We start from the raw sequence: 288,358 nt of genomic DNA on the forward strand, positions 1-288,358 counted from the left end.
ATGAAATGAACCCTGTAATTCTTGAAATTTCGTAGGCCCCTAGACATATTGTCAGAAAGATACATAAGGTAAAGTACCCCATTTCAAAGCACATTTTGAAAGCCATAGAGTACTTGAAAATTGTCAGTACCCAATTTTACTCTTAAATTCTCAATGCATTATTATTATTATTATTATTTAAACTTTATTACAGACCCATGGTCCAGAGAAGAACAAAAATATACCACCAGACTGCAAAATTATTACACAACTGTATGGCTATGTTGCCTACACTTCATTGTAAACTTATAAAGAGGTACACCGTCTATACAGTGCAACGCACCAGTCTGCTCTCGTTCATCCAAACACATGTACAGGTTCTTACTAGTCTATCCCACCCAAGCACGATAGCCAACAATTAATTTTCTGAATAGCGCCCCCATACGTTCGGTTGAATTTTAAAGGTCAAAGGTTAAGCTTGTATGTTTTCTTACAAATGATTCACAAGTATCGGACTCGTGTTTTTGACTCAATGGAAGTATCTAAGGTAAATACATTTATAATTCCTTATTTTCATATATCTTATGTAGTCAATCAGCAAATGATATTATTATGAACGTGAGTTACCATATAAAGTTTAACTCATGAATTTATGACCAGTTTTGAATGACAGCAAAACTGTCCCGTCTTTATTCAGTGATTCAGGATATGGCTTACGTCCTGTCTTTCGCGAACCGTCGTGTCAAGTTCGTGGAATGACTAACGGGGGAATGGAAGCTGACGTGACTTTGTAAATGAAATTATTCATGTCAATCTTATGTCAATCTTTTCCATTCCCCTGTATACTGTATAGAAAGTGTAAATTTTGCTATCAAGTGTTAAAACTGTCAACAACAAGCTACAAAAGCCAAACATGACGCGTCATAAACAATTTCCATATCACCATTCTCATTATAATATGCCTTTGTCTTTTCCATTTTCTCCCTATAACCGTCAAACCAGGAAAAAAAATTGTACAGCCATTCAGGGAAAGTACTCGCGAAGGTAGCTAGAAGTTACAGTAATTTGCGCTATTGTCAAAATCATGTAAATATTGCAGTTATTGGGGCATTGCTGTGTTGTTTACAACACCTGGTCATAGCCTGACACAATGACAGTGCGTGACCACCGCATGATAATTACCACTTCGGTAATGAGGGGGTAGATTTAAGGTGATGAACCAGGTCATGGGTAAACACCGCCACACAAACAAATGGTTTTCTGTTTGTTTGGAAAAGAAAATATTTACTGTTTTTTGTCTTTCTTGGTAGTAAAATGAATGCAAATATGAAAAGACAATACATTTTTTTTTAAATATGTATTTTCACAATATATTAATCATGTTAATTTACAATCATAACATAAATTATTGTATATGTTGCACCATAGATTAGAGTTAATACTAGTAATTATCTTAGTACTATCCATCTACCCTGTCAGCATAGAAAGACCCAAAGTGTCTTCAAATGGCTTCCTGCCTAGTATTATAAAAAAAGTGTTGGGCAACCTAACTTCTGCATATATACACGTATACATAATTAGCCTAGCCTTGAATAAAGGCAACTAGGTATTTTGAATTTTGATTTAGTGTTGGGGAAATAATGAAATCAAAACTCCCACGCATGGATTCCATGCTAATTATAATATATACACACCATAAAGCACTCTCTGCAATAAAAGTCGTGATCATAGCACTACTGTACAATTATTACCTCTTACACAGACATATATCGGCACAACAGCCCTCCTTTCATTACAAGTGTATAGGATTAAAGAATTCACAAAGCAACCTCTATCCTACCAGGTCCCCAATTATAAATCTTGGTTTATTGGATCACAATGGTTGTTTGTATTTGTCCAAGGACTGTAACCATTCAGAATCAAATGGCAGTATGAGGCTTGGGCCATCAACTTACCGATTTCAACCCTGCCACTCTAAGTGTATCAGCTACCATTTTACTCGATCTGATTGAAATATAGGCAATGAGAAGGTTAATTTGCTTACACCATTTTATTTACCATTTTATCTGTCTACTGTGCACACAGTTCTTTGGGTGTTCTATTGTGTTTACGTCTGATGAACATAATGTCCTTCATCAGATTTTAATCAGATTTCATTTTACATATTGTCATCATTTTTTGATTTTTTGTTGTTAACAGTCAAATGGACTGTTTACCATCAGTATGGTAGAGTAAGTGTGTAATAAACCGATGGAAACCATATATGACAGTGGACAGGGGGAGGTGACTATTCAGTACAGTTTAAAGGAGAAAATTAATTTCCATGAAAATTCAAGGTTGTCAATGATTTCCAAACTTTGATAAACGAAAGCTTGTATCTGGTCCGTTTGAGGTAATAAAAGAAATTTGGGGTTTCACTGTCTTGTTTTCAAGGAAACTAACAATCTTTATTTTCCATAGCGTTGACAGAGTATTTGAAAACCATAATGATTTTAAATGACTTAACTTTTATGTTAACCGTTATTTTAAAAAAATTGTACAGTGATCCCAGATTTTTAAAATTGATTTTAACTGAGAATACGTTTTTTGAACAAAGTAAAAATAAAAGTTTGAAGAGTTTGTTTGTGACTAAATAAAGTGTCAATTACAGCTTACATAGATGAATAATTATTTTTCTCTGTACGTATATTTATTTGACAAAAAGTGATCATTGCACAAACGTATGATAAAATTTCTTGAACCCATTTGTGGTAATTTAAATGATACTCTTTAGAAGATTACGCAGAATTGATTTATTATTCTTATTATAAAAGTGATGACGAGTTATAAAATACTGAGTGTTACCAAACATTGACATTGATTCACTACCATACAGTCATGTACAAATCAATGTACATCATGTTGTCAAGGTTTTCCTAGTGCAATGATCAAGGAAAACATGACAGTGTTTCAATTCAAGGCTTTCTGACTCACATCAATCTGATTTTGGTGATAGTCTGTGTTACTCAGAATATCTGCCACCTCCAGCAGAGAGTCTGGGACACTACAATGTCAGTAATTGGAACAAAATGGCTGTGTGGAGAAACTGACTCCCAACATGACCTTAGTAGGAAAATCACAAGGTGACTAGAATATTTTGGTTTAATCTTCTAACAAACACACTGTATTTTGATCCCTCTGAGTGTGACAATTAACCTGTCATGACTGAAGTGGGGATGAGGTCGGGGGGGGGGGGGGAGGGGTAGAGATACTGCTGGCCTTGAAGTGATGCCATCTATGTTCACTATTGAAAGATTACATCAGTAGTTGAATTGCAATACTTCGGTGTATTGGTGGATTCCTGTGACGCAGGAAATACTTTAACAGGAAAGCACAGACACCAAATTAAAAAAATAATATGAATGTCATGGAATGATCATGATTTCAGGGTAGGAATAACAGCTTAGTACTGTCATTGTCTTTCATTGTTGGATGACCTTCACAGAAGTACATCACCACATACAGAAACAACAATCAACATTATCTAAAAGGAAAAGATTCTAGAGTAGGAATACATTAGTCTAGAGGGTATCCATGGCATTGAGTGAGAAGATATTGAAACCACAGGTAATCTCTAGACTCAGTAGGAATGAACACAAGTGTTCATACCCTTTCTTGGCCACAGAGAGATAATATAGAGCAGAGTGTATTAAAAGTACACACATTTTTTTAGCAGGCAAACACAAGATTGGATAAATTTAGCTGTGTAGATCTCTTTGTTTGTTCAGTAAGGTTATATCCTGCTTGGTGGTCACATTCTCCTGTAAATGGAAGACCTTGACATATGGAGTGTGGTTCTAAGCTAGGGCGCTGTCGTAGACAGCTTGTGTCTGGCCTTAAAACTGACTAGCTTAGTATCTTTATATGGGTTGATTGATCTTGACTTTGTCTTCAGAGAACACAGGCAAGATAAATCAGAGAACAAGATATGAAGGTATAGAGACTTACTAAATATTGTACTGTTTTCAGAATATTTTATATCGCAAAGGAAACAAACTTCTTTTTTTTTTTTTACTAACATGTATTGTAAACAGATTTTTGCCCTCAAAAGGGTGTAAAACTGACAAAAATTGTGTATAAATTTAGAGAGTTGCTTAGTCAGTGTGACTCAGTGGGTAGCATGGTAAAATGAGAAATAGTGTATTCACATGGTTTATTTGGTTATGTATTCAGTGTTTTCTCAGAACAAGATACTTGTCTAGCTTAGGAGCATGTCTATTTTAAGACACCCCTGTATAGAACTTCCTATCTCATTATCAGGAAAGCTTGGCCACCAAACTGAGTCCTCTGGTGAATATATTCAACGGAGAACGCTATATTTGTTATAAATGTGATAGAAATCATCCTCAAAAGTCCTAGTAACTATGGGAAAATCAGTGTAAATATGTTAACTTTGAGTTTATAAGTGGGTGTTATGATTTTACTGTCCATACATGAGGACCTCAATGAGGACCTCAACGGCAAGAAGCCCAGACTCTTCAATGCCATGCTAAATGCTATAAATTCAGTTTTAGTACCCTGCAAAAAAAGATATTCTCTGATAATAGTAGTAACAACTTCCAGTTAATTAGACCAATAAATGAGATCTCAGTGAATCAAAGATGAAAATAAGAAAACATAAACTTGAATCTTATGAACCCTTGTTGTATAGATATCAGATCTGTGTATGTGTTTCCCTTGTCGACCCCGCCCAACAACTATTGATAGACATGTTATGTCGTTTACAGATAACATTTATTTTGGAAGTCAAATATTAAGGATGTAAAAACTAACTGAACAAGGTTGATTTTACTGGAGATATCTCAATGGGGCTTTTCTAGAAGTGTTTTTCTTCTGTAACTTTTCATACTTCAGGTATCAGTTCTCTGTTTTGGTTGTACATGGTCACATATTATATGTTGTAGCTGTGGTCTGAAGATGGTATTTGGAGAAGTATAATGTATAATTGTATGCGTAGATTAGGTTCTAGGCCACATGAGATAACAAATACAGGCCAAAGGTATTGCACACAGCATTTCGGGTCAGGTGACAGGCCACTAGGGTTATTGAGGTCATTGACATAAGGTCAATAAACTTTTTAGAAGGGGTGACAGGGGTGAACAAACTTTTGAGAGTTTGATTGAATAGTCTAGTTGCTATACATTATCATTACCATGCATTTGTGGTTTAGTTAGAAACCATGTTGACATCCAGACTGGGATTGAGAGACTTTTAGTTAAATTGTTTTATATGTTTTTGAAAAAAATATTTTCATGTGAAAAATAACATAAAAATGAAGAACTATTTTTGAAATGTGCTTTTTACTTTCTTAGAAAAAAAGCAATGGTGTTTGAGGCTTTTATTCTCTCTGTAGTCTAGTTCCTGGTACAGTGACTTAGAAATGTGAGAAGAAATATTAGTGTGAACTGCTGTAGTACATCAAAAAGACTGATATTGGCTGAGAATTACTTGAGATTCAAGTTTGAAAAAGACAATGTTTTAGTAAAATTGGGGAACCTTGGTAACAGAGATGTTAAAGATGGTGAAACAGATTTCAAAGCTTTGCACCAGTTAACATCAATCTCCCAAATACAGAGTTCTGGTTGCGAACTACTTTAATTTTGGACTTCTGATTGGCTTTCCAGAAAAGCAAAGAAATATGATTGGTCAGGTATATGCAAATACTTGTTACCATATATGGATAGTAGAAATTCGAAATGTTTTATTTGGCAGTGATCCAAATATAAAAACACCAACAAACAACAACAGAAGTGATGAGATTGATGTGTGTTGATTTCTAACATTTTGAAGTTTCGAGAACTATGTCAAAATGTAGTAGGTCTGGTCATGTGATTGACAGCAACGACCAATGAAAATAGCTTGTGCTGTCAGCAGACCATGAGTAATTTTGGCATGTGACGTATTTTGAGATCAGTTATTAAGTATTACAGATCAGATTATATTAGTTGAAATTTTACCGTAATTTAGAACTTGGAAGGGATTGGAAATACTGTATGTACGGTAACTTCAACAATACTTCCATCACTTGGTTTAGAGTTTTGGATTCCCCAGCCAAGTGTGTGCTGTGTTATTTCTACTAGTAGCTTCAGCTTCCTTGGTACTAGCTGAGTTTTCATGTTATTTAGACGGGGTAAGGTAGTTATGCTGTCGCTTCATTATTTTTTGACTGTATTTACACAGTTTTGGTAACATTATAAGAAAACTTCAAACTTAAAAGTGTAGGAGAGTTTACCTCAAAACTTCTGAGACTTGTAAGTCAGTAAAGAACTATTTTGCCACTAGTGGACAGGTATTACATGATTAGAGATTATTTGTGCACTTGTTACATTATGTAACGTAAACACCTGTATGTGCAAGCTTCACAACAGAAATTGAAACATTGGTAACTCCAAAAATTAGGAGAAAAAATGTAAAATCTCAAGCCTTTGAAGATATGTTGATCAATATGGAAATAATGTAACGTTGTGCACAATTGTACATCTATGTAGAAGTATTAAATAAAACCAACAGTATCTATCTTGAAGGTGTTGTAATCTTCGATTTCCTGTTTATTTCAAAGTCTTGCGATTTTCAATCAATGAGTATTTTGTATTAGTTCCAAACTCAAAACGTAAGTAATTTAGTTAGAATATTTCAGCTGAATTACTATGTAAGGAAATATTGTAATCTGTGTATTAATTCTTTTTGATAACAGTTGTTCAGTTACTGCTTAAAAATATACTTTCAGAAGTGTTACACTTTGCTTGATGTTAAAATTTGTCAACTATAATAATATGTATGTACATTTGATCAGAGTTTATTAAAATCTTTTATGTGTATGTTTTCATACACATACAGAAAATGTAAATTGTGCAATAAGCGTCACTTTGCGTAATGTTCAAAATTGTCAAGTATAGTAATATGTAGATTTGATAAGATTTTATCAAAATATTTTGTGTGTCATGTGTTTTCATACACATAATACAGAAAGCATAAATTGTATAATAAGCGTCAACAAGGAAAGCAATTACGTGTAGATTAATTCATGGTGTAAGTTGAAAGTTTGAACAGTTGTCTAGATTTAGCTATATCGACCAGGTAGAAACTACCTCCATGGTCTGACATATTTTCTCAATGAATAGTGATATAGTCTTATAAAATAACACTAAAAGAATACATTGCTGGGAATTCTTGTTTTAATTTTAACTATTAAGGAATTTTTATAACAAATTAACGCTTCCAATATTTGCTTTGAAGTAATTGTTACAGTTTTCACCATGTGGGAGAACAAATGTTTCGTAACAGAACATGGATACTCTCGTCCACACCCACTGTACTTTGTCACATGCATCACACTATATTTGGTCAAACCATTCCTTTTGATCAGAGTTTATTTAAAAAATGATCAATTTTTACTAAGGATTGAAATAAAAGTAATAAATAAAATTGATAAAGTTATGATGACAACAAAATATTTATAAAAGTAAAGTTGTAGTTTGCTACAAGGTCGAATTTACACATCGTGGTATCATTTATTTTTTCACACGTAAGTAGATTATTTGGCTTTACATGGTACCGGTACTACAAAGAAAACAAACACAGAGTTTGGCATATCCTGTTGATCAGCATAAAGTTACCTTTAGTAATATATTTTGTAAAATTGCTGATAATATTCTTCATTTTAATCGTGTTTTAATTACATGATGAACACAATCTCAGCAAAAACAAAATGTACTATATATTGCTAAGTGTAAACTGCATCAGGTGTGCTTGTCTTTTGTCAACATTATTTAAGTTGTAAACAAAATCTTACGATTTTACTGAATGACTTGCGTTGTCTTTTAATCTTTTCCAGGTTTAAGAGAAAAACCAAATACATAATGTAGTAAGAGAAAACTGCAGTTGTTGTTTTAACATCAAGGAGTGATTGCAATATGAACACACTGCGGAGTGTTGGAAGTACTTTGTCTAGCTATTCAACTCTGCTATCAGCAATGTTTGATGTCAGTACTATGGAGCCGTGTCCGTCAAATTGCTCAGGTCGGGGCGTCTGTATAGATGGATTGTGTACGTGTGAAGTAAGTTACTCTAACATTTTTCAATTCATTTGTATGTCTGTATGTATGTATGTATGTATGTATGTATGTCTGTATGTATGTATGTATGTATGTATGTATGTATGTATGTATGTATGTATGTATGTATGTATGTATGTATGTTGGTTATAATTTTTCACTCTGCTGGAAATATTTTTGAAACATTTGAAGGTCAGCGAAAGAATGAGAAAATAATGTAAATCCAAATGCCTTCCTAAATGGATACGGAGTCGTACTATCAGAAAGGGAAGCAACACAGAATTCATGAGTTGTTCAGATCAGTGTAATCTGTTTCTGACTAACAAAAATGCTGAACAGATTTCAAAGTATTATATTAATAATGATTTTGATATGTGTATATTTCTGTAAACTTACATCACGCAAAACTATACATATGTGAATAAACAACTTTAATGAACTTATACATTAAATAATATTACAATGCCTATATCCTTAGTTGACACGTCTTCCCCAGTACATGATATATTACTCCAAATACTGTATATTAAATGTGTATAGTCAGTTTAGCACCAAACAAACATATGAAGTAACGTTCAAAGATCTTAGGGCAAAATATAGAGGTGAAAAGAATTTGAAAATTGACTTAAAGATAGTAAAAATAGTCTTGAATAATTGCAATATTGGCCGGAAACTAATACTACATGATATTGCAGGAGACATGAATTGATGATAATTTAAATAAAATGATCGTTATAAACTCTGAAATCTGTCCTTTCCATGGGTATTTCCTATCTATCACTTACAGTTTACTGTAAACCTGGAAATCTTCGTGAAGGACTTGTTTGTGTAAAAAACTTAAAGTACATGTAGTTAATACTGAAATGCCTTCTTTTACATGAATTCAATATACCAGTCTGGTAATTAGTCAAATATTAGTCTTTGAGAACTAGTTGAAGACTGTAAAATCGCAAAATGTTCTCATGGTGAAAATATCAGGGTTTACAATATTTTGATATGTTCTGTTTTGTGTTTGTTTGTGCCCATCTTACATGAGCCACTCCTCCAAAATATATATTTAAAACATGAGAAACTTGTGGATTTTCAGTAGTCTTCATCTACAACATCAAAACTTTTTTATTTTTTTTTGTGTAAGATATTTCTTCAAACATCAAAATTCATATGTGTGTGTGATTGCCGGATGAAATTCATGTGTGTATGATTGCCGTAAGAATTTCTCAAGGGTCGCACGTCAGCATGTATGACGTGGCCCTGAGTGGCTTTCACAAACTTACCTCAAACAAAATGAAATTTTTCTTGCTGTTTGTACTTATATTTTAAGTTGTAATATCTTATTTACAAGTTTTTGATTTTTTGAAACAATGATATTTTAGTTCAATCATTGTTTCGTTATAAATATAGTGCTTTACTTAGTAGATTCACATCCGTCATTCAGTGGAATTTTCCGTGTTGAGTCCTTGTCAAGTCAAACTACCATACTAGTACTAGTGTATGTTCATATGGACTGACATTTTAGTCGAGACACCACAATTCCTGACTTCCAAGTGAACTTTACTTTACTTATTATCTTTTCACCAATTTTGTAGTGTACAATACAGAAGTGAAAGTGTGGGAGTGTTGGACAAATATTGACTTTTTTTGAGTAGTCTTTGAGTTGTCATTAGTTGCTTCGTTTAAACTATGCACCAGCTGGTAAAATCAAGCTGACATCCCTCGGCGTTTTAACATGAGTTTGATAACATTATTTTAGCCGATTCTCTCTTCTGTTACCTGGTTTCTAAAACTTTAGCTGAAACATGAAAACAATGGGAATAAATTAAAGTCAATGCTTTCCCTTACATTTTTCAAGGGTTGCTCTTCAAGTTTTAGTAACATTCAAAGAAAATTTTGAAACTTTGTCTGATTTACCACTGACTACTGTGTTAAATAGTATTTCCCAAATCTTAGCGAAACCTATCATTTGTCATCTTCTCATACAGTCTGATTTCGTAAATTTGATTTCTGTTAGAAATAGAACATTTCAAAATGTATGTTACTGTGACAGATTTTAAACATTTGTTGTTAATTTATATGTTTTTAACCTCAAAAATGGTAATGTAGCTATGATAACTATTTCAGCAATATTTATGTAAATTGTTTAATTTATTGCAGTAAGTATGGAAATTTCAGTGAATTGTTTTGTTGTTTTTCACAGGTGCAATATGCAGGCTGGGACTGTACAGAGAGTAATTTATCATATCATGTTGCCTTTGGGTGTATATTTTTCCTTTTATGTGTTGTCAGCGTGGTACAATTGGTAAGTACACTTGAAAAAATAATCACAAAATATTGTTAAAGGACAACATATAGTCCTGTTCTGTAATGTACTACATATGTCATATCTTATATTGTATTGAAGTTGTTTTAGCCAAAAAAAAGAAGAAACTCAAAAGCAAAATATTTTCTTTCCAAGGAAGAGAGAGAGAGAGAGAGAGAGAGAGAGAGAGAGAGAGAGAGAGAAAGAGAGAAAGAGAGAGAGAAAGAGATATTAATACAACAGCATTTCACAGATTCTATCTTATTGTGACTATATCCCTTGCTCAGTACTTTTAATTTTCTTAAATTTAAACTGAATCTGTTTTGATATTTACCTTTTATTAACCCTTTTAATATATATTGAATTTTAGGTATTATGTATCAAAGCAGAATTTGCCAAATTAGAGAAGCCGTCACTAGCCAGAGCTCTGAAAGTAACAACTCAAAAATTATTATATGGTGTCATTATTATAGCAACATTTTCAAGAGGACTTTACTTTGCTGTCCAGGTAAGGATTTTAAATGTTAGCCATTTAGTTAAAATGAAAGAAAATATAAAATGACAGAAAAATGACAGTCAGTGAGTTAAAAGGACAGAAAAATGATAGTGAGTGAGTTAAAATGAAAGGAAAATGATAGTCAATGACTCAAAAGTAATGAATTTAGGCGCGATGTGTGTAATTCCAATAAAAATATCAAAAGTGTATAAACTTGGAAAATGTTATACCAAAAAAATTGAATAAAAAAATCTCAGTTTGGAAGACATATTATTGTAAGTATAGATATAAAACTTTAATTTTGAAGGGGGTTCATGAAAACGATGTGTTGATGAGTACAGTTATATCCTTTGAGTATTTGAGACTTAAATGGGGGAGGGGTTGGGGGAAGGGAGTAGATTCTCTGTGACAAGGGTGAGGATGGGTTGTTGAATTTGATGTTATCGTTGTCTATTTTGTGAAGATAGACAGCTGCAGTGTACAGATTCTAGGCCATCACGTACCATACTGGGACAAGAGTCTGAGTAAATAGTCGCGTTTTACACAATTAAGAACAAACAGGATAGAGGCGAAATTAGTGTTAAACTAAGCAATCAATCACAGTTATCACCACTGACTGGAAGGTTTCATTCTAGTTACAGGTGAGATGTAAGATGTTCAAATTATTGTTAACCAACCAATTAAATCAAAGTGTTTGATCACATGACTCTCAAGCCACCAATCAGATTTATACAAGCTGAGGTCAACAAACTTTACACCATGTTTTTCTAGTAGCATAAAGCTATTTTGACCAACACATGAACTGAAGCATATAAAGAGTTTAAACCTGTTTGGTCACACCAAGTTGCTCTAGTTATGTAGTCATGTGACAGCAAAGTTTGTTGACCCCAGGATTCATTTACTTCTCTATTTCTTCAACTCATCAAATTTGTACAATTGTCAATTCTATTTATGTTGAATCTGACGGAAAGACGTGCAAATTCTTCAAAGTTTGTGTTTTCCTGAATCAGCAAGAAAAAAAAGATAAAAAATATCAGAAATAAGATAACCACCTGTTGATTTCCAACGAAAGGATATGATAATTTGTCCCTCTAGGAGATGACTTTTTTTCAGTTTTTTTCAAATCTAAATTTTCAGATCATGTTTCCTTGCGTCAATTCACTGATTTTTATGAACATTTTTGGGGTTGTTGAGCTTATATCACAGTTAATTTTAGTATGTACAACATTTACTGGGGACGGGGGGGGGGGGGGGGGGGGAGTAGGTTCAACAAACTTTTGGCTGTTTGTCCAGTTGTCTCACTTGTGTTTGCACATTTATTTCTACATATTTGGTAACCAAAACGCAATCACCCAACAGCTGTCAAAATTTCACAATATTTGACAAATGATATGACCAAATTTGGAAGACAATAGATTTGTGTAAGTGTATCAAAGCTTCCAGTTTCTTATATATGACATTTGTTGATGGTTATCTGAAGAAAAAATTATGATACCTGCCAATTTAGAAGACAAATGAGAACAGTTTGTTTTGTCTCAATAAAATATCCATGTAAATCTATCAAATCTCTCCTATTGTCATACATTTTGTAGTCTAATGCTATCCTTCATCAAATCTCAAGAACTAGAGATGATTTGATATCATGTTGGCATCCAGACAATACATTTCAGGGTTACTGCTAAGTTGAAGTTTATGCAAACTACCAAGCATGACTTAAATGACTCATTATATATAACAGGACAGCCTGGAATCCTTGTACATTACATGCTATTTCATTTCTTATACTGTAGAGCAGGACAGAAATATTTGGGCAAAAGAGCAACTGTATCATGTAGCTGTCTCCTCAAATATAAACACAAGTATAAGTATACTCAGTGACATACACTTACTTATACACACATACACACATACACACACACACACACGCACACACACACACACACACACACACACACACACACCCACCCACATACCCCCCCACACACACACACAGATGCAGACACACACACATACACACACACACCCACATACCCCCCACACACACAGATGCAGACACACACACACACACATACACACACACTTATACACACACACTTACATACACACACTTACACTCTTACACACACACACTTACACACACTTACACACACACTTACACACACATACACACACTTACACACACACACATACACACACTTACACACACACACTTACACACACATACATGCATACATACATACATACACACACACATACACACACACACACACACACACACACACACACACACACACACACACTCAGTAGATTCAAGATTGACCGATTGATTGCTTTTATTTGCCAAATAAACAGATAAAATATCTTTGCCAAGGATAACACAAAAAAGTTAAAAACATATTTCCATTCTGGTCCTCTTTGTAATACTTAAAAACATGAAGGATAATTGGAACATTTGATTGGAATACACTAAATAGATGATATTGAAAATACAAAGTACAAAAGGATAGTACCATAGAACCAGTATTAGAAATAAATAAACTCACTGTCTTCTGGATCAGTGAGTGTTTCAAATCATGGAAAACTTTTTGAATAGCTGCTATTTTCATTTTTCTTTTGACAGGAACATATTGATGATCACTGGGCTAACAGTCTACAGGCTGCCTACTACCCTGTACTTATCACTGGGATGTCTCTCATTGTATGCTTCTGGGCAGAGGTAAGGTTCTATCATAATGTTTTCTACTGTCTCTGTTAAAAGCCATGTAGCTGTGTGTTCTAAAGTTTCAGTATTTGACAAAAAATGTGCCAAGGTTTGTGATAATACAGTCCTCAAAAAGTACGAAAATGACAAGTTTGAAGTTACTGTTACAGTGAGTAGCATTTGCAGGATTTTTAGTCTAGTTCCTGATAACCGTATTCCGATTTTACACTACGTTATCTTCACACATTACTATAATGCATAATGTGTGAAGATAACGTAATGTAACATTGGAACACGGTCGTCAAGAACTAGACTACATGATTTTGCAAATACTATGTTTTTTGTGCTGGCACATTGCCAAGGCCCATACTTCCATAGCCTAGGATCCAAGCAATGGGGATTTTGAATTTTGATTTCCCCATCTGAAGAAATAACAAATTAAAAACCAGCAGAATTCACACGGATTCTAGGCGAATACTTTCATTTCAAGACACTTTGGCCTTCCATAGTTTCATTTGTGGGAAAGTTTGTCCACAGAGAACACTGCAAGCACACGTGCAAATACCCAGAGTGCGCCACACTTGCACATCATGGGCTTCTGTCATAGCAGTTTATTTATTACTGTGACTTTCAACTCTATGATTTCTTAGCAGTACCATTATATGAATTTACATAACAATAATGTGCTATTGATATGTAAATTATCACAATATCATCATTTTGGTTGAGAAAAAATATCAAACTAGTCTAGTTTTAGAAAGACAATAGGTGGTATGAAATCTGTTTGTTATTGCCAGCTACCCACCCTTTATCTACATGCTCAGACATAAACAGATTGTACTTGTATAGTAAACATCCACGATTTATTTATTCAGTATTTGAAGGCCAACATACAATTAGATGTTATTTCCCAATATTTTTCTTTGTTGAGCCAAGGAAAATATGAGTGACCTGAGGGGCCTTTGTTACAGCAAGTTGCTAGATGAGTAGTGACAATCCTTTAGGTTATGAGTATTTTACAGCTGACTGAAGACAAATATCGGAGAAATACATAATTATACAAGCACCAGTAATATCAAAGAAAAAATGTGGAAAGTAATTACAGTTGAATGTTTTGACTCATATTTCAAAAACAGCAGAACCAGTGATGTAGGAATTGATAAAGTTATATAACATTATTTGCATTTTTATATAGTTTCATGGCATGAAATAGAAAAACTACAAGACTTGTAAAGTTTCAACATTATAAGAAGAAATCAAATCAAGACAGTTTTGTAGAGAGGGGATTGGCGGGGAATCTGAACATAGAAGATATGGTAGATTAGAACCATGTCGACATAACATAATCTTTTATCAAATAAATGAATAATCAATCAATCTATAAATCAAATAAAAATGTTTCTTATATGTTTTAGTAAAGTTAATCAATTGGGTACAAACACAAAATTTTGGTCCCCACAGTTGAGACCCATGGAAACAAATGAACAAAATTCATATTTTATCACCATTATGAATATATAGGACACAATATTTATTGAAAATTTTCTTGTCTTTTTGCAGGCATTTCATCTTGAGAAGGATTCGGACAAACCAGGCTTCCTGAGCAAGTCATTTGTAGCCTTCATTGTTTTCAACGTCTTTATTTATTTACTTCTAACTGTACAGTTTATAGCTGTACATTTCAGTGATAGAAAGGATTATCTCATGAGTATATTTATTGGTTGCTACGCAGTTCTAATGTTGTTATTGGTGGTTTTCTTTCTGGTTTATGGAGTTGAAGTCTATTTCAAGGTTAGTTCTAGTTATATTTTAACTCTTATTGCCTGACTCTGAGACTACTAGAAGACGTTTATCACCACGAGGGATGTTATGCAGCAACAGAGGCTGAAAGCTTCATAACAGCATGAGGGGTAATATGATGTCGACTAGTGCCCGAATAAGGCAAGGCAATAAGTGTTTTATAACTGACACCGTCAACTCTCATTTTCAGGCACATTTTCTTTCCATAGTCAATGCAAATCATTGCCTAGGAAAAAGAGAACACGGTGTATGTAACTTTAGGTCACTATGGGTCACTAGTACATAGCATGTGACATGATCTAAGCCAATCACTGAAGACTGCATGAAAACTATATCACATGCAAATCAAGTTGTACACATTTGAACAGAAAATATGAAATTTAAATCTGCATTCTACATGACAACACATGTCAACGTCATTGATTCCGTGGTGCTCATAATATGAGTCAAAACATTAAAAATATTTTTTTTCACTCAGCCGGAAAATACTTGTGACCGAAGAGTTTCTTCATATTTGACTCATAGCTACAAGAACTCTTTATGTCAATTGTACTTCTATTGGCTGAATGACCAAAAATATTTAGGAATAATAGACCTACATGGTACTGGCCCAATATCAGAGAAATAAAGATTTCAATACATAAATTACTCTTTATCCATACCTTGTATGAGATATGCAGTGTTTCTGCTAAGGTTGGGGAACCCCAAGAAAGTGGGAAAGTGGTAAAAGTTGCATAGTTTTCTGTACATATCTACAATAATTTTGTTTGGAACCCTGGTAAAATGACTGGAAATCCTTGGTTGATTTTACCTGCTTTAATACCGCTAATTGAATTGTCGACACTATGGTGTTGACATACAGTATACACATATATTCTATGATATTGAAATTAAAAGTTGAGAAAGGTATTATATAGTAAATGAAATTTTTCATTTCAGGTACGAGGTGCATTTGCCACAGCATCACCAACGTTTAATCTTACACAGCTTCACCAGTCTAGAATAGGTCTGATATCACAGGCAATCCTACAGATTATTGCTGCATTCTTTCTTATTTTAAATGTCACCAGCGCTCTGTGGAAAGACAGGTATGTTGTAGTATGGCTAAGCTGTATTGTAAGTTTGTTTATGTGGTTAGCTTATAAGATATGGATTGGAACTCAACATGGCTATTTTTCCGACATTTTTAGTACCTAATCCATCAAACAATTAAAATTTAGATTAATACAGCAAGCCCATCATATAATAAATTTGACTGTAATATATGTTGTGTCACTCCACCTTCACCGGGGTTGACCAATGTATGAGGGTGCCCCGTCGTGGTGTACCTTACAGACACACAGGACACATATATTGACATATATAGATTGATAATACATGCACAGACAGACAAACACACAGGTACACTCATACAAACAGTAGTCTTTGACCAACTGTAGGGTCTATGGACCAACCTACTTCTATATATAGAGCATACCTGTATGTAGACTTATAGTTCACAGAGTTGTAAAGTTTATTCACCTCTACATGTGCATTCATTTACAGAGTACCTATTACAAGTTGGAACCTCTACAATGTGGTATTCCGTACTGTTGAAATAGGACTGGTTTTATGGTTTCCTTGTGTACTGTGGAACTGGGAAAGGTATTAAAATAATAATGATTTAGTCAAGTACTTTGATGTTTGCAGTGTTCTCCTTCAAAGTAATAAATGTGCCAATCAATCTTGTAATATCTGAGTACCCCCTTGATGAAAAGGAACCAAAGTTTTCTTTATTATTTATTATTATTTTCAAAACAGCAACCCAATCCCAAATTCTCTATAATGGTCTATAACCAGCAGTACCTACTCTTTGAACCATCTTGTGGAATAATTCCACGGAGAACATCATTGTTGTGTATCATACATAATACCATGTTGCCCCTGACAACCACCATCAGCTTGCAATCATAACGTACAGGATGGTTTAGGATATGCCTTGATGAAAACACTTGTCAGTCACTAAAATACTTGATGTAGAAAAGGCTGCCAGCTACTAGTAAAGACACTTCTTTATCCTCAGCAGTGATGTCATTATTGCCCAGTAGGAATTATTTTCTATGAGTACATCCTTTATTGAATTCAGGATTTGTTTCACATTTCTCATAAAAATGCTAATATTACAATGTGTTGTTGGGAAGAGAAATAGAGGTACCCATGATCTGAATGCAAGTTTATTTTTAAAATATAAATGATGAAAGTTTCATCTCAGCTGCCTAATTTTATCGTACAACTAACTTTTCTTTCTATTTACTTTTCAACAGACCAGATAAATTATGGATTTTGAATCCAACTAGGCTTCTAAGGAGAGACTCACAAGAGGAAAGTGTAAGTACCAAGTACTTTACCAATAAATCCGAACATTTTTAATAATTTTTTATATGTTAACTCTTATTTTGGGCTAGAATCACAGAATTAATCCTATGAAACCCAAACTGTTCATGAATATTTTCATGTCTTCTCCCAAGAACTAGCCACCTTCAACAAATAGAAGGTTTGTCTGTAAAAGATTTCTAATAAATACTTTATTCATACGTTTTTGAAAAATTTATTATATGTACTGCTGAATTTTAAATCACTTTGCTAGTCTCTGTAAACTTGTGGGAGGAACCCTTGCAATCTTTGAAATTTTGGTTGGAAAGTATCACATATTTCTAAATGTAAAAAGTCAAAGATATTATCTTGAGTATTATGTCACCTGTTTCAGTCAACTTTGACAAACTGTCAGTTTTATGAAATGTAATGGATGGTTTGAAAACATTTATTGAATAATAATGTTTTATTGCATTATGAGGCCTCCAGCCTATGTACAAAAGGTTACAAAACTATAAACAAAATAAAAAAGACCAAAAAAAAAGGTGACAGCAATCAGGAAATTATGTGGAGTAACATTTCAGCAAATTCAGGTGTTGTCAGACAGTCCATTGTTTGCTTTACTGCATATTGTGGAGGTGACACTAGCCCAGAAACTAATGACTCACTGGTTATTTGTCCGAACATATTATTCACTTTATTTTTATTCAAAATAATTTAAGCAAAAAAAGGTCAATCTATCAACCATTAAAAAGTAAACATAAGCCAGTATGTTGAGTCAAACAGCCAAGTCTCTGGGCTAAGATGACTTATAAATGGACAGTTTGACTAAGTTTGATGACTGGAGTAGGTAAAACGTCACTTGCTGTACTGAATATAAATCGTTGTCGTATCAAGTTGTGTACTTCACACAAGTATAATTATAATGAGACTCTCTGGTAAAGGTTAATGTTGCCTACTTTACAGTAAACAAGTTAATGAAAAACTAATCACTGTAAATTTCATGAAATAAATAGTATTATTGTTCTGTGCTATAACCAAAAGAGAGCTATTTTTATGATGAGGTGTGGATTATATTTGAACATTCATGAACAAAAAATGGCATTTTAGTATGACTAAATGTATAAACAGATTATGTATGGGTGTAATAAGGTTTGGAAAGATAACAGATCCATATCAGATAACAGAATATTGGGATGTAAATAACAAGGTGTTTTTTTTCATTCTCTGAGTAATACTATAGAGGGCGATGTTCATTTTTGAACTAGTAGAATAGAGGGCGCTATTTATTCTGTCCATGTGTTGAGGTTGACAGCTATCCAGTTGGTATTCTTTTGACAGCATGCCACAAAATAATTCTTGAAAAATGAAATTTCATGCAATCTTAAAATAAATTTTGAAAGAGATGTTGAAAAATACATTGTTACATTTTTTTTTAAGGGTGTTTCGTCATCAACAGAAGATTCAGGACTCACACTAAAACATCATCCATCATATGATGCCACTGCAGCAGCAGAGCCAATAGCAGGTAAGTAAGATATGTTGTCATGGAAATATTGTCATGGCGACTTTATCATTGATTTGTCATTTCAGAGTTAAATTATCTTACTGTAGAGTTTATTGGTTGATTGTTGTTAGTGATCTGCATGTCATAGCAGGTTTGATCCTTATCACTTTCAGTTGTTGGTGATTGCAACTAATCTAGTCCAACCCCTATAAATACATTTGGCAATTGACAGTAAATATTATCTGGGCATGTCCAATATGATATAATAAATCTGGAATCCTGAAAACTTACAAATATATACAATACACACAACAACAACAATAAATAAATAAGTTAATACATCCAATCTAAAGTACAAAATTATGTTTTATCTACCTCAGCTTTATAAAATGAGTACATTTTTATCATGTGACCAATTTATCTAGTGTGTGTCAGGTATTGCATGCTCATCAGAGGGTTGAAAAAGTTCATGTACAGGTTTAATAGAAGGCCAATGTTGGATTAGCATTGCACTGTGAGTGTGAACAAATGTTGTCTTACAGAGCTATAGACCAAGTGATACTAAGTAGGTCTTATTGTTTAACTTAAATGAATTGAAACTGTTGTCATACGCTTGATGAGAACATTATAAACAAGTGGAATCATTTTACTTGGGAAGTGATAAGTTGTAGTTCATTTACAATGATTTCATGTACACAAATTTAAAAAGTCATTATCTTCCTAAATTCTGTTTTCAATTCACTAATTATTGAATTGATGATTTCTTGTAGGTAAATATGATTGTTGGATTTGCTATGATCCTGACAGAACTGATGCTGGGGCCCTTATCCAGCCATGTCGATGTAAAGGAGATGTTGCCACAGTACATCATGATTGTCTACAAAAATGGCTTATGGAGGTATGTAAAATGACATTATATTCTGTTTGGTGAAACACGTACAACTTGGCTTGTGCGTGGTACAACTACCGATATCACACCGTTGATAAACGGAACCTGTTACCATCAGGGAAAGTAAATAAATGATTTCAATTAGTAACACTTGCGCAGTAGGTTGGAACAGCAGAGACTTGTATTACACACCATTGTTCGATAAGAACAGTTTTATGGCCTCTATACATGTACATGAAAAGACAGGGGAACTAGAAATTTGTTTGTGAACATGAACTATTTATGTGAAGTGGCCATAAAACTGTTCTTATCAAATGATGGAATGAAATACATGTCTCTGTACTTCCAACAAGCTGTGCCAAGTGTTATTAATCCAATTCACTTTCCCTGTTTGTTACAGGTTCCATTGTTCAAAGGTCTGATGTCGGCAGTTGTCACTTGTGTATATGATGTATCACCAGGAAACTCTGTAGTTTTCATGTCACATAGAAATTTATCAGATTGTTGCTATTGTATACCATAAACACTCTACTATTAGAAGAATGACATTTTTTTGGTAATAGATTGTTGTGAAAAAAATAAAAGTTTTAGTTTCTGATATCATATATTTTCAGATGACCACCATGTTTGACATATTTTTATCTTTTCTGTTTTCCTTTTAGTCAATTGACAATCCTGATAACTTACGTTGTAAAGTGTGCAAAGTCAAGGTCAGTAATTCTCATTTTTTGTAAAGAAAACATATACTTTCAATCATGCATGTTTGTAGAAATGTAGAGTAATAGGAACTATACATGTGGTTGTATTCTACAATCTCTCTCCCCACCGTCTAGTCAAATGGCTTTCTTTAGTATGACATTCTGTTCTTACCACTGACAGCAGTAGTTTAATGCTATTGGAATGTTGGTATAAACATGATGATGGTATCACATTCTCACGTGACTTACTTTAAAACGGAGGTTGAGTTTGTAGTAAACTGAACGAAGTAACCAATGACGACCTTGTGTCAGTGTGCGATGGATTACTATTGACATGTGCTGTTCACCCTTGATTTCCCCAGCAGGAGATTTAGCTAGATTTTCAGTAGAATTTGTCCATTTCACTATACGTGTAGAGAGAGATTGTAGAAAATGACCACATGTATAGTTATTAGACTAAAGCGGGGTGAAAACAACCCTACTGTGGTGAAAAGTCAGCAAAACATAATATCTACAATCTTTTCACGACGTTGTTCTTACATTTCGCAAGACCGATTGTAAAGTCAATTTTCAATACATATCCAAGAGGTGTTTTTACTGGATGAACATCTTTTTTTTGGCAACGTTATGTACATGAATGGTTGAGAATTCCTTAAATTTAGAATAGTAAGCTATTACCTATGTGCCTACATGCCATCAATACGCCACTAATTATTGAATTTGTCGCCCTCTACAGTATGAAGTGAGAGAAGGCAGATTTATGTTAATGAAAGGCTTTGACTCTAAGAAATTGATACAGACTGGTATCATAGTAACGGTGATGATTGGTATTCCTATTGGTGTCTACTGTATTTGTGTCAAGTTTCCAAACTCAGTCATTCAAATTGTCAGTGTTGGAGCATGTCTTATGGCAGAATACATTTGTTTAAGGTAAGGATAATATTTAATGACCAATTATCTTGAACTTCAACTTACATTTAGACTTCCAACTTATGTTGTTGAAGCATGATTATATGATTTCTTATTAATCCAATCCAATCAATATTCCACTAAGTTACAATTTTGTTTAGAAATGATGTTTTTTTAGCAAATTAGAAAACTACCTGTAAATAAAATGTTTCTTTCTCTTGACACTAGGGGGCGCTATTCTGTCCAGTCTTCTCAGCATGGTGGTGGTGCTGGGAGGGAGGGGGAGGTTACTAGTACTCACATAGAAAGGGGATATACACAGCACTGCAGTTTAGAACCCTCCCACATTTTTGACTGGTATACATTTATCAATTGATTTTTAAGCCTTAGACTAAGTTAGAGGTTGGACCCCTTCTTTGAATACATGTACAACTTTGGGCCCCATAGTTGGACAACATTGTTTCCAAGTTGCTGATTTCCAAATTTTTCAAGACTTTTGACTTCTATTTTCTGACAGAATGTAGACATTTGACCCCTCATTTATGCTTGTAATTTGAATCTACCACCAGTGTACACCATTGCCCAGTCAACTACCTCCCTTGGAGCACAGTATCCAGTGACTATTGTAGAATAGAATGTATATACATTTAAAATGTCTCTAGCCCTGTTTGTGAATTTTGATAAACTTTATTTTCTGTCTAGGTGTTTGGGTTTTGGATTTGTGGATGCTTACAAGCGTGCCAAAGTGTCAGCACTGAAGATTGTAGGCCACCGCGTAGAGCAAGAAACTGACAATCAAAATGAAAATCAGCTGGCAACTAATGTTACCATGACAACCATAGATATACATTCAGTCAATACATAGCTGTTTGTTACACAAATGGGGAAAGATGATATCTGATGGATGTAACTATAGCAACTGTAGATATCCATCCTGTCAGTAGTTGTTTCGACCATAGAAACAGATTGCATGTTACCTTGACAACAATAGATGTGTTCAGTATATTACTAGTTGTTACAAACATACAAACAGGTGGTATGTACTGTAACCATGGTGACAGCTGTAACCATTTCTTTTTTTTCACTATACAACCAGGAGTTAAAAAGCTATAAAACAGAATCGCTTAACTTATACATTTACCAGTTTTTTGTAAGTAGAAGAAAAGGCATCATGTAGGCCAAGAAAACTATGTTTATTTTGTGCAAATTTGTGCCAAGAATAATATTATAGCATGGCGCTATTCTTGCACATGCAGTGTATATTTTACATGTGTATTATTTTGCAATATGTGTGATGGTGCTATAACTTAGAGCACATTGTCTATGGTTTGGATAAAACAAGCATTCCACATGAGTTATCGTTGTACATGCAGCAATAGTAGGACTGAGGTATGAAAAAGTGAAAAGTGTGATATGATAAGGTGATGTGTTGAGTTAGTACATTTTCTGCTATATTTAGTTTTGTAGCAGAGCTGTTGTATCACATAATGGCAAACTCAACAAATAGTGTGGTGATGTCACTGTGGTGATGTCATAATATTTGGGCATACCCAGGTATTATCATTGACATTAGAGTCACAGACAGACAGCACTCCTATAATCCTGTTAACTCATAAATAATATCGGATTAAACTTTTGATCCAAACACAAACTTGAAATAAGCCTCATAAGCTGCCTGGAAGTTTGTATCACTCTCCCTCTCTGTTCAATAATGGTTTAAGTGCCCGGATGTAGATTGCTTCCTTCACTCCCCGTTCAAAGTGTCCAGTTTCAGTATCCATGATTTTTATTTTGTCAAGGTCAACAGAATGCACTGGAGCTTATTTTGTACTCAATTTTGTGTTTGTATCAAAAGTTGAATCTGATACTTTGGTTTACCATTGAACACACATGAATTTTCATTTGAGCACAAAGGTATAAACGTGAACAGGATACAAGATGAATTTTATCTCAGTATTTATCTAGATGACAAATATGGTGTCTCAGGTTGGACCAGGTAACTTTAAACTCAGTTCTGTCATTGATATATTTTGTAAGTACAAATTTATCAACACTGTAAGTATTTATACATGTGTACCTGTGTACGAATAACCAAAAAATTATTCAAGAGATAAAATAAAACATAACTCATAAGTATGAATGTTTTTCAAACTATAAATTTTATTTTATTTTGAAAATTATGTGACTTTTTTGCAACATTATTTAAATAAGTAGGAGGTGTACTTTGCAAAATCAAAACTAAACTGAACATTTTTATAGAGAATTTTTATCAGTATGAGCAATTTACAAATTGAGTATTCATTATGCCGAGGAAAGAGTTTTTGTCAGCAATATTTATACTTCATAATCAGTATTATTTGGTTGGTTTATGATAATTTGTTAATAATATTCAGAGAATTTTTTTTGTGGGAAGGAATTCATTTATGATTGACAATCAGTTTATTTGGTATGTTTACAACAACTTATTACTCAGAATGTATTTACTGATGAGATATGTCTTACTGCCAATTTGGTATTATTTAAAAATAGAGTAGACTAGGGTAGTATAGATGTAATATTTGTTATAGACTAATGTATAGATTAACCATAGACTGACTAACAGAGTCACTAGTAGTTATGTTATACCAGGCTAGACTGAAGGACTCTGTCCCCAGGTCCAGTGTATAGATTAACCATAGACTGACTAACAGAGTCACAAGGAGTTATGTTATACTAGGCTAGACTGAAGGACTCTGTTGCTAGGTCCAATGTATAGATTAACCATAGACTGACTAACAGAATCACCAGGAGTTATGTTATACTAGGCTAGACTGAAGGACTCTGTTGCTAGGTCCAATGTATAGATTAACCATAGACTGACTAACAGAATCACTAGGAGTTATGTTATACTAGGCTAGACTGAAGGACTCTGTCCCCAGGTCCAGTGTATAGATTAACCATAGACTGACTAACAGAGTCACTAGGAGTTATGTTATATCAGGCTAGACTGAAGGACTCTGTCCCTAGGTCCAATGTATAGATTAACCATAGACTGACTAACAGAGTCACCAGGAGTTATGTTATACCAGGCTAGACTGATGGACTCTGTCCCTAGGTCCAATGTATAGATTAACCATAGACTGACTAACAGAGTCACCAGGAGTTATGTTATATCAGGCTAGACTGAAGGACTCTGTTGCTAGGTCCAATGTATAGATTAACCATAGACTGACTAACAGAATCACCAGGAGTTATGTTATACTAGGCTAGACTGAAGGACTCTGTCCCTAGGTCCAATGTATAGATTAACCATAGACTGACTAACAGAGTCACCAGGAGTTATGTTATACTAGGCTAGACTGAAGGACTCTGTCCCCAGGTCCAGTGTATAGATTAACCATAGACTGACTAACAGAGTCACCAGGAGTTATGTTATACTAGGCTAGACTGAAGGACTCTGTCCCTAGGTCCAATGTATAGATTTACCATAGACTGACTAACAGAGTCACCAGGAGTTATGTTATACCAGGCTAGACTGAAGGACTCTGTCCCTAGGTCCAATGTATAGATTAACCATAGACTGACTAACAGAGTCACCAGGAGTTATGTTATACTAGGCTAGACTGAAGGACTCTGTCCCCAGGTCCAGTGTATAGATTAACCATAGACTGACTAACAGAGTCACCAGGAGTTATGTTATACCAGGCTAGACTGAAGGACTCTGTTGCTAGGTCCAATGTATAGATTAACCATAGACTGACTAACAGAGTCACCAGGAGTTATGTTATACCAGGCTAAACTGAAGGACTCTGTCCCGAGGTCTTGTGTATATAGAGTTTAACCTTGCCTGTTTTGGAATTCAAGCAAAATGAAGGAGACAGACATTCATGATGATCAAATAGTTGGAGTGGCTAGCTTGGAATCTGCAAGATGTCAGATCGAGCCTTGCCATTGCTATGATGTCTGCTTCTGAATTTCTTTGAGCAAAATTAGAACCATAATTGTGCACCTTTTGGGTAATGCTATGATGTAGGGTGGGACTGAAGAACACTGGACCAAATATATGTTTGTTTAATGAGGTCTGCTTCTTAACTAATGTATTAAAAATCAAATGGATTGGCAATAAGGTAGAATAGATTACAGGGGCAAGAAACCTGGAACCAGACTCTATATCAAGTTAGGTCTTTCTAGTTTACAGCAGAGTGTTGCCACCAAGCTTTATCTTGCATCAAATTTTTGAAAGCTTGGTTGAGTGACTTACATATGCATTACATATTCTTAATATTTTGGGTCGTGGTTCTAAAGAATGATCTTCCAGTCTCTTATAGGAATAGCATGATTGTTATAAATGTTAAAAATAAATGTTTGTTTATTCATGTGATGTTTTGTTTAAAGTTTTTTTTTTCCCCTTTTTTGAATTTTGACTTACTTTATTCTGAATTCTGTGAACAATGCCTGGTAATGATGATATGATTTACAACTCATATAAATGCAATTGTAGTTTGAGAAGTAGATTTCCGTAACATGATAAATAGTAGACTGTAAGTGTCCTGTCATGGCATACCTTACAGACTAGATAAACAGATTATCTATAAATATCTACAATGTGAGATATACTGGTAATATTGTATGTACTTTATTTATAGTACTAGGCAACAAAAGACACATTTGTATCTTGCTTCTTGTGTATAGACGGTGTGGTAAATATTCAGAGATTCTTATATATATTCATTTGCATTTTCATCTTCCTGAATGTATATTTTGAATTTTTCAGTGAATTTTACAATCAACCTTGTTTGCAGGATCACTTGTAGAGAGATTGACAAACTTGTTTGAATCCCAGAGTACATGACATGAACTGACTATTTCTATGACATACACACAATATATTGTTCAATATACATGTATATCTACTTCATTACTATATGTATAAAATTTAAATATGTTCCATTTTGTCTAATTCCATACATAAGTGAATATGTTGTTTATCGTTGTAATTTTTGTAATCTTGAAATAAAACGCCAACCATTCCATACAAACTATACAAACTTGGGCTGAAAGAAAAAGAAGTGTTTCTGGTCAGGACATTCTGCCTAAAGTGTGACCGATGTGAGGGTATTTAAGTGATGTGTGCACTGACCAGAAATAATTCTTTTTTTTTTTTAGCCTTAGAGATTATTTTTATCATATATAACGACAGAGTGTAAAGTGTGGAAAGAATTTATTCTCGCATTTGTCGTTCAAACTCAGAACACATTTATACTCAGACATGTCCTTTTTTACAGTCTTTTCACATAATTATGTTTACTTCTCTACCAATTCTCAAACTTATCTAGCTGAGACACTATCAAAAGATGTGTAATCATGTGTAGAACTCCAATAATAATTATTAGTAGATTACTCTTTCATTTATTTATCAGAACTGTACACAATTTTGATGTCTAATAAATTAAACCATTGAAATGTGATTCTTTAATAGTGAAATTTTGGTTGCTACTCTGACAGTTCTTAGAGAGAGAGAGAGAGAGAGAGAGAGAGAGAGAGAGAGAGAGAGAGAGAGAGAGAGAGAGAGAGAGAGAGAGAGAGAGAGAGAGAGAGAGAGAGAGAGAGAGAGAGAGAGAGAGAGAGAGAGAGAGAGAGAGAGAGAGAGCGAGAGAGAGAGGGGGAGGAGGAGGAAGAGGGAGGGACACAGACCAATTGAGTGAATAAAATGGAATATTTATATGAATTACTTGATATATCTTTTATATTTATCAAAATATATTTGTTTGGTTTAGCGATTACTTTTTTTAGATATCTTTCTTGCAAACAAGCAGGCAATTAGGGAGAAAATATAACATTTGTTCAACTCCCAATGGTGGAGGTATTACGAGACTGGCACTATTATTCCCTTGGGAGATTTGGGGTTGTTTGTCTCCTAATCTTCAAATGTTTTGAATTTGTTCCTCATTTCAAGGAAAATGTGGTCAACATTTTTTTATTTTTCTCAGTTTCTTATATAAGCAATCACAATTGAACACATTGATTTCGTACTTCAAAAATGTATTCAATAAAGATTGACTTGAGCAAGTCTGAGGTACTACAAAAATGTTTGAAAAGGTCAGTCAATGCATAGACCCTACACCAGGGTGTAGGGTCTATGGTCAATGTAAGGTGTTCAGCCAGAGAGGGCGCTACACACCACCTTGAATATTTCACTCGTTCTCAACCACAGACGAGTATTACTTGTCTGTGTCTCAACAGAGATCTTGGAGGCAACTCTCTTAGAGCTATGTCTCAATCACCGCACATACACAAGTATTTTGCACTAACCATATTACTTCTTATACAATATTGTATGTATGTGTGTATGTATGTATCTGTGTATGTATGTATGTATGTATGTATGTATGTATGTGTGTGTGTGTGTGTGTGTGTGTGTGTGTGTATGTATGTATGTATGTATGTATGTATGTATGTATGTATGTAAACTTTATAAGTTATGAGTATTTATTTTTTTTAGCACAACTGAACAAAGGTTCAGAGGTTCAAAGGCTGTAGGCATGGTGCTGAAGCTGTGTGTTTGTATTTTGTAATTGTATATATATATATACATGCATGCATGCACGCGCGCGCACACACACACACACACACACACACACACACATACATACATACATACATACATACATACATACATACATACATACATACATACATACATACATACATACATACATACATACATACACATGTACATTGTGTATGTATAGTGTGTGTGTATGTGTGTAAGTCTATGGGATGGGGGGGGGGGGCATGCGGAAAAATCAAGAACTTGCAGGGGGCATCAATTTTCCCCAAGCTTCTGGGGGGGGGGCGATGAAAAAAATACACAAGGAACTTGAAAAGGGAAATCCTCCGGTGTCCCCCTGGAAGTAAAATCTGGACACTCCCTATATTTACGAAAGAAAAATATTGGTATATTTGGTTTAGTCCGTTTAATAATGGATTGATGTATACAAATAAATGAATATACATAACTGTTTTATTACAAGGTAGGCAGTTGCCAAGTAACGTTTATCACTATCAGAAAGTTTTAGTTAAAAAGTTACCATATCTCGTTTGCGGTTCAGTAACTTCGAGAGTTCAGCGAGACTTTAATCTCCGCCTCGTTTTCATCTAGAGGTAATTTGAGGAAATCCCTTCGTACAATATGGCGTCCCGCATTGGTAAACTTTTCTGAGCTGCGAAGCTACTAAAAATATACACGACGTGAGTTACATTGAAAGCGCATACGTACGTCAGCGATGACGACTGCTGTATTGTATTAAACAGTAGAAATACTGTTCCTCGTCCAAGATGTCGAGCAAGGGCGGAGGTAAGCAATATTTTCTTCTATCGCCGTGCCCTTCCCGAGTCAAACTCGTATCTCGAATACTTTGTGACAGATTTGACAGTTCTCCATGTACGCCAGGGGTGTAAGTTGTTTTTGGACTTCAGTGTAAGCATGTCTCGCTGTCTAACAGATCGCTTGGTCGTGCCTTGCCGTGGTTCGATGGATCGTATCGAAGCAGAGCTGGGCATGTTTTTATTTACTTCGCAAACATATCACAAGCGGTTTTGCTTCCGCGTCGAAAAGTGGAGCCGTGTTGTCTGTGTTGTAATCCAAGGATGTGAACTTTTTGTCCGAAGTTTCAAAGAAATTGGGCAAATTTAATTAGAGAGAACCTGTGAACAAGTATTTGCATACGGAGAACGCAATGATAACATGTTTGTGTGTATTGGCATTGTCTAATTTGTCTGTATACGTTGTTTCTGGTACGAGTTCCTGCCTTCCCTTGTCCAACAATTCATGATTGTTTCGAACGTGCATAAACGCCAAGCATATTTCCGATCCGTGAAAGGAAGTGGTTTCCACCTCCAAAGTTTATTGTCTGGAACAAGCTCTAGCCATTTTCAAGGGAGATTAGATTCTGCAAAAGGAGGTTTTGTTGTTTAATTGTAGAACAATATAACCATCATGTACTGTTCTTAAAACAGTTTGTGGACACACCTGATATAGAGTAGTAATGTAAGCTTGTATGCCAGTGTATCAGGTGACAGCCAAGTAAACAACAACCTATGTCCCGCAGAGGGTAAGATAAGGTTAAGGCTATTTGATTCACATTCTTTCATTGACCGCAACTCACTAACTAGTCAAGTTTTTTCTAAATCTGGTCAACTTTTGAAGTCTATCTGCAAAAGCAATAGAAGAGAGTTAATGGAAAGTTGAACTGAGTAGTGTAGAACATGGATATTTATTTTTAAAATTGATGTCCTTCGCTGTGAGTAAAAAAGTTGAAATCATGAAGCAATTCAGATTTATTTCACGTACAGTTCTTGGTATGTCGCTGTATACTACTAGTATATTATAATTGCTTGTTAAGATATTTATATGTTCAAAACTGTCATCTTTAAAATTTACTGAGGAAAATAATCATTATATATGAATATCCTTTGAAAATATGGAGAAAAAAATGTGAAAAAAAGTGTTTCACAGATAAAACCCAAAAGCTAAATAATTCATGACTACTGTTATGTAATATTATCCAACAAGATAACATAATGGATGCATGGTAAACCATTCAGAATTTACTATCAAGCCATTAATTGTATTCTATTATATGGATCATCGTAATGTATCTAGTAACATTAACAATTCAACTCATTTAATTGTATCCTCAAAAGTATAGTTGATAACTGTTTGTGAATAACAAAAATTGTAGAAATTTTATAACATAAGATGCCCATAAAATCAAAATGATATCAGTTGGTACTATACTAAGATTGATTTACAGATAAATATTGAAACTGAAACCATTTACAACATTCAATATCTTCGGTAGACAGAATTTTAAAAACTCTGATGGAATAAATATTATGTTTACTGTATGGAAGACTATTCAAAATTATTAGAATTGATCAATATCACATTTACAGTAAATTAATCCATGGAAGTATAACGTGGGTTATACTTCCATGATTAATCTATGTAGAATATTCAAAATTGTTGGAATGGAATAAACATTATATTCACTGTATGGAAAACTATTCAAAATTGTTGCAATTGATCAATGTCACATTTACCCTATCGAAGAATATTCAAAATTGTTAGAATAGACGCATATCATATTTAATCAGGAAGAATATTTAAAATAGGAAATTGATATATTTTAATGTTATGATTATTTAGACGTAGGTATTTTTCATAGTGAAGTTTATTTAGAAAATGAAAGGTCAAAGGTTATTGAATGATATTAACTCTATATGATAGAAATATTTAATTCTTGGTGACACATTCAGATTTTTGTAAATTCAATATTGAAGCCACAGTAGCTAACTGATTTTTTTCTTCATAATTTTGGTTCTTTTTTTTTCAAGTCATTGCACTTGATAAAGTGTACAATATCACCCACATGTTCATGTTGTGATGAAATCTTATCAGTATCCCCTACATTTATAATTTGTTGATGTTCAAACAATTCAATATTTGGACTGTTTATTCACACTTTATACATTAAAGCTATATGTAAGACAAAGGATTTAACCATTTCTCGTAAAAGTAAAGGTTTGACGTGTTCATCAAAACATTATGGCATTGCTATTTACTTTTTCATACATTTGATGATACTATTAAATCATGCAGTGAGATTAAATGACCATTTTATCTTAGAGCAACGGAGAAGTGATGTTCTCACAATGACTTTGGAAAAATAATGACACAGCTGTAAGAAATTTAACTAGCAAGGATTGTATTGTGTTTACTGAGTTCTATTATTATCATGAAATCATAGGACAGAACCTATTAATTACTCTAAAAAGAGTAGACCTAAGGGGAATTTTGGAAGTAGACAGAAATGTATTACTGCAGGTTGTACTATCATTCAGCTGAACAGCCAAGATGTAAATGTGGGTGTAATTTGGACAGCTGTGGGTCATAAAATATTCATAGTCTTGTTTAAGATTAGATTTAGAATGATGCCCTACTTCAACATCTGCATAGGAAATATTATTTTCAGGATGTTTCAGTCATTTTCTGCCAATACTCCAAACATCGCATTGATCTTAAATTCTTTCTGTGTATAATTTTATTTCAAAGAGTTTGGCAATTTAGATCAAATATCTTACAATCAGGGAGATGTTTCTCTTCTATCTTGTACAAAGTACAAAAACAAACATTTTCAACCACTTTTTGTTATTGTGCATAGTTTTGCAATGTATAAATACAGCTAATAGTATTTATTTCCCTGTCTGTCAGGAATGGTGTCAATATTATTTTTGATGAATACTGGTAGTAATACTAACGAATACATACAACTGCTTTAAATTTTATCCCAGCAGCTAAATCCTGGCAGGATATTTGAAGTAAAACAGTCAGGGGAATCTACCTTTATACAAGTGTGTCTACCTTACAAGTGTGTTACAGATACATGTACTTTCTTGAAACTGAATATATGTAATGTATCAGTGATTACTTTACATTGCTGTGCATGCATACTCAGGGTATTTACTCTGCAATGCAATACTGAAAACAGTAAATATTGTAAAATTGTATCCACAAAATTATGTGAACACAGAGTAATATTGAACAAAATTCGCTATGGATAAACCATGGAGGTATTAGTCCTCAGTACCTCCATGGATAAACCTTTGCAATTAATAACAGAACTCTATGATGTGTGGGTGTGGGTACTTGTGTTTGCACATCTCACTCACACTTGTAGTGTTTTCTACTGCATTTTCACTTGTTCACTCAATAAGTGTACCTGAAGAGAACATCGCAAGCATGCATGTGGATGTCTTGAGTACACCACAACGACATTCATGTCACAGGTTCAGTTATACTGTAAATTAGCAAATCAAGGCAATTAATATGTAAATCATAGTAGAACTTTGAACGATTTACTACAATGATTAGACACAAAGGTATACTGTACATGCATGAACTTAATCAGATTGTTCACTGTGTTACTTTATTCATTTGATATGTATTATTCAAAGTTGAAGGATACTAGTACATTTATAGATGGATTTACTAGTGCCTGACATGGTTTATTTTACACAAGCTCCAGATCACATTACAAATTAGTCTGTTAAGATACATACATTCCTACCACGCTATCAGTCAGCACCACTCAGGATTTAGGAAGCCTGATAGGGCTGAACAACACAACGACATATCTTACAATCTAATTTCAAAGTTCCAATCACAGAGAATCAGAAGTGAATATATAGTCAAATATTTTTTTTTTCTGCAAATACGTGTAATAAATTTTCGAAACAGATGTAAAGATTACTAAGATGTCTGTTGTATTTTTAAATGATTGAATACTCAACGACAAATCTTTTAATCAACCTAGATTTTAGAATGCAGTAATCCCACATCAGAGTTAAATCCAATTGAGATTCTCCTTGACATTGATAGTATTGGAGATAATCTCGTGTGTGATTCATGGACCTTTGATGTGGGTTTTTATATTAATATTTACTTTATATGTATGAATTGAAATGGTATATAGGTATGTGAATATTACAGAATATCCAACATAATTGTGTACTACATATTACATGTACATCATGTATGTAGGCTCTATATAAGTATTGGCTTATATTTAGCATTGATGCATTCCGTACACGTACACAATTGTACGTAGATACACTTATCACCTTCTGTGTAATATTTCCATTCATTTTCTGATGGTAGGATTATATGCTCTGATAGTATGATGTACGATGTACAGCCCGTGCCACTTTTGTAGACAGGGTAGCTGCATGTACATGTATGTATTTACACATTTTATAAAACTGCTGTGATAGAGTTCCCAACCATAAAGGCATATTAGTTCAAACTTTACCTTGTGCTGTATTTGGGGGAACCTAGAGTTAGTACCATGTGATAATGTTTTACTGCAGAACACATTTATGGTTATTCTATCAAATTTCTTGCAATTTCTATCATTTATAAAGAGAAATCATCCTAATTATTAGTGTGAACACATTGCCAGGAACAAACACTGCTTGAAAAGTTCGCTATGTATGGTTCACTTCCTGGACAAGGTCATAGAAAGGTCAAGAGGAGACAGAGAGATATGTAAACATTGAGAAGTTGATAATTATACTATATTTGTATGTAATTGCATAGTTTAGGTTTTGACTGAAATTAGTCCGGTGAATGTGTACCTCTAGAACCTAGTACTCTTTCTGCCAAGGGATATTGTTTGTAAACAAGTAAGTACTACAATAGCTCATTGTAGTCCACCCCTGACGATGCTGATGAAATGTCTTGTCGGCCAAAATTTGTGATTTGCTTTCAAGAAATTTGTTGAATCTATGAGTAGATGTAGTATGGCAAATGAGGATTATACTTTGCCATTTATTAAAGTGATAATGGAGTTTTGTGACACAATGCTTTATAAGTATTAAGATTCTACAAATTAACTTTAATTGCTAACTTGCGAAAAATGTGTGTAAGTGACCAACTGTACAATTACAAACTTTCATTTTCACTGTAAGTATATACTGATGTGAACAAATCATTTAGAATTTATTGTAAATCCAGTAGTGTGTTTTGAAATGTGAAATAGGAGACCTGTTAGGTACATAACTGTAACTAGATGTAAGGGATTTGAAAGGAGATCTTGTAGAGTAAAGACCGATTAAAATAGTGAAACTTTCACTAGGTGCACATGTTTACTAGTAAGTCTAAGTGAGTGACTTCAGTACCAGGTTAAAGGTGCACTAGCTGCAAACTGGAATTTTTTTTAAAACTTTGTCGCAGATATAATGACTTCGTATTATTGTACACCCTGAATCACCTTTGAGTAAATGTATTTGTAAATTTTAAGCTGTACACATAGTATATATCATTAGCATAGTCTAGTCCCAATACAGTATCATTATGATTTACACCTCCGCTCACATTTAGAGACCAGGTTGGCGTCCAGACTACCATTATCAATACATGGACTGATGAACAGAAATGAATATTAAATTAGGATCAATATTATTTACTGAATGATTGATTTCCTTGTGTTGTACACCATGTCTGGATACCTTCCAAGTCTGGCTAGGAAATAGCTGTCGTAAACACAATACAGTGTAAAGTCCGTGTATCACCTGTAAATAGAAATCTTGACCAAAAAGTACACATTCATATTTGCTTGTCAGTACAGTCAATATAAACAATGTGTTGTTACATTATTGAGAAGTTTTATTTTCAAAGTGAGAGATAATATTTTTGTAAAATTTGTACTCACAGATTTAGGAAATTGAGAGTTGAGGCAAAAAAGTATTTATTAGTATTTTATTATAGATTTTTTTAAAAGCAAAGAATACTATGTTCCTACAGTGTATGTCTCCCCCTCTTCCCCTTTCTCACCCCCCTCCCCATCTCATCATTCCTTTTCCAACCCTACTTCATGACAACTTTTGATGTCAACATATCGATGGCATTACAGGTATATTAATAATCTCTGCCAGTTCCTGTTACATCAGATCTGAGACATGTACCTTGGCCAAGGTGTAAATTATAAACTGTACTTCCCAAATTTGGTGACAACAAATCAATTGATGTCAACCTCATTAGTATCACCTGTAAATATACTTGTACTGGACATGATGATGTCATTGCGTTCAGAGTACACACGCAGTTTCACTTTGTGAATGATGTTCATTGGATTGAATTCATGTCCAATGAAGCATACACAACCCACAGATGTGTAGATATGTAATACTGTATGTTAAAGTTATGCCATGTACCTGCTACATACAATATTTTATTTTTCAATTATGTTTTTGAAATTTTCAACTCTGAAATAATGATTCATCGGTGAGTACTTTTTTTATTGCACAGTACCCAAAGTCGGAAATTATTGACTAATTTGTTGGTGGTTCACTGCTGCTCAGAAGAATGAAACAAAACATGGGACACAAACAGTAATAGATTCGATAATTAAAAATAGTATTGTCTATTGTCATACATGTATGTAGAGAGCTATTAACTATCTTTGGAATTTTAAAGAAAATCATTTAAGCAAAACAATGGCATTTGTTTAAATGGCTTTTTTGTTTCAGGAAATGTTATTTTAGTAAACAGTTTATTTTGCATAATAAGGGAAAGAAAATGAATTTGAAAATGTGAAGGAGCCTGCCTGAGTAAAGGTTGTGGTGAGTCCACACTTCGAACTATTCTACACGTATGGTAGTCAACAACATACCAGATGTCAAAGCAATTATTATACAAGAAATGGAAATCAAAGATTATAATATGCAACATTTATCAAAATGCAAAGGATGTTTTTAGTTGGCCTGTCACAGCCTGTGGCCTTGTTGTGTTATATATTAGACAGCTTCAATGAAACTAGAAGTCAGTGTTGTCAACTGATAGGCAAAGAAGAGTTTCATGATATGAAAAAAAACAATGTTGATGATTGAAGAGGCATATTAGACCCCCTAAGTTGCTGATAAAAGTCAAAACAATTTGTACATAAGAAAAAAGTAACCCACTTTCTTTAACAACTCTGCAGGAATAGAAATTATGAATTGTGTGAACAAAGATCAGAGTTGTACAGTTTATAATTTGAATTGTCAAATATCTTTTGAATTGATTTATTGCCATTTCTATTCGTCAAAGGTGATGCTAGAGGGAAGTATTATATTTAAAATTGACAATAATTGTACTAGATGTACAGGTAAAATATGTTATATTATACACAAGCAAAGTTGTTGTCTCTGAACTGAAAATATGCAAATTGTATACCCTGTTGTCAAGACAACCCATGTGTATGTCACTGGTCAAGTTACGAGTCAAAATGTTTCAAATAGTCTTTATTTTTCCAAATTTTTCATAAATTATACATGTTGTTTGATTACATTATTTTCCAACAACTCATAGTCACAAAGCCCCTTAGGTCACTCATATTTCCTTTACTGAACAAAGAAATATTGGGGAACTATATCTAATCATACCTTGCACAAACCAAGTAATGGGTATTCAAACAGAAAATATGAAATTTGTAACTAGGTCATCGTACATCACAGCAGCGTGCCTCTTCATCATTGGTACTGTGGTGTTAGAAGTGTGAATCAAAACTTAACCTGTATAACATTTCCAATTATTTCTGAAATTAGGCTTGTATGGGTGAAATTTTATTATTCTCCAATTTTTGTTCCTCATTCAGCTGAAAGTCCTCATAATAGAAAGATTTTGTCACAACTTATCTGTGACTTGTTGTGACAAGGCCACTTAGTCAGTCGTATTTTCTTCAGCTGAATAAAAAAAAATATAGGGCACCTTTATCTCATTCTTTATTAGCTACAAATGTCTAGTTGATTGTGAAATTTACATACAAATTGGTTTGTAGATTTAATTTCAAATTTTACCAAACATTGATGATAAGAGAAAGTGTTTTATTAATGAGCCAACAATAAAAGAATAACTGAATTGATGGGTCAGTAAAAAATGATTAAATTCACAGAGATTTAATTTCACTTCCTTTATTCCTAGATTCAAATCTTACTTTATATCAGTAATGGAGTGAAACTTTTATAATTTCTAAATTCAGAAGGTGTGATTTGTACATATTTGCAGTGACGAAATCAGTTAGAATGAACAAGTGAATAATGTATATTATTATACAACAGAGTGGACTGTACGTATATGGTAATAGTATCTATGGTTTTGGATTTTTCATCTAGCCGCTATCACAAAAGAAAACTGGCTGTCTCGTATACATCAAATGTATCAGTTCTCTTGTCTTCATTACAATGTGCTTTTGGGCTGATTAACAATGACATTTGTCTGTATAGCACATACTGACATATTCTGATTCATATTGTATACCGCTTTGTACAGTCTGTCGGTGTTACCATGGTAACTATTGGACTTTGTTTTCTAGAAATTTTGCATAAAACTCGTTACTCTATAATCATCTGAGGAGAGGTGGTAAATTAAAGAACTTGATTACAAAAAACTTAAAATCTATGAACATCAGGCAGACTTAGGACACATATTAAAATAAACAAATTATGAAAATTAATATGAGCATGATAATACTTTGCATATACAATGTATGGATTAGCTTTAAAATTTAAGTGCGAGTTATCTGGCAAAGTAACAGTGTATGGAAAAAGTCGGTCCAGAACAAAAGAATAATCCTGTCTATTCTCATCACTCCAGTCTCCATGGATATTAAGATACAACTAATGAGGGAACCTGGGATTGAAATCTAGGCCTTTTAAGATGCACAATGTACCTTCAATAATAATCTGAATAATAAGGTATACATGTGAAGGTATAGATTCGTGTAGACACTATTGATTTCTGTGCCCTCTCTTGCATTTTTAATAGTAATAATAGTATATCATTATATGGATAAAAACTTTTATAATCTGTGGTAATTTTTTTATTTTACAGTTGAAAAACAATATTTCATGATAAAACAGGATTACAGAAGTTTTATTGTTTTCTTAAAAAATGTATAAAACTGACAATTTCAGAGTGATACAGCAAAGTGACAGTCTATAACTATAACCCACATTGTGTGTTCTCAATTTCGAATGAGTAAATTACACACCAGTATGACAGGATAGCTTTACATTGTATTGTTTTCACTGAGCCCAATGTGTAAGATAATCTCTTTTCACAAATATCCACTATAGACGTGAATCATTCTTCCTTTTACTACTCTCTGTCTTTGAGTTGGTATTGTTCGTTTCATTTCATTCATCTCTATAAATGTCAGGACAGCGGTGAGTCATCCACTCAGGTCAAAGGTCAATCAGTTGGGGGAACAACCATGAATGGATAAAATTTGGAGAATTCAGCCTTGAAGGGTAGTCATTCATTTACATGTACATGGGATTGTGGTGTACTCTGATGTCATCTTTCGTGTTCATTGCTCTTTATACATTTTATACCAGTCATGACGACTTGTTTTCGGTCTAATCTGTATTAATCTTTCAAAACAGGTATTCTCAGTCTTTTCAAAACATAGTAATTCTAGGTTATTAGTGGGTGATAGAACCCTGGTATTACAGGCAGAAGTCTGGAGAATGTATATTTCTGCCCACATTTTGGTTATTATACAGTGAAGTATTCTAGCTGTAAATCTGGTAAAATTACATTTTTGCCCATAAATGTCATAAATCTGTGTAACTTAAAAATAGATCACCCTTTTCAAGGCTGTGAAATTCTGGTAAATTTTACCAACTTACAAACAAAACACTGGGTATAAAGAGAACCCAGGTTTTGGTGGCAGAGAGAAATTGTTAAGTTTACCATGTTACCCATAAATTTAACAAAAAAATTATAAAAATGGACCACCTTCCTTCAAATGTCTGTGGAATTCTATACAATTTTACCTACTTGATGGTGATACACACAGAGAGCAAAAAAAATGAAATGTATGCATGGTATACAGTATAGACATTACAGTGTGGTATCAAAAAAAAAAGATCAATGTCGTCAACCATTTCCAAGTTTGTTTATTTGTAGACAGGACTAAAATAGTTAACAAGATAACAAAATATGTAATTAGTAAAGATGATAGGGTTTTGATTGATGTGTCTGCCTGCTTCCCTTCCAAAAAAAAACATGTATGTTGCAGCGTATGAGGTGGGATAGGGGCAGATTCATATACATAGACAACAAACGTAGTAATCGTAGTAATCGTGACTTGTAAGTGATGTGGGAGGAATGGGCTAGGTTGATTTTGTAAAGATACAAAAAGAGACACAATACACCTCTGCTGTGTCTGTCTGCTTCCCCCACCCCCACCCCACCACCAAAAAAAACAACAAAAAATACAACAACAACAAACGTATGTTGTAACATATGAGGTGGGTTAGGGGAAGATTCATATACATAGATACCAAATGTAGTAATCGTGACTTGTAAGTGTTGTGGGAGGAATGGGCTAGGTTGATTTTGTAAAAATACAACAAAAAGATGACACAATACACCTCTGCTGTGTGTAGGAGCACTGCACCTGCGATGAGAATCAGTTTCTGGTCTATTAGGTTTCAAGAGAGTATGTACATTTGTATGACTATACAGCTGATACACCTTGAAGGTATACTTGTGTGTGGGTGTATGCATGGAAGTGGTTCACAGACCACTGATTTCTCTATCCATGCTGTGAAACTTTGGAGTCTTGTCACATATATCATTTATATGTAAAGATTTTAGAGAAGATCTGATGAGAGTCGGTTTTAGCATGGAAGTATCAGTGTGTGTGGGTGATACTGTCATGGTTTTAGCATAGACAGTGGCACTGTCTATGGTTTTAGCAAAGTGGCACTGTCTATGGTTTTAGCAAAGTGGCACTGTCTATGGTTTTAGCAAAATGGCACTGTCTATGGTTTTAGATATTATCTAAACAGTGGCGCCTTGGCAGATACATGTTAATATACCTATTAAGGAGGTAGTTCACACCTCTATGAAGGTGTTAATTAGTAACAGTTTGCTGAAAAAGTAGACACTTGACACCATTCATTCATAAACCTTAGATCCATTGCTTCCAGCCTTTAAAAGACCTGTACTGGATTAGGTAGAAAAAGTTGGTCCAGAACATAGAAATATTCCTATTTAACACACAGATAAGATAACAAATGTGCCAAAACCTGGGATTCAAACCCTGGGGTTTATAGGAATAGCAAGGATGTATTAGGGAGAATACATGCATGGGAATAGTGTGTCTCTTTGTCCAAAGTCAGAGATTTCAATATTTCAGTGATTGAGTACATATGAGGTAAATAAATAAAGATTTCAGCATTATCGTCAACATTTGTGGGAGGTATATTGAACAGAGATATCTTTCAGGGAATTATGTGTACTCATAGACCCATCATGTAGGGTCTGTGATGGAATACTGGTAGTTCATTTGCATGACAATGAGTGTCCTGACCATGAAAGAACAATGAACTAAGTAAAAAGAAAACAAAGGGAATTTTGAAGAGAATTGATCCTTCTTTAAGGTTATTATAAATTTAGAAATGATTTGCTCAGTGAACTTCATCGTTATAAATCTGATATGTAGATAAAACAAAACTTACATATGTTCCACATCGTATTATTTTACACATCTATCATGCTTTTACCTAATAGAAATTTACAAAATTAATGTTATGAAAAATCTCTTTTGTCTGTGTCTGCTGTAAAAATGACACTTAATCACACAGTTTACGTCACCATTCTAGAAATATTGTGTATTTACAAGGACGAGGTTTTATGATTCTGTTTTAATAGTGTCCATAATTTGGACTTTTTTGTTGCAAGTTGGATCATTGGCACATAATACTGAAAAGTACCTGCTGTCGGTACTTACAAAGGGAGTATAGAAAATAAAACTGTATGATTTAGATTGTGTGCTCTACTAGTTTCATCTGATAAAACATACAGTGTATGTCCCCAACCCCAGTACTGCTTAATTATAAATTACATACATAATGTGTGTGACAAAATGTTTTAAATTGTAATTGTTTATTTACATACCTATGTAGTTTATTGTATGTATGATCTAGACCACTCAACATTTCACTTGCACTGTAATTTATATTATGCAAGTTTTAAATAAAATATTTTTACCCAGTGATCAAAGACAGGTGTTTTGTCACAGATCGAAAAGATACCCACACGTAGTCTTGTGCGTCACCACAAATGTAGGAACATAGATAAATATACGGTATAGAGAAATGGTGTGAAAACTTGGATTGAATAGAATAGAAGTCCTACTGCTAGTAAATCACTGGATCTCGTATAAAAAGATCTTAGATGTATTCGTTGGAAAAGTTCAGTAATAAGGCTTATTTCTGCCTTTAGTATACTTGTATTGATTACTGTTATCAACATATATGATTTTGGGTGATCAAATAACACCTTGATTAAATTTGAAATTTTGTTAAGAAACTCCACTGCACTTGACCTATGTTCAACTATTCTGGGGTGATTTCCTACAAGGTTTGATGAGAAAACCTCTGGTAAAGACATCATGAATACCCTGATCTCTTTGTTTTGATATTCCTCATATTATGAAATCCCCCCCAAATGGCCAATCATATGTCATATGCAGTAGGGTTTCATTATCAGATTTCAAAGTTGTGTATAGTTACCTATGTGCTATTTTATCACCCGAGATCAAGTTGCTAGCAATAATCAGTGCAAGTATATGGTCATTACGACAGAAATAAGTCTGATGTGACTTTTCCTATAAGTTATGAGGCTTTGGTTGTAATAAACTTATTGAAATTGAAATTGAAATAATAACATCCGAAAACTCAGTGTGAAATTTGTCATTCCTGCTGACACTTCCATATTATCAGTTAGGTTCGTTTTCCAATGTTTCCTTTTTTGCTGAGCATACATCCTGACTGCATTTAGCAGGAAATCTGTACTGTATTATACAACCATACATGTACAAACATGTAAATATAGTGACAGTTTCACTATTAAGGGCCAAATTAAAAAAATTATGTGTTTCCAATAACCGAAGCGACCCTTAAACATTAGTTTAATATTTACAACAAAAAGATAAGAAATTCTGTCTTCTTGACCTTCATGCACGTCTGTTTTCTTTGTGATGTCTGTACATATTTCATGAAACTATCACAGAAGGGGTATTGTGACCGACATTTTGTTCATTTTTTTGGGTCAAAGCAATATTTTTCAAAAATAAAAACAATTTGAAAGATAAAATAAAATAAAATCCCGACCTACGTACCCTATTTTCTGAGGCTATGTTATCGGAAACACGTAATTTTTCACCTAATGGATAAAGCAGAGAGCCACAGTAAGTTAATAGGTATAGTGGATCCTATAAATAACGCATAGAAAAATAGCTTTGCTGTATCAAGCGGTGCAAGTGTAAAGTTATTTTCAGCTGCAACAGATACAACTTACAACTATTGTGGTGTAGCATGATACTGGAAAATAAACTTTAACTGTCATGACTTATCATCTAACATGAACTAAGACAAATGGAGAGTGTCATCCACTAAGATAGATTTCATAAATACGATAACATTTGATACGGGATGTGGGGCCCAGGGCATACCAAATATAGTCAGCCTAGAAACATATTAAAGTCAACACAAAGTTTGAAGACCTATTAGATACTGTGTCCTTCAGTGGTACAGCTATCTCGCAAATAGAGGATTACTCAGAAATTTGTGCCATAGTACTCGTGGGAGTGATTTAGCATTGTGAGTATTTGTGGTGTGGGGGTGGTGTAAAAGTGTTCAGATCTCACTTGGACATTGTAGAGACAACACAAGGTAGGATTGCGTCTAGTGATTTTATCTCAGTGATAGTGTTAGACCTAATTTTATTGTTTTTAATCATGATTTTGACATCTGTTGATTATTGTGGTTAGTTCTGTATAGGATAGTCAGAAGTGAATATAGATTTGGGGCGAAAAAAGAAGAAGATTGTTTTGAAGTGATACCAATCAAACTTGTATGCAGATTTATGTTAGGAGCTAATTTTTGTTTACCGATACGTAGTCACAATTCAAACCATACTAATCTGATTGTTGACACTCTTAAAATGAGTGGTTTACCGTGTCCCAATACTAGAATTTGTAAAAAGAAAGAAGCTGCCTTCAACAAATGTAAAGAAAATGAGATAGAGCGATAAACGTTGAGTAAAAGTTTCACCAACACAATGTGATAAACAGACTGACCTCAATTTACGTCTGTTGAGTTTTATAAATAGTGACTATTTAAATAAGTATCTTGTTTTTTGATATTTTTGGAATCAGTTTATTTTTATTCACCGTATCATAGTTCACTCTGATACATAGAATCAGTTGACATTACTGATGAGCCAATATGTTTGTTTAATATACTCAACCGAAAAATATTTGATTATGAATGATTTAAAGATATTAATGAAATTTGAAGATGTTGTTATGAAATTTTATTAGCATGTAGTGTTGTTTGATGTGATGTTTTGAAAACAACCTGTGATTGTCAGTTATATATCTGTAGACCATTTCCTGTGTATTAAAAATAGAATTGTAGGAATTTCTAGTAAGTGTTATCGTCCTCCAGCTACAGTTTCAGATTTTTGACATGCTTTTACAGCCAAGTGTACAACACACAAGTAGGGGATATTCACCTCTATACTGATTATCTAGAGTAAACCTGCCAAGTACTCTAGCTGTTTGTTCATGGAGCAATGGCGTTAACACTGGTCCATGGTCATGGTTGTCATGCATCTATGAATCTACTTGGTTGTGCAGGTATGTAGTTAATATAATAAGGGGGTTTACACCACACACTTTAAGTTGTCTTTGCATCAGCTTTGATCTTAACCTTTGGGCTTAACTCCTAAAATAAGGCATGAGTGTTTTAAGTGTTGTAGAGTCAAGCTAGTGCGAGAAAGTGGTTTAAGTCGAGACTCTCTGTGCAAGAAGGTCGTTAAGTCGGGACTAGTTTTAAGCCAGCTTATATTTATGAATGTAAATGCATTTAGACAGATTCTGATCCCAAGTGACATGTCAATTCTGTGAAGATCTTTACAAGCGGCGTTTTCAGCAATCACCCATCCATAAACTGTGTCTATATTTTAAGTCCAGTCTGAGATGAGTAGCACAGTTGAAATTAATTTGAACACAGCCCCCAAAAAACAGCTGTTGGACTAGATTTAGACTATGGTGCCTGCATTGTGAATTTAGTAATATAGACCTCAACCTTGGCCTAAATGTGCGTTGAAATACCATCTGACATGTGATCCTAATACTGTAGTTTAAATGCAGGAAGGGATCAACTTTGCTGTTTGTACTTAAAACTGCTGTATCCACACTTCTTTTTAAGTAACTCAAAGCTTGAACAAAACAGGTGTAAATCACCCAGACGTCTCTTTGTCAACGAACAATGAAGGAAAAGACTTGCTAACATTTTGGGTTTGGTTTGAAATGAAATAGGTCAGTTTATAGTTCCTGAAATTGCAAAGATGCTATAGTTTACATTATACCCATAACAATATTGTACCGTACTGGAATATGCTGGCTATAGCTTTAGTGTATACTGACCTCCCCTATCCAATACTAATACTACAAAGATTTGACGTTGATCTTTTAAAGTGATTACAGTAATCTGGTTAGAAAGATTAGTGGTAATAACATTAATACTGTAGTTATAAAACAACAAATTTGCTAATTACACTAAAATACACTTACATATCTAACTAGTTGTCAAAGAGGTCACTATGTGCCAGCAAATTGACCCAAGTTTTAATAAGTCTTAACAAATGTTATACTGAGTACAGAGCTTATACTTCTTCATACGTAATCTTGTCAAAGGGCAGGTACAGTGAGTGTTTATATATGAACTTGATAAAATCTAGCTGCATTACGATTTTGCTGTATTCATGAAATCATTTGGATTTTTTTCAATTTAAGTCTTGTTGAATGTCCAGGTACTCGGGATCATAAGAGATTGATGTGAACTTGATGAAGTCAAGCTTAAGATTATCATCAATTTTAACATGTTACTGCTATATTCATGAAAACAATTGGATTTAGTGAAAATAAAGTGTTTTTAGTGTTCAGGATAAATTGTGGATTTGTGATTGTTATATGAACTTGAGGGATGTCGAGTTAGATTATGTTACTGCATTGAAAACAGTTGGATTTAGTTCCGATGAAATCTTGTTAATATTTGGAATAAAATGTGGATATGTGATTGTTATATGAACTAGATAAAGTCTACACAGCTGCTGTATTCATGAAAACGATTGGATTTTGTTCAAATAAAGTCTTGTTAGTTTTCTTGATAAATTGTGGATAAAGTCAACTTGATGAAGTCTTGTTAGCTTACGTTTGTGCTGTATTCATGGACACAATTGGATTTAGTTCAAATGAAGTCATGCTAGTTTTCTTGATGACTGTAAATTGTACTAATCTCACCACTTGTGTTCAAGAAGTATTGAAATTACCTGGATAGTACTGGAAACTGATTTGATTATCTTCCACAAAGGGAAACCATTTGTATAAAATGAAATTTAAAATACTTTAATAATCCATGAATATTTACTAAAGAACCATGAATAATATACACATATAAAACAAGAGCTTGACTTGTGGAAAACAATAACCGTGATAAATTTAAAGGACTATCAAGATATACAGGCTAGCCAGCCATAGTCTACTCATTACAATCACTATGATCATCTCCACTGTATAGTCAAACTGGTTACTCTGGCACAAGATTCTGTGCTTACCCCCACCTCCTGGACAGTGATAGTTTACATACAATACACAGTAGCATGAATTGATCCCAGGGTATTGAAGCGTTGATATACATGTCTAAACAGCTGTACTAATCGAATAATGAACAGTTGTCTAAATGCAGTAACCAATTACAACTGGCTGTCAGTTTGTGATGGATTACTACTGACATACGCTGTTTGCCATTGCCTCAGTCAGAGGTTTAGCTAGATTTTCGGTGAAGTTTGTCAATTTGACTATACATGGAGAGGATAGCGATCATACAAAATGTCGACATGTATATGATTAGACTGAACAACAGTTACATACAATACACAGTGACATGAAGTGATCCCAAGACCTTCCCAACTACTACTATACAAATGTATAAACCAACAATTTGATGAAATAATACATTTGGCAATTGATAACCATTGGATTTGATAAACAATGTGTCATACATAGGGGGCATATGTGATCAGAATTATTATGTATAGATGCATATGTATTCTGTTATGTCATGGGACTCCAGCCAAGTATTGTATATACACAAAACACAGGATGTTTTCAAAAGCGTACATGGTAGGCGTTCAGTAGTGTACACTTGTACATATTTCCCTTGAACTGTCTACATGTATTTTTGTGAGACGGCAACATCTTGAAAGGCTCTATGAATGTTACATGTGGAGCAAAGTGGCCAGACTTGTGCTGCGTCACCATCTATTTGCATTCTCATCAATCAAATACAAGAAAGGTATGATTCATGGTAAAAGTAAGATCTCACATTACTTGGTTATAATTCTTAAGAATTGTGTAACTTCCTGTAAAGAGAAAAGCCATGAGTAAGTTTATAGTGCCCTTCTGTTCTTGAAATTAAAAAAAAATCATGTGATAATTTTGATAGCCGATATACTTTTGTTCAGCCCAGGTCAATGTGAGTTGATAAGAGGGTTCCTTTTAAAGTCACCTTTTCATGTCCATTTCTGTAATGAATATTCATCAATGAATATTCATCAGTAGTCATGAATATTCATGACTAACAATACCCTTTTCTGGTTTAATCATAGACTAGAGGGTTTCCCCTTCACTGTCTATGGTTTAATAGGGGTAAACTTATAGTCCAACATTTCTATATTGTGTTGTCAGTTTGTAAAATTAGTCAATATACATGAATAGTCAGGACTGACTAGTATTCGTGTGAGGTTGTGTGAAAAGTCTGATATGAATATTAAATAGATTGAAAACTATATATATGCAAATTGGTAATGTACTATACATACTAAATGACATAATTATCATGCAGATATCATAATAATGTATACATGTATTTTTATTTGTTTATTTATTCAATACAGCACAAAACCAGCTATGGAAACTGCTTCAAGGTTGCCATACAAAATAAAACAAATAAAGTGACGATTTCTTTAATGAAATTTAAATTATCGTAATGATTCTTGTCTAGTTTTGAGGGAAAACGCGAAAGTTTAAATGAAAAATAAATGACAAGCTTGCTGAACAGTAACTCTGCTACCATTACAGCAAAGATGCTATTTGTACAAAAAGATAAGCAGAGATGCCATAGCTTGAATTGGATGCAGTCACTTAAACAGAAACGCTTTTTATATCTTGTCCTTATCTGATAGTAAATCTCAAGTAACAGCAAGCGTGAGTTATTTCAGGTGGAAGGGATACAATATATGACACAAGTACGCAGTCTTAAGTGATTTGAACAAGTTGATTTGTGTCAGTTTTGCGCTCATTATCAGGTGTTTTAAAGTCAGTACAGGAGTCAGAGCTGTCAAGGGAAATGTTACAAAATGTCAAACCTGTTAAAAAGATAAATTTAGTGAATGTAAAGTAGGACGTGATGATGTATGTAGAGTTTAATGTGAAATTGATAGGACAAGATGACAAATTAGGTTATAATATGCCTTTGAACTCAGATTAAATTGTGAAAAAGGTGATGACTTCTTTTGAAAATGCTGACTTCGTTACATATGACTCAATTTTATTAATTTAATATGAAAGTAATTGCAGCAGGTCAAACCTCTATGTAACTTCTACTATAGGTGTTTATGATATTTCTAATTAAAAATCAGAAAATTACAATTTTGCTATAATAACTTAAATAATAAATATTATTTTTGCCCCATTGAAAATACACCAATCACGGACTGAAAACAATTCTGGCCTTCTAATTAACTGAATTACGTGTTTATTGGTTAGTGATAGGACTGTGTACACTGGCTTGATGTTTGTTTGTAAACAATACAAATAAACAGTCTATTTTTAAATTAATGAAATTGTTGTAGTTACAGCTAAAGGGACCTGTGCCTTGAAGTTCTAATAGTATAGTTAGATATTGTATTCTTTAGGGTTATATCTTCCTTAGTTCAGCCAAGGCAATTATGAGTGACATAAGGGGCCTTGTTACTACAAGTCAAAGACGAGGTGTGACAATTAAACCACCTTATGTCATGAGTATATTTTGATATGAGATGCTGAAGTGATTAGCGGTGGTGACCTCATTTGAAAATGACAACAGACTAAGAACTCCTTCATATATATTGAACTCCTACATCATCACGTCTTAAAGTAAAGTACATGTATGTCAATGACAGTATATTGGAATGATGCATGATGCATATTATCAACCTGTAATGTGCATATAAGGACCTTTGCTATCCTTTGAAAGATCTTTTATATTCCTTGCTGTAACATAACTATTGTGGAGGCCGCAAAAAGAGAAATCTTAACTCAGGGACAAAGTCTTCGGGGAATTTAAGATGTGTGAAGGTTTTTAACATTTCTTACATTTTTTGCAGCCCTGTAGTTATATTACAAGGATGATGTAAGTTACACATCAAGGGCACCTGGATATCTGACCAGCTGTGTTTAATACCCTGTCATACCGACAAACACGTTAAAGAGAAAACCTAGCTTAGTTTCTATTTTTACTGCCAGTGTTATTAGTTTATATTGTCATATATTTTCTGGGTTATTTTATTACCTTACATTTCTTGAATTGAGATTTAAAACACCAGGAAGTCGTGAACATGAATACTGAGGAGGAAAGTAACAGAAACAAATATATTTTACATGGGAATTACACAGTCTTGTTTCTCTGGAATGGAATCTTACATTTGAGCTTTTGTTGAAAATGTTGATAAAATGTCAAAATTTACTTGTGAAATGGTAAATGAGGGATTCAATATGTAAATCTAGTGTAGACTATGTTAAAGTTGGTTTATTTAATGGAAATTTAATTCAAACATCCTGTTAAGTCCTCAGAAATTCAGAAATCCAGATATAATCTTTAGATAAAATCACTTGATACATATATTAAAAAGCTGTTTTCTGCTGTGAAATCCAATGAAAATGTCCCAGAAAACAATTAACGTCATCAAAAATGCTTGCGTTCCTTGATTTACTGAAGTTACCTGAGATTAATAATACAAATCAGAGATAACAATGTACTTTCCTGTATTGGCATTTTTTCAGTGCAAGTCATGTCTATAAATTTTACATTAGATTTCAGGCCCATACGTACCTTGGATTACTTTTTCCAACAAAGTAACTGTGGTGGTATTATTGTTAATATGCATGGCACGAACACTGGGTGATTTATAGCACAGTAAAAGGAAGTTGCAAATTATTTTCAAACTGCAGACAGGTACCAGTTATATTTATAACCCTTACATTTTCAAATTTGAATTTATCCAGTTAATGTTTTAAAGTACTTGAAATATGAAAAGAAATGTTTTTTCAGTATTCAATTAAAAGAATGTTCACTTTAAATTAACACTTCTGCAAACCAGTGATGTTTGTTGATGGGGAAACTGAACAGTATATATATAGTGTACATGTATTTCAAAACAAAAGTGGGATAAGTTATGACTATGCTTCTTCAATGTAGCAAGCCTCTACCATGTTTCTGAGTGACCTTAATTAACATTATACATGCAGTGATACCTCAGTTGTTTGTAGTATTATCAAACATGCATATTTTGGAATTGGGTAAAAAATAGAAAATAACATAACCAAAACAAAAAGAAAAGTTAGATCAATCATAGCATTAGATTCTGTAGATGCAGCAAGTCATTTTGCATTTCTACATATACCCCTCAGTGGACTTCAAATGCAATAATTCCTTGGATTTTTGTATTATTGATTACATACATAATTTAAAGATGAATGGAGTGAAAATTTAACACAATTATGATATTACATAACTAGACTTTGTTATCATATCCCCAAGGGTTATTAGACATGTTTGAAATTAGAATATTGATTGGTTTTCATAATAAATCTTTCTTCATCTGGTTATTTGGGTAAGGTGCATGGCTACCAAAAAAAAGGAAGTTGTCCCTGAAGGAGAACAGATTAAAAATGAAATATTGGTAACTAAATGTTGTATTATGTAATACCAGGTCTCAGAATACATATTGATTATCCAACATGGGGTGTGTTTTGCAGTAAACTTTGATACTATTACCACTATGATATGGAGTTTAGTATGACAGAACCCCATGATGCATGAGTACAAGTTTGGCGTGCTCAGAGTGTTTGCACGAGTGTTTACATTGTTCTCAGTGGCAATACTTTCATGAGCATATAGCTAGTGAAAGTGCAACAGAAAACATTGCAGGAGTGCAAGCACAAGTGCAAATGCCCCTCCCCCCTCCCTCCTGAGTACCCACACTGGAACTCATAAGGAATAGGTTTCTGTAATTATTACATACCAGTATGATTTATCCGAAACAGCAAATTTCTGTAAAAATGATACTCTTCAATCGCGCACTTTTGTGTACAATGAATGATTTGTCCTAATTTGCATATCATTTGCATATTTGTAGGCAATAATGTTTTTGGTATTGCACTGCAGTGAAAATACCACTAGTACAGTGCACTCTAATACAGTGCAAGTAATCTCTCATACATATGTAATAAAGATTGTTATCTTTAGATGTGACAAAGATGTGGAATATGGAATTAAATGTTTGTCAAAAAGTTTGGTGAAATTCTGATCAGCAAAGAACAAAGTAAATTTTGGTACTGCTGTATACAGATTCCCATGAGTCTGGAGTGTAGAATATGTGACTTAAATTTTGATCAATATTTGGTGAAATTCTTATCAGTGATGAGCAAACAAATTTTATAATTTTTATCCCGCTGATTGGAATTTTTGGAGATATAGAATGTATAAACTTAAATTTTTATAAAAATGTTTGGAGAAATTCTGTTCGTGAAGGAACAGACATGTTTTATAATTTAGAGACAGACAATATTGTATGTGACAGCTGCTATACATGTAAATATAGATGACAGGTGGAAGTGCATACACTATCTGCATAATAGTGTACATGTTTTAATTAACTATAAACCCATGGGTAGTTTAGTCTTGTCACACTCCACAGTATAACAATGAATGTGCAGGTCAAAGTTCAAAGGTCAGAGTGAAGTAAATGGGGCATGCCTTTCCCAGGGTATAATATACAAGTAATAAAAAAACTGTCAAGGAAATCATTTTGTGACGTTATGATTAGGTTGAGCACATGTAGATCAGGGAATTCACTGTGATATTACAAATCTTGTACATGTTAGGGGGTCTAACAGTATTTCCAGATATAGATATATATATGTAATTTTGACTCCCTAACTTGAATGCAATTGTCTATTTATTTTACTATAGGTCCACTGTTTTACATTCTTGTAAATAAGATTGCAGGAATAGTATATATTATAAAATTGTGTAAAGAGATTTCTAATTTCAGATCTACATCATTTTGGTTCACTATATTTGGATGAAATATTACGGCATCATTACTGCAAAATTTTAGGAAAGTTCTGATTTAACTATTTTTCTGTAATAATTATAAAAAATATTGAAATGTGTTTCATCAACAAAAAGACTATAGTAATCAAGTGTGTTTTTGATATCATTTTGAAATTGAATTTTTTAGGGGTCGCTGAGCAAGTTTAGAATCAATATGTTTCTTAAATTCCCACTAGTCGTTAAAAACCCACACACAAACCTCTTTGCAGCAATGTTAAATGCTCTCTAAGGTATTGTCTAGTGATAGCTACATTATTAGTTGGCAAAAATGTACTTTGTTGTTTGTTGACAGTGAGTCATGCAAGTTTTTAATTTAGAACGAAAATGACAATACTTATCAGGATTCGCCTACACTAAAAAGTTGTTATCTCTGCCTAGGTCCTAATTACAGGAAAGAAAGATGCATTTATATGAAAGGTCTTGCCTTACGTGCATATGTCCTAATTAGTGGCCATAGTTGGGAACACTTTCATGGCCTCCCGGGATGTGTTATCTCTTATTTGTAAAGTTCATTCACATTTTATGTCGTTAGCTTTGCTATAATTTGAAAAACCTGGTATTCATGAGAACAAAAATATTATACCCTTCAATGTAAAAACAGCTGTCATGAATATTCAGTGTTCAACCATTGAATAATGTATTTCTGTTGACTCCCATGATGCAATAGCCCATAGCAAAGATACCGTATAAATGCACAAGATGATGTTTCTCTGTAATCGCAAGTAATTGTACATGATGTAAAAATCATCAAATGACACTGCAGAACCCATAGTTTTATGAAAATGTCTCTATTTTCCTGGAGTGGTATTCCCCTTTAATTTCATTCCGAATAATGAAAGACGCGGAAGTCTTAGAAATGGTATTACTTTGAAAATATGAAGATTAATATGAATATTTAAGAGATATGGATAAATATTCGTTATAAGTCATGTACCAACCTCCAGGGAGTCATAAAAGGTTTACTGCTTGGGGACCTCATAAATTATATTTTTAGAAGTATATGAAGATCTTTCAAGACTTATAATTGCCTCATTAATTTCCCTTTTGGCTGATTTGTCTCAACGTCTTTCCAGGGAATGAAATAAAGATGACGACAAAAAAGGTGTCACTGAATTTTAAATCTCTTCATGTCCAGCAAAGGGGTGCATCAAGCTGATTTTTTATCAGTTTTGGGTGTAATTATTTCTCCATAACGTGCCATACCAGTTAAATTCTTTGTTTGCCATCCACATGCGGGTAAGTTTTTCGGTAGATTTAGCAAAAACAAGCAAAATTCATTCTGCTCAAAATGTTGATATGGTATTCTATTGTAAATGGAAAACCTTACAGATATCCGCAGAATAACTACACTTATACGTCACCTGTGACCAATCTCGCATTCTGATTGGTCGAGAGCCCTGCAGATACACAGGCGTATTTTTCACCAACAGCCGTATTTTTGCTTGTTGTATCACGTGATCACTGCACGTCCCCTTGTAAACAAATCTAGCAGACAACTCGAGATACAGCTATAACCAGCATTTCCAATGCCAAATTTGTTGTCAACCGAACAAAATATCACCGTTGTATAAATTGTAACAAGTCTTTGAACTGTACTTTTCATGTTACAGGGAAAAAGCCAAAAATTCCACACAGAACGGCGAAAGTCCAGTGACGGCGAACTCGCGGTCGTCACGCGATCGTAAACATGAATTCCTAAATTTATGAAGGATATGAAAATTACCACCACAGAGGGTGCAGTTTTTGCCTAACTAGAACAAGAAAGCATATCACGAACATTTTTGTACATTTAATGGAATACAGTACGCAAAACAAAGACGCACTCATTTTTCAGCTGATGGTTATAAGTTTGAATATATCGCTGAGTGATATGCAAATAGTAAACATTACGTCATACTACTGAGCAAACGCGCACTCTGATTGGATGATAAAGTTAAGGCTGACGTGTAAACAACCGCATTGCAGTTATCGGAGTGGTGCATGATATTACGCTCAACAGTATAACGCGGAAGTGATTTTATTTTTTAATGAAACAGCATTTTTAGACATTCAAAAATAAATTCATCGTCGCAGGTGACGTATAAGTATGTTATTTGCCAAATACTGTTCCACATCTTGCTGCTCGAGTTAATTTTTCCGGTATAACGGCTCGCCTCCGGCTCTCCGTTATTACCGGAAAAATTACCTCTCGCAGCAAGATATGGAACGGTATTTGGCAAATAACATATACATATAATCTAAATAGTTGTTTAAGATAATCAAACTTTGGACCTTGACATTTATATTTCACCAGTCTAGTAAATTTAGGTACAAACAGAAAGTGAATCAACAGAAAAGTGAATTTTACATGACCTCCTAGCATTGTGGGTTTTCTTCTGTGTTTGTTTTCTTTCCTGTCTGCCTTGTAGGTTTTTTGGGAAATTCAAGGATGGCAAACAAAATATTTAATTGATGATGTCTAATATAAATTATAGTATTATAAATGTATTAGTGTAGTATTTCTTATTACTGAGGCATACGTAAAGTAACTTATAACCATTACTTCAATTTGCTATAGACAGAACTCAAATGTGATATTTAGGCATAACCGTATGAGTCCAGGGCTTGAAATTAACAGTAGTCCTGTGTCCACAGACTACCAATTCTTGTCATGGGGCTACCATAATTTGTAACTGGTAGCCTACTCGGGCGACCACTAATTATGTGAGGATGGAAGGTTATGGAGATAAAAGTATTTCAATAACACACATATTTCCAATTGAGGAACGCTGTTTTCAGTTCAGGAATATACGACTATTGGCCATCATCCTTGGGCTACCACTTTCTGAAATTGGTATCCTGCTAGGACTACTAAAGAAAACAGTTAATTTTTAGCCAGCCTTGATGATGCATAACGTGTCTACTATTATATGAAAGAACACCTATTTTAAATTTAATGTGCTTACAGTGCCAGAAAATAATGTTTGAAAGGCACGTATTGACAATAACATTATGCTAGAATAGTTTACTTGAGATTTTATGTAAGTATTTTCACCAAAGTCAAAAAACTGTATAAACTCTGCTTACATATATGTCTCTGTAACATAACATTATTTTGCCCAGGGTTGTAAGTTCATAGACATTCATTTTGTTGTGACAAATTCTTTATAAATTTTTAATACTCTGTTACATACACAAAGCCATACAAAATATTAATCTTCAAATGTTATCAAGTCATAATGACTTGCATGCAAAGTTTTTTTGTTTTGTTTTTTTTGTGCAAAAAATCTCTTTTCCGTAGAAATGTATGGATTATTTTAGATATTAAAGTGTTGGGTACTGTTTGGGTTAATATTGCAGAAGTTGAATTTGAACAAGTAATTCATTAGAAATAGAGTGATGACTTTTCAGGGACAGCAAAGTAGATGTATTTGAAGATGTTTGATATAGAAATTAGGCAGGCACAATGTGAGTAATGAAAACATCACACTGATTCATTTTTTCATAATTGGCCAATTTACCAACCCATTATGTTATGGTATTGTTGACATAAAGTTATTTTCATAATTCCATCATTAATGTTTATTTTCATATACATACTCTTAAAACAAACATAGATCATCTGATGTAGATAATTAGAGTGGTAACAATGTTCAAATCCAAAAAAGTTACTCAGGGCTTTAACGATGAGAATGAACCAGTTTGAAAGGTCATGAGATGACCCCAAGAGGTCAAGTTGGATTAGCTGTACATTGAAACATTCTTTAATGGTTGGCAGTAAATTATGATATACAATTTCATTGACTTGTCAACTTTTAAAATGTTTATGTGTAAATTCAGTGATAATAACAGAAGTTACAGAGTTGTATTGGAATTAAGGTGTGATATGATGATAAATCATGATGTTGTGTATGTGAAGTGGCATTCTTTACATACCAGTAGCCTATCAGTGTCTACAAAGTTCTTGATCTTGTACATGTTGTAGTAGGCGTTGTGTGCCTATACTTATATGGTGGCTTCCTCTTTTCATTACAAGTACAAGTTAGTAATAAATTAGTCCAGCGACACAGTTCTCAGGCTGGACGATGCTGTTTCATTAAAATACAAAAAATGGAAAAACGACAGCATATGAGTCTGACAGTGAATACAGCAAGTTGTGGGTGAGAATTTACATTAGATCTGTTAACTTTAAAACACCATATTGAAATGTCATAATATTATCACACCGTGTTATTATAAGCCTGTCTACTGGCTGAATCGTTGAGTGACTCATCTAGACACAGAATCACTTTCATGAAATAGTGAACTCGGAACAAGTGTAGCAGAGTCACCTATTCAGCCAGTATACACAGGCAGGATACAGTATATTCAGACTATACATGTGTTTTTTATTATTTACTATGTAAGAACATATGTACACAGTCACACTGAAATATTTGAATTATTTATTGAACTTTTCCTCTGAAGTTGGCATACATAAAGAATGACTATTTTATTTACTAGTGGAGTAGTTGATCTGGTTTCATCTGGAAAACACTTGTTACATAAAGGGCACTTTACTTGTGAGATATCTGCAAAATACAGTGTTATATAAAAAAAACTATCCTTCAAGATCTGTGTGGGGTTAGAGATGATTCAATATCATGTTGACATCCAGACTTGGCGTTAAAGTACTGCAGGTTTCAGTAGAGGAAAAATAATGGTCTAGGCAGATCAGAAGCTGTGAGACCTTTGTATGTTATTGGTCAACTACATTCTACTCAAAGGCCATCATATGGTATGCAGTGGAATTACCCGAAGGTTAAGGGTCAACATGTGGTACATGTACCTAACTGGGAATTACCCAAATGGTCCTCCGAGTCTTGTTGATCCTGTACACATTTCCTCTTGACCTACATTCTCATCAAATCTTTCAATATTTGTGATCATAGTCATCAGTTAATTGATAATTATGTAATCGGAAATGAAAATTTTACAATTCAATAATTGTCTTGTTCTCTCTGAACATTAGGTAATCAGGACGACAAACCCGCTCATGTAATTTCCGAGTTCCTTCCCACATGATGAAATGAAAATCATATTAAATCACATACTTCAGTACAAAATTTGTATCAAGATCGAAAGCCACCAAACCTCTTCACAGTAGTATCTATCTGTAGAGGATGTTATTAGTGAATGTTACTGATCCTGGGTCTTGAGCCCTTTAACAAAAATAATTCAAGAAAATACATTACAATATATGTACAATGGGCAGGGGGATTAGTGGGAGTGAGGATTGGATGCGAGTTGAAATTGGTTGGTAAAGGGGTATCGGGAATATTACCTAGTATAATTATTTGTTGTGTGCTCAGTACAAAAAAATGACATTCAATAAAATTGCAGGAAATAGTCACAGCATACTGTAATAATAATCAGAATCTTTATTTCTTAGAAAGCGCATTACATTAAAATAAATCACAGAACGCTGTACATGGAGATTAAAAACAACTGATGGTGTAATGTCCATATCAATGTTATCCGTCAATATGGAAATTAGCTTCTACTAAAATCATGAAGTGTTGTAACAAAGGCCTTGATGCTCAATGGTCATGGCTGAAAACTGCCAATGTTATAACTTGTGAAATATTTAAAGGAAAATGTGCACAATTGACAGCTGACAAAATGAAAATCCATCCCTATCCACACCAGAATGAAATAGAAGATTGATTGAAATTATATATACATTGGTGTAAAATCACTTTCTATTCCTACTGGGTACGGTTTTATAGAAATATGGAATTAGGTATATTTGGGTCAGAATGGATTTTATCGGGTTCAGCTGTCCCCATTAAATATTAAATTGGAAGTCTGTATTCAGTAACCAATTAACTTTGAATCTGATCAAAACCATTTCCCTTGTGATTCTGAACCTGTGCAGAAAACAAGTTGAAGTAATGTACCATCAGAAGAAAGATTTCCGTTCCGATTTGGTTTTTAGTAGGGATTGTTGTAACCATACCGGAACAGGATACAGTCTATAGGTTAACATTTTGTTTGAAAAGAAAGAATTCGTGAAGTCTTGTTGAATAGTGTCTTGTGTGTGTATGCTTTCACTTTCTATGAACTGAAAAGAAAGCGAACATTAAATCTCCCCGGTATCTCCCTAGAATCATTTTACAGGAGTACATTGCTTAGAGACCATCTGTACTGTGTATTTTACAGTCAGGAAGGCTATTTCATTGATTGGGCTATTGTGGCTGCCTTGAAGTTTGATACCTTTTGCACAAAATGAAATGGTCTAGAGAATAAAGATTTTTATTATGGCAGGGGGTCACACAGAAATTACAAGAGTGTCCTCTTTATTTATACATGTATTTTTAATACTTTTTAATTTGTTGAACACCTGCTGTAGCTGTCAGTTAGACAACAGGAAGGGAGGTTCATGGTACGGTTGTCTTGATACCATTTTTGCTTCACAGGAAGTGATGAGTAAGATTTCGATTATGTCAAGAAATTACAAGAGTTAATGTTATAAACTTATACACTAGTCTACTGGTACAGTGGTAGTGCTATCTGTGGTATCAAATCTCTAGAAGATTCGACACCACTGGTAGACCTAGACAACTCTCACAGAAAATGTTCCAGGAGAACAACTTTATAATTGGTGGCCTTGGAATCTGACAGGAGCATGTAGAGACAATCAGATATAATTAAAAGACAACCCATTAAAACAAGTCTTTATCAAACTCTTTAATCTTAATGTAATGAGAAGTGCTTAGTTAAAACAAACAAGGTATCAATTAGGAACTGTTTCTAGTGAAGGCTGCTTGTTTTACTCTGTAATGTATCTGTTCATGTAAATAGTAGGATCCATATCCAACCTGTACTTCCCAGTATGTTGTAAATAGTAGATGTAGATCCATATATTTCCTAGTATGTTGTAAATAGTAGACCCATATACAACCTGTACTTTCCCAGTATGTTGATTGTTGTAAATATTAGGACACATGTACATCCCAGTATGTTGTAAATAGTTTACACATACTGTCTATTTGGAATACAGGCTGCAAAATTTTGTATTAAGGAAGTTATTACTCTTGTTTTGAAAACTGAAAAAATTTGAAAAAACGAACAAAGAATAGGATAACCATGGTAACGTATACAACTGTGCCTTTTAGTCAACATGAGGAGACAAGACAATATTTCTTTCAATTTGGAAAAGGAAAACACTAAAACTATGAAAAACGTTACAGTTTCTGTATAACTGAATATTTAAGATGCGTGTAACCATATCGATATCAATAATCATTCTGGCAGGCCAGAGCACATATTTCTGGTGACGCAATGAAATAAGTACCTCTTGGCAGGTATGTTGATGACGGTGCCATAAAGAGGCCAATGGTTTACAACTTTGCATCAATATATACAATTGAGTTGTTCATGCAGCCAACAAAATGAAATGTAAACAAAACAGTATCTTTCCCATCATCAGTAGTGTAGACTCCAGGCTATGGATTAGCAAAGGTCCTTGTACATTTCAATGAGACTGAAATTGAAACATAGCCTTTTAGGGTGTTTCAGAAATTGTTTGACTGGTACAGTTTCTGTGTTCTGTATACAGACAAATCCATGTCTAAGGTCGTGTAGCATCAGACACAGTATGAAATTGAAACACTGGGTGATGGCATCATAAATAGTTTGAATGGTACGTACGGTTTCTGTGTTCAATGAACAGACATGTCCCTATCCAAGGACTTTGCTTAATAGATTCATCTAATATTTCTTGGCTTTTGACAGTAGTCCAGGAAGACCACACAGATGACAGACACAAATAATCATGAACCCTAAAAGTACACATACAATGTACAATGCAGGTGCTGTAATGCTTAATTATGCGAGAATGAATGTTCGTGGAAACTGGTTTCATACTTAGTAATGAAAATTTCTACTCACAGAGTCAAAAAATAAGTTTAGGGTTACCTTGGCTGTAATGTAGTGCTTAATATTTAATTTTAGTCTCCAAGTGTACAAATGAAATCAAAAGAATCCAAGCACAAACAAAATTATGGAAGATGGTTACGGGGGGGAAAAAGCAGTCATGTATTGGTTTTGTTTTGCTCCAATATAAATATGAAATGTTTCAGTTTCATTTTGAGTTTATGACGGGAAACATGTTACTCTCATTTGTACGATATAATTTATTTTACAACATAAATAATGCCAGCAAAACTGAAATGTGGGCTTTCATATTTGTACACCATAGCTTGTAAAGGACAACGCCACTCTACAAAATAAACATTTACATAAACTATGGGCTCTGGAAAGTCATTTCATGATGTTACATCATCTACAATTTGCGATTTCAGAGAAACGTCAAGTTGATTACTTGCCTTTACATATTTATAGGGTATCTTTGCTATGGGCTGTTGCATCATGGGAGTCAGCAGAAGTGATGTATTCAATGGTTGAACACTGAATATTCATGAGTACTGAATGCCTATATCCTGCAGTGTAAAACATCTCTTGCGAATATTCATTGTGCAACCATGAATTTATTATTTCTGCTGACTTCCATCTTGCGTTGAGAAATCTATCATCTATAATATAATAAACTTGTTATAATTATACAGATCCTGTGAAATGAATATGTATAGAAGTTGATTTAACAAAACTGAATATGACACTGAAATCTAAAATTACAGGAATGTCAGTTACATGTAGAGGAAGAGACAAACATGCCTGTGAATTTGACATATGGTATATATCCATTTTATTTTGTGAACAATTACATGTAACCTGGATATAGTACAATGTTTATATTACATTCTTGTAACTATCATTGTGGGTTAATGGACTATACAGACAGACTTGGATAAAAAAATGTTATTCCTAGACTGTACATGTATATATATCTGTGGTGTGATGTTAATGTGCTTGACATAACTGGAATACCAATCATCAGTCCATAGTTTTGCCTGTCTACTGGCTGGATCTGTGACTCTGCTATATTTGCTGGATCTATGACTATGATACACACATGTACACTCGCAGGATATGTGACTCCGCTACACTCACTCCATCACTACCTGGAGAATGAATTATTGGATAGTGCAGTGAGCAGTGTAGCAGAGTCACAGTACCATTGAATAGAGAAGCTAGTCCATCGTCAAATTGTTGCACTTATTACACATTCAGTAGAGTCGAGGTTGTCTACAATATAATTACATGTACATCGCACTGCTGGTTTCATTTAATACTGAGGGCATGAATTCTTAGCTACTGAATGTGTGTGCGTATATATTTATTGGCCATACTGTAAATTATGTATCTTAGCAATTTTGTGTTAAATAAACTATGCAATTACACTAATATATGCAATACTATGCTGCACTATATTGACTCCTGCTTCATTTGAAAACGATCAAACTAAAAGTGGTATTTTCTGCTAAAAACACGAGTGGAAAACAGAAACAAGAGATATTTGGTAAAACTTGCATATCTTTCCATACCCTGCACTTTAATTTGGCGAGGAATCCCTGTAAAATACCTTGGGAATTCTTTTTAGCAGCTTAATTGTTGCCTTTATCGAAAACACTGATAGGGAACAAGCAATCTGGTAAAATGACTAGGTACTGCAATTAGATTTTACCTAGTACTTTAATACATGTACCTGAACAAAAAGATTGGCAGGAAACCCTGGTAAAATGACTTATAAAATTCAGGCAGACTTGACCTACTTACTACCCTTTCATAAACAGCGGTAGGAAACCAGGTAAATAATGACTGGGGAAGTCAGGTAGATTTTACCTACTTTATCCTTAATAAAAACAACTTTCCATCCTTAATGAAAAAAAAACACTGGGAGAGAACCCTGTGTAACATAACTAGTAAACTCAAGGAGATTATATACATATTGTTATGCGTACTGGTAGGAACACTTGTATAATGACTATGTGGAACTCAGGTAGATTATATACATATTGATATACACTTTTACCAAAACACTGGTAGGGAACCCTGGTGTAATGACTATGTGGAACTCAGGTAGATTATGTACATATTACTATACTTACTGGTAGGGAACTCTGGTGAAATGACTATGTGGAACTCAGGTAGATTATGTACATATTGCTATTCTTACTGGTAGGGAACTCTGGTGAAATGACTATGTGGAACTCAGGTACATATTACCTTTCTATTTTAATATCACTTGTTGTAAGAAAAACACTGGTAGGTAACCGTCGGAAAATGGCAATTTTGATCTTTGGTAGGAAACAAAAACACTGCCTGAGTGTGTACCATAGTAGTGATGCATGTAAACTTAACATCCTTTTAGCTAGATCTGTTTCTGTAATCAGCTGTAGAACAGGATGTACTGATGTAATAGTGTCAGAACTGAACATAAATATACCACAATGTGACATTGCCGGATTTCCTCAAATTCCTGTGTTGCTATTTTTACCACTTAATTGCAGGAATGAAGTACATTGTGTGTCAAGATCGTTTTGTGTGTCTATTTATTTACATCATCCTATTTAGAACTTATTAATATTATCATCTGTCTTTCCTTGAATTTGTGCATACATATAATGACTAAAGTAGCCTATGTGTATAATTAATGATATTGGAAGCTCAACTTTTTTCTTAGCTACTTGTTCAATAGACTGCAAGATATGTTGTGTCGTTCCACTCTCACCAGCCTCCTCTTACCAATGTGTGAGGGCGCCTCGTGACAGCGTACCTTACAGACTACTTGTACAATGCATTCCAAGAAATTTATAATAAATAACCACTTTCACACCTTGATGGTAGTTGTACAGGACTTTTTACTCAAGTATACACGTCGTCACACAGTAGGGTAATGTCGTATCTGCTATAATTGTATAGCAGAATATACGATGCGTATCTGACGCAATTATGTATACAAAAATGTATTTGTACAGGTATGTTGTATATGTTGTATGTATAATTATGAACATATGTAGCATAAAATGGAAAGGACATGCACAAACATGTACGCATACACACACACACACACACACACACACACACACACACACATGTACACACATGTTGCCATTGAAAAAATGATCACATGTTTTGGTAACGGTTAGTTTGTATACATTTAAGTCTAGATGCTATCCATATACTTCAGATCTCAAGATCTTTCTCAGAGATTTGAAGCCACAGATAGCCTTTAGACTAATATACAGACGAAATATCTCATTTCACATGTGTATGTGCACAATGGATTGTATTCAAATTTTGTACATGAAGTAGTCAACCAGAAGTCCAGCCTCCTTGGTTTTATTCTGTGTTACTGTGTTATACTCAAATGTTGGAATGTATGAATGGACTCAAACATATTGCATATTCAGTATTCAAAATTGAAACCACATAGATTTGTAAATTCATACCCTGTAGGGTTTTGTCCTATTAAAAAGCAGTGTGATAGTGTCCTTTTTGATTGCAGCATTCTATTGGTATGATGTGTGGTGCCATATGGCAAAGCCATTACATGAATGTCATGCATCTAGAGAACAGCTGTACCTTGCCCTTGGAAAATCAAATCAAATCAAAATATATGAATAACCAGCCAAGCATGTAAATTGAACCATGTAAAATCACCATGATATATGTATCAAAATCAGTCTTCAATATTATACAGTTTGCAGTATGATATGCAAGTATTTTGGGATAACAGAGGTCCAGAGATTTAATATATGTGATACCTAAATAATGGTAACCATATAGTTTCACTAATTATTCAACAATTATGCAAATCAATATGCAAATTACAATGTTAGTCATATGTAAATTATTATGCAAATTTTGTCAATTACTTATAAAATGACATTGTATCCATTAGTGGTCAATATTATCCATAGGTGGTGTTACAGTAGGGATAAGTTCTTAAATATTGAGCAAAAGCTTCGCCATGTTAAAACTGTACAAGTTTGTAACTTCGGTATCATTTTTTGATCAGACAACCACAGTCTATTCACCGAAAACTTAATATACCAATAATCAGACATTGTACATAGTAATCAGTGGTCCATCATATCCATTAGTATTGTAATAACAGGTTTAAATTGTGATCAACGTTGAGGGCGCTGATTTTTTTGGGTGTGAACCCCCAAAATATATTTGATTTGATATACTGTGTATAGACGTACCAAAAATCTTTTTACCCACAGGCAATGCAATACTAATCTCTGTGTAAGATATTACAAGTACATGTAAGTTATTGTACCTAAAAATAACATTCTAGTTGCAGCTAGTGCAGAACCATCACTCTTTTAAATTGAACCCAGGAAATAAAAATAGAGAAGGAGAAGGCTTTAATCATAACCTTTTGACAGGAAAAACATTAACTGGTGATAGATAAAGGAAATTTTCACTTTCAGTGGGAGTCCCTAGATACACTTTATCATCTTGTATCAGGCTCTAAGATTATTGCAAATGGAAAACTGTCTCCTAAGAAATTTATGATGTCAAAGTTACAGCCTTTGAAATACAAATGTTAGCAGTACAGGTGTTTATGTTGTGTGCCATCTCGTCTTTAAGTTTGTGTGACAATTGAAATGAAATTGGACAAGTCGGTATAGTGTCTCCTAATGTATTAAACCTTTGCCAACCTTTAAGCATCTCCTACTTTCAACAGATCTTTCACTAGATTAAAGCTGCGACACAGATGTTGTAAGCTTTTTTTAAGGCTTCAAGGCTTTTTTTGGTTCTCTACTGTAATTACATTGTATCTTGTTTCTACATTCCACCTTACATGTATTTCAGCTGCATTCACCATCGTTTACATTCATTTCATTATCATATAGACCTTTCCTAATTTTGAGTGGCATTCAGCTAGTCACTCAATCATATAGACCTTTCCTAACTTTGAGCTGCATTCCCCTAGTCACTCATGTAGACCTTTCCTAACTTTTTGATACATTTAGTCACCCATATAGACCTTTCCTAAATATGTGCTGCATTCAATCACTCATATAGACCTTTCCTAGATATGTGCTGCATTCAAATAGTTTCATAATAGACCTTTCCTAGTTTTGTGCTTCATGCAAACCTTTTCTGACTGCAGTTATTCATCACATTGTAAATTTTTCAACAGACCTTCACTATACATGTACACATCTTCCTAAATTCTCCAACAGACCTTTCTCACTCGATATCGAGTTCACTCATCTTTTCCAATATACCTTAGTACTTCATTTCACGCAGTTTATCTAATAGATCCTGTCCAGTCATGCTTCACCACACAAGTACTGATTCAAATAATCTACTAGAAACAAATTTATAGATGACAACATACATATAGCTTGAGGCAAGAGACTGTACATTTTATCATCTCAAAGCAACGTATGAAATAAATTTTAGTTTCAGGCAACAGACTGTACATACATATTTAACATCAATTCTAGGCATAAAACAAATTTGGAGATTAAACTCTGCTGTAGGCAACAGACTGTAAAATTAGCATCTAAAGCTGAATGTAATACTTAGATCAATGGGTATTTTATCTGTATAATTACATTATGACTACCTGTACATGTAGATCCAATTTGTTATGTATCCTTTGCTATGACTAATCAAGACACGTTTACAGACATTCGTTGGGTGTACATGTGTTATATAAATTGTAATCATGTTAATATGCAAGTCAGTGACCGACCAAAGTCTGATTAAGAGAAATATTTTGAACAACTTTTACGTACACGTGTACAGTAAAACGATTTATTGTGAGAAATATTTTCATTCGGATTATTTTCAACTGAAAATAAACCAGAAGAAATATTTTTAGCATGGATTGCTATGCCAAAGTACACTATTAAAGCTTCACTTTGTTCATTCATGACTCATACTTCTATTTTCAAGTTGAATTTTCTTTTTTTCTTTTTAAAGCTCACATTACCTTTGTATATTTAAAGCATTGGAATTTGAATACAAGTCTGAGAGAATGTATCAGATATACACCACTGACTTTTAAATGTTATTCCCCAATATTTATTTTCCATTCAGCCAAGGAAAAAATGAGTGACCTAAGGGGGCTTGTCACTAAGAATCGCCAAACAAGTATCCCTAGGTCAAGTGTATTTTCCAGAAAATACTCATGACCACCTAAAGGGTTGCCACTTCAAGTCGCCAAACAAGGGGTGACAAAGCCCCCTTAGGTCACTCATATTTTCCATGGCTGAATGAAGAAAAATATTGGGGAATAACATCCAAATATAGTTAGGGAGCAGACTTTAAAAAGTGCATGATGTGATTATACATACTAGATATAAATAGCTTAGAAGAAGCTCAGGTGTACAGGGATGAAATGGGAATTTAGTTTGAATTATCAAACTGGCAATAATTAACGATAGGATACTACAGTATGTTATATTTAGTGTACGGACAAATTAGTAAATTGATTTTCATTACTTAATATAGGTCACATATAGGAAGAGAAGAGGGCTTATATTTTTAGGATTTTTGAAGTGTACATGGGAACACCAGTTTGTAAAAATGTACCATCATGTCTTTGATATGACTGGTATACCTTGTATTTTGTATATATTCCACTGAGTATTATAGTACAGTCTAGGGAGAACCTACCACTTCAAAATTCTCACATGAATTGAGTTTTTCATATCATGAAATCAGCTGTAAAAGGAAACACTTTGATGTACCCGATGCAGTGAAAGCACAGCAACAGTCAATTTATATTACAAAATACACCATCCATGTCATGTTTTATTGCATTCTGTTGTCGTAAAATGTTGATGATAGTGAGATTAGTTTACTATATTTTAACTCTATCCAGGGAGATTCAACTGTATTTTGTGCTCATCTGTAGTAGAACTGTGTCTTATCAGAGGCTATATTTTATCTTGTTGTCATGTAATTTTACCTCTATCTAGTCACTTGGACATGAGGGGAATTAGAACTATAGAGTTCAGAAATTGGATTCTTGACTCAATTCTCAGTTCATTTGAATACTGATGAGATCATCCAAATAAGTATGTCAGGTCAAGAACATACAGTGTCACGTACATTACCGTTCCCACTTGTGGTTTTGTAGTTTACAGCCTATGTATGTGGGTATTTCCACAGATTTGACTTTCCACTCAAGTACACTAAAAGCGACAGAAATGAAAGTGAATTCCAAATCCTGTATACCCATTACCTGTATACTACATGTACTTGACATTAGATGGCTCTATTTTCATAATATACAATGTACTTGTGCTGATTCAGGGATTACAACTTTTTGTCAAAACCTACTATACCAGGACTAGTGGAAATTGAAATCCACTCTTGGAAATCTACTAGTCCTCATTTAGTTTCTTATAAAGTCTGTTTATGTACATATATCATATTTCACTCAGGACTGTATATAGTAAAATGTAAGTTTGATCTTAGGCAAGGGCAAAACGTCACGACGTATCTCACAGTCTAAATGTAGGTTTGATCTTTCTATAAATAGCAATGCTTCAAGATATGACTATTACACAGGCTAGAAGTTACATGATTACACTCTTGTGGTACCAGTATATGTTTTTGTAACAATGGTAGACCAGCTAAAGTAATACATTGATATTGTCAGGTGATAGTTACCAGTATTACTATCTCACTCCACAAGTGATTACTAGTTCGCAATTTGTCTATTTGACTACGTGGAGAGAGATAGAGATTGTAGAAAGTGGGCCTCAACCCACACATATAGTTTCTAGACTAAAGTGACACCAAGTGTTGGAATACAGTTTCAAAATCTGAGACTGTGTCTATACATACATAGGTGTAGTACTTTCAAGGTGGTGATCTGACTCTTGTAAATTGTCAAAATGTAGGTATGATCCATTTAATAGCAATACATGTACCAGTTCAGGTTATTAGACTCTATTACTTGTTGATTGGTACATAGGTTTTGAATTAATGTCTGCTCCAGGTGCTATGATTGGTTCCACTTTTACAATCTCACATCTTTACAAGTGATGATAGGTGGGTAAAATAGCCTCATTTTGTTGAATCTGTGCAGGCTTCAGATTACAAGTGGGTGAAATTTGTCAATTTTACAGAATAAAGTACAAATGCATGTAGTCAGTGCTATCGTGTACCACTAGAAACCTATATTACATTGCCAATTAAGCTGTATTTTCTATCTCACATCCAAATGATGGTTGGGTAGGTGGATAAAGAGTAGCTTCATTCTTGTCATATAGAATCTCTCCAAACTATGAGTAGGTTATTTATCAATTTTACAGAATAAAGTATACAAATGCAAGAATTCAGTGCCATGTCACACCTGCATTGTCAATTAAATCAAATTTTATGTCTCCCATCTTTATAGTATAGTTGATGGATAAATACCAGTATGTAGGTAAAAAGCAGCTTACTAGGGGTTTACTAGACTGTAAGAGTAAGATACATCGTACTGCCCCTCACTTCCCCCCTCCTCCCCTCCTCCCCCCCTCTCGGTTGACCGATGTGTAAGGGCGTCCCATCACGGCATACCTTACAGAGTAGGGTTTACTTGTCAGTTTGGCAGAAAGTACAAATGTGTATATTCAGTGCCATCCCACCATAAACCTACATTATTGTCTAGTCTATATTTTATTATAATCTCAGCATTCTACATGTATATGAAGTAATCATGACATGAGCAGCAGTATAATTTGGAATATCTTTTTATGAGACACTAGGAGTCTTGTCGTCTGTCATATCAAATGTGGTGCCAGCAGACCTAGTCTTGTGTAGTTACTCTTGTCAATTTGACAAACTATAGTGTGTTAAAATCAACTTGTGACGTACAGTTATCAATAATTCAGTCGTACTTGAGTCATTTATGCCATTGTGAATGATGGAACTTTAATAGTCATGTAAAAGTACTGCTTCTCATTTTAAGAAATATCACGTTTTTTTACTTCTGAGAAATTAGTAAAAATTGACTTCACCTTTTCTGATTAGAGGTTATTGTCAAACTGCTAATTTAATTTGTGTTGGATATTGTCTAGATTTGGTAATTGAAAAGTAAGGATGTATAATTGGATGACTGTTACCATGGTAACTAACTAGTTAAATGTCTTGTTTCTAAGACTTTTGAATTGTGAGATGTGTGTAAGGTTGACATGTTGGTATTTTATACACATCACTGATTTTGATGTTAGGGCAGCAAGTAGATTAAAATATACCTGTTTTCCCAGGTATCGGTATTTTGCCGGGGTTCTCTACACAAAAACATTGTAGTACAGTATAGGGTATAATATCATTGAAAATGCAAAGAAAAAATGCAATGTTTACCTGATCTCCCTACCACATGCACACACACAAACACATGTTCTTAAAACATATTTAATCATCGAAAGACAACAAATTCCTTACTACAGCTATTAAAAAAAAAAACATTCTTGAGAAATACACAATCATGAAAATGAACATCTTGCATACGCTCTAGGTATGATTGGGTCTCGACTTTTGTATACCTTGTTCGGTTCATTCAAGACCTTTGCTCAAATCACTTTTTGTAGTAGTCTGATGTAAACCATACAATGTCAGGTGAAGACATGGTAATTTGTCCACGGTCTAAAGAAGTATGGTTTGAAAACTGACATTTCAGTAATGACCTGTCTCAATATCTGGTTATGTATGTATATCACATACTCACCAACCAAAACATGTCAGGATAGGTATGCAACTCATAAAATCTAATATTGGGGGTTTTCTGTACTAAGACTCTTTGATTAAAGAGCCCATTTACAAATGTATTGGAAACAGTTGTGTTATCTTGTATCGTTGACAAACCATAGACCCTTCATGAAGGGTGATTGGGTCTTGACTTTTGTATATCTTGTTAGGGTCAAGACCTTTGCTCTAATAACTTTGTGTAGTAGTCTCAAATCACTTTGTGTAGTAGTCTGATGGGTCTATCGACAAACTAACCCATTATTACTCTCAAGACCTGGTTTCAAGTTCTTTTTATTTGTTGGTCATACGATAGTTGGAGTAGTCCTTGTGTCCAACGAACTCTAAGACTCTTGACTAAAAACGTCTTATTTCATTCTTTTTTCCAGATTCTCCGCAAAAATCCAAGTCCAAGAAGACGGGAACATTGAAGAGGACATTCAAGAAACTATTTCCTGGATCTCCTCAGACCCGTCAGAAACATGACCGTAATTTGAGTCAAAGTTATACAGATGTGGATGGAATTGAAAGAGGTGATAACAAACCATTGATTGAAGATGCCAGTACAAAGGTAAGCAACCACCTGTCAACAAATGTAATTTTGGATATTATGTTATGTTACAGTATAGACAGTAGAGATGACATCATTCTTGAATAGCATCAATGGGATTAATTTCAGAATGGGATGCCAAACGACTTGTCTTGATCAGCTGATAGTTTTCCTTTGATGTTTGTCGCAGTCGCGCGTCCTTTTCTTCTCCACTGTCTATGGTTCAAGTTGTAGATTTTTTGTAATAGATGACTAAACTAAGAAGCTGTGAGCATTTACAAGCATTATGTATCTCCAAAAATAGGATAAAAAGTGTTTTTCATGTCTAATGAAAAAGTCAAGAAATGGCTGATAGTGTGAAGGATATTTTACCTCTAGTATGCAACTTAGGTTATATAAGCATGACATTGTAGTGATCATCCTTGGCTAGGGTGAATTGAAATCACTTTCCTTTGTGTGTTGTGTGTGCCTATGTTTGTGTTTGTGCATGTTATATATGTATGTATGTATGTATGTATGTATGTATGTATGTATGTATGTATGTATGTATGTATGTATGTATGTATGTATGTATGTATGTTTGTATATATATGTGTGTGTGTGTGTGCGCGTGTGTGTGTGTGTTTGTGTGGGGGGGGAGATGTATGTCTGTGTCTTGCAAAGTGAAATGTAGGATTAGAATAACAACATTTTCAATGATCTATTCATCGTTTTCAGAATATTGACAAGCTGAAGAAACAACAAGATCATGTGTGTTGTGCTGTAAATTGGTTTAAACGTGAGTAGAGTTCCATAATTTGTGACTTGACATTTACTACTGGTATAATAATATAGAAAACAATATTAACTGCATTGCCAGTTATTTCTATGATTTGTATACTAAATTGATCATGTGATACAACACAACTAAAATATAGGAGTACACCCCCTGATGATGCTGACGAGACATAAGTGAAAATTTTGGATTCACTTCCAAGAAGTGTTTTGACTGTACGAGTCGAAATATTCATTAATTACTTTCAAAAAAGTATTGTTAAAAAAAAAATAACTTTGATTTGGAAATTTTAAATGTTGATTATTTTTGGTTTTACAGACACTGTTGACAAGAATACTCTTGTCATGTTAGAAAAATCGGCCAGTGAAGTACTGAAAGCTATCTCTGATTTGTTCAATCAGTTGAGTCAGCTTAGTATTTGCCCATTTCAGGAACAAAGGTAAGAATGCACCAATTGGAGACCCAAATACTGTCACATGATATGTATTTGGCATATGATTGGCAGATAGTTTTAAAAACATGAATAATTAATCAGTTCAATATTTTTGCCCATATTTGGAATGGAAAAGTTTGGAATATTCCAAATGGAGATATAAATAGTATCATGTGATACAAAATAAGAAGTATGATTGGCTGATAGGTTTAAAATGCATGAATAAACTATTGGGATTCCAAATGATATCTAATTTTTTTTTTCTTTTTTCACCTCGATAGCTCTACCTTGATGTCAAGTCATAACCAAGTGTACCAAAGTCTTGCCAAGTTGATACGTTGGGCAGATAAATTATTGATTCATGGACCATCAGGCAATGAGAATAGTAAGATAGATGACGTTACATCAGCTGTATGTGAGGGCATCAGAGAACTAGTGCGTTTATCGATTGAAAAGTTGAAAGATAAAGAGGCACGGAAAGCTGTCACATCCCCTAATACTTTAAAAGTGGATAGGTAAGACATGATGGTATCATTTTCAGACATAAGAAAGGACTATGTAGATATCTCTCAATATGCTTTCCATTCGTTGATTATGTGGTCCTTTAAATGAAAGTCGTGTTCACCTGTTGCTGGTTCCAAGATGCAATGTGTGCCTTCCCCTACAATACCATGTAAGTGCAAATAGTTGTGCACACACTCCTCGGAGGAATGGTTGTCACCTGACCTTAATACCCTGTGTAAATTATTTGTTTTATTGCTGCAGTATAGTCATCACACTACTGAAAAATAATCTCTATCCTTTCATTATGAAACTTATTGCAAATTAATGTAATAAAGAAGAAAAAAAAAAAAAGACCGCCATGCAGTGCATTTTGGAACTGGAATATTGACTATATGGATATACTGAGTACAAGATCTTGAGGATATGAGATGTGATTTCACTTTCAATATAATGTGTATACCCATGAAAGGCCTCACTGCTGTCAGACGTGTTATGGAAATACATTCCAGTAATTGATTATTGTCATGTTGATTTTAAACTTTAACAATCATAAATAAATGGTATTCGGAGAATGGCTTGAATGAAGAGCAACCTGTTTGTAAAGTTCACTTTTTAGGAAAGTCCTTCAGGTAGCCATTATATGCAGGTTTGCATATTGTATTTCAGAACTAAATATGTGTAATGCTAATCATGAAGCATGGATTTGCATACTAATAAGCTAATTTGCATAATGCAAATCAAAATTAGAGTTGATTGGAATGTCACATATGTTAACAATGAAAAAAAGAACTTATACATGTACTACCCAGATGTAGTTTACTGACAAATTAATCATGTAATCTAGTTATATAGACTATCGTAGTAGAATAATCATATAGATATGCGTGAATAAGCTGGTCAATGAACCTTTCCAGTAAAGTATGCCCTCTAGAGTTAAAGTAGATTGAATAGATGAAAATATTGGCTGAACATGATCAGTATGTTAATTGATATAGTAGGAATCATACCAAGTAACTTTTTGATCTGTAAGAACAATGAACAGTAGTGAAATTCTTATAAACATTGTAATGGCATATTACCTATATGGAATATATTCATAACTCAAGTGATATACCAATTGATAGAAAATTACTGCACACTTCTCCCATGTAAAGTAAGAGCACTCAGGCACACAAAGTGGAAGTCATTCCATATGCATCATACTCCTATCATACCACTAGAGGGCAGACTTTACTTAGCATTGAAGGTCCATTACCACCAGTGGAACCTATTACCCCTGCTATTAAATTTGATTTGCTTACTTGGTGTATTGGCATTGACTCATCAATTCATTCTTCATTTACAGTAGAATTCACTGGGAAGCGATGTCATCAAATCGTATCCTACCCTAATTCCATATTATTTTCACTATGTCATCCTCGCTTTTCAGCAATAACAGGCAACATCGTTCATCACTCCCCGAAATACCACTTACGCCCAAAGAGAAGGATACTCTGAGTACCCCTCTGTCTGCCTCCACCGATTTGTTAGACCGTGTAGGCTTGGAAGACATCCCACCACCCAAACCACCCTTACCAAAGCATAGAATCACTCCATTGATTATAAGCAATGGGTAAGTTAAAGTGTGTGGTATGAAATGTCCCTAAAATAAGCATAGTGTGTATTGTACTCTCTCTACTACTCTGTCCACTTCCTCTTGATTGTAAGTCCATGGAAAACATCCCATCAACCAAACTAAACTACCCCACAAAGCATAGAATCACTCCATCAATTATACGCAACGGGCAATGCAAATGTGTGATATATAGACCGTTCAAATCTCCATCAGATAAGCATAATGTATGGTAGACCAACGTTATGGCAATGGAGGGGGGATGGGGGAGGGGAGGTGTCATAGATGCATAAAAGTTGTAAGCCAATTCAAATTATTACATCCATTGAAGTTGCTATAAATCATTTTGCTGATATTAAGATTACAATAAGCATATATCTTTTTCTTGTGCTGTGCACCAAGTCCCATTATTACATTACTATTCTGCAGTCGATTTGAAACAAGTGTGGTGATTGGTTAAAATTTGAATACCAAATTTACATATTTGCAAGTTCTAGCCAATGAATGATTGCCATGTTGAGTTGTACATAAATTTGCAGCTTGTACCCAATGAACATTGATATTTTGAGGTTGCCATGCATCATACCCTGTAGTTGATAATCTTGACCCTCTCACTTCTCAGTTTAGTGTATGCATGTATTTAGGAAGTAGATATGAAGTAGTCTTAGTAATTTTAACATTTAAAGTTAAATTAATAGTATAGTGTGATGATTAACTAATAGACAAAATGTAGAATACTCACACTTCAGAAGATGGAAGCAAGCACAAACAGACACAGTATGAATGAAGTGTTGGTGAGAACAGTGATCAAGGGTGTTTTAAAAGATTCCATATACGTATTGATTGATTGATTGATTGATTGATTGATTGATTGATTGATTGATCATTCCGACTAGTTCTATTGTTAAAACAATATTTTCAATTCATGCAATGCATTGTTGCAAATTACCAAATAAGCATACCTCATTTACATAAATGCTTACCATTTGCATATTAAAGTGTGAACACCTATACTGTGTGATTTGAACTATTTACAAGTTGTACACAATGGGTAATCAGAGTAGACATTGGGTTAATATATGAATAGGTTATATCTGAATAAAAGTTAACTATACATTTAGAAATTGATTCAGGTAAGTTCTTTTCCTCATTTTACATATTATCATGAATTACATATTTTGTTTTCTCCAGGAATACTTATACAGGTACACCAGGTGCACCTGCTCTACCTGTGAAAAGATTGTCAGGTCCTCCAGCTCTTCGCAGTGACACTGCATCCGAATCTTCAGAAGTGTGGAACAATGGATATGGTTCGCCATCTTCTCCTTATGATAATGTAGATCAAGGATATCCCAGTAGATCTCCTAGCGACAGCACTGCATCACTTCATAGCCGAACTGAGGACTCGCCTTCCCATAGCAGTTCTGGAAGACCAAGTAGTCTGATTTCTGCCGAAAGTACTGGAATGTCACAGGGAGTGCAAGCAGATTTCCCAGAATATGACTCTGATTATGACTACCTAGATGAAAATTATAAACCTGAACACGTGGTGAAAAGTGAAAGCAGTCACCAACAGGCTGTATCAACGACCTCTCACAGTGTTCGGTCTGAGAGCTCTCAAGGTGCACTTCAAAGGTTTTCTGAACAAAGCTCATTTTCAAAGTCGGAAAGTTCATGGTCAAAATCAGAAAGTTCATGGTCGAAATCAGAATCTTCTGTTACAGCTGAAAAGAGAGTTGAAAAAACAGCAACCTTCATGGTGTCGTCATCAGCTGTGTCAGCTACAGACAATTCAGCACAGTCTTTACTTGAAAGACTGCGCCAACAGTCAAACCTGAAATGTTTGCCAAACTATTCATTTGACCCAACAACTCAACAGCAAACATTGAGCACAGACATGAGTGATGTGACTGATATATCAACTCGTAACACCTTGTCTGACATCACATGGCGTCATTCATACCCCCCTAAACCACCAATACCTGATAAGAAAAGACAGAAGTCTCAGTATGATAACCTACAGTGCAATACTACTACAACTATGTCATTGTCACATGATGATGTCTGGCAACCGCAGGCTTCTATGGAAGCACATCTACAGATGCAGAGAGCTGGGATGATTCCAACAGATGGGGAGGAACCACCTCCCCTACCTGTTAAGAAGAAACAGACAAGTATGTACATAACATAATTGATCTCTTGGTTGATTAGATGTCTTGATAGTTCATAGTGTGGCAGGAATGTCATATTTTACAAACTATGGGTTGACTAAACTGATAAAATTCATAATTTGCTGGCACTCCTGTTAACTACAACCCACGAAAAAAACACCGGTGCGTTTGCTTCCTTGCAGTAAGCAGGAATGGGACAAGTTTCATGCAAAGACACACAATGTAATTAGTGGCAGTAACAAAGCATAAACACCATATAGGACATCCATTACTTTTGCTAATATCCTAAAGATGTTGACAAGTACACTTACGTCATATTAACTGATTTATTGTGTGCATTCTGCATCTTACCTTTATAAAACCATGCAACATTTCTTACAGAAAAGGATGTTAAAAGTTAATTGAAACTACTTTGAGTACTCAAAGAGTGTGTACCACGTAATCATATCAAATTCATTTACTGTATAATTGACCAATGCACTGTAATGTCTGTAGAATATTATAATATTGATCAATGTTTTCAGTGTCTACCAATATCTACATCTATGATGTCTATATATGTCTATTAATATATATAATATAATGTCTATAGTCAATGCCTATCTCGGAGTACTAAAGAGTTACACCGGTGAACCTGGAGAGGAAAACTTCAAGAGACGTTCGTTCTATGAGTATGTGTCCAACATGGAGTATGAAAGGTACTATACACAGTCTGAAGGCAGGGAGATAGCTTTAGAAGAAAGCCAAAGATCTGTGTCTCCTGCTTTAGGACCACCACTGCCACCAAAGATCAAAGATTCTTTTCATGAGGTGTGTACAAGACTTGTAGAGGAAGGGGGAGGGGGAGGAGGGAGGGGGTGTTTAATATGGGATGTACAAGACTGCAGGTGGACGAGTCATGGATAGCTGGAGGGATGGGCAGACAGATGTATGTATGAATGGATGGATTGGTGGGCGGGTTGGTTAGTTAGTGGATGGATGGTAGAGTCTGATATGTATTTAGTCAGTAGATCATGGATTGGTGAAAGGATATGAGAGTGACTGGAGTGGGGTTGAATGGAGTGGATGGATGGATGGATGGATGGATGGATGGATGGATGGATGGATGGATGGATGGATGAATGGATGGATGGATGGATGGATGGATGGATGGATGGTCATTGCGCAATGTATAAAGTTGAAACTATGAATTTCTACTGTAACCAGCTTGTCAGTGGGATGTAGTCAAACTAGATGTGTATGTATGTAAACATGATTGATTGTAACATTATCTGATATGTTATCTAACTTTAATAACCTTTAATTGTAGGACATGAGAATGAGGTATAACACAAGTCCTGAGGCTGCTGCTTCTGCCATTGTCAGTGTTAGAAAGAAGGCTGAAAGTATGATAGAAGGCAAAGCAGCTAAGGAGAGTCATAGGCAACAAAAACAAGACAAGTAAGTATTGCATATAATTAAAAGTAGAATTTGAACACCAAATCCATGGATTGAAATGACAAATTGTCTGGCTTGACATGCTCATGGAAAGTCCTTGTAAAGTCCTGGAATTTCAAACCACTCCAGGAATGTCCTTGTAAAGTCCTGGAATTTCAAACCACTCCTGGAAAATCGGCCTGCTCATCAAACTCGACTAGTTTTATGTTAACAAACAAACAAACAAATGGACAGAAATGCTCTGATGTTTAATAAATGAGTCACATGTATTTTAACTTCTTTGTATTTGAAGGGAGGATCTTCCATGTTCACCAACTAGTAAGTGTTCTGATTCTGATGCCCCTGTCCTTGATCCAGCGGAGACAAATCCATTAGATTTGCTGAATGTCAGTCATTTACTTATACCCAAGAAAGAGGTAAGGAGATGATGTGTTTTAAAAGATGTGATGTGATATGACACGACTGTGACGTGATACAGTGCAATGCAACGCAACGTTTCCTATGCTAATATTACCATCCAATGTTCCCGAGATAGATTTATAACATGCTATGAAATGATAATACTTTATACAATGAAACGTACTGGAAAACTCTGACTTAGAATAACAAGTCAAACATCTAAATTCACAATAGTATGACATGAGGATACACACTTGTAAACATTTTGTTTTATCGACACTTCATGCTTGACAACTATCATATCTCTTTTGACTACTGAAAAGTACAGTCAAGTACTTACTAGGTTTTCTCTCTTTATTGTTGTAAATGAGTTTGTCTTTAAAAGGTTACAGTTTTATATTTGGAATAGTAGTTGTAACTATACAATTGTTTTACACAGGATGAAGATGGTCCTAATGTTAGGGGAGGTACTCCGGATGTGTTGATAGTCCATGCTACTGGTGTCAGTAAAAAAGGTAAACGAGGTACAGATCATAATTATTTAGAGGTGGGGTAGAGGTTTTGGGGGGGGGGGGGGCATTCAGTGGGAAGATGTTCAAGGGATGGTCACAGCAAAGATACCCTATAAAGGCACAAGATCAGTTTCTGTGAAATTGCAAGTAGTTGTCGGTGATGTAAAATCATGAAATTTCTCTATATCCTGCAGTGGTGTTCCCCTTCAATTTCAATTTAATAGCCACGGACAATGATGGAAACATTTTGCTGCCATGACTCATACTACATAACTATTCTCTTAGTATATTTGTATTATATTGAGAAAGGACACTTTAATATGACAGTGAAAATCTCTTGAGTCGTTTCCAGGGGATCTATAAGTGACATTGATCCATAATTTATTGTTGTTGTTATTATAATTATATATACTTTGCTGTGGGTAAAATAGCTCTCCATCACCAATCCCTTAAGACGTAATACTTGGTGTGATATTGAGATATAATTAGTATTTTATTACAAGCAATAATTACAATGGCTATTTCTGCTTGGTTAATAATCCTGTTTTTCATATTTTATAGTTTTTTGGGTATAAACAGATTCCCCCCTGGTAGAAAGATGATTAATTTGGTTTCTATGATGAGTCTATAGTGGGCATACCTACACCGCACTCTCTGTATATGGGACTTCAAATATATCAACATGTTTTGAAAAATAGAATATAGATTTTTTTATACAAATAAGCCATGTAGGGGTATACCCATAGGAATGTATATGCGCTACCAATTGTATTGAATTGTCTGTGTACTTCATTCATAATAGTCGTGTATGTTTATTGAAAGGTTGATTTTGTTTCTTATGTTAATATCATCACAAATAGCCTGAGAGATCCAGTCGTGGTTTCCACTTGTATAATAGCTCTCCAACAGGCAGTGCGTGATTACATTTCACTTGAAGTCTATTTCACCTTATATACTTTGAGAAAATTCTTAAGCATAGCATAGGTACATGTAATTATCAACCCCGTGTTTAGGGATATTTTATAGATGGGAAAAGTGGTCTAATATTTCCGGATATTTTGTGAAAAACTTCCTCATTTGGGTGGCACACATCCCAATACACCTTCCTATTGGACTAACTAAGTTAAACCCTTGCTTTAAGAAATCTTCCTGATAAATTTAATAAAAACGTTACAATTGGCTTTCTTTCTGTTGTAGATTTCATGCTTCAAGAAGCGTTCCTGACAACTTACAGAACCTTCATACAGCCTGGTGAATTAATCAACAAGTTACTCTACAGATATCCTTTATATAGCTACTCTCATTATGCCACCATGATTGTGTTTAATGAACCTCCCTAGGGAGCCTCAAAGCACCCCCAAGTTGCTGTCATTCAAAATTGAGATAATGTGTAGTACTCACGGCCAGAAAGTACAGTTACTTTTCAGAAATTGCTAACTACGATGGAATTATCACGATCTTGGATTCTAAACCAGCTAAGAGACCAAGATCAAATTTCATATCTCTGAGTATAGACTTGGCCCAAGTTCCTTTAATTCCAGGGTTTCGGATAAGTTTGATGTATGATCCTAATTTTGATATTTTCTCACCTGTACTGAACACAAGTATGTTTGTCAATTGTACTGCAAGTAGTGTGTTTTTAATACCAATTTGACCTCTGACACACAATTTGGTATGCCCCTATCTAATACTATATGGTGATTCACTCAGTGTTTATCCTTTGAACCCACAACAAAATGTGTTGTCTTTTATTTGAGGGCAAACTGACAGTAAATGTTAGGATTGGAGTGCAAGCATGTATTTATTGTCCTTGACCTGTTGTTACGTATAATAAATTCCGTCCAATGAGTGACAGAGACTGTCAGAGAGCCAGCAAAAATGCCTTCTTTCTCTTACTCAGGGTTGCTGATGAATTGATGTAAGTAACTTCTACGTACTTTTAGGCAATGGTCATTGTGAGGACCATGGTGTGTATAAGTCTCTATCGACTTCTTAAGATGAAGTTTGTGTGGAAAATTGAAATAACATTACAGTAAGATGTACTTAATGATGTTCATTCTGATTGGTTGTTAAATACACAGTATTTACAAGGTTGATCCTGATTGGTTGCTTAGTGTGAAGCACTTACAAGGTTGATCCTGATTGGTTGAATGTGCTGTGTCATTAGGAAAGCTTAGAGGTGTGTAGTGTGTTGACTATGATAAATGAAACTCAAAGAGAACAAATCAACTTTGAAATGATGTGGTACTTATGTTCTAAGTTTATATTCCAGTGTAATGGTTTTATGTATTCCACTCTTTCTATCATTACAGAGGTCAAATTGAAGACCATATCATAGACATCCTAATGGAGTTGGTATTCCAGCTGTTATGTGATGGTAACCTGCGATTGGCTATCGTCCTTAGAGATAAACTATTAGCCAAAGTAGAAAGTAACAAGAAATGTGCAAAGACCATCAAGCCTTTAGCCAGTTTGGCCGTACATTTAGGGTGAGTCAAAATAAATATGCATATAAACGAGTGTCCATAGACTCAAACAAAAATTTCTTCTCAGACTCAGAAATATTTGTTAAAAAATGAATCCCAAATTTGTTCTCACATCTTGTCCCAACATCCACAATGAGTCTGACTAGAGACAGCAGCAACAATTTGAGATTTATTTGTTTGATTGACTCTGAGTAGAATTTTTTGTATCTGTTAACAAATTTGTATTTTTAGCAATGAATGGAATTTATGATTTCCAGCACCTATTATATAAATACTTAATAAATCTCTAAAAATGTTCCAATAATCTTTTATATTTTATGACCAAGTTGTTCATATTAATCATTATTTTTTTGTTTTATCCCAATCACGTACAAAACAATTTCTCATTTACTAAACATGTTATTGTTATTTAACACCATGAAATCGTTTGTCTTTTTAGGAGGGAGACGCTATTTGATTTCCATGCATCAGAACTTGCTGAACAAATGACCTTCCTGGACTCAGAACTCTTCCAGAAAATAGAGGTGAGGTTTTAATACCAAACTCTGAAGATGACATTTTAGAAATGGATTTCATGTCTTTTACTCTATCACATATATAGATAGTAAAGAATGCAATATTCTTCAGCCATGGCCATTAATTTTTGATTTGGTCATGATTTCTTGTACATGAATGAAGTTGTACAGAATGAAGTTATGATAGATATCAAATGTGAATTGATATTGAAGGGCGCCCTCATACTTTATAACACAGATGTAAGAAATTGATTGTAAACATTGAATGTAAATAGTGTCTTTCATAGACAGTTTTCATCCATGTACTAATAACCTGCTGCTATGACCTAAAATAGAAAGTATATGTAAACAGGTTCATTTTGGTTATTTTACTATCATGTAGATACCAGAAGTGTTGCTGTGGGCAAAAGAACAGTCTGACGAACTGAGCCCTAATTTGACTATATTTACAGACCATTTTAACAAAATGTCCTACTGGTAAGGAAATATACTTCCCATTTATTACATCTGGTTAAAACTGGATAAAACTAGTTTAAAACCAGTTAAAACTGGTTAAATCTGGTTAAACTAGTTAAAACCAGTTAAAACCACACATGCACTCACATGCCATGGGGTTCTGTCATAGTTTTGACATGACATATTAGAAAATACTTGATTCTGTCAGTAAATTTTTGGTCATAAATATTGATGTCTATGGAATAGATATCTTATGAGGGAATTTGGTGAAATCATTGAAAAGTATATTGTGTATATTTGTTGTCAGTTATTGAGTTATATAATTTTTTTTCAAATAGGTGTCGGTCACTTATTCTTCTTCAAGACAAAGCTCAAGAGAGAGAAAAATTACTTGCCAAATTTATCAAGATAATGAAGGTAAGAAACTCTTTTAGTTATGTAATATATATAGATTTGATGCACATGTCCTCTTAGCTTAGTTAGAGAAATGAAATTATTCTACATGTAAAACCCTCCTTGTAAATCAAAATCCAAGATGGCTCCCAGTGTTTCCCCAGGTGAATAGTCTAACATTTGAACACTTATAAGGATCATCCTGATTGGTTATTCAGTTGTAGTCTTTAATGTCTATAAAAGCTTATCTCATTGGCTTGTAGACTGACTGAAGGGTTTGTCATTGTTTGCTCTCAACACATTGCTGTCTAGTAAGCAACAGCAGTATGAAGCACCCACAATGATGAAACTCTCCATGGAATTAGTTTGTTATATATTTACAAAGATCATCCTGGTTAGGTTACACAATAATACCCTATATGGGCTTCATACAACTCTTTACGATTGTGAAACATATTTTCCATAGTCACTCTCCATACATGTTGATGTATACATCTTGTACAGTTTTCCAAGACATAAAAATCTAAATTCTCCCAAATTCTCTCAAAGCCTATACATAGATATATATTGACCATTGGTATTATTGTATATTTCAGCACTTGAGGAGAATGAATAACTTCAATTCGTACTTGGCACTACTGTCAGCTTTAGACTCTGCACCGATAAGGAGACTGGAATGGCAGAAACAGACAGCTGCTGTAAGTAGGATTTCTATAACAGATATATTAGAATGTAAATAATACATCGTATATGGTCTTGATTATTGGGTGTATAGATGTGTTAATTTGTATATAGGTACAACCTGTGAAAATACACTGGTGTATTTGCTTGCTTGTGGTAAGCAGGAATGAGACAAGTTTCATACAAAGACATACACTGTAGTTAGTGTCAGTAACTTATCAAAGTATAAACACCACAGGAACCAGGATCCCATAACTCTGTTTACTGATAGAATGCTACATGGTAGAACAATCAAGTCCAACTGTTACTGTATAAGTGATTGTGATTGTATAAGAGATATACCTGCTAAGCTTCTTATACTTTTCGAAAAATTGTTGATGGCTGTTGGTTCCTACAAATCATGGCTCTGTGTGTATCAGGGTTATCCCATTACTTATAGCAAATATAGATCAAGCATTTAAAGATTCTGTAGCTTAGATCCTATCAATTTGGATTATTTCTGTATTTAGACTGTGGCTGTATGGGTCATTTTCAGGCCCTGATAGGATAGGGTTACAGCACCATCTACAGGCCATATCTGGAAGACTTACAGTGCCAACTACTGACTGTGATGTGATGGCGGTTTTAAAAAGGGAAAATACAAAATAACATCAAGATAATATTTTAGACATATTGCCAAACACGGAACAGATTGATTCTACACTAAGTTGAATGAAATTTTATACATTTTTGTTTTCTCCTTTTTATTTTATCTGCAGGATTTACAAGAGTATTGTATATTGATAGACAGTTCATCCTCCTTCAAAGCATACAGGGCAGCCCTGGCTGAAGCTAAACCACCATGTATACCCTATCTGTGAGTACATCTACAGAAAAGTTAAAAAACGTCAACTGAATGGTGTATATGTGACGATATAGAAAATAATATGGCAGTCGTATGACAATATTGTAAACCACAGACCTTTTTACGACCCTGTCCGAAACGTACAAAATATAGAATAGTACAATGAAAGATGCTGGACTCCATATTTCGTTGCTTCAGCAGAAATAGGTGCTCTGACTTGCAAGAATGTCGTACGACTGAATTGTTCAATCGTTTTGATAATCAAGGAATTTTACACCTTTCACAAAATTTCTTGAAAAAATTGAACTTACTTCTTGAAACCTAATGTGTAGAAAGAATAAATACTTCCAGCTGCACTGTGCCAACTGAAGAAAGCTGACTGATTTAGCCAAAATATACTACTAGGTAAATTATTTACACTACGAGTTTGGAAATACTACAAAATATGATTCCAGAACAAGGAGACAATATGTTTGGTTGCAGGGTACAAATATGATGATTGTAACTGATGTATTTCTGTTTGTATTATCAGGGGTCTGATTTTACAGGATATTACATTTATTAATCTTGGTAATCCAAACACACTGGAATCAGAAGGTCACAAAGAATGTGTTAATTTCTCCAAATGTTGGCAACAGTTCACTATCCTAGATACTATGAGAATGTTTAAGAAAATGTAAGTATTATCTTGAGATAGTTTGCCATATTATGAAAGGAGAGAAATTTTTTTATTTATTTGTATATTTTTTGTGACTCCCAATGCGCCATGTGGATGAGGATGAGATAGTTATTCTGGATTTTTAATTTATAAAACAATTTTATCATGGCTTCCTACTTGAAAAATCAATGTGAAACAACATCAACTAAGTCTGTGTTTGTAACTCAGTAAAGTGCAAAAAACTAACAAATGTGTAACAAAAAAAAGTTTGTTATTGTATTTACAATAACAAAAATTTTACATATTACTATGTTACGACGACGCACATCTACATTACTGGTTCTGCTGTTTTCGAAATAAGAGTCAAAACATTCAAAATTGCTATCACTTTCCCCAATTTTTCTTTGATATTACTGGCACTGGTATAATTATGTTATTCTCCAATATTTTTCTTCATTCAAACCGGAAATACTCCTGACCTAAGGGGTTGTCACTACTCATCTAGCGACTCATAGTGACAAAGGTCCCTTAGATCACTCATATTTTCCTTGGCTGAATGAAGACAAATATTGGGGAATATAAACATCTATACAACTACTATGCTTTAAAATGTAGTTTTCAAGAGTTCTCCTTTATTTTTTTTTCAGTAAATATGATCTGTCACCAAATGAACGTGTTATTGCGTTCTTTAATGATTTCAACGATTTCCTACATGAAGAAGCCATGTGGCAGCTATCGGAAAAAATCAAGCCAAGAGGTGGAAAACAGAAAGATCCTACAGACTAGAGATCTCTGAGTAAACACTAGATGTCTTCATTTTCGGAAGAATTTTGTAGAAAAGTCATCGTTGTGTCTTTCGTGTGACACTGTTGAAAATGATATGCACTAACATTACAATGTTTTTTATAAAGTGATGTACATATTTGATAGTCAACCATATTGGGTTCAAAGGTCAGCGAGTGTTTGTGTCAGAGGTCATTGACCTGTGTGTTACCCAATATTTTGCAAATGTTGCAGTTTTAATATGCAAGTTTGACATACAGATCTCGTAGTGTGTGTACATTTTGAATCTGGTACACAACATGTCTTTTCTGGCAGGGAAACTGATTCTTCCCACACCGTATTATCATAGACAATATGGGAATTCATTATTCCAGAATTTCCACTATAAAGCCTATTTTTTTTAACCATAACAAGAGTTCATCTGACACATTTGAAAGAGTGTAAGTAGACTACATCTAACTAACTGATGTAAAAATGTTATGAACAACAACAACAAAATAGTCCATGAAGAGAAAGTTACCATGCAAATTCTATCAAATATATGCACAAAATAATCTTGTACTGAGTTGGTGAGGATATGTATGCTCCTCAGGAAATTCAACAGAATGTCGAACATGATTTTTTTGTGATAATTATGTTGCACATGATATTGTAAAACCAAGACATTTTTGATTCAGCATTTCCAATGTTAATAATGAGATATGTACTACTAGTAACTCCTACGTGGGTTTACTGAACATTCTACGAAGATTCCTTGCATATATTATGCTGAAATGTTTTGGAAACTTCAAAAGTTTTACCCAAAACTTAGTTACATGACAACCTCTAAGACAACCTCAGCATAACAGTTATATAGAGAATGTTAAGTCAGATTTTTCACTGATGTTCAATGACAAAAAAAAAATATGCCAGTTAAACTTTGGTCATAAGATATAGTCCAAGACAAAATATAACTAGAAGTTTATTTTATACCACAAAAACAGTTTTGTTAAACAGTTGATATTTGAGTTGAGAATTTTGAAAATAAACTCTTTCCTACATTTGGGTATTTATTCTCCATGTACACCATTCAGACTACAAGAAAATGTCATCATTATTTCCTACCTACTCAGAAATCTGAAGAAGAGTTTGTTTTTGTGCATTGACAAATCATTTTTGTAGTAGAATGTTTTCATTGTTGTACTGTATCACGCTATTTGTACATTCATTGCAAGTTATTTGGTGTAGCTGCCAGCAAAATTGCACTTCTTTGTCTTGCACGGACTTGCAATCTAAAGACAAAAAATTCACTAAATTTCTTTCTAAAGCTTCCTTTTTTAAAAACTCCTGGCATTACGACTAGTCATTTACATGCAAATTGTGTCTTAGCGAAAGGATTTAAACATGCATAGAAGACCTAAGCTGATTGGGCAAGCAGTTCAAGTATGGTGTGTTTTATTAAAATGTAGACCAATCAGTGGTGAGTTTACATCAATATGCAAAAGATTTCTAGTGCTTTCTTTTGTGTTGTCTCTATTTATTTGTCCGTCACTACTAGGATTGTTGCCATGGTTTCACACTGTTGTCCTGACGACACCCTTTTAGCATATGTAAGGTGAAATTGTCAGCAAGGAATGCAAGTATGGTGTGCCAGTAGTTTGATCAAGAGCACTTATTTATGGCTCATTTTAGTAATGTGCCATTTCATTATTTTGACAACTCTGACCTAGATTGCTGTGTTAAGTTTAATACCATGGTCAACAAAACCCAAAATGTTAACATCATAAACATTTCACCAGAATAACAAGGCTAAAGATTTGTCCTGTTTTGAGAAGAAAAAAAATTGTGTATTGCTATGTTCTGTCTACCTATTAATCACAGTTCACAGTGTTCCACATAATTATTACTGTGGAAAACCAGCTATCAGCTAAGATACACACAATGATCCATTGTTTTGTCACTGTGGAAAGCCAGCTATCAGTTTTTCTTCAGTGTTTATTTCATAGACTTCCATGATTTTGCAGTGTACATTTTGGGGACTTCCAGTTTTTTGCAGTCTTGATTACAGGGTTATTATATCCATGGAAACAAGGCACTACTATCATCAACTTATGTAATCTACCACATTGAATAGTAATAGTTTAAGCTGCCTGAAAGCTGACTGTCCACAGTCCTATGTTATGATCAATGCAACACTTTCCACTTTATTGACACAAAGTATGCCAGGATACATGTATGTGACATGAACATGGTCATCCATTAGTATTTTATCAAAACGTTCTTTGTAACTGTTCAAAACAGACTTATAAATCATATACAGATGTTATATAACATGACAAATTGATCACAGTCCCACAGAAGATTACTATGCTATGCATCCTCAATGATTTGAATTTCATTTGTATTTCTAGATTATGCCACAAGAGGGCGCTACATATGAAAAAAAAATGAAAGTACCTGATCCCATCATGGGCTGCCTTCTTTCCCAGCATAGATTTATAGCACTTTACAAATGTTGTGTTTATTTGATTGATTATTTTATCTCTATTTAACCTGCCTCAAAAACCTATACAACAAAAAATGTACCACGTCAATGAACTTGAAAATATATTGCATGTGAAACATGTATTTGATGTGTTATTGATGCTGTACATATGCTTCAGAGTGTATCACAGTTTTAGAAGAGTGATTTTCATTCAAAGTGTAAGAAATATAGCATTTTAATAAAGAAATTAGTCATAATTTAAAAGTTTTGGTTTTTATCTGACCGATTACTACTTACTATTTATCAAAGATATTTTAATATCTGCTGCTTGCATTTGAAATCTATTTTCAACCTTATTGAAAGTGTGAGATTTAACGAGGTAAATGTGTGATAGAAAGTGGAGGGAGGTTAGCACTGTGTAGAAAGTGTGGGATGTAATGTGGAGAGGGGAAGTAGACTAAAAGATTTGTTTGCTGTGGATACTCCACTGTGCTTATGGCCTACATCTGTCAATAAACTGGATGCAACGATTTGATTGGATGCAACAAGAATTTGCAACGATTTGATTGGATGCAACAAGAATTTGCAACGATTTGATTGGTTGCAACAAGAATTTGTTGCAGAATGGAAAGGCTGCAGTTGTTAGTCATAGTTGGTTACAACAATGTGGAGTGTCTACAATTCTTCCAGTCCATGGTGGGTGGGGGGGGGGGGGTGAACACTATGAAAAGTATGATATGTAATGGGGGGAGGGGGTCATAACAATGCAGAGACAAACAAATGACAGTTTGGTAGATTCATTGGTGTTTTGTATTTGAATTGCATTTACTCACCGGTGCTCATATTGTGACAAGATTTTTGAAAATGTGTCTTTCCTCTATCTCAAAACCAAACATTATAACTGTCAGTAAAAAGATATGAATTTTGAATTTCATTTCTATTTTATGTTCACAACATTAGAGACAGATTCAGAATGTGATTCGTATTTCAGTTATCACAGAATACTGTATCAAAGACAGGTTGAGATTCAGATTTGAATGTGTATTATTCATTCTTTGAAATATTTATATGTGTTGTAGCTCTTACATGTTCCAGTAGATTTTCATGTGTGATCTTGTCTTTCAATACATGTGAAAGTCAATAGAAAGACTGTAGAAGTGTCACCAACTAAGGTCTGACTGCACTAAACCCTGGAATAGATTGGCTCCTGATTTGACACCAGATGTTATCAGCCAATTAAAATGATCATCTGATATTTTGCCTACTTAATTTTTGAAGCTTCATTCTTGCCAAAACTAGTTCCCTTATTGTTTGATAAATGGAAAGTAGTGAAAACAGAAGAATAATATAAATTTATCATAGAGGGCGCACTTTCACTTGTTAACCATAGACTTTGAAAATGTTGTAAAGGGAATGTACACAGAAAAATAATTTTATTTGTATCACAGTGTTCTTTATGAGATTTCAGTAGTCATAGATTTTAAAGCTAAATTCTGGTGCGTAAGCCAGCTAGACTTTTGTGCTCGAAATTTAGACAGCCATGAACAATGATGATCAAAGATTGTTGTTAACGAGTTACTGATGTGCTTCCTTTCTGACATTTCAAAGTTTATCATAAACCAAGTTGGCTTTCCTTATTTTATTTTATTTTACTTCTTATTTTAGTTTTTTAAGTCATTGCAAAGAATAATTGAAAACAGAAATTGACAAAGAAGAAATTATTGATCCTTAGGATCTAGGAGTGTGATTTTAGTGAAAAGTCTAGCACTGCCCTCACAGATGTATGTGGTTTATAATTCTTGTTTTAAACTTTCAACCAAATTTGTGCCAATGTTTTACTGTGTTTCTGTCTAAAAAAGCTGATAATGTGCATTAGATATATTTTCCTTTTTAAAAAAAAGAATAGAAAGCATGACCAATCTTTTATGAGACTTGAGTAAAAACATGACAAAAAGTAATGCTGTAGAAACTTGATAATGAAATTTCTTAGTATACAGGTTTTAAGAAATTATTATCGACCATATAAGGTAAAATTGGTCATGTAAATTATATAGCCTTGTGATGCCTTCATGACCATAATCGGTAATGTAGGTTGATGACATGTTTCCAAATAAGGACATTATTTAAATGAGTTAGGCCTTTGTGACCATAATTGGTACTTCATAAGCTACTTCAGGAGTGCATTTGATTATGCATGCCCATGGAGCCTCAGGTTGGGGCAAATAATGTCACCTAGGGAGCCTCGGGTCATGTAAAAATAAAACATATTTGGGTACCCTAGGGAATTCAAGTGCTACATATGTTTCACCTTTTGATTTTTGCTCTAGGTAATGTTTCTAGAAGCAAAGATGACATATTTTAGCACACTTCACATTTGTGTATTAATTTGCCATGGAATTTGTTTCCAATCTCACACATATACAAATATATACAGTTTTACGCTTTGTTGATATTACATTGTGTATTCATATTTATCCAGAGTGCATAGTTTACCTATAATTTGCAGTGCCATTGGCAAGACACCACAAAATATGAGTTCACATTTTCTTGTTTAACACATATACCAAGCAACTCATAGTAATAGTATTTGTAACAATTTTTTTTTTAAAGAAACGGAATGAAATATTTAAGCTGTCACAAAACACATATATTAAGGAGAGTCACCATAACTACTACCTGGTATCTATGACAACTGTTTACAAAAACATCCCTAGATTTTCACAAACTTTATGGATGTTGTAATTGATGGATAAGCTTATTGGTAATATCTGTGGTGTATTTTTGTACTGTACATACAATGTGATTTCACAACTGCAATGATGTAGATGTCATTTACTAGTAGTCAATTTAAGTCAAACTTGTTATTTTTTTGGTTCATTTAAATGTAAACAATAAACATTTCACTTTTATGATCTCAATTGTTGTGGTGGATGTCTTGAGTTTTAGTCTAGTAAATGTATGGAGTAATATTATATACCTCAACCCACCACTAATTGGAACATATGATCCAACAGTGGTTTTGTATTCCTTGGCCTACCTAGAAGTAGATGAAATTCACTTATAATAGTGTTTATTACAATGGGCTCCATATGTCATTTCTCAGATATATATCCGAGTCTTTCAAACCTGGCACAAAGGTAAGAATGACCCTATCTTTTTTTTCTGTTTCTCATTACTCGACCAACCAAAATTTCAGTCGAAAAAAATGTTCGCTCTTCGGCTCCCCAGATACTAGTATTTTGCGAACAGCGCCCTCTCTGGTAAGAATAAACAAGTATGGACCGACGACATCATCTACAGTTGTGGCGGTTCACGAACGGAACATGTTTTTCATGCCAGACATATTCAAGTAGAGGGAAGGATTTTACATGTGAAGGAATAACTATTTTGTAGAGAAGCTGGGAAAAAGCTTATTACCAGGAATCTAATCAAATGAAGACAGAGAGGAGGAAAAGGAGAGGCAGAGAAACATAAAGATGATTTTTTTTCAAACTTTTTTTTAATCGACCGACTGACCTATAGTTGCTAAGAAAAAGGAATGACAAACAGAAAAAAATTAGGGTCACTGTTTTACAACATATTCAAATTTGACCGAACGGTGGCCACATTTGTAGTAATTTCAATATTTACTGCATAACTGAAAAACTGTAATACATGGAGACTCCATTCAAATGTCTACCCAATATTATCAGGTACAAGCGTTCTTTTGAGACCTTGACCTTTCACCTACCTACCTTCATACTTACGTGCTTATCTATCTATCTATCTATCTATCTATCTATCTATCTATCTATCCATCCATCCATCCATCCATCCATCCATCCATCCATCTAATGTCTTTTCTAAGGTTGGGGAACCCCGGTATCAGAAAGGGGAAAGAGGTAAACTGACTATGTTTCCCATAGAAGCTATCATAATTTTGGTGGGGAACCCCAAGGGGTGGGTGTGTCCATCTCTCTAACTATTTATCTTGCTATTTATATGTATGTATGATTTTTTTTCAATATTCCTACCTATCTACCTACCTACCTACCTACCTACCTTCAGGTTGTATTATAGTACTATTTTCTTGGACAACGAGGTAATTAAAATGTGACCCGTGGAAGTACATACTGCAATCTGTCGTATCATACCTTCGCCAGATCAATGGTCAGTGAAATCACCAGGTGTAAAAAAACGAACAGTTACGGAGCAAAGTACTAGATCTAGCACTTCGTCTTTTTTTTACGCGAGCCTTGCTAGGTGCCGCTGTACGTACTTGTCGTATCAAGATCTATGTATTTTGTGTTGACTCGTCCGTGGAGGTACAAAGCCCCCTAATATACCTAAATATACTAAATATACGAATTTCATGGACTATATAGTCAAACGAGTAGTCAAATTTCGGAATTGTGCGGACTCAAAACGCATCAAAGGCACGCGCGTACACAGAGCCGGCAGTTTCAAGTATTGTGGACAAAAACAACAAATTCAGATGGTGACGTAAACATTTCGAGGACACGAGGATTAAATTTTACTCACCAGTCTGTTCCCGAAATCATGGAGAAGCCGCCCAAACTAGCCACTAGATTACTATCTACAAACGTCCCACAACGTAGAGTGCCCACGGTATGACTGTCCTCTCACATCAATTTCCCCCGGAATGGCAAAAGTGATAGAAGCACGTCTTCCACAAGTGCCAGGTGGTTGAAATAAATTGGCCAATCACTGGCCTGTTGCTCACAATTACTTGCTAATTTGTCTACACATCCTCATTGATTGGCCAATTTGTGACCACACACAGGTGTGTTTGCTGTCCATTCCTAAATCACCTAATCTTCCCAACACTTTTATTCAGCTGCATTTAACGATATTGGGCATAGAAACTTTTATATAAGTTTGTAAAAATGTGAGTGGTGTGAACGTAGTGTGAGCTTCTAAATGAACTGAAGTCGGACTCGTGGTGCAATATCTACACTATTGCCCTTGTCTCCCATTTTTTTTTAATAAATTAAATTTGGGATGTGTGGACATATGAATGTCTTGAGAATGGTTTTGTTGCTACACGAAGTTAAAGTTGGTATACCAGTGTGTATGTGTGTGTGTGTGTGTGTGTGTGTGCATGACGTGTTTTGGCGTCAAATACACGTTCTTATTACCTTTGAAATTGATTGCTCAAACATTATATCAGTTCTCAAAACTGTTAACTTACGTGTGATAGCTCGCGTTTTTTTCCCAACAACCGGGCGTACACACATGTACACCGTCACATTAAAGTTATGGCCGCATGTATGATGTATTATGTAGTACGTAGAACACGATCCAACGGGTAAAGGTAATTAATCTAAAAAAACACACTAAAGTTTGATGCATCAATAACATTCATTATTGTGAAACTGGCCAGAATACTGAAATAAGATGGTACACTATACTGTCAGCATGAGCAAAATAGCTTTAGGAACAAAAACATGGGGAAAAGTGGACACGTATATTTTTCCAATGGGTCAGTGCCACTTCAACTAGTGGTATCGGACCGGTCACGAGTGATGACTGAGGGCGCTAAAATGTCCCAGTATAATATGTATAACATATAGCACTTGAGTATGAAAATTAGCACTTTGAAAAATGTGCCCCTCCCCGATAATGGACATTCCCTAATATATGATGTAAATGTCTGTGTCAATTCTTTGAGGAATATTGGATAGAAAGAAAACAACCCTTCAGTAGTGCAAGGTCCATTTCATTGACCGTATTCATTTTCAAGAGCCCAGCCAAATGATCCAGCCCGACGGTCCATCCCAATGGCCCACCCCACAGGTGCTCATGAAGTTGCTGTATCACAGAGAACTACACCAGTGAGGCCATTAGGCTGAACAGCAAGCTATGTATAGTAGCTCAAAGGTATGACATGCTTGGCCAACTACGATTTGGAGAACATAAACGTAAAACAACAATAAATTCTGTTGCTCACTCTTTGGCCTAATGGCCTCACTGTCATAGTTCTCGATGCTATAGCAACTTGACGAGCATCCGTGGCCCAACCCAACAGCCTAGCACAATGGCTACCACTCTGCCCAACAGCTCATTCTTAACAGCTCAGCCCAGGTTTTAGGATATGTCATATGTCTAAAGACAAAGAAAGTACAAACCTCACAGAATTGACTATCATACTAAATTTTATTTATCTTAATTCAATATTACTTGTCTTTATAAGATACATAAGCACAATATACACAAATAATACATGGATCACCTTATTTGTAAGCTCCAATCACTGATAAGTACAACCAACGTATCTACACATTCTCACTTTAGAATTGCTACTTCTAAATTACATTGGATTGGATGAGATTGACTAGGTGTTACAAATGATTTCAGAGCACACCGATTGGCTAACTATGAGTATATGATTTGAATATGTTGGTCAAAGTTCAACTAACGAATAATTTTGAGATGAAAATTTGATAACGAGGTGGAACAGTTATACATAAGTGTAGTTCTTAGTACTATCTTGTCTGCAGAGTATGAGTTTGATTTCCCATCTGACTATTAATAAGCATACGTTTGAAATCTATAACAGCATATTCAAGTACATTTTTCAGAAAACGGTTTTAAAATATCAACATTAAAGGGATACTATTGTCAACTTTTTGTATCTTTGTTGGGGAAAATTTAGATGCTTTAATTTACACAATTAATATTCTAGCCTCATTTTTTGTGTCATTGATTATAGATATTAGAGAAGTTTCTCCAATGTCTAAGATTTGACACCTGAATTATCATAATCTGGATAAAATACAAAATAAACTGGGATTGGAAACTGTATCATTTAACCTGGCAGGGATGTAGATAAGGGCAGGTAGCCGGCAACATTAACCGCCTACTCTGCGATGTTTTGCCGGCTACTTTTTTTAGGAATTTGTTTTAAAATTCTTTGTTTCAACCAATATATTTCCATTGGTCAGAGTCATAGGTCTCATTCCTAAATATTACAGCCAACTTTCCACAGTTTAACGACGACATTTAAAGTTGGATCCATCCCTGCCTGGGGGCCATTTTGTGTTCCAAGACATGTTATTATTTTGGAAACATCAGTTTCTCTTTAATATATTCTGACACACAAACTGTAAGAACCACAATCAGCTTTACATTACTATGCAAATATTACAAATCATTGAGATAATTCCTGAAATATTACAATAAGTTGAGAAGGCTATCCTCTTAACGTGTCTTTCTACTTGTGCAAGAAAAAGGATGCCATCTCTACTCCCATGTATAACATACTAGTGTAGCAATCTACTAAACCTGTCATCCACTCATCTACTGAAAGACAAATCTTAAATAACAGAAATATTAAATTTTCAAATTCTCATACTTTTTGTAAACATGTTAAAATTTTGATCTTCAAAAAAAAAAAAAAGGGTACCTTACTCTAGAGGTAACTGCAAGTCGATCTATTTCAAAAACATCACTTCTTTATAACATGGTAACCTTGTATTGAATATTGCACAGAACCTGGATTTTGGATATAAATAAAGACTCATCTATGTTTATTCACTTCAACTTGATGTACATGTACTGGCAGTTATTCAGACAAACACTGAGATGTGAAAATGTTGCTTTTTTCTTGCAGGAGACGTATAGTAAACATCATCTTTATCATGCGGACGCATCCGAGATAGAGTCCACAATTTTGCGCCGTGAGTTCTTCTTCATAAACTAGTAAACTAATCTACACAATTACAAGCGTATGTACAAATTCAGAATTATCTTTTTACATTTACATATATCAATATAAGATCAAGCCAAAGCCGTTAGTAAAATCTATTGAAATCAACTATATTTTCAAATTGCATGATGTAGAGAGAAAAAGTAGTAATTACGCTTTACAACCGAAATGAGGTGATAAAAGAACCCTACTGTTATCTATCATTTTATCCACACCTACAACAAACAAATTGTTATATTTTCACAAGACAAAATGGTAAGTGTTATGATTTTTATTGCTCCCACCATGATTAAAGCTAAGAAGAAATCTCTCTGTAGTTTTCACAAATAATCAGTTTGTTTCACCGTACACCTCTTCTCACACACAAAACTATGACTATGAAACACATAAACCTAACTACCACACAAGCCAGACTCTTACAGATGTATATACACCATAGATATCAACCTGATAGTGGATGATTTTCACTCTTTATATTATTTTGGGGAGTCCTGTTTTAAACATTGCTTGTGATTTGAAATTGATAATATTCTGATTTAAGTTTAGTATGTGTAGAAAATGGCATTCATCCATCGATGAAAAACACATCAGACCACCAAATATCTAGACTCTAAGATACATCATGTCACTCTGCCCTCACTGGCCTCCTATGAGAGTTGTTGACCGATGTGTGAGGGCGCCCTGTCATGACGTACCTTACAGACTACCAAATACCATACTAGAAAATTGCTGAAACTATAGTAACCACAATCTTCAGACTGCTGTGGCTTATTTCAGGGTCACCACATCCATCCACACAAGTGCTATTTTCATATCCATATACAACATAATGCTATGTACGATGTAATATAATTCTTCATTTGCATGCACAACATAACACTATGTACGACATGAAATAACACTTCATGTACATGCACAACATACTGCTATGTACAACATGACATAACTCTCAATGGCCTTGTATACTAGAAATGTGTAGATGGTATATACTTTGGGACATATAAGTCATATAATTTACATGAAACCACAGAATTTACATCTTTTTACCAGAACACACAAACTGCATATTTTTCTGTAGAATTTGGTTTGAACTAGTTAGATCCAGTCTGAACAAGTCAGAACTGGAACAAACTGGCAGGAAAAAATTTACATTTTTATTACTGAACCAAGTAATATGGAGTGACAGGAATACATGTGGTAAGTGTTGTAACAATTTGATGTACATGTATGATGTACTGGTATTTTTGCACAAATTCACAAATCACCCAAAAAAAACGAAATTGGTGATTTGCATTTCCTTCAAATCCTACACCCTGTTGTTTTTCACATATCACCTCATGGCATTGTCAAAGTTTCAAAAACATTCTTATGTGACCAGATCATACATCAGTCCGATCATTTGCTACAATGGTATAGTCTATCTGAAAAAAAAATTGGTTTAAATAAGATAACCTTGTCAGAACATACACCCTGGCAACCCCTTTATTACAATGGTATTGTCCCATGAACTTGTGACCTGTCATTGGTCATTCAAGCTGTATGACACAAACCTGTGCAGGATTCTCACAGACTTAGTGCCATAACTCAACTCTTTGTCTCTTGTTTGAATACAACAAATTTTATCAGCAGCTCCTTGGTAGTGCATACAACTTAGTAGTCTCAGAGTAAGAAATAGGACATTGGAGGAAAGAAAGCTAGAACCCATACTACCGTTGGTCTAAATTGAGCTGTGAGGTAAAGGAACCGTATTTGATGCCTGTGAAGAACTTCAACTGTTACTTAGATCTCTCAAATCACTCAGAAAGCCTTCTGGAGTCATTATATGGGTGGAACCTGCAAGATAAAATTCAAACTTCACTGCCAAATATTCTCTAGGTATTCTCTGAAGAATAATCCTGAAGATATTTATACAGGAATGAAAACTTTGATGTATGACAGTTCATTTTAGACATAACCTTACCACTGTCAACTGTTTATGCAACTATTACATGTATTAGATTCAGCATAAAATCATACATAATTACTAAATGAATAACACAAAAATCCTAATAATAAACTAAACTGCAAACAGAAATCCAACTTACCAATAACAACTTCCCATTTCTTGCCTCCCTTCTGTTCATTTGTGGTTTCATAAGCGCACCTCATTTCAGAGAAGCTGACACCCCCTATGATGAATACAATCAACCTAGGTCCACTCTTGTGTTCTTGATGACCACGGTTATGCCATTGTCCATATCTAGCACTGTTTACAACACAATCAAGGTGAAAATACATGTGAAAATTATAGTTACAAAAGACTCAAAGCAAATACTGATCAATATGCTCCACTACAAGGGATTATATGAGCTTCTCAGGCTCTCTTCCCTTTCTTGCCACGGTTAATTTACAACCATTCCAATCATGTTAAATCATATTACAAATATGTTCAAAAGAGAGTTTCTCTAAACATTTAAAAGTATCTGTCATGTTGTAGCTTGTAGTCTGGGTTGGCTTCCCAAAGAGGAGAAAGGGGGATAGAGTGGTACAGGTAATGGATGTCAGCTTTGGTAGTGCATCTGTTTAGAGGTCAGAGGGTTCCAGATTTGAGTCCCGGCTCTGACCGATTTCTCTCCTTCTCTGTTTATTACACAAGGGTTCTCCAACCAAAAACATAGGACTATAATAGGGAAACTATGCAAGGTTTACCAGATTTCCTATCTCTGATACTAGGATTCCATAATCTTAGCAAAACTACAGAGGAAAGTAATATATGTACCTTCTTGCTGCAGAGGAAGTGTATGTTGGTCCAGCAGCTCTACCAGCTAAGTAGGGAAACAATTTAGGATCCAGCTTCTCTGTGATTGCATACTGTTAGACAAAGAAAAACAAATTTAGTCATTATGATAAGGTTTATTTGTTCTTGGCAATCCCACAAATATCAAACTTTTGGACTGTTTTTTTACAACAGATTTCTCTCTCTGTATTTAATGACACAATGATGGCATGTCAAGTTGTGAAAGTTGAACTGGTTGTACAAATTGTAGATTCTGTGCAAAGTATACAATATTGGTTCAGTTCTTTGATTATGTATGTATATATATATCTGCATTACATCTACTTCTATATTGTGTAAACATCCAACAAGGATTATCATCACACTGATGTAACACTGGCGGTGTCCTTTAAATCTCACAAGTATTCAGGTAAGCACTATCTCTGGGATCGGTGATATCGATACTGGTGATGGCACATTTGAGTATTACCATGACTTGACACCATTTTTACCTCCATAATATCCTTGACAACTGGTGTCCACCTAGACATCTGGTATGTGTGCTCAGTGATTCTTTCCTTACGTTCCATGTGTTTGGATTTGCGGCCCCTTCCAGTCTGAAAATAACATTGAAAGTACAGGAATTCAAGAATTTTTTACCATCACCCCTTTACATATGTACAAGATATATGGATGTTGAGTTTTCCAAACAGTCTCTGTGATATTGTACAAAACATATTTCTATTACTGGTATGTGACAATATGCAATACTTATAATTATATTATTAATGGAATGAAATGGGTTGAGATCAGAGAGACAGATACTGAGATAGACAGACAGACAGACAGACAGACAGACAGACAGACAGACAGAGACAATAGACAGACAGACAGACAGACAGACAGAGACAATATTGAGTTACTAGCTCCTTCTGATGACATCCAATAAAATCAAACTGCCACATAGAAATATCACTTTCTATTTAAATATTCAATATTTACTAGCAGTACAGAGGTATGTACAAAGTTTGCTACAAACAAACAAACAAACAAACAAACAACCAGTAAACCAAGACTTCATGTCCCTGGCTACATCTTTCCACCCCTTAAAATGATTGCTCCCCTCCTTCAATTTGTATACCTGTCACCATCATTGTACAACTTACATCTTGTATAACCTGTACTCCAAGCTGAGACATATTAGGAATAATGCATTTCTCTTGATCAGGAATCTGTGCATGTTGGATCAGTTTGGCCAGGTTCTCTTCACTGATGCCTAAATCAATCAAAATAAAAATAATATATCAGTGTCACTTCTTTAGATTAATCTGAAACTTTCTTTGTGCTTATCACTGTTCAAATTAAGCCACTGTTTTGAGAAAGATTTCATAGTAATGACTCCATCTTGCATATCACACACATGAAAAAAAAACAACCTATGTATACATACACCCATAAATACACACACACATGCATATCCATCCATCCACATGCACAGACACAGACAAACACACATACACACACGCACACACACACACACACACACACACACACACACAAATATACAAATGTGCACAGATTAACACATGTGAATGTTAACTGTGTTAATCATATAGGGTCTGAATTAATAATACAGGGTCTACAATAGCCCTGGTTGTTATACTTACCAGACTTGCTAATAATGTAAAGTAAAATGATGCGTATCTTGTCATAGGCAGTAACATTAGAATCCAGTAATATAGGTACAATATTTCTCATCTGATCTCTTATCTTTTCACCATCCACATCAGTACCCATTGCCAAGTCCTGCCAGACAAAAATCATTAACAAATTATAGTAATTAATATTGGTGACACAAATTTATTTCTGGCTATCTCTGAAACCTGCACAAGCTGTGCGTAACTGAGATATTATTTTTTTGATCAGACAACTAACAATATTTACTAAAAATTGTCAAAATACCAATAAATAGACATGTACCCTGGACTACTGCTAATTTGCAAGTCTAGATACAATGTTTAGTAGTCTACATTGTATGTGCCCCACACTACTGCTAATTTCAAGTCCTAAACATGTATTCAACTCATACCCAGTCTATCAAGTTGACATATTTTCTCACCTGTTCAACTTTACATAGCTTATCTATGTATCCCTGGTAGTGTTTCATACAATCTTCTGCCAAGTGTAGGTGAGTTGCATACTGTCAACAAAAGGTAATACCGATATTACACACAGTAGGGTCTGAATGAATGATCTAGCATTTCCTTGAATAACGTGTTTTGTTTTACAACATGTGATCAAACTAACCTAAGGAATTCTTATCAATCATAAAGTTTAATTTCTTTCTCTGATTGTACATCTGGCTATCAAAATGGTTGCTCGACATTGTCTGTTAGTGTGTGTGTGTGTGTGTGTGTGCGTGTGCGTGCATGCGTTTTTTCCATGTGTGAGTGTATAGTTCAGGTTTTCCATTGTTTTCCAAATGGTCTCGCTGTTGTTTTTTTCTTCCTATCAGATGTACAGCCATTACAGATTGGAAGAATAGTTTTATATTGTCTTAAGTTGATGTCAGTTTCCTCATCCACTATTTCTAGCGAGACTTCACGATTTTCGCGATTTTATTATTATTTTTCTTGAATATGTAAAAAAAAGTTTAGGATCGGTGTGAAAAATGAGGTGGGGTTGGGTAACCAGAACCAAACAACTTTTTTTATTTGGCCTTATCACTTTGTCTGTCTATTTAATGAAAACACTAGCTATGTAGTACATACCTTGCTGAGTTCTTTCTGATACTGTGGCATCTTCTTCAACATTTGTGACAAATCACGTACTGTAGTTTTATCTCCAGTTGATACCATTCTCTTGTTTTCAGCAAAACTTTTCAACATTTTGGTCACTTGTCTGTAAATAATGTAAGCAAATAAATAATGTAAAATAAAAATAACAGAAACCACTTCTTGGAAAATACAGCCAATGATACTGATGCTCCAATGAACCAATAATAACACTGCCACTCTATTTTACATATTTGAGTTTATATGACTAACAGACCCTCCAGTACATTCCAACCAAGCACCTTGGCAGTCAACCCATTAGTTAGTTTGAGATTTGATAAACACTTACTGAGAGACTACAGCAATATGTTGATGTCTGAGATTGACCCACAGGTCATCAGATTCATCCAATAGTATCTCTTTCTCTGCCATCTCTCTACCACTGGTTGTTTCATACCTGGAACAAACCATACAGATTGTAATTCAAACATATTAAGAAAATGTCACCATGGTTATCAAAAATCCATCTCCAAAAATCTGGCAACCTTGATATTCTGAAAACGCTCATATGTGTCATTATATAACCACTGCAGTCTGTGTTATAGTGCTGTAATACAACTTTGGGTTTAACATTTAGTCAGAAGCTAGCTATGGGAAAAGGCTGGTCATGGAGTAATCACAGGTTGTTCTATTCTTCTAAGCATGTCACTTGGATGGTTCTACCAACCTAGTATCTATCAAGCACACTGTACACTGTACCATCACTGCACAGCAGACAGTTTGTTTAATACTAAGGTAGCATTTATACTTACTTGTACACATCATTTTCTATTGGAAGTAGATCATAGGCCATAGCTTGGAATGTCAGTTCATGTAGTAATGGTGACACAGGGTCAAAGCCTCTATCCAGAATCAATAGCTGTGAACGGTGTTTCTCTGGTCCCTATAATAGAAATACATCAAACAAACCTTGATGAGACATGACATGGGGGAGGGAGGGGTTTAAATTATGGTTTGGACATGACATACCATTAGTAGATCGATTAAAATCTAGATTTTCAAACATCCCTGTGCTTTGACACCTCCCTATTCCATGCAAGCTGTGGGGTGGAGTTTGAATGAGTCTGAGTCAGGTACACTAAGGTGAAATAGACGAAATAGAGTGGGGCTGGGCTATATGGGGTGGTGGGGTTGGAGGTGGAGGGGTTTGGCTGGGATGGATGCTACTAGGATGGCTGGGACTAGGCTATATGTGGTGGTTTGGGGTTGGAGGTGGAGGGGGTTTGACTGGGATGGATGCTACTAGGATGGCTGGGACTTGGCTATATGGGGTGGTTTGGGGTTGGAGGTGGAGGGGGTTTGACTGGGATGGGTGATACTAGGATGGCTGGGACTAGGCTATATGGGGTGGTTTGGGGTTGGAGGTGGATGGGGTTTGACTGGGATGGGTGCTACTAGGATGGCTGGGACTAGGCTATATGGGGTGGTTTGGGGTTGGAGGTGGAGGGGGTTTGACTGGGATGGATGCTATTAGGATGGCTGGGACTAGGCTATATGGGGTGGTTTGGGATTGGAGGTGGAGGGGGTTTGACTGGGATGGATGCTATTAGGATGGCTGGGACTGGGCTATATGGGGTGGTTTGGGGTTGGAGGTGGAGGGGGTTTGACTGGGATGGATGCTATTAGGATGGCTGGGACTAGGCTATATGGGGTGGTTTGGGATTGGAGGTGGAGGGGGTTTGACTGGGATGGATGCTATTAGGATGGCTGGGACTGGGCTATATGGGGTGGTTTGGGGTTGGAGGTGGAGGGGGTTTGACTGGGATAGGTGCTACTAGTATGGCTGGGACTAGGCTATATGGGGTGGTTTGGGGTTGGAGGTGGAGGGGGTTTGACTGGGATGGATGCTATTAGGATGGCTGGGACTAGGCTATATGGGGTGGTTTGGGGTTGGAGGTGGAGGGGGTTTGGCTGGGATGGGTGCTACTAGGATGGGTGGGGCTGAGCTATATGGGGTGGTTTGGGGTTGGAGGTGGAGGGTGTTTGAATGGGATGGCTGCTATTAGGATGAGTGGAAAGGTAAAGAATTTGTAGGGCAGTTTGAGATGAGGTGAGGTTAGATTGGCGTACTAAGGTTGGATAGGGTTAAGTTGGTTGTGATTGGAAAGAAAGAAATGGGGTTAGGTGGAATCAAGACTCGAATTCCATGGGATTGGTCAGATGATTTCAGAGACAAATACAGACAGAGACAGAGACACAGACTGAGACATAAGTAGTTCCTTACCTCTCCCATAGTTGGTTCATCAGCTTTATATGCATCCAGTTTACTCTGTACCATCTGTGCCAATTCAGCTGTCTTCTCAAACTCTGCACGGTATCTCAATGATGGGTACTCTCCAAGAGATGCACACAGAGTGGCTATTTGTTCAGCAAGCTTTTCCATTTGAATATTACGACCTGCAACTCTGGACTGACAGTAGAATGTCTTGAAGGATTCTGGGGAGTCCAAAGAAAACACCTGAAAAGGAAAACATTTTAGAACGAAACTACTTAGTTCTTTTAATGAAAAAAACATACATACTTTAAAGTAAATATATAAAGCAATCTGCAATTACCTACTTCATGTATTAACAATTCAAACACTGACTTCTGTTTGGGATTTAACATTTCATAAGTAAAGCAAACATGTGATTACCACAATTGTATCATAGATAAAGCTGCATTGCTAGTCTGTTATGTTGGTTGCCTAAGGTTGATGTCTTCTCTCACACACAAAAACAACTGATTTAGTTACCTGTGCTTCATACGGCAGGAATGCTATGTTGATTTCTTTCACTGTCTTCATAACTTTAGCTGCTTGTGATTTACATATCTCATTGAATAGATCATCAGGACATACTGTAATTGTAAAAACAAAAGGTAAGATACTTCCTTATTATGGTATTGAGGGCGCACAACTTGATAAAATAAATACCAAATCCTCAACAGTCACTGTTCTGATCTAACAAACATTATTCTACATCCTTAACATATGGCCAGATTTCAAATGGCAACCGTGCTTCACTAAAATGAATATTTCCACCATTGCACAACATCATAAACAAGTTCTATTTTTTTGTTCACTCAGAAGAAATTTTTTGATTGTGAGTAGAAATTTTCATTACTAAGTTCATTTTTAATATACAGAAGTTACAATATAGGTTTTACTTTTTTGACCTGCACATTCTTTTACCTTTGACTGTACAGATGATAAATTTCTACATTTACCTTCAGTAAAGAATATATGTGCAGCCCTATACATGTAACTATGTGATAAATTACTATATTACCTTCAGTAAAGAATATATGTGCGGCCCTATACATGTAACTGTGGTAGTCTTTGAAGTCATTAATCAGCTGGCGTACAGACTGGAAAAAATAAAACAAAATATTACTTGGATTTTTGTAATTAAATACAATCAATCATTATTTGCTAGATAGAGGGGAACACTCACATATGAAAGTCTTTCAGCAACAATGATATATTAATATTTTGGACTTATTGTATACATCAGATAATGTGCATATTGGGGCCATGTAAAGATTTCAGTGAACAAAACCACAGACTCAAATGTATAATGGGAAACATAAAATCACTATTTAGGTGAAAAAAAATAATTGTGTTTCCGATAACATGGTCCCAGAAAATAGGGTAGGTAGGCCGGGACTTCATTTTATTTTATCTTTTTAATGCTGGGGAAAGAAGCAGATGTGCATGAACGTCAAGAAGAATAAAAAGAATTTCTTTATCTTTTTTTTGAAATGTTTAGAAAATGTTTAGGGTCAGCAGTTTAAACTAGGGTTGGTCGGGTTATCGGCAACACACAACTTTTTTTTTTCATATTGCCTTATTGAAAATATGAAATATGTGAATCAAAATTATTTATTTGCTAATAAATCAAAATAATGTGAATTCAAACTATTTTCTTTTTTTGTACATATAATTAAACTTTAGAGATAAAGTATATAAACTATTTCCCTCCAATGTTTTTGCTAAGGTCTGGGAACCATGGTAACAGAGGAGGGAAATTTAGTAAAATTTGCAAAGTTTTCCATACCATGTACCTTAATTTTGGTGGCGTGAACCCTGGTAAAATATGAGGACAACTCTGAGGTCGACTTTACCTACTTAATACTGCCCTTACAAAAACAGTGCCCTCAATTAGCCCAAAATTAATACTCAGTTCTCTGTGCAAAAAGTTATCAAAGAAATTAACCAACTATTTGAGAGTGAAAGCTGCAAGAAGTGGCTGTACTTACTTTCTCCTGTGGTGTCAGTAGGTAGACGGCTTCCATTGATGGTAGTGGTTCACGACGTTTACTTATGTCTTCCACGACTGTAACACAAAATTAGTCACTTGATATGTCATTTTACTAATCAAAGGTGCCATTACCTCAATATCAAATCATTATATTTTTTTTTTTAAATCAATGATGAAAGAAATTATTACCATTATCGATTATTTCTGCCTAATTTTGAAATTTGTAACAACAAAATCTTATACACACAATCATGAAAACTTGAATAGAGGTACGGTTATGATTTCCTAATTTTGTCTGTTTGTTGTCAGAGAAATGTCTCACACAAAAATATTGCTACAGTGTCTATTCTGATGCAAACTGTGACAGCTCTCTATCATCTCTCACTGAGGGAGACACAGCAAAGCATGATGGTAGAATGTTGAAATACCTGTATGACATAAGTTTGTACCTAAGACAAACTGACTGATAACTTTCTGTAAACTTACTTGTAATTCCTTCAGCCATGATGTCATGCATCTTACAACAGGCTGATACCATACGCATACTGAGTTGGTCCACAACAAGTACCTATCAGGGTACAAAACATATCCCAAATGTTAAACATTCATTGCTGTACAACAGAATTACTCTCAGTATAATAATAACAATAATGTTTTTTTTATACATCACTTTCCCAAAGTGCTTTTACAATTATTATCCCTAGTATGGATCTATAGCAGCCCAACACACCCTTTACTTCAACTCCCTGGGCAGCATACAAAATGTACAATCCACTTCAACCTCTATAAGCACATAGGATTAAAGCATTCACATTGCAGCCTCTATCCGACCAGGTCCCCAATTATACAGCTGGGTTGACTGAGGCACAATTGTAGTTCAAATCTTGACCAAGGACTTTAGTCATTCAGAAACAAACAGCAGCGATGGGGCGCAAACCTGCAAGCTGCAGATTCAAAGCCGTCCACTCTAACCATTCCCCCATCATGACTACACAGTATCACTTGGTCAACTTGTGTCTTGCTATCAATACTTCCTTGTACATAAATATGATGTTACAGTGACAACTCTACAAGTTACCTTTGAAAAATATTTTGACAAATCTTCTATGGACTAACATCTATGAAAAGTTTAAGAAAAATCTAAGTCTGCAAAAATTCTATAAAACTTTTTTCGTAAAGGAAATCTTCTGGTACATTTCTGTTTTACATCTGAACAAAAGTTGAAATTTACAGTAAATACAGCAAAAAAAATGAAATATAAATCTCACCTTCCATTGTCCAGGTTTTCTAACCTGTCGAATGACATCTTGCATAATCCCTGAAACAAAAACAAGGAACACAACATAAATGTAGAGTTTCCTAGTCTAAATGTTATCATATTATAATAGAATATACTGTGATATATCCAACAGTGAATGATAGAGATAGGTGATGTATCATTATATTTTGAACTAAACTGTCGATTCTCACAACTAGCACAGTATCATGTCTAGCAGACTAAGATACGTCGTGTTGCTCCGCCTTCACTGGCCTGCTCTGTGAACGGGGTTGACTGATGTGTGAGGGTGCCCCATCATGGCATACCTTACAGACTAAATGTCTAGAGTTGTACAGTTCTTAGTCTGTATTTCAAAATTACTGCTAAGTCAAGAATGGTGATTCTGTATCAATATCAAAGTTTACTCTTTGAATCTGGTTATTGTCCTACGTGTAGCTCAGATATGGAAATCCATTTTATGGGCTCTTATATTTTGTGACCTCATACACACAGAATCAACTAACATGAAAAGACACACAGTCTCACATCAAATGTATATGTTTAATCTCGATATAAATCTTTTCAAATTATCAGTTTCCCGTGACACCGATCATACTTCTCATTCAAAAGTGAACTCCAATTTTTGAATATGAATGGAGATAAAACATTGCAAAATGACATTTACATCTCAAACAGCAGGATGTTCCTGAATATTTTTCATACGCCTTTGGGAAAATAACATCAGTTATTGTAACAACAATATTCCATATGGTTCAAATACAGTATGTATTGTTGTGAAAGAATTCATTCTTAGCCTGACACCAATGTTTTTGTTTAAGGCAGTATTTGGTAAAATCTGTATGCTTTCCCCGTCTTTCCCTCTGACATTACAGTTTTACACTGACTGTGTATGTGCTACCAGATTACCCCTACTCTATATTTAGTAATTACAAGTAACAGGGTTTTCAAATCTTGATGAAAAAGTCTATTTCTCTCTAAATTTATTCAAATGACAGAAATACGAATCTAATCCACAGTTTCATGGGAAAAGCACGACAATCAAATCTCAGGAAAAGTATTCAGGAAATGGTAGTAGCAAAGTGCACTAATACAACAATACAATTTCCCTGCAGAGTTAGTATTTACCATTTACACTATAAAACAGGTCATGTAACCATGGTTGCAGCTGTCCTCTAACAACATTATACATTCTGAGAATAAGTGAAAAATTAAATTACGAAAAGTAGGTCTAGTTATTGTATTTCATGATAGAAATATTGGCTTTTACTCTACATCTGTGTCAGATCTAGATGATTTGAAATCGACATGTCTTGCATCATAGTGTACAGATATCAGTCAATATGGTGTCATTATAATTTGACGTACAATAAAATACAAAACAATATTCTAATTCAGCGATATCATGGAATTTATGACAACTTTTACCATTTTATGAAACTCGAGAGTCTAATTTTCTTAATACGATACTGTTATTTCACAAACACAACATTGTATTAAAAACTGAAATATCTGCAAAACTTGTGGGACCGGACAAAAATATACACATTGTCATACAATATTTTTATCTGCATGCTACAATCCCACTTATTTTTTCCTCAAAATTAAAACCAAAACATAATTTCTGGAGTAACTGAACTCATTTTTTTAAATTTACATGATGTATTTCAATATGCAGGGTTTTATTTTGATTGCTGTAAACATTTATTTATATATATATATAGATTGATTCAAAATATTATACCAGTACACAAATTCATGGTGAAAACTGGCATGACCTAATCAATACCATCATAAAAGCCATTCATTGTTATTGTTCTAATGTTCACAATGTGTAGTTATGATCTATTTTCAGAACATTAAAATCAATAATACCTAGGTCTCCAATTTCTTGTATAACATTGAATTATATATATGTAAAATAAGAAAATTTTATATATATATATCCACAATTCAAATCAAAATTAGGTTTTTATATAATTTTTTTAGCATAATGAGCCAACTTTCATGAGATTGTAAACTTGCAGGAAATTTTACACACTATTCTTTTTCCTGAAGGTTGATTTTACATCATTTTTACCTTCAAAAAATGTCTTACAAATCTGGAATATCCTTACAAAGTTTGGCTTGGGGTTCCTGTGCATAAAATGATTCTATGTTATCTCTTTGATATTTTAAAGTAACATTTTACTGTCCCTGCCTGCAGCAGTAACTAGTGAAAGCACTGATGAAATATAAGTATTGTACAGATGTGCAGCTAAACTGTCTTCAATCATCAACATGCCTCAAAACATCTTTCTAACATGTTATTACAGCAAAGACTCTGTTATAATAAATACTGTTCCATCTCGTAGAAGTTGTATATATTCACTTGAATGCATACTTTATTGTATTGGGTACCAGTACTTCATTCATAGCAACGTATATATCACCCATAGCAACCTCTCTATTTCCCTAGGACTTCAGTGTACACGGGTCACAATGTATAAATACCTAATTTTCAAAAATAATTCCATTGTGAATGTTCTTTCATAAAGTTTGTACAATTTTGTTATTATGAATGGTAAGTAGGTAAAATCTATCTGGGCTCCAAAGTCACTTTTTACTAACTTCCCAAACAAAATTATTTGGTATACAATGTATGGGAGCCAGCTTTACCAGATAAAAACTTTTCTTTTTTTACAGGATTTTTACATCATACTAAAACACACCTAGTAGTCTAGAGTAGTTTTCAAGCTTTTCAACAATGAAATCATGATGAAACATATGGTGAAATTATATGTATGTGAGTTTGAAAAAATGTCCTTCCCTGTTTAATATCGCTGGGTGGTGGCTTAAATGTTAACAGTAATAGTGAAGTGCTGCTTACAGTAATAGTTTATTTTGAGACATGTTCTGCATGTCTAATCATCATCAGTATACAAAATACACCCTGAACAGGATACAACATAAGCAATATGTACACTATGTATAAACTATTGGTATTTGATTTATGTATCACACACTCTACCCCGAGGAGTCTTTAGTAGTAACTGTAAACACACATAGCTATAGGACCACACCCACTTTTTAGTATCACAGTCACTGTATGCACACTATATACTGATATATGTTATCTCACCTGTTTGTGTTTCACTCTGACCACTGTCGATCTTATTTTTTATACTTGTATATTTTTCCTTCAATCACACTAACAACTATTACATTAAGCTGAATTAATACAAATATAATATTTAGATTTATTTTGAGTTAGATGTGCTGGGATTATGTCTTTTGTATTTATACCCTCTAGCTGTCAAAATGTTGACACAGTGATTCACATGTACAGGATTAGCAGTCCTCTAACAGTGTGGTACACATGTATGTAATAGAAGAAAAGTATTGCTGGTCATGTTAGATTGATAGTGTTACAGTACTATATCATGTGGTAATTTTTCCATATTTAAATGTTTCAAGACTTATTTAATTTAAATATGAAATTTCTATATCAAAATTACTAATAAAACAACCAAAGGAAGCAAACGCTTGTCTACAAGTAGCTAATGGATGGTGTGTTTAATGAATAAATCACTAAAAATTAATTACACTGCGAGATATATCTAAATGTGAAAGATGCATGGGCATGCATCAGTGATTTCCTGGAAAGTGATGCATGTACAAATGAAATGGTAAATTACTATACAGGATTAGGGTCAGAGAGATCAAGTCTGTACGCCGGTTAATTCAATTTATGACGATACTTTGTGAAGGGAATTATACTGCAAAAACAGCTACATGTATTTTCATTTTCGTGCATCTCTTTTCTTCCTTACCAGGTTGTTTTATTTTTTTCAACTAAAAGAGACAAGTGCATTCACTTGGAGCATTTCAAACTGATTTCCCTGTATTTTTGTATGCTGCATAACAGAACTCCAACTGCAACTCACAAAAACATTGTTCAATACAGTGAAAAAGTGACTGCTGTATTTTTTTTCTCACAACAATCTGTATCATTCATAGTAACCCCCCACCTCTGTCCTCATTGTGTTCTAGGCTAGGCTAGGCTAGTAGTAGGTGATATGACAATGACTCTATGAGTCAGATGATACAGTGGACTTTGACAGGGTGTTTTACTCTGTGTATTCTTGTGAAATCAAGCAAATCAATACTGATCAGTATTTACCAAACTTTGTACAATATAATGTACAACAGAATCAACAAATAACCTTACAAAAGATAAGTATTGCTAAAACTTTTTAGGGAGGTAATGTTAGAAAAAGGATTGAAATATGTTACATATCCTACCTTCAACCTGATTTCAGTGATTATGAGTGGACACTAGTATTTTTAGATTGTTTTCAGTACAACAAAAAGTAAGAGGACTTTCATAAAACTAATGGGCCTTACAATAACATTAGTTTAGTATCTTTGCTGGTTGACCTTCATCCTCTTTTGGCTGAAGGGTAGGTAGATGTCTTTCACTCTTAACTTGTATCACAGACAAGGACACAACTTGTCTGTGCATGTACTTGTTTGTAGTCAGGTCCCTGGCAAAAAAATTATCAAAATGGCTTTGGTGGTGAGGGTCTGTCATAACCATATTTGCTTGACCGCCAACATACTGTTCCAGTACAAAGAGAGTGCATGATATTCTCTCAAGGGAACCAACCTACAAATGTGTCTCGGTGCAGTCAGAAGGAACAGTGTGATATTGCATTTATTCTATGTACCAACAATCAGCCAACAGAGAACTATATCATCATGCCCTCCTCTATATCACATGTGTTATATAAGACATAGTCAAGATCAACTGACAAAGACACTAAGCTACTATGACATATAAGAATTTACTGAACAGAACATATGGTACTTCCCTCTTTGACAGAGAATGAACTATAGCATTATCAAACATTATTTATTTTTTTTTACAAATCCCACTATGCCATTCTGGATGGTAATTGAATGATATATAACAAATTCAAGATTTATTGACTTATTAAATGCACCTGTAAAACACAACTTATAACTACTTCCCTATGTATGCATTTGTAAAATTGAGATTAAATTATTTCATACTAATATTTAAACAAACAGAAATCAGAGTTTATAGGCCATCTGTTACACATACTGGTAGTATGACTGAATATAAAATTCATTCAGTTTAAACACCCATATTTACAACGGGTAACACTGAAGTAAATCACTTTCTCTCTGTGGTACACTAGTTTATCGTATTCATATCAAGTGTAAAAATATACTGTTTCAATTGGTTTATTTACAAGCTTAGCATGTAGCCGTTCTAATGTGGTCAATTAGCAAATGAAAGTATATTTTTTACACTTGATATGGATGCTTTAAATGACTGTGGTATGGTACATACAGAAAACGCTTTACTTTGATGTTATGAGTTGTATTTGGAAGTGAATTTTTTTTACTATATTTGTATTACATATGTAAGTGTAATTAAATTATGAAGTGAAGCCCACTTATTGTTTCTATGTTCATGGATTGAAAGTGAAGGAATCTCAAAAATGCCTACACTGATTAAAAAAATCATATAATAATAGCAAAACCTTGCTCAAACATAAACCATACTATCAGCTCTTACAAATCACAAATTATCTGGCTTCTCAAATCAAAATCAAATATTGAGGGGAAAAATGGGGGAAATTTGGTGACATTTTTATTCAAAATTTCATCTACATAATTTATATATTAACATATGTATTAACAGTAGAATAGAAATTGATACTTTGAATTAATGTTTAAAAATTACTAAAAGAATGTGATATAAATTTGATAGTTTTTATAAAACAAAAATCCCTGTGACATTAAAATGAAGGGCAGTGTTTTTTTTAGTTGTTTAAACAAACCAAACCAAAACAAAACAAAGTCATATTAGAAGAATGAATTAATTAATGCACTGCATAGGTGCAGACACTATAATTACATATTCAAGGCACTCTCACTATAGAACAGTTCACATACAATTCACTGCAACAATGTAAACAGATGCAGTTATTGATAGAGTATCTCTAAAAGCTTATTAACAAAGTAATGGAATAAATAATGGTGTTGATGAGGCCAAATTAAGGTAGCATTTCTATACTGTCATAATCAATATAAACACTAATGCCCAGTAATGGCAATATATGGGAACATTTCCGACGCCGTGTTTACATTTTATAACGTCTGGCAACTGATATAGTTATACCTAATGTGTCGTTAAACGTGAAAAAACGCCAGTACTTTCACTCGGTTGATAAGGATATTTTTAATTTACGAGATTTTGCAAATGTAGTAAAATTATAATTGCCGACTATATAAACTTCATCTTTTTAACGAACCGATGAATTGTTACGTTAAACTTATATTACAACACTACCCTTCATGTTTTGTGTATATCATTACCATTCATTGACACTGTTTAAGGTCAAATACACGCCCACTCTTCTAGTTTAATTAATCTTTTTACAAAATGACAGTTATATTCCGTTGCTGGATGGTTACAGAAATCGCACACAGTAATAGTACATGTATATGATTGAATTGAAGAGATTGTAGGGGCAGGCCCCTCCGTCTGCGGTAACATAAATGTTGAGATTTCCTGGCTTCTGATACGAAAAAGATGTCACTCTCTCACGATTTACGGTCATCGTGTAATATTGCACAGAGTGCTACTTGCCACGTTGAAATTTGAGATAAAACTTGAATAAATATACACCATGACAGTGAAAAGGTAACCAGATTACAACATTTTCCGTACTTACTCTTTCCGACCACCTCCTTCAGCGCCATCTTGATTTTAGGTGATATTGGCAAAGCATTGTGGGTATGGACCGCACCACTCTACACAGGTGTGCAAAACTCACGAAACTACAATTACTACATGGGGCTTCGCTCACACACACAAACAGTATCATGAATATTATTTCAAAGTGTATTTCACATTATTTAGGAAGGCACTTATAAATAAGCTAACAATTCTACTATGTACTGGTACACATGGTTTCAATAGAAAAGTAATCTCTTTGACATCAACAAAATTAATATCAGATATCATTTCTGCAGTGGACTCAAAATTTGAATAGAAGTGATTCCCAAAACAGCTGACATCATGTTAATAGCCATGTGCTCATTTTTTACATCAATGACATATTACATAATATTCAGGATCAAAAAGAAATTTTTTGAGACTTTGTGATTACAAATTTTCATTACTAAGTATGAGCCAAGAGTCCATGTACATTCATTCTCATTTGGAAACCCTGCAAGTTGAGTTTAGCAGAGACCATCTAGTTTTCATTTGAACATTAGTTCTACAAGACATCACACTTTTATGTGGTAGTACACCTGCACGTTTGTTCATACAACACAGGACTGTGCTGTGGGGAGCATGTGTCAAAATGTATTTTTACAAAATGTAAGAAGTCAAATTACTTGAATTGTGGATTTGGTAGGTTTTTCGATGTGCATGACCCAGGTTTGCATCCGGCGAAATCCAAAAAAAAAAAAAGATTAAATCCAACACAACAGGAATCTTCTCAACATCTCAGCTCATCTTGGAAGTTAATAAATTGAAAATATTTTTTCTTGGAACACAAACAATTGGACATTACGTTTACACAATTCGATGTTGCATGCAACCTGACAAACTCCTTCAGAGTCACCCAGAGGTCATGGTTGTCAGGTTGCAGCATAGTAAACCACAGCAGACACAAAGAAAAATTCCAGTTTGGTAGGTATGTTTTTTTCAATATGATAAAAACAGGTTTTAATATTCAACAATGGAAATACTTTACAGAACAAAAATAGTCTTTACATGGTAACAAAAAATGCTGGTACATCATCACAGACAAAGAAAATAAAAATATTCCCACATTTCAAAAGGGATGTTTTCATTTAAAACTGAAACGTTGTGTATACACAGGGAACTCAATATATTTCACAATGGAAAATAGTAAGTACAGATTTTATTTGTTAACATTGATGTTTTCAATCTCAGAATATTAAAATTGTGGAAATATGAATAGAAAATTACTTCATGACACTTGATTTATACCAGGTCTGTAACAAGCCATTCATGGCAAATGTGTGATTTACACCTGGTCTGCAGCCATTCATGACACAGTTGCTTTACACCTGGTCTGTAGCCATTCATGGGACATTTAATTTACACCTTGTCTGTAATTACACTCATTTTCCCCAATTTCTCATCAAATTATCCTCTGCTTCTTGCATTTTTTGAATATAAGTTTCCTTGATTTATTTTGCAAAAGGCCGTAGAACAACTCAATATTGGCACATTTAAGAATGAAAAGTCTTCATGCTAAGTCTAGATAAAGGAAGCAACTTTGTATTGAATACATGTATATCAGATATGGAAATTCAGGTTTTATGGCTCTGTCCACGGGCATAAAAAAGGGTTGCAAAGTTGCTCTGCTGGCACTTTCAATGAATGATACTTGAACACCCAAATCAACTGCCAACTGAGGTGGGTAACTCTAAGAAATTTTCACAAATGTGAACTGTACTCTAATCAGCAAGATAGGACTCTGGTAACCGAGCCTTCAGTTTACTAAGATAGGCACAAACTAAATATATTGTTCTTCAATATCATAGATTACACAAGTGTAAACATTGGAAGTCCTAAAACAGTACACTGCAAGTTTATGGAACTCTCTCAATAAAATCTGAGCATCCTCCCTACCGAGACCGTAATTAAACCAATGTCCATTCCATAGCTTATTACTATAACAGTGTTGTATTAACATGTTGCGACAGTATCTTTGGTTTAGTAAATCAAAGGCTCAGTTACCAGAATCAGAGGTCAGGTTGGGGTCACTGGGGTGCCCTCATGCATTGGCCTACCCCTCTAGGCCAATAAGTGCCTTTGTGTATTGCCCTACCCCTCTAGACTGATAAGGGTTCTGTGCACTGGCCTACCCTCTAGTCCAATGAGGGCAAACTACAGATATCAAACAATCTAACTGTAGTCAGAGGACAAAAAATTCATGATATCAGCAACTATGTACCAATGCACAATATCAAAAAAACAGTTTATAAAGAAAGGAATTTTTCATCAAAACTTAGGGTACCTGTAATTTTTTCCGATGGCAGTACAATTTATTTTATCAACCCCATCCAAGTTAGTCGATATTATTCAACACACTGTCAGTCACTCCAAGCACACAAGATTTTGGACTCTGACAATGTTTCAATGATATGTATCAAAATATAGACTGAACTTTCACATTTCAAATATCATCAACATCTGCTATTACTAAAATGGAAATTAAGTTCATGATTTCTAGGAGAAAAAAAATCAAATTTCACTATAAGCAGTTTACCCTCAATAACTATAATCAAATATATGTTTGCTGTAGCTCATTTCACCACTATTTTTAACATTGACACTAACTTTACTTAATACTTGCTGTCAGCAGTGAGATACAAGCATTTTAAAACCGTAATATCGTACACTTGAGCCATGTGTACTTCAAGTGAATTCACCTCGGACTACTTTGATTAAAATCTCAGAAATACCAAGTTAAGTACGAGACTAGGAAATACTGCCCAGACCCAACAGAGTTATCTTGAATGACACCTATCAGGATTTACCTACTGACAATTGTGGTTATATATAATATTTTTCTGTTCTTGTCAACTACATGTTGAAACTTTTATTTATTGTACGACATGTTCAAAGGTTCTTTGCACATAGTAATCACAGCCCTTTTGTAGGAGCTTGAAAAGCCAAGTGTAAAGCCCAGCTCACTTCCATATCATGCAGATACACCCTTATAAACACTTTTGGGAAAGTGTTACACGACTTAGAACAAATTTCACCAACCACAAAGTCAATTACTAAAGTCTACCACTAGAGGGTGCTAGATAGATCTTGCCATGCATGTTTGTTACTGAAACTTGCAACCTACGGAGGGAAGTTCTCTGTAAATTGTACAATGGTTTAACCTGAGAGAACGATCAAGAAGATATTAATACGGGAGAAAATGATATAAACTATGAGTACAACTTTAGATTATTCATTAATTTTTAGAATTTCATTCCATTTCCACATGCACCTTTGAACCATTCATACCAACTTCAGTTCTCAATAGTGTAAATGTTACACATAGATAACAGCATCAATTTATCTCAACCAATTTCATTTCACTCATAGAGAAAACTTCAAACCATTCATATACAGTGTCAGGTGTTTTTTATGGTATAAACACCAAGCACGTACAACTACATTTAGCATAACTCAATCCATCATAAGGTAACCTGACGTTGAGAAAATTAATACCCAAAACATCTTGACTTTTTGGATACGATGACTTGTAACAGACAAGTCTAATCTGTAAAAATGTTAAAAGTATTCACTTTGTAATGGTATATTTCCATGGTCTCTATATAGAAAAATGTTGTTTTTTTCTTCTTTTAATTTGTTATGTGATCAAGGAACTAAGAGACTTTCAAAAGAAACGACAAATTATAAACAAGATCACCTCTCATCTCGAGAACTAGAAACATATCTATCTGGGCTTCCACTGTATCTTTCATTACGAACTCGCTTTCTGTCATGTTTTGACCGTTCACGGCTCTTACTGCGACTCCTTTTTCTGTCATGCCCTTTAGATTTAGAGGGATGTTTCTTGAGGTCATATTTGTCTCTGCCCCTATCTGAGTCCCTATGTCTGTCTCTATGTCTCTCACGACTGTGACTTCTACTTCGTTTATGTTCCCGATGGATTCTTTCGCGACTACGACTTCTGTGACTTCTCTTGTCCCTACTTCTACTCCTCCGTTCTCTACTACGACTCCGTTTTCTTTCTCGACTTCTTCGACTCGGACTGGGACTCCGCCTCCTTTCCTTTTCCCTGTCTCGCTTTTGCCGCTCTCTCTCCCTTTGTAAGGCAGCAGCAAAGTCAGAATCTTCTCTGCGTTTTGATCTGTGATCAGGACTAGAGCGTTGTTCTCTACTCCGAGAATTTTTGCGATCTGGCGATCTACTGCGTTGTCTTTGTCTGACTGGTGACCTGTAATCAACAAATATTATACATTCAATCACAAAATGTTTGCATAGTTTCAGTGACCTTTTCAGCAATGGGGAATCTGGTAGGTTTGTGTGCCATTACAATACATTAAAGGGGAACACCAATCACGGCAAGAGTCGTGGTCATAAACTATGGGTTCTGGCAAGTCATTTCATGATTTTAAATCACCTACAATTACTTGCAATTTCAGAGAAACATCAAGTTGATTTTATGACTTAACAGGATACCTTTGCTATGGGCCCACATTGCCTCGTGGGAGTAAGCAGAAACGATTATTTATGGTGAATATGCTTGAATATACTGCTCTTGTGATAGGATAGCAACTAAAGTTACAGCTACACTCAAGACTTCACTAAGGATTGACATGTGTTTCAAAAACTAGAGATGTTTGGTCACAACAGAAAGGACTGCATGTTTCAAGATCTAAAGATATTTGTTTACAAGAGAAAGGATGTGTTTCGTCGAGACCTAGATGTGTTTGGTTACAAGAGAAAGATTGACGGGTTTCAGGACCTAGAGATATTTGGTCACAAGAGAAAGAGAAAGTTTGTGGACATACATCATCCATACCTGCTCTTCCTCTTTGATCGACTTCTCTCCCTGTCCCTTTCACGATCCCTCTCTCTGTCCCTACTCGGTAATTTATCTCGGTCCCTTGCTGCTACACGTTCAGCCTCACCCCATGATACTTCTTCAGTTGGTATATGTTCATTTGGTTTCTCTTCTACGACAACGGGTTGTTTCCTTGGTGGCATTCGTCTCTCAATATCCTATAAATTGACATTCAAACATAAATATAAATTTCATGTGGATCATTTAAAATTCACTTTTCAAATATCATACATTCAACGTTAATGTATGAACAGCGTGAGTATTGCCAAATACATTTGGTAATTTCTTCATGCTTTGGTATACCGTACATTCGATTTCTCCATCCATCAAATGATCCGAGAACTGAAACACATAACACATGCTGAAACTTATCAAAAATGCCTGAAAGAGCAAAATACAGAATATGAGGCACTCACCTTCACAATTGGCACTGGTATACGGGGAAACAATGTAGAAAACCACTCCAATTTGGTAAGGAAACATCTGAGCATCTCACCAATGTTCATAACACAACCGCCTCCAGCTTTGACATCTAGCTCCTATATGAATACAAAAATAATTTAATTCTCGTTACCTAAATTGGAATTTTAACACCTTAGAGTGTCGTACGGGATGTAATTATCACCACCAAAATGTTCTCCAGTAATTCATAATTTACTTAAAGTCACATATACATTAGTTGAAGGGCACGTATGTTTGTATTTTTGTCAGGGAAGCAGTGACAAATGTAGTGTTGCTAATCTCTCCAATGCAATACATAGAACCTTGTTTTATTTAACTAAAACATTCTCTGCCCTAAACCTTTACACAGATAAGGATGAATACATAGGACCCTGTTTTGCAGCTCCTCTCTCCAATGGAATACAGGGGCCCCAGTTTTGCTGCTCATCCCCAACTGCATTACACAGGACCCAGTTTTGTTGAAAACATTCTCAACCCCAAACATGGTATACACAGATAGGATGAATTTACTTTGTGTATGCATACCTCGTCATCATTCAAATAATCTTCATACCATTCCCATAAATCAGGTGGTGGCTGAGTATATCTGGAAAGGAATAGAAAAAATTAGAACTTAAAACCTTTTTTACACAAATAAATATCTTGTGCTGTCTTTTGTCTGCATACGTACACCAACTTTGCAAAATGTCCATGAAATTTCACCACTATCAAACTATTCACATCAAATTTTTTCTAATTTCAATTTTAATTTGACATCCAACCAGAATATTGGAAGGAAACAGCCCCTTTGAAATTCAAGTTAATAACACCTTGCCTATTTAATACTGATGAATACTGAGGTATTATATTTGTCACTTGCAAAGTACATGTAGGATTAGTGTCAAACTTTCATCAGTTTGTACCAATGAGTTTTGTCCTTGATAAATATTCTTAGTTTCTCAGTTCGACACTTGCATGAACTGTACAGAGAAATAAAATACTACATACCTAATATACATAAATCCAAGAGCTCTGATATATGGAGAGTCTACATGTGTTATGAGCCCAACAAGCTGTTTACGAGTTAACTTCAAGGTGAAAAGTTTATACAATAGACAGAAAGCAGACGATACTATACCCCCAGTACCAACTCCTCTGACCTGAAAGAATAACAACGAAAACATATAAGATTTATGGTGGCATGGAGCTATAATTTGTCGATGTTTAGACATTTTAATAATCCATATTTGTCACAAAATTTGATATTTTTAGCCCAATAGAGGTACCTCACAGCAAAATATTGATTTTTTATACTCCTACTATTTCTATAGGGTCTAGAAAAAGATAACCAGGCCAAACAAACTGCAGTGTACCCCAAATCACCATAGTGTACCCCAAAATCACTATGGAAAATTTCCAAATTAATGAACTGTTTTATAGCAAACAGAACTTTGACATAAATACATGTTTTCTTTTGTATTGCTTTGTTGTTTGGAGGGGGAGTGTTTGATTACAACATTGTAAATCTGTCATTTACAGAAATGGCTAAGAGAAAGTGACAATGAGGAACACATTGTTTCATGGACACGATGATATTCAGAAGCGCAAACACGGTTGTGTTTTCACTACATTGGTTTGTATGGTCTGGCATCTCTCATCTCTTTCACGTAATACATAGCCAAGATGGCCTTGGCATATATTCCTCGGTTTTAGCACAGGGAATTTGCACAGGGCAGAGCAAACGTTGACAGGACTTATCTTTACCATCAATATTCTGCCTTTTCATCTGACAATGGACAAGGTTGAAAAAATGGTTTCCAACTGTCATCCACAGATTCTGCCAGTGACATAGCCATTAACTGCCCCAACATATTACGTACGTACAACCGAAGAATGCTGTTGAAATAGTAGGCAAGTTAGTTAAAACAATGAGTAGTTACAAAATTGTGATGAAAATCTAACTTAGTGGGTTATCATGTTGTCTGTCTAGTGTTCAATTAATGGGTTTTGGTGACCGGACTATACAATTTACTACAAAACAGATACAAACAAGATACTTTGAAGTGCTACTATACCGACATAATCTAGAAATGTTTGTGTTGCAGTCTCAGCTAGACAGCAGCATCTTTTACATTATCCCCTGTCTCAGATATGTTGGGCTTGTCATATATACTAAACAGATATCCACTGCTCCAAATGTGATGGCCAAATATAGCTATACAATACACGGCTAACATTATACCATGTGTAAGCCAAGTTGTATGTGTTTGAAAAAACTATATGGGATTTATACCCAGGTCTCTCTATGTCACAATAATACATATATGTCATTGGTTCTACATTGTTCAAAATACAAGTCAAGAGGTTCAGAATTGAAATTTTCAACTTTTTTAAAGGCTTGCACAGATGTATCTATACTATACTATACTATACTATACTTCAATATTTTTTTTCATTTAGCCAGAATATATTAGAGACATAACAGTTCTCTCACTGCTTGTCTTCAACTCATAGCGACAAGGGGTCGTAAACTATGCCACATGCATTTTCTTGGGGAAGGGGGGTATCTAAATGCACAGCAGACTTAGTTGACATTCCTCTGCTAAACAGAGAACATCACACTGTCTAAAATTTTTCAACAAACAAGACTGAAATGCTCACCTGTATACAGCAAATCCTTCAAATCAGAATCCAAGAGTTATTTCACTCCCAGCATATATTTCTGTGAGCTACCTCTATAGGTTTGATCAATTGTAAACTAAGTATTCTCACAAAGAAAGATAACATTTTCTACTTATGTACACGTATATTCTGGTATATCCATTATTCTGTAATGTCACTGACAAGACTTAGGCACCATGCTCTTCCTTTTATCATATCATATCAATGTACTGCCATTGAATAAATGTGTAAGTAAGAGTATCTGGGAAAATATGTAAACATAAGTACTGGTAAATACCTACCCCACCACACATTCCTGTTTGACCTGCAGTCTGTCGACTTCCTCTTTCCCATGGTTCCAAGTGACCCACCTGTAGGAAAATACAGGAATGATAAACTAAACATGGGCTAACTACAAGATTTGGGTTTTGGTCCACACTGGATCATGTCAGCACTTGGGATAGTTTAGAAAGTTACTTGACACACATACCATCACCAGCCACATAAAAGTAATGCCATTTTTGGTAATTCTGAGAGTAATACAAACACAGCAACATAATTATAACTGTTGAAGCTTAGGAAAGACAAATCTACAATCAATTACATCTGGCAAATGTAAAACAAACTTAATTCTTGATTTGAAAAATGAGTTGGGAGTTCAACTTAAAGTTGAAATTTGGTATTGGTAGAAAATGGGAAATTTGGATACTTCATACAAGGCTCAACAGGCAGCTTGGTTGTCACAAAAAGTTGCTGTGAATTTTCATGGGATTAACATTTTGACAAATTTTATACCATGTGGATAATAACACCTTTAAAACCTCAAAAGAATATAGAAAACTTTTGGCACTGACCTTCCACTCACCTTGTAGTAGATTTCATCAATCACTTCATGATATGTTTTCAGTTTGAATAACTCATTCTTGAAGTATGGCGATGACTGTATATTGGTCAGAATCAATGGGTTTAGATTCATGGTTTTCTCATTTCCCCACAGAGCCAAGTTATTGTTCTTCTTCTCACCCTTCTTTGGTTTTTCTTTGACTTGCACTTCTCCGTCCATCTTTGAAGTGTTATGTAAACTGAAAAAATTAGAGTTTGAAAAAAGATCTGCATGAATCCAAGTACTTTTCTGTAATGTACCATTTTCTGAACTTCAGTAGATGAGATCATGCTGAAAATGTGAGCAAGATGTCAGCGTACTACCCATTTCAAAAGGCTGCATGTGTTGCTACTTTTACCAATTTTGACAGGATTGTGGTTAGTCTGAACATTTTGGGGGGTCTTGAAGGCTCCATACTTAATGTTGGAGTTAGGAAATATCAGATTTTTTGGCTGGTAAGGCATAGTTTAGCAGAAAAATCCACCCAACTCTGCGCTTCCGATCGGAATCTCTTCCGTCTATTTGCATTAACGTTAAAGGAATTTGTAGTATTTGCTTCCAGTTAAACAAAGAAAAAACCCTCAAAATCACAACAAAACACTACAATTATTGCAGCTAGAAGTCTTGTACTGTGAACAATACCCAGGGGAGCGATTCATTTTTTTTAAATTTGTATTTGTGGCCTAAAGATGAAATGACAATTACATTTCAATCCAAACTGATATGATATTTAATCAGCTATACAGCAGCATCTCAATGTGTAGTATCATCCCCATCCCACCCACTACTCCATTTTTTATGTAAAACAGCTTGGCCTTCAGGAGAAGTTATTCCTAGCTTTCCCCCACTGGAGTCAAACAGGATGACTGATTTGTGAAGCCATTTTGTACAAAATATCAGTGAGAACAATGCAGCCATTGTTCATCTGTACTAAGCTATGTCTGGAAAGGTGTCAACTTCAAACAATGACAGATAAACCATCATTCCATTTATCATCATAAGATTATTCTCATAAATTGATCCTTTCAACAGGATACACCTGCACAAGGAAATGAAATCAATTATTCATCACTTGATATCGTTAACAAAAAGATTCCCACTTTAATCTTGTCCAGTTTGAATACATCTATCGGCATTATAACTGTAAGCAGTGATCAAATTTAAGAAAATTTATTACAAAATGATAAAAAATTTACATACAATTACAAAAAAATGTTAAATGATTTACTGTGAAGAAATAATGTATTTTGGGCACAATGAATCTCAAACTGTCAATAATATTATACATAATACAAGGGAAATTACATGATTTAATTCAAGTAGGATTTCCATCTTAGTCATCAAAAATATGTACCACTTCCTGTAATGTTTCTATAGTTCCCTTCTTTGACAAAGACTATCAGTTGATCAATAACTGTTGGGGCTAACTTCATCTTGAATTTACAGAATGGGGTTCAGTTATATTTTTACTGCGTTTGTAAAGTAAATAGATAATTTTTTTTTCAGTTTTCTCCAACTAACTTATATGTGAAGAGCAAACTGACACAAAATACATCATTTCTACTACCATTGTAGTATTTGTACCAACATTTGAATTTTGTATGCAAACGGACTCGTACAATGCGTTTTGACTCATATATTTGATCGTTTGTCCTAACAATTGCGTTTGTTCATGTGCTCTTTTAAAAGTGTAACTGTAAATAAGACCGTTTCAAACAGTCAACATGATTTGAAATCAACATGAGAATCCTTGTGATGCTTGACTCGGGGACGAGACAATAATTATTGACGTTTGCCGCGTCATGTCACAGGTTTTCGGTTCCCCAAATGCTCTTTTCCGATTAGAATCACACACAATAGCCTATAAGAGGAAATGCCAAAAATACAGTGGGTTTATTTTTGATAGGTTGTAAGTTATTGGTTTCCCAGCTTTTCAACAAGCAACACACAAAACGTCGAATGGACGTAACGTATGAATCTTACCCTTACCCATGGCCATGCAACATGTACATTTACGAGTCACGACGTATCACAATTGGCCGAGTCATCTTCCAAAATCGATTCATGAAAACGTGTTCTATCTTCTGAAACCAATATTCATCACAGTTGTACTCACCTTATATGAATAAATGGCTGTAAGGCAGCAGCTGTGCAACAGAAAAACTCTATGAAATTTCAGTGTACGTACCACGCTTCCCTTTCCAAAAATCAAACATGGCGACTCACTGCCCAATTGCATTATGGGCCTAACTATGTCACGTGACTGTCAACCCCGCTGTGAAATCTCGGCACTCACCATACCGCTATAAAATAACTTTCTCATACGTTTTTGTTATCTATTACATGTAATCTATGCATGCATCTATCTATCCCGATATTTCTTTTTTATTCAGTTATTTAATTTCTTAACCAAGTTTTTATACTAGGAACGACAATGTGCTTGTTTGTCAATAAATTGCAAACATTAAAAAATGTTTAAAATATTTATGTAAAATAACAAACTTTAAATTCTCCACACTTTTTAGATATTTTTTGATTTATTGAGTTACAAAGACTTGGTCGATGCAATCTGATTAAAATCCGATGTGGTGAAAGCGTCTAAATGCTTTATTTACCTCTATTTCCATCGTTTTGTGTCATTTGTGCATTCCAAGGTGGCGATCACTTGGTACGAAAACAAACCACACAAAACAATGGAAATAGAGGTAAATAAAGCATTTAGACGCTTTCACCAAATCAGATTTTAATCAGATTGTGGTCGATACTACTTCACAGGGTTTTTTTTCAAGTCGGAAAACACAGTATAGTTGTCTCAAGAAAATCTAAAATAAATACCCATTAAATTTGTCATCCTTATGGAACACTTTAACATGGTTTTGTCTAGTTCTTCAAAACACATCAATATATACTTGAATGTGTTCAATGAGTAATGGGTAAAATTCTTTCTGTCTGAATGGATTGACAGCCCCCTCTGGGCAATGACACCACAGGGGCTAAATGTTCAATCTCATGCTACATACTACCTAATCACTTCATAATCAAGTCATTCATTTCTTCAACAGTTTCTAAAAATGCAATACTTACAACAATCACATATTCACATATACAAATACTAAATAATCAACCAAGAGATATGTCTAGGAATATTTATTCAAGGGAAGCATTTCCTTTTGTACTCAATTGTAAAAAATAAGACAAATAACTTTATTGACTTCCAATATATTTTGTCTGAATACAAAATAATTATGTTTGCAACATGGCATGTTGATCCTGAAACTAACCAGTGAATGAAAATGTTTGCATATCCGTATTAACAAGATTTCCTCCATGGAGTTTACGAGATTTACCGTAATTTACCTTCATTAAATCTTAAGAACTGGGGTTAGAGATGATTCGATACCACATTGGCATCCAGACTACAATAGTAGTTATCATAAACACTACTTATCATGAAATAACTATTCTACAAATGTTAAAATCTTGTTTAAATTTCCTATACAAGAATCTAGATCTTATAGTTAATAAAGACACTGTTAGTGATAATTTATTTTAATTTTCTAAAGAAGTATAGTTTAAAAGAAGTATCAAAATTGTAAAACCTGTTAAAATTCTGTATTAAAATCACATTCTATTATGTCAATAATGTAATACATGTACTTTATTAAAATTTATCATTTGTCTTCAGTCCATGTGTTATTTTTTTCATTCTGCGAGGGACAATCACACAAGCTCAATAAACAAACTTTGTTCATTTAGGGGGAGGGGTCTGGCATCTGATTATTGCTGAACTTCATGTTTGCACTTCTAATCAAATTTTGAAATTTTTCACAATTTCAATGATAACAGGTTCTGTATTTACCATCTCGTATTTACTGAGATGTTGATAAGTTGATTCTAATGTGATATATAGTGCTGGGTTTTTACCATCATATATTTACATTGCATCATCGTAGTGGTGTGAGCACTACAATTTTTATCATGGTTTAGATCATATATAAATGTGTCAATGTGTGAATGTTTGTGCAGGGGAGGGGAGTGGGGTTTATCCTAAATGAACAAAGTTTGTGTATTGTGCAACACTGTGCAATCATCCCTTAAAGTTCAAATACTTCTAGTTCCAAAGTGACAAAAAAATCACTCACTGCTACACACTGCAAATGGAATACAGAGAATAGGAATAGACACTGATAGCATGTGTACATATCAAATAATGCATTTGATCTCATTGTGAACACAAATCAATACAACCTGCAAAAACATCAGTATGTCCATTTGCTTGAATGAAGTCAGATATAGATGTCAAAAACACTATAATCTAAGAGAGTCTCTAAACATACCACATTTCTGTAGTAAAGTACAGTAAGGAAAACGCTCAATAAATACTAGATACACCTAACAGGCATTTTTCTATTTTTATCTAAAACTGTACACATTGTACCAAAGTCCCTCTATATGTGTGATTGTACATGCATGGCTAAGATATTTGTCATGTGAGAAAAAAACATTTCTCTTCAGTAACCTCTACAATTTGTGCACTTTTAGGAAAGGTTTGTACATAGGACTCGGTAAATGAGAAATAAAGATTGTTAAACACTGAAAACAAATTATTCACATTGAATTTTCTTTCATACACTTTCCCAACATAAAATGATAATTTATTCATATACATATAATTTGTTTACCACAGTTACTTTTTCCTCACTTCATGACTGACACTATAAAATCAAAGTATTTCAGTTGAAATAGTGTGGAATAAATTCATTTTCGAAAGTCTTAAAAATTTTCACTCAAATCTCTAGTAACTAATTCTGCTTCTACTTACGTAAAAAAAGTTGTTGTAAATATGTAATTATACTATGTAAAACGCAAGTTGTCAAATTCAAACAAAAATACAGATTTATTTTTTTCTGGATATTCATCACAATGACAAGTGTATTTGTTATTACTTCAAATGTAAGTAAATAAACTCAAAATCACGTTTTCATAAATTAAACTGGCGCAGATACAAATATAATTTTCAGATATAATTCAACCAGAAAATACTTGTGACATATTGGGCCTTGTTACCACTCATCTTCCACTTGTAGTGACAAGGCCCCTTAGATTACCGATATTTTCCTAAACTGAATAACTTGGGGATCATGTATAAATTTGATTTTTCATGAAATTAAGGTGAAAATATCTTCTAAGCAGAATCTAACTACACACCAAAAAGTATAATCATAAATAACCTGCATGTTTTCATGGAAGACTATGGTAGTAGCGTAGTTGGTGCAGTAGTTGAGTTCTAGAGTTGTAGCATAGTTGGTGCAGTTGTTGAGTTCTAGAGTTGTAACGTAGTTGGTGCAGTAGTTGAGTTCTAGAGTTGTAGCATAGTTGGTGCAGTAGTTGAGTTCTAGAGTTGTAACGTAGTTGGTGCAGTAGTTGAGTTCTAGAGTTGTAACGTAGTTGGTGCAGTATTTGAGCTCTGAACTAGGAATTGTAAATGACAATGGCAATAAATACAGAACTGGTTTATATATGAGTCTCTGAGCTGCTTTGATTAAATCTTTTCAATAAAAAAAAAACTCTAACAATATCATCTAACAATTTCAAATGTTGTTTGAACTCCTACATTCTATAAAATATATAATAAAGGTGATCTTTGTGCACACGATTTGCTGTAAAGTATAAATTAACATCAAAACATGAATTCTTACTGTTAACTTACAAAGTCCTACTACTTTATTATATCAAAACAAGCATGTTATTGGTATATTTTTCATCTAAGTTATAGTGACATTCATATAACTGTTGCATTAGCATGTGTCAGTATTTGCTAAGGGTGACAAATATCTGAGTTTTCTGAGTTTCCCTGGGTTCCTCACCAAACTTATGGTACAAGGTATGAAAATCTATGCAAATTTTACCAGATTCCCTCCTCTGTTACCAGGGTTACCCACCCAAATTATGGTACAAGGTATAGAAATCTATGCAATTTTACAAGATTCCCTCCTCTGTTACCAGGGTTACCAACCAAAATTATGGTACAAGGTATGGAAATCTGCAAATTTTACCAGATTCCCTCCTCTGTTACAAGGGTTACCAACCAAAATTATGGTACAAGGTATAGAAATCTATGCAATTTTACAAGATTTCGCCCTCTATTACCTGGGTTCCTCACCAAAATTATGGTACAAGGTATGGATATCCGTGCAATTTTACCAGATTTCCCTCCATGTTTGTACCATACATGCTAATCTACATGTACATGAAATTGTCAAAGTTATTTTATTGTAAACAAGACCACCAGTAATTTGTCTCATTTTCACTCAATAAAACAAACTGGTCATCATTGGCATTCAGCAATGTTGTCTTAAAGTTAAAACAACCAAGCTTCGTTGCTACAATAGTCAATATTCTGGTTCAAAGATGCAATACATGAGACGATGTCTCGTGTTGTTACTTTTTGGCTTGTTTTGTCTTAATATTACATTTGAAGTAACATTTTCATCATTGAGTCATATAGACCTGTTTTACTAAAAGACTGAACGTCATCAAAGATAGACACAGGTTTTATTAGTAAATCCAGATTAGTCAGGTGACAACCATTCCCCTGAGTAGCGCATATGCACAACGTTCAATCTGTACATACAAAATACATGGCGCTGTACAGGCAGCATGTGATCCACCTAAGAACAGATAACAGGTCCATGGTTGTGAGAGTGTCAAGACACTTTTGTCTCACAAGAATTGTTGTTTCACATACGACTCTGGTAATCAAGCCTTCGGTTTACAAAGATATCCTCAAACTAAATCCACCATTCTTCAATGTGGTAGATTACACAAGTGGGTGATAGCAGTGGGTCGTCTGGTGTTGTGTAATCTAACCACCCTGTGATCAACATAGTGTAAACATTGGAAGTCCAAAAACAGTACACTGCAGCAAGTTCATGGAACTGTCAATAAAACTCTGCAATGTCTCCCTACTCAGACTATAGTTAAACCAAGGCCCATTCAATAGCTTATCACTGTTGTATCAACATGTTTCAACATAGTTTTAGTTTGTGTCTATCTTAGTAAAATGAAGGCTCAATTACCAGAGTAATATTTTAAATTCATGCATGGGTGTCCTTATCAAGGTTCATCTGTCTCATTTTGGCCTTGGATCTCCAAACTTTCAAAGTCCCATCATCACTTGCTGTCACTAACATTTCTTGATCTCTGGGGTTAAAGGTCACAGAATTCACTACATCTGTATGTGGTAACTTTGCCAATTGAATACCATAGTAACGATCCCAGAGATATCCATGCTTGTCTTCAGCACCACTGGTAAAAACAATAAACCAAAGTCAATTTTATTAATACATCTATATTACTCAATCAGTCATCTATTGTATGTACATGTATGTGATACCTGAAGACTCTGAAAGACAACTGGGTTGTTCTTAAGATGAAGGTACCATACATTTAGTTAGTCATATTTAAAGGTTAGACAGGGGTATAAAAGGCCCTCTAACTTTGTGGGGGTTATTGTCAACCTTGATGTGTACTGTGAACAACACAGCTATTCCTATATGAAAATCCATGACAACAATGAGGTGCTGGTGATTTTGGCAATAAATTTGGTACGTGTGGACGTGTAATGATTTGGGAATGTGTCTCTTAATTGTTAGGAGCAAGATGATATTTAGGCATGGTATATACAATTTTGGACAAAACATGATCGTATCGGGGCTTGTTCTTTACTTGATTGTACTGAAAAGCCTTTACTATTTGTTACTCTTAACTATTCAAGATTACATGTCTAGGTGCTAATGACAACCACATGGGTGGCAAGCTCTGCCTTGTTAAACCCGCAATATTTGAATCCAATGTCTTGGATTAGTACCTTCTTATTAGTAAATCTGTAATGATGAAATAGAATCATTCCTGTAATCAGGATAATTTTTTAAATAGCTCTGCCTCACAACTACTGTTGACACAGAATGTTAATGAAGGCATTGGTTTAGACCAAGTTTCAGAAAGAAAGAAAATCATCACTATATGATAAAATACAATTCTGAGTCATACATTTTTACACATGATCTCACCAAAGCATGGTACCAGTTTTTCTAAACAGAAATGTTAAGTAAATCTCACCTTGCTACATAGAGTTGGCATACATCTAAAAAGATGAAGATCAATTCTTCATTGGAGGAGTAAGCTTTGTGACCATAATGTCGTTTCACTTCTGTCATGCTTGCTAAATCATAGACGTGCATTTCTATTTCTTGTGAGATGGGTGGAGGTTTCAATGGGTCTGATATGATACAGTTCTTTGGCCATGATCGACTGTTGACATACAGGTACCTAAACAAAAAACAGGCACAGTTGGTTAATAGTTTGCACAAGAACATGAATGTGGTCGAGTCATGAAAACATACTCTTTCGTCAGGACACTGAAAAGAAAGTTTGGATTCAACTTTTTGAAGTCTTGGAATCAGTTATAATTTTACGCATGTCAGTTTAGGGCCACAGAAATTTTGTCTAGCAATGTATATTCCTGTTACATCTTGTCAAACTCTAACATGGAATCCATAATGTCCTGTTCTAAAATTTAGCATGGTTATGGGCTAAAACTACATTCATAGTAACTATTTTAGCAGGTACAACACTTTCCAACTATACCGTAATAAATAGAGATATGATATAATGTACTGTCATAAACATTTCACTATATAACATGAGAACTGGTCAGCTACTACAATGTACTCAGTATTTACAGTGTTAGGCAATATCGAAAGAATGCAGGCTTCACAATTCAAATAATTTTGAACATACCATGATTAAAACAAAGAGCACATTTTTGTTGATGTAGCTCTCACTTTCAACGAGTCATTTGCATAATTAATGATTTTGAAAGCTTGTTAATATGCTTTCCTGTTTTTTGCATTCTGATTATGTGTGTAGGAACTAATCAAAAGGCTTGCATATGGTCCTATATTTGTGGATGGGTTCTAGAGTACTGAAATCTACTGTAATGACACACAATAAATCCCACCAATCCTTACAACTTCTGTTTTTACCTGTTATCTGGTGACAGGGCCATACCAATGATATGTCCATGTATGTCAATCACATGGTCAACTTTATCAAACTCTACATCTCTGTGCAATGCTTGTTGTGGTTGCGCACCTTCAACGACATCCTCAGGAATATCCTCTCCCACATCTTCTTGCTGCCTCAGATACCTAGCTGCCAATGCTTCTTGCACATGTTGAATATTTTTCCTTGTAGATCCAAGAAATCCTCTCATTGTCTGTGTCTTGTCATTTTCTATTCTCTTTATCCCAATCTGGTGAGGTGTATATGCCAAAGTCCCCATGGAAAATATCAAATATCTGGAGCCTAATTTCTTTCTAAGTGGTGAAATTTTCCTCTTTTTTTTCTTACACTCTTTGTCGTCATGGTTACTCCCACTAGAACTGTCATCATATTCTAAGTCACTATAGTAACTCTCAATAGACAGATTCTCAGTGCTATTTCTAACTGATTTACTGTCAGTATATTGGATTGACGGTTCGTCATCAAGACTGTCTGCACTACTGAAATTGAAGTGCTTTCCCCAGCTTCTTAGAACATCTCCTGATTCATGATCTGAGAAACTTCTAGTGAGTTCAATTCTATGTGAGGATGTCTCGGCATCACTTTTATCAGTTTCTTGTTTCATAGGAGCTAGTTTATCAAGTTTAGAATCTGTTTGTTCAGTCCTGGATTCACATTGAGGAGTTTGACTGGCACCAGGTTGCACAGCGCCGACACCACATATCAATGCTTTCATCGTTTCATCCTCAATAAACTCCTGCTTTGTTCTCATTTCAGCCATCTTAACCCTACAGTACACCCTATCAAAGTAAGTATCATCAAATGTAGTGCCTGTGAAAAGTCCTGTTTCATCAACACTTGCCTGACTTTCTGGCTTACATGCATCTTCTATCTTTTCACTTTTTCTTGTTTTCACTGGAGGACTACTACCAGTAACATCTGTAGCATCTCTTTTGCTGCACACTGTTGAACTTTGACCTTCTGGTGACCTGATAGTGACCCCGATACTGTTTTCTTCATCTTTGTTTTGCGATGTTTCGTTTCCACGTTCCTCATCAAGCTCTATTTCCGGAACATCACTAACTGAAACATCAGTCTCAAGTTGATTCTCATCAAGAGTTTTCTTGTCATCACTGCCTGTGTCATCATTCTCACTGTTGCTATGGTTACCAACCTCTCTATTTCTATGGTTACCAAACATCTGCCCTGGTTCAAAATCGGCTTCATCATTCACAGTTATAGAGTCAGCTACCATAATGTTCCTAATAGTACTGGCATTGACATTTAAAAACTTAAACAGCCTCATTACAACTGATTCCTCTTCAGAGTCTATTTCCTGAGTTGCTTTATTCAGCCATAGTGCTGAGCATGAGGAGAATTGGCCAAGATAATGAAGATTACCAGACAGCAGATATTGATCATTCAACCATGCACCAAAAGTATCATATGGTTTATTTAAGACACGGGACTGTAGTGAAAAATCCTCTGAGGAAAAAAAAATGTGCACTCAAGTTAGTAGTGTACAAGTGTCCTTTAAACCTGGAGTATTTTCAATCTTTCTGTTTAAAACAACAACAATAAAAACACAGCAAGTACATACTAGTAGACAATTAAATCCTGTTCTCCCCAACTTTTTTTTCGTGTACAAACAAATACCCCCTGGTAGAAAAAGAATGAATTGTTTGTAATGGATAGTCTATGCATATATACAGATTTGCACAGTTTACTTTTTTAATTTGCAAAATTTGGAAAAGTCATTTTGACACAACAATGGCTTTCCTTTAGTATCTGAAATCATATGTTTTGAAAGTACCCTATATAAATACAGCCTTTCTTGATTATGTTCCTTGGTGAAATTAATATATTTAAGATATTGTAGTAGTCATGCAAGGAGAGTACACCTCAAAACATAATAATGGGTACCTATACCCCACCCCCATAATAACAGAGAGATTATCGTGTTTGTGGAATGGGAAGGTTTCATCAGGAAATACCACCTGTCTCAAGACAGATCTGGATCCAATACCTGGCCAGTACTCTGCCAATCACTGTCGGCTATCAACTACTAGGTTCTAGGTCAGATATTTATGCTTTGTACAGAATTTCTTGGGTTCAGACATGGACAAGCAACTATGTCTCATTTCTCAGATCACTTCAGAAAGAAAATCTAATCACCAGTATGCATGAGAGAAGCTGATCACATGAATGAATCACAAATTTCATCACAATATCATAAACTTACCATAGATATTGAAAACTGCAATTTCCCCTGATGTACTGTTAGGACCAAAGTGTACACCTGATACAAGTAATAAAGTATCAGAGATATTGAATTGAGAGAATTGTGTGTACTGCCATCGAAACATTTCTTTCATGTTTCGATTATACTTGACCTTGCATGGATGCTTTGCTGACCACACCTGAAAGAAATAAACAAACAAGATTAACAAACTTGAAAGTCACTTTTTTTTCTTTACATAAAATGGGCTCCTTTCTCATAAATTACAGAGCTTATTACTCTTACCAAACCTACTTGATCTCTGTGCTTGAGTAAAAAATTAACTCCAATTTTCTTGAATCAACACCAGGCTAATATTCATTCAGTTTGAGGTTGGGTGGAATGGGTTTTTTTTTTTTTTTTTTTGAGATTATGTGAATTGGATGTGTCGATAGTTTCCAAAATATGCACAAATTAATGTGGAGATCAAAGTCAAGTCACATTAGATTTAACCATTATCCCTCCATCATCAATCTAGAAACTAAGTAATGTTAGACTTGACATGTCATTCTACCCCCCCCCCCCTCTTAAAAACAAGGAAGTTGTGAGAAATGCAAATTGTCTATTTAACACCCATTCCATTGTGGTTCAACACAAAACCTGACCTTTGTAAACAATACACAATCACAACCTTATTATTTTTAGTACAAAAAAAATGACTGAACCCATAATAATCCTCAGTAAAAGGACATGTATAATGACACTGACAATAATTATATTTTTTCAGCCCAAAGATTTTGTGTCTTTACAAACTACACATCACATTTAAAATAAAATACTATAATATTTTCCCCACATAATTAAAATTAATAAGTGTGAGGCTCTGAATGAAAGGTTAATCCTGGAATATCATCTATTTTTAACTTTTTGGGTGGCTGAGGCCATTTCATCTTAAAAAGTTTCCAAAATACAAACCTTGACGGTACCATCTTTGGAAGATGTGGCAAACATTGATCCATTGTGAGCAAAACTGACATGCAACACTTGATCAGTATGTTCTTTTAGTATCTGACATTGCTGTGATGGTATGTTGTCTTTCAGTCTTTGGTATTCCTTGTAGTACGATCTACAAGTGCTACGTAATGGCAGACTTCGGTCTATCTTCAACTCTTTGTAAAATAACTGTTTCCATAATGATTCATCTCTGATAACTTTGGACCAGTGTTTACAAACTTGGCAAGAAGATAGCAGTTGTTGAGATGGTAGGTAGCTCAATATATGCAATAACAGGCTATCTGGAAGGCATAGCCATACATTTTCATTCATAACTGTGTAAAAAGAAGAAAGAAAAACAGTGCAAATAATACAACAGTAAATGTTTCCTTACTACTACTGACTCAGTGAAAAGTGACAGCTAATTACCTTATAAGACAAGTGATCTAGTTGAAATTAATCAGGAAAAAAAGAACATGTGAAAGTTGTGTCTTTCAAGCTTTTGAAGTTATTGAATATGTACTTATAAGACCGCTTTTGATAGACACTGTGAAATAATCACGATACAACACACATAATAATGAATAGAAATATTAAGATGAAAACGTCTGTTTCTTTTGGATAATTTTTTGTAAAATCACTGAAATGGTTTTGATATTAGTAACATATACTTTAGCGCAGTCGATAATCGGACAGTGAGTTACGTGAACGATAATCGATATGATGAAAGCGAAGGTAAATAAATAAATAATGACTGATGTAGACTGGAAATCAGCAGTTGTCCTGTACCAAGGCAAGATAACCCGTGATTGCGGAGAACGAAAATGCACGATGGGGAACACCATCGTCACATCGAGCGAGAAGTTTGTACATGAATATTATTGTTATTGTTCTTTTACGTCCGTAAACACCGTGTACGTGCGTGAGGTTGCAAAATAGTCTTCCGAAGTGCCTCGTCAACTATCGTAGAATTTACACCTGGGTATCGACCTAATGAAAGGAAAACTGGCCGATTTGTGCAGATTAAACGATATTGGATAATACCTATCAAGAAATAAATCTACTTATTGCATAAATTAAGAGAACCATAAAATACTTGTTGTTGGGTCTTGTCTTCATTCATTTCACGATTTCCACCATCTTTGTTATGGTGATGCATTGTGGGACACATTGAGGTCAGCTGATGTCAACTTCTGAACTCAGATTGTTGTGTTAGACCTGAAAAGTACGGTTATTCTTATCAGCGATCAAACGGGAAAGAACACGTATTTGCTTATGGGACAGATATCCTTATCATAATATGAATTCAATCTTTCTAGTCTACTTTATTTACAAGTTTTTACAATGGTTTAGTGATTTCTTAGAAATAGGATTAGAATATTTAAGCTTAATGTTTTTGTTTTTTGAGAAAAAAACGATTTTAACATGTTTTTCTACTTGGGACAAGAAATTGAATGAACACAAGTGCCAATGTTGATGAAAATGATTGTAAACAAAGTGGGAAAACATAAACCAAATAAACAACTGATAACCACAAGTAAACAAGAGTAATTTACAGAATGATGACGTTTCAATAAAGGGGGATGGGACAGACCACTGACCAGGGACAGACGTATACGTATGCACAGACTGGATGTGACGTAGTGATTACTTGTTTGTACCCAGTGTTTATTTACAAATCACTTCCTCACGGACTTGGTCTGTATTTTTTATCATCATTAATTGTTTTGTTTTTCAAGTATAAAATAAAAAGTACATACATACATACATACATACATACATACATACATACATAAATACATACATACATACATACATACATACATACATACATACATATACTTTTTATACTTTACTTTTACTTTTGTCCCTCGGACAGGACGTAAAATGGAGGTCCCGTGTATCGGAGTGCAATGCCCAATGCAATCTACACTTTTTTTTTGTAAAGAGTAGGGTGAAAACCCGATGTAGTGTTTTAACCAATTTGTTTGGCCATTTAGGAGATCGCTTTGTCATTTTTAAGTGGCTATTGTTCGCACTACATATATACAAAAAAAAATACACACACACACACACACACATATATGTACATACGCAAATGAAAATAGGAAAGGTGGGAAAAGTAGGGACCAAAGGGTCACGGTCTCCAACGATAAACTCTGGATAAGTACATTTGGATTCTATGAGGTGGACAATGTGAATAGAACGCGAGGCCCATACATTGGGTAAATATCAACGTTGTCGTAGTGAATTCAATTGATATGTACTATAAGAAAGGTGAAAGGTCCATTGTGTTGTTAGTCATAATGTGAAAGTGCATAGTATATTTGTTCAAGACTACATACAGTAAATGCAGGCATACCTTATGTTATAGACAGTCTACAATTCAATTCGTTCAAGTGGAGGAGTTTCCACCTACTCGTGATTTTCACTGAATATGTTCGTTAGAATTCGACCCAACCACCATAGACTGATCACAAATCAAGGTAAGGTTTCTTTAATATTTTTAGTGGCACAACGCTCGATGAACTAACGTACTATTCTTACGACCCAAGTCGTTTCATCGACCGTCTCAAGGCTCCACTGAAGTACTCTTTCAAGTTAGACATAGCAGAGCATTCTTTATTGATATACAGAGTTTGCTATAACAACACAATGAACGAACAAAGGAGCCTCGTGTACCATCAAGGACCGTCTAGAAACGTAATAATCGTAGAATTGGTACTGACAACATAAATATATTCTTACCATTATAAATGATAAATGATACGCGGGAAAGGCGTAATTAAAATCACAGTATTTATACAACAATATCAAACCGTGGTTTTCTAGTTAAAATACCTGTACAGTACACTGTCTGTATAGCGCTATTTACATTTGTATACATGGTCGTCAAAGGTCGAGTAAGGACGAATAGAGCCAAACGGGCTTTTGCAAGCATCAATTTAGTTTACAATCACACGAACACTCAGCACAGTGATTAAGTCCTAACAGACAGACAGACAGACAGACAGACAGACAGACAGACAGACAGACAGACAGACGGACGGACGGACGGGCGGACAGACAGACAGACAGACAGACAGACATACATACATACATACATACATACATACATACATACATACATACATACATCCATACATACATACATACATACATACATACATACATACATACATACATACATACATACATACATACAGGTAGGTAGGTAGGTAGGTCTACAGGTAGAGAGTCAATTAAGATAAATAAAACCGGTACATTTACAAAGTTTGCGTTTGATATAAACCTAAAGTCGAAGTTAGTAACCAAGGCATTATATACAATGTAGTTAAAAACAATTATATAGAAACGTTCCTTGTTCAAACCGTTGTAATTGTTCGTGTATGGTTGATCATGGTTACTAAAGATATATCCCCTAAATAAAGTAATGAGTGAATGACTTAGACGGTAATAAATGAGTGAGCATACTGTGGTCCCAACTTTTTTGTGCTAAATTCCATATGAAGACCAATGTAAAACCCGAGGTTTTCTCATTCTATTCCACTCACAGTGTCTACGGATTGAAGAGCTGTAATTTAAGAATGGTGGCAAGAATGTATTTACAAACAGTACATCGAATTTTTGGGTTCTTCCTCTTACTGTCAGGTAAAGTAATCAATTCAGTATGTAAATAAGGAAACCCTTGCACGATTCAATACACACACACACACACACACACACACACACACACACATATACACACACACACACACACACACATTTGTAAACCCATTTCGGTACAACTTACTAGTTAGTTGATTTTACAGTAATGTTTTTCAAGATAAAAATTCTGTCCTTTTTCTTTCAAAAAGTCAATTGGATCAATTATTACATGTAAAGGTGGCTGTTGACACATGTACAATATATATTTGTTATATCGTGGTCCAAACCTTAACCATGCTCAAACTTAGCCATTCAGAAATAAACAGCAATGGCGAGGTTAATCGAACATGCAACTTGTAGATTCTACTAACCTGGTCACTAATTTCAACCATCGTGTCTGCACAGCTGTGATGTACAGTGAGTTATCTACTTTATATTTGTAACTTCTTTTTACAAACACCTAGTGATAGCACCTATAGTGAGTATTGATTGTTGGCACTGTGGTTATGGAGACATGGGAGGCGGAATAGATGAACATCTGAACGACATCAACTGTGTGGACGATCACAAACCCTTGGGAAGTATAACTTGTTTGTCAATCTACGACAGATGCGCTGTAAGTTTACTTTCAAATTATTTCTTTCTTTCACTCTTCTAGTTTACATTCATTGCAAGTCAGTTTAGCCGATACATATTTTATGGGTATGGTTTGACATGTTATGCCTCTAAATGCCCTTCTACATGTCCGTATTTTTTTAAGTGCCCATCGTCCCCACTATATGGTGATGCTGTTACTCCTCCAAACCAAGATTGGCGGGAAGAGCCTTACTGACTAAGTATCTCGAAGTAATGGTTACAACCCAACGTTATATTTCTCCAACACCGATATCTGCGAAACAATATTTGACCAAAATATTTTCTCCTCATCATCCGCCCCGGCCATGAATTCTGTTCGTTCCCTTAGATAAGGGGTACCGGTTTGGGTAGAACAAGAATTAACAAGATGTCTTTACTAAGTCAATAAAGAGCTCGAGTGGATTTTCAGTCGGCAGAAAAGTCTAGTCAGGGATGGAAATAAATAAATAAAATTGCACATGCTACGTGCTGATGAATAGCTCATGCTTCGGGAACTTTCGTAAAACTGTAAACTAAAACAAAAAAATATTAAGTAGATACATGTATCATAGTATTTTAAGTCGGTCAATTCTGCATAAGAGTGGCTTTTGTTCTATTTGTTCATATTTTTTTTATTTTTTTTTATATCAGGCATCAGTACGTTATGATTATCTTGGTCGGATAGAGGGCGCACGTCGTATGTGTGCTGTGGAACAAACCTGTGCTGCATATTCGTCTTGTTCAGCTAACCCTACAAACGAATTCTGTATTACTTGTTGCGATGGTGATCTATGTAACACTGATATTCCATCACACAGTGGAAATGTTCGTCTGAAGGCAGACAACCTTGTTGCTATGACACCTGTCTTCATGGCTGTGGGAAATCTCCTACTAACAACATTGATGACGTACTTGTAACCATCGATCAGAATGATGCCAAGAGGTGGATGTGACTGTTACCATGGTACCCGTTACTACAGCAATGATGAATCCCATAACATTACTGCATTCACCTCAACTGTGTATACTAATTATATTTCATGATCAATTACATTTTTCTATGAAATGCATGTGTGCTGTGTGTACGTACAGTAAGTCTTTACGCGAACTGGCCAAAACCTGTATATAGTTTTAATACCATGAAATGATTTGAATAGTTCTGTATAAAGTTTTTTTTACAAGATGAAATATGTATATACCATATATTTTGTACAACGATGTACTAGTCCAGAAACAAATATTTCAAGACTACAGTACATCCTATATTCTTTGTGTACCTGTGGATGGGGGAGGGGGTGGGGTGGGGGTATCATATATAATCAATCAATCAATCAATCAATCAATCAATCAATCAATCAATCAATCAATCAATCAATCAATCAATCAATCCATCAAAAGAATTTGTACAGCGCCAAAATCCAATACGAAGTAATTTTATATGGAACGCTCACCATATGACTTCGTATACCTGAAGTGTAGACTTTTGTTGTTTGAGCGAAGTGAACAAGTTGCGGTTAGTGCGATGTATAAACCAGGAGTAGTCTTATTGAGTGTCTATAGATAACTTTTTTTGTGTGCACTGTTTTCATATAATTAGGTGATTATAATTTCTTTTTTGAATTTGTACGAGCAGAGTACATTTCGGTACTTTTCTGGTGAAACTGACAAACAGCGCTCGCAAGACAACTCGTTATCCTCATTATTCATGTACAAAACTGGAAGACCTCAATTAGTATTGCCACTCGATTGACATGCCAATGTATATACAAATGTAGATAGATAGATATATAAAATGTACAATCTTTCAAATAAATACAATTTATTCAAAATTTTAGCGGCATGGAGTATATATGTTACTTACCTCGTAGTATTTTGACGAAGTTTCCAAACAGTCGAAAACAAATTCAAACAGCCTACCTTTATGAGTGATTTGGTCATCATTTGAACCAATTCATTGCAACTAAATCCTCGTAGTTTGCAATGATATCCTGTAAATATCGACGACACGACGACCGCCTCACAGACATCCCCGGTAGACACCATAAGTCCAAAACTAAGGCCAAGAAAAAATAATAATTTGTTTCTCGTCTTAGGGAAAATTCAAAAGTGATGCGGTATATGTACTGATAATGTATATAGATCACACCATGAAAAGCAAATGTCTAGAACTATACATATTCTATGTAACACTGGTGTATTACATACAATACTAAACTAATATTTTGACAACATTATGTACATACATCAACACATGATGATGTACACTTCAACGACTTGTGCTGGCCACGTGCCTGCTTTCAATCTATAACTGCAGTAATATCATTTACATACCAAGCATAATATCTATCTGTCCATTCATTATTTTGGATTTTCATGCAGACAAATATAAATGATACTAACAGTGGTTATTCACTTCAAACATTGTGTTTAGTGTTATACATACACTCCTTTCATTTCAAGCAAAACGTCCCGGTTTCAGTGACAGTAATAAAATAATATATGTAACAATCTTTGGACAATTGTATTATGAGACCAACAATATTACATGATATATGAATCTATTAGTGTATGAAGTGTGCCATTATAAATTAGCATGACCAGACTAGAGTGGACACTAACATAAAACGGGCTGTAACTCATCAGTGTACGTGTACAAGACACCTGCAAAATATTGGACATATAACTTATAAGCGTCTTCAACACATATGGAGATTACATGTAATGGAGGCCGTTGCTGAGATATCATATATTAAACATCGTCATAGGAGTTCATAAACAGCCGACAATTTAAATAGCGTTACATTGTTACTTACATCTGTGACATCGTTCGAGAGAAGGACTCTCTTAGAATCTGATAACAAGACTTCAAGGTAGTGTTGAAGATCTACGCTAAATAATAACTTATGTGCATAAATGCAATGATATCGTTTAATGTTGTGCGTGAGTTGTAAAATTCTACAAAAGAAAATGACGTCGCGATCGCGTTCTATTTGAAAAGGGGAGAGGAGAAGGAGGAAGGGGAGGGATATATATATATATATATATATATATATATATATATATATATATATATATATATATATGGATATATGGATAGTGTGTTCTCATCAGAGAGAGACACACATTTCTGATCATTAAACAAATATTAAGTTCCACATCGAATTTTAAATATATATTTTCATACATTGCACACACACAATTGCAACGCCATGCTAATATATAAACTAATAAAATAATGATATATACCACTTATATAGTTAAATATGGTAAATCATTTGGACACGGAACTTCTCAAAGCCCTTCCAGTACGACGTGAAGCTACGGTACAAAAGCGCATGTAAAGGTGTTTTCTCTGCAGCCTATGGGCGATGTTTACTTAAAAAACAAACACAAACTTTTTACTTGTTTTACTCACTGGTCAAAATAGAGTAATGCTAGACAGCTGTTTGATTTAAATGGTATTTCTTCGTTTACCATACAGTAAAAGGTGGTGGTTTTTTTTCTTCAGAATTACATGATTTTGGTGACTCACTGACCATTGCTTAAAATATATTCTCGAGCTGGTGAACTCCGAGTCCAAGTGTGAACTAGATCTTTCGAAACTGGTTTATTCATTGCCAAAGATGGCTGTTTATTTGTGTATTTTACATATTGGCATTCAAAGTCTTTGATCTCAACCTGCAATGCAGGTACTTGTCGATATATTGAAACAGTACACTTGTTATGCTGTATTTATTTATACAACAGGACAATCATGACAATGAAACAACACTAATCCCCCCATTCACTGAACACGCAACATCCGGGACTTGGACCTTTGTATCTCCCCTGTCAATCTTGTCACGCCCCCTAGCGACATACGGCTTCATAGAGACGGGGAATGGCCGTACGCCTGAATGGATTATTCTGTTTGGTTGTGAGCTTGACTGCTGAGCTAGCTGATGCGATTTTCCGTGTCACCATTGGAAGCAGTCACCTGCACGCCTTCTTGTTGCATCTGACTTGACTTTGTACATTTCAACGGTAAGTTCTCGTCTTTTTCTTGCCTTATTTATAACTGAGAGCTGTTTTTCTAAGTCCCCATAGCACTTGATACGCTGAAAGGGCCACTGTAGTCGTGTTAGTTATGTTTCTATGTCAAAGGGTTGACGCTTATCTTTACAGCAGGGTTACATCTAACCAAAAGGCATACAACCAGAACGGTGTAGTATGCACGCCTCAATGCTACCTTCTGTAAATAGCAGTGACGTTTATCTTCAGAGATTTAGTTCATGTTTTTAACACATGTATCATCATAAATTAAAACTAAAATCGAGCACATATTGAAATATATTATGTAATCTTACTTTCCATTTATTTATTTATTTATTTATGTATAGCATGTACAATAAACCCGGTGTGCGCACTTTGCGTATGTTGTGTCTTGGAGCTTACAATTCCTTGCCTTTTACTAACCCGTTTTAAATCTCCAATCTCATAATTTAACCTTGCGACAATAACCAATTTAGATATGCTATCTGGTATTTGTCAATATTTGGGATGTAATTTGTGTGCATTTTAGTCCCAATGTGTACGCATGATCGATTTACTAGTTTTAGCAACCTATATACTAAAGTTTAAACGTTACGAAAACCCCGCATAAAAATCCAAGATGAAAACTGTTGCTTCTTGCCTACGCAGTTATTTTAATGGCTTCGTTTTTCCAACTTCCGGAGATTTTGTTATTAACGCTTTTTCAAATCTAATCATACAGGAAAATGAACACGTTGGTGGTACGCTGTGTCTGATATATCAAAATGGCGGAAAGTCAAGTGGATAATAGACTAGTTAATGAGGCGATTAACACTAGTGAAATTGACACTGAACAACAAGTCAATGTGGATAATGAAACAGCTGTAAACAATAACATTGCGGAGAAAGAAGGAGAGACAGAAGTGAATAGTGGTGAAGGAAAAGGCGATGAAACAAGTGTTAACGATAACAGTGCGGAGAAAGATGGCGAACAAACTAAAGATGAACTAGGGAAGGAGGAAAAGGAAGTAAATGAAGAAACAACAGATGAGAAGAAAGGAGACGAAGAAAATCAAAATGTTGAGGAAAAGAACGACCCTGCTAAAAGTGAAAGTGGTGGTGACGTAGCCGGTGACCTTAAAGCAACGAATGACCTTGAGGTAAAGGCGCCAGTCGAAGAAAATGACGCAAATCAGCAGTCCGCCGAAGTTCAAAGTACGGAACAGGTTCAAAATGAAAGCGCGGATGCGACTGCAGATAATCAGGTAAAAGACACTGAACATGTTGAAAATCAGACAGAAAATCAAAACGGAGCAGGAAATGGCGAGACTGGTGAATCAAAACCTGAAATCTCACCAGAATCAATGCCTACCAAAGAGGAAACCAAAGAGGACGAGCAGCCAGGCATTGAGACAAACGAACAAGGTGATGCTGCAGAAGATGCAAATGAAAATCAGGAGTCTGAGAAAAAAGTACCCGAACTTACACAAACTCCAAAGGAAGATGAACCAGAAAATGATGCAGCAGGTGATAAAAAAGATGAACTGGAAAAAGACGAGGGTGTTATTGAAGGAGAAACACAGGATGTTGAACAAACAAACGAAAACTTGCCTCTTACAGAAGAGAATTTAAACAGATTGGAAGATGAAGATGCCGAAGATACAACACGAATTGAGCAATATTTAGATAGAGTACAGGATACAACAGTGACAGAAGGTAGGTTTTATTTAAACAGATATCCCTGATTAAAATTTGACAAACATGTTTGCTGCAAATTGAAACATGTTGAATTATTACTGGCTAATAGCAAAATTCTGAGTAACAATTTAATTTTTTTTAACAGAAAAACTGTCAATGAATTATCAATTCTTATCAAACTGATCTATCAAGAAAACCTGTGAAGTTTTTGACCATGTTCATTCCACCTATCCAGTAACAGCAACTTTCCTGCTAAAATTATGCATCATTCTTATTATTTTGTTTGACTTATCTCAATACGACTTACACTCTTTTATAAACTGATTATAAAATCGAATTACTTTTCAGCCAAAAATATTTTGACCAAAATATTTTTTTCCTCTAATTTTTTGGCCTTTCTCAACTTTATTTTAGATTTGAGTGATAGAGATAATACTTATTTTGTAAAAATTTATAAAATTATGTTACTTTCCCTCCAAAAATAATTTCACCAAAATTTTCATTTTTCTCTAATTTTTTGCTCATCTCAAATTAATATTCTGGAATAAAAAAATAGTACTTATTTTTGAATTTATATTAAAATTGTATTACATTTCTACAAAAAAATTACTTGGCAAACAATTCTTGTTTTTTCTGTATTACCTGTTGGTACACATGTTAAATTTTGATGACTAAAATGTATAGAAAACTACATTCAAAATGAGGATTTATACAGCTAAGAAATGTGTATGAGTTGAGGTCATTTGTGTCATGAACCATGGATAAAAGGAGCAGAGTGGCAATGACTATTGTTAAAAGTGTGAATTTGTAGTTTGACAAAGTTGAGATGCCTTATAAAGGACATGTAATGATAGTGGGGGGGGGTGAGTTTTGTTTGTTAAAATTGTGAATTTGTAGTTTGACAAGGTTGAGATGCCTTATAAGGGACATGTAGTGGTTTCCAAATAGGTGGGGGGGGGGGGAATGAGTTCTGGGTGTTCTCTTTTTTTCATGAAAATGGCACCAAAATTGAGTGACTTTTAGTGAGATATTCACAATGTAGCCTGCACAAAGTTTCTTAGCATAACAGGCTACAGGGTTTTACCATGTTATTACATTAGTGTTATTTTATTAGTGATGCAATAAGGATTACATAGGATCATTGGTTTGTTCTGGACCAACTTTTCAAACTGTCAAACAACTGTTTTTCACACCAAAATCTGTAATCCTAACCCAAAACTAGACATTTAATATCATTATGTAAATGAAGATTTGCTGCTTTCAAGAAGTTAATTTCAATTCAAAATTTTCAATTCAAATCATACAATGGCACTCAGTACGTGATAGAAGACAATGGAAAACACTGTAAGGTACTACTGAGGGAGGGAGGGGGAGCAAGATACTACTGAGGGAGGGGGGGGCAAGGTACAACTGAGGGAAGGGGGGGGGCAATGTACTACTGAGGGAAGGGGGCAAGGTACTACTGATGGGAGGGGGTAGACTACAAACACAAAATGTAGCCTACAAAATGAAGCTGTAAGCTGCCTGTGTGCATCAATATTACATTTTATAATATTTTCAAAGAGCTTGTCAAAACCTAAGCTATGTACATCAAACCTATATCGTCCCCACCCCGCACATTTCAGTGTCATATATCAGTGCACTTTAGCCAAATATATCATTTGATTTCCATGGCACAAACAGGGTAGTGAATTTTGATATTATTTACCATCTTCAGGAGACACTGCTACAAAGTTGCCAAAGATAGGAGCCGACAATCAAATGACAGCTAATGGTGACCAGAACAAGAAGAAAGGCAGTAGATATCATTTATCAGATCCAGCCAATGTCAATCCATTGTACTCTACAAATACAACACATATTACACAGCTGCCACAACACAAAAAGAATGGTTTGGATGAGGATGGAACCCCTACACATTTAGGTGGAAGACTACCTCCATCAGTGATGAAGATGTCAACAGTAGTACTCTCAGCAAGGTATAGTCACCTTTTACAATAAATATCGCCCTCCAGAGACATCTACTAATTGACCTTTCCAACCGGTCCTCTCAAGATACATCTTTGAATAGAACTCTCTAATAGAGAGATCCTTCTACAGATATACAGGTATCCTCAAATAGACCTTTCCAAGAAATATTGCCCTCTAGAAATAAACCCTCAAATATACCTTGCCAATAGATATCACCCTCTACAGATATATATCCTCAAATAGACCTTTCCAATAAACACCGCTCTCTTGAGTCATATCCATAAATGGACCTTTCCAATAGAGGTTGCCCCGTACAGATATATCCTCAAACAGACATTTCCAATGGAAAGCACTCTTTTGAGATGCATGAAGTGGTTGATAATTACATAAAATGTGCCCCAAAGAGACATGTTGAAATAAGTATTTGTATTGACCTTTCCTGAAAAACAGTAGAATAATACATTGTTTTAATTAAGTTACAACATTCAGAATGACATAAACTTGATTTTATTGCCTCTTTCTTGTACAGGTAATGGTTTAATTTTAATGAAAAGCTGGAACAAATGTACAATTAAAAGAAATAGTTGAATTTATAATTTTATATTACCCTTATCTAATAATATAGAGTTTGCATATAGATCAGCTCATTTGCATATTTGCAGTTTTAAGTGTTTAATTTTGAAATCATGAAATTTAATTTTAAACCTTATGTCACTCTTGATCATCTCAGTGTGTATTTTATCAGCTGAATATTTCTAACAGGGTATGAAATTTTTGAAGTCTTTGGTATTTTTTGAATATTTTGAGTAGACACAATCTCAAATAAGCACGTAGGCAGACACTTCATTAGCATACTGTTTGTAGCAAGGTAATATGCAAGATTCAAAAAGATACTCCAGGAGAGAATGTACGTCCTTGAAATATCCCTTTGAAAAGGAGAGAATACTGTAGTGGCAAATAAAAGATTTCCTTCAATGCATAGGCAATTAGTTTCATCCCAGTTACAACAATAGGCAGGTGGAATCTAGGTCTTTGCAACTGTCCCACACCGCATATGTTAACCTCTGACATTCGTTACCATAGTGACCATGATACATGTCATCAGTTTCATGGGTAAATTTACAGAGTAAATACTCTGTGTTAAACTGTACTGCCATTATTGTCACACCTGTCACCCCCTTTAGCTCAAAAGGGATTCAGCTCTAACAAATTATACACCAGGGGTATTGTAATGACCTGTTGCAGTCCTTTTAAGCCCTTTTAGTGATCCTGTCACAAACAGTTAAATTTATATGTTGTTGGATTGTATAGAGGGACAGTTACACTTCAGTAGTTTGACATTGGGTTGTGGCTGACATTTACATACAAACAGAAACTAGTAGCCACTGTAGAAGCGTAGGGAAATGAACTAGTTTACAAAGTCTAACTTTACATGGTGATAATGTACAATTTCTGAATTTTGTACTAGGAATTACACATTTGGTACACATATTTCTGAATTTTGTATTAGAAATTACTACATATTTGTGAATTTTGTACTGGATATTACACATTTGGTATACATATTTCTGAATTTTGTACTGGATATTACACATTTGATATACATATTTCTGATTTCTGAATTTTGTACTAGAAATTACACATTTAGTATACATATTTCTGAATTTTGTACTGGATATTACACATTTGGTTTACATATTTCTGAATTTTGTACTGGATATTACACATTCGGTTGAGATATTTCTGAATTTTTAAATGAATATTAAAGTTAGGAATATTATATCACATATGTACATACATTGACTGCCATATACACTACATAGCAACGGTAGATTGTAAATTGTTGACATGTAGCTGAAGGGGATTTATAAGTCATTGTTAGAATTGAAAATTAAATATGTGCATTACAGGTAATGTGTAAATTACCATATTGAATACGTAATGCTGATATTCCTTCTATATATATGAGATTTTTGACATTTTCTTTATTTTGTCTCAACAGAAAACGAGCTGCCATTAGTAAAGGCCCCAGTATTTACTATGAACCCATGAGACACAGAAAAGTTGCAAGTAAATATATATCTTTTATTCTTCCTGAGAATGTCAATCAATTATATCTAATGCTATCAACCCCATATTTCTATAATGGTTTCTACCACATTGTGGAAACTAATGAAATGAACCATAGACCTTCCCTGGAGTGTCTATGAATGAACCAAACCATTAATACAGCTGGGGTTGAGTGAGACTAACACACCAATGTTAAGTTGAACTAGGAATTACTTCTCAGTGTATTTTTTTACTGTACTTTGATCTGTCACTCCGATTGTTTATAGAAGTACTGGGCCAGAAGTTTTTAAATTCATAATTATCAAATTTCATCATTCTATTAGTCTAGTTTCTAACTAAATGGTAACAATACTGTATAGGAACTAGACTACCATCCTATGTCAATATATAACATGTCTTTGCTTAGAGTGTCATTTAAATAAAATGTCAATCAAAATCATCACTTGTGGACACAGAAGTGATGACATGTCTTTCTCCTATAGTGGTTACAGTCAGTCAGTGTAGTAATGTGTATCTATTAGATAATATTGATTTAAAGCAATACTTCTCTTACACAGCATGGGATGAGTGTATGAATAGTAGACCACCACTCAAAATTGATCTTGAAGGCCCCGGACCATGGACTTATTCACCAAGGAATAAACCACTGAATGAAACTAATTCTCCTCATTGGTCATTTGGTATGAGACTTCATGAGAAGGGTAAGAAAATGTCAACTTATGTCTGTCCTAGGACAATCAAATTCTTTTACCTCAACTTAGATAATTTTAAAACTACTTGACAGTGCCAGTCATCAATATGTATGTCTATATAAAGTATATAAAGTGCTTTTTTGTTGTTGACAAAGATGATGCGCTCAATCCTTTGTTTTGGTAGAACTTCTCTTAAATTTGATATATATTAATTAATGTATGTATTTTTAATGATATATTTCTTATTCAAATTTGCATTGTAAATTGTCTCTGAACAGTTACTTTAGGATTTTGGCACTATACAAATTCTTAATTTATCTTATTTTTTTATTCAAAATTTATGTAATTTATGTAATTTCTTCTATTTTGCATGTTATTAATTTACTACACAGCTGGTGGTGGATTCAAAGCATGGCAGAAGGAATGGTTTCATAGTCCTGATAATTATACCCACAGACTCAGATTTGATAACAAGGTAAATATTTCAAATATAATAATACTTTATTGCCATCTGCATAAAAATTAGAAATTGACTTTCCATATGTACATATATTAATTGGTATGTTTTATTTTATAATTTTGTATTTGAATTGACCAGTCAGTATGATTAAAGAGGAAAAGCAAATAAACAGAAAACAAATAAACAAACAACAAAACATGTACACACAGACACAGACACAGACACAGACTCAGACACAGACACAGACAGACACACACAGACACAGACACAGACACAGGCACAGACACAGACATAGATATATGAGTGCATACACATACAAACATACTCTCATAACAAAGATATTTCCGCAGTAACCATGTATAGTGTACTTCAAAAATATGATGTGGTTAGCAACAGTGTAATGTCTGAATGAATAATATATATACTTTTATATGAAAATATAGAACTTGCTTTTTTGTGTTGAATAAAGTATACTTGATGCTGGTAAATGATCAGTAGAGTTGTGCATCATTCAAGTTTAACCAACAGTCAAAGTTAACTAACTTTACTGTAAATATTTGATATACAGAAGCATGTATGTATGTATGTATATTGTTTAGATTTCTAAATTGATTATCACTATGTTGTTTTCTAATTTCAAGTGGCCAACCCCAGCAACGTACAATATCAATACTTTGGTTGGTGTCAGGTCCCAAACCAAGACAGCGTATCCTTCATTTACAATTATTGGCAAACGAGGAAAATTTGCAATTGCCAAACCAGGTAAGTCACATGATAAACCTTTGGAAGTCAGATGACCATGACAAGTTTCTGTGCTACAAATCTTTGTGTATACTAGACTGACGACAGTAGTTTGTGTCTTTTTTGCTACATTTTTATATCTAAAACAAAGTCATCGCCTTGCTCCGTAGCACTGAATACTAATACGTACTGATAGGAACTACGAGTGCCGAAGGCAGGAATTGAGAGTGCCTAAGGCACTTGCTGTTCAATCAGTACACGGTTATAGTATTGCTCCAGATCGGAGCGAGGTGACGACTTTAGTTTTAGATAAAACATAGCAAAAAAGGCATGAACGACTGTCGACAGTCTATGTGTGTACCTGTACATTTATGAAGGTATCACAGTAATGATCCCAGATATTAGATGGTGGTCTTAGATGGAAAGATCCCATCATTGTTTCCACTTATGTAACCATGGCAATGTTTTGAGTTTATGAGTGGTTATATAAACAATGACTGATCTTGCAGTCTATGGTTACCTAAAAGTTTTCAAAAAGTGCTACTAGCTATGAAAAGTCACATGATCATCACATGATCACATTTTACTATAAAAAGTGATATATTTTCCCCGTTTTACACAAATTTAGTTACAATTAGCATAACAAAGTATACATAATTATATATCATGGCGAGTGATGGTAAGTGATCAATAATTTCTTCCTTTTTTTTTAATTCACTGTAACACCAGGTTCGGACAAAGAACCAGCTCCAAATGCGTATGATCGTGATAAAGCTGACAGATTAGTAATGAAAACAGCCCCAGCATATAGTCATAGTTTTAGACACAAAGGAACTACACTATGGGCCAAATCAGGTATGTACCAGATATATATTTAATGCTTTCTACCTTTATGATTTATAGTAGTTTCATAAAGATATTTTACACATTTGTATTTCTATTCTAGCATAGTGACAATGAAATATAGAAAAAAAGGAAATACAGAGACAGAGAGATATGTTGCTGACCAAACTGGCCTTTCTATGTAATTTAATATGGAAATGAAATATTTGTAGTTTCCTCATTAAGTGCTTACTTATAAATTATTAATTCCATATCAGTATTCTGTATTTTTTTCACTCTATGCATAGCCATATAGAATACAAGTTTTATGTGAATCCCAATTTCAAGTAGCCAGTTTTACTGACTGTGATTTCCATAGTTGTCGTCTCAAATGACAGGTATAGGAAGGCTCAGTCAGTGCACTATACTGGCTAACTTTGAAGGGCAAGGTTATGTTAGTTGAATGAACCTTAAGTGGAGGAAGTGTGTTTATTGTTGTTACTATGGTTTCACATGTCTGACTTGATTATATTTTGTCTTCCCTTTTTTTTTTGCATGCACACCTACAGGCAAACCAGGTAACGAATGCCTTAGTTGCACTGTTCCAGTCACAGTGTTTCACTTACATGTAAAGTTTTGAAGTCGCCCGATACACATGTCTTGTTGAAGTGTGTTTTGTTTCATTAACAAAGCACTATCTGTCCCTTAATTTGACCACCATGTTGCATTTTGCTCATTTGCATGAGGTCATGTAGGGAGAAAGTCTTTTCTAAATTATGTATTAAAATTGCTGCTCTGAAACAAATGTATTGTTTTGAGCATCCCTAGTTTACTGACTAGGTTTTCAGAGTGTGGGACCCAAGGTATACATACGTCTGTGAATCGGACGACTACTGCGTTTTAGTATACATATACTGCCATCTATTATTTGACACTGAATTTAATAAATTAACTCTGATTTAATTAAAATCTACTAGAATATTGCAGGCATGAAAATAATAAAAACTGTCTGGTAGAGCTATGGAAAAAGTTGGTCCTGAACAAAACAATGATCATATCTAATCTTTGCCGTGATGGGGCGCCCTCACACGACCCTCCCAGAGAGGTGGCCGGTGAGGGCAGAATGACACAACGTATCTTAGTCTAATGAATAATAAAAGAATTAAACTTGTGTTGTATTCTGGACCGTAAACATTAAATTCAATTTTGAAATTAACATGTACCTATACTTTGTGTCAAAACTTGTACATATTTTCCACATTACAAGGACATTGTAAAATACTATCTAAAGGTGTGTGTCTATGGATTCAATGTTCAATTCTAGTTGGCAGTAGTCAAATTCAGTAAAAAACATTGATGGTCTTTATTGCCAAAGATGTTATTACAAATATTGTTATTAAAATTACCCTTCCCATATTAATACCTACAGACATTACAATGAAAACTGATCAAGCTGGAACAGTGACATGGAGACAAAATTGTTGTTAGATATACTAGTTTGATAATCCCTACAGTATGTTGAGTCCAAATCAACAATCAAAACCATTTGTCGTGTCTCATCATAATTTTGGACCATTTCTACAGTGAAATCACACATTGGTTTATTTGTCTTTATTTATTGCAATCATTGTAAGAATACTTTGATATGATGTTCAACCATGATTACCGATATCTCCAATTCAAATCACTGTTCAGTCTATTCTGTGTTTGTGGCTTGATTAGTTTTCATTGTAAGGGGCACAAGTAGATAACATATATAACAAATGAAAATATATGTGATCAAAACTCATCTATGCAAACGTTCAGTCTATGTTCATAAATTTTAATTCAGCTACTACAATTTCTGGATACAAAATGAAGTTGAATTCATGAACATAGAAAATATACATATATGTGTCCGCCATTATGATATCATCATGTTAATATAAATGTCAATCAATCAATTTTCTTATAACATCATTACATTTGAAAGTGGTACAAGTTGAGTTTATAAACTTTTTTCATCCAGGTGAAAATATGTATCAAACTTTGACTACACTGTTCGTGTATGATTTTGATGTTAATGCATACCTGAATACCAAATTTTAATTCTGTCAATAACAAGTATGTTACAGTAACTACAATACTGAGAGTACCTTTTAAATATGCGACAAAAATTGCCTCAAAATGTATAAACTCAACTTATGCCGCTTCAGTTCTAAACATTTGTTCATTTCAACTTGTTAAAGGTATTATTTTTACCACACTTCAAGATCCTGCTGAAGAAAGGTCTCTTCCATCTTAGGTCCTCCAATAAATCGTTCATCTTATCTTGATATAAATTAACTAAAAAGTAACAACAAATGTTCTGTTTTCTTTTCATCCATCCATCCATCCATCCATCCATCCATCCATCCATTCATCCTGGACATCCATCCTTTCAAACTGAATCATTTCATTACAGTACTATTTACATAAACTCATATCTAATCTGCATATACTAATTCCTTGCATTGTCAATTACCATTTGTCATGTAGTCATGTAGAGTTGATTAATGCTTCATTTGTGTCAACAGTGCATAGTATACAGCGCCCCCTATTGACAAAGTTTGGTGAATCAGTACACAATATTAATCAAACTTTTCTCAAAGTGAGACGGAAGTAGATCTCAGCCATTTCATTTTGGAACAGTCTACCTATATAGACTGTAAAATGCCTCACGTCATTCTACCCTCATCTTTATTTTGAGAGGGCCACAGGTTGGCGATAGATGAGGCACCTAATATCTCAGATTAATCAAGTTCAAATTCAGATATGTGAATGACTTTGACACACATTCAAAATACATCAAAACTTCATCATGTGGGGGCGCTATTCATGCGTAATGATCAGCAGGTGTATACCGAAAACTACCATCATTTGAAAAACTAAAAACTGTTTTCTTTTACTTTTTGTATCCCTATGCAGAGTTAACTCCAGCACCTTGTAACTACAACCCACTGACTGAAAAGATGGCGTATAAACCTCACAACCCTGCGTTCACAATCCGTGGGTTACGTGGAACAAAACGACATGAATTAGGACCTCACTCTACACTCTAAATATCGTACATTATTGGAGTAGAGAAAAAGTCTGAAAACAAATGAAGAAATAACAGACAAATATAAAAAATTTGCTATTACTTACAAAAAAGAAATTTTCATAATCATTTACGGTATACTCACTGTCAGCTGTTTATCAATTCTAAAAAACGCTTGAAGCATTATAGTAATGAAATTATTTTTTGTAAAAAAGTTTGTATTTGTATTTCTGAAATCTAATGCCGTCCAGTGTGAATGTTTTTGTACTAAATATTTTCAGATTTAGGTGTGTTATATTCCCAGGGTGTTTGGAAAGCAATACTAAATGAAAGTATCAATAGAAAATATGGACATTCTACACATGTTGTTAAACACTGTATTTTCAATGGGATAAGATTTTTGCTTTTACTGAAAATTTGGGTTTGGGTGTTTGGCTTTCGTTTGTTTTAGACTAAGTTGTGGAAATTTGTACAGAATGCACTCATAGAAAGTATTTTCATGGAACTGGCTTTAATCTTGGCAATACTGAAAACAGTCAAATTGAAAGACACCTGACAAAGATATAACATTGCAGTGTTTCCGTTTGCGTCAAATCTTGCGTATTTTACGCATTTTCAAATAAATTTACACATAAATATTAGTGTCTGCATATGCCCGTATGCACTCGATTAGCCCAAGAAGACAGAGCCATTTTGTTTACAATGTTCACTTTTCTCATGCAAGTATTTGAGTTTATGTTTAGACTCCTGAGTTCCACAATGGCTTATAGTATTTTGCAAAGACACAGAGACATTTTGAATTTCTACCACTGTACTCTACATCAAATGGAAGTGCTCATCCTACAGAGAAATACACTTCAAAGATTATTTTTATGAAAATGAACACATTCTTCACAACTTTCTCCTTCATGGAAAAAAAGAACCTTTTCCACATCTAGACAAAAATGTTGGTTTTTGGCACCTTTGTGTTCGTGTGTAGAAAAAAATGAACAGTATTTTTATGAAAATGAACCCACACTCTGCATAACTTTTCACATAAATTAAAAAAGGAACAGTTTCCACACTGAAAGGAAATTTTGAGATTTGTCACGTTTGTTTTTGTGTAAAAAAAATTCACTGTATGATTTGTGTTCTGAAGAGTGGACTTATAGTTTGGCAACTATTTTGAATGAAACTGGGTGTACAATTTATTGATTTTTCTGTGTTTTACTTCTGTTGACCTTTGACCCCAAATTTTAATTTTGTAATTAACAAAGCTTGCTTTTATACATCTTTCTGTGAGAAAAAAAAATTACTTTCATTCTGTTTTGTAGTGTACGATAGACTTAAGTACACTTTTTAAAAAAAATATTCAGCCAAACTTTTGTTGAAACTCGTGTCTTGGCCAAGATTGAAAATATTTTACAAAATCCTGTGGTTGTGTATGATGTAGAGAAGTTTGAGGATATATAATGTCTTCTATTCAGAACATAGCAAAATATTTGAGACCTTCTCACCCAAAACCTCCAAAAACAGAGTGAATATAATGACTGAGTCGTTTCTCAAAATTTGTTGTTTCATTCTCATTCTCACCATTACTATTCATTCACTGTTTATGGCTATTTATAAGAATTAAAACTTGATCATGATGGAAATTTGCAAACAACCACAAATCTGTATTTGAAGAGTTTTTTTGTATATGCATAAATTATGTGTAACAATATGCAAATAGTTGGAAGAAGCAAAAATGGCTATCTTACCAACATGTGGATTTGAGACCATGTACCTTTGACAGTGAACTTGTTGAATTTTTTCCTACCTTCATAAATGTATCATACATTGTTTGTAGAACTGAAAGACCCAATAAAAGTTCTAATTTGTGAACATCATTGTAAATTTATTGTGATTCTGTCATAATTGACATTGAGGGCGCCATAACAATATTACATCACAGCCAGGCCCATCACCTGAAATAAATATGCTTAGGCAAAATTTTTAAAAAATTGTGTGTTTCTGATAACCCTAGTTTAAGCTGCTGACCCTAAACATTTTTTGAAACATTCAAACAAAAAGATGACCAATTCTTTGTCATGTACGTCTGTTTTCTTTCACAGGTGATGTCTGTACATATCACATCAAACTATCATCAGGTGTATTCTGACCAACATTTTGGTTGATTTTGGGTAGAAGCAAAAATAAATACATTAAAAAAAGAGAAAATAAAATCCTGACAAACCTACCCTATTTTCTGAGGCCATGTTATTGGAAACACAGGCCAAGTTATCGGCAAAACAATTACCCCCCCCCCCCACCCGTTATACAAAAGAAAAAAATGATCATTATTTTTCTGCCACTTTGGAGAAAATTTCTAGTGGGTAATAATCATACTTTTAATAACACGGCCAGGTAGAGCCAGATATATTGAGAAAACAATTCTTTAATATTGGCCTAATTAAGTTGACCAATTTTCTAAAAAGCAAACAAAATATAAAATAGCATGGTCACAGTTTAATCAATAAATAGTGTAGAACAACATGCACACATTTTTTGTGGTGAGGGTCAAGTTTGAATTTCAGTTTCATTTAATCATAGAAGTCTCTATATTACATGTCTCGCGTATTATATTGTAGTGGTATGTGTTTGTGCTGGCGTGTTCATCTTATAGAGCGCCCTCACAGGTATACTATGAACATGGCGCCTACACACAGTACACGCCTGCGTACGTTCGTACAGACAAAACATGCATAATTCGTCTGCCATTATTGTTGATAATCGCTAAGTAATGTGACGAATCCGCAAACCTATTCGAGGAATTTTATTGTAAGACTTTACATAACAGTTTAAAAGTGACTGTAGATGTGAGAGAGACAAGGATAATGGCTACAGTTACAAGGACGACATTGTCTGAAACAAGGACGGAATCACCATCGCGATCGGTGAGTGTCAAAACTTGACGTGGTCAAGAATCATGCAATCGAGTTGACGTTTTACAAATGTAATAATATGATTTGTCACGACAATCTTCACACATCTCATCACATCACATTTTTCAATACACCGGAGTCTTTAATGTGTATGTCGCCGTTCTGCCTTTTCCAACGTGTCGTTAGTTTAGCCCTGTTCTAGTAATAATATTGAGCATGTCAGTGTGTCACTCGCAGATAACAGTATAGAACTTTAAAAGGGTTTGATGGTACCATTTCGAGATCCCATTCCTAGATCCTATGTTTCATGTCATGTATCATTTGTCGCTGGAAACAGTAATATAATACATGTATTATTTTGTTTCCTACTATTAACTGAAAATGGCAAACCAGGGATGACAAATAGAGGCAATGAAAGAACAGATATCAATAACAATTCAGTTTCATAAAGGGCAGGATATGTCCATCATTTTATCATGTCATGTCATTTGATCTTTTTGACCATAAGCAAATAGATGCACCCCTTTGTTGAAGACATACTTCCCTTGGCAGAACAAAGTTATATTTTAATGTACTATGTTCTTGCTAAGATTTAGAACTCTAGTACCAGGGAGAGGGAATTCTCGTTAAAAATGCATTGTTTTATGGTATTATTATTAGAAATGTGAGGAACTACACATATAAATAATAATACAAAAACGTTAAACAATGTATATATGTACTTGTAATTTTATCACTGACACTAACCATAGGCCAAGCACCAGTGTTGATATACCACTGACACACGGTGACACAGCAATTTATTGTGAACTATCAAAATTTGTTTGTTCCCCCTAAAGTAAAGTAATCCACCCATCGTTACACTGATAAATTGTTGATTATAGTGAAAATAAACGTTTTTTAAATACATGTATCATTAAATAGTTTTGAATCTTTTTTTTTTGTACAGCCTAATGTTACATTAAAATTGAAGAAACCTAAGTCAGACAAAAAGGTGAAGTGGGATGAAGATACTGTAGACAATGAACATATGAATAAGAAGAAATCGAAATGTAAGTATTAGAAGTATGGTCTATAGTTTTGATGCGGTATACTGGTAGTCTGTAAGATATGACATGGTGGGTGTACCCTCATCAACTTACCCCTACAGAGGAAAGGGCTGGTGAGGGCAAACCTGGGAGGGGCATTCCCATAGAAAGGCATACAAGTAAGTGCAGCCAAATGAGTCAATTTTTCATGAAAAAGTCCCTAAACATGGGGTCGACTTTTCGTCTGAAAATTCTCAAATCATGGGTTCGATACATACATGTACCTATTCGCATAAGAATTTTTTTCAAATTCCCACATAAAAGGTAAAAATTGTGTCCACTGAACGTCTAGTATGCGTCCACAATGCGTAGCACCTAGTGTATGTAGAATACTAATATGAGTGCTCCAAGGTCATGACATGGATAGTTTACAGAAATGAAATTCACAAAGTTGAAGAATGTCTGGATAATATTTCACAACTGCACATTCTGTTTGACTATTATACCATGCACTAGCCAAGTTTATGCATTTAAACAGGAAATACAAAATTTATATCTGTGTCATGACAATTGATGTTTATAATGTTGGTTCTGTTGAGCTCAAATATGAGTTGACATTTAAGAAATGTAAAGTTGTTGGCAGCTGAGCAGCTAGCTGAAGAGTCTCTTAAGTTACCAATGCAGTCTGGGCTCAAACCTGCCAAGAGTTGGCTGGGTTTGACCCTAGCGAATAATGCAGGTTTTGCACTCCAGTTTCCTCCTGCTTAAACACTAGGGCCTTCCACAAGTGGTGTCCATATTTGATTTTCCGAATTTAATTTGGATCAGTTAAGTGTATATTATTATTACAATACTGTTACTTCAAATGTTACATTTTTAGGAACAATATAACCATTTTTATTATAATTCTTAATTTCCAGGTTGCTGTATTTATGAGAAACCAAAAGCATTTGGTGAAAGTTCTTCTGAAGACAGTGAAGACGACGACGACTGTGGTCACTGTAGAGGACACAAGAAAAAGACAAACCCCAAATATCAGCAGCCACAAGGGCCACCGTTAGATGATGAACCAGGGCCATCATCATAACATTACTGATTGCTCGTAAAACTCCTGAACCATTTACAAATCAGACAACCATTGATAACTATAAACTGTATATTTGATATGCAAACATGCATTGTTGTGAACACTGTGTATCAGATTTTTTTTGTGTGCGAGTATTTAGAGCATAGATAGACGTCACTGGATTGTTAGAATACGCATGTTATACTTTATATAGAGTACCTTTTAGTTAAATTGGCGCAAGTTGAGGTTTTATGCAAGTATTTTCACTTGGGCGTTTTACCCCCGAGTGAAAATACTTACATAAAACCTTGATTAAACTATTCTAGTATAATATTAATATCAATGCATGTCTTTCTATAACATTACAATTTGTGTTCTGGCATGGTTAGAATAGTTGATTGCATAGTAGAGATGTCCTGTTCATTTTTTTCTACGTATGATTTAAAATCATGTCATTGGATCACTTGGAAGTTATATCGTAATATCAGGTTTGAGTTCAGTCAGTTGGAAATGATGGTTAGTGTGCTTCAGTAAGTAGAATACTGAGCAAACCTTTTTTAAATATGCAGCAAAATTATGCTCAAAGACATATAAACTCAACTTGTGTTCCTAGTAGACACTGCCGATAAATTCCAAGCCTCAAATAGCTGTTACTTTTTGAAATTTACTCACAACTAATCTTCACTGGAAACAAGTCACTCTTGCAAATTAGATGACTTGCCTGTCTACTAGTCATTGATGGTACTGTGTACACTCAGGCTGGTTTGATGTATCTGTGTTAACATTACACAGACAGTCTGAACCTTTTCATTTTTTGACAAGTTGGACGTTAATGGTTTGATCACTGTGCTTCAGTGGAAAATAACAAAACTTATGAACAAAAGCATACAGCTACTGAGGATAGTACAAAATTTCAGAGAGGACATCTGATTGAGATATATGGTAAAGTTAAGAAACTGGGGGAGGTCGATGGGTTACATTGGCATGACGTAGTAATATATTAGTCTGTAAGGTACCGGTACGTCATGACAGGGCGCCCTCATGCACCACCCAATCCTTTTAATGAGTACTCACTGATAGGCATGGCATGACGTGTTGTATCTTACAAACTAGTAGCTATATAGGGTCAGTTGAAATTTGTAGTTTGATAACTGATAAACTGTTATCAGTGAATACCACCTATGAAAACATAATAGCAAATGAATTTAGAAGTTTAAAAAAAAGAGAAAATTTCAATATTCATCGATCCAATATATCATCCAATATTTTCCATTTGAATAGTAAATATTTGAATTGTTGTGAGATGTTTCATTCTTTCTTCATTATTACAAGCCTATTCCATAGCAAAAATATTGATTTTAAGCATAATCAACTTGCAAGGGAAGTTCATGTGGTAGAACGAGAAAACACAGTGAAACATTTCCAGAAATTGCAAGAGGATCGACAAATTTTCAATGACTTTGTACATTACCGATATTCTCAGGTCATATTATATGTAGGACATATTTATAAAGTGAACGCTGACATGATCATTGAGACACACACAGTAGTGATAACAGCTTACTGTAATTATTAAACTTTATGGGGGGGGGGGGGATAATGTGATGCTCAAAACATCCCACTTTCAATATCCTTAAATATTTTCATCAGGTTGGTAAAACATAGTAATAATAATTAGTTCTTGTACCACAACCAAGGGTTCTTGTTACTAACAAGTAACATTTTACCTGTTCAAGACAGAAGGCTTTGTCAAAGTGTTTGTTTGCTGGCTCTACGCAATTAAGTAATTAGAATCCATGGACAATGATACAAGAACCAATTACTACCTAATTTCAATAGTTTAGTGGTAACTATGCATTGTTGCTTTTTTTTTACCCGTTCTTGACACTTCCTTTACTAGTGTAGTCAGGTGGTCTATTTTATTGTCACAAAGTGAAATAAAACACATACACACACAAATATACAGATTGACTTCAGTGTGTGTTTATTTACAGTGAATGTGAATGACTGGTGGATTATGTTTGTGGCTGAACAATAAAGAATTGTACGGCTGGTTTGGTAGATTTCATTTCAGATATGTATGTTTATGATCAAGGAATCAAGGTTACAGTTTCATCAGAGTGACACCCCCCACCCACCCACCCACCCACCCGCTCACACACACACACACACACAAGTGATTGAACGTGAATTTGTCCACTACTACTGGGGATGGATCAGTCCATGATGACAGGATTCAACTACAACAAAACTGATGACATTGATTGTAGTACCACAAAACTTATGACATCATTTGTAGAGTCACAAAATTGATAAGATTCAACTACAGCAAAACTGATGACATGGGTTATAGTGTCACAAAACTTGGATTCTAGTATCACAAAACTGATGACATGGGTTGTAGTGTCACAAAACTTGGACTCTAGTATCACAAAACTGATGACATGGGTTGTAGTGTCACAAAACTTGGATTCTAGTATCACAAAACTGATGACATGGGTTGTAGTGTCACAAAACTTGGATTCTAGTATCACAAAACTGATGACATGGGATGTAGTGTCACAAACTTGATGACAGATTCTACTACCACTATACTGATGACATTGATTCTAGTATCACAAAATAGATGACATCAGCTGTAGTGTCACAAACCCAATGACAGATTCTACCACCACTGTACTAATGACAGGCATAAGTGTCACAAAACTGATGTGGACTCTAAGTTACCTCAAAACTGATGATGTGACATAGACACACACTGTTGTGGCAAATACCAGTATGGGTATAAATTCCTATGTCTACAATTTGAAAGTGACTTCTTGGTACAAGATCAGTTGTGTTACACAGTCAAGTACTTCATCTCAAATACAGCTACAGTACAGTCTACAAAAATCAGTTGTGTTATGAATATTCTGACTCTTGAAACCTGCAAGACAAAAAAGTTTTAAAACTTCTTTATTCATGAAATATTTTACAGTATTATATCTGGCATGGATATATATAAAGGCACAACAAAGCTTGTACTTTCTGAACTCCGTGGAATGAATTGTGAATACAATTGAATCCATTACTACCTTTGTAAGTGCATATAGGATTATACCCCTCACATAGCAACCCAACAGGTCCCCATCTATACAGCTGGTTGACTGGGACACAATCAGTTCAAATCTTACCCAACGACCTTAGTCATTCAGATACAAATAGCAGTAATAAGGCTCAAACCAGCAACCTGCAGATTCCGAGCCAGCCACTCTCAACATTTGCCTTACATGGTAACAACTAGATTATTGGCTGAAAGCCTTTGCCTTTATGGTAGCAACTAGATTATTGGCTGAAAGCCTTTGCCTTATATGGTAGCAACTAGATTATTGGCTAAAAGCCTTTGCCTTATATGGTAGTAACTAGATTATTGGCTGAAAGCTTTTGATATGTGTCTAACACAAAGAGTAGAAGTACAGACACTGACCTGCATTTTGGACAGAGATAGAATACAGTTTGACCTTCATCAGCTGATCTAGTTTGTTTAGTATGGTAAATCATTCCATCATTTCCACACTGACCACATTTCCTGTCAACCTGAAAATAACAAGGTGGTTAAATACAGAATGATAGCTTACTTTACTGGGATGAATCACACAGTGTTTCATACAGGACAAAGTTTTAATTCTATCCGTATAGTGACAACATGTATAGAAGCAAGTAGCAAAAGGAACACAGTGCTTAATTCAGACATGTAGTACAGACTGAATTTCAGCCATGTAGGTACAGTGCTGATTTGAAATATATGTATAACACTCAATATTCTTAGGCATGCACTGTGTTATATTCCACATATGCGTAAAGTATTGAGCACACGGTGCCAAATTACAGATGTGTGTGAACTGCTAAAATTTAGGAATTTATACATCATACATGGTTGCATATTTCACCATAGACAGTGAAGAAGTTCTCCCACTATCTATGATTTCACATATACATGTAGTATGGAGTTTCAGGCATGCAAACTGTCGGCATGCACTAAGGCATACCACTGAATTACACACATGTAAATTCTATTGTATTTGCGACATTACACTGTGCTAGATTTCAGACAGTACAGTACTCTTAAATCCTGCTTCATCCCTGTCACAGCCCTGCAATGTATGTAGCACTATGGGGAGTCATCTTTACTGTTTGTTGGTTGCTGTGTGTTTACTCACCTTTGGTCCATTCATCAAACTATCTACTGGTTCACCACTTTCCATATGTAACTGTTCTTTTCTTGTATTTAATGTAATTTGTGAGTGCATTTCTATCCCATCAAAATCTGTCAACATACAATCATATTGAATAAATTGATAAATTTACCATATACATTTACAATGACAACTTGAAGTCTCTGGGCTATGGGCTAGACAAGACAAGGACTGTGATGTACTACTATTCTAATTCATTGGCAGTATACCAAGGGTGTTACATTAAGTACTACTCTGGCAAGTGAGGTCTCGATTTATTATGAGAAACACACACAAAATCTATTTTTGTTCCATACAGTAAATTACACAAATGGGTGATAGGGGTGCCTCTGTAGTGCAAATGTAATCACCACTTAATCAAGATAGAATATAAATACTGAAAGTCCCCCAAAATGTACAATGCAAGACCAAGGAAGTAATCAGATATGCCAGACTTCTGTTTCTGTGAGTACAATCAAAGTTGCCATATGGATGATAATTAGGTATTGATTTTTGATTTTTGATTTTATAAAATAATTTTATCATGCCTTCCTACATGAAAAATCAATGTGAAACAACATATGCCAAGTAATTGTTTGTTACTCAATAAATTGCAAAAGATTAATAAATTGTACGCACAATAACAATCATTTTTACACATTTTTTAAAATAGCTTTTTGCAGTGTATTGAGTTACAAACACAGACTTGGCATGTGTTGTTATTCATTGATTTTTCAAGTAGGAAGCAAAGATAAAATTGTTAATTAAAATCCAATAAATACCCAATCCTCATCCATATGGCCACTTTAAAGCAACACCCATTAACCCTTTCATGACTAGAGATGAGTTTTATATAATAAGACCCAATTTATATGAACATTTTCATAATTACAATAACATTACTTTATTAGGAAGTAACATTTCTTTAATTCCAGTCTCAGAATGAAGTTGATAATATGCCAAAAACCTACATAAAAACAAAAATTTTGTTCAAACTATTTTGGTGGGAAAGTTTTCAGTACTGAAGGGGTTAATGACTTACATGGATGTGGTTTATGTGTACCTATTAACCAGGGACCTTGAGTGACTGAGATATAGCAGAGTAACACAGTTCACTAAATCTAGTTTAGCTTTTCCTATAAAGTATTAAAAAGTCAGAACTATACAATGTAATGGGAGAAAGCTGAACATATGATCAAAGGCAAAATAAACTTACATGTAGAACATGATAGAGAATTATTTATATAATTAGTCAGTCAGAATATTTCCATAGTTACCTGTTGATAAGATTTTCTAAATGATGTAATATAGTTTCAACAGTGTCTTTTCATTGTAGATTGTCCAATTAATTGCATGTATGTTGAAAGATTATTAATTAAAAAATAATTTTATTCAATGAATGTAGGATAAACAATAATCCGATACTATTTCACACAATTTTTTTTCAGTTTCATTAAGATTATGAAATAACATCTTGAGTAATTTGGCCGATTTTCTTATAAAAGTTGTTTGTAATTTCGGTATTCATTTGTCAAATTGAATATAATTTTTGTAATGAAATTTCTGTATGAATGAAATTAACAAAAAAAATAAATTGTATAGGATTTTTTACTGTACAATTTCAAAATAAAATCATACACATTGATTCAAGTGCCTGTGCAGGCTGTGGACTATACAGTATGTAATCGACTAGTCATGCTTGCAGACCAGTACACGCGTTTCGCACGACTGCGGAGTAATTTACTGCCATCTACAAACACGACTATCGACGTACATGTACTGCACTACTAGTAATAGTAGTCGACTAGCTGTTCATCAACACATTTTTATGAAGTATTCTACTGACCTGTCACGTCCACTCTATAATGGCAAGTTTGGCACAACACAAACTCGTCATAACCTGGAAGTGGCAAAATTGAACCACAAGTTGGGCAAAACTCTAGGTCACTTCTGAACGCGAGTTCCACGCTTTTCTTGCTGGTGGTCGCCATTTCTGCTGAAGTACGCCCTCAACAAATGATACGTATAACGTACATTCTTTTGTTTTTATAATCGTAGGCAAAATCCCCATTCATGAAGGAGCTAGATATCGAGATCCTCATAACACTTGTATCTCATAAAATAGATATAATTCGACAATACATTGTTTTGAGGAATAACATCTTACTTTTTAACACTTGTAAGCATAATTTTGAAAATTATTGAAATATTCTGAGCTAAAATTATTTTAAAAGTAAAATCTACTGCTACCATATGGTCTAGTTTCTCAATTGCATGGCGTGCGAACTATAGAACACAAGTAGATACAATGTTGCATATTTACTGACACACAGTGTATCACACATGCTTTCATTGTCAGATTTCGTATAAATTTATTCATTTCATTTATCAACTGAAAATAATTGAATTTCTTTACAGTAAGTGAAATAAAAATTTGATCTTCCAAAAAAATGAAACATACCAACTTGATTTTTTATAATTGATATTATTATAAAGGTGATATCCATTTGGGCAATCTGGATTTGTTTGGATACAAAACACAAACGTGAATATTCTATTTGCATGAAAACCAAAACTTGCAACATTTTATGTGACTGATTATTCCCGCGCAAATTCTACATGTAAAGGTCATTCTTCCTCAAGAGAGACGCCCTAAACACTATGAATTGGACTGGACGCTCATTAAGATTGTGACAGCCCAAGTATGAGAGCTCTATGGAGGCAAGAATGGAGTAGTTCTTGGTAGGTTGATCACTGTTTTACTACGTGTCTTCTCGATACGTTTCAAACGTATTTGTTTTTATACCCCAGCATGGACGTTACATTTCACTGACAGAAAAATGGGGACATTGGCCAATCAAAAGATCAGAAATTTATCAAGGAAGGTCATACACAATGATTTATCTGAAGGTAGCTGCAATAATTGTAGCGTCTTGTTGCGGTTTTGTGGGGTTTTTCGTCTGTTTTGGTGACTTTTTAAGTTTTTGTGTTTAACCCGTTAGGTGCGGGTTAAACACAAAAACTTAAAAAGTCACCAAAACAGACGAAAAAACCCACAAAACCGCAACAAGACGCTACAATTATTGCAGCTAATCTGAAGGAAACTGCGAAGCATTCAAATTTTATGCATGAACCATGGGTTCTACTCACAGGCACTCGTTTCCCCGAGATATGTATCAGAATGTTTCTATCAGAATACAATGAAACGTGGATAATATTGACGTATTTAGTCAACTGTATGAAAGGGGTAAAATTACACTTGTTTCTATGATCGCAAAAGTCTTTATCTCGAGCTCGCGGTGAGTGGAATTTCGCGATCATAGAAACAAGTGTAATTACCCCTTTTATATACAGTTGGCTAAACACGTCAATACTATCGATATTATCCACATTTTATTGTATTCTGATAGAAACATTCTGATACATATCTCGGGAAACAAGTGCCTGTGGTTCTACTTCTTGAACCTATGCCATCCATGATCCATGCTTAGTAGTCAACCCCCAACGTATCGACCAATAGAAATCTTCATAGCCCAAATGCTAGTTTTCTATTTTTTCTTGAAGAATGTCTCCTGAGAGCAGTGGCCAAGTCTCCGCCCCTCCCCAACACTGACCAATGCATTATATTTGCAACATTGATTATATGTCCCCTCCTGGCAATTTTGACACTGTCAATACTCAAACCTTGAACCAATAATTGACTTCTAGTCAGAGTTCATAGAGAAACGCTAGATGTTCAAGGATAAGTTGAGTTCTCCTTCACTCCTGCCCCCCCTAAAAAACAAAACAAAAACAAACAAACAAAAAACAACAACAAACAAATTAAAAAAAAAAAAACCCACACACACAGAATAAAGCTATCCATTCCCAGTATATGTTATTGTTCTTGTTCATATTGCATGTAAAGATATGACTTTCAAACAGTGTGCAAGTTAGTACATGGTAGCATTGACCTTCTTACAATGACTGTATACAATGGAGGATGCATCCATTAAGAAAACTACATTTCTTCATTGGATATTACGATAAGTGTTTGGTGCTAACACAAACTTTTAACTAGTACATATATAAACTAGAGTAATAACAAAATAAGGTTTATACGAAAGTGTAAACTTTAGGTTAGATAAATGTAATGTATATCTTTTCATTCTGTAGAATCTTTTGATAAGTGCTCATTTTATGAAAGTTGTCAGTGCCATAAATATGTGTATTTGATCAGAGTTAACGAAAAGAGTAATAAATTTAGTTTCATTGTCTAGTTCTTTCAAATTGCCTAGACCACTGATTATACTTAGTCTGGTAAATACATTTGTTGTCTCTCAATGTTATAGTTGTTGCATGTTGTGATGAAGTGTATTTCATCTTCTAATCATATTGCAGGTGTTGCATAATCTGTTTTCTATATGGTCTTTTATATAAAAGTCTTCCAATTTCAATTTGTAGATAATGTGAGCTGAGTCTAAATTATGAAAAAGAGAAGGTGGTTTAATTTCAAGAATTGGTCACAAATCTTGAAATTAAAACCAACTGCTTCTGTTTTCCACAATTTTCAGATAATTGAATATAGATGAGACATGGGTATTTCATTTTGATTTTTTATTAAAATAAAAACAAAACAAAAAACACACAAAACTTTACAATTCTTTATGGAAAAATAATGTCAAACATAACCATGGTCTATGTGTTTGTACATTATAATTGGCAAAAATCTAAACAAAACGTGTACTAAGTTTATTATTATAATATATATACATGTAGTAATCTGTAAACAGCCTGGGTAATCACTTGTAATTGTATGTAAATTTAAAGACAAAGTTAACTATTTATAACAATTATAAATTAACATCAATAACTCTCTGACCCCTTATGGTGTATGAATCTATGAGTGACTGTAAAACAATCTTTTAAAATATACAATTTCAAAATTCAATGAACTATAGAATGATGAAAATTCTTAGCACATATCACATATACAAAATACAAATCAGAAAATGTTTACAATAGCAAGTGAAAATTACACAAGACATAATTATGTTAAACATAAACTATTACGCAACATGACATTTCAATGCAGTGCATGGAAAAGCAACAGATGTATACACAGAATGTTGGTATCATCTGAAGCAGCCTAATCTGCATACATGTAAATCTGATCAGTTTCTCCCAACTTGACACTATTATTTATAAGTAATATGTAAAAGTGTTTTCTTACTTTATTTAATCATTGACATACATACATACATACATACATACATACATACATACATACATACATACATACATGCATGCATGCATACATACATACATACATACATACATACACACATACATACATACACACATACATAAATTCATACATACATGCATGCATGCATGCATACATACATACAGACAGACAGACACTTTACCATGCCTACAATACTGATGAACTTTTATACTCGGTCATTGACATACACACAGACACTTTACCATGCCTACAGCACTCACAACCCATATAGATTGTATTGAGTCATTCACATAGACAGACACTTTACTACGCCTACAGTACTCATGAACCTTACATTTTTTTGTAATAAAAAATAGGAAAACTGGCAATATCACAGTACATAAAACTAAGAGAGAACAGTTGACACTGAGCCTTATTTAGTGTGCTGATTCTTAATTCTAACTTATCAGGTCCTTTATATCAAACCTTTACTGTACAAATTAAAAATGCTGATACAATTAGTGTCTATACAGATTTTTTTTTATCTCTTCCCTATCTGCAGGCTGCCAATAAAGAATTGTAAAAGGGTTTTAATAAGGGGTTGGGTTTCTGCTGGAGGATAATTGGTGACACTAAAGCCAGTTGAAAACATATTAAATAATTGAAGAGGAGGAGGCAGAGCCAATAGTACTGGAGATTAAGTTGACCGCAGTAGGACATGACGTGAGGTTTGTTCTATGATTGTTGATGTAAAATTACTGTACTGATTAAAATGTTAGTACATGTAATTCCTTACATAACAAAACTTGATTTACTTGTCAAATTCAAAATGCTGATAAAATATTTTGTGTAATACATGTTGTTGTTTTTTATCTCTTCTCTATCTGCAGGCTGCCATCCAAGTGAGAGTGACACGTGTGGAGGGGTTTAAAAGGGGTTGGGTTTCTGCTGGAGGGTGATTGTTGACACTGAAGCCAGTTGAAAACATATAAAGTATTGAACAGATGGAGGAGGCAACAATTTGCCAACTACACCCCCAAGGTAAAATACCCACCAAATATGGCATCATTCCAGCGTATTTTGACTTTCAAATTGTTTGCACACACACACACACACACAGACAGACAGACACTGAATTTGTCATGCCTATAGCACTACTTAACTAGGTTCTAGTTCAGTAGTGCTAAAAACCATAGTATCTTTATAACTAAAACGTTTATGGCTTTTTCTGTTTTCAAAATTCATTATGTTTACTTATATCTTACAGGAGGACTTTAAAAAAAAGGAACATGTAAGAGCCATAGCTGCCCAGTCATGTGACTTTAAAAGGTCACTGACTCACCCTTGTGACTGGGCAGCTGACTGCGATGTCAACGTCACAGACAGAATTGATTTTTTAAAATCATTATTTCAGTGACAAAAGTAAGTAATGTCATTACATGTACAATTATTTAATATGGTTTCACAACAAAATATACTCATTGAAAACATGACATAATTAGTACCCTTGATGAGTAGAACAGAAGTTAATATATTTGCATTTTATTACCAACGATCACAGTGTATCAGATATGTCTATTTCAGGAATTTGTAAGGTTTCTGACGATGAGAAACTATTGAGGGTGAAGGAAGAGGAAATCATTTTCCGTCTTGGAATGCTAGAACCCCTTGGAATTAATAGATTATTCTCATCATTCCCGGTCTAATCTTACTTATTTTATATTTCAGGTGTGTTCTATTTGGTGCGTGCAAATATTAGAACTTTTCACACATAAAGCTGTTTATCACGCGCGGTTGTCCTGTTCCACAACATTCAGATATATTCAGGTGTTTACCTAATATGCCTGATAATACGTTGAGAAAGAATTTTTATTCGAAAAATTGGATTTTACATCTATTTATTCTGACTGTCTCACAATTTCCTTATGCATTTTAATATATTTGAATGGTTTTTATAAAGTTCATAAGAAAGTAACACACAGCCAATGATAGTAGATTAATATAATGTGATTATAAATTACCAGTGTATATTATTTATTTTCTTCAGAAGGAGGAAGTTGATCTGAAGAAGGAGAAGAAAGAAACCCAATGAGGACATGGTATTAATGCATATGCAGAAACCTCTGCGTCATGCAAACACTGTAAGTTTCTGACACTATCAGATATCCCCTACCACACACACATTTGAATATACTGTTCACAATGTTACAGCATCAAAGAGGCCAGTGGTTTACAACATTGTGTGAAAACCTATTAGTAGTACTAGTACCTTGTGGTATTACAACATTGTGTTTGTCCCAAAACCCTGTCCAAAGTCACTCATTTTTTATAAACAGGTGAACAGCAAAAAGCTATCAAGAATCGTATGTATATTTTCAGCGATTTAAAGAAAATGAATACGGATCTAGATATGCTACAAAGCAATCCTCTGTGGTTGGTAGATGCTTACGAATCATTCCTACAAGTCAGTGATGGTAATTGGAAATTAGTCAAAAACAAATGTGATATGACAAAGAATACCGATATACTGTCACATATGAATCCTTATGGTATGCCACCACTTCAGACACCACCAGAATGGTCATATACACCTTCACCACCTATACAAAATAGAGTACCTCCATCATCACCACTAGCTCTGCCTTTGTCCCCATCACCCAAAAGACGTCAATTGAGTAAATGTTTTGAAGATAGAAGTAAATTGATTGATTGTCTCAATGAATTGGCTAAAGATAATGATACTAGCGATTCTCCGTTACCATGGCAACCAAGTGATATTCCATCAGTTGCGTTTGGCCTACCTGTAGATAAAATATCTACCATGATTGATGAAAACAGACAGAAATTTGAATTGGAATCTATTGGATCTCCATTATTCTCACAAGGAACGATGGATTTCCTCATGAATGATTCCAAACAAATCAGTCAAATGGGATCACCCGAATTTGGTAAACAAACATGGCCAGAAAAAAGACAAATTGTCAATGTGACCCATGGTGCAGGTGCTCACACTAAGAAAATTAAACTTGATGATGATGAAGGTGTTGTTATAATAGACAGTGATGAAACCAATTTACCATCACCTATTCTCATAAATGATCCTATGGTGTCTGGATTTGTGGAAGACAGTCCTCCTCAGAATATATTGGGTAATCCAGATATTTATCGTGATTATTGTGATTTTTATGGAGATAAGAGTTACGATGCTGATATGGAAGATCATTACAGAGACTGTAATCTTCTACCACCAACACCACCTTCACCTTCTCTACTCATGTGTACTCCTCCACCTTCTCCCATCAAATCTGATGAAGAAGATATGTTTGCTAGAGAGGAGGAATTACTCGAGAAAAGAGAAAGTGAATGGGTTGATGGTTGGGGATGTTTCGTACACACTCAGCACTTCCAGAAATTTGAGAAAGATGGGGAACCAGATAGTGACAAAGATTCATCATCTGATGATGATGACATAGTTGTTGTAGATTAAGAGAAAGTAAGAATGTAAAAATACGACTCTGTAAACACCAGATGAATTTTTCTAATGTTATTAAATTTATTTAAACTTTTAAATATGATATTCTCTCGTGTTTTTATTTGTGTTTTAAGTGAGGCTAGATTGTTGTCTGTCAAGGTCTCCAAATCGTACAATTTTAGCCTTTTCGTACTGAACGTCCAGATTGGTCCAGCCAACCGAACCGTTGATCTGATCGAATGGTTTATTGAAATGATTTGTTGCTCCATTATACGCGTATAGGTGATGATTGATACCTCTACGTTGATTCCGCCCGCAGAATTCAAACGTATTTTCAACAACCAGGTTGATTCTATACGTATATGATATTCTCTCGTGTTTTTATTTGTGTTTTAAGTGAGGCTAGATTGTTGTCTGTCAAGGTCTCCAAATCGTACAATTTTAGCCTTTTCGTACTGAACGTCCAGATTGGTCCAGCCAACCGAACCGTTGATCTGATCGAATGGTTTATTGAAATGATTTGTTGCTCCATTATACGCGTATAGGTGATGATTGATACCTCTACGTTGATTCCGCCCGCAGAATTCAAACGTATTTTCAACAACCAGGTTGATTCTATACGTATATGACCTTGAATGTTTGTGATATGGTTGTACAGCTCTGAATGCTAGTCTTGGAATTATTGGACGTTTAATGACAGTTTCTTGTAATTTCTGACCCCATACACCTCGATAGGCTCTTCTGAAATCATCTAGTTCATTGTCCATATTGTCATCGCTTACAGGTGTTAATGGAACGCTTCTTACACGATCTGGTTGCCATTCTGGTCTAACTCTACCAGTGATAGAACAATTAGGAGTTCCTCTCGCATCCGTTCCTGCAGTCATGTACCAGTGATCTCCAAAGTCATGAGTAAAACTGAAACCACCACCATCTTCAATAGCTGTGACTGCTTCATCTACAGGAATTAAACCTTCTCTGGATATATAATTACCCACTCGTTGTGTTTCTGTCAGTCCAGGTACAATATGCATGAATCGTTGTAAAGTATTTCCGGTCATACTTTCATCGATATTATTTTGACCTAATTCAGCTCTAGACCAATCCTGCATTCTTCTAGGATAATTGATTGTATGCCCTCTGTTTTTATAGTCGTGCCAATGTCCAGTCCAACCCGATTTATCAATTAGCACTTCAAAGAAGGGTTTGTGATCATCACTCGTTAATTGTCCAGATGAAGGAACTAGTCTGTCTTCGAAACAGATGATACTGTCGACGACGAGCGTTTGTTTTTTGAACCGCCATTTGTTGAACTGTATTTTATTGGCCCACATTTCAGTGTAATCCGCAGCCATGTTCGCATTACCAAACGGAATCTTAAAGAAGCCATAGTCAACCTCGTCTTTAACGAGATTCGACCCCGTCCTCCTCGCTTCGTCATCTATAGCATAGAACATGTACTTTCTGGTACTTGTTACAGTGGCAAAATTACTCTTCTTAGTCTGAGGTATTTGTCTAATATTAGGTAATGTACTTCCATGCAACGTTGCGCCCACCGTTTGAGGAGTTTCTGGAGTTGGTGCAGTAGGGTCTTCTCCTTCAGTTTCTCCTCCTTCAGGTGCTGTTCCTGTAGCTCCTGATTCTCCGTTAGGCATATCACTATGTCGTCTTCTTCGCTTTTTAACTGGGAATTCGTCTGTATCAAAAGCGGTTCTCTTTCGTCCATTACTTATATGAACACCAAGCATAAACGAACTATTTACTGTTCGTCGTCGTCTTGTACAAAATCGTTGACGTTACGTATTCCAGATGAAATACTATTGTAACTTGATATAGATTTAACCACTGGTGTAACCGCTGTTTTAAGATTTTCTCCAACACTTGCAAGGTCAGGTAACAAAGTATTAGAAATAGTAGGAGGTCCAAAATTAAGTGAAGATGCAGCAGTTTCAGCTAAGTTTTCATAACCTAATTCAGCAACAGCATTTATTCCAGCTTCTACAGCACCTTCAACAAGCCCAGTAACTTCTACGGCTTCGGAAATTCCTATACCGATTTCGAATAAACCTATAACAGCGGACAATAATGCCATGTACACACATTGAAAGCTCTCTTCATACTGATTAAAATGATATATGACAAGTCTATATATGCGTGAAATTATGCCCTCTACGTTGAGTCTTTAAACTAGCTAGTCAGTTCCTCTTTGTAGTCTATCTGGCATGGCCGCCGCCAGGTGCCTGGAACCCTATACCTGGATATCGTTAAGGTTACCGTTGCCATGACTACCGTTACCATGACAACCAAAAAGTAGTTTCCGGGGGGGTAGTTGCCATGGCAACCAAAGTAGTTCCGGGCATCCCCATGGAGATGACCGATAAAAAAGTAACACAGCCAACAATAGTAGATTACATATGATGCGATTATAAACTACCAGTGTATATTATTTATTTTCTTCAGAAGATGATACAGAGATTAAGAAGGAGAAGAAAGAAACCAAAATGAGCTCGTCGGATACAATACTAGTGAAGGTACTAGGTTGACTTTACGTGGTCTACTGATTGGATACTCATGAGAGTGGACTTTGCGTGGTCCTATGTAGATAGTACCTCGGATAGCAGATATTAGAGAGATAATTTCCCCCCTCCTACTTCAACCAGTTTGGCTATTGATGATAAGTGCAGCAACTCTGATCTGTTCAACTTTTACAATAAAGGAAATAAAGTCAAGAGTTTCATTTGAGATATTCTTCTCCAGCGCATTTTCTGGCAATCTTTGGGTCCTTAACCACATACCGTAGATTCCCCTCCCCGATTCCTGAATCATCGAACCAGCGAGACATCGAAAGAAGACCACATCGACAATGTTCAACTTTTGGTTGGTGCTGGCTAAAGTTCGACAATTAATCAACGGAAGTCAGTTACCACCTGGTGGCAGCTACTACTATATTTACAATAACTACCCTCCCTTATTCTAAGTTTTACAGAATTTGACCTTCACGTCAAATGATCAAAATAAACACAGAACACAAGAATACAAATAAACCACCCCAACAGTAAAATGTTGTTACATAATAAACAATTTCAATTATATTTCGTTTTACAATAAATATACCAATCAAAACATTCCAACCTAGTCACATCATCTGATTCAAAACAAAAATAGAGATATGAGCTTTGCTTCAATAAAGTTATGTTATAAACATGAAATGCAGGCAAAAAAGAACAGATTCCTCCAGAATACTAGAAATAGTCTGACATTGAAGCTTTTTCATTATATTTTATAACTTGTCATGTACATGACTTTTTTTATTTTATAAAATAAACATGAAATACATGTAAAAGAACAGATTCCTCCACAATACCCTAGTTTATGGTGCCGACCCTAAAAATATCTTGGCATTCTAATTATTCATTTTATTTTATATTATGTAAAATTTGCTTTAGATTTTCAATTCTTTGCCTTATCTTGCAGATTGAATATCATAGAAAAAGGACATTTTTGTCCGGAAAATAGCCACCTAGTTACAGCGGACATTAACACATCAGCGTGACTGGGTGGTCGAGTGTTGCGTGCCTGTGCAGCACAGAAAGGTAAGTTATAAACAGGTTTAGGATGGACTTTTCACAGAAATAAAAAAGGAACTGGACACAATTGCAGCTGATTGTAGGGGACCGTAGTCTCGCTGACGAGAGGGACTTGTCCCGACAAGCCGCTCTCTTCTCGTGGCTCGGCATACATAAACAGATTAGGGACGATAGTCACGAGTCTGGCAGCGAGACTAAGGGGACCGGTACTTTGGAGAAAGTCATCATTTCCCTTGCAATCAAGTGTTAAGAGAATGGTCACTATTTTTGTGCCTATTTTTCCATCACAATGATTAGGTGGCCCCTGGGTGGGAGTAACTTTGTGCAGGACAGGAGTGCAGTCAATATTTTCACGCACTGGACTTCAAATTCTGAAAAACATGTGTCCCTCCTCTAGTAATTTCTGCCCAGGCTAGTCCATAGTGTTATTATATACACTATTGATTTATCGGAAATGATGTTTAAAACTGTTTTTAATGAAACACAACTTTTTGAATTTATTTCTATTTATATATAGATATAATGACGTCGAAATCGAAATTCATTGGTATGTCCATTGTTACGTTTATAACTTTCGACCAATCGAATTCCAGTGAATGACAACAAACATGTGCATCATGTACAGAATAATTATTCTATGCGGTCTTAGTAAAGACTTTGTACTGAAATAATAAGTAACGAAAATGATCACAACACAAACTCAAACATTAGAAAGTTTGGTGGACAGTTTGAAGGGTGAAGGGGCCTGTTGTTGGGTAAGTGTGTGTGTATATATATTTTTCTTTTGTATGGAAATGAAACAAGTAATGACTAAGCCTTGTGTCATCAACCTAAACATTTACATACAAACTTTGTAAACCTACGCCAAAGTTATTTGTTTTTGTTCAATTTATTATAATTTGTTTAACATTTTCTGTATAAACCTACAAAAATAGAGAAAACAGCCTTCGGTGTTGCGTTGCACGACGGTGACCACCACCGTCTCTATATAATAAATGCTCGCAAGTGGGTTTGCTCACATTTATTATATAGAGACGGTGGTGGTTGACCACCAGCAGCAAATAACCGTGTATGAAGGTCTTCAAATTAGCAGTTTTATTGACCACCATATTATTATATTTTTTCATACGCGTATATAATTAATTTATTCATAATAATTCTTTTTTTACACGCGTTGTAGCGTGGGATAGGATGGAACTGTCAACGGTTTTCGACATCTAACGGCATTCCTGACATTACATTGAGACTGTAAAGCAGGGATTATACGAAGCTCTTGAAAAAGTCAGCAAAAACATGTAAGGTATGGCATTTTTACGTACTGATACACAACAGATCCTAGACAAATACAACAAACCACATATGCCAACGCAATACGAACGTTTTGCAGTAAATTTGGGAGCGTCAACATCAGGAGAAACCAGAATTGATCCAGGTTATAACTTTGAGGCTACGATATTCATTGTGAAATACAGATCAGTCAACCGCAGACAAACGACTGAAGAAGAAGAACAAAGTTACCTGCGAATCAAGCACGAAACTAGAGACTTTTTTTGATTATTTGAGTTATCATGGTGTTGACAGCTATGGAGCATTGCATGACGGAAAGGTGGATCCTTGCTCTCGTTATGAGGGTCCACATATACATGTCCTCGCTACTCTTGGCACTGACAATGATGTACGCCAGATACAAGCTTATCGTACAGGCAAGGTGAATTTTGAAAGATTAAACAAGGATCTTATGGTAGTATCACAAAGATGTAAGATACTGAAATCATTCGCCGCGTACATCAAAGGAAAATCCAAAGAACGACTGTTTGAAATATATGACAACACTACAACACTGGAAGACGTCATGGAGAATGTAAAACAAATCGATTGTGAAGACATGGAAGACAAACGGAGTCAGAGAGATAAAAAGAAAACAAAAAACGAAGATCTACTTTATATAAAGCATTTGATACGGCAGTATAACCCAACGGATCTTCCAAACCTAACCCATTTGATGGTTGAAAGCAGCCAAGAAGACGAAACAGCCAAAGAGAGATGGTACAATTTCATATCAAGACCACAGAGCTTGTACCTATTCAACACGGCAAATGATCTCATCAAAAGTGAGTACTTATCGTCAAGTTTTACAGAGCTTTTAGATATTGTGGTAGAAAACCAAGAAGTGTTCAACAACAATGATAAATATTTATCAGCAGAAGACTCGTTAACTATATTGACCGATTGGTGTAAAACACAGTTGATTAATATTTTCGACTTCTATAGAAATATAGTGAAATGGTTCGACAAAACTGAACCAAAACAAAACCTACTATACCTAGTCGGTGCTAGTAACGCAGGCAAATCCTGGGTTATGCACTTGTTACACCCAATTTGCAAGCTATTGGGGGTACATTAAAGTCTCAAACGAAAGTGCCTCAAACTTCATGTTCGAATCTCGTGTTTACATACTCGCATAACAATTGCCAATGAATTTACTCTCAATGATTTTAACTGTGAGAATGCCAAAGCAGTGTTTGAAGGTATGAAAACATAAATCAACAGAAAGGGAAGAACAGCTGTTCTATTGGATAGAACTCCAATTTATATAACAGCAAACAAACCCTAATTTTTATGGTACTCTGTTTCGTCACATTAGAAACAGCATTCCGTAAACGAAAACAACGGATTCCTCAAGGATACTAAATAACTTACCATGCACATACAAAAGTGATGCACGTACAGCTTCTTTTTTGCATTTTTATTGTATTTTATTACTGTGTTATTGTACCTTTAATTTTCAATTTGTTGCCTTAACTTGCAGATCGATTATCAAAAACACAGGAACGCAATTATAAGAAAAATAGCCGCTCAGTCCGATGTCTTACAGAAGACATTGACACATCCACGTGACTGGGCAGCTGAGTGCTACAGAAAAGAGTCGAATTTTTTGACAATTTTTTCAGTCAGAAAGGTAAGTTATAAACAATTACAATTATATTTACAGATTTACAAATTACCGTACCTTCATAAATATTCCAATCTAGCCTAATCACCAGTTAAAATCATAAAAAGTTTAATATATATATCGTCCTGCAACTAAGTACTGATACCAACACTTTGTCCATATCAAATCAGTGGATAGGACCCCCAAAAAATTGACAGTGTCCGATAATCTGACCGACCCTAGTTTATGGTGCCCATCCCTAAAAATCTTTTGGCATTCAAATTATTCATTTATTCAGACAGATCCCCCACACATCCAATAGAATCAATAAACTTAAAAGTCCACTTCCCATCTCAAGTTACGAACTTCTACTGTGCCAAGGTGCAACTCAGCAAGGCCATGTAAGCAGAGACTAGACGGGGATTGGACTTTACCTATATCTGACTGCAATTATCTCTAGACATGAAATGAGGTGTTTGTCGTGAATTACATTTATTCATATATTGTTTTATACGTTTTTGTTGTAAACATTGTTGCCCTTTCTGATGGCAGATGAATTGAAAGAAATCATGACCAACTCGGAAGTGCAAACCCTGTTGGCTGAATGCCGCATCACATGGAAATTTATTCCACAACGTGCTCCCTGGTTTGATGGATTTTATGAACGTATGATAGGAATCACCAAAACCGTTTTTTGGTAAGTGTGTATATATACATTTAATGTAACATACTAGGTTTTGCTGTTTATGTCGTGAGAGAATGTTGACGTTTACAATTAGTGTATTTTAAAGATTTGTGGATTCGTTGTTTGCATGCTAAAGTTTGATGTTACAATGATTCTGACATGACTCGTGACTTAGTCTTTGAATTATGTCATGATTGACCTTTGTTTCAGCACATAAAATAGGTAATCTTTTAACCAATCATAGTTCTTCTCAACCTTATCGTGAAAGCGAGACTGTTAACGACTTTGGCTCTTGCGCTAAAAGTTCAGTCTGAATTTTTTAACGAACGTTCTCCTGTAAGGCTGTTGAGTTGTGTTCGATGGTGATTACAAGTTTGTAATCACCTAACAAGTTATCAATAAATATTCGTGTTTGTTGTTAACTACTACGAGTCCAGAGTTATTCTGACGTCCGAAAACAAAGAATCAATTCTAAAATTCAATTCTTCCCCACAGTTTACTGATCAACTTCACTAATTCACAATGACTGTACTGAGTTGATCACTCCAGTTCCATGAATCTATTTGACAATGAGTGATGAGTAAGTGGTTATTGATGAGGAAAAACTAGAAAATGATCATGATACAAAAAAAACCCAACATAAATCAAGACACATGTAGAGATATATTAAAACCAGGCTGTTACAACCTATTGCATCAAGAAGTACAGCAAGTGAATGATACAGATTGACACCACCAAGAAAGTGACACACAGCAATGATAGACACAAATTTCATATAATGTGATTATGTATATTTTATTTAGGGGAAGAAGAAGAAATAGAAGGATTAGTAGAAGAAACAAATGAAAATCAAGATGAAGAAACATGTACACAGAAACCTCTATGCCGTACTAAACGGTTGCGAAGGTTTCTGCGTCGCGTCTTTCTTGGACGATGTTGTAAGTTTCTGACACTATCAGATAGCCACTACCACACACATTTGAATATACTGTTCACCATGTTAAGGCATCTTATATATCAGTACATAAGATTATCTAGCTAACAGTTGAGAGGATACTAAGATAAATTTGTATATACAGTAAATTTAGTCTCGGTACCCTCTCATCAGCCTGTACCTGATAATAGGAGAGTATAGACACTTCAATTGCATCTCTATGTATTAACTTTTGAGTTATTGATTTTTAAGTACAAATATGGCCGCCATTCGGTCAAATTTGCATATGTTGCAAACCAAAGGGATGTGCACATGTACCAAATGTGATGTCACCTTTGTGCCAGGTTTAAAGAAATTGGATGTTTGAGAAATGATGTATTACAGACAGATGGAGCCCAATATAATAGTCCCCTTCGGAAGACTAAACATTAATCATATATCGTATTGGGTATCTGTGAACACTATGTCAGAAGCATTACTTTGTACCAAATCTGTGACAACTCCCAGTTATGCAGTCCAGGCATATCTTTGTTTAAATAAAATCTGCAAAAAGGCTGAAGAACCAATAACAAAAGATAATAAATATATTCATAAAATACAAAACTATTTTCTTCCAGTGACAACAAAGACACATCAATAAATTTTGAGGGATACTGAATTGAAGAAGATGCAGATGATCAGGTCAAGGTGGCAATTAAACCACAACAAAATGGAGGAACTTGTGATGCACACATCATGCAGAAACCACCTACTCTTTCAAACCTCCAGATCTGTATTTGTAGAATTTCAGGCTTCCTTTTACCCTGGTCCTAAGGATTAGACCAACATGTACTGAGGATTTAATAAGATATATGGAGATGATCTGCTGGACATACATTCAAAATATCTTCATTTTCCATTTCTGGCAACCATCTGTGGTTGGATCCTAAATAATAATAAAAAATAATAATAAATTAAAGTTTACCTTTGCCTTATTTCTTTACAAAATTTTAATCAGCCACATTTCTCTATTTTTTGCAATGTATGTGTTGAACTTAAATGCTGCTTTTAAGTAGTCTTTAGTGACTTTCCAAACGGTATGCAAATAAGTCTACAGGTAGGCTAAGGCCACCCAAGGCTAACAAGTTGGATGTTGAGTGGAGCATAAAAAAAAAGATCCTTCAACATTTATAATATAAAATTATCTTTCCCCAAACTCAGTTTCTGACTGCCCTAAAATTTGTGGTATTCATACTCACAGGATTCCTTTGGTATCCCATGTGTTTCAGAGGCATTGTACAACTCGATTAATCAAAGTTACCATGAAGTATTACACTGGCAAATCACCAGGCGTCACCTTCATCAGCTATATTAAAATACAAAAAAGTTAAATTAAAAACTCGCAAATACAACAAATGTATGTAGATCAAATAAATAAATACTGAGTACAAGTACCCTTTGGTGTTCGCATTTTTAGTAAAATTTTGCTTTGCCATTTTTCTTTACGAGTAAAAGTATGTACATGATCAGCTCTAGATCTTCGTGACATATCAACCGTCAATTTTTGAATGAGACTGAGATTCATAATTTTGATACATAGATTTTAAAATTTCAACGTGTGTCTGATCGAGCATGTCTCGCTACACTTCAATAAAAATTTGTAGGCATTTTGGCGCGTCTTTTTCCCACTCCCAGTCGAATCAATCAAATGAACTCCATACTTCATTTATTTCATTTGTAAGCATCAAATATTACAAATTACATGATTTTCTGACACCATTCAACATAGTCCTGCCTTGCAGACGGTGCACGCGTTTCGTTCAACACTGAAGGTATGACTTACTCCGTATATATCATGGCGTATTCAAGTAGGATCCGACTGTACTGTACATTCAACATTGAGTCGCCGTTCGTCATGTTCGTGAATCCATGCACTCATTTTATATTGATTCGTTTATCGACGACACTTTGACAAAAAAAAATGAAAGTAAAATTGCAATGATGGGGTAAAATAAATATATATATATATTATACATTGATTCTGTCAGACGAAAGATTTAGGCTCGGACAAGAAAAATACAACGAAAAATGATGACCTTCTTGTCAGATCAAATTCAACGACAACGGCGAAAGTTGTAACATCACGATCCTCATACTCACACACCACACTCATGTATTGTGAAACTATCAAATATATCTATCAAACAGTGTTGGCAACGTCTATGAAATAACTTACCGTATCTTCCTCAGTGCTGTGGCTGTAGTATAAATATTACGGCGAACAGGTCTGGTCATCGACACATGACAGGTTTATAGTTATACCTCTCCGGTACTAGTACTAGTACTACTAGCTAGGCTCAGCACTCAACGATAATGTTTATTTGCAGTCTGCAAAAAAGCGCGCCTAACATCCGGGTCATTTTCCAGACTGCCCGAATCGATTATGATCACCCATCACAGACTTATTACAGACTCGACACACCGTGTCATGTGACATGCATGTGTGTAGTTGTGAGCTCGCTAGCTCTTGGAACCCGGCTTGGAACAACAAAATCGAAAACAAACTACAACATAAACATGCGAAACATAAAGAAATCGAATCGCTAGCTGCACCAGATTCAGACTGAAGCAATTCTGTGATGGGGAGGGGAAGTGTGGGGTTCATATAGTGTACTCGAACGGATTTCATACCGTTGTGAGCTTTCCGAGTTTACGTACATCATCTACAAGACTACATGTAACTATATAGTGTATTAAAGTGCCGAAGTTGTGTTCAGTTCTTTCAGAACAAAGGGTGTATTATGCAAGGTGCTATAGTTCTTAGAGAGTTTTCTGCTTTCATCACATCAGAAACTGCCATGATCTTCCATTCATATACCGGAGTAACAGTTTTTTTTAAAAACTACTTTAACTATTAACTTTCAATAAAAATGACAAAGCGCAATGAAATGATGCTCATCTTCTACACAATTATACCAAATAATTTACCGTCTCCGAATAGGGATGAATACCAAGTTCCCTGCCCTTCTCGATGTATGAAGAGATTCGAATTCTCAAACTTTAGTAAAATATTCCTACATATGTGTATTTCCACACGTAAGAATTGATTTGAATATATAGTAGGCGTGTAGTTTCGTGTATCAGTTAGAGTAAGTGACATTTATGTGTTATTCCTGTATACTAGTATATGTCATAGCATCTTAGCTTTGTTTGGAGTTTGAAGTTCAAAGTTTTCGTGTACTTTTTTCCGTACAGTGATTTTCCGAGCGTATACAGCGCCCCCACGCGGTCAGATAATGACATTGCCGTATTGCAGTGGTTCGTCCACATCGTCGCAAACCACGGCCTGTTTTACGGCAACGTTCATAACGAGAGATTTCAAAATGTAGTGGTAGAAATTGTAACTCTGGTTTGCGAGAATGTTCGTACATTGTTACATGTTACGCATATAACTTTCAACCAATCGAATTCAAAAGAAGTATAATGGATAAATACATGTATGCCTTTATGATGAACACATCAGATTGAGTTACAAAGCAGAATACCACAGCATCTAATATGTATTGAAGGATAGATATCCATGCCATAGTTTAATGCTTGGAAGGAGAGGGGAGGATGTTCTGGGTAGGTTGATGATGTTATTATAAGTTGCCATATGGAAGACTAATTGGTATTTATTTTGGATTTTTAACTAAAACATCTTTTCCTACTTGGAAAAAGAACAACATGAACGTGGTAGACATGACAGCAATTGCAAAATTAAAAAAAAATTCAACATTTGCCATTTTCCATATTGCTGTCGTGTTTACCACGTTTTTTTCAATTAAGTTTTCTGACATCTCAGTATTTATCTAGGTTTTTAAAGAAAATGTGACTGTTGACGTTTGACAAGCAGTGTGCATGACAAAATTCTGAGAAAAATATCCCAAATAAAGCAAAATTTTCTCACGCATGTCCATGACATAAGTGGATTTTACTTACCTGAGTTACAAAGGTAATACAAGTGACTATTGACCCTTGACGGACAGTGCACATGATGATGAATTTTTGACAAAAATACCAAAATAAAATGATTTACTCATATCAAAACTGAAAACATAATTACTTCTCTTTACATCTCCACCATGATGATCAATTGTTATCACATTTAGACAGGATTCCAAAACAAAGGTATAACCTATGTTGCAACAAGGTCATCAGTATATAATAATATATATACAAAATGTTGAATTATGGTATGACTATGAGGAAGGGTCTATACTTGCCGTATTTTGGATTATGTCGTCTGACATCAGTTTGAGTTTGAAGGTCTCCTCGGAGACTAAGTACCAAGTTCCAGACCCCCCCCCCTCCCCATTTTAATCCTGATCAATGCATGTCACAACAATTAATAGTAGAAGTATCTTTATATTATAAATTAAAATATTTTGTCGCTTTTTCTGTCTTTTGAAAGTCATTTATTTACTTGTCTTATAGGAACAGTACCAGAAGATGAGAAACTGGCACGTATGAGCCATAGCCATGTGACTTTAAAAGGTCACTAACTGACTCTCGTGACTGGGCGGCTGAATGTGACATAAATGTCACAGAAAGAATTAACTTTTTAAATAATTTTTTTAGTGCCAAAAGTAAGTAATATCAATACATGTACAATTATTGATATGGTTTTACAACAAAAATTACTCTTCGACAACATGCAATGTAATTGGTATCCTTGATGAGTAGAACTATGAAGAAGTTGACATTTTGGACTGCTTTGTGAAAATCATTCTCACATGCCACAACACATATTTCTGCTGGAGTAATGAAATCTATAGGCTCTTGACTGTTACATTTCTTGTGGCAAAGAGGTCAGTGGTTTACAAACATTGTGTGAAAACCTATAATAGTAGTACTAATACATTGTAGTATTTTTACATTGTTTGTGTTTGTCCCAAAACCCTGATCAAAGTCACTCTTAGTCAAGAAAGTGACACACAGCCATTAATAGACATAAATTTCATATAATGTGATTATAAACTACCAGTGTATATATATTTTCTTTAGTGGAAGAAGAAGAAGAAATAGAATTAGTAGAAGAAAACCAAGATGAAGGAACGTGTATGCACAAACCTCTGGGCCGTTCTAAATGGTTGCTGAGGTTTCTGTGTCACCTCTTTCTTGGACGATGTTGTAAGTTTCTGACACTATCACATACACACACATTTGAATATACTGTTCACCATGTTAAAGCATCTTATATACCAGTACATAATACTGAAGTCAACAAAATATAAAGATTCAGATCATTACAGTTGTCTGAAGTAGAGAAGTTTTGTTAAGGGATGCTGCATTATTGAATGGGGGGGGGATCAAATAATCTTGTACTTACAATGCCTGTATTTTTAAAAATGTAAGAAAATTCTTCATATACTTGTATTTCTGTCATAAAACTGCATGTAATAGAACATACTGACAACAAAAATGCTCACACAACCAAGTTAAAACACAGACTTGATAAGAATGTAATAAATTATGACTTACTTGTTGACTTGATTATGTTTGGGGAGTGATTGTTTATGCATCTTTCTGTAATTATCTCTTGACATGAAATGATGTGTTGTTCTGTGGTCGATGATTTAAAATGAATGTACTGATTAAAAACGTGAGTATTAACCTGAATAAAACTTTACAAATTCATAATGCTGATACAAATACTTTTTTATCTCTTCTCTACTTGCAGGCTGCCGTCCAAGTGAATGACAAGAGTGAAGGGGTTAAAAATGGGTTGGGTTTCTGCTGGAGGGTGATTGTTGACACTGAAGCCAGTTGAAAACATATAAAGTGGGTGGGTGCATTTATGGATGGCTGGAGGTGATAGGGTGTTACTTTGGTGGACCATAATGACATTCTTATATCCATTAGGTGTATCCGTAGTGTGCCATAGGTTCCCCCGGCCTGTGGTACATTATGGTGCATTCTTTTGGGTGTAATTATGTCATTGTGGTACACCATTGTAACACCGTATGTTAACATCGTGTTACTGTGGTGTGCTACGGTGGCATCCTAATAGCAGTAAGGTGTATCTGTGGTGTACTATGGGTTCCCCCCAACCTGTGGTGCATAATGATGGATCCTTATTGTTATGGGGTGTTACTGTAGTGCACCATGGTTCACACTCCAGCCAGGGTTGGGGGGTGGGGGTGGACATGTGGTTGACGTAGTTTCCACACTTTGTGTTTCTCCTCCACTTGTCAATTCTTTAGTTTTCCTGGCTTCTTTTTCCATCGTCACAATCATCCGACAGCAGAATTCTTCTAAACATGGGGTTGGTTCCAATAAAAAATAAAACTGGTGAATTCCATATTTTTGGTGTTCTAAACATCTGGTCTGAGGAAACAGGTGACTTTAATAGCAAACACAGTAAACACCTGGTCTGAGGACCAGGCGACTTAGAAAAACAGTAAATATGTGGGCTACAGGGGGCTACGAGAACAGGTGACTTACCAAACATAGTAAACATCTGGGCTAAGGGAACAGGTGACTAAGCAAACATAGGAAACATCTGGGTTGAGGGAATAGGTGACTTAGCATAGTAAACAACTGGGCTGAGGGAACAGGCAACTTAGCATAGTAAACATCTTGGGAACTCCTTTGATTTAGTTTTTATACAAACATAAACAAAAATACTGCACCACAACATGATGTTTGTGTAAATTATTGTTTACTTTTATGGCAGTATTATTTACAAGTTCAATGTCAACATCAAAGAACATTTGCTTCAGTTTGTAAGTTCCTGTCAGTCTGTACCAGATCACAAAAGACTTCAAAGATTACAGAATCGCGCAGTGAAAGTTTGTATTTGTGCCCATCATCAAGGATATGTGTCAGACAATATCTCTATTTTCAAGAGGATGATGTTTGTTTGTAGTGTGGCTCCTAAATTAGCACTGAAGTACTAATAGTTCTCTATTTAAAATATGCAAGGGCTACCCACTCTGGACCTGTCTATGACACTTTTTCTAGTTGCCATGGTTATTTTGCCATACCATCTGTCATCATCACTCATTAACAACATATGGTACCAAGAAAATAAATTCTCTCCCAGGTGAAATACATAACACTGAGACTTTTGTGAGTTTTAGAAAGTTGTGTTTTGTGTTTATTTTTCATAGAGTTCATAGACTTGTCTACTTTATTTGTCATGTCTATTTATTCCTCAGTTTTCAATTTATAATGGCTTCTTGTAACACAGCTTTTGTTGACAAATAAACTTGAACTTGAAGATATTATCAAAGAGTAGATCCTGGTCTGTCATCCTTTCCCCTGTGATCTAGGCCACCTTAGAATTACAGCCAAACTATAAAACACATCATACAGTTGATCTAGTTTCTTCTCTACTCTTTCCAGTCATCTTTGGCATTTTGCGACCACTGCCATCTTCTAGCTCTCTAGCTTTGTAGTAATGAGGAGCAACTTCTAACAACCACTGGTTTTCAATTTCAATTGTCTGTAAATAGAAAAGAAATTGTAAATGTACTTCAAGTTGACAATTGGGAACAGAATATCAGTATTGAATTACTGAAATTCACAAGCATAGAAAACATGATAACAAATGAAGAAAATAATATAATCTACACACATATAGAATCTATCACATCAGCAAGTGAATGATTCAGACACCACCAAGTTAAAACCTGACTTAGAGACTGATTGACTAATATCGGGCAACAGATTGAAGCTACCACACAAAGATACAGCAAGACAGTCACACCTAAGCAGAACGACAGAGACACACGAACAAAGGCATACAGACAGACGGAGCTAAAAGATACAGGACAGACAAACAAACACCAAGATACAATACTGAGTTGGCAACTAACATAGAATATATCATACAAAGATACAGCAAGAGAGATGGCCAGACTGAGATAGACGGACACACAGACATATAGATGGACTGGCAACCAAGCAATACCATGATCAAACCAGATGAAAACACTGTAGTTCATCAAATAACATTTACTTGACAGACAGACAATTGTATACCAACCTGTCTCATAAATTCCTTTGTTGTAAATACCAGTTCATGGTAGATAAGCCATCGTGGTTGTTCTTCAAATAAACTACTGTTAGGATGAACCATAACAGTCTGGTGATGTTTGACTGTCTTGTACTGCCCACTTTTACTTAACCTTGCAGTATGATAGAAGAAGCCAGCTGTAACTGCCTGCAAATAAAACAAATAGTTGTAGGATACATAATCAAACTTTGTGTTTTTACAAAGATTATAACACACAAGCAGTTCAAAAATATTGACATTGAGCTTTTGATCTGTCTTTGTTGACGATCCTCATTGACCAAGTCAAACTTTGTGTTATTTCAAATAATCCTAATAACTTTACTAAAAAACTAATGTCTCTTGATAATTACTAACATCTTACATTTGTAAAATCACAAAACATAAGCAGTTCTGATTGTTTTTGAAAAACATGGCTGAAAAATTTGATTTTGAGTTGTTATTTACATAGTGGTAGAAGTAAACCTTTCACACAAATATGCAAATAATCAAATGACTATGCAAATTAAATCTATCAAAATTATGCAAATATTTGTAAGACTTTTTTACACTCACAGTAATTGTGAAATATGAAATGAAATATGGCCTAATAAAAAAATTGTGTGGTTCCGATTACGCTCAATTCTAGAATAGGTGGGGTAGGTAGATTTTTTATTTTATTTATACTTCATTTTATTTAATTTTTATCATGTGTGAGTGTCTAGTTCAGGTTTAACATTGTTTTCCAAATGGTCTCTGTGTTGTTTATTTCTTCCTATCAGATGTACAGCCATTACAGATTGGAAGAACAGTTTTGTTTTGTCTTTTTAAGTTGATGTCAGTTTCCGCATCCACTATTTCTGGTGAGACTTCACAATTTTCATGATTTTATTATTTTTTTCCTGAATATGTAAAAAAAGTTTAGGGTTGGCAGTGAAAAACTCGGTGGGGAACTGGAACCAAACAGTCATTTTTTTAGGCCTAATAGTATATAGAAATGACAACAAAAAACATAACAAGTTTGCTTGACTAACATAAAATTATAAGAAATGGAAAGTCCACAAAGGAATTCAAAATAAATGCTTACTTTTCTGATATTAATTGTGTCCATAGCACTGGAAGTGATAGGGATTTCTACTCTTTCCATCAGACCTTCTAACTGCTCCCTAACATCTCTAGCTCTTCTCATAGATCGGTGCTGGATAAAGTTTTCAAAGCACCACTGTGTAGAGTGACCAGTTTCAACCCACTGTGAAGGCAAAAAAAAAAAAAATTCAGTTTTGACATGGTATGTGTATGAAACATAAGAAACCATGCCAGATTAACCAGTTTTCTCTTCCAGTATTTAACACAGTGTCAATTTTCAAAGATATAGATAATCTTGTTGATGATTCCAAGGCAAACAAATCAATACGCATATTGACCATCATTAACTGAAGAGTATGACATTACATGTAAGCTATTATAGGTATTATTTAAAGTACAAAGTAAAATGATTATCATCACTTGATTATGCAAATCATCTAATCAACATGCACAATTTACATGGACACATTTAGAGAAGATCGTCATCAATGATTATGCAAACAACACGATCAATATACAAATTATATTATCAATATGCAAAGTGCCTTATCAGTGTGCATATAAACCACAGTTAAACATACTACAAAGTTAACCAGGTCATAGATGTCCAGTACAGTTAATTCATAACCAGTTCATTATGCAAATCAGCTACTTAATATATATATTACTGGAATGGATAGTACAAAACTAACCTTAATACACATTCAATAAAGTAAGATGATTACAACCAGTTGATTATGCAAATCCTAAATTCAATATGCATCATTAAAGTTCAAAGAAAATACTCAAATAACTAGTATAAACTTACCTGGTTATAGACATTCAGTAAAGTGAGATGATCTCCACCAGGTACAAAGAAATTCTTCCTTGCATTATCAGCATGAACAATCTTATCCTTGGGTCTATAAAAGATAGCGGCATTGACTGACAACATGGCTGTGATACTTAGGATTTCATCAGAACATTGATATCTGTAAGATACACAATTATACAAAATTCACTAATATGTCTTGAAGGGGCTTAGATATGATATTGTTACAATAGTATATCCATGGTGATATTGACGAGACAAAACAAGAATCTGCATTCCAAAAAGTGTTTTGACTACATGTGGAAATTTAATTTGTCCGTGAACTTTCATTTTGCAATAACAGTATTATTTTCTGTTGGCTTTTGATAGTATTCAATGGTTATATGTTATGTAAATGCAAAAACATGACTCAAGCACATGCAACTCACAGAAGTGAGGTTGTGATCTTGAATATGTTACATAATATTTCACTGTCATTGCTTTGGGTATGCAATCATGACAGAATCACATACATGTATATGAAATGAATACCATGTGATCATAACCATGCAACCAACCATTTATAGCCTCTAAACTTTCCAGAGCTAATTAAAATTCACCAATCACACACTGTATATGAATATCACATGATCAAGACCAACCAATCATTTACAGCCTCTAACTTTAAAGAGTTAATCAAAATTATCCAATCAAATGTTGTATATGAATATCATGTGACCGTGACTGGCCAATCAGTAAGATTCTTACTTCTCTGATGCTAAAATCATCTTTGACAGCATAGGATCTACAGGGAATTCAGCCATTCTTCTTCCTAACTTGGTTAGTTCACCAAGGTGATTCAATGCACCAAGGGCATACAGCTGCTCTAAGGCCAAGACCAATGTCTCATGAGGTGGTGGGTCCATAAAGTCAAAATGTATCAGGTCATTAATTCCTAAACTTTTCAGAAGTAAAACCACATTTCCTAGGTTTGTTCTTTGAATCTGGAAAGAATATATAATAATTAAAAGTACTTTATTATAATTTTATACAGAGCAAAGCTAATGTATACATCTGTATGGATAACAAATCATTGTCATTAACTTTGAAGACAAAATAACATTTGATGATTAACATGACAATAGTTTTAGTTGTGAATCTTGCATTAGGTGTGTGTGTGTGTGTGTGTGTGTGTGTGTGTGTGTGTGAAATACTATGGTTAATGTTTATCACTTGAACTTGGCTGTTTCAATCTGTTTTGAAAGAGTACCAGTTATATACATTGAAATTTTATATAAATTTTCATGATTATCAAAGACAATTGAGATAGTTGTAAGATTTAATCAAGGAAATATCATTCAGTTAATGGTCAATTGGTAAAATAATGCACGCAGCCTGTATTCCCCAATTAATAACTTTCTTGGAATTCAAAATAGTAAATGTATCAGTGCATTAGATGACACAGAATTATATATACAAATATGGTTCAATTTGAAAGTTTGTCCATTAATGTTGGTGACTTCTTACCTCTGGAATGGTGCTTTCCTCTAATTCATTCTTGTATGCCCATGCTGTGTACAGTCGAAAACATTTACCAGCTGCTACTCGCCCTGCTCTACCTGCTCTCTGATTGGCTGATGCCTGAAATCAATGTATAAACAAACACAATGAAAATTAGCAATAAGTATGAATAGACTTATGATTTTGTTTGTTGCCTTTCACATACTTTAAAGTGTTATTACTGGTAAGTAACATTTGAAATGTACTAATGTTGAGTAATAATAATCTATAATAATAATCTTTATTTATACTGGATAGTTCTTATACATGTGTAAGCATATAGACACTTGTCTCCCAAGAAGTCCAGTGAGGGCCATCCCTCATGGGTTCAGTGTTAATGCAGGAGGAAACCGGAGTACCCAGGGAAAAGCTGCATTGTTCGGTAGAATCAAACTGAATGACGCTCTTCTTACTTACAGCGTGGTAAATTTAATCGAACCCTGAATTGGGTTCAAACCCCAGACACAGTGGTAAGAGGCAAGTGGTCTAACCACTCGGCCACCAACAACCCCCCGAGTACACTATGACTTTCACAGCTCCACCTCGGATCCCCCTTGCTCTCCTCTCTCTATAGCATTTCTGTTTTCTTTTTCTTTTCTCAACAAACCTGTCACTCAATCTACTATTTATGACAGTTACTGTTCTTTTTATTTAGTACTTTAGAGCAAGTGTGTATGTGTCGCAGATGTCATTTGCTTGCTCACAATTGGCTCTGCAGTTGTCTTAACTGAATAAGGGAGGGTTATTTTTGTATTAGCATTTATTGACTACATAAAGACAATGGAGTCTGGGATATTGCACTGAACAATGACCTTTATCATCGGAGTCAGAATACTGACCTTTGACACAATGGGGTCAGCACCAACCTTTGAAACTGGGGTCACAAAACTGACTTTTGACACAATGGGGTCAGTATACTAACCTTTGACACTGGGGTCACAAAACTGACTTTTGACACAATGGGGTCAGTATACTAACCTTTGACACTGGGGTCACAATCAAAGACTCCATTCCTGTTCTGGCATTATAACTCTTCTGTTTACAGAACCCAGGATCAATCACATAGATAATACCATCAATGGTAAGTGATGTCTCTGCAATATTTGTGGCTATAATCACTTTCCTAGCACCAGGTGGTGTAGGTTCAAATATCTTGGCTTGTAAATCAGAAGGTAAATTTGCATAAATGGGTAGAATTATCAGCTCCCGTACTTTTGATCCCAGCTTTCTTACACGTTCCTGTCAAAAAAAAAAGAACATACAACATGGTAAAGAAGTGAGCAGCAGTCATTGAGTGGGTAATCTAACTCAATAAGACTTACTTGTACTATGAGAAATGAAAGACGTAAAGTTTTAGAATGACCAGGGGTGTGAAAAAATAAGAAATTTTAATCCATAGATATTTGTTAGGGTTCAAAACTCGAATTAGTATCGATGTAATATAGCTGCTTATAAGTAATGGCTCTATTCCAGTGTGCCGATCAAATGTTAAATATTCTCACTTTGCATTGGAGCAAATCTACTTGCATTAATAAACAAAGTACATCATTGTCGTATCTTGGCTGTATGCATTTATACTAACTCTCAATGTTCCTGAATACTGTACACATGCATATTTTCACGACTAGAAAATTTTGCGATTTTACAGTCTTCATGTAGTTCACAAAGATTTATTTTCACTAATAACCATACTGGTACATTGCATTATGCAGAAATATATATTTTCGCTACTACTTATTTTCGCGTTTTTGTTTTGTATTAGCGAAAATAAATCTTACACGAACATTTCCAGGTTTACAGTATATTACTGACTACCTTGGTCCATAAAACCCAATATCTTGGCTAAACAGATTTATACTTACGGTCAACATTTCTTGACATGTTTCAATTTCCTCCTGTCCTGTTAAAAACACCAAGACATCACCTACTGGCTGTGTAACATGAATCTGTAAAACTGACACAACACATGCCTCCAAATAATCTGCTTCTGGAGCCTGTTGAGTCAAAAGAAGATAACTTTTATGTAAAGATTCTGTATTCATATATTTACATAATATACTTTGTACCAAGCACAAGCCAAATTGAACAAAAAATACGGAATTTATACCCTGGTCATTCTACATGTCACTATGTCACTACAACACGTGTCTACGTCACTAGTTCTGCTGTGTCCAAAATATGAGTCTAAAAGTTCAAAACTACCCATTACTTTCCCCAATTTTTCTTTGATATAACTGGTGCAGGTATAATTGTATTATTCTCTAATATTTTTCTTCATTCAGCCACAAAATACTTGTGATCTAAGGGTTTTGTAAAAAATGAGTGGCTACACGAGTAGTTACAAAGCCCCCTCAGGTCACTCATATTTTCCTCGGATGAATGAAGAAAAATATCGGGAATAACATCTAATTATACTTTTAAAGAACAACACTATCAGAAGAGAATGTTAGAACACTGATGATTATTGGCAAAAAAAAAATATAATGCTCGATAAATTTGAATACCATCTATAAATCTAAATAAAGTGAAACTTCTTTCTGAAGCTAGCCAGGTTTGCTACAGAAAAGGGAGAGTCCAGTCAGGCTTATTTCTGCCTTTATAGTGCACTCGTATTCATTACTGCTATTAACATAAATAAGATTTGGGGTGATAAAATAGCACCTTTGTATAAATAATAACACAACAGAACTAAACTTTCTGTAGAACAGATACAATTAGAAAGGAATAGACCCTTTGTATGTACACCTACCTTTGTATAGTAAATGTTGACTGGATATCTTCTTCCCGGTATTCGGAATATTGGTGCATCATCAAAGAACTAAAATATAAATCAAAACATTGTAACAGTGATTACTTGCATTGGTACATGTACCGTATTGGTATTTGCAATACAGTGCAATACATATGTACCAATGATTACTTGCACCGTACCAATGCGCCATGTGTATGGTATTGGGTATTTGCAATGCAGTGCAATACATATGTACTAGTGATTACTGCATTGATGTATGTATACAGTACTGGGTATTTGCAAGGCAGTACAATACACAATGCATTAGTGATTACTTCATGGGTGTATGAGCACATCATTTGATATCTGCAATGCAGTGTAATACATCTGTACCAGTGATCACTTGCACTGTACCAGTGCGTGTGTACTGTATTGTGTATTTGCAGTGCAGTGCAATTCTTATGTACCAGTGACTACTTACACTGTACCGGTGCGCCACATGTATGATATTGAGTATTTGCAATGCAGTGCAATACATATGTACCAGTGATTACTTGCACCGTACCGCCATGTGCACTTTAGAGAGGTATTGGCAATACAGTGCAATACAAAAATAATGACTGTACCCATGTAAAAGTGTTCCATGATGAATATGAAATCATATGAACAGTCCTTTATAGTTTTATGAAATTTGTTGTTTTTGATAAACATATGTACAGACTGAGACAGTGATATAGGATGGGAAGATATGAAACAGTTGACTAACCTCAGAGAACTTCTCTGTGTCTAATGTAGCACTGGAGATAAGAAGTTTCAAATCTGGACGAAATCTTGCAATATCTTTGACAAGACCAAATAAGACATCGGTATGTAGTGTCCGCTCATGAGCTTCATCAATAATAAGAACACTGAAAAAGATAGAAAAATTATAATTGCGAGAGGACTTCTCTGATTTTTTTTGCCTCTTGGCAAAAACATATTTTATAAAAGTGTAAGAGTGAAACATTTTCAGATCCAACCACATTTAAGAATTGACAAGAGACTTTTGACAGATCATGTGACATGTACTTTGAGGTAATGTCAAAATGGTTGATGTAGAAAAAAAATGGAATTCCTTTAAATCAGAGAGGGGGGGATTTTTGATAAAAATAATTGTTCACGTATTAAAGAAGATCAAATTCAGACTTAGCAAAGTAAATTGTTTTATGGAACATGGTTATGCTTGCGTGATTTTTTTCATATCTTCATAACACATATAAATACATAGGGTAAAATCAAACTCTTATTTCCACCATTCAAAGTGCTTATGTAGTGGTGTCACCATCATTTAACCTATCACTCATGATCAATGACTTGACTTTTGGGACCGGAAGTAAAATTCCAGATATATAGGGTTGATTGTTCATGAGAAATATAGAAATACATAGAGCCACCCTAATCTACTCTCTACCCCCCCCCCCCCCTTTTTTTTTTTATTACAAAAATGAGGTTGGATATATTACTAGACAATTATACATAATATATTTTTTCATATTTGTGTTATTGCATTACATCTGTGTTTTCGCAAATGGAATTGTTGGCCTTCCTATCACATTTATTCAACAAAAAAGTGACTAATATCTTTCTTAATTAAGTTAAAAGACCTTTGCCAATAGTTTAATCACTGTCTGTTTCTGATTCCTCAACTCTATCAGGAAGTGAAAGGAACTGAAAAAAATCAGTATTTAAACTTTGTTTGAAGTTTGAAGTTTTGTTTCCTGTTGTATGTATAGTAAATTTTATATTGCAAGATTATATTTCATTTGTGAATTTCAATATGTTTGTCTTGAAAATGATAGCTTGTGTCTTATCAATGGTAAAAACCCACAGTAATATCTTTTCAATAAGTTGAAAGTGGAACCTAAGCAGTTTCAATGACATGACATCATGACATCATCCATGTATCATGTGTTAGTGACTAATAATACCAGTAGTTAACAACACCATGTATAAAAGACAGTCACTTTACTGTCTTGTGTGACTCACAACCACTACTACGAAGCTGCTCTCATCTCAACGTTTTGCAATTTTGAAGTAATTTTGCATAATTATCACTTAAGAGCCTACATATCTACACCTTTGTGGATACTACTGGTAGTTTGGCTGACTGGATGTATATGGTCATTTTTGTGCTTATTAATTGCAGTATTTGCTGATTGACATTGTGAGTAATTTCATGACTTTCACTCAAGGACCTACAAATCTATGCCATTGTGGTTGCAAGTGTACAAGAATTGCTGCTTAGATGTTTATAGCCATTTCTGTACTTTGAACTGCAGCTGATTTACACTGTGTGTAATTTCTGACTTCCATAATTCCAGTCTGGTGATCTTCCTGCATTTATTAAGTTTATTCAGATATAATCTCACATACTGAGGACAAAATGGCACAGGTGAGAGTTCTACACATCTTTACTTTGATACTGGTCTGTTATAGCATACATGTATTCTCATCACATACACTCTGCAAGGTGTATAATTCAACCTGTGTTGATTGCGGATATAGGGATCTAAACAAACTACCAGATGACATACCATCATTCGCTACCTACTTAGAGCTGTCTCACAACATCATCACATCCCTACCACCAAATGGTACAATCCATCTAACAAACCTCCTTGTACTTAACATCAGTTACAATTATGAAATTGGAAATCAAGAAATTGGCAGCATCAATACTGACTCTCTGAATGGACTGCATAATTTGAAAATATTAAAACTCATACAAAATGGAATCCATACAATTGATGCCACAGCATTCAAGGATCTTCAAAACTTGGAATTTTTAGATATCAGCGGCAACTTTCTCACGGCAATCCCAAACCAACAGTTTTTCTATCTCAAAAGTTTGAGGACTTTGAATATCTCCAGCAACATCCTTACTACACTGTCCCCTTTGTCTATGGAAGGACTCTTTAATTTGCAACATCTGAACTTAAAGCACAACGAAATCAGTGATTTACCAGATGATGTCTTCAAAGACCTCACAAACTTAACAGCAATAAGCTTACAAAAAAACACATTATCATGTCTACCGTACATATCACTTCTACCACTGAAAAACATTGAAGCTATTGATTTGAATGACAACTTTTTTGATGCAGAATGTGATATCATAACACTTGAAAACTTCACAAGACTAACCACACTATGGCTATCGGACTGTAACCTGGTTGAAGAAGACCTACAGACATTGGGTTTACAACATGTGGCACTAAGAGAGCTCACACTGGGTGGTAACAAAATAACACCACTCACTTTCACTTTCCTTCAAAATGTACAAAATGTTTCTAAGTTGGATCTCTCAGGTAATGAAATCACAGGTTATGATTTGGAAGAACTTTCAAACATTTTTAAAGATCACGAAATCACAACAGTACTGGAAGAGCTGCACCTTTCTGAGAATGATCTAAATCTGCTACCTGATGGAGGATTCCAGTGGTCTCCAAAACTCAAAATACTTCGTATTGACTTCAATGAACTTGAATTCATTCCTTCAGGTGCATTTACAGGTGTGGAACATCTGTTATCATTAGACTTGGGCTCAAATTACTTGTCTGATATCACAGAATTGTCTTTTAACCTGCATGGACTTTTCACTTTGGAACACCTTTATCTATATAGTAATCAATTTAATGGTGAAATTCCTCAAAATCTTTTCTCAAATCTTACATCTTTACTAGAATTAGACCTGTCTGATAATAGATTTACTTCAATCAATCCTAACTGTTTCACTTTCCTGTCAGCACTTGAAACTTTAGATTTGTCTTCAAATCTTTTTCATCAGATCCCAGATTCAGTCTTTTCACCCTTGACATCACTCAAAGACATAGGACTGAGTGGCACTCCGACTGTAACCCGTAACTTTATACCCATAATTGGTGACAATCCCTTCAGAAATTTGACAAATTTGATGAAAATATCACTATCGCCCAATCAAATTCAGTCTTTGTACCAGACAGATAATGAAGCTTTGAGGTACCTTATCATCACTGATGGAGTAGAAGATGCCCTCCTGAATTTGGAAGCCTTCCATAGAATCAAACTCCCACGTCTCACTAACCTATTCATTCTTGCTGTTGGTTTGACTTACAATTGTTCTGATCAGGAACATAAATTTTGTGATCAAGGACACAAATTTCCATCAATAACAACTTTGGAGCTATTTTTGACTCCCTGTAAAGAACCTACTACACAAGGACTTGCAAGGTTCTTAAAGTTATTTCCTAACCTTGAAGCATTTTCTATGAAAAGTGAGCAACAACCTACGATAGATTCCCATTACATAGAGAGTATGAATGTACTGCCTGACAGCTGGAAACATCTTAAATCGTTAGATTTGACCCGGAATCAAATCAAGCAGATCAACATGGATGTCATAAAGTCCAACCCTAATGTGATATCCATCAATATTGGTGACAACCCATTTGACTGCTCTGGTTGTAATATGAAGGATTTCACAGACTGGTTAAAAACAGATAAGAAAACCCAAGTAAAAAATGTAGATGACTTTAGTGCCTACAAATACTTGTGTCAGAAACCACTTAATAAGAAGGGAATTCTTCTTTACAACTTAAGCTTTGGGTGGGAATGTAATCTAGCATTTATTGTCTCTGTTCCCTTAGTTAGCTTTTTTGTCTTCATAGCCTTAATCATTACACTTTGTGTCTATTTCCAATGGCATATCCGTAACTTGATATTTCAAATCAAACTGAAATGTCGTGGTTACGACCTTCATGTCAATGATGAAATGCAACCATTGGATATGAAATATGATGCATTTATTGTCTATAATCAGCATGACAGGCCTTGGGTTATGCAGCAATTAGTTCAGAACTTAGAAAATAATGATCAACATAATTTCAAACTCTGCGTTCATGAACGTGATTTCATGCCAGGTGTTGAAATTTTTGATAACATTCTAGATAGTATAGAGAATAGTCGCAAGACTGTGTTGATACTGTCACCTCAATTTGCAGAAAGTGAGTGGTGTTATTTTGAGATGAGAATGGCTCAGAACTATTTGTTTGAGGAAAAACGAGATGTAATCATTTTAGTATTACTAGAGGAAATTCCAGATCACTTAATGCCTAGAGTTTTACGTAAATTACTTACTACAAAAAGTTACATAAAATGGACCAAGAACAAAGTTGGCCAAAGACTTTTCTGGAAGAAATTGAAACTTGCACTGAGGAAAGTTGATAAGATGAAATAAGTAGCTGATTTCTAAGCATTGGCAGTAAATATTCAATAGATTTCATAAATGTGTACATTTTAGTAGTGACACCATCTTTTTCTTAGGCAATATGTTAAAGCTGTACTTTCTGTAACTGGAGAATTGTTTTTTACGATCAGACAACCAACAATATATTCCTGAAAATTGTTAAAATACCAATGATTTGGCATTATACATGTCAATTAGTGGTTGATTTTATCTGTAAATAGTACAGTATCAGGTTAAAATCATGACTGATGATTTTAAGGTGTGGACCCAAAAATCCATGTGACTGTATTTATTGTACCATACAATGTGTACAGCTACACAGATATGTTTACACACAGGTGATTCAATGTTGTTCAGGGTGTATGATAGTACAAGTAAGTCACTATAAAATGTATCTAACAAAACAGTTTCAAAGGTGAAGAAATCCACTGGTCCTGGGTCCGGGACTCTAAATTTTTTGGAGCAGACCACACAAATTTTACCTTGTCTGGTTTGTCGGACTAGTACCTTACTGATAAAAAGTCGTTTGAGTATACAGATTCATAGGCAAGATTTAATGTTTCACATTAGCGGGACCTGGGACCACTAAATTCTTTCAGCAGGACCACTGGATTTTTTAAGGCAATGGTCCAGGGACCACCAGTTCACAAAATGATTTGTTCACCCCTGAGTTTAGAAAAACTTTCTAGTTACAGCTTGTACAGCTTTCAATGATCTTTGAGATTTATTGAACTTCTCTTACCACAAAGACTGGAGTTCTGATCTTAGATTATGAATTATTCACCTGGGATATTTTAGCTAAATGAGTTAGCCTTCTTTAGCGGTTTAATGATGTATACTTGTTATACAACAAATATTTTGTTATGACAATGAATTTATTAATTAATCAAAAGAATTTCAATCTTAAGATAGAACAGTGACTTTGATATTCACTCTGCTGATAACTATAATGTTGTGACGTATGGGCAAACATACTTGAATTTTATCAATATACAATGTACTACACAGACTGTCATTTTTGTATCGATGTTAACAAAAATAGTACACAGACATTGTTGAAATTTATCACTCAATGTTATTGAAAATATTACACAGACACTTTTAAATTGTATCAATGTTAACATGGTACATAGACACTTTGGATTGGAAGAACAGTTTTATATTGTCTTTTTAAGTTGATGTCAGTATCCACATCCACTATTTTGGTCACAGAGGGCATCATTGTTTTCAAATTCAAATTTCAAAAATATAGGGTTGATTGAATCATGACAAACATAGAAATATGTAGAGCTACCCTCATCTACTTTCTACCTTTTTTTTGTGTGTGTGTTTTTTTTTTTACAAAAAATGAGGTTGGATATATTACAATTACACATAAATACATTTTGTCATATTTGTGTTCTGCAAACGGAATTGTTGGCCTTCCTATCATATTTATTCTGCAATAAAGTTAATAATAATATCATTTTTAATTATCTGACAAGACCTTAGCCATATTTTAATCACTGTCTGCTCCTGAACTATATCAGGAAGTGAAAGGAACTGAAGTCATTCTCACTACTATAAATCAGGGTTATACTTTGCAATTTTGAAGTTTTGTTTCCGATATTGTATGGCCATAGTAAACTTTATCTTGCAAGATTTTATTTCATTTGTAAATTCCAATATTTCTGTCTTGAAAATGATAGCCCAGTGTTTCCTCTGGGTCAAAAAATTTACTAGCAATTTGGCTAATTTGCCTCAAAATTTATTAGCCAAACCAGACTTTCAATTAGCGAAACTTTTGCGATAAACATGAACCTATATAAATAAAGACAATAATGCAAACTTGTATGTTTTTACTCTGTTTATTTACATACATTTTTCATGTCATGTTGGCAAACGTACGGTTCTCATCTTTGCTTCGAAGTTGTAGCACCAAACATCGAGGTTTTAGTCAGTTCTCATTGTAACTATTTTTTAAATTTCAATGTGAAGTGTGACCTGTGAAATTTGAATATGACCCATTGTATGCATAACGTTTCAACAGTTTCATGTGCCCCATGACCATTTCCTGATGTGGAGAGCACGTCTTGGGTAGTTTAGAAACTATGCCATGTTATCATTACTTATCCACATGATTGGTTACTTATTAACATGTGGTGAGAAAGGGTTTCCATCTATAGTACGGCCATTACGGTGAAGCATCTTCCCTCACGAGTGACGCGATGATCAAATGGAGCACATCATTGGACAGTCTATGCTGAAAACTTCATTTAGATAAATTCAAACTGCCACGTCACCATTTCATTCTCACTAACACTGAAACTTTTTCTTTTTGAGCTTCGTTACAAGATCGAACACATTACGTGAATTTACCGTTCACTGCACCATCCTCTTCGTCTGGTTGGCATGTTATGTATCATTCAAGAATAAACAAATATCTTTGTGTATTACAAGTTAACAGTTCTCCTGCATAGTGGAAGGGCCCGGTAATAAAGACGACTCATCTTCCATCGCCCCTTGCATGTCACGAACTACTTGATCAAATGTTACAAGCATGGATCGCATGATCAGATGCTGAAAGTTTTACACAACGGAACTTACAAGATTGTTGGATGGGACGTTATTTGCATTACTGATGAAACAATTTTATGATTTGAAAAACGCACAATGTGTATACTTCCTTCTAAAAATGTAATACAATGTAGTTAAATTACGGATATTCCATGTTACGACAAAGTAACCACAACCATTACGCATAGATTTTGTGGTGCCCTATTCTAAATTGGCTTCGCAGTTTGGCTAATTGTATCAAAAATATTCTCGCCAAATGCAGATTTTATTCACATTTTGCGATTTGGCGAGTGTGCAGCAGAAACACTGATAGCTTGTGTCTTATCAGTGGTAAAAACCCACAGTAATATCTTTTCATTAAGTTGAAAGTGGAACCTAAGCAGTTTCAATGACATCATGACATCATGACATCATCCATGTATCATGTGTTAGTGACTAATAATACCAGTAGTTAACAACACCATGTATAAAAGACAGTCACTTTACTGTCTTGTGTGACTCACAACCACTACTACGACGCTGTAATTTTGCATAATTATCACTTAAGGGCCTACACATCTACACCTTTGTGGATACTACTGGTAGTTTTGGCTGACTGGATGTATATGGTCATTTTTGTGCTTATTAATTGCAGTATTTGCTGATTGAAATTGTGAGTAATTTCATGACTTTCACTCAAGGACCTACAAATCTATGCCATTACAAGTGTACAAGAATTGCTGATTTGATGCGTATAGCCATTTCTGTACTTAGAACTGTAGCTGATTGACAGTGTGTGTGTAATTTCTGACTTCCATAATTCCAGTCTGGTGATCTTCCTGCATTCAGATATAATCTCACATACTGAGGACAAAATGGCACAGGTGAGAGTTCTACACATCTTTACTTTGATACTGGTCTGTTATAGCATACATGTATTCTCATCACATACACTCTGCAAGGTGTACAATTCAACCTGTGTTGATTGCGGATATAGGGATCTAAACAAACTACCAGATGACATACCATCATTCGCTACCTACTTAGAGCTGTCTCACAACGTCATCACATCCCTACCACCAAATGGTACAATCCATCTAACAAACCTCCTTGTACTTAACATCAGTTACAATTATGAAATTGGAAATCAAGAAATTGGCAGCATCGATACTGACTCTCTGAATGGACTGCATAATTTGAAAATATTAAACCTCATACAAAATGGAATCCATACAATTGATGCCACAGCATTCAAGGATCTTCAAAACTTGGAATTTTTGGATATCAGCAGTAACCTTCTCACGGCAATCCCAAACCAACAGTTTTTCTATCTCAAAAGTTTGAGGACTTTGAAGATCTTCAGAAACAGCCTTACTACACTGTCCCCTTTGTCTATGGAAGGACTCTTTAATTTGCAACATCTGAACTTAAAGCACAACGAAATCAGTGATTTACCAGATGATGTCTTCAAAGACCTCACAAACTTAACAGCAATAAGCTTACAACAAAACACATTATCATGTCTACCGTACAAATCACTTCTACCACTGAAAAACATTGAAGCTATTGATTTGAATTACAACTTTTTTGATGCAGAATGTGATATCATAACACTTGAAAACTTCCCAAGACTAACCACACTATGGCTATCGGACTGTAACCTGGTTGAAGAAGACCTACAGACATTGGGTTTAGAACATGTGGCACTAAGAGAGCTCACACTGGGTGGTAACATAATAACACCACTCACTTTCACTTTCCTTCAAAATGTACAAAATGTTTCTAAGTTGGATCTCTCAGGTAATGAAATCACAGGTTATGATTTGGAAGAACTTTCAAATGTGTTTAAAGATCACGTAATCACAACAGTACTGGAAGAGCTGGACCTTTCTGACAATGATCTAAATCCGCTACCTGATGGAGGATTCCAGTGGTCTCCACAACTCAAAATACTTCGTATTGACTTCAATGAACTTGAATTCATTCCTTCAGGTGCATTTACAGGTGTGGAACATCTGTTATCATTAGACTTGGGCTCAAATTACTTGTCTGATATCACAGAATTGTCTTTTAACCTGCAAGGACTTTTCACTTTGGAACACCTTTATCTGTATACTAATGAATTTAACGGTGAAATTCCTCAAAATCTTTTCTCAAATCTTACATCTTTACTAGAATTAAACCTGTCTTATAATAGATTTACTTCAATCAATCCTAACTGTTTCACTTTCCTGTCAGCACTTGAAACTTTAGATTTGTCTTCAAATCTTTTTCATCAGATCCCAGATTCAGTCTTTTCACCCTTGACATCACTCAAAGACATAGGACTGAGTGGCACGCTGACTGTAACCCGTAACTTTATACCCATAATTGGTGACAATCCCTTCAGAAATTTGACAAATTTGATAAAAGTATCACTATCGCCCAATCAAATTCAGTCTTTGTACCAGACAGATAATGAAGCTTTGAGGTACCTTATTATCACTGATGGAGCAGAAGATGCCCTCCTGAATTTGGAAGCCTTCCATAGAATCAAACTCCCACGTCTCACTAACCTATTCATTCTTGCTGTTGGTTTGACTTACAATTGTTCTGATCAGGAACATAAATTTTGTGATCAAGGACACAAATTTCCATCAATAACAACTTTGGAGCTATTTTTGACTCCCTGTAAAGAACCTACTACAGAAGGACTTGCGAGGTTCTTAAAGTTATTTCCTAACCTTGAAGCATTTTCTATGAAAGGTGAGCAACAACCTATGATAGATTCCCATTACATAGAGAGTATGAATGTACTGCCTGACAGCTGGAAACATCTTAAATCGTTAGATTTGACCCGGAATCAAATCAAGCAGATCAACATGGATGTCATAAAGTCCAACCCTAATCTGAAATTCATCAATATTGGTGACAACCCATTTGACTGCTCTGGTTGTAATATGAAGGATTTCACAGACTGGTTAAAAACAGATAAGAAAACCCAAGTAAAAAATGTAGATGACTTTAGTGCCTACAAATACTTGTGCCAGAAACCACTTAATAAGAAGGGAATTCTTCTTTACAACTTAAGCTTTGGGTGGGAATGTAATCTAGCATTTATTGTCTCTGTTCCCTTAGTTAGCTTTTTTGTCTTCATAGCCTTAATCATTACACTTTGTGTCTATTTTCAATGGCATATCCGTAACTTGATATTTCAAATCAAACTGAAATGTCGTGGTTACGACCTTCATGTCAATGATGAAATGCAACTATTGGATATGAAATATGATGCATTTATTGTCTATAATCAGCATGACAGGCCTTGGGTTATGCAGCAATTAGTTCAGAACTTAGAAAATAATGATCAACATAATTTCAAACTCTGCGTTCATGAACGTGATTTCATGCCAGGTGTTGAAATTTTTGATAACATTCTAGATAGTATAGAGAATAGTCGCAAGACTGTGTTGATACTGTCACCTCAATTTGCAGAAAGTGAGTGGTGTTATTTTGAGATGAGAATGGCTCAGAACTATTTGTTTGAGGAAAAACGAGATGTAATCATTTTAGTATTACTAGAGGAAATTCCAGATCACTTAATGCCCAGAGTTTTACGTAAATTACTTACTACAAAAAGGTACATAAAATGGACCAAGAACAAAGTAGGTCAAAGACTCTTCTGGAAGAAATTGAAACTTGCACTGAGGAAAGGTGATAAGATGAAATAAGTAGCTGATTTCTAAGCATTGGCAGTAAATATTCAATAGATTTCATAAAATGTGTACATTTTCATAGTGACACCATCTTTTTCTTAGGCAATATGTTAAAGCTGTACTTGCTGTAACTGGAGAATTGTTTTTTATGATCAGACAACCAACAATATATTCCTGAAAATTGTTCAAATACCAATGATTTGGCATTATACATGTCAATTAGAGATTGATTTTATCTGTAAATAGTAAAGTATCAGGTTAAAATCATGACTGATGATTTTAGGGCGTGGACCCAAAAATCCATGTGACTGTATTTATTGTACCATACAATGTGTACAGCCACACACATATGTTTACACACAGGTGATTCAATGTTGTTCAGGGTGTATGATAGTACAAGTAAGTCACTATATCTAACAAAACAGTTTCAAAGGTGAAGAAATCCACTGGTCCTGGGTCCGGGACTCTAAATTTTTGGGGGCAGACCACACAAACCTTGTCTGGTTTGTCGGACCAGTACCTTACTGATAAAAAGTCGTTTGAGTATACAGATTCATAGGCAAGATTTAATGTTTCACATTAGTACCAATAATTTGGCATTATACATGTCAATTAGTGGTTGATTTTATCTGTAAATAGTAAAGTATCAGGTTAAAATCATGAACGATGATTTTAGGGTGTGGACCCAAAAATCCATTTGACTGTATTTATTGTACCATACAATGTGTACAGCCACACATATGTTTACACACAGTTGATTCAATGATTTGTTCACCCCTGCAGTTTAGAAAAACTTTCTAGTTACAGCTTGTACAGCTATGAATGATCTTTGAGATATATTGAACTTCTCTTACCACAAAGACTGGAGTTCTGATCTTAGAGTATGAATTATTCACCTGGGATATTTTGGCTAAATGAGTTAGCCTTCTTTAGGAATTCAATGATGTACATGTATACTTGTTAAAGACAAATACATTGTTATGACAACGAATTTATTAATTAATCAAAAAAATTTAATAGACCAGTGACTTTGATATTCACTCTGCTCATCACTATACTGTTATGACATATGGGCAAAAATACTTGAATTTTATCAATATACTAAGTACACAGATACTTGAAATTTATCACTCAATATTATTGAAAATATTACACAGACACTTTTGAACTGTCATAAATAACATAGTACACAGACAGATACTTTCAAACTTTATCAATATTAACATAGTACACAGACAGGTACTTTCAAATTTTATCAATATTAACATAGTACACAGACAGATACTTTCAAACTTTATCAATGTTAACATAGTACACAGACAGATACTTTCAAATTTTATCAATATTAACATAGTACACAGATAGATACTTTCAAACTTTATCAACGTTAACATAGTACACAGACAGATACTTTCAAACTTTTATATCAACGTTAACATAGTATACTGACACTTTCAAACTTTATCAATATTAACATACTGTAGTACGCAGACAGACACTTTCAACTTTATCAATGTTAACATAGTACACAGATTCTTTCAAAGTTTATCATTAATTTTTTTTGAAAATATGACACTAACACTTTCAAACTGTATCAATATTAATGAAAATAGTAAACAGAAAGTTTACAATATTATAATTAAGACTTTGTGTACCTTAGTATATATTGTACTCAAGACAAATTTTTAACTGCTGTTTTTTTCTCCTTTTAGTTTGCAATAAATTTGTAAAAATGTTCTTACATACAGATTCCTACATACATGTATGTTGTTTTTGTTTTAATAAATGAAATAAAATGTGGCTGAATGTTTAGAAGTGTTATTTTACTTCCACAAGTAGACATACTCATTTCATGTTTCTCGTTTACCTCCATGTTTGTTTGGAATTTGGAATTCAGAATACTTTGTATTATTATTACTGCTGATTACGATTGATATACAGTCTACAGAACATTAAAGAAAGGGAAGAGATACTTTGTGAACTCACTATGTTTACCAAAAACTTGCATGGTAAAGGAGATAGAATGCTTTTATAGTTTCATTCACTTTCACTTATCAGTACAGAGTTGGCATTGATCAGAACTTATAACAGGCAGAAGAGACACATGGGCTTTCCTAGGCAACTTCTGTTTAAACATGTTTTTGATTTTCTATTGTTAATGTAATTACCATAACAATACAAGCAGTCAACAATATGTTTAGCAGAAGCAAGGCCCATACATCACTTCCGCCTAAGTTCTGATCAATGCCAACTCTAAACTGATAAATGAGAGTGACATCACTGCGATATCAAAGTTATTATTAAACAGTGAATTCATAAAGTATCCTTCCCATTGTAAATATTGGATACTAAAACCTGCAGGTGAGTTCCTAATGTGTGCTTATTACAGGCTTATCATCACTAACTTTGCAGGTTTTGAATACAAGTTCAAAAAGTTGATGGCCTTCTGAAGATAACAAGCAGGTTTCAAACACCTTGACATGGATTTGACCCCATAATAATTCTTATTTTTATTGTGCATTAGTAACAAGTCTGATCTTACCTGTATCCTGCTAAGTCTGGTTCAGTCAGGAATTCTCTCAGTAACATCCCATCTGTCATATATTTCAAAATAGTCCGATCAGACGTACAGTCTTCAAATCGAATACTATAGCCAACTTCATTGCCTAACTTTACACCCATTTCTTCAGAAACTCTTGCTGCAACACTCATTGCAGCGACACGTCTTGGCTGTGTACAACCGATTTTCTTCCCATCTCTTGTGTATCCGCCTTCATGTAGATATTGTGGTATTTGTGTTGTTTTCCCAGATCCAGTCTCACCTTCTATGATAAGTACTTGGTGTTCCTCAATGGCATCCAGGAGATCTTGCTTGAATGGATAGATGGGAAGACTTTTCCTTGTTTCTTGAATGCTAAGTTTCTTTTTCTGTGCTTCTGAAATCTGCGGTTCTTTCTCCTATGGACAATGGGAGATGTGATTAATACATGTAGCTACACATTGAAGTATTTTACATGTAAAGGGCTAATATTTAATTAGAATCAAAATTTAGGTGTGAAAAACAGGTATCTGGTAAATCTATAGAAACAGTTGGTCCTGCCCAAAAAGATGATCTTATTTAATCTGTATGGATCTGCTAATACATTAGTAGTAATCCAAGATCATGGGACTCAAACATTTGGTTTAGGTAAGTGGCAGCCATTATAAATTGATGAGCTAACTGAACTGTCAAATTGGTTGGATAAGCTGTCTTGGTGAGAAGAGCGCCATCAGTGGCAAGAATAGGACAGGGAACTAAACTAGATGGGAGTTGTGTCTTCTCCATCGTCGCAAACCACGGCCTGTTTTACGGCACCGTTCTTAACGTGCCACCCCACTGAAGAAATAACAGCTCTGGTTTGTGAGAATGTGTCTTCTTGATCTCAAGTCAATGTAGTCCTTGAATAAAGTAAGAAGTGTTCCAAGCCCTCTTACACGTTTTGTGTACCTTTTTTGGATGATGAATCTTGGAAATGTCAGAAATAAGTTTTAACGTAGAGTAAAGGACTTGTCGACTTTTTATCAAACCCCAATTTTACATATTCTCAAGTCCATGTCTCCAAATTGGCTCACCAGTGTGGATGGACTGACTGTAGTGCAATTTTCACAACAAACTCAGAAAATCTTGATCATGTCATGTAAAAAAGGTAACAAAACAGCTAAGATTCTTACTTCATGGTCTCTATCAAGGTAGACAATATTTGTTACTGGTCTCTGAGCCCCCTTTTTGTAAATATCTTATGACTTCAAGTAGTAACAGCACGTAGTGGCACCTCATAGGCAGAAATCAGTGTTACATAACATTTCTATGAACTATGACCTTATAACACATTTTCACGATAGAGAGAGACAACACATATTTTGTTTTGTCATAATTTGTTTGAATTAGACCCAGAACATAGACGAACCTGTGCATCACCTGATCCTGGCATTTGCAGTGCACTAACAAACTCAATTTGGTCTACTTCATCCAGAACCACTAACTCATACTCTTTTTGTTTGTGTTTACGTTTGGCATCCTTGGCACCAAATTTCATGGATCCCTTTTTTAAATGTTCTTCCTCCCATTTTTTCTGTTCATAATTTGCACCAATTTCATCTGCTGTTGGTTCCACGTAACGATCCGATGGTTTCTGCTCAGATAGAACAAAAGTAACAAATTATTAAATACAATTATATAATTTATACAAGATGGCAGTCAGGCTATAATGAATGGAATTACTGGTAATAGCAATCAAGGTGTACTGGTACAGATATTCACTTCCATGCATTTCTAACTTTTAGTTCCATTTTTAAAGGATTTTGTGTAGTTAATCGTTACTTAACATTACTTGAAGGGAATATGTCAGTTCATCTTACATGCCATTCAATTGAATGTCTGGTTGAAAAATAATTAAACTTGTAACTTTAAGTGAAATTTTTATATTTTTAGACTAAGAAGAGTATTAGTAAAGAGGATTTATAGGGTTCTATTCTCTGCACGCAGAGCTTGAGGTGCAGAAGTCAATGGAAAGAAAAGAAAATTACTTTCTGGTATAAAGAGGAAAAGTGTATTCACAGACATTCGATACTAGGTGATTGGAGAAGGCTCAAAATTTCATAAATTTCATTTCTATTTCAAAGCACGGATGGAAATTTTACAGACTTTCATGGCCTCATGGTACAATCAACCAACTAAATGAACAGCTGTGTATGAATATTCACAGTTATTGTGGATTAATGTGTCAATGTTCTGACATTATTGTATGAAGAGGAAAAGTGGATTCACAGACATTCGATACTAGGCAATTGTAAAAGGCTCAAAATTTCATAAATTTCATTTCTACAAATATTATACTTCTGTGGAAATTTCATGAATTTTTCAAGTATGTATGGAAATTTTACAGACTTTCAGGGCCTCATGGTACAATCAACCAACTAAATGAAGAGCTGTGTATGAATATTCACAGTTATTGTGGATTAAAGTGACAATGTTTTAGCTCCACTGACATTATATCATACTAATTCAAAACCATGGGATTCAAACATTGGGGTTTAAATTAAAATGATGTAATATTCAAATGAACCACAATTTAGTGATTATAATTTTTTGTATACATCTTACTCACTCATTGTATCATTTTACGTGGACCTGAAGGTCTTGAAATGCAAATTATGATCTTGTCACTGGGATCATATGTTAAAAGTAGGTGGAAATATCTACGAACAAGACCCATAAATCTACCTGCCAATGGTTGAAACAAAGAATTTTGGGGGACTCCTGGAGTAATGACTCGAAAAGTCGGGGATGACTACTCACATGGAGCCTGCAGGCGCTATGTTTGTTGTGCCTGGGTGACTCTGGGATAGCCTGTGGACTGACTGGGAAAGCATTGACAGTTCCACAGCAACGTGATATAGAGCGTGCAATATAGCCCTGTCACGTAGTCCCAAACCCAAATGGATCGCTGTAGCATTTGTGTTTGTTTGTGTGTATTTGTCTGCCTAACAGAGGGTCGCTGGGAGGAATTCCCAGCACAAAAAATTTAATTTAAAAAAAAAAAAAAGAATTTACAAAAAATTCCTGATAAAAAGTAGTCAGCAAAACATTGCGGCATAGCTGGATACTGTCCTTCTCTAAATCTATGTTGTCATTATGTTAATACTTACAACATCATCTTTCGGCATGTAGTATCTATGTTCTTTTTCTACTTCCCCAGCTATCTTGTGCTCCTTGGCTAGTTTTAAAACTGTTTTCTTGTACTTCAACTCTTTCTGTTCTCTCTCTGTCAAACTGAAATGAAATAAAAACATCGTAATTTACACAAAACCAAAACCTCTTCTATTGACATAATGAAGGAGTGACATATACATAGAGAGCATGGAAAATAATCTCAAAAATGTTCAAAATATACAAAAATCACCGCTTGAAAAATTTTGTGATAAATTTCCCATAAAAAGAATCATAAAAACACTATACATCCTGCATCATGTTTTTCCTTCACTTGAGACATCTTGACAAAATTCTTGAAATCTTAATTTTTGGTTGGCAGTACTTTTTTATACAAGGAGATAAAAACTTACTCCGAGGTCGCAAATAAATATTCATCGTCCACAACATCGGCTTCTAGTTCTTCCAATTTGTCAACTTCTCTCTTTTCTAAATATTTCCTTCGTGATTCTTTTCTGAGTTCTGGAACTACTTTCTTTTTGTCTGCTGCCTGTAAAGCCAATCTGTTTTTGGCTTCTTCATAAGCCTGCAAATAATTTTAATATGCAAATTACTATTGATCATCACTCATTCTGACTCTTCTGAGAGGCATATTTCCATTTAATAAAATTCAATATAGTGTGTTAGCATTACTATAATTCCATTTTCACCAACAGTCTACTTTTGCTTTCTTCTCTGGTCACGTTCTACAAAAAATATACCTAGCCTTACAATGCATTTCTGCAAAAAAAAAATTACTTTTTTTTCTAGGGAAAGGAGAAACAGCAAACTTTAGGATGACAATAAAATGCTATGAACCCATGATATATTTCTCACAATGTCTGCAGAAACCATCAATGTCACATTTAGTTTGCCCCTCATTCCTGAACAATAATACATATGCTGTGAACAAACCCAGTAAAATGTTTTACCTTTTTGCTGGATTTCTCGGTCACATTTCTTGTTTTTTCTTTGTCTTTTTTCTTCAATCTTTCAGCAAACTCATCCCTTTCTTTCAAATCCTGAAGTCTGTCTCTTTCAGCCTTCTCCCACTCATCTGAATCCGAATCCATGTCTGAATCTGCATCCAGTTCTTGTTTGAATTTCTTGACCTCATGACCTCTGTAACTGTCACTTTCATCTTCACTACTTGACTCCCTTTTCTTCCTGATATGTTTCTTTCTGTGTGACTTTTTAGACTGATGATATGAAACAAAATGAAAAGCAATCAGGAAAAATACAAATGTACTCCTAGAGTCTTGGTGGTGTTAGGATTTGCCTTTGGTATATCTTGCAAACCTGACAGAAACATGTAATGTAATAGTATTTACAAGAGCAATAGTGATAATTTTTTTTTTTTTTTTTTTTTTGAGGGGGGGGGGGGGTTGCAAATCCCGAAAGAAAATAAAAAGTAAACAGAACAATGTGTAGTGAAACAAAATAAAATATTAACAAAACGAATAAAAAAGTATTGTAAATAAAAACAAAGCTACTATTATTGCAGCTATAAGTTTCACCTTTAGTTTAGTCACCATCATATCATCATCATCATCTGACACCAACTGATAACTTCTATTTCGCTGTTCAAGTTCCAAAGCATCCCTTTCTTTGACTCGGCTGGCCTTCTCAACTTGTTGCTTATGGGGAACCTGCATCATTGTAGAGTTGTAAAGAAATTTGTAAGAGTTAGCATAAATCATTCAGATCCCACAACAAATTATGTAGGGGCTATGGTGTAATAAATTCCTTATTTCCATTGGAAATCCAAAGCAGGTACAAAGCTGCTGCCAACATCAAAACCACCACCACCACCACCACCACCACTACCACCACCACCCCCACCTGGTGACCATCACCATCATCATCATCATCATCATCATCATCATCATCATCATCATCATCATCACCTCAACAATCACCAGTACCTTGCATCACCACCACCATCGCCATCATCATCAACCATCACCAAAAAGTAATATTCTCACAGCTACTTTTATTTATTTATTCATTTATTCATTTATTAATCATTCATATACACACTCCATTTCAGTGCTTATAAACACTGTTCTCCCAATGGGAACCAATTGCAAGAATATTTTCTATAGTATTATTCCAAACTGTAATGAAATTAACCAATGTTACACATTGACATACCTTTTGCCAGAGTTGATGAGCGAAGCCGGTGATACTTTGGTCCACTTCTATAGTTCCCGTGTCTCGTAAACGGTCCACAAAGTCATCACTACTGTTGGATTTCTTGGCCAAACTTACTAAGTACTCTGATATATAACGATCGCTCATACCAAGCAGATCGTGAAGTTTATCATTCACCCATGTCTCTACCTCTCTACCCGCCATCGTTTTTTTTCAATTGTTATTCTCTCTTCAAAATATAAACACAAGTTGGCTTTCTATATAGCTCTCAGCAAGACTTCATTTCCAGTATTGACTATTAGTAATATAGTATATTGTTGTTTACACTTTTTACACTACAGTCAAACGTCCATGAAACGTTTCAGCTCATCCCTGGGGTCTCACCCACCGTTGTAACTTCTACTCGAGGAAACTTTCATATTACGTGACGGACCATAAATACTTGACGTTCACATATACAGATACAGATGATATTTTCAATATTTTCGAACTAAAGTTTTCTTGGGATCAACAACTACAACATCACACGCATGGAAATCCTCAAATACGGAAACTCAAGTGACCCCGCGCAGTAATGAAGTGCGCCACCAAGCGCAATCGGGAAAGTCTACACATATTTTGATGACATCACTTTCGAGACCCTCTAAGTTCCAAAATGAATTGAACAGTTATTAGATGCGGAAATAATGAAAATGTTGTGTTCTTGTACAATTTGTACCAGTCGAAACTTACAAAAATCTTATATACATCATAAATAGGTTATATCCAATAGACGGACTGCTTTCTTTTCTGTTGGTGGCGCCCACGAAATACCTACGTTTGGTTTTGTAAATTTCCTCCGTGCTAAGGGTGCTTCCTACCAACAAGTTGTGACGTACAGTACACAGCAACAACAAATCGTTGAAGTTTGAGATTTTCACTGGGAGAAGACCGCCCCGTTTGAATAGAACTACGCTTTTTTACGGAATTCGGTGAAGCCAGAGCACTCTCTCTGCATATTTTTACAGAATGACGCACCAAGGAGCAGCTCTTCAAAGTTATAATAATGAGTTAGTGAAATGTAAGTGACAACATTAGTTTAGCAGTGTCGTTTGCTTTTACGTTTATTTTAGCTGAAGTTTGAAAGTACGATTAGCGGAATACAAGTGGTCACAGTGCATATGGAAGTCAGTGACTGCCTTCACTATTTTGTATCGGTATGAAATTATTCAAAATATTGAAGAAGGAATCAGTCGTATATATATACCCACCGTTCAATTCAACGAAGAATTTTATTACGAGTGCAAGCTGGCAATGAGCTCTAGACTTTTTGCCTATGCATGCCCAAACCTGTTCAGGATCAGGGTGGTTGATAATGTAATGTGTATTGTTTTTGAACCAGTCAACCAACCGAACTTTACAAGACTCTTAATTTAAAAATCATTTTATCAAAACTTCTTTTTCCGATGCGTTCTTTATGCAAAAAAGGAGAAAGTGAGATATAGTAATACTATGATGATATTGTTATTTCCTATTTTCGTGTGGGTCACTGTCATTACATGTTATGTATGTTGTTGTTTGCAGATGTATGTACTAGTATTTTATACCAGGCCAGTGTACAATTGATCAAATGTAGATTTAACGTGTTTATTTAATTACTTTTAAGTTTTATCATGTACAATGCACACATGCATTCCCTAGTTTTTATTTGTAATTTTTAGATCATGTTTAAAATTAAAAATAAAAGGGTATGTTTTCATCAGGGTAATAGTCCTTCAAGTTTATTTGAAGTCAGTGAATAGTAATTATACCATCACCACTAATATCAAAGAAAAATCAGGGAAAGTAATGGCAATTTTGAACGTTTTGACTCATATTTCAAACACAGCAGAACCAATGATATAGGCACATGTCGTTACATAGAATGACTAGGGTGTAAATTCCATATTTTTTGTTCAACTTGGCTTACATGAGGTGTAATTTCCAATGTTTTTCATTATGTAGGTATTGAAGACCTTTGTACAAAGAGAGATGAACTTCATAAACAGATCCTAAATGAAGAAGAAGAAAAACAGAAGATTCAAAATGATTTGAGGATTCTTTCAGAAAGGCTAGCAAAAGTTAACGAAAGTGTGGCTAAAAAGATTGCAGCAAGAAATGAATATGATAAAACTATTGCAGAAACAGAGGCAGCATACATGAAGGTAATGTAATGTAAACCCTAGATGTGTTGTGTGTAGAGTTGCAGGACATATGTATAACCAAAGAAGTTAATTAAGTTAATTAACTGATGTGTAAATGTAAAATATTGTTAGTCTATGAAGAGCTATCATTTAAAAAACAAAAGAGCATTTTGATATGTTCAAGTATAGAAGTAATGATTGTATATTTAAAAGAGAAATCACTACCTGGCGTCAATTTAAGCTCAGGATGTTTTTACAAATTTTTAAACTGCTACAGCTTTACAAAATCATCAACAGTTGAAATAGTCAGATGTAAGTACTTACATCATATAATGAAATGTTATCAACTTTGTAAAAAAACCCAAAAAAAACATACTTAGCGTTACTGGGATGATGCGATGATGCTGTCAATCTCAAAGACTATGTTAAAATTATTTTAAAAAGCAAACAAAATTGTTCAAATTAAATACACTATGCATGTAATTTGCAATCTTACAATAATTTAATTTAGAATTGTGAAATATAACTGAATGTTTGATTTGATAATTTGTACTTTCATGGTTTCCATATCTGTCATTCATTCTCATTCACATTCATGTATCATGTATATTTGTTGATCTATACACAAGACATCAAGAGTGGCGGACAAACATGACAAAAGAAAACTTTCACTTCTCTCATATTGAGAGAAAAATAAAGGCTCTCAGAATAATAATGGGGAAAAGTGGAATAATATGATGATTGCCGAAAATGTTCCAAGATTTGTGGACAGAATTTCAGTTTTTGACCAAATTGTTAACTCGTGATAAAGGAGTGCCAATAATGTAAAATATTTCAATCTTTTCAAAAGGAAATCATGTAGTTCTGACATTATGTCAAACTCTAAATTCTTAAAATCTTGGTAATTTGTACAAAAATGGCAGACTTTTTATTACACGTACAGAGTTTATGATTATTTGATGTTTCATGAGTCTTTCCTATGTTTGTAAAAACTCAAGAGTTTCATGTCTTGTGTACTAGATAAACATTTTGTATTTTGTTCATCATGCACCATTCTAACAGTATTTGGATATCTGTGTTTTTTGTCTTTGTTCATTTTCTCTCACAGATTATTGAGAGTTCCCAAACATTGTTAAATGTTTTACAACGAGAATCGTCTGTCTTAAAAGACAAGGGTGTTCCAGCATTCAGCAACCTGCCTTTATAGTTCATCATTATGTGTGTTAGTAACCACATTTATGCATGCACTTGACATTGCAGTGCTTTCTAGAACTGCTGTAATAATCTAAGTCCCCTCATTCATGTAATCCTGCCACCCCTGATTTCAAAATGAAATGGAATATTCTTCCTTTGAAAACTGCTACTTTTGTTCATAATTTTGTATACATTTAATTGTACATGATAATATAAAATAATGATGAGTTGTTACTTAGAGGGGTAGGCAGATGTGTCGGGTCACCCTAACATGGCGTGTCATAAAGACTACAAAACTGAGACAAAGTGTGTAAACATGTAACATTTCAGAGGGTGCATAAGGAATGAGCTATCTGTAAGCTGTCATACAGTATAAAAGAACTCAAATGATCTTGAACAGTTATTTCCAAACTCACAGCAACATATTTCTGTAGCCGACCATTTCAACTGAATCACCCTGTTTTCATCAGCTGTCACTTATCATGGGAGGCCATGTGATCATAATAAGTTAACTTTTACATGTACATGTACACATAAACATTTATGTTTTGTAAAATTTCAATACCATCGGTTATTATAGAGCTGCCAAACAAGGAAATCATTTGTATAGATTTTCTCCAAAACCCAAACTCAAGATTAAACTTGAGAACGTTTTGTTTTGTAGAAATCGATAATCTGTCAGTATGATCCCCAAATCTGAGTTTACCCCAAAAAATGAAAACCTGGCCCAAAGCTCAGTTTACAAAAAGGTTGGAAACCTGGTTATGTTAGAAAGTACTGCAATGTATCATTCTATCAATCCTATCCTCTCCTTTCCTATGACTGTCATCTTCCTGTATTAATATTAATTCCTTATCCCTTTCCTTTATTCCATCATTTTTTCCCAGCAGGATAATTCTGGAGATCGTCAGCATGGACGTATTGCCTGTGTTGTAACCTGTAGAGTAGTGCAGGGGTTTTCAAAGTGTCTACATCAGATTTACTTTATTTGGGGTAAAATTTGGTTATTGATAGATGATATCCATAGTGATTCACTTTCTGTGACTGTCCCTATGACTGATTTGCATGTAGTATTTGACGAAGGCTTAAAGCATGTTCTGTTGTTTTTGTTTTGTTTTTTCTTCAATCATTACCCTCGGTTTGTTATTCTTGAAAAGTGATCTAAGTTTTCTGCATATTTTAATCTCATATATTAAAATCTTCCAATAAGTGATGTTGTCATAAATGACCCATTTGTGATGAATACCACAACTTGGGGAAGAAACTCAAAAATTATAACATGAATATGACAGTGAAGTGACATAGTATTTTGTTGTTGGTTGTTAATTGTGTTGTCCAGTCATTACTTGCCAGGCTACCCTATCTGCCAGCGTGATCTGAATGACATGACATGATGTATACAGTCCATGAAATGTTTTGAACTATGAAAACTGATGAACCACCAACCACTAAGATGCTTTAAATCCTGTCACAAAATATGAAGTATAAGCTTAGTCAGATTCTAAAGACAACTTCACAAAACTCTGAAGAACCCCGGATATTTTGACACTTTAGCCGAAATAACAAATCTTCAAATAATCACCTCAGTGACAATTTCAATGATTTTAGTTCATATCAACATATATTTGTAGACATTTTGAAAACCTGTACACTCTCATTTGGTGGTCACTGTATTTGTTGCCCGAGTCTCTGTCATCACAAAGCCTTTTTATCAAATACCTTGTAGCTGGAATGCATTGCCCTGGATTGCCAGTTCAGTGCCAATGTCTGGTTATCATAGACAGTGACTGAACTCGAAAGCCAGGCAAAAATTAGTTTATACTTCCAAGTAAGAAACTGCATGTAGAAATACCAATCTGATAAATTCTGATGTAGTGAACTTGGCGTGATTTCTTTATTTACCTCCTATTTTTCTTGGTGTTTATTCTCTTTTGTTCTGAGAGTGCCTTGTACCTACATCTGATTCATTACTATGGAATTCTCATACAAATTTTGATTGCTGAGTGGATTATAATAAGTCAAAACATATGGGTAAATCATATTTAGAATGCTCTGTTTGAAAAGACACAGACAACAACATTATTGTTATTGTGTAGGTGAATTTCTTTGTTTCAATTTCAATTGTGAAGTTTCATATTGTAAGACAGATTCTAATTGGCTACTCGTAAGTACAAGATTTGTACATGAACTCCTATGTATTGTATCAAGATGTGGGAACAAGGTGCTCACTTACAGAACAAAAAAGACCATAGGAAAGAGAGGTCAATAAAGAAATGGTGACGAGTTTACTTCATTAGATTTTAATCAGATTGGTAGGAAATACTAACTGTTTAGATTCTATCAACCCTTGCCATGTGATTACAGTAATGCTTGCTTGTATATCTTAGTCTATGCATGTAGTGATCTCGGCCATTGTAGATTAGACATTTTGTCCAGCTACAAGTGAAATCATTAAAGTTATCAGACTTTGTGATCACATTGACAATGAAATTGGCAGCAATTATAGTTATAATCTTGTCATTGGTTGCAAAATTTCTCATTTTGTGTCATCTGTTTGTTTCAGATTTTGGAAAGCTCACAGACTTTGTTACATGTATTAAAACGAGAATCCGTCGGACTTGACAAAACCCAACCCACAGCTGCCACCAGTGTTACATCATTGAGCAAGTCTAAAGAACAGATGTTATAAACTTAAATCAAGAACTTTTAACTTTATACACTGTACAACATGGACTTCTAACTATCCTCTTTGTAAAATTTAATATTTCCAACCATACACCCACATATATACTGAATTGTAGTATAGTCCTATTGTTTTGTGAGAATGGACCAGTCCATTGTTAGAGTTATAGGGATGCACACTTCACCATGGTTGTTGTCAGCTGTCTGTCATCCCTACATTTGCAATTTTGTAGTTTAGTCCTATTATGTTCACACAATGGACTAGTCCATTATAAAGCATAAGGGGGGATTTCAAACTTAAATAATTGTAATATACTTTGATTTGAAATGAATATGTCAACTTTAATAACAAGATCTAAACCATAGACAGGATTGTCAATGCTTAAACTTTGTACATATTTTCTTGAATTCAACAAGATATATCACTCTAATATTATTTGCTTATGTACTTAATGGTTTTGTCATAATAAATATTAAGAGAGTAGAATTTATATGTATCTGTGTATCTATGTAACTACATGTATCTATGTGTGTGTGTGTGTGTGTGTGTGTATATATATATATATATATATATATATATGTATGTATGCCTGTACATGTCCATGTATGACTGTGTATGAGTATGTGTGCATGTATACAGGCATGTGTTCTTGTGTGTATGTGTGTGTTTATGTATGAATGTATGTATCTATGTATGTATGTACGATGTATGTATGTATGTATGTATGTATGTATGTATGTATGTATGTATGTATGGTATGTATGTATGTATGTGTATGTATGTATGTATGTATGTATGTATGTATGTATGTATGTATGCATGCATGCATGCATGCATGCATGCATACCTGTGCATGTCCATATGTGTATGCCATACTATGGGTAGAATGATTAAAATGCATCGCATAATTCTGTTATCTATGAAATCTATAGGCACTGTGATCTGATAAGACTGACTGAAATTAACTAAGACAAAAAAATATTAAGCAAACTAATTAATCTTCAATGTTGACAAGGATATTGAAATAATTCTGCCCTAAAAAGTAAACAAGGACAGTTTACATAAACATTATGTTATAGTACAGTATTTTTGTTTAGGTTTGTAAACAGTAAATCAGAGGAGTTCCCAAGATGTTTACTATGTTTGCTAAGTTACTAGTTCCCTCAGCCCAGACGATTACTATGTTTGCTAAGTCACCTGTTCCTCAGACCAAGTTGCATTCTAATAGAATAAATAATGATTAGACACCAACACCAAAAATATGGAATTCACCAGTTTTATTTTTTATTGGAACCAACCCCAGAAGAATTCTGCTGTCGGATGATTGTGACGATGGAAAAAGAAGCCAGGAAAACTAAAGAATTGACAAGTGGAGGAGAAACACGAAGTATGGAAACTACGTCAACCACATGTCCTCCCCCCTCCCCCCACCACACTCCCACCCCTGTTTTTCACCACCCACCTCCCCCACCTCCTTGATTTAACCCCCTTTCTACCCCACCCCACCCCACTCCCCTTCCACACCCCCACCCTAACCCCCCCCCCCCCCTGGCTGGAGTGTGAACCATGGTGCACTACAGTAACACCCCATAACAATAAGGATCCACCATGATGCACCACAGGTTTGGGGGAACCCATAGTACACCACGGATACACCTTACTGCTATTAGGATGCCACCGGAGCACACCACAGTAACACGATGTTAACATACGGTGTTACAATGGTGTACCACAATGACATAAGTACATCCAAAAGAATGCACCATAATGTACCACAGGCCGGGGGGAACCTATGGCACACTACAGATACACCTAATGGATATAAGAATGTCATTATGGTCCACCAAAGTAACACCCTATCACCTCCAGCCACCCATATATCCCCAACCTCCCCCATCCCCCTGCCCTCCCCTACACCCACCCACCTGCCCCCCTTCCCAGCACCCCACCCACCTACCCATCCTCCCAACCACCAACCCTGCCCTCCCCTACACCCACCCACCTGCCCCCTACCCACCTACCCATCCTCCCAACCACCAACCCTGCCCTCCCCTACACCCACCCCCTTCCCACCCCCCACCCACCCACCCACCCACCTACCCAACCAACCACCCACCCACGCATGCAGTCAACGTAATCTCCAGTACTATTGGCTCCTTCTCCACCTGTTCAATACTTTATATGTTTTCAACTGGCTTCAGTGTCAACAATCACCCTCCAGCAGAAACCCAACCCCTATTAAACCCCTCCACACATGTCACTCTCACTTGGACGACAGCCTGCAGATAGAGAAGAGATAAAAAAGCATTTGTATCAGCATTATGAATTTGTAAAGTTTTATTCAGGTTAATACTGACATTTTTAATCAGTACATTCATTTTAAATCATCGACCACAGAACAACACATCATTTTATGTCAAGAGATAATTACAGAAAGATGTGTAAACAATCACTCCCCAAACATAATCAAGTCAACAAGTAAATCGTAATTTATTACACTGTTATCAAGTCTGTGATGAATATTTCAACTTGGTGGTTACTGATAACAAAATATGTCAGTACGTTTTATTAAGTATAGTTTTATGACACAGATATAAAATTATATAAAGAATTTTCTTATGATTTAAAAAAAAATACAGGCATTAATAATACAAGATTGACACCTCCCCCCCCCCCCGTTAAATAATGCAGCGTCCCTAAAAATTGTCTACTGAACACCACTGTAATTATTGGAATCTTCATATTTTGTTGACTTCAGTATTATGTACTGGTATATAAGATGCTTTAACATGGTGAACAGTATATTCAAATGTGTGTGTGGTAGTGGATATCTGATAGTGTCAGAAACTTACAACATCGTCCAAGTCGAAAGACTCGACGCAGAAACCTCCGCAGCCGTTTAAAACGGCGCAGAGGTTTCTGCGTTGGTGTTTCTTCCTCTTGGTTTTCTTCTGTTACTTCTGTTTGGTTTTGTTCTTCTTCCACTAAAGAAAATATACACTGGTAGTTTATAATCACATTATATGAAATTTATGGCTGTGTGTCACTTTCTTATGAACTTCATATATATAAAAAACTATGAGTGACTTTGATCAGGGTTTTGGGACAAACACAAACAATGTAAAAATACTACAATGTATTAATATTACTAATAGGTTTTCAAACAATGTTTGTAAACCACTGACCTCTTTGCCACAAGAAACGTAACAGTCAAGACCTTATATATTCCTAAGAGTTTTTTTTGTTACTCCAACAGAAATACTTGTTCTATACACTGATTTGATATGAAACAGACGAAGTGTTGGTATCGGTATCTAAGTGTACACCACAATATATTAAAACTGTTTATGATTTCAAGTGATGGTATGGCTAGGTTGGAATATTGATGATGGTACAGTAATTTGTAAATCTGTAAATATAATTGTAATTGTTTATAACTTACCTTTCTGACTAAAAAAATTGTCAAAAAATGCGACCCTTGTCGCTACTGGAACGCAGCACTCAGCCGCCCAGTCACGTGGATGTGTCAATGTCTTTTGTAAGACATCGGACTGGGCGGCTATTTTTCTTATTATAGCATTCCGTTTTTTTTGATAATCGATCTGCAAGTTAAGGCAACAAATTGAAAATTAAAGGTACAATAACATATTAATAAAATAAAATAAAATGCAAAAAAGAAGCCGTACGTGCATGGCAAGTTATTTAGTATCCTTGAGGAATTCGTTGTTTTACATGTATTTCGACTTTATTCAAACAAAGCCGTTTTCTCTATTTTTCCGGTGTAGGTTTGTTTATACAGAAAATCTTTTTAAAAAAAATTATAATTACATTGAACAAAAACAAATAATTTAGGAGTAGGTTTACAAAGTTTGTATATAAATGTTTTGGTTGATGACACAAGGCTTAGTCGTTACTTGTTTCATTTCCATACAAAAGAAAAATATATATACACACACACTTACCCAAAAACGGGCCCCTTCACCCTTTAAACTGGCCACCAAAGTTTCTAACGTATGGGTTTGTGTTCTTATCATTCTCATTACTTATTATTTCATCAGTACAAAGAGTCTTTACTAAGACCGCATAGAATAATTATTCTGTACATGATGCACGTGTTTGTTTGTTGTCATTAACTGGAATTCGATTGGTCGAAAGTTATAAACGTAACAATGGACGAACCAATGAATTTCGATTTCGACGTCATTATATCTGACCGCATGAGGGCGTTGTATAAATTCGAAATCTGGAAAAGGCGGGAAAAGGCGAAATATTTCGTTGAACATATTTACACAAAAATGTAAAAGATGTGATGACATGCATATGTAAGAATGATAAACATATCTCACCAATGCACGAAACTACGCGCCTACTGTAAACTGACATTGAAAGTCTTACTTGTGTAGGGATAGCTGCAATTATTTTAGCGTTATTTTTGTGTTTCGGTTTTTTCAGAGTTTTTTTTTAGCATTTCGGGATTTATTACTGTTACATTTGTTGCAGCTTGTTTAAGAATTACTTGTTATATTTGATAACGTATTTTCGTGATTTTTCGTGAATAATCGAGTAGGTTAGGGGACGAGGTACTCATATCCATCAGAGAGCGTGTAAATTTGAAATTGTAGGCTTGACCTGTGTTTTGCATTGGTTGTGCTTCATTAAAAACAGTTTTAAACACATGTCATTTCCGATAAATCAATAGTGTATAATAACATTAGGGACTAGCCTGGGCAGAAATTACTAGAGGAGGGACAGATGTTTTTCAAAAGCCCAGTGCGTGAAATATATTGACTGCACTCCTGTCCTGCACAAAGTTACTCCCACCCCCAACTAATCATTGTGATGGAAAACTATGGCACAAAAATAGTGACCATTCTCTTAACACTTGATTGCAAGGGAAATGATGGCTTTCTCCAAAGTACCGGTCCCCTAATATCAGCTGCAATTGTGTCCAGTTCTTTTTTTCTGTGAAAAGTCCATCCTAAACGTTAGGTGAGATGTGATCACAGGGAGCCTAGAACCCTGTTTCAACAACAACAACAACAACAACAACAACAACAACAACAACAACAACAACAACAACAACAACAACTAACCAACCAACCAACCAACCAACCAACCAACCAAACAAACAAACAAACAAACAAACAAACAAACAAAACAAACAAACAAACAAACACAACATGTTGAGTAGTTCTATTTATTAATACAAAATGTTTTTGTTTTGTTTTTGTTAAATTGTTAATTTTTGTTTTTACACTTTTTTGACCTTTCTCTTTTCTCTAGTCCCTACTGGGCTGTGTGGACTATTCCATATAGTGGATGACAAGGCCACGGGAAACTGCTTTCTGAAGATATACCAGGAAAACATCACCACAAAGAAAACATATTTTATATCTATATAAAAAATGTAAGAAAAGAAAGAGTTGAATTTCTGATAGATGAACTACTTCATTCTCCTTCCCAGAGCGGCCTTAGCGCTATCCGCTACGGAATCTAATTCATGAAATGGAATGTGCCCTCTGCCTGATGAGTGGAACTTCAGTTGTGACCATAGACCCTACACGTGTACAATACAATCCAGGCGATTGGGCATTTTGAATTTTAACCCCCCCCCCCCCCCCCCATTTTTTTGGTGGGGGACTCAAATAACGAATTCAAAACCACCATCCGCACGGATTCCACGATAATGTTGCGACATCGACATACATACTTTGTGGCTTTTTTGTATGGTGCCCTCTACAGTGAACAAACGAAAGTTTGATGAAACACGCTTACATCGTGTGAGGGCAGGCTACCAGGCCGAAGAAAACAACACGCGAGTAAGGTATGTGCGTACACGTACACGTGTGAAGTGAAGTGTTTGTACAATGTGTTTCAATAGATGGAAAGATAGGATGGATATGAAAGTATTTGCTATTCGATGTTAGCGTGGAATCTACTTATTTGATTAGGCTTCCGCTTGCTGACTTGCAACTTGATCGAGTGACGTACATTCCAGTAACTGATGATAACGATTAGCATTTCTCCTAGCGTTGACAAGGTCAGGAGTTGAAAGTTGACAACGAACATTTCGTTCGGCATGTTCAATTTGCAACATTGTTGATGATCGAAGTAAGGGACTCTGCCGAACCGTGTTCTGTGAAACCAGTACAAAATGTGATACCATTCAAATAGTTAATAATTTATTGTACAATGATGTTATTAGGGCTAGAGTGTGTAGACTGTAGCTGTATAATTTAGTGCAATGTTATGTGATAATATGCATGCACAGAAGACACACTGGCGTACTTCATATTGCTGTATCCCATTCTATACCCAATACGACATGTATAAGTGTCAATGGTTCTTTTAGGAATTATGTCACTGTATGTGCTACAATGTTAGTAGACTGTATTATAGGCTGTGTTGTTCAGCCTTAGTATCAGGCTACAACTGAAAGCATGGTACGATGGGTTGCACAGACTACCAGATCTGTTTCAATGTATCTCTATATGTATAGCAGGCACAGACTACCAGGTCTGTGTATCTCTATATGTATAGCAGGCACAAACTACCAGGTCTGTGTATCTCTATATGTATAGCAGGCACAGACTACCTGTTTCAATGTATCTTTATATGTATAGCAGGGATTAATCTACATTTACACACCCCATAAACAGCTCTTCTCCACTATGCATGTAAAATATAGGTAAACCTTAACAGTAAAACGTTCAAATTAAAACAGCTTATAACCACTGTTGTTTTGGACATCATTAACCCTATATAAACTTATATCAAATCTACACCTGACATATATAGCCAAGCTATAAAGTTATACAGATACAGTGACCATGTCATAGATCTAGGTGACTTAATATTGAGTGTGTTTCCAGCCAGCTGAGCCCAAAGACTTGCCATATATGGTCACTGTCTTGATTTGAAAATGACAGCATGACAATAACTGAAAGAACCATGGTTATTTTCAGGTTATGTAAGCATGCCCTACACTCACTTATGTTACATAGACAAAAACAATGACAGATCTTTAGGTCCACATATGATAATAGTCTAGAGAACAATTCATGTTTCTAGGCCTTAATATTGGCTGCACTGTTCAAGCTGGTACTTTACATTTAGCCCTGGGGAGAGCATAAAATCTTGATGTTGTATATACAATCATCTCTTGAGGCGGTAGTCAATCTATGTTGTTATTTATTTATTTATTTATTTCCTTTCCAGTACATGGCCAATTATGTCTAGTCTACGAATACTTCGACATCTGTACACTTCAAGTCGGATACTACAACAAGTGAAACTTATACAAACGACCAAATCATGCAGAAGTCCATATTTATTAAATAATAATTGCTATGTTGTGACAGTTCTACCTATACGATGTTATGCAAAGAAAAAAGGTGAGTATTTTTATCATATGCAAATACCTTTATGAGCTAGGAGTTAGGCTTGTAAACACATGTGGATTGATTTTTGCTACTTGAATTTCTATACTGAATTTTCAAAATATTCGATATAATATTCACTTTTATATAGTTACTGTGTTTCTAAAATAGATTATATCTTTTTGTTTTCATATTATTTGAATTAACCACTTTGATATAAAGGAACAAAATTTTGGTGTGAAAAATGGTTCTCCAGCAAAAAAAAGGTTGCCAAGAAGAAAAGAATAAATTAATCCTATGTTATCTTTATAGCACCACTAAAAGGATGACACTAATGCTATGACCTGGGATTGAAACATTGGCCTTTAACATGACAGTGTATTATAAAGTTGAATAAACATCGTTTACTATAGAATGAGAGATTTGTCAAGTGTGTACTATGTAAACTAATCAGCTTTTCCTTAAACCATTAGAAAGATGTATACCAAGAACAATTTGAATTGACCCAGCTGTTTTTAAAGAAACTATGAGACAGACAGACAGACAGACAGACAGACAGACAGTCAGTCAGGCTGACACCAGGATCATTTCATAAACTCTCCTTGTGGGAAGTAAAATGTACATTATTCCAATTGTACAATTAATGGGAATATAAACAATACAGTTGTGAATACTACGCACTTATAATCCTTAAAGCCTGACAATTTTTTTGGGGGGGTGGGGGTGGGGGGTGTAATTACATAGAGTTACCAAAAACCAAGTCCTTCATCCTCTCTACCAGGAGGGTATTTGTTTTTATACACAAAAAAACTACAACTTGGGATATATCACACAAGTAAATGATATTTTTTGTCCCCCAAGGACCTGTTTCGAGAATGACATTTGAGAATCAAGAGCAAATTTAGAAAGTTGATCTGCATGTATTCTTATGTTGTGGGTATTTTCCAGGAAAGAAGCACACTTCCAAAATTGATGTGAGTCGTTCAGCAGATGATGATATCTTAGATCTTCAAGATGTGAAATATAAGATGCAGACTGTCTTAGACCATCTTAAAGAGGACTATGTAAAACAGGTTACAGTTAGAACATCACCAGGTAATTTGGTATTTATGTGTCAAAACCCAAAGGGGGAATATCCAAGCAGTATAACTTATCATGTCACATGTAAACACACAAACATATACACATGTAAACACACATGTACATGCACACAATTTAACATATACCGAGTACATACACACTTACACACACACACACACACACATACATATAAACGTATACACATACACACACACAGTAATTATTAAAATCGTTTTTCTGAATCAGTTTCTGAGCAGAAGTTCTCTGTATTTTATAAATGATTGGTTGGTGATTTCCTAGAATAGACTCTTTCTGTTCATGAGTTATGTAAAGGTTGCTGCTTGACATTAAATTCCTGAAAAACATTAATTTTAATCATCCCTAGATATCAATTATACAAAATCAAATTCATATTTGTATATTTTATATGCATCTTTCTGCAGCATGTTGTCCAAAATAGATATGGTGCGAAATAGTTGATTGTTTTGTGAAAGCTCAGAATTAATTAAAGTATGCAAGTAGGCCCATTTGTATACACAGGTATACTAAAAACTCATTTGCATATAATTATCAGAATAAAAATTGCATACTAATGAGCTCATTTGCATAGCTGACTCAAGATTACATTAGCATAAGGAGGATCTCTTTTCCATGAAATCAAAGTGAAAAATTTCCTAATTTCCTTTGTAGGAGCCCTGGACCACATTCTTGTGTCAACTAGTGATGGTAAAATACCCTTGAATCAACTTGGACAGATCAGTATGAAATCATCTCAGAAATTTACCATAAACATGATCAGTTCCCCTCAGGTAAGAGTTTATGCAAATGATTTGGTCCAGAACTTGAACTATTATTGACTGAATTACTGATTAAAAGTCATTATGTAATGAATTAGAAACTATTAATTTTCAGTGTTTCCTTTTTCTGTTACCTGAGTTTTGAAACAAAAAAGAATTTAGATGTATCAACAATTCTCAGTGCCTGAAATAGTATTTTGCTTCCAAGCAGTGTCTTAAAATAATGATTGTTTTGAGTTTCGGTTGACACCATGACTTCCGCCCCATGCACTACACTTGCATTTACTATAGGTGTTATTTTGACCCTCTAGCAACAGGTACTGAGAATAAGTCGACCATCTTGTTCTATATTAACCCTCTAGCATGATGTAAAATGCTATTACAGGTACTGAGAAAAAGTCGACCATCTTGTTCTATTTTGACCCCCTAGAATGATGTAAAATGCTATTACAGATACTGAGAATATGTAGACCATCTTGTTCTGTTTTGACCCTCTAGCATGATGTAAAATGCTATTACAGGTACTGAGAATATGTAGACCATCTTATTTTATTTTGACCCTCTAGCATGAGGTAAAATGGTATTTCAGTCAATCTTCTTGTTCTATTTTGACCCCCTAGCACACTTTACAGATACTGAGAATTATTAAATTCTTTAAAATATAGGAATTAACTAACACTCTTCTCTACTGCATATGTAATCTATTTTGACTAAACTAGTACTAATATTGTCATCTCTAAGGACGTTTGTCAGACTCTTTGTCTCCTGATTTGAATTCTTGTTTCTCCCTACACTAACAGGAAGTGAATGCTGCAATGAAAGCTATACAGAACAGTGGTATGAATCTCAACCCTAGCTGTGATGGTACAATTATTAATGTACCTATACCTAAGTAAGTATTCTGTCTGGTCTAGTCTTGTGTCTCAAAACCAGGAGTCATGATGGTCTAATGGTTAGAGTGATCTGCTTGGAATCTGCAGGTTTGAGTCCTGTTGCTATTTGTTTCTGAATGTTATAAAGTCCTTGGGCAAGAATTGAGCTATGATTGTGCCCAGTTACACCCAACTTTGTAATTGGGGACCTAGTAGGATAGAGGTTGCAATGTGAATGCTTTAATCCTATGTGCTTATAGAGGCTATAATGGATTGTATGCTCTAAAGGGAGTTGAGATATTTCTATATAGGGCTGTTGTGCTGCAGTGTGCATACACAGAAACTGGAGTCTCTCTCCAATGTCTGTGGTGCATGTAATAAAAGTACAGTGCTGTGATAGTGACATGTGTATCATTATTGTAACATTATTCTTCTCTTCAATCCTCTTCACAGTGTATACAGTATGTTGATGTTAAAATATACATGAATATCAAACTTACACAAAATATGCAAATTTCGTTAACCTAGATTGTCATTTGTTGCAGAGTGACCAAAGAACACAGAGAAAGTCTTGCAAAGAATGCCAAAGGGATGTGTGACAAGACCAAAGTGAACTTGAGAAATGTGAGGTCAAAGGTCATGGCAGACATCAAGAAACATAAAGACCATTCCTCCAAAGATACATTGAGACTTCTTGAAAAACAAGTTCAGCAAATAACTGATGAATTTAATGAAAACGCTGAACATTTACTGTCTGCCAAAACGAAGGAATTGTTGGGACACTGAGGTTGTTGGAAATTATGGATTGTTTTTTTGTGGAAGATGCTGCGTGGGTGATAAGGGGAAAGTATGGTTTTTGACACTTTTTGTACATCTTAGCTTAAGACGAAGATGCAAGCCTGAAAATGTGATTATTTCGTACTCAGTAATGAACGACTGGTGTCTGATATGTGTTAGAATAATATATTCTAAGTTGTAACACCAATCGTGTTAGCATACTCAAATAAAATGAATAAATACATATGTAAACTGTAACATCGGGTGAAGTTGTCTTTGACCTATCATGAACTTTGACCTTTTCAAGTTGCGTTCAATGATTGACCCAGACAAATGGGTATTGTATCAAGATTTCATATAATTTGTCATTTTTGTCCCCATTCAAAGTATAGGGAAATGCTGGTGGACTATGGGATAACATTGAAGCACTAAGGTCCATTGATGTCAACAAATTATGTTTGTTGCCTATTTATCAGTAAAAAAGTTTGCAAAATAAGGGCTGTGTTATGCCCATTACCGGGCCGTACATCACCTATGAGCCAAGTTTGAATGTAACTAGCTTGAGCATGTCAGAGATACAGATGATCACATATGCACTGGTACATGGACATATGGATGGAACCATACATATATATACCTCTGGACTTTGTGGAGCTAACAAGTTTGTTAATGTTTTCAAATCAGTGGGATTCTTCTCTGAAGGCTTCACATTGCCCCTAGTTGTGCAGTGTGCATATGATACACAGTACCTGGTTGTTCCATGAACAGTCCAGATAAACATACAAGTGACAAATCAAACTGTACAAACCACAAGTGATATGTCACATTTTAGTCTGCAAGGTACGCCGTGATGGGGCGCCCTCAAACATCAGGCAATCCCTAACAGAGAGAGGAGGCCGGTGAGGGCAAAACGTCACGACGTATCTTAGTCTAGTCACATTTGTGCCAAGTTTGAATGAAATTGGCTTGTGTATTTTAGCAAAATGGCTGTCCAAACATGAACAGTCAAACAGAGCCCTATCAAGGCAGTCCCCCTCCACACAGTATGCTGAATATCCCATAATTTTTCTGATTTGTATGCTCAGACATGAGCTCTTTCAATGTAGGCAAATCTCATCTGTGTACAGGGTTTTGTGAAAACATTTAAAAACTTTGCAAACCATAGAACTGTTACTGATGAGGTTCTGAATGCCTGCTTTCATTGGTTCTGATTTCAGTGATTTTTGGTGGAAGGAGAAAGCAATTTTTATGAAATCAGTCAGATTTCTAGAAATGTTAAGCATTACAATTATAATTGCATACTATATAGCACAAGGTTGCTGACAAATTAAAATGAAAGTTACAAATTTGTAAAGAAATGGCCTAACAGCTAAATTTTACATATGCTGTGAACAACATAATTCTCAGTCAAGAAATCATCAACTCAAGTTGAGTCGTCAATCTGTGTAAAGGGTTTTAACATGTAAATTTCTTTTGTTCTACCCATTCAAAACAGTCAATATCCTTATTGGAGTCATAACAGGTGCGAGTTTCATTGTAATTATTCTGCAGGGCTTGCAAGAAAGTTGGTTAGAAAAATTCATAAAATTGCTTTCTTCCACCAAAAGTCACCAATTTCTGTACCACTGAAAATGGGTATTCAGAAACACATCAGTAATCATTCTATGGTTTGAAAATGTCAAAAATGTTTTTACAAAACCCTGTACACTGGTGAGTTTTTGATGAAAAGGAAAAAATGTCTGAGCATGTTAATGAGAGAGCTGTGGGCTATTCAGTGTACTGTGCACCAGTCATATAATATCCTGCTGGGGCTAAACCACATGGTGGACAAGAAAAGCTACAACATACATTACTTACCTCTGCAGCAGGTTATTCACTGATGTCATAATGTAGAGTCTTCCATCATTACAGTCATGAAAAGTGTCACCAACACACTCACTTGACTTCACTGAGGGATGGTGGTTGTTGGCTGTTCATGATACAAGTCGTGTCACAATATGTACCACTAGAGGGCGCTGTTTATTACTAAAGCTGTCCTTTCAAACTTTCATTCCTAAAGATTTGTTTTTTCAGAGCTCTGGAGTATTACAAAATATGACTTAATTGTCATATTCTCTGTATGGACTAAATAACAACACATATCATACTTGTAATATATAGCTGGACTTTATTAATTCATGTACGTAAAATAATTGATTGTTACATTGTATATCAAAATAATTTTAGAAATGTCACTTTCATAAAAATAATGCTGACTAGCAAATAGAGACAATAATAAAACTTAGCCAACTAACATAATTTTGTCAAATGTTTGATTGGCCTCTGCTGACCATCTCTATTATGGAATAGCCCATAATGTAAACCCTAGATTGCACACTTACCTACAGAAAAAATGGAATGTCTGGGCTCCCCTAGGAGAGTTATTTTTGCAGTAACCTCATCACTGAACTGAAAGTGAGGAAAATTATCTTGATATTTAACACTATCTATCCTGTAAATTCTTTTGAACTGAAATTGATATTTAACACAATCTATCCTGTAAATTCTTTTGAAGTGGAACGATTTATTGAAACTTTTGTTAGATATAATTGACTTACTCATAAAATATGATACATACTGAACAGTATTGAATCACCCGTGGGTAAATATATGTATGTAGCTATACACAGTATGATGCAATAAAACCAATCAAATTCATTTTAGGGTCTGCACCCAAAAATCAGTACATCAATGACTAATGATTTCAACTTATTACTATACCACTTATAGATAAAAAAAAATCTCTTATGGCCAGCCACCATGTTAGACTGTAAGATACGTCGTGATGTTTCGCCCTCACACGTGTTAGGGGTTGGCCGATGGTTGAGGGCGCCCTGTCACGGCGTACCTTACAGACTACCGCCATGTAAGATATCTAATTCTTGGTATTTTAGTATATTGTTGGTTGTCTGCCAAAAAAAGTGATAACCCAGTAACAGCTAGTAAGGGTTTAATTTATACCAATGTTGAAATAAATGAAAAGGGTATATGCTGGTTTTTTGGTTTGAGACTATGACAACCCCATGACGCATGAGTGGCATACTTGGGGTATTTACATGAGTGCTTACAGTGTTCTCTCCGGCAGTATGTGAGTGAAAATGCAGCAGAAAAGATTGCAAGCACGAGTGCAAATGCTGTTGAGTACCCACACTGGCACTCATGTGGCACGGGGTTCTGTAATTATTACACATTTATCACAAACAACAAATTTCTGTAAAATGACACTATGCGATCACACCCTTTGGTGTGGAACAAATGATTGTGTCCTCATTAGCATGCAGGTATGCAATAATAATTTTTTTCAGTATTGCACTGCAGGGCAAATACCACTAGAATTCACAAGTAGTGGTGCAAGTAATCTCTGGTACATATGTATTAATGATTACTAACAATTAGCAATCAAAAAGTGTACCTTTTAGTAAAAAGAAAATACCTATTATTTACACAGATTACACACTAATTTGTAGTGGTATGTAGTAAAACCTGGGTTGTGCCATTGGGCTGGTTTCTTGGCCCAATACCAAGCCTGAGTTTTAGTATATACCACTTTGATGATAGTATATCAATGTCTGCGTAGCACTTCTGTAAGGCTTGTGAGAACCCTGTGTTCTGTGACATTTACACTTGGCAGTCAATATGGCAGTTAAACTTTACTTGTTACCTAACCTAACAGTGCTGAGAAACAAACATGTCTGTCTCACCCTGATTTCCTTGGCAAAAAACATACAGTAATTTCTCACTCTGATTTCCCTAGCAACAACATAATTTCTCACGCTGATTTTCTTGGCAACAACATAATCTCTCTGATTTCCTTAGCAACCACATACTTTCTCACTCTGTAAAGCTTTCATAAAATGAATTAATGTTCACTTCACTGATGAAGAAATAAAGACTTGATCATATTTTGATGTCCATACAGAATAAAACTTTGGTCTTCTCCATGTTTCCATGTCAGGTGATTACACATCTTTGTATAGTTTTGGGAATGGCATATTTTCTGTAGGTTGTAACCTGTAAAATAAACAAGATATATATTATATCATGGACGTGCCATGTATAGTATATAATCTGTATATTTGTATTTTGTTTGCTTAGTTGGTACATGTATTAGTAAAACACTTTGTTCTCATTGCACTCGTGGGTTCAACCACAAACTTACACCAACAAGTCATTTACATTGCTTGGTCATGCTGCCACCAGGCTTTAATACTGTACATCTCTCTCTCCTAGAGGGCATTAGATTTTCATCACCCTGACAGCCTTGAGTCACCTCAAGTTACTAAAAGTTGTGTTCATTGTCTGGCTCAACCAAAAGTTTGCATTTGCATTGATTGGCTCAACAAATAGTCATTGTAACATTCTTTTATTCCCTTGTGTACATGATACCATTATTCTGCCAGATAGTAATACTGTAAATGACTTATTCTTTAATCAGGCAGTGTTTATATATATTCATTAACTTAAAAAAGTATACATTGTAACAAGGCACATGATTTAGCAACAATCAAGCAATGACAATGTAGCAATATCAGTCAGATTTTAAGCCAGATGATGTTCTATTTCTGATCTAACAGCTCTATTTAGTGTCTAACATATATTGTAATCATATCATACACCTATCTACCCCGACATCTCTAGTACACTGGAAAGTTTCTTGTAGTACAGAAGTTGATTTTAAAGATTGTGTATCACTCAGTTTGACTTGCTTGACACTTTTACTTACCAGTTTAATTTGCTGTATTCTGTGTCCTTAGACTCGACCACATGAAAAGTATAGATATGTCGTGACTTGTCTGATTTGTTTGGAAGACTTTTATGAACTACTTCACCATGGATTACAATCATACTGCCTGTAAGGGGAACATATGGTATGCCAGGTAGTACTAGACCGAGTATGGGATTAATAATATTAACAATGTAGGTCAATTGCCTACCAGAAGAAGGTCAGACTACAGATATGATTACCAAAGTATCCGTATCACTTTGTCTTTTGTATCAGGTCACTGAGTAACACAGATGCTATGAGATTTAGACAATGCAAATTTTACATTGAACTGATAATATGAGTCAGCCAATGGTTTGTCTATGGGTAGACTCCTAATTGAAAGAGAAACATTTTGCAGTGTACTGCATACACTACATCAATGGTTTAATTGTCTATGGGAAAAGGTGCATGAGAAACACTACATGGATTGTCTCTTGGGTACAAAATACTATCCTCAGACGTCAGTGTCAATATGCGTCTTCGGACGGTCTCTATTTGTCTAATATTGACATTTTCACTATCCTACCTTTCTTGATTGGTGTTGCAATAAACTTGGAATCATCATACTCTACTGGGTCTCCTGTCAGAACCATGGTTGTACCAGCATCAGTAGGAGTACGGACAAACTGTTTCTTGATACCCTCTGTATTGATGAAGAAAACATACAACACAATTCTTTTAACTATCTAATTTTGTCGGTCACAAACTGCTAAAAGTATCTTCTTGAGATGAGTTCCTCATTAATCACAAACTGGTAATCAGATAAACCTTCGATATCACTAAACACTCACACATGGCTTGTTATATACACAGAACACCAGCCATGCACTGAGTTCACAGTTTTCAGTGAAGCTGTTACTCTTAATACTGCATGTGTGTGTGTGCGTGTGATATGTGATATAGTGTAGTAAGCCAGCCAGCCTTGGCTTATCAACAATTTGGTTCCAGATAAATCCTAGACGTCAAAGATTACACTGTGATAAATAGATAAACTCATTGCTAGTTGGTAGTTTTAGCACAGCTTGAGACAGGCTAACTCATAACTTTGGTCCAATTTAGTTGTAGTTCTCCATTCAATTTGAACTTCATGGTTGGGGTAAAATATACTATTTGGCCCACTGTTCATTGGTATTGTAATAATGCATAGGATATTTACACAGGCTGGGTAGTAAACAAACACACAGATGAGAGACAGATCTCAGTATACACAGAGACAAATGGAACACAAAAGAAACTACTAAGAATACTTGTGAAATGATAAACAGTGATGATATTTTGGTAAAGTTTAGTGGTCGAGGTCATCAATCTGCATGTCTGGTAGTGTTGTTTGTTGTCATCATTTTGAATTTGGCATATTTGCATGATGCCAAGTTTACTTGCCACAACAGTCTTTGATAATGCTGTAAATTTCTGCTGGGAGACAAAGTTTTGTTCATGTGTCCCTAGTTACTGACTAGACTTTGCAGCATGGGACCCAAAGTCAAGTGTGTGTGACTGGGATAACTGAAATCAAAGTTTCAAAAACAGTATATATTCACATTAATTTACATAAATAATGATGTCACAAATACTCTACCTGTATGTGATTCTGGAATAAACCAAAGACAACCATTTTCTAGTGTAGCGTCTTCCAAAGCAATCCAAAACCCCATGATATTCATTGGTTCTGTCTTTAGGAATGATGAATCTTGATGTGGTACAACTATTAAAATGATAATATCACGTACAAATTTATTTATTGCAATGATTCATTTGAGTGAGATGACAATATTAATAATTAAAACTTATCAATATAACTGCTTCTCACTTTTACATTGCCATAGCAATTTGTTTGAGTTTAGAGCATACATAATCAGTTTTAGCCACAACAACCTCATGGTGAGTTTTACCAATACAGCATAACAATAGACAAGGACACAATATGATGAACATATATCTGTGCCCCTTTAATACACACACACACACACACACACACACACACATACACACACACACACACACACACACACACACACACACACACACACACACATATATTCACGCATATATATATAACAAAATTCTTATACATTGACGGACCTTTGCTTCAACTGCTCAGATCAACATCTGCAGCACATGTACATATGTTCATCATCAATACCTGGTACTTTGAATATACTATTAGTGGACCGATTGACATAGCGCCCTCTGTGGAATGCCTGCAACAGACCTATTGGCCTACTTACCTTCACCACCTATTCCTGGTTGTTTGAATATATACATACTCTGTGGCACTAGAGGTTCTTGTAGTCCTAAACCATGAGCAATATCCTGTAATGGAGTCATGAAACAAAAATCACATTTTTTTACCACAAATCATATTTTTTTACCCAAATCTCAAACCGGTGGTAAGATAATTTTGATTTGAACAATTTCCCAACTAGCCACCCAAGGTAATATACCTACTCCTGAACCTAAGAAGTTCAGTTGTACTAAAAAGTGTTATTTACATTTCAAAAGAGGTTGAACTTACGGAATTCCACTTGATGCAAAATAATCAAATTTGAAACAGAGAAAGTTATATCAGAGATCAGTACTGGGTGTAAAATTTCACAAGTCTTTACAAAATCCCCTTCCCCCCCCACACACACACCCCACCCCCACCCCCATGCCCCCCAACTAACATACAACAATACTACTTATTCTCATTTCATCTTACCTGGATTTCCTTTTTGAATGTAACTTTCTTGAATCCTGGACAGAGTTCATGGAGTGCATGTCCAATTTTATTCAATGAGAGATGTTTAGGTACTACGAGTTCACCTGGCGAGACAAGAAACAGGTTTAGATTTAGACTTTAAAATTTATCATCTCAGAATCTATCTTTAGAATTTGTGTAAATGTCAACTGTCATACTATGGATTACTGCAGTGTGTAGTAGGGATGTAGCTAATTTTAAAGTAGCTGGTAAAATGTTAAAAAGTAGACAGTAACATTTACAAATGACACCCATAAATCTGCCCAGCGATGGCTGAAAAGAAGAATTTTTGAATAAATTCCTTAAAAGGTAGCCATCAAAACATTCAGAAGTAGCCAGTTGTTTTTGATGGCTATTGGCCTTTATCTACATCCCTGATACAGTCATTGTTTAAAAGGGAATTAAGAATCACATTTCCCAGAAATAAAATTTTGAAAAAGAATTGATATCAGCTGTCATACCTTTGTCATCTGTAGCTCCTTTCTCAAAGAAAAAACGAATCTTGTCTCCACTTGTCATGAAATAATCATCAACTGACTGTAAAGAGAGATTTTGAATTATAATCAAGTAACATGTGTGATTGTCAATGTTGTGGTGTACAATTTGTTTTGGAGATAGGCAGACATCCTGACTAACATAGATAGATGGATATACACACAGAAATGGGAAAACAGACAGTCACATACTGTAGTTGTATATTGTATTTTTCTGGGCTGGATTTATCTTAGCCAAATATGTACAAAAGTTTTTTCCATGGAAATAAGTCCTGTTATTAAACATACTTAATGAGTTGTCATATTTCTATCAGCTGTTGTAAAAGGTGTTAGCAACATTTGCACTGAATATGGTGGATAACTTATGGACAAGTAGTGTCTATTTTCCCCATTCTGCCAAATTTTTTCACACACCAATCAAATGCCCATAAAGAGGCAAATGACTATCATCTCTACTTATACTTATAGTACTGCAGAATATGATATTGTGTTTTACTAAAAAGTTGAGAATAGACAACATTTGTAATCAGCTGTAAAAAGTGGCTGATATGACTACCTCTGTTATCAAAAGCTAAATTTTCATCTTGATATCAATATGAAACTATTCACACAATAGAAAAGTGGCACAAGCTGAATTTGCATACTCTTTACTTTAGAGATAATACTTATATAAAACATCAATTAACTATTCTAATATAATATTGATGTCAATGTATGCTTTCTATGGCATTACAAAAAGGGATTTTACATCTTGTTGCAGTTCTCAAGAGATGTGCAAATACACCTAGCAGCAATGGTTGTCAAACTTGATCATGGTCAAACTTTCACCGTGCCCATGTGCAATGATGTTGAGAACAACAGTGCTGCTAAGTGTTTGATACTTTCGGCTTGATCACCCTCAGGTGATTGCCATGAACGCAATGACTCACATGGGATCTCATGAGATCTGCAGCGAGACGAAAAACAGCTTATCGTCTTCTAGACTTGTTAGAACAGTTGATTGTATTGTAGGTATTTCCTTGGTATTTTTCATATACATAAAATATTTAAATTATGTCTGCAGATGGTAATGTCAAGTATTTGCTAAGTATGCTTTGACAGTAAATAGAATACTATAAGTACTTTTTTTAAATATGCAACACACATACACCAACTCAGCTTGTGCCCCTTTAAAAACACATGATAATTCATATTTCAAATATGATGTACCTGTTTCTCGCCAGTTTCAAATGCATTGGCTATATGTTCTTTGGGATTCATGTCGTCAATAAGAGTAGCACATTCTGCCCGTAAATTGTCAGCCACTTCATCTGTTATAAAATCTTCTATGATCAGATAACCATTCTTCCTAAACTAAGATAACAACAGACAATGTCATCAGTCATTTAGTCTATAAGGTACACTGTGACTGTGAGATTGAATTCCTAGCCTTTTTAATCATAGTCCCTTGGTCAGTATAATTACTCCAAGCTTGGTCCACTCTATAATGTCTATTGTGAAACTATTGTAGGTCTTGATTGCATGCAAATCTCGGTTGCAACATGGAAATATAACCCATGTTACTTCCGTGGTTGCAAACACACTGTCGTAGTCATATTAAATTGCATATGTTGTAAATAATATTTGACTTGTGCTGGCTGAATGAATGAATGAATGAATGAATGAATGAGTGTACGAATGCCAACTGTAGAATAAGATTGTCTTACAGTATGGTATGGTAAAACGGTCACGTTACATGTACAATTAATGTTATAACCATACATCATACCATGGAAGTATAACCCACAAGATACGAGTTGTAGGGACAACCGAGACAGACAAGTTACAGCTGCATACACATTTAGTGAAACGTCACCTCTCAGTTCCCCGTGCCTCGCTTCACGTATTACATTCCACTATTTATAGTTTCATATTTTTTTCTGTGTCTTGTGCAGTATAAAACTACCAAAAGTATTTATCTCATGACTAATGAGACACATAGTTGAAATATTGTGCCACTACTTACTAGTTGACGCTGTTCCTCCGTCGCCATTTTGCACGTAAATGGTTCAAATGGCTGGGGTCATTCCGGGGATAAACCCTATCTAAAAACGACGTCTAAACTTTTGATTAATGGCAGGTGGCGGCCGGCAACCACTGACTTTCTGAAATCATAAAATAATTGTGTAAAACATAATGTCATAAACCCATACTGGTTTTAAGCATCAGACGTGGGATTATTGACCCTATAACAGTTTACCATTGTAGTGACACCCCCGGAAATTCGCCTGCCCATAACAGAGTGAAACACACCGAACCTTTATTGCTGATCATGTCTGGCGATAGATCGTACCCGGTGTTAAGGTTGTCTATCTGGTTGTGTTTATATTACTCTGCTCTATGCAGTGCATATAAACCCATAATTGTTATACATGGCATTCTTGATAACCCGTCATCCTTCGATTTGATGGTACAATTTATTACAGAGGTGAGTTAACGTAATATTACTTTTAATATGTATTGATTCACAGGCAAAAAATGGGGTGTTTACTGGATCACAAGCCATCGTGTAAATGTAAATTTTAATAAGGAAATCGTGAGCAATTTTATTCCACTTCGTCTGATTACACAGTATTCAGTATAAAGGAACAATCACATCAGTAATTCTGTCATATTTTCCTAGGAATCCTGATGACGATCAATCCCACTGCATCGATGGGCCGTGGGGGAGGGGTTCGTTGTGGTTCGATAGACTTGTAATGGGGTTCGATGTCTGAACGGTCGGTCGTTATGTAAAATAAATAATATTTATTATAGCATCTAAGAATTTCCTTATTATATATTGTAAATTGATATTGATATAATCACTATTAGACTATAATATTCCAATGCTTTGCGTTCGGCATGCGATATTTTAACGTTTACGTAACGGGAAAGTCAGAGCTAGAGGAAAGTGTGTGGTTGTTAAGCGCACAAAAGTAGTGTGTAGGTGTGATCCACTTTTACACATATAGCGTTATTATGGCTTCCTTGTTATGTACCATATGTGATTTATGGATCATAGTGAAGCCGGAAACTATGCCAGAAATCCATAGGTACTTCCTCCACCTGATTTGCTTCTTTATTTTAAAATCCTACCTATGTACGTTTGTTCACATATGGTGTACACGACAGCACCGGTGCACCGCGTACCGGCGCCCGATGCATCGGCAACACAACAGATAATCACGCCATATCACGTGGACTGTTGTAATAGACCACGGGGTAGTGACTTTCTCATCCGATATTTAAATGAGTATGGTATCTATTGTCAAGGACTTTCTATTGTTTAAACATATACCTGTACAATGTATTGTATTGTATAGTACTTCAGTTATTCTATTTGTTTTAAACTGTGAAAGTATGCAGGAAAAACTATATTGTATAACTGGTACTGTAATGTAGGTCATGTTACTGTATAAAGTGCACACCCTGATTGATCTATTAGCCCTACACATGGTACATGCTCTCTCACACCATGCATTCATAACAGGTATTGGTTTGAATTGAGTCGTATGGCATCATGCAATGAAAGATTTTACACAGAAATTTATCCAATCACATATGACTAGATGAGTAAACTCTTTCATACTAGCAATAGCAGTACTAGTATTATGCACTCACTTATTGTCTGGCTATGAGGCTACTACTAGTAGATATGGTCTATTATTACCCTGAGGTCTGTTATGCAGTAACTATTTCCGAATTCCTGAGGCAGAAATCTGAGGGAAGTACTTACTACATAACAGCACAAGGGTAATATGACATCTACTAGTGTCTGAATAAGGCCAGGCAATAAGTGTTTTACACCACATAATATTCTCAGGTACATGTTATTTCCATAGTTAAAGCAAATCACTGGTTATAGTAGTTGCCATACTGCCCTAGGGAAAATGCAGTATGGATGTACATCATCTTTGACTCCAAAAAACCCCACTCCAACAGGCACCGCACAACCCTCATTAACATATTAAAATGAGCAAAGTAATTTGAAAAACTGGTTCGTTACGCTGGGCCCCATACACAGTGCTTGAATTGGGCCAAATTTTGCCAAAATTGCCAAAAATACATTCTTGGTAGATTCTTTGTCATTAATTTGGGCGATTACGTACAACACTGTATGAGTTGTGGGTATTAATAATCCAAATCAAATTCAGATAGAATCTAGGCTACTAGGCATAGTCCAGTTAGTAAAAAACAATCCATATGGATTTAGTTACTTCACACAGACACTTTCTCATAAACTATTCCATGCTATTAGCGTTTTAACCAAATGATTTATATGATGCCTCTGGGTAATATTATGAGGGTAACATTCCTAGGGTAACATTCTGACTGGTGTCACTGTGGAAACATAGCCCAGAGAGAGTTGGTTATCTGGCTTAAAATTTGTCATTTGTTAGCGTGTATTTAGAGTCCGATAGCCAAGTCTACTTCAGAAATTGTACTCACACAGTGATGTGATCACACAAAGAAGTTATATTGGGTAATAACTTCACACTTTTTTTATCCCATCTGTGATGCCCTCACCTCAGAAATTCTAGTAAGAACTTTCAGAATTTAATGATTGTGATTTACGGTTCTCTTTACTTTAGTCACACCCAGGGACCAGTGTAAACATTATTGATTTATATGATGACCTGGAGAGTCTGTCACCGCTATGGCAACAAGTTAGTAATTTTACCATCAAAGTACGAGAGATTACAAAGAAGGCAAAAGATGGAGTTCATATGATTGGATTTTCACAAGGTAGGTATTCAGTATTAATAACATTGCTACAATCTATAATTTACTTGTTGCTGCAGTAAATGAATATAGTTACATGTAATCAGATGTACAATTTTACCAACATTGGCACAGTCTGAACTGAGGAGCCATTGTAGATTAAAGTCTGTTTACAAAAGCCAAATACTTGAGCCCCCCCCCAAAAAAAAAAAGAAAAAAAAAGAAAAAAAAAGAAGAAAAAAAAGAATTGTTTCTGGTCAGCACGCATCACTTAAATATCCTTGCATCAGACTTGTACATGTGCGTTTGTCCAGCCAATGCAGTCTGCAGATCCATGGGGAAACATAAAATAACCTTCCCTACTTCAGTAAAGACAACTGCAGAGCCAATCATGAACAAGCAAATGACATCTGTCCCACATACACACTTGCTCTAAAGTAGTAAATAAAAAGAACAGTAACTGCCATAGATAGTAGACTGAGTGACAGGTTTCTTGAGAATAAAAAAAAAAAAATCTGCGTCGTTGCACCTTTTTAGACAAACTGCCCTGACCAGAAACAATTCTTTTATTTTTTTTACCTAATGCACTGTAAAACCAGAGCTGTAAAACCTATAGACTGTGAGATACTACACATTGCGTCATTTTACTCTCTTTAGTTGATGAGTGGTAATGGTAAAGTTAGACAACTTATTTGTGATAGTTGCTATGGCAATCTGGAATGAGTTCAGTCATTTGCAAAATGATGGTTAAGTATGCTTCAACACTTAGAATGCTATGTGTACTTTTTGAATATGCAGTAAAAACTACACCAAAAAAAAAATGTAAAAATCTCAGCTTGTGCCCCTTTCATTGACAATGTGTGGCTCCATTTATTATTTACATTATCTCATCCTGTAGAATATGCCTCTAGAGGATAACATCACTGGGTGAGCTGAAATGACAAAAATATTGAACGATTTGTTACAATAGTGATTAGAAATGATTGAATGTGATTTATTGGATGTTCTATTACTTTCTAGGTGGAATTCTAGCCAGAGGAATTCTGTCAATGATGCCAGACCACAATGTTCAGACTTTCATTGCTTTGTCAACTCCCCAAATGGGACAATATGGAGGTAAAATTAACACTACTATTAGACTATCAGAAAGTTAGTGACTGCTTTTCTTACAAAGATTTATATGATTTTGTCTTCTGACTCAGACTGAGTCAGATTTGACTTTAGACAATTGTTAGTTCACTGTTGTACTTATTGGCACCGTCATATGCAGGAATTTATTAAGGGGGCAACTCAGACAGGATATCTTTCAGAGGGGTGATGAATATTTGGTAGTACCAGTAAAAGTTGTACAAGTACAGCAGAAAAATACTATTTATCCTTTGTACTCCCTGTGTCTTCAATACATCAACTTGTTACCACACCTTTTGAGGTCGGAAATTTAGGAAGAAAGGTCGGAACTAGTCAGAAACGAGTCTTTTGAATAAGGGAAACACTCTAGAACTGTACTTTAATGAATCATGTGACTAAGTTTTATATTTTTCATTTCCAGATACCAGCTATTTAAAGTGGCTTTTCCCAGAAACTATAAAAGAGGAACTTTACAAGTAAGTAGAAAATCAAAATCAGGTCACTTTATTACTTTAAAGGCCCATGTTCCAATCCCAGGTTCTTGCATTAGTGATATCTTATCAGTAGAGCTATAAGGATGAGATCATTTTTTTTCCAAGATCAACTTTTTCGGTAGTTCTGCTAGCTCTGCTTGACCAGACAACTGTTTGCCACACCCATATTTAGAGCTAAAACAGGAAAAGTTTACCAGAAGACTGAAAATAACATAAATAATTTTAAAAGATGTGTATTACCCCATTATGTACACATGTAACATATTTGCTACTTGCACATATTAATAGTTGGAGAGTGTATGGATTGTATTAGACAAATGAACATCTGTTACACATACCCCAATCAGAGAACAATGTACTAAATTACACAAGTGTTTGCTAGCTGTTACTGGTCAATTTATGCAAAGTAACAAAGTAACTAAATACTTATTATAATGGTACTCTTTATTAAGCTAAAGAATAGTTATTATAGAACTTTAATCTGTTTATAAAGATACATTATAATTTTGATGTGAAAATGAATATGTTTGTATTTTGGGTTCATGTCAAACATAAAATGTTGCTATTTTGGGTTCATGTCAAACATAAAATATTGCTACTTTGGATGTTAAACATAAAATATTATTACCGACAGAATCAGAAAATGTATGACAATAATCCCGATTTTTGTGGAAGTCTATTTTGCATCATCAGGGTATGAACTACAAAGGGCTTGCACCACATATTTCACCATAGACATGTAAACCAAGTTGTAGTAATATCTGAGATCTCATTTCTTGACTGTTTTCTTGATTTATCAGAATTAGGAGAAATGACAAGTCATGTTAAGTTTTATCGAATTAATTTGAGATGCCTGTAACAAGTTTGATTGTAAGATACGTTGTGTTGTTCATCGCTGATTGGCCTTCTCTTTATAGTGGTGGCTGATCAGGGCTTGAAATTAACATTTTTCTTATGGTAGTCCCAGCAGGCTACCAATTTCAGAAAGTGGTAGCCCAAGGATGGTGACCAATAATCCTATATTTCTGAACTGAAAACAGAGTTCTTCTATTGGAAATATGTAAATAGTTTCATGTCAATAAATCATCCATCATCCTGTAAATCATCACATAATTAGTGGTAGCCTGAGTGGGCTTCATCACATAATCAGTGGTAGCCTGAGTGGGCTACCAGCTGCAAACTATGGTCGCTCCATGACCAGAATTGGTAGTCTGTGGGCATGGGACTACTGTTAATTTTGAGCCCTGTGTAACAAGTGTATTTCCATATGCATAGGTTTAATTATTACATTTTTAGCACAACTGAACTTGTTCAGTAGTGCTATAGGGATCACCCGGCGTCTGTCTGTCTGTGTGTGTGTGTGTGTGGATGTGTGTGTGTGTGTGTGTGTGTAAACAACTTAAAGTCAAAAACCGCTGAACCGATTGCCACGATATTTGGTGGGTCCATTACTTTGGGTGTCTAGTTGGGAAATTGTTCAAATCAAAATGATCGCATCACAGGTGTGTGATTTGGGTCAAAAAATGTGATTTTTGGTCAAAAAACTTAAACTCAGAAACTACTGGGCAGATTGGTGCGAAATTTGGTGGGAACATTCTTAAGGGGGTGTAAAGTAAGATTTGTTCATGACGGGATGATTCCATCAGTGATATGCAAATTAGGGCTAAAAATGTGTCTTTTTGGTTAAAAATCTATAATTCTAAAACTACTGAGCAGATTGGGCTGAAATTTAATGGGAATGTATCTAGGGATGTATGGACGAAGAAATATTAAGCATACCATGATTCCATGAGTGATATGCAAATTAGGTGTAAAAATGTTCATTTTTGGTCAAAAACTTATATCTCAAGAAGTACTTGGTCAATTAGTCTGAAACTTGGCAAGATGTTTCTGAAACTGTTATTCTGCAGATTTTCTTAAAAACATTTTGACAAAATTGGCCCTAGCAACCATGACCACACCCTTTAGCAACAACCAAATGACAGTATATTTTGGTCAAATAACAACATCATCTGGTAAGCAAGTGAGTAAACATTCAAAAAATGTATGCAAATACCCTAGCAACCATGACCACGCCCATAGCAACAGCCAAACGGTGGTGTATTTCACAAAGATAACAATAGGGTTTAATAGATAATTGAATAAACATCCAAAAAATGTATGTAAATTTGCATAGCAACAAGACCACGCCCATAACAACAGCCAAATAATCACGTATATTGCAAAGATAACAACAGGAATAGAAAGACAGATGAATAAACATTCAAAAAATGTATGCAAATACCCTAGTAACCATGACCACGCCCATAGCAACAGCCAAACGGTGGTGTATTTCACAAAGATAACAACAGGGTTTAATAGACAATTGAATAAACATTCAAAAAATGTATGTAAATTTTCCTAGCAACAAGACCACGCCCATAGCAACAGCCAAATGATCACGTATATTGCAAAGACAATATCAGGAATTCATACACAAGTGAACAAAAACATACACAAATGTATGCAAATATATCTAACAACATGACCACGCCCATAGCAACAGCCAAATGATAGCATTTATCGTAAAGATAGCAACATGGTTGGATAGGCATCTGGATAGTTATTCAGCAAATAAACACCTATTGTTAGCATAGACTAGCATATGGATAAACATTTTTAAAAACTACAGTTGTGCTACAACGCCATTGGCGGTATTTTTTATATTTTAGGATCTGTTACAAAGAGTTTGGTCAGAATATTTCTTTTTGTAATTACTGGAATGGTAAGTGAAATCTTATTTTTGTTTAATTTCTACTTTGTTCAAAAATAATCTTATCGTTGACTGTCACATTGATTGAATAAAAAATGTTAATGATATTCAAAAGGTGATGACGTTTAAAGGAGAATAGAGGGAAACTAAAATTAAAGGATATCTGGTGATGGTGAGATGGAAAATAAGGGATGGTGTTGAAGGGAAGGAAGGGAACACAAAAGATGGGATATGTATTGGGAAAGTGGATGGAAAGGAAAAGTATTAGACTGATAAAAATGGAGATATCAACAGAGGTAGAAGGATGAGTAGAGTGATGAAATAGACATGACATAAGAGTTAGACAGATAGAAAAATCTGAGATATATATGTCTGAAGAGACAGGGACAGAAAGACAAAATAGAGAGTGCTACAGGTAATCTGTAAGGTATGCCATGACGGTGTGCCCTCACACAATGGTCAACCCCTGAGGAGGTTGGTGAGGGTACATGGTCAACCCCTGAGAAGGTCGGTGAGGGTACATGGTCAACCCCTGAGGAGGTTGGTGAGGGTACATGGTCAACCCCTGAGGAGGTCGGTGAGGGTACATGGTCAACCCCTGAGGAGGTCGGTGAGGGTACATGGTCGACCCCTGAGGAGGTCGGTGAGGGTTACATGGTCAACCCCTGAGGAGGTCGGTGAGGGTACATGGTCAACCCCTGAGGAGGTCGGTGAGGGTACATGGTCAACCCCTGAGGAGGTCGGTGAGGGTACATGGTCGACCCCTGAGGAGGTCGGTGAGGGTTACATGGTCAACCCCTGAGGAGGTCGGTGAGGGTACATGGTCAACCCCTAAGGAGGTTGGTGAGGGTTACATGGTCAACCCCTGAGGAGGTCGGTGAGGGTACATGGTCAACCCCTAAGGAGGTCGGTGAGGGTTACATGGTCAACCCCTGAGGAGGTCGGTGAGGGTACATGGTCAACCCCTGAGGAGGTCGGTGAGGGTACATGGTCAACCCCTAAGGAGGTTGGTGAGGGTTACATGGTCAACCCCTGAGGAGGTCGGTGAGGGTACATGGTCGACCCCTGAGGAGGTCGGTGAGGGTTACATGGTCAACCCCTGAGGAGGTCGGTGAGGGTACATGGTCAACCCCTGAGGAGGTCGGTGAGGGTACATGGTCAACCCCTGAGGAGGTTGGTGAGAGTACAGCAAAAATGATATATCTTACAGTCTATGCTACAGATCGCGAGAGTGATAGAAGTATGAAATGAACCAGACTAGGAATTGAAATAAACATGTACAAGAGTAGAGACATCAGAGAGAAATTTAATAGTGAGATTGTATTTTATTGGTAGATCCACACCACCATGATTTGTACCTTAAACAAAATGTATACCTACCTGTTATCAACAATGAAGTCACCTCCAGTCACAGTGATGGTAAGTATATATTTGACATATGTTTCAAATAACACCATGATCCTGTAGGTCATTTATTTTATGTTATTTTTGATGCCATTGACATGCTGAGATGGAATCATCATCAACACAGATAACCAGCTAACAACTTACAAGTTCAACGCATAATTTTAGCTTATACCTTGAATCCAGATGCATCCCAGGCCCATACTATGCACGCATGATTTTACCATAGTCCCTGAGAATTTTTTGGTTGTAGAAGACATTTTGTCACGGATATATTGTTGGTGATTTCCATATGTTAACCCCAGTTAACCCCTGTATGTTTCTGACACTAGTTAGCTTACATACAAGAACTGGATGATATTCAATATTGTAGTTTATAATTTGGCTAACAATTGAACTGTTGTAACAGTGTTATGTCCACTGTATTTGATAATGATATTTTGTATTGCAATTTTTTGTTTCAGAAATCAAGAAAAATTTCTTAAAGATCAAGAATTTGGTGTTGATAGGAGGACCTGATGATGGAGTCATTACACCATGGCAATCAAGGTGAGAGGTCATGTGTGTAGAATGCTTAAATATGATTGGATGACGATTTCTTTGGAAATCTGAAAGCAAGGACATGATTGCAAATAGCGCCCTCTGTGTTGGTTTTTTTCTGTTGTATTTTGAGGGGGCATTTGCTGCTCATTGTTTCAACCAATTGTACAGTTGTTTGTAAATATTGACATGTTGTATACTTATCAAAGCAAAATTGATGACTTTCGTACAATAGCATACAAAGATATGCAAGAAAATGTGTATGGTGCACTGAATGTAGATAAGAATAAGTAAACCAAACCTGTTAAAATAATAAAAAGTTGTGAAAATTTCAACCACATTTGTGTCAAAACAGTTTTGAAATTCCAGTATTAACAGCTATAAGAAGGTAAAATCAACCAGTTTTTTGTAACCAGAATGCCCAATATATATGGTAATCTATGCAAATTTTACTAAATTTTTCCCCTCTGTTACCAAGGTTACCCAATAAAATTATGGTTGTAGGTTTGGAAATATATTTAACTTTACTAGATTCTCCCAGGATATTTACTTTTGTTTGAGATATCAGGTATTTGTTTACCTATTCAGTGTAATTTCCTGCCTTAACACACTTTCTTTCCATGAAATTTTTTTTCCAGTCAATATGGTTTCTATGATAGCAATGAGAAAGTACAAGATATGACAGATCAGAAGGTGAGTATCTGTCTGAAATGTTGGCAAATTGCCAATACTCAAAGCCTATTATATTTCAGAAAAAAGGTTCTGTTTGAGAATATATTGTTTATGGTGCCAAGAATCAATAGAACATTAAAATATAGTTACTTTGGAACAGTGACTTGGAAACAGATACGGTGGTTCAGTCCATTTACTACGGGCCTTGATCATGCAATGATTTAGTTATTCAGCGTTAATGTCTCTCGCTCCAAAACTGACAGAATAATGTATGTCTTTTATTGTTCCACAGGTCTATCAACAAGACTCCTTTGGTTTGCGGACATTAGACAAACGTGGAGCAATTAAAATGTACACTGTGGCTGGCGTTGAACACACAAACTGGCATAAGAATGAAACTGTCTTCAAAGACTGCGTACTGCCCTGGCTGACTTGATGTTATAGCGCCCTCGTAGGTATGCTAGGTAGGGTTGTAAGCCTTGAAGTACAAACCTTATAATGGATTTTTATTCACAAAATTGTCATTTTGCATAAAGTCAGCTGTGAATATTTTATCTAATTACCAGTCTTTCATTGGTAATTTTTGTGCAAAATTCATGAATATTATAATGTATATAAAATGTTTTTATGATTAAAAAATTGGACCACTTTTTAGAGTTATAACGAACTTGTCCCTTCGCACTTTTGTCACCATGGAAACATGTAAGCACATGTATAAACTGAATGATAACTTGTCACATTGTGTAGACATTCATTTGCATAATTTTGCATATGTTAATTTGTATTTCAAGGAAATTTACATTTGCCAATAATAGTAGGTTTGAAAAAGAAGCTGCAAGTGCCTTACTACAAGTTAATCCCACAATGCAATGCTTCAGGTGCTGATCATGAACAAAAGCAATGAGTTATGAATTTACAATTTAATGCAAATAACACCACCAATATTTTCTTATTAAAATTCAAGAGATGTGTTAAGTTTTGTATTGCTTTGACAATTATGGCAACTGAATTTATTTCATTTTTACTGAGTTTTATTAAAAGATACCAAACAGAAAATGAAAAAAATACGATTTTGTTTGTATTTAGCAGTTCTTTTAACAGGATGTCAGCATTGATATAACCATAATAACCTCGGTTATATCCAAGACAGAAACTTTATTGTTATATTTGCATATCAATGTGTAAATGTTGCATAATGATAACGATATGCATAACAAATTAGGTCATTTGCATACTATTTTAATAACAGTTGACTAGGGTGCTTTCTTAATATGAATTTGCTTATCAATGCGTAAATTTTGCATAATGATAATATGCATAGCAAATTAGGTCATTTGCATATCATTTTTAATAAGTTGAAAAGGGTGCTTTCTAAATATGATGCAGCTGATTATGTGAGAATAAATATGATTAAGTTTTTTATAAGAATTTTATTAGTTTTATGGAGATTTGACTTATTCTCATAATCTTAAAATCAAAATGACTTCCCATATAGAATACAAATTATGTCATTATCTAGTATTTTCAAGATATATATCTGTTGAAATGTATTACTTATTATTAAGTTGTTATATATTTGTTTTGTGTATTATTCACATATTAGATATGTAGATGTTTATTTATAATGTAGTTTGTTACTTAAGCTTTTTATTCGGCTTATATGAAAGCGTAAGATGATTGGTTGATGTGTAAGAAATGTTGCTGTCTTTAGCCAATCAGAATCCTCTGAGTTAGATTTAAGCTTTGATAGTGCTAAGCATTATCAAAGCTGATTGGTGGATACATAGATTTGTTTAGCCAATGAAAACAGGTTTTGTATAATTCAAACTGGAGTGGTTGTCCAGTACTTGTGTGTGAGTGACATTCTCTTGGAATATGTTGACTAACATGATTCATTGCAACACAGTCACCATGCAAATTCTGACCATCATTTTGGATTTGGCAGATATATTTGCATAATATCAGAAATGGAGAAAAAGCCGTTTGTAAATCATGCCAATTTCTTGTCTGAGACAACTTTTTAAAATGTAATTACACCAGTGTTCATATACAAAATGGCCAAAGAGGTGTTTGACTGGCGGAGGAGGGTTTTAGACAACATGAACTTGAACACTGATCCAAATTCCTGATAGTGTGCCAGTCAGCAAGGGTTAAGGGTAGTTTACTGACTGGGCTCTCACAGTATTGACTCCCTAGCCACATGTGAAATTGGAAGACAACCTCACTTTAAATTTGGGTAATGAATATCTAATGTTTAGCCCCATATTCAGGAAATGTACAATTAAGATACCAGGATATATATTGTGATATATGACATGATAGCATTTATTTTGATTGGTGAAATTTATCAATGTACAAATTATTTCTCTTCACTTTTTTCAGTAAATGTGAAAGCGTTGTCACATCTTTTTGTAGTATAAATACCGGTAGTGCAATACATACATGACAGTATTTACCTTACCTCAGTTACCACTATCGTTATGTATTTCTGTATCTCACCACTAGAGGGTGTGATTTATGGGAAGGTGCATTGATATGTATTTTGACTTTCAACATATTCACCTCATTACACTTGAGTTATTTCTGTATTTCTGTATTTCACCACTAGAGGGCTAGATACATGTGGAAGGCTTATTGACCTGGAATTTTTTTCACTTTCAACATTGCTTTGTTTCATGGCTACAGAAACGAGTCGTGAATGTTTTTTTTTTGTACAATATGTTTGTAAAATTGTTTATAAAAAAGCCATTATTGTGTAGTCACACAGGAAAACCACAAACCAAACAAAAGTATTTGATGTTATGATAAATAGTAGATGACATACAATCTTTCCTTGACCAACTTTGTAGCCATTTTGAAAAGAAGGGTTCAATTTCTTGCATTTGTGTCTCAGAAGATGAAAGAAAATTCGTTTATATTATATAAATTTGTGAAATATTTAATGAGGCAAAATATAATAACAATATATGTATTGTTGTGGATGTAACTTGGTTTTATTTGGATGCTGTTGAACAGGTTTTAAATATTTGACTATAAATGATGACATGTGTGTGTGTGCATATTGAAAACAACATGTATATCCAAGTTCTGAAAATAAATGAATAGTTATTTCAAATCTATGTGAATTCTTGTACAAAACAACCAATCTATACCGACCAGCATGTGCACATGATACATGTACAGAAACCACCACCAACACACACAAACACACACACTTACATACATACACACACACGCACACACACGCACACACACACACACACACACATTCTGTGAAAGGATTGATATTTTCTGGGTTTAAATTTCTCCAAGTCAAATCACAAATCAAATATTAAGGAAGGCAGTGGTTATCTCAAGGCTGCTTAATTTTCCCAATTCAGCTGATAAGTTGTGTAGAGAAGTGAACTGAAATTCAACCTACCTGGTGTCCATATCATGACCCTGGATCTTGACACAACATAACAGCATGGCTACAAGGAACAGCTCCCTCTCCAGATAGAAATGCATATGAATAGCGCCCTCCAGTGGTGCAGTTTGATGTAATGAAATAATAATTTGTGTATAGAAGTCTTGCCTTGATAAACCATCAAAATTACCAAGCACCTGATGGTCTCAACATTTTCCAAGCAACTGGCACTGCACTTTCATAGGACACTGAAAAATCGTCATTTACACCAGTGAGGGTGCTGTCTACTGCAAAAGCAGGATCTCTGTGGTGTATGATGGGGATGTTTTGTATCATGTGTATACATATGTGTATGTGTGCATGTATATGGTTGAGTGTGGGTGGGACCAAGAAATGTGAAGCAGTGAACAATGTAGCATAACTATACACCCAGGGCTACAACCACCAAATGCTGAACTGAGGATATTAATTCATTCAAAGTTTAGCCACTTCAAGAAATTAACTGACAAGAACTATGAACCAAAGTCCATCACAAACTGTAAACACAGTATACTACATTCAAATGTCCTGTGCATGACGGTTTGTATACAGAAACACACACAATTACTGTACAAAACACTTTGTAGACAGACACCACATTTCTTCAGTTCCACACATAATGTCAAGCAGAGAGTTTGAAAGAACACACCCAAGGAGAAACACACGATCACATAACACATTGAGAGATTGAGAGAACACATCCAATCATCAGATTGTCATGGAAATCAATTTTTATTGTGAGAACTGAACCGTCAACAAACTTTACTGCTACATCAACTACAGAAGTTTCCTGAGTGATGACAATTTCAAAACTAGACTTTAAAACTCCAAAGGGAAAAAAACGGTCCTCAAAAAATGAACAAAATAATTAAGTTAGTTTATCTTACAAAGCTGGACACAAAACATGGAAACCCTGCATGAAAAGGAGGCTGGAGAGATATCTACAAGTTATGCTTGCCTTGTAACAATGTCTATGTATAATTGGACCAACTATTACAAACAAACAAACTGACCTCCGACCTCCTTCTTACTATATATTTACATAGCGACACATGACAACACAGTGCATCAGACAATATAATTCCATCTATCTCTCAGACTTTATAAATACATTAAAAATGGCAAGTACATTTGTTCACATATAATCTAAAATCTAAACAATTTGCTTTCAAAGATAAAAGCGGTCATTTTTATAATCTGTACAAAAAAAGGGGAAAACCAGGTACGAGAGTGTAAGTTTTGCTTTTCAATCAAGTAAACAAAACAAGAATTAGCAGACCCTATTTTCTTTATCATCAACTTTGTTGTAACATTAAAGCGGCACTAGCTATAGCAGCAACTGGCCCAATTTCTGAAACTGTTTTGTTCCCATATAATGACTTCATCATAATATTATACACCTTGAACAGTATTGAATAACCTTTGGGCAAACCTATTTGTGTAGCTGTACACACACTATGGTACAATAAACTCAATCAATTGATTTTGGGTCCATACCTAAAAATCAGCTACCAATGCATTCATGGTTTCAACCTCTTAATGTACTACTTATGGATGAAATCAACCTCTAAATAACATGTACACTGTTTTATTTATCAATTTTCAGTGAATAATATTGTTGGTTGGCTTGTAGAAAAAATATTACCCTAATTACAGCTTGTGCAACTTTAAAGTGAATACATTTTTTTTCCACAATGTAATTGTAATGATTGGTACAAGACTGGAACTTCAGTTTGTGTTAACCCACTTTATTCTACTAAACAAATATTCAAGAAAATGTTTGGGAGTAAATTAACAGACCCCCCCCCGTGAAGAAAAGTGTACATTTTGTGAATTAAAAGTTACCCTCATCAAATTCATAGTCTAGATAAGTCTTTTAAATATTGAAATTCAATGGTAGATCAAATTCATAGTGATAAAATATAAGAAAATATTACTCAGTTTTGGAAATGTCTGAATGTCAAATATAAAGTTGTATGGATATTTGGCTTCAGTTTTACTCAATGGACAGGTGTCAATTAAAAAAAAACCATTTGGGTGGGAATTTTATACAAAAATTAATGCATTAAATGGTATATCATAAATAAGAATTCAATCAATTAAGTAATAATCAAATCATATCATATCATTGATTGTCTTTTCACTGATTTCAATCATGGGGAGTGCAGTGGTGGGTGGGCTGTAGGGCAGTATTTCTAGACAAATGAATGGCATATGTTACCTTTGAAATATCTTAAAAGGTATCATTTTCTCTATTTTAAAAAAAATAAAGAAGAGATTTCTTTAATGTAACAGTTTCTATTTTGTTGTAAAAACCAAAAATGTACATTGAGCTGGGTGATTGGGTGGGGAATGAAGTGATTAATGATTGTCATAAGGCTTGAGAAGTTGTCAATTTCTGCAATCCTCTAGTTTGGTGCCCTCAGTGGTGAGATTTAACAATTTTTCAGGAGGTTTACCAAGTTGCCATCGTAAACAGTCTGGTTACAATAGATGATACAATACTATCATCAAACACAGACTTTGTCTTTGATTGTATTTAGTATCCCAGGAGTCAGCAGTTAACATTACATAAAAATTCCACATTCTTGTAAGCCACAGCATGTGTCCATGGACACACCGAAAAATAATCTCTTGTAGTATGGTACCATCGTGGACAGCGCCATAAAGACGTCCATGAATTTTACAATTATGAGATTGCCGCAACAAAATATCAACCAGCTTTATCCTGTTCAAAGTTCAACAAATTGTGATTCATTTTAGGAGTGTTTATTTGGTGATTGTTCATATGTTTGTTTGGTGATTATTTCCATTGCCAAAGATTTAAGTTGCTATGGTTACAGTCTTAGTTCTTACATCTATGATAAGATTAAGAAACTTTAAGTACACAACAACACTAGAGTGGGTGATGTATTTTGTAAATATTTTGCTAGAAATACAACTTCAAGTATTTCTTGGCTAGCTAATTTAGCCAAACTGACCGTTCATTCTTTTTAAACAAAGGCAATATTTATGCTGTCACCAAACATACATAATTGTTTTATTTTTAAGTTTCATTGTGCTCTTCAATTGGTTCTTGGTAAAAATTAATTTCTTTTGGGAATCTCTGTAAATTTCATATTAATGAATATAAACAAAGACTTTTTAATATAAAACTTTTCAACACCTACTATAGTGACTTTCCCTATATTTATAACTAAGTACCCACTGCCAGACTTTTACATCAGTTTGTATTAAAATCATATCCCATTGAGTACCCTGTGCAAACCTTTATCTACCTTCACAAAAAATTACATCTCTATTTCTTTGACAAAAGAAAAGACTGGCTTTGCAAGACTCTCTCATACTTTATGATCTAGTCTAGTTCCAGACGGACTGTATTCCGCACTATGTTAACTTCACAATTATACCGTCTAGTCAAGCCCATGATTCAAGGCGTTAATTGTGGTTCAACCCCACGGTGGGTGAAGCACAAAAGCATGTCAGTAGTAATCCATCACAAATTGACAGACTGTTGTCATCTCTCATTAATATTTGTTTGATAAAGCTGTTTTGACTATGTCCAACCAGGACTCCATTCTGTTTAAACTAAAATCACGTGGGGATGCAATGTTTATATGAACGCTGTAGGTGGGCACACAGAATTCTGTGCGAGAGTCACGGCCTTGACTAGATGGTATAAGTGTGAAGTTAACATAGTACTAATCTATTATGATCATCACCATGCCATTTTCTAGTAAAGAATATCCATTACAAAATTTCTGATACCTTATTTCCCCCGCACCCTCTGCAAGCCTTTCTCAACCTTGTACAAAATCACCTGTCTATTTCTTTGAAAAAAGAAAAGTGTACCCTTTGCAAGACTATCTGACCATACATTACGATAATCACCCTCTATTCCATTGAAAAGTAGACTGTCTTGAAATACAAAGAATAAGTGGACTAAACCAAAATGATGAAAAAAGAGGGGAGGTGTCATTGATAAGCATAAAAGTGTCACAATTGCATTATTAAAAGAAGCTAAATGACCTGTGTAGAAATCTTGAAGACGATCACAAGAAAGAGTATTTAGTGTAAAGCTATAAGTTACTGTACAGAAACCATCCAGCATGTATTGCACATAAGTTTAAGTTTAAAAATGCTAGACAATGTCAAATATATGTACCATTCTTTATCAAGCAAATAAGTGAATTTCATACCGTGAAGTTCTGTGTTCGTTCACAGAAACACATTTAACAAATAAACTATGCCAAGTAATAAACAAATGATAAATACACCAGTTTTAGCCACTTTTCGCTACTCCCATGTGCCAATCTACAAGTGCGTAAACAAACAAATTGACTAAATCATGTTGTTTTGATATGTCTTTAAAAAGCCAATGACCAAATTAGATATTTATTTTTGTTTATAATACAAGTGTTAAAAGTTTACCATAGCAACTGATTTTTGTTTGTTAATGTTAACTAGTAAAATTGTACTTTTTATGTTTTTTACTCAAAATAAATATAAATATTTTGCTGATAAAAATCTACCATGATGAAAGAAAGAGAGGGCAAGGTCATTATTTCTACTAGCAGATTAAGTGTTATCTAACACTGAGTGTTTTTAAGGGAAGGGCTGTATGTAAGTAAAATCTGCCTCGGTTTGCCAGCTATGTCACTAGGCCTCAATCACTATGGTAACATTTGTATGAAAGTGGATAAATGTTTTACCAGATTTATCCCATTCCTATTTGTGGGGTTTTTGAACCTTTGCAAAAATAATGCTTTGGGTTCATGAAAGTAAAGCAAAAACTGTTCTCATTTGTTCATGATATTCATTGTTCAATTCTGACAACCCCAGTTTCGTTTGTTGTAGTATCTGTTCCACAGATAACATTAGAGAATAAACCAAAGAACAGGGGGTGTTACACAGCTACCTACTCGGCTCCATTGAAATAAGAGTTTTGCATGGAATAAAGTTTATCAATTGGATTTCCCATCCGCCCACCGTTTGTTGGTGGTAAAGCATCTGGACTCGGGACTGGCTGACTTGTTGCTAGGAGACCACTTTCCTCCATCATGCGGCCATCCATTGGAGGACCGTCAGGATGAAACATTGGATCTGGTTGTCCTGGATACATTGACTGTCCTGTCATTGGAGTCATTTGATTGGTTGGAAACATAGATGAGGGCGGATAGGAATGGTCCATATTTTGTGGTAAATGGGGGAGACCAGGTTGAAGTGATTGGTGATGATAGTTATGGTTTAATAAATCTTCCGGCATTGGGTACTTCATACTCACTTCTTTTAAGTCACTGTTGTTTTCTAAAGGATAATTACCTACAAATAAATATAAAAAAATATTTATGTATAAGATGGGTGTCCACACAGCAATTTAATGAAATTGAATATGCCATATTTTGATTAAGTTTAAAGATGAGTTGCATGAGAGCATCCCAGATTGGAGAAAGTGAGGGTCACACATTTTGTTATGTATGCTAAACACATGGCAATACAAGGCCCAAGCAGTCAGTGAAATTGATAAGATAATGTGTTCCTAACATTAATAAATAATCAAATCCCGAAGAAGCAGAACTTCTTGAATTACATATAAACCAAGAATGTTATTAACATTTCCCAGGAAAACTTTGTGAAAGGATGATTTTCACAGTAGCACAGTGTACCACACCATCCAGCCCAAATTGGCTGTTGAATAGCGCCCCCTTGTGGTCAAACTATACAATCGTTTATCTTTCAGACGACTGGCATGGCATATGTATTGAGGAATAAGATTAGAGACACCTGAGGGACAACAGGTCCAGCCTTGCATCTGATAAAGCCAGTAACAACCATGACATCAACCTGGCCCTATATAAGCTTGACATCAATAACATGAATGTCACAGTGTATACAGAGGCCTCAGGTCTAATTCTTCCATCTTACTCAACTCTTCAGAGAGTGAAATTACAAAAGAGTGCTTCTGGGGAAATACACAGCTGTTACATACAGCAGTAGAATACTAGGGCACAAAGGTTCCATACTGACGAAATCCTATATGCTTGAAATATTACAAAAAAATCAGCATATCACTAATTGTTGCTTCAAAAATGGTGCATAACGTAATTCATTACACATCAGAGTCTCATTATATGTACACATAATCTTTGCATTGTTTCAAATAGGAACATCCTGTCAGGATACTTACTAAGTAAGTAAATCTGACAATGCCAGCAAAAAAAAGTAGTGCCTAGTTTTAACACTGTGGTTTTTACAAGATGTTCTCAAATTTTAACAAATCTAACTGAATCGGAAAATACTAAATACAGAAATTATTTTCTCCACCATATAAATATTCACTCAACATGGAATAATACAATACTGACCAAATATAGTTGGTTTGGCCTTTGAATCTGGATGTAGCCAGCCCTTCACACATTGGGTGGACTAACATCCAAAACTAACATCCTAAAATACAAACGCCCATTTTTTACAATCACCTGTTCTCACGGCTATAAATAAGGGCCCGGTAAAAAAACAACCAGCTCTTCCTCAATGTTTTTCCAACTACTTTTCATGGATCTATTTGAAAAAACCTTTGTTTCAACCAAGTTATTTCCATCATTGGGCAGATTTATGAGTCACATACTAGATAATACTCTCCACTTTTCACATTTTCCTGTCTACTTTTAAAATGAGCTATATCCCTGGTTCTATGGGAGAAACCTTTCAATATTACAGGTTTAATAATATTTACTCTATTGACTCCCATTGTTCTGATTCTATACATTCTATACAATTCTTTACTTCTTGTCATTGATTTCATAGATACAACAACATTTCTGGTGTCTCAAATTTCAAGGAAATTAAAAATTTTCATGAAATCAATAACCATGACTTACTTTCATCTTGTTTATCTTTCAAAGCTCGTCTATTTTGTTGCCTTGATAGTCGTCGTGGCGATGACCCTTCAGTACTATGACCCTGTTCCTGCATGTGTCGGCGCTGTAATTTTTTCATCTATAGAGAAACATAAAATAGGTTTTAAAAAAAGAAGATATAGATAGATATTCTTAGTATCACACCAGACCCTGGATAATTTCAGTACCTGTAATAACATTTTACTTCCCACTAGAGGGCCAAATAGAGCAATGCAAGATGATTTACTTATTCTCAGTACCTGTAAAGGCAATTTGCATCATGCTAGAGGTCAAAATAGAACAAGATGGTTGACTTATTCTCAGTACATGCAATAGTATTTTACCTCATGACTTGAGGGTCAAAATAGAACAAAATGGTTGACTTATTCTCAGTACATGCAATAGCTTTTTACATTATGACTTGAGGGTCAAAATAAAACAAAATGGTTGACTTTAATATTTTCACACATGTCTATAGTAATGCATATGTAGTGTGTTTAGCAAAAGTCATGATATTGACCAAGAAATCAAGTGATCATTATTTTTTGTCATGCCTTGGTGTAAAATTCAGATACACAAGAATTGAGACACAGGAAGGGATGGAATCCATTCACAAAATTACAAGATATTGAGTGGCAGTGGAACAACTATCAAATTCACACAGTTAGTGTTGGGGGGGGGGGGGGGGGCTTTCATGCACAGAATCTTACTTTTGTCACACTGACTTACTTTCATATCTAAATTCAGTTTAATGACGTACCTTAGCTCTTTGATTCTGAAACCATACTTGGACAACACGTACACTTAGTCCTGTGTCTGCTGCAAGTGATTCTCTAACCTAAAAAGGAAATAATTCATAAATAATTATAATTTTTATGAAATTCTCAAAACATTTTTCTGAAAAGCTGATCAGCTAGATTTTATCACTTCTTTCTTTACAAATAGCCAATCAAAGTGGTTCTGGCTAACATTTTTTTGGCTAATATTTTTTCAGTAAATCTTAAAAAAAGAGCTTACCTTTCGACATGGTTTTTGGGAGACTTCAAATGATTGTTTAAAAGCCCTTCGTTGTGCTGTAGTCAGGATAGTCCTTGGTCGTTTTGGTCCCTTCCTACCATCACCATTACTGGAGTTCATGTTACCACTTCCATTGTTTTGTGTTATGCTGCTCATTCCCGAATCACTGTCGTTTTCTAGGTTTGTTGAGCTTGTGTGGTTGTCAAGAAAACTTTCATCGATGATGTCACTGTCATCACACATATCATCTGAATGATGACCTGTAAATGGAAGAAATTATATGAACTAAGCAAACTTGTTTCTATGGAAACAGACATATCCATATCATTATCATCCGACATATCTGAATTTATGTGAAGGATTTATGAAATGCAGACTTATTTCTATGGAAACAGAAACCATCATTTTTGTATATTGCATATTTGTGTAGCCGTATACACCTTAGGGTGCAATATATAAAATCAAATTGATTTTTGTGTCCGCACCCAAAAATCAGCACCTTCAGTGAAGCATGATTGCAACTTATTATATATGGATAAACAGACCTCTAATAGGGAACTTGCAATCCAGACAGAGCATGCTCAGATGCAAAGGCCTATGGGATTATCTGTGGTTATCATAATATGTAATCTGGAGCTACTGATAAAATAAACCCCCCACAATGGTCAGGGTAACTATGAATTGATTATTTGTGGTTATAAACAATGTATCAACATTGTTTACAATACTAATTTATTTAAGTACTTATTATTACATTTCCCATGATGCAACATTCAACATGGCGGGTTTGCAAGTTGCCCATTGATGTATAATGTATATGTTTTCTGTCTGTCATTTCTGTATATATCTGTTGTTTTTTTAAAGTATTTTTTGAAGTATTTTTTTATGTGTATATTTTAACTATCTCTCATACTCCCACAGAAAGGGGTCGTAGAGTAAATAAATTATTATTTTTATTATTATTATTATTATTGACATTCACAATGTTTAATTATTGGTATTTGAACAATTTTCAGTAAATACATGTGTACATATTGTCTGATGGAAAATATACTAATAATATCCTAGTTACAGTTAGCACAGCTTGAAAGATATTTCAGCAATCTTACCTGATGGACTTGGTTGAACTGAACCGTACTCTTTCTCATAATCTACTTTACAAAACAACTGATTATCTCGAACCACAAATTCATCTCCTTTCTGCAACCTCTGGTTACAGATTACACAAAGAAAACATCTGAGATGATAGACGTTAGACAGCGCCCTCATAACTAACTCATTGGATGGAATGGATTGCAGACAACCATTGCACTTGGTACTGAATAATCTGAAAAAGTAGAAATAAAAAACAGAAAATTAGTAAATCATTAACTTCATTATGAGAGATCAAACTTTTACATCTTGTAATGAACACTGTGGGAACAGTTCACAAATACTTTGTAAAACAAAAGTATATTCTGTTTGGTTTGTTAGAGGGCGCTATTTACAAAATCACCACCACAGAGAAATAGTCTGACAGAGCAACCATCTCCCCTCAACACAGTGTACACATGTGTAAATGTATACTGATGATGGTTCATTCATTTTTGTCAGTTGTTTTTGACGTTCAATCTGATATTACGACCATGTTTCTAGTAATGTAGGTGCTAGACCTGAATGTAGTGTGACTGCATACTCCATGAATTTTTGAAAAGATTTGATCACCAAACGAATTGGTGAATGAATCCATGATTTTCTTCTTCTATATACTAATGTTACTAACTGAAATTATCACAAACTAAGCTGTTAAACTTATCCTGAAATGGTTACTGTTTTGTGATTTTGATAGCAGCTAAGCTTTGGTATAGTGAGGTGTATATACATTACAGTGACGCGTGAAACCAAGTATCAATATATGTTAGGGGTCACGTAAAAGGTGTTTGTTAGAACAGAATGTTCAGTACAATAGACCTTATGGTCTTTTAGTACAAGGGAACTAAGTGAGCATTCTAAAAACTTCATGTAACCAATTGCGAAGTTATACTCACTTATGGTGTATTGCTTTGATGCTGTGATGTAACACAGTTAGCAAATAAAACAAAGTAAAACTCCACTGATCTGCTAATTTATCAATAAATACTTTTGATTCCAAAGTCAGCTCTGTTGAGGCTGTCAACTCCTTTTGGTCCCTGTACTTCTGCAGTAACTTAACCTTTGACCCCCGATGTCATCTCCACATCACACATACATCCTAAACCTTCTTCCAACCCAGCAGTAAATATCCCAAACAACAGGGTCACTTGACTATTTTCTGCTTCAGTGCTTCTGCACTAGATAAATAAAAATCTGATCCCGGGTCCCACTGAGAAAGGAGAATCCGAAGTATGTTTTCTATCACCCCCTGTCACGGTCCCTGTCTACTTTTACATCTACTCAAATGCTACACATTGTTGACACAAAACTGTTGAAAAAATCCCCAATGAAATAGAACTGGGTATCCACTCAACTTTTACATTTCATTATCATGTTTCATTGTTTTTACTAACGTTTAAGTATCTCAGTAAACAGGTACAAGTTACATTGCTGTAACAGACTAGATCATACTTTTGGCTTAAACCCATGATAAAACGATTAGGGAATTCAGGTGTGCGCATGTAGATATCCCATATTTAATTCCCTTTCGTTTTTACAGAAAAAAAGCGTTCACAAACACTATAGTTTTGTGCATATCAAATATTACATTTCTCAATCAAATTTTCTTTTCTACCCTCTTTATTCAGTATGTTCCTACTGTTTTCTAAAGTCCTGAAAAATCTGTGTTTTGTCTTTAAACTGTTGCATCTTTGACATATGCTACAATTCAGAGAAATAATTGAGAAGTAAGAGTGCATTTCCATCGGTTTTGTATAAAAGCAGGTAGGTGCAAGTACAACAAATTGTTGTGTTTTTATTACAAACATCTCCTGTTAATGGGGCCTAATAGTAATATATGGTGCCTTCAGAGACATTAAAAAAGTGCCACAGTGTATCCATTCCACATGGATTGTTAGCTATTGTTTATTCTGACAACTAGCTAAGAAAACTACATAATTAGGATACCAACTAATATTTTTTGGTTCGGAGAAGATAAGGTCTAACATTCTACACAAGACTAAATGAAAAATGTTAATGATTTTGACCAATAATGTATTTAACAATTTAAACATTGTCTTCAATTCTCCTTTGATTAGCAGTATGTATCTTAAAAAAACACTTTGATTAATTTATTGTTAATTACTAATAACTGCTAATTTGCTGAGCGATAGATAGCATTGTTTTGTTACAATTTACTCAGCAATAGGTAGAATTGTTTTGTTAACTTTACTACAGATACTAAAAACTGTGAACAAAGTAGAAGAGAATTGGTACAACCTTGGGTTTCGTTTAATGACGCCGTTTACTTAGGTTTCATTTAAATGGACCTACATTAGTCAGTGGTGGTGGCTAATTGTATAAACATACTTCAGCAGAATGTAATTGTAACCGTAATTAATTCATTTGTGGTATGTTTTATTGGCGGTGTTATCAAAGAAACAGGGTTGTCATGATAGTCAAATCAAATTCACTCAATTACCATTTATTATCTTTGTATGACATGATTACTTGTAATTTTTGTTAGTACAATACTCTTTTAATGTGGTAATTCTGTTAATAGTACATTTTAGACCAGAGTTCTTTCTTTATCGTTTCCTAAAAACCCCACTGGAATGACTTTGACAGGGTACAAATGACTCAAATCAAAAGGAAAGTAGAGAAACTAGATTTTATTTAAGTCCATTTTCTACCGCTCTGTCAAATTCATACCTTTATGAATCAATACATGTGTCAGAGAATATGGTACTTGTAGTGTTGTGGGAGCTTTACAGATTGACCAAGTGACAGATAAACCACAATGACAGAAAGAATAACTATTATTAACATTGACAGTTTTTTAAAGATTTATTAGGTGACAGATGGACTTCAATTTGTATGTGGCTATATACAAAAATGAATTGTTTAAACTTAAACTTTCAAGCCAATGTTCAATGACTTTGCATTTTGCAGAAAGTGACAGACGTACGTACGGACAGAAACAGCCTGGTATCTCACCCTTCGGGAGCTAAAGATCCAGAAAAACATTTCACAAAGTTACATGCAGTAGTATTTCGCATTCATGCTTAGGTTTTTTATGGAACCCTCTTTAAATCATGCTGACAAAAAAATAATAAATTTCCATTGCATTGCACTTTCACTCATTCTAAAACAGTAATTATGAAATTCAAAAATATTCTCTAGAATTGTATTTAGGTGACATTTAATAGATGAAAGCTTAAAGTCAACACATGACTTTGAGGGAAAATAGATTATCATACTATTAAAGGCACAGAATGACAGCCATAAGAATTGTGATAAAGGTAGTAAGAACATGCATCAAGATGAGCTGAAAAAGTTGAAACAAGATTTCTGCGAGAAAATATATTGGGAATTATCACAGGTACCAAATTGCCTCAAATATCAATACGTACAAATTTCAGCTAAAAAAATCAAAACAAACCTCAGAAAAAGAAATACTTTTATTACCAAAGATACGTATTGACAGCAGTGTAAAACTGCAGCATATCATAATTTAGTGTGTCGTAAAGTATCTTGTAAGATCATTCCATCCAAGATGGTAAAAATGTAAGAACACAGATTGTACATGGTAGAAACATGACCTGACTAAAAATTCTTGTGTCTTCGTCTGACTTACGTCATTGAAGTTTTTTCATAGCAACTACACATGTACGTGTTTGAGTGTAACATAAAGGTGACGAGTGGAGTCGTAGATTTCAACCACATGGGCCATGCGGTCTTCTAACCCGGAGGGTAAACCCTCAGTCAAGTATTTGCGATAGAATTTCATTGGACAACCCAGTGAGCAAAGTAGTATCAGATTTGTTATTTGAGTAACCAACATTTTATCAGCACACATTTCTTGTTTAAATCTTTAAGTGACCACCTGCAACTACATCAGTATGCCTCTTTACCGAGAGACTACACACATTAGCACCTCTTTTACCCAATTTTATGAATTTTCTCTCCATTTTTTTGTAATTTTTGTCAAATTTGAACAGTTAGTGTGATATTAGAGATAAGCAGTTCTAGAATCGCTGCAGTATTTTGTTGCAATGTTTTGTTGGTTGATTTATTGTTGGTTCAAAGTTGATGGTGATGTAGTCAAAACATATGTTTTAGGTTTGTAAGACAAGTAGCGAAATCACAATTGATGTGTACAACCATAGAGTAAATGTTTATACTGCATAATGTACAATTAGCTAGATGATCAAGTATCAATACCACTCACTGTTACATTTCACGCCACCAAATTTCTGCAATTTCTGCAATATTTTTACTTTTTACCTCACTTTTTTATAGACTGGACAGACTTACAATTTGTGGTATGAGCTGATGTGTCCATGAACTGATTGACACAGACAGTTTGCTGTATGCATCATAAACTACCAAATACCAGACATGTATGAAAGGATAGAAAATCAACATTTTGTAAAATATTATAAATTCTCTAATTTTTGTAAATTTTATCACATTTGAACCCAAACTTTGATAAAAAATTATTAAAGAATAACATTTCTTGGATTAAAATCTACAGTAAAGTTGATTTATGCCAAAAAATTACTGACTATGTAAAATTTTTGTTAAAATCCTTTTTTGGCAGAAAATTGCGTTACATTGACATGAGCAGACAGAAAAGTTCACCACCAAAACCTGTGTGATATCTGTTCCATTTTTGAACAGAGATACAGTAAATAAACTTTGTGAATGATGATTTTTACAATAGACACAATGTCTGTATAAAGAAGGAGTAGCGGATAAAAACAGATTAATTTAGATAGATATGTAGGTGACGTCTGTTACAAAGCTGGATTAGACTAAACATGTGTAATCTATGAACTGATAGAGAAAGTTATACGGCTGAAAGTCTATGAATGAAATACCAGTCTATCCAGAGTGCCATGTGTCAGTGGTTTTTAATACTTTTTCACTATCTGCACAAGGAGAGAGGGCAAGATTACGATATATATGAATGGTATTTCGGACAAATAACTACATTAAAAGTTCACTGAAGCTGCAATAAAATAGAATTTCAGTATAAAGTTCAGAAATTGTACTGATTTCTTTATTTTTCATCTTTTTGTAGGAATCTTTTTAAAAAGTGAGTGTGTGTACCTGATATTGGTATGAAAGTAAAGAGATTTTGATAAAGTTTTTTGTATATTTGGGTTTTTCAGAAATTTCTAGCTACATATGGTATTTTGTGTGTGTGTGTGTGTATTTGTGTCTGTCTGTCTGTCAACTTTGTCTCTGTCTCTATCTCTCTGTCTGTCTGTCTGTCTTTCTCTCTCTCTCTCTCTCTCTCTCTCTCTCTCTCTCATATCATGATGTTCATTTAAATTTATTGTTCTTGTAAACCATTATGTTTCTGTCTGGTCCTATCAATAACACAACACACAAAATTATAAAAAGTGTGGGTTCTCTACTTCGGAGTATTAGATGCAATGAGGCTTGCATTTTCTAGTCTGAAAATAATGAAATATTTTGAACCTTTTTTAATTCTTTTCTCTTTTCAAAGATTAAAATAGAGGTAGAAGGCAAATCTTTGTCCATCTGTTGCTGTGTCAGTTTGTGTCACTCATCAAAATATTCAACTCTGAACAGTTTTGACATGACATAGTTTAAAGGGCCTGGAACATCTGTATCATTCTTGGTAATAAAGCAATCACGCAACACAACACGTACACCAACTCAGTGTTCACATTGTTACTTATGCACCATTGATCTAACATATTGCTACACTACGGAGGACAATGTGCTTTTTATTCACAATCATGTACTTTAAAATGACAGAAAGTTTACACAGAAAAAAGAGGGAGAGCAAGAGAGAAAGGATGAGGAGAGAGGGAGTGAGAGATAAAAGAGTGGTGAGTGAGTGAGAGAGAGAGAGAGAGAGAGAGAGAGAGAGAGAGAGAGAGAGAGAGAGAGAGAGAGAGAGAGAGAGAGAGAGAGAGAGAGAGATTGTGTGTGTGAGGGTGGGGACAAATAATTGGAGACATGCACATAAAGAATAGAGAGACAGAGAGAGGATGAAATCTAGCATGTGAGGTATTCTTAATATAAGAGATTATGGATACTAAATAATATCCATGTCTACAGTTTTGCTATGGTCATTATGAATAGTTCAGATGAATATATCAAATTTTCAGAAAACTGTGAATGAGGTGTAAAGTGACCAAAAAGTACTTTTTCATCTGCAAAAATACTTGAAAGTGCATAAAAATCACAGTCCATGATAACTTGAACTGTATTCTGCTGTGTTTCAGTTAGAATTACCTGTCTTTTAGTATTTACAGGAGCCTAAACATTACACAAGTCATCTACCTATATTACCCATAATGCACCATTCTATGGTGACTGATTGTCTACCTGTCTGCATATATACAACAGAAAAACAGTTGATTTGATAGAAAATTTTGATATTTTTGTTTCAGATGTGGTTCAAAATAAAACTGCAAATGCTAAGCTATAAGAAATTGTGGATAACCTTGATATAAAAGTCCAATCTTGTCATTATAACTCATTGTAAGTTTTAAATTGTGAGAAAGGAAGTCAAGCCACCATATTGGATGCTGGCCAACTTTGCCCAATGTCAAAATACATAGGCAAGTCGACCCCTACACTTGGTACAAATGGATTTTTCTTGCATTATCCAGCAAATTTGCTTCTAAAATGATATAATTTTGAGCAATAAGTGTCAATTGTTGGTTAAAATCGAGTAATGATGACAAATGAATGTGGAGTTCTTCAGCAAATTGGTCATTCTGAATAAAATTAAATCAGGATATACAAAAATAATGAAAAAATTCAGATCAAATCTATTCCTTTTTTATAACCTTGAAAATTTCAAGTCAGTTACAGAATAAAAAACATTACTTTGAGTGTTGCACAGTATTCATTCTATTTTAGGGTCCAAAATATCATGAAATCTGTGAAAATATATTCCTTTCAAATTATACCATTTTTGATGAAAATTATGTTCTATGATCCTGTCTGTGGATGTAGGGTTGTCAACATTACATGGTCACCTTGAAAAAGAACTCCTTGTGAGGTTTATTTAGTTACTTGTAGCTATTTTACCATGAAAATCAAGTGTGTGCATGTTTCTAACGGTGAAAAACACAGTTATTCAATGAGGAACATCAAGATGCATCGTTTCTTTGCATCGACCTTGCGAGCGGTGATGATGATTCAACGTATTGTTGTCAAGAGGAAAATCTTACATGTTCCTTTCTTGTTTTATTGCATTTTACCATGGAAATGATGTATGTGTATGTTTGGAATGTCCTGAAAAACAAATATTTTGTTTAGTCACATCATCAAGAAGCGTCGCTCCTTTTGGCCTGGCCTTGCATTGGCTATGGTGACAATGTAACTATCTGTCATAAAGGATGAAAAATATACTCCAAGGGAATAAGCATATGTAGTCCACAATGACAATGTTAGGTAATGAAGATATTCACACATTGCCTTTATAGTTTTTATTGCATTTTACCATGGATATGATTGCCAAGCTTGTTCGGAATGCTTTAAGAAAGCCAATAGTTGTCCAACGGACTTCATGAGGGCGTGGCTTTTCTGTATACTGACCTTATGAAGTCTATAATAACTGTTTTAAAATGCTGTAAACGCTTAAATCATACACTTCTAGACACTTCATCAAGTTAGTGAAGATGTTACAATGTATTGTTTGTCATTGTGACAGTCTCAAGATGGAAACTTTTTGTTTTGTTTTTGGACTGACCTCAGAGAAGTGAGGATGACATTGGTGGATATTGTTCTAGTGGCTGGGAAGCTCAGGTGTGTTTTCTCCCATAACGGTGGCGAAAAAAAAGCCGTTGCAGACACCAAGCAAGTAAAAATCAACACAAAAAGTCTGATATGCAAGGCCATAGAGGTGTTCACTGTACACTGTCCACCTGGATCTGAGTTTTTATTGAGAAAGCGATGTTAAAGGTTTGCATATATGTGCTAAGAATGGCAACACTGTGAAAATGTCTGTCTTCTATACTGCTGTGTAAATACAATGACTGTATGTCTATTGATTTCAATGTTCTTCTCACTCGGATATATTTTTTACCGATTTGATGATTGTTTTTTTCTCTAGGCTGTGATAGGAACACTATTTTCCCTGATTTAATTCTTGATCACCTGATAAAGCACGAGTGCTGCAGTAAATACTCATCAATATACTGTGAAACCACCATTTGGTTGAAATACACAGAACCTGATGTATCTTTCACACCCACTCTCACTTTCATCTCAGCTGGCGAGTGCATTCATTTTCGCTTTCTGCCCATTTATCAGCATCGTTTCTTTACAAATTATTACCCCAGCAATTCTTAAATTGGTGATGTGTTCTTTATTATCACATTGTCTAATTGTTACAATAGATTTCATTTCTACAACAAAAATAATGATTTACTACCGTGTTGTTGGCCAAAGATGACAATCCTAATACTCTGAATCATTACAAATGCACACAAATTGATGTAAAATGTAACTTGTGGATATTTCAACTTTTTTATAGTAAAAAATGCAGTCATTTTTTAAAGAAATAAGTGACTAGATGCGATGAGATTCACCCTTTGTGCTAGCAATAATTGAAAAGGTATTCCAATCAATGCACAATGGCTAAATCTTTCTATTTTATTTATATTTCATTTGTCATTTTTAGACGCGGCCAGTTTTATTTTGATACTTGATTTTTAGTGAAATATCTAAAGATCTATATTCTGAGATAGTGACATCCTACAACATAGTATTCAACATTACCTCACAACTCCCCCTCTCTTCCCCCTCCCCACCCACCATATCCTGAAAAAGAGGGTGGAGAGGGGGTAATTTTGTGCAGTGTATACTTTAAAGTTTTGGTAAAGATGGAAATCAGGAAAGTTTCAACAATAAAATGAACATTATTTCATATTATTACGTATAATTATGGAATTATTGATTCTATATTTGCCATTTTTGTGAGATATGATCTGCTTCACCCACCCCACTTTTTCACAAATAATCTTTATACATTTTTTTTTAATATTCAGAATTCAAAATTTACCCCATATACATGTACTACTATACTAGCTGTAGTGTTATTTTCGTTGACAAAAAAAGAGAAGTTTTTTTTTTTACAGAGTTCAACATTATTATATTCTGTTGTAGTAATTATTGTTAGTATATCTACATTTGATGAAAAAAATCACTTCAATGAATTGAACAAAAAAGGAAAGTATTGGTTACAACTGTGGAAATTCATTTAAATGCTATGTAATGAAATTTGTTTCCATATGCATTCTACAATTTGGTTATGATCACGTTTTTCATTTTGATAAATAAAATCAAAGAAGTTCACAAGATAGAGAACAGTGTTGCAACTACATTGTAACTAAGTCTACTGAAATGAGATACTTTGATGACAAATTTTGTCACATTAAACATGTGTTATATTATAGTTAATGGTGTTCTAGTTATTGCATTTCATGGAGAATAACATTGATATCGTTTGCAAGTACAATGTTCTACAGCATGTACACTTTCACCATCCATATCAAGTACATGTACAATACTCTTTAGCTTGTACTTTTATAATAATAGCATATACACTTTCACCATCCATATTGTTTGCATGTATGATGTTCTACATATACAGCATGTACACTTTCACCATCCATATCAAGTACATGTACAATATTCTTTTGCTTGTACTTAGCATGTACACTTTCAACATCCATATTGTTTGCAAGTACAATATTCTACGGCATGTACACTTTCAATATCCATATTGTATGCGTGTATGATGTTCTACATATACAGCATGTACACTTTCACCATCCATATCAAGTACATGTACAATATTCTTTTGCTTGTACTTAGCATGTACACTTTCAACATCCATATTGTTTGCAAGTACAATATTCTACGGCATGTACACTTTCACCATCCATATTGTATGCAAGTATGATGTTCTATAGCATGTACACTTTCAATATCCATATTGTATGCGTGTATGATGTTCTACATATACAGCATGTACACTTTCACCATCCATATCAAGTACATGTACAATATTCTTTTGCTTGTACTTAGTATGTACACTTTCAACATCCATATTGTTTGCAAGTACAATATTCTACGGCATGTACACTTTCACCATCCATATTGTATGCATGTATGACACTCTTTTGCATGTACTTAGCATGTACACTTTCATTATCTTTGTGTGAATATCTGTAAAGCTATAATTGAATCATAGATGTACTTCTTTTTGTTGTCGCTTGTCAGTGATAGATGGAGTACAGGTGTCGGGTCAATTCTGAGCCTAATACTAAATTCATAGATTATCCGTACCGTTCCAAATTCAGGAAAGCTTATCTCCTGCCTTAATGTACTGGTCTATATACTCCATCTTAGCCCCTTCATTGCCTGACATATGTGAACAAATAGGGTCCTCCATTTTAGGTGAAAATTTTTGTCAGTAGAATCATCTATCAACTTATTCACTTGTATTTCAAAATGAAATAATTTAAAACCTAAAAATTTGTCAACATTTTATAAAGTGTTGTTTATTTTGAGAATTACAGTCTAAATTTAGTTCAAATATGACAAAAAGTTATGAAAATAAAGAAAATTATTCAAAATTTTTAGCAGGAAAATATTTTGAACTGTACATGTCATAAATATTCTCATGTTGACTAGAAAACTGACAATCAACAGAATTCCTCGCAATCAATATGTACAATTTTCAATTATTTGCATGAATTTTCAGCTCTGCTGATGTGAAAAAGCAATTTTTAGTGTCATTGAGGAAAGTTGCACAATTTTATTTATCAACTGTAGAAACTATAGACATTTTTCATATTTCATATTTTTGAAATTTTTCATATTTTGTGCTAATTTTTGAGGATTCATTCTCAACATCTAAATTAACATATTAAACATTTAAAAATTAAAATCTTGAGAAATTTTAACAATTTTAATGTTTGATCTTGTACTAGAAACTATTATGATCACTACATACACAAAATACTGAACATAACTCTTTATGGGGGTCACATGTACTATGGTTGACATTCTTTTCGTACAAACCATCCATTCCCCCATGTGAATCTTACCAAATTTCAGTGTTTGAAACTGCTTTTCACTTCACATTTTTCCTCTGACCTTTCTGTACATGGTCAACATTTACCAAAGCGTGTTTACTAATGTTCTAGTGTTCCAGTTATTTCAGACAGTACCGTTGAAAAGTTTAAAGGTAAGATGTACTTTATTGGTTTGGAGACTGAGAGGAAATCATAAGAGAATGAATGTTTTATTGACTTTGGTCTCATGTTACACAGAAAGTATTACTACTCACAAAGTCAGAAAATTATTTAGAATATAAAATCCAAAATCTTTCACCAGTATATTATAGGCAGTGTCAGGGGGTGTACTCCTAGTTATACACAGATGAATATATGCAATTAATTACAATTGGATATACACATTTATACATTCCATGAGACTAATATTCATAATTCTTTCTTAATTTTACCACCATGAAAACTATGAGAATCTTATGTTAACTATAACTTTGTCAGGTAAGACATTCTCTGCCATGAAATGTTACAGAGAAGTTATGGGGTATATGGTTAGGGGTGATGATCTACCGAGGTTACTCACTAAAACTTGGAAAACAACATCGACTAAGTCTGTGCACTCAATACAGTGCAAAAAGCTAAAGTTTGTGTAAAAAGTTGTTTATTGTATGTACAATAACAATCATTAAACACATTTATTAATCTTTTGGTATGAGTTGAGTTACAAACACAAATTTGGTCTATGTTGTTTCACATTGATTTTTCAAGTAGGAAGCCATGATAATCTTTGTTTATAAATTAAAAATCCAAAATAAATACCAAATCCTCATCCATATGCCCACTTTTAAAGTTATTTGTTGAGTTTACCCTGATTTTAATATTTGTCTACAGTTTCTGGCTTCCAAAGATGATAGATAAAAACATTCCAAAGCCATAAAAGAGTCTACTTTTAAACCAAAATAGGTGATGATACAGTAAATTATTCACCTTCAATCAAAGTTTGCTGACAAATTCACTCTGAGATAAAAGGATAGCGAAAATTTAAAAAGTGTCAAACATTGGTTTTGTCCAAATTTTCTTGTCACTGATTCTGACCTACTGAATGTAGAGTGGCGACCTCAAGATAAAAGACGGTAAAAGCATCAACACTTTTGTGTCGATATTGATGTAGTACAACAGATTTCTCTCTGATGTTGATCTGTGAACAGAGTAACACAGACAGATCACCTGATAATTTTTGATACGGTTTACAAACTGACTATACTGCCAAAGTCCCCTGAGGGAATACACTACACAGCAGACTAATATAATTTTAACATTCTACTGTCTAATATGTGTGGATTCTTTAAAGATATAGAATAAAAGAAAAAGATTCCTACTTTCCAACAAAAAAATAGGCCATACATAAATCATCTTTTTAATAAACTGACAGCCACAATTTACGAATCCTAAAAGAATATGCTAATTTGCAAACCGGACTTGATAAAATTTGATGAGGACTCAGATATGTCATGGTGACAATTTCCTGCATTGCTATGGCAACATTTATATCATGTCCGACAATTATTTTACTATCGGAGTTGTGATTAGAATCCACACGTGTTTTGTACCCATAAGGGCAAAAATCAGACAATGGAGAATATTTCACTGACACTTTTTCATAGCCAAGTTGATCAATATAAATGTACACATTGCTTGACTTTATATCACTCAGGTTGCCATGGAAACATAAATTCTACCTAGTACTCACAAAAATAATATTGAAGACATGTTTTGGTTGGCATAGCAACATAGCCACGCATGATGAATTGTGTCAAACAACCAAAGAAATGTTGTCATCATGGTTACCATGGCAATTTATTTTCATTTTTGGTCCAGCATCATGTCCTCCACACTAAGTTCAAACAGTTCTACAAGTTCTGTAGACTTAGGAAATAAAGTTTTGTCAACTTGTGTCAACAACAACTTTACAAATCATAAAATTTAATTTGAATAGAGAGAAATAAAACAAATATATTGTCCATATTTGATCTCCTTCAAGTTGTTGCAGTTACTTCTTAAAGTTTTTGCAGAACTACCTTTTGTTTATATAATTTTGTTTCAAATTTTTTTTTAACTAAAAAAAATTTGAGGTTTACGGCAGTACTTTCTCAAATATCATTTACACTTTGACGAAAATATTTGAATTTGAATTCAACTTTTTTTCTTTTTTTTACACAACTGAGTTATTTTGTTATCACAAATATTGACTTTTTCACCAAGTAGTAATTTTTACTGTCCTAGAAGAACCGACAATAAAGCTGTATTAATACTGGGCGATAAAACTAAATCTTTTTATGATGTTTTCAGATGCATTCTTAAATTCAACACAGAACACTTTCTGATCATATTTGACAGGAAATCTCTTCCCGACTTGTTATCTATAGACTAACAATGTCAATGTAAAGTTGTTTGATTAATTTTTACAGGAAAATCCTTGGCTGCAGTGGTCATTCCACCATTATACAAGTTCTGAAAATTTGACTTTTTGAAAATTATCTATCAAAAATTCACATCATCCATATTCATCTGTTTAAGTCACAAAAATCAATGTTATCAGAATTTGTTGGCATACTTTTTGGCATGGTCAAAAGGCCAATACTGCAATATTTTATTGGTGTCTGGCTAACAACCTCAAATTATTTTTAGTTGTTGAAATTTTGCATGTCCATGAAACTTATAACCTTTGAAGAAAATAACTTTTTCAAAATTTCACTTGAAATATGTTGTACAATTAATTGTTACGCAAGTAGTACTGTGTTATTTACCCATCATATTTCCTTGATTTCAAAAATAAATAGTTTTTTGGATTTTTAACAGATGAGGATTTTTTCTTGAATTTTGAGTATAAAGGTCACGATTGTGAAACATATTCTAATTCAGCACTTCAGTCTGCAATTTTTAAAAAAAATTAAGTATAAATTAACTCCATCATTTTATTTGACACTTTTAATTTTAATCGAAAAGACTTTCCTGTACAGATTATTCAAACTTCCAATTAAGTGTTTGAAAAAAAACTTAAAAGGTTGACTATTTTCACTTGACTTTTGTTCTTTTAGAAAAACCTTTTATGTCAAAAACATTTACTCTTGAAAGCAGTTGATTTATTTTCACAGACAGAGACGATAATTTTTGTCCTGAGTTTGGTAGGGGATATCCGATAGTGACACTTACTGCCTGCAGGTTTAGTTTTACGATTTGTCGTGCATAGCCTATGTGTGTTCCTGCTTTCAACAGCTTTAAGTCATGATATAGTCATGATAAATTCATGTCCAATAGTCCTAAAATGAATCGTTTTGCAGCGAAAATGCTTCATTTTCCCAGATGTAATAGCCTTCTGAAGTTGCCTACCATATCACCCTAAGGGCACTATTTCCATTTCCTTTCTTCCTGTGAGTTCTTGCATCATTGCTTACTCTGTTACTCTCTTATCAAGTTCTGTCAACCTGCAGTATGTTACAATGTGTCCAAAGCCAGGTGGTGGACTAGCTAGGCGTCGTAACGCACCATCCCAACTCGCAACACATCCTAAGAGTTTTGTCACACAACAATGTACTTTTCATTTTAATGATCAAATATTTCTGGTCAAACTTTTTTTCACAAACTCCAGTCCAAATTCTGAAAACTTGGATACGCAGTTTGGAAATTCAGGTACAACAGAAAATCAATGACATGAATGCTACTAAAATTCAAAATATTGTATGGTAACGCATATTATAATGTGTTATTTTCTTGTAAAAAAACTTCGTATAAAACATTAGTAAAGTCAATTGTTCAAAATTTCAGTAATTTTCTAAAACCATACACAAGTAGCCAGACTTTTGTCCATAGTGCTGTGTTGAAATGTGTTCCACAGAGACATTTTGGGTAGTTTACGACTTATAATGAATTTTTAAGTTACCTATAAAAGTACCTATCATTTCAGCTAAAAACATACATTATAATGTATAATTGAATATTTTCAGTTTAATGACACTCTATGCTGTTCTTTGATTTAAAAAAAAATCATAGGTAAAGATCAACTTTGTGATTACCAGTTTAAAATTTTATCAAAATTAGCAAAACAATCCAAATGTTAGATTGCAACAAAATTTAGCAAAACTATCCAAATTTTAGATTGCAACAAAATTTTGCAGAAATATAAGAGCTTCTTCTGTAAAAATGCATAAAAAACTTCCACATCAGAAATCATGAAGCTAAATCTTGTGTTATATCAGCTTTATTGTTCATTCAAATCTCAGATACAAGGTTTCTGCATCTAATTTTTCAGGACAGAACAGCTAGATTTTTAAATACTGTAATATCAGACAACTCATCTTGTACTTAAAGTTGACCATTATAACTCTTCAGATTTCATTTAGATAAAAACCACATTCACTAAATTTCACCAAATTTTGAAAATTCACTATTTGTGCATTTCTTTTTCAAATCATTATCTCATCTCGCTAATGCTTACCATCCCAGTCATGTCAAGAAACTCTGTTTGAAATGTTCTACATTTCCCGCCAAAAGTGGTGGAAAGTGGAAGCAGACCGTCCAACAATTTTCATAACACTGTAGTAATCACTTTTGGATCAAATCAACAGCTGGGACAATTGTAGTTAAGTACTATTTTCTATGATCTGGAAAACACTGAAACAATCTAAATAGGATTAGAAAGCAGTTATCAATATTGGTACAAATATTATGAACTAAAAAATGTTTGCAATACTGTAAAAAAAAACAAAAAAAAACATTTTTACTATAATTTTGAATTTTGTCTCATTTTTAAAAGGAATGAATTTCCTTTACTTAAACAATTTATTCTGGATAAAAATCTAAACACATGAACTTGTAAGATAGTGTGGTAAAAGTGTGATCAAAATTTATTGATGAGAAAGGCTAAGCTTATGGATTTTTATGATCAGATTGAAATTTATCCTTATGTTTAGTAATTCAATAACGTGCGTTTGTTATTAATTTTTCTTGCCTTTCCAGGTTTATACATTGAAAGTGAAATATTAAAGTTTGGCTTAATAATAGCATTCTAGACATAACTGAACAAAGTACTCCTCTGGTCCAATTTGTTCAAAACAGAAAATGAGAAATTACAGACAGACAGACAGACAGACAGACAGACAGACACCCACACACACACACACACACACACTGAAATTTGACACGAAAATAGACACAGAAATGGTGAAATTATTAAAGTATCACTCCAGATAATCAAATCCACATATTGCAGGCTTTACGTTTATCTTTACATATTAATATTCATTTCACAGAATTTGACCATCAAGTGTTAGAATCATTACTTTGTACCCAATAAGCAAGTTCAAGACCTATTAAATTGTGGGTAAGTGGCAAAACAACAACAGTGTTCATTATGAAAACTGTAATAAGTTTTTTATGTGTTGTGGGTAAGGGGCAAAACAATAATAGCATTCATTATGAAAACTGTAATAAGTTTTTTGCATGTTGTGTTATTAGTTTGATGTTGTGGCTATGAGTGAAAGCAAGGAAAGCACTGTGTAAAAAGTAAATTACGGTATCTATTTCTCCAACCTGAGGTCAACAAAGGAATGAGAATCCTATCATAGCCATATCTCTCTCTACAAGGTTGTCTGTGGAGACATTTGGATGTTGACCAACTTGTATTATGTGACGTCTTTATATCAGTTTGATCTTGTAATCCCACTGATGAACACTCTATCTCACCATCTACTACACATAACATACATATCTACATCAAATATATCACAAGTGATTACACAGTGTTACAAAATGTTGTGACTACAAAAAAATCCTCTGATAATCTAACAGACTTGATCATCCATAAACATCTAAGCCAAGATACCAGACAACAAGAACATATTAACAAAAAGATGCTACTACTTTATTGTGTTATCATTTTACAAATTAAGACTTTTTTTGTCTTTTTTTTGTCATCTTTTAATAACCTATTATTATCCAGTGAATTTATTACTTAGAATTTAAACTCTCTCTTGCCTCATTCAATTATCAAAATATATTTCTGTTTTTATTTGGTAAAAAATTAATTTATTAAATAAGCTTCTACCTCTGGCAAACTCATATGAGTGTTTGTGTTTGTGAGTGTATGTATGTATGTATGTATGTATGTATGTATGTATGTATGTATGCATGATGTTTGTGTAAGTATGTATGTATGTATGTATGTATGCATGCATGTGTGTATTTGTGTGTGTGTAGGGAGGGGGGTGGTGGGTGGGTGGGTGTATGGGTGCAAGCTCACACAAAGCTTACAGACCTCCTGTACTTCTCAGCACGATCGATACAACATTTCCATCACTCATTTTTAATAAATCATATTTCGCAAACAACGTCAACTCCACAGTCATTAAAACTCCTCTGTCCATTATCATTACTTAAATCACAGCATTATCAGTTCCAGGGCAAAACATTCATTAAATGTGATTTCAGAACTATGCTAAAAAAAGCCAAAATGATAGCAGATACAACAATGCTTTCTAACAGTACCACAACATCGGTTGAATCAAATTGAATATTGGTTGATTGCATAGTTTGTCTGCAGGTGGACTGGACAAAATATAGCCCCAAGCTAATAATTTCCACATTAGAATCGTAGCCATTGGGTTGTTTTTGTATTTCCTCCAAGGCTCATAAAATTCCTGTCATCCTGGCTCCTGGTTGGTTTTATCAACTATTGAATACTAAATGGCCTAACATATGTTTTAACGGATTGTATTGTTCACAGGCATAATCAGTACAACTCCCCTTGGGCTAATCAGAAATGGCCTGTCCAGGAACCATTGGAAATTGATCAAGCATACCCCATTTGGATTCAGGTAAGATGGAAGCATCATCATTTCATGAACTTCTCAGCTGTACCACATTGTGTAAGGTAATATAAAAATACTGAAGATGGTTACATTTAAGAGATGTTGTCGCTATCTTCACTATACTGCAACCTCTTTTTTTTCTCTAATTGAACAAGTGAAAAATTAATGACAACTATACTAAAGGATGACCAACAAAGTTACAAATGAAACTGTATATATTTGCTAAGGAATAGGGTGCTGAAAAGCTGTATATTAGATATCCACATATCATACCATGATTTAAGTGGGGAAGTCTGGTAAAACTTTGATACCCCTGACCCAACATTTCTTTCATTTTGCACACTACTTTATTCATACACATACATCTTTCAAGTAAATGAAGCCATTAAAAAAAATTACACGAAACATAAATGGTAACAATTAGCTACAGAGAGATCTGTGACTTAGGCAACTACTGACATCCACAGTACAGCATGGTAACATTTAGCTAGAGAGAGATCTGTTACTTAGACAACTACTGACATCCAAAATACAGGATGGTAACATTTAGCTACAGAGAGATCTATGACTTAAACAACTACTGACATCCAAAATACAGCATGCTAACAATTAGCTACAGAGAGATCTGTGACTTAGACAATTACTGACATCCAAAATACAGGATGGTAACATTTAGCTACAGAGAGATCTGTGACTTAGACAATTACTGACATCCAAAATACAGCATGGTAACAATTAGCTAGAGAGAGATCTGTGACTTAGACAACTACTGACATGACTAGATCTCAGGTGTTGGCATAAATGATTCAGATAATTTATGACATCATCATTCTGTATTTAATCTACACAGATTTGATTACATGGCTGCAGACTTGCATGAAAACATATAATATCCGAGTTTCTTTTCACACAAAAGCACTGTGCTCTGTCTCAAATATATATTATTATGTTTTGTGTTTTAATAATAATAATCAGACTATTGAAAAATCTCTACTGAAACCAGTTGAGAATTAGATCCCTTCCTTTTGTGTGATGCAGGTAACAGCTTTCATTTTGTGATGAGACTAGTAATAATGATATCACAACAAAGACTGAAAAAAATAGGACCAGTCAACAGCAGTGGTTTGAAAACTAAATCTTTTCCCCAAGGATTCCTTGGCTTATGCCTATTTCAGTAAAAACAAAAATTTGGTCAAAACATAATTTTTTTTGGTAAAACCAGAAATTTCAGTTATTATATAACCAGACATGTTGATAAAAACAGAAATTTCAGTAATAAAACAAATTTTGGTACAAACAGAATATTTGATCCATGTTTGATGCAGTGCCATAAGCTATCTTATGATATACAAATCACGCCAACCCAGTACCTGAATACAATATTTTGTCATCAAAATCCTTGTCCAAGAATCAAGAGATCTGCATGGCTAGTGTCTTGAAATTTGTTATTGTTGTTGTTGTTGTTGTCAATATGGTAGTTACATGTAAAGGTTACGACATCTTAGATAGGATAACTGATGTCATCACATACCCACAATGGACCAATACTAGATATGACATGTGCATAGTTAGACCTTTTACAAAATCATGCCTCCACATGGTATAATATAGTCATGAAAAGGGTGAATGAAACAAAAAATATTGTTGAATTCACATGACAATTAGAACTATTAGCAACATTAGTTAATAAAGAGATGACATGTTGTTAGTTAGAAAGTTAATTAGTGAGATAGTTGGTTGTGTAGTTAGATATGTAGTTAGTTAGATAGTTACTTATAGTTAGTTAGTTGGTTAGTTAATTAGTTAGATAACTACATTAGTTAGTCAGCAAGTTACTTAGTTACAAATGTAGTTATATTGTAAAATACATTCAGCAAATTGCCCATAGTAGATAAAATGTAGCAACCTTCTACAAAAGTAGGTAAAATGTAACAAAATTCTACAAAACATATATACAATGTAGCAACACCTCACTATAAGGTTGATATGATGAATAATGTACTTCAGTAGCTCCACAGTAACCACCAAGGACCATAAAGTTGCTTGCCTTTAACCTTGACCTTCATGTTTTTAAATTTGGTAAAAATCTTCTAGTGTGTCTGTGTTTCAGTCCATTATGGATTCCTAGATGATTTTGTATACATCGATGCCTGTATCAGGTAGCAAAAATGCTAAATTCAATCAAGAATGATTTTGAGAGGGAAAACCTAAGTTGCAGGTAAAGTGAAAATTGGATAATAAATTTGATGGAGAGCGGATAGAACAGTAAACCACACCATCAAACGCTGAATATGAAATAAATGAAATAATTAGAAAAAAATCTCACTTTCTCATTTTTCTTAATTATCTGTTTAGTTGAATCAGTTGTGATATGTGCGATATCAGTCATTCAATGAACGATCATGACAGATTAGGAAATTCACTGCCTTGGTAAATTATTAAAATTTTATTACGGCATAGTACTGTGGCCTTTCTCTAGATTACAGTAACAGCAGTTGTTTGAAAATATGGAATACATCAAATCCTGGGCATACTGAGATTAAAGTAAAATTTATGACATGACCCAAATCACTTGCTGCTTTTGTGGTAAGGTTTGATGTTGTGTTACAACTGCCCACTCTTTGAAGGTAATTTGTAGTTGTCAAGCAGCAACATATTGGCTTGGTATTGGCACAAATTTAGTCTTATTCTTAAGTAATATAAATGAGATTTAGTGTAGACTGACATGGAAGGAAACAGCCAAGCATTATGTCTACATGCAGTACAGTTCTATGGAGGGTGCTGAATAGCTTATTTATGAAAATAATGTTAAGATAAAATGCATACATTCGAAAAATGTTATAAATAGCTGACATTTTGGGAGTAATCCTTTCTAAGAGGTAAATCCTCATTCACACTGAAAAGTGAAAAGTGTACTGAAAGTGTAGGAAATCTATGATGTAAAGTAAAAATAAAATTTTCTCATGCCATAGCGATAAGATTTAAGAAAAAAACCTTTTCATTTGTAATTTTTTTTCTAAATGAATGGCAAATAGAATTTGACTCTTGATATGCTTATTGCCATGGTGATAGTAGGAAGGGTGCCAAAAGAATACATTTTCAATAGTTCTCCTGATGATGTTCACTAGTATGTGCAAAAACAAAGTTTTGAGTAGATTCACACTTTATTCAATATATCTGAATTTCAAAGTTTTAACTACATAATATGAATAGTACAATTTAAGTTACACAATTTAAAATCATTATGATTTTTTTTTTAAATTAGACTTTTAATCGTTAGTACTACAATAGTTGTAATACTTGGGAGAACACAAATTAATCATTATGTTTTCATTATAAATTTCATAAAAATACTTTGCATAACTAAATGATATTCTGGAAAGTTTAAAACGTTAAAAGATCTCCCGAAATGTGAGAAACATCTGGTCTAATGAAATCCAACCTAGGAATATTTCATCATTACATATGTCTCTACTCAAGCATAAAAGTTTCCCTTTATAGTGAAGTCTTCCTATTGACAACTTTTCCCTAACACTACTCTTAATAACCTTTGTACACACATACAGAAATATTCATGGTGGTAAACAATATTGTGTTTGACCATGAATGTTAAAAAGCCACTTCTTTTGTGTAAATGGTTCAATATGTGTTATTTTTCATTGAGTCAACGAAACATATCCCATAGCTTGTCAGACTAGTAATGGTATTGGACAATTTTGATTTTACAGGCTTGAGTTTCAATCATGAAATGATCTTTTGTATCAATAAATCCTGTTTTTTCCCAACTTGTAGTTTTTTGTGTACAAACAAATCCCCTACCCCCACCCCTACGGTAGAAAGAGGATTAATTGTTCAGTTGAAGTAGGGTGCAAATACAACCACAAACTATATTGATAGAGATAGACTGTGTATTTTTGAGATGACCGTTGTCACAGAGTTTGTCCTTTGTTCTTTGATGAAATATTCTTACTCTCATAGGCAGATTAACATGTGCGTGTGTCTGTGCAAAATCTACTTAAATTTAACAGTTATTTCAATGAGATTCTTTGTCAAAATTAACATATGAGAATTTTGCCACTCTGTTACCATGGTTCTAAAACCTACGGCATGAGCAATCCATACCACTGATGATACAGAAAACTACATCCCACCTAGACCCCCACCTCAGGCAAGCATACATAATATCACATGTTGTGTGTGTGAAAAGACAACACAATGTTTGAAATGATGTATCACCCATCAACTTACTTGTTATCTCTTAGAATACAACGTTAGTATCAAATCCACCCCCTATCTCCATCTTATTAATAATTCGCTTCCCTGAGGCGAAAGACTACATTTTAGCATAACAAAGATTTAAATTTTGGTAAATGTTAGAGTTCAGCTAAAAATCTCTTTAAAGGCCCACTTTAGTTTACAATTAAAACTGAGGTATGAAAATAAAACGATTGTTTGGAAGAGCTATAAAAAAACTTGGTCCAAAGCAAAATAATGATACCATGTAATCCTTATTAAAGATAACAGTAATGCAATGACCTGGGATTGAAACATAGCCCTTTAAGTCACGCTTTGTTTGTTTACCCATATAATATGTAGTAAAATTGGTTCCAGAGTTCATGTTCAACACTAAAACTCAGAAATAACTAACAAACCAAGCCAATGTTGTTTTATGTATGGATATGTTTGACCAAATATATAATAAGATCAGATTTTAGAGCAAAATATTAATATCGGCTGCTACTGGAAAATGATGCATATACAGGGTTCAACTCACTTAGTGGAGAAAAGAAAGTCAATAGTTTCCTTAGTGGAGGAAAGAAATGGTTTTCCTGATACCACATATAGTAAATTCAATGGATAAAGTTTGGTTGTTGGTGGCTGAATGGTTGATTCATTCATATCTTATCATCGTGGTGACACGTGTAGTTCAAACGGAAGCTGACAGGGTTTGACTAAATTACTATCATAAAACTATTGTTGTAATTTTCTTTACTTTGGTTTCCATCTGTATAACACTATAGCAAAGAGGGCAGACCCTCAATTTTTTTTTTGAAGTACAAGAATTATTTTGAAATAGTTCATTTATAAAGCAAACAAATGATCAACTGTAAACAATTCCAGTTGTACGATAAAAAATTAACAGTTTGTAGCCTTGAATAAGATACTGTAACTTGTAAGTGATAAATTCCACTTTCCAACCAAAGTGATGAATTTCACTTTACACAATTTATTGAGCAATATAACGAAGTGTCCTGAAGCAAAAGAGAATCTTTATCAAATTTACAGTTCAACTTTACTTGGGGGAATAAATGAGATGGGATAGTCTTCATCACAATGGCACTTTTCTATTCTGTTTTTCATCGTAAGATCTGAAAAACGTCGGGTCAATTAATCAGTTAGAAAAAAGGAAAATAATCCCAAAACATTACATTTTTGGATTAAAAAACAGTTTTGTTGAAATTATGCCAAAGAGGGTACACAGTTTTAGAGGAAAAATTTTGTCTTTTGTTGTGATATTTAAAAATTTTGGTTGATTGATGAAATATAGTTCGACAAAAAATATTTGAACAAAATCTAAGGATTGCTTTGGGCCATAAGAATCACAATAAATAGCACTGCTTTCATGTATGACTTGAATTTACTTTCTATGTGAGGTTTGTACTACAAAATGGGTTGGGAGATACAGAATAGGTTTCTCTAAGAGATCATTGTATTAAATGAAGTGTGTCTAGTACACTGGAAATAAAAAGGGGAGGGGGCAGAGCTTTTTGCCATTACAGATTATTTTATATAGAAGAGATTATTTTAAAAAGTTGTTATAATGGTGTATATGTGATAAAGGCAAAGTTGAAAACTCACTGAAAATCTAACTTGTGGTTTTGTTTTTCTCAGAATGTTTCTGTGATAGACATCTTTGTCAGAGTTCACCACAGTTTGTAAGTCATAGTAGAAAAGATGGCTGTCTCGGAGTTCACCACAGTTGGTAAGTCACAGTAGAAAAGTGTAATAAATTTACCTTTGGTTCACTTGTGCAGGATAAATTTATAGCTATGAATACTTGTAAGCATAGCAACACTGATATATAAATCAAGAAAACATGCAACCATAGTCAAAACAATATAAAAATCCAAAAACACTTTGCAATCTGTTGATGTATTTTTAATGAAGATAAGGTAGTTTTTTTTCATTATGATTTGCAGTTCCTCTTTAAATCTTTCAATTTTGGAATGCCGAAAGTTAGTATTAAAGGTTTTAGTTGATAAGCCAAATAATGCTTATGTTTGATTCTCTAGTGGCTTGAAATGATTCTTGTTCAAATAGGAATTTTGTATTTCTGTAAATCTTGTCCAATAATAATGAAAACTTATTAAGCACTAATATTTCAGAAAACCTTGTTCAGATGCATTGTAAAACATTGCCCTGAGGCACTCCACGGTACTAAGAGAGGGAGATAAAACCATACAGACAAATGGTAAAAAAGCCAAACAAAACATGCAAAAAGTAGTGGATAAAATACAAGATACATATACAACTAAATGTTAAAAGGATAAAACTAGAAAAGTTCTGCTATACAATCCTATTAAAGCTAAAGATTAGACACAGCCTTCTTAAAATGATGAGTGTAAATTCGAGAAAAAAAAGGAATGAATGACAGTTGCGTGAACTTTGATCAATTCATAGTGACATCAATTAGAACAGCTGAAGAGTTACTTTTAAGTGCATTTCTGTGCAACTTACAAGTGATATCACACCTTCAACAATACACTTGCGTGCTTTAGGGTTTTGGGTTTCAAGTTCAATAAACCAGTGCCCCAGTTAGTCAGCAAAGACTTCAATATGATTTTAGAAAATCAAATTTCTGATATATCTGGTTGCTATGGTTTTAAGTGTATGTTTTCGTTTGTACGTTGAGTTTCATATTTAGCTAAACCACATGTGTTTGTAGTCGGCAAAGATTGGTAGAAGTAGTTTTAGCTGGCAAAGATTAGTAGAAGTACTTATAGCTGGCAAAGACTGGTAGAAGTAGTTATAGCTGGCAGAAACAAGCTTGTGACAGAGTAACAGCCTAAACTTTCTCTTGGAAAAGTAGTCGTCTGAAAAAGTGGCAGATACTGGACAAGTTGGGCCAAAGAGATGATATAGTAGTGCAGGGAAACCATGTTCACAGTTATAATTCTGTAAGTTGGTATCTGCAACTATGGAGGTATATATACCCCTTACACCACCATGCTGAAACCATGTCCAAAGAGCTGATACAGCATGCAATACTGACAAACCATATAAACAGTTATGCTTACAGGACCATAAATCACCATGTAACTGTCTTTAGATCTCTTTATTGTTAACCCCTGTGGTGTGATATCAGACATGTTTGTTTTGTGGCTAACTGGACAGTAGCTATTACATTATTGACTCTCTATTGTTTTCTGTCAACATTACAGTTTGTTGATAAAACTCTACCATGTACTTGTCAGGCTGTTAGTCAGGCTTTTGGACATCAACTGTGAGATAAGAAAAATCACACCAATATTGAAAGAAGCGCTCTTAAATAAGCATTCAGTTGATTCAAACTTCAGACTCCAACACGCCTCCTGCATGACGCTGTATGTACTTAGCCCAGATGCTTTCCTCTTTACTTGTCTTTAGGATAGAAATATACAGCAAGTAGACAACAGGGACCTAAAAGTCATATTTTACATACAGTTTCCATCAGGCCTTTCTATCAGCCATAGCAAACATTTTTTCTCTTCAGACCCATCACCTGGTTACTGTTTTGACACTTGTAGTTGTTTTTTCTGTTTAAGTATGACTAAAGAATGTCAGGAAGAGTCTTCATAGAAGATGAAGTGTCTGTAACATCTGTCTCCTACAACTTGTCTCTGTAACATTTCTGTTGCATGTTTTGACAAAATAAATCATTGTTGAGATGTCAAACGTTCTTCTATATCCCCTCTGATTGGTACAAGTTATGGCTAACAGTAATGTAATTTTGCGCTATTAAATAACATCAAAAATCCAGATTGCTTTTCCAAATCATTTTTACCTTTTGTTTTCTACTCAAGTTTTACAAA

At 34.7% G+C, this 288,358-nt stretch overlaps 17 protein-coding genes across 25 annotated transcripts in view; 10 read left to right on the forward strand and 7 right to left on the reverse strand.

Annotated features, from left to right (window-relative positions):
• The first annotated feature begins 449 nt into the window (after positions 1 to 449).
• On the forward strand, positions 450 to 27,150 carry LOC144440817 (uncharacterized). Of its 2 annotated transcripts, none has more exons than XM_078130226.1 (14): positions 450 to 526; positions 7,853 to 8,075; positions 10,267 to 10,368; positions 10,739 to 10,876; positions 13,485 to 13,580; positions 15,126 to 15,356; positions 16,305 to 16,453; positions 16,911 to 17,009; positions 17,669 to 17,732; positions 19,158 to 19,245; positions 19,995 to 20,122; positions 20,776 to 20,823; positions 21,548 to 21,741; positions 22,423 to 27,150. In XM_078130226.1, the coding sequence occupies exons 2-14, from the start codon at positions 7,932 to 7,934 to the stop codon at positions 22,583 to 22,585; spliced, it is 1,644 nt and encodes a 547-aa protein (XP_077986352.1). In that variant the 5' UTR covers positions 450 to 526; positions 7,853 to 7,931; the 3' UTR covers positions 22,586 to 27,150. The 2 variants fall into 2 exon arrangements, with proteins under 2 accessions (XP_077986352.1, XP_077986353.1); XM_078130227.1 differs by lacking the exon at positions 450 to 526 and adding an exon at positions 5,779 to 6,148.
• A 1,718-nt stretch (positions 27,151 to 28,868) lies between these two features.
• Positions 28,869 to 87,549, forward strand: LOC144441013 (rap guanine nucleotide exchange factor 1-like). Its single transcript, XM_078130520.1, has 21 exons — positions 28,869 to 29,056; positions 69,783 to 69,964; positions 70,661 to 70,721; positions 71,037 to 71,157; positions 71,433 to 71,666; positions 73,085 to 73,267; positions 74,459 to 75,441; positions 76,031 to 76,248; positions 76,748 to 76,878; positions 77,168 to 77,291; positions 77,714 to 77,789; positions 78,984 to 79,065; positions 79,612 to 79,704; positions 80,099 to 80,275; positions 80,712 to 80,796; positions 81,170 to 81,264; positions 81,582 to 81,660; positions 82,233 to 82,334; positions 83,076 to 83,173; positions 83,694 to 83,837; positions 84,467 to 87,549. Exons 1-21 carry the CDS (start codon positions 29,038 to 29,040, stop codon positions 84,603 to 84,605), a joined length of 3,426 nt encoding a protein of 1,141 aa, XP_077986646.1. The 5' UTR covers positions 28,869 to 29,037; the 3' UTR covers positions 84,606 to 87,549.
• Positions 87,550 to 93,255: 5,706 nt separating this feature from the next.
• On the reverse strand, positions 93,256 to 112,657 carry LOC144441428 (syntaxin-binding protein 1-like). Its single transcript, XM_078130998.1, has 17 exons — positions 112,630 to 112,657; positions 105,873 to 105,922; positions 105,091 to 105,172; positions 104,603 to 104,679; positions 103,633 to 103,711; positions 103,098 to 103,201; positions 102,588 to 102,821; positions 101,116 to 101,246; positions 100,653 to 100,760; positions 100,301 to 100,430; positions 99,649 to 99,729; positions 99,197 to 99,335; positions 98,696 to 98,805; positions 98,042 to 98,146; positions 97,533 to 97,624; positions 96,859 to 97,019; positions 93,256 to 96,607 (listed from the first exon to the last, which is right to left on the reverse strand). The coding sequence occupies exons 1-17, from the start codon at positions 112,655 to 112,657 to the stop codon at positions 96,543 to 96,545; spliced, it is 1,776 nt and encodes a 591-aa protein (XP_077987124.1). The 3' UTR covers positions 93,256 to 96,542.
• A 979-nt stretch (positions 112,658 to 113,636) lies between these two features.
• On the reverse strand, positions 113,637 to 123,746 carry LOC144440815 (uncharacterized). Of its 4 annotated transcripts, XM_078130219.1 has the most exons (8): positions 123,633 to 123,746; positions 121,499 to 121,715; positions 120,936 to 121,004; positions 118,981 to 119,132; positions 118,519 to 118,579; positions 117,948 to 118,070; positions 117,490 to 117,689; positions 113,637 to 116,901 (listed from the first exon to the last, which is right to left on the reverse strand). In XM_078130219.1, exons 2-8 carry the CDS (start codon positions 121,694 to 121,696, stop codon positions 116,367 to 116,369), a joined length of 1,338 nt encoding a protein of 445 aa, XP_077986345.1. In that variant the 5' UTR covers positions 121,697 to 121,715; positions 123,633 to 123,746; the 3' UTR covers positions 113,637 to 116,366. The 4 variants fall into 4 exon arrangements, with proteins under 4 accessions (XP_077986345.1, XP_077986348.1, XP_077986350.1 ...); XM_078130222.1 differs by lacking the exon at positions 123,633 to 123,746 and having other exon boundaries at positions 121,488 to 121,627; XM_078130224.1 differs by lacking the exon at positions 123,633 to 123,746 and having other exon boundaries at positions 119,737 to 121,004; positions 121,499 to 121,578.
• Positions 123,747 to 128,287: 4,541 nt separating this feature from the next.
• On the reverse strand, positions 128,288 to 134,126 carry LOC144441311 (F-box/WD repeat-containing protein 5-like). Its single transcript, XM_078130868.1, has 5 exons — positions 133,776 to 134,126; positions 132,825 to 133,002; positions 130,564 to 132,067; positions 129,638 to 129,847; positions 128,288 to 128,824 (listed from the first exon to the last, which is right to left on the reverse strand). The coding sequence occupies exons 1-5, from the start codon at positions 134,124 to 134,126 to the stop codon at positions 128,614 to 128,616; spliced, it is 2,454 nt and encodes an 817-aa protein (XP_077986994.1). The 3' UTR covers positions 128,288 to 128,613.
• Positions 134,127 to 136,138: 2,012 nt separating this feature from the next.
• On the forward strand, positions 136,139 to 139,342 carry LOC144441473 (uncharacterized). 2 transcript variants are annotated; one of them, XM_078131051.1, is made up of 4 exons: positions 136,139 to 136,279; positions 137,350 to 137,444; positions 137,906 to 138,057; positions 138,708 to 139,342. In XM_078131051.1, exons 2-4 carry the CDS (start codon positions 137,381 to 137,383, stop codon positions 138,972 to 138,974), a joined length of 483 nt encoding a protein of 160 aa, XP_077987177.1. In that variant the 5' UTR covers positions 136,139 to 136,279; positions 137,350 to 137,380; the 3' UTR covers positions 138,975 to 139,342. The 2 variants fall into 2 exon arrangements, with proteins under 2 accessions (XP_077987177.1, XP_077987179.1); XM_078131053.1 differs by lacking the exon at positions 136,139 to 136,279 and adding an exon at positions 136,648 to 136,691.
• A 2,588-nt stretch (positions 139,343 to 141,930) lies between these two features.
• LOC144441312 (uncharacterized) lies at positions 141,931 to 153,601 on the forward strand. The gene is made up of 9 exons (XM_078130870.1): positions 141,931 to 142,079; positions 142,810 to 143,783; positions 145,483 to 145,744; positions 147,739 to 147,806; positions 148,364 to 148,507; positions 148,891 to 148,973; positions 149,600 to 149,720; positions 150,429 to 150,554; positions 153,468 to 153,601. Exons 2-9 carry the CDS (start codon positions 142,853 to 142,855, stop codon positions 153,599 to 153,601), a joined length of 1,869 nt encoding a protein of 622 aa, XP_077986996.1. The 5' UTR covers positions 141,931 to 142,079; positions 142,810 to 142,852.
• A 2,691-nt stretch (positions 153,602 to 156,292) lies between these two features.
• LOC144441004 (E3 ubiquitin-protein ligase PPP1R11-like) lies at positions 156,293 to 160,530 on the forward strand. Its single transcript, XM_078130508.1, has 3 exons — positions 156,293 to 156,494; positions 157,432 to 157,534; positions 158,431 to 160,530. The coding sequence occupies exons 1-3, from the start codon at positions 156,435 to 156,437 to the stop codon at positions 158,595 to 158,597; spliced, it is 330 nt and encodes a 109-aa protein (XP_077986634.1). The 5' UTR covers positions 156,293 to 156,434; the 3' UTR covers positions 158,598 to 160,530.
• A 455-nt stretch (positions 160,531 to 160,985) lies between these two features.
• On the reverse strand, positions 160,986 to 164,781 carry LOC144441432 (DNA-directed RNA polymerase I subunit RPA12-like). Its single transcript, XM_078131001.1, has 4 exons — positions 164,637 to 164,781; positions 162,776 to 162,882; positions 162,043 to 162,152; positions 160,986 to 161,502 (listed from the first exon to the last, which is right to left on the reverse strand). Exons 1-4 carry the CDS (start codon positions 164,779 to 164,781, stop codon positions 161,478 to 161,480), a joined length of 387 nt encoding a protein of 128 aa, XP_077987127.1. The 3' UTR covers positions 160,986 to 161,477.
• Positions 164,782 to 186,305: 21,524 nt separating this feature from the next.
• On the reverse strand, positions 186,306 to 213,720 carry LOC144441384 (pre-mRNA-splicing factor ATP-dependent RNA helicase DHX16-like). The gene is made up of 17 exons (XM_078130948.1): positions 213,163 to 213,720; positions 212,526 to 212,657; positions 211,941 to 212,207; positions 211,383 to 211,555; positions 210,969 to 211,092; positions 209,228 to 209,452; positions 207,823 to 208,238; positions 194,557 to 194,698; positions 193,809 to 193,877; positions 192,922 to 193,053; positions 192,038 to 192,298; positions 191,027 to 191,140; positions 190,268 to 190,503; positions 189,518 to 189,680; positions 188,711 to 188,872; positions 187,618 to 187,794; positions 186,306 to 187,074 (listed from the first exon to the last, which is right to left on the reverse strand). The coding sequence occupies exons 1-17, from the start codon at positions 213,364 to 213,366 to the stop codon at positions 186,937 to 186,939; spliced, it is 3,135 nt and encodes a 1,044-aa protein (XP_077987074.1). The 5' UTR covers positions 213,367 to 213,720; the 3' UTR covers positions 186,306 to 186,936.
• LOC144441121 (uncharacterized) lies at positions 195,825 to 200,971 on the forward strand. The gene has a single exon (XM_078130651.1). The coding sequence runs from the start codon at positions 196,213 to 196,215 to the stop codon at positions 199,042 to 199,044; it is 2,832 nt and encodes a 943-aa protein (XP_077986777.1). The 5' UTR covers positions 195,825 to 196,212; the 3' UTR covers positions 199,045 to 200,971.
• LOC144441385 (uncharacterized) lies at positions 202,277 to 206,968 on the forward strand. Its single transcript, XM_078130949.1, has 2 exons — positions 202,277 to 202,674; positions 202,837 to 206,968. The coding sequence occupies exons 1-2, from the start codon at positions 202,464 to 202,466 to the stop codon at positions 205,293 to 205,295; spliced, it is 2,670 nt and encodes an 889-aa protein (XP_077987075.1). The 5' UTR covers positions 202,277 to 202,463; the 3' UTR covers positions 205,296 to 206,968.
• A 121-nt stretch (positions 213,721 to 213,841) lies between the features above and the next one.
• LOC144441386 (microtubule nucleation factor SSNA1-like) lies at positions 213,842 to 219,658 on the forward strand. Of its 3 annotated transcripts, none has more exons than XM_078130952.1 (4): positions 213,847 to 214,222; positions 215,146 to 215,345; positions 216,433 to 216,542; positions 219,082 to 219,208. In XM_078130952.1, the coding sequence occupies exons 1-3, from the start codon at positions 214,171 to 214,173 to the stop codon at positions 216,529 to 216,531; spliced, it is 351 nt and encodes a 116-aa protein (XP_077987078.1). In that variant the 5' UTR covers positions 213,847 to 214,170; the 3' UTR covers positions 216,532 to 216,542; positions 219,082 to 219,208. The 3 variants fall into 3 exon arrangements, with proteins under 3 accessions (XP_077987076.1, XP_077987078.1, XP_077987077.1); XM_078130951.1 differs by having other exon boundaries at positions 213,854 to 214,222; positions 216,433 to 216,546; positions 219,082 to 219,221; XM_078130950.1 differs by lacking the exon at positions 216,433 to 216,542 and having other exon boundaries at positions 213,842 to 214,222; positions 219,082 to 219,658.
• A 5,333-nt stretch (positions 219,659 to 224,991) lies between these two features.
• Positions 224,992 to 230,317, forward strand: LOC144441378 (ribosome-recycling factor, mitochondrial-like). 2 transcript variants are annotated; one of them, XM_078130942.1, is made up of 6 exons: positions 224,992 to 225,025; positions 226,420 to 226,595; positions 227,529 to 227,675; positions 228,351 to 228,469; positions 229,258 to 229,349; positions 229,875 to 230,317. In XM_078130942.1, exons 2-6 carry the CDS (start codon positions 226,433 to 226,435, stop codon positions 230,113 to 230,115), a joined length of 762 nt encoding a protein of 253 aa, XP_077987068.1. In that variant the 5' UTR covers positions 224,992 to 225,025; positions 226,420 to 226,432; the 3' UTR covers positions 230,116 to 230,317. The 2 variants fall into 2 exon arrangements, with proteins under 2 accessions (XP_077987068.1, XP_077987067.1); XM_078130941.1 differs by lacking the exon at positions 224,992 to 225,025 and adding an exon at positions 225,130 to 225,241.
• Positions 230,318 to 232,341: 2,024 nt separating this feature from the next.
• LOC144441118 (phytanoyl-CoA dioxygenase domain-containing protein 1-like) lies at positions 232,342 to 240,173 on the reverse strand. Its single transcript, XM_078130648.1, has 9 exons — positions 240,147 to 240,173; positions 239,351 to 239,494; positions 238,109 to 238,184; positions 237,609 to 237,712; positions 237,136 to 237,220; positions 236,487 to 236,612; positions 235,437 to 235,553; positions 234,869 to 234,995; positions 232,342 to 234,156 (listed from the first exon to the last, which is right to left on the reverse strand). The coding sequence occupies exons 1-9, from the start codon at positions 240,171 to 240,173 to the stop codon at positions 234,105 to 234,107; spliced, it is 858 nt and encodes a 285-aa protein (XP_077986774.1). The 3' UTR covers positions 232,342 to 234,104.
• Positions 240,174 to 240,434: 261 nt separating this feature from the next.
• On the forward strand, positions 240,435 to 250,358 carry LOC144441176 (lysosomal thioesterase PPT2-A-like). Its single transcript, XM_078130724.1, has 9 exons — positions 240,435 to 240,608; positions 242,755 to 242,908; positions 243,905 to 244,000; positions 244,434 to 244,488; positions 247,218 to 247,270; positions 248,594 to 248,677; positions 249,127 to 249,211; positions 249,841 to 249,895; positions 250,167 to 250,358. Exons 1-9 carry the CDS (start codon positions 240,453 to 240,455, stop codon positions 250,308 to 250,310), a joined length of 882 nt encoding a protein of 293 aa, XP_077986850.1. The 5' UTR covers positions 240,435 to 240,452; the 3' UTR covers positions 250,311 to 250,358.
• Positions 250,359 to 258,123: 7,765 nt separating this feature from the next.
• LOC144441114 (LIM homeobox transcription factor 1-alpha-like) overlaps positions 258,124 to 288,358 on the reverse strand; it is a 77,954-nt gene continuing 47,719 nt past the window's right edge. Inside the window, exons 4-8 of the mRNA XM_078130643.1 lie at positions 262,345 to 262,562; positions 261,236 to 261,495; positions 260,979 to 261,056; positions 260,201 to 260,318; positions 258,124 to 258,641 (exon numbers count right to left, since the gene is read on the reverse strand). Coding sequence (XP_077986769.1) covers positions 258,238 to 258,641; positions 260,201 to 260,318; positions 260,979 to 261,056; positions 261,236 to 261,495; positions 262,345 to 262,562 — 1,078 coding nt within the window. The 3' untranslated portion in view covers positions 258,124 to 258,237. The remainder of the gene's footprint in view (positions 258,642 to 260,200; positions 260,319 to 260,978; positions 261,057 to 261,235; positions 261,496 to 262,344; positions 262,563 to 288,358) is intronic.

This window comes from Glandiceps talaboti, chromosome 10 (genome assembly GCF_964340395.1).
Source record: "Glandiceps talaboti chromosome 10, keGlaTala1.1, whole genome shotgun sequence".
Taxonomy (NCBI): Eukaryota; Metazoa; Hemichordata; class Enteropneusta; family Spengelidae; genus Glandiceps; species Glandiceps talaboti.

What these genes read in the sequence shown, in the direction of transcription:
- LOC144441004 (XM_078130508.1), top strand. Translation starts at nt 156,435, where the DNA reads ATGGCTACAGTTACAAGGACGACATTGTCTGAAACAAGGACGGAATCA. An exon ending in CGGAATCACCATCGCGATCG is followed by an intron (nt 156,495 to 157,431) that starts GTGAGTGTCAAA and finishes TTTTTTGTACAG; the next exon opens with CCTAATGTTACATTAAAATT. An exon ending in GAATAAGAAGAAATCGAAAT is followed by an intron (nt 157,535 to 158,430) that starts GTAAGTATTAGA and finishes CTTAATTTCCAG; the next exon opens with GTTGCTGTATTTATGAGAAA.
- LOC144441312 (XM_078130870.1), top strand. Translation starts at nt 142,853, where the DNA reads ATGGCGGAAAGTCAAGTGGATAATAGACTAGTTAATGAGGCGATTAAC. An exon ending in GACTCAGATTTGATAACAAG is followed by an intron (nt 148,974 to 149,599) that starts GTAAATATTTCA and finishes TCTAATTTCAAG; the next exon opens with TGGCCAACCCCAGCAACGTA. An exon ending in ATTTGCAATTGCCAAACCAG is followed by an intron (nt 149,721 to 150,428) that starts GTAAGTCACATG and finishes CTGTAACACCAG; the next exon opens with GTTCGGACAAAGAACCAGCT.
- LOC144441121 (XM_078130651.1), top strand. Translation starts at nt 196,213, where the DNA reads ATGGCACAGGTGAGAGTTCTACACATCTTTACTTTGATACTGGTCTGT.
- LOC144441432 (XM_078131001.1), bottom strand. Translation starts at nt 164,781, where the DNA reads ATGGCGACCACCAGCAAGAAAAGCGTGGAACTCGCGTTCAGAAGTGAC. An exon ending in TTATAGAGTGGACGTGACAG is followed by an intron (nt 162,883 to 164,636) that starts GTCAGTAGAATA and finishes GTATGTTGACAG; the next exon opens with ATTTTGATGGGATAGAAATG. An exon ending in GTTTGATGAATGGACCAAAG is followed by an intron (nt 162,153 to 162,775) that starts GTGAGTAAACAC and finishes TGTTATTTTCAG; the next exon opens with GTTGACAGGAAATGTGGTCA.
- LOC144441311 (XM_078130868.1), bottom strand. Translation starts at nt 134,126, where the DNA reads ATGAATGAAAATGTATGGCTATGCCTTCCAGATAGCCTGTTATTGCAT. An exon ending in CCAAAGATGGTACCGTCAAG is followed by an intron (nt 133,003 to 133,775) that starts GTTTGTATTTTG and finishes TATTTCTTTCAG; the next exon opens with GTGTGGTCAGCAAAGCATCC. An exon ending in TGCCAACTCTATGTAGCAAG is followed by an intron (nt 128,825 to 129,637) that starts GTGAGATTTACT and finishes TGTTTTTACCAG; the next exon opens with TGGTGCTGAAGACAAGCATG.
- LOC144441378 (XM_078130942.1), top strand. Translation starts at nt 226,433, where the DNA reads ATGTCTAGTCTACGAATACTTCGACATCTGTACACTTCAAGTCGGATA. An exon ending in TACAGTTAGAACATCACCAG is followed by an intron (nt 227,676 to 228,350) that starts GTAATTTGGTAT and finishes TTTCCTTTGTAG; the next exon opens with GAGCCCTGGACCACATTCTT. An exon ending in ACATGATCAGTTCCCCTCAG is followed by an intron (nt 228,470 to 229,257) that starts GTAAGAGTTTAT and finishes CTACACTAACAG; the next exon opens with GAAGTGAATGCTGCAATGAA.
- LOC144441384 (XM_078130948.1), bottom strand. Translation starts at nt 213,366, where the DNA reads ATGGCGGGTAGAGAGGTAGAGACATGGGTGAATGATAAACTTCACGAT. An exon ending in AGGAAAGCACCATTCCAGAG is followed by an intron (nt 190,504 to 191,026) that starts GTAAGAAGTCAC and finishes TATTCTTTCCAG; the next exon opens with ATTCAAAGAACAAACCTAGG. An exon ending in ACACAATTAATATCAGAAAA is followed by an intron (nt 187,795 to 188,710) that starts GTAAGCATTTAT and finishes TTTTATTTGCAG; the next exon opens with GCAGTTACAGCTGGCTTCTT.
- LOC144441428 (XM_078130998.1), bottom strand. Translation starts at nt 112,657, where the DNA reads ATGGCGCTGAAGGAGGTGGTCGGAAAGA. An exon ending in GAAGGAGGTGGTCGGAAAGA is followed by an intron (nt 105,923 to 112,629) that starts GTAAGTACGGAA and finishes TTTTTGTTTCAG; the next exon opens with GGATTATGCAAGATGTCATT. An exon ending in GAAAACCTGGACAATGGAAG is followed by an intron (nt 105,173 to 105,872) that starts GTGAGATTTATA and finishes GTACCCTGATAG; the next exon opens with GTACTTGTTGTGGACCAACT.
- LOC144441385 (XM_078130949.1), top strand. Translation starts at nt 202,464, where the DNA reads ATGGCACAGGTGAGAGTTCTACACATCTTTACTTTGATACTGGTCTGT. An exon ending in CACATCCCTACCACCAAATG is followed by an intron (nt 202,675 to 202,836) that starts GTACAATCCATC and finishes TTGATGCCACAG; the next exon opens with CATTCAAGGATCTTCAAAAC.
- LOC144441473 (XM_078131051.1), top strand. Translation starts at nt 137,381, where the DNA reads ATGGTGGCAAGAATGTATTTACAAACAGTACATCGAATTTTTGGGTTC. An exon ending in GTTCTTCCTCTTACTGTCAG is followed by an intron (nt 137,445 to 137,905) that starts GTAAAGTAATCA and finishes ACAAACACCTAG; the next exon opens with TGATAGCACCTATAGTGAGT. An exon ending in CAATCTACGACAGATGCGCT is followed by an intron (nt 138,058 to 138,707) that starts GTAAGTTTACTT and finishes TTTTTATATCAG; the next exon opens with GCATCAGTACGTTATGATTA.
- LOC144441176 (XM_078130724.1), top strand. Translation starts at nt 240,453, where the DNA reads ATGTCTGGCGATAGATCGTACCCGGTGTTAAGGTTGTCTATCTGGTTG. An exon ending in CACCTCCAGTCACAGTGATG is followed by an intron (nt 248,678 to 249,126) that starts GTAAGTATATAT and finishes TTTTTGTTTCAG; the next exon opens with AAATCAAGAAAAATTTCTTA. An exon ending in AAGATATGACAGATCAGAAG is followed by an intron (nt 249,896 to 250,166) that starts GTGAGTATCTGT and finishes ATTGTTCCACAG; the next exon opens with GTCTATCAACAAGACTCCTT.
- LOC144441118 (XM_078130648.1), bottom strand. Translation starts at nt 240,173, where the DNA reads ATGGCGACGGAGGAACAGCGTCAACTA. An exon ending in CGGAGGAACAGCGTCAACTA is followed by an intron (nt 239,495 to 240,146) that starts GTAAGTAGTGGC and finishes TTGTTATCTTAG; the next exon opens with TTTAGGAAGAATGGTTATCT. An exon ending in GAATACAGCAAATTAAACTG is followed by an intron (nt 234,157 to 234,868) that starts GTAAGTAAAAGT and finishes TTTATTTTACAG; the next exon opens with GTTACAACCTACAGAAAATA.
- LOC144441386 (XM_078130950.1), top strand. Translation starts at nt 214,171, where the DNA reads ATGACGCACCAAGGAGCAGCTCTTCAAAGTTATAATAATGAGTTAGTG. An exon ending in TAATAATGAGTTAGTGAAAT is followed by an intron (nt 214,223 to 215,145) that starts GTAAGTGACAAC and finishes TTCATTATGTAG; the next exon opens with GTATTGAAGACCTTTGTACA. An exon ending in CAGAGGCAGCATACATGAAG is followed by an intron (nt 215,346 to 219,081) that starts GTAATGTAATGT and finishes TGTTTGTTTCAG; the next exon opens with ATTTTGGAAAGCTCACAGAC.
- LOC144440815 (XM_078130219.1), bottom strand. Translation starts at nt 121,696, where the DNA reads ATGGACGGAGAAGTGCAAGTCAAAGAAAAACCAAAGAAGGGTGAGAAG. An exon ending in TTGATGAAATCTACTACAAG is followed by an intron (nt 121,005 to 121,498) that starts GTGAGTGGAAGG and finishes ATTTTCCTACAG; the next exon opens with GTGGGTCACTTGGAACCATG. An exon ending in CGATCAAAGAGGAAGAGCAG is followed by an intron (nt 116,902 to 117,489) that starts GTATGGATGATG and finishes TGTTGATTACAG; the next exon opens with GTCACCAGTCAGACAAAGAC.
- LOC144440817 (XM_078130226.1), top strand. Translation starts at nt 7,932, where the DNA reads ATGAACACACTGCGGAGTGTTGGAAGTACTTTGTCTAGCTATTCAACT. An exon ending in GAGTTGAAGTCTATTTCAAG is followed by an intron (nt 15,357 to 16,304) that starts GTTAGTTCTAGT and finishes TTTTCATTTCAG; the next exon opens with GTACGAGGTGCATTTGCCAC. An exon ending in GCAGAATACATTTGTTTAAG is followed by an intron (nt 21,742 to 22,422) that starts GTAAGGATAATA and finishes TTTTCTGTCTAG; the next exon opens with GTGTTTGGGTTTTGGATTTG.
- LOC144441013 (XM_078130520.1), top strand. An exon ending in TTGAAGATGCCAGTACAAAG is followed by an intron (nt 69,965 to 70,660) that starts GTAAGCAACCAC and finishes CATCGTTTTCAG; the next exon opens with AATATTGACAAGCTGAAGAA. An exon ending in ATCAACAAGTTACTCTACAG is followed by an intron (nt 79,066 to 79,611) that starts ATATCCTTTATA and finishes ACCTGTTGTTAC; the next exon opens with GTATAATAAATTCCGTCCAA.